Here is a 241,542-nt window from a genome sequence, read left to right on the forward strand (position 1 = left end):
ACCAGATTAAGAGGAGGTGGCAGACCTACTTTCATAAACTTCTAAGTGAAGAAGGGGATCAGGATATTATACTTGGGGAATCGAGGAATGCCGACAGTCACCATGAAGTAAGTAATTGTAGGGACATTGAGATCGATGAAGTCATGGAGGCAATGCGTAAGATGAGAAGGGGCAGAGCTACCGGGCCAGACGAAATTCCGGTTGAACTGTGGAGGTGTGTGGGTAGAGCAGGCTTGGAATGGCTTACTGCATTGTTTAGTGTTATATTCAAGACTAATAGGATGCCTGAAGAGTGGAGGTGGAGTACAATGGTCCCGTTGTATAAGAACAAAGGTGATGTCCAGAGCTGTAACAACTATAGGGGCATCAAATTACTAAGTCATACCATGAAAGTTTGGGAGAGAGTGGTAGAAATGAGAGTGCGAAGGACGGTGTCTATTTCAGACAACCAGTTCGGGTTCATGCCGGGGCGATCTACCACAGAAGCTATCCACCTTATTAGGAGGATGGTGGAACAGTACAGGGATAGGAAGAAGGATCTCCACATGGTGTTTATTGATCTGGAGAAAGCGTACGATAGGGTTCCTAGGGAGGTCTTATGGAGCTGCTTAGAGGATAAAGGGGTCCCGGTTGACTATATTAGGGTGATTAAAGACATGTATGCTGGAGCTAAGACTCGGGTTAGGACAGTAGGAGGCGACTCTGAACACTTTCCAGTTATTACGGGGTTGCACCAAGGGTCTGCGCTCAGCCCATTCCTATTTGCCCTGGTGATGGATGCACTGACTCATCATATTCAAGGGGAGGTGCCATGGTGCATGCTATTTGCTGATGACATTATTCTAATTGACGAGACACGAGGCGGCGTCAACGAGAGGCTAGAGATTTGGAGACATGCTCTTGAGTCTAAAGGTTTCAAGTTGAGCAGGACGAAGACGGAATACCTCGAGTGCAAATTTGGAGTTGAGCCGACGGAAGCGGGAGTTGAAGTGAGGCTTGACTCTCAAGTCATTCCCAAGAGGGGTAGTTTCAAGTACCTTGGATCGGTTATCCAGGGGACCGGGGAAATAGACGAGGATGTCACACACCGTATAGGGGTGGGGTGGATGAAGTGGAGGTTAGCGTCGGGAGTCTTGTGTGACAAGAAAGTGCCAGCGTTACTAAAAGGTAAGTTTTATAGAGCAGTGGTTAGGCCTGCCATGTTATATGGAACTGAATATTGGCCGGTAAAGAACTCACACATACAGAAGATGAAAGTAGCAGAGATGAGGATGTTGAGGTGGATGTGCAGGCATACAAGGATGGATAAGATTAGGAATGAAGATATTCGAGAGAAGGTGGGCGTGGCTGTCGCACCTCCTTTTCGCCGCGCCCGCAGGGCGCGTGGGGAGTTTTCTCCAATTGAAGGACAGTCGAAACGGGATTTGTTTATTTGTTTTAGAGTCGCCACCTGGGAATTTTAAGGCGTCCCAAGTCACCAATTATAATCCCTGAATCGAGGAGAATATGACTCTGTTTATTATTCTGCGAACCAGAAATCCTGAGTAAGGAATTCTGTTAATCCGGAAGAAGGTGTTAGGCATTTCCGGATTCCGTGGTTCTAGCACGGTCGCTTAACTGTTTTTATTATTGGCTTAATTACCTTGATTTTATTAAATACATTGATGTTACATGTTTTTACTACCGCTTATTGATGACCCTTCTTTGAATCGAATTACGCGTACGTATATTCGTGTTAAAAAAATTGCGGACTTGTGTCACGCGTACGTGTACACAATAACTTTTTATAATATATTTATTAAGCAATCATTTTTCGAAATTGTGTTGGATCAAGAATATTTGTTTTTCTTGAATAATGAACCGTACATCTCGGGTTTTTATGAAATTGATTTAACGCCTTTTGGAAAAATCCTTTTATTAAATATTCGTTCGAAATTGCGCGTACGCATAATCCGAATTTTTGCTTTTAAAAATATAATCAGGGTACGCGAACGTATCCCTAATTGTGCAAAATATTCGTAATGATATTAGGGATTTTCCACAAATTGTTTATTATATCTATACATTTTTATGTGAAAATCATGATAAATTCCCATTTAAGGTGCCCTTAAATTCTTTGAAAAGAATTTACAATTTATTAAATGTTGACCGTTGATTATATTTTCCGAATATAAGTTATATTCATTTCAACTATTCAATTTCAAAGGACAGAATACAAATATGATTAATATTATTTTAAAAAAAACAAATATGACATATATATATATATATATATCAAAGAATAAATTGCATATAAAACTGAAAATGAATGATTCATAAAGGAAGGAAATATTTTCCAAATTTTTTTTTTCATGATTTACTTAATGCAAATTCTATTTCTAATTACCATTGATATCAAGTGTTGCAATTGGTACTTATACATCTCGTTTCATTCTCATATAATCGCTTTTAATCTAATAAGCCTAATTATTTGATCAATTTGTCTTATGAAGGTATATAGGTATCGAGTTTATAAGAAAGGAATTATTATACAAGTTAATTCAATAAAATTACCTTACATGCAACTTAACTGTATATCGTAAACATTCATAACATTTTAACATTGTAACAAGCTACATCATATCACCTTTCGCCAACGTTTATACACACATCTATTATCTTATAAAAATATACCAACAACACCATCTTAACCTTATTTAACAATAAATATCACTACTGTAATTTTCTTGGCACTTCTACATCACTTCTTGCTTAACTAACAACAAAATTAAATAATGACCAACATTCATGCCATATTCCCTACTTTGACAATTTAATATGATTAAACTAATGAGATAATGAGCTAATATTATTACAAATCTTTATACGAACTTTCAAAGTAAGACAATTAGCTCATAGCTATCAAATTGAATTCACTACTAATTAACTAACATAAAACAAAAATGAAATTTAAATTGATGAACTTGGACAAATAGAAAACAGAATTTCAATTCAAACTTCATTGATGAGTCATGTTGAATCTCTTTCCAACTTAAAATTTAAAAGACATGTACCTGGTATTGGAAAACAAGAGAAGATGAAGCTGAGAAGCAGCAACAGTAGTAACAATGTAGCACAACAACGACAGTCCAGCAACACAGGAATAGACCAGTAACAGTAGGAATAGTAGTAAACCAGGAGACTATAAACGACTCCAAGTATAGAGAAGAAGTAAAAGGCAGGAAGGTTCTGACTATTTCAGATCTTAAGCGAGGCAATGAAACAGTAACTATTCTTTTCAACTTCAAAACTCTCCAAAATGAATTCTGTCCCTGTATATTCAGTGTATCCAGAATGTATATCGGGTGTATACTTCTCACTCCGCCCCCTCTTTTTTTCTTCTCTCTATCTAGTTTTTCCTCTCTTTTTTTCCACCCTTCTTCCTAAATTTTCTCTTCTATTTATAGCAAAATTTTCGAAATTTTCAGATTTGTTTTTTATTATTTTATTATTTTTTTAATTAAAAGAAATCCCACTTACAAATTGCTTTTATTTTTTTAGAAAAAGAAATCCCACCTTTATTTACTTTTATTTTTAAAATTCCAACTTTAATTACTTTATCTTATTTAAAATCCCACTTTTTATTTTTTTTTAAAAGAGAATCTCACTTTATTTAACTTTTCTTTAAAAAACAAACCACTATCTTTTCTTTTTCTTTTAAAAATGCTACTTTCAATTACTTTAAATTTTTTTAAATTTTCAGATACCTTTATATTTATTTTTTAATTCCAACCTTCTTTTACTTTTAAATTTTTTTTTAAAACTTTTTTTTTTTAAATTTTCTACATTCTTTTACTTTTTTTTTTTAAAAAAAACATTCCCGAAATTATTATATATGTTTTTTTAAAAAAAATAAAAAATAAAAATAAAAAAAATAAAATAAAATATTTTCGGATTTTTTTTATATATAAAAAAAACAAAAAATAAAACTATTAATAGTGATAATTCACCTTTTATTTTTTATTTTTTTGGTTTTGTTTTGTGTTGGACAAAAATGAAGATGGGGTGTTGGGTTAATGGAGCGGACCGGGTCGACCCGGTTTGAAACGGACCGGGTCATGGGGAAAGTTGGGCAATTATTTGGGCCTGTGGTTTGAAATTGAAGAAGTGGCCCAATCCGATTTTTCTTTGTATTTTTGTTCTCTTTTCTTCTTTTATTTTTCTAAAACTAAATTATAAAAGTACTTAAATTATTATTAAGAACTAAATTAAGTTATAAAAGCGCAAATTAACTTCCAATAACAATTAACGCACAATTAAGTAATAATTAAGCATAAAATTGTTCATTTGGACATTAAATGCTAAAAATGCAAAAGATGCCTATTTTTGTATTTTTTATTAATTTAACAAATAAACATGTATAGACAAACATACAAATAGTTACACAAAATATCACAAAAATTGCACACCAAGAAAAATTATTTTATTTTTTGAATTTTTTGGGAGTAATTCTCATATAGGGCAAAAATCACGTGCTTACAACTGCCCCTCTTTGCCCGAAGACACGAAGGGTTTTCGTGCAAAGATAAAGCGAGCGATTTTTGCCCATCCGAGTACTCCGTGTGAAGCATTTTTTTTTTTTGAAAAAGATTTGACCGAACCTTTGCTTCAAAGGTTTCCTACATATCCTGGGCTAAACAGGAATCAGGTCAATGTAGTTCGGGAAGTTTTGGTAGCTGGGACTACCGTGGGACTGTGATGTTACTGCTGCTTCGTGCTGTTTTTACTGCTTGCTGACCTCCTTATTACACCTTACTGTAAAGGAAATACAAAATTAAACTAGACTATGGTACATGAATTATAAAATCTTATCTAGATCATGCTCTCGCGTTTCTTGTTGTCTTGATATCTTGGTGACTCTTGGGCATTGGTCTTATTCCGTATTCCTTTTGGAACTCTTGTTGTTTCTTGTTGGGGATCTTGTTGGACTCCTCTGTTTTATTGATTCTAAGTGTGCTCCTTTTTCATATGAGCGGGCTTTTGATTTCAACACTTCAATTGCATTTCCTCGTTCTTCAGGTGGGTGCCTCGACTGCTTCTTTTCTTTCTTCATCCTCATTTTCCAGGTGGACGCCTGATTTCTTCTTTTTCTCATCCTCATTCTCCAGGTGGACGCCTGACTTCTTTAATTCTCATCCTCATTCTCCAGGTAGACGCCTGACTTCTTCAATTCTTATCCTCATTCTCCAGGTGGACGCCTGACTTCTTCTTCTCTCATCCTCATTCTCCAGGTGGACGCCTGACTTCTTCTTTTCTCATCCTCATTCTCCAGGTGGACGCCTGACTTCTTTTTTTTCTCATCCTCATTCTCCAGGTGGACGCCTGATTTCTTTAATTCTCATCCTCATTCTCCAGGTGGACGCCTGATTTCTTTAATTCTTCATCCTCATTCTCCAGGTGGACGCCTGACTTCTTTTAATTCTCATCCTCATTCTCCAGGTGGACGCCTGACTTCTTCTTTTTCTCATCCTCATTCTCCAGGTGGACGTCTGACTTCTTTAATTCTCATCCTCATTCTCCAGGTGGACGCCTGATTTCTTTTTTTCTCATCCTCATTCTCCAGGTGGACGCCTGACTTCTTTAATTCTCATCCTCATTCTCCAGGTGGACGCCTGACTTCTTCTTTTTCTCATCCTCATTCTCCAGGTGGACGCCTGACTTCTTTAATTCTCATCCTCATTCTCCAGGTGGACGCCTGACTTCTTTTAATTCTCATCCTCATTCTCCAGGTGGACGCCTGACTTCTTCTTTTTCTCATCCTCATTTTCCAGGTGGACGCCTGACTTCTTCTTTTTCTTTACCAGGTATTTCCTGACACAAATATTGTTTTTGCCCCTGTTTTAAATCAAAGAAAACTTCGTTAGTTTAAAGCAGGGTGGTTGGCTGTGGTATTCTTGCAGATGGTGATGTTTCTCTTCGTCTCTCTTTATTGCCTTGGAATGATTGAAAAGACTGTTTTGTCTTTGTAATTGATCCTTGACTATAGGATTCCCCTCTGTGTGTTTTCCTTCAAAACCTTTCAACTGTAATCATGTGCCTCTTCTGACTTTGCTGATCCACTTTTGATTTCATCTTTCTTACACCCGTATTTTATCTCCCACCTTTCGTGGCTGTATTTTGTAACCTTGAATCTTGGTAGTATACCTTGACATTCCTTCTTATTTGTTTGGAATAAAACTTATCTCAAAGCTTGGAGAAAGTAAGATTATTAGTAACGAAATACGCTGATTTCGACAATTATAGAATGAAAAGAAAAATCCAATTTTTTGGATGACTGTTGGAAAAGGAATAAAGGACTTATCTGATTGGAATTACTGGCACCAATGATCAGGGTATGCATTTCGGATTAATCAACCCAGTCTTTTAATCCATCTCCTCTCAATTGTCTCAAGGAGTTTTCACCGATAAATTTTCCTCGTTTTTCACTTCTTCACTTCCTTTTCGCCTTATGGTGCCTGTGTGGGTTTTCACCTATAAGACTCTCTCATTTTACTTTTCTCTCAACCTCCGTCGCCTTATGGTGCCCGTGTGGGTTTTCACCTATAAGACTCTCTCATTTTACTTTCTTTCCTTGTTTGTACCAGAGTGTTATGAACCACTTCATTTGCTTGCCTCAGCATTTTTCTAAGATTGATCAAAAGGTCTTTTTGGTATTAAGGTTAGGAATGGAAAAGGTATTAAAAGCTAAATAGCTTTGGTATGGGTTTAAAATTACAACTCTTGGAATCTTTTCTTATTTCCAATACAATTCCTGCCCCAGTTTCTTGATTGGGGTCTCTTAATATTTCTTTTCCGTGCACATTGTGCATGTTGTGCACCCTATGACCGAGCCGTGAGGCGCCTACGTATCCTTCTTTGAGGAATCAGGTCAAACGTAGTTCACTACATAATAGTGAAGATTTTGATCTTTTTTTTTTATTGATTCCAAGAGAGGGTAGGAAAGAAACAAGTATGGCTCAAAGGGGAAGCAAATGGTATAGTGTTTGGATAGCAGAATAAATTGCCTTTGTCATTTCAATCTTCGAAATAGTGCTAAATACAAACATTCAAAAAGTTATGCATAATATCTCTTTACCGCGTCAGAATTGATCGCCATATCTATGCATTTGCCTTCAATATCTGTTAAACATAGTGCACCATTCGATAATACTCTGGTCACAATGAATGGTCCTTGCCAATTCGGAGCAAATTTGCCTCTTGCTTCAACCTGATGTGGAAGAATACGTTTCAGCACATGCTGACCTACTTCAAACTTCCGGGGACGCACCTTTTTGTTGTATGCTCTTTCTATTCTTCTTTGATATAATTGACCATGGCATACTGCGGTCAATCGTTTTTCGTCAATCAAGTTTAACTGTTCTAGACGGGTTTTGACCCATTCATCATCATCAATCTTTGCTTCGGCGATGATCCGAAGGGAAGGAATCTCAATTTCTGCAGGAATTACTGCTTCAGTGCCGTATACCAACAAATAAGGAGTTGCTCCTACTGAAGTGCGAACAGTAGTGCGGTATCCCAATAATGCAAATGGTAATTTTTCATGCCATTGTTTTGAACCTTCTACCATTTTCCGAAGTATCTTCTTTATGTTTTTGTTGGCTGCTTCTACTGCTCCATTAGCCTTGGGCCGATATGGGGTAGAGTTACGATGTGTAATCTTAAACTGTTGACATACTTCTTTCATTAAGTTGCTGTTGAGATTAGCACCGTTATCTGTGATGATCACCTTCGGGATTCCGAATCGACATATGATATTTGAGTGGACAAAATCGACCACAGCTTTCTTGGTTACTGATTTGAATGTCTTGGCCTCAACCCATTTGGTAAAATAATCAATAGCTACCAGAATGAATCTGTGTCCATTGGATGCTGCCGGCTCAATTGGACCAATCACATCCATGCCCCAAGCAACGAAAGGCCATGGTGCCGACATTGTGTGCAACTCGGATGGTGGAGAATGAATCAAATCTCCGTGTATTTGGCATTGATGACACTTGCGTACAAAACTGATACAATCTCTCTCCATGGTAAGCCAATAGTAACCAGCTCGGAGGATTTTCTTTGCCAACACATATCCACTCATGTGGGGTCCGCAAACTCCTGAATGTACTTCAGACATGACAGTTGTAGCTTGTCTGGCATCTATGCATCTTAACAATCCAAGATCTGGTGTTCTTTTATACAAAACTCCTCCGCTCAAGAAGAATCCATTTGCTAATCGCCTAATGGTCCTCTTTTGATCTCTTGTGGCTTGTGCGGGATATATTCCCATTCTGATATACTCCTTGATGTCGTGGAACCATGGTTCACCATCAAATTCTTCTTCAACCATATTGCAATAAGCGTGTTGATCGTGGACTTGAATATGTATCGGATCTACATAAGCTTTGTCCGGATGGTGCAACATTGATGCCAGGGTAGCCAATGCATCGGCTACCTCATTATGGATTCTTGGAATATGTCGGAATTCCACTGATTGAAACCGCTGACAAAGATCATGTAGACATTGTCGGTATGGTATGAGCTTCAAGTCTCGGGTTTCCCATTCTCCTTGAATTTGATGTACCAAAAGATCTGAATCTCCCATGACTAAGATTTCTCGGATACCCATGTCTGCAGCTAGCCTTAACCCCAAAATGCAAGCTTCATATTCAGCCATATTATTGGTGCAATAAAATCGCAATTGAGCCGTAACAGGATAGTGACGCCCTGTTTCAGAAATGATTACAGCTCCTATTCCGACTCCTTTCATGTTGGCGGCTCCATCAAAGAAAAGTTTCCAGCCAGGTTTTTCGATTTGTTCCACCTCGTCGATATGCATTGTTTCTTCATCAGGAAAATAAGTCTTCAACGGCTCATATTCCTCATCGACCGGGTTTTCGGCTAAATGATCGGCCAGTGCTTGAGCCTTCATTGCAGTTCTAGTCACATAGATGATGTCGAATTCCGTGAGCAATATCTGCCACTTTGCAAGTCTTCCCGTTGGCATAGGCTTTTGAAAAATGTATTTCAAGGGATCCAAACGAGAAATGAGGTAAGTAGTGTAGGATGACAAATAGTGTTTCAATTTTTGAGCTACCCATGTTAGGGCGCAACATGTCTTTTCCAGATGAGTATACTTAACCTCATAAGCTGTGAACTTCTTGCTAAGGTAGTAGATGGCCTGTTCTTTTCTGCCAGTGAGGTCATGCTGCCCCAATACACAACCAAATGAATTTTCCAAAACCGTCAAGTAAAGAATCAAAGGTCTTCCTGGCTCTGGCGGGACCAACACGGGTGGGTTTGATAAGTACCCTTTTATTTTATCGAACGCTTCCTGACACTCATCGGTCCATTTGACTGCAGCATCCTTTTTTAACAATTTGAAAATTGGCTCGCAGGTTGTTGTGAGCTGAGCAATAAACCTGCTGATATAATTTAACCTTCCCAACAAACTCATTACTTCAGTTTTGTTTCTTGGGGGTGGCAGTTCTTGGATGGCTTTGATCTTTGACGGATCTAGCTCAATGCCTCGTCGACTGACTATGAATCCCAGCAACTTTCCGGATGGAACTCCAAATGCGCACTTGGCAGGGTTAAGCTTGAGGTTGTACCTGCGAAGTCTTAAGAAGAACTTCCTCAAATCCTCAACGTGGTCGGCCTGATGCTTTGATTTTATGATCACATCGTCCACGTATACCTCAATCTCCTTGTGTATCATATCATGAAACACTGTGGTCATTGCTCTCATATAGGTTGCTCCGGCGTTTTTTAAACCGAATGGCATTACCCGGTAGCAATAAGTTCCCCATGGTGTGATGAATGCCGTCTTTTCTGCATCTTCTTCATCCATTAGAATTTGATGATATCCGGCATAACAATCCACGAAAGACCCTATATCATGCTTGGCACAATTGTCGATCAAAATATGGATATTGGGTAATGGGAAATTATCCTTTGGACTTGCTTTGTTGAGATTGCGATAGTCGACGCATACTCTAATTTTGCCGTCTTTCTTTGGTACAGGAACGATATTAGCCAACCAAACAGGATATCGAGTGACTCGAATGACCTTTGCTTCCAATTGTTTGGTGATTTCTTCCTTAATTCTCATACTCATCTCAGGCTTGAATTTTCTCAGCCTCTGCTTGACAGGAGGCACTGTTGGATCGGTGGGCAATTTGTGGACCACTAAATCAGTGCTCAAGCCCGGCATGTCGTCATACGACCAGGCAAAAACATCTTTGAATTCTATGAGTGCTTTAATTAACTCCTCTCGGATCTTTGGCTCCAGATGGACACTTATTTTAGTTTCTCGGATATTACTCGTGTCCCCTATATTGATGTCCTCGGTATCACTCAAGTTAGGTTTGATTTTTTCCTCAAAGTGAATTAACTCTTTACTAATCTCTTCAAAAACCGCATCTTCATCATATTCTGATTCATAATCACAATATATTTCTTGAATTATTATTTCGGAACCAGATTGATTTTTAAGACTGGGCTGAGGATTCCTCATGCATGCCATATCACTAGAGCCAGCGTAAAAGGAACTGTATAGGAAAGAAGAAAAAGAAAAGAAAACTATCAGGAACGATAATAAAAAGGAAACTGCTTTTTATTGGATGATGAAAAATAACAAGGTTTGCACACTTCAACCAAACTGTAAGATAAACTTTGGGATTACAACCTTGAAATAACCCAAACAAACTGAAAGAAAATCAAAATAAACTACCAAGACTCCTTTCGAATTGGGAGAGGAGTGGCTTTCCAATTATTGAGCTTTGTTTCTGGTCCAACGAATTGAACTTCTGCGTTGCTACACCCTTCTCCGCCTTCCAACATATTCACATCACTAAACAATTTCTCGAACCTTTCAATTAATTCTTCCTCAGGATTGACCTGGGATTTAGGAATTGTTGTTATCGGGCGATTTTTAGCACCGGTCTTGACAAAAGACTTCGACAGCTGTGGTACTGGTTTTGGAAGAAACCATGCTTGGTGTTTCAACTTCCTGGCCCTTATCACGTCATTGGCGGTAGGTGTGAACCCTAAACCGAATGTTCCCCAGTTCTCGGGGAGAGATACTGGTTGTACAATTCCTTGCAGAGATAAGCCCAGACCTTTGCCGGGTATAAAGCCATTCTTCAGCATTTCATAAGCTACCATGACTGATGCAGAGGATATCTTTGGATTCGAAAGGTGTTTCCCCTCTGGAATTTTCTTCTACCGACACCGTGTCGGACACTTGGTATACCCATGGTCCTTGGTCAATTTCTGTTCTCTCGACCGGTACAATGGTGCTGTTGTGAGCATTTAAATTTTCTTCTCCATGCACGACTATTTCTTGATGGTCCCATTCAAACTTGACAACCTGATGTAATGTTGACGGGACTGCTTTAGCAGCATGGATCCATGGTCGACCCAACAACAAGTTGTAAGAAACAGTCATGTCCAAAACTTGGAATTCCATTGTGAATTCAACTGGCCCTATAGTTAGTTCCAACACTATGTCGCCAAATGAATCTCTACTTCCACCGTCAAATCCTCGTACGCAGATACTGTTCTTTTGAATCCTCTCCTCTTTAATTTTTAATTTGTTTAAAGTGGAGAGAGGGCATATGTTTGCACTGGACCCATTGTCGACCAATACCCGGGTTACTACGGAGTTTTCACATTTCACGGTGAGGTAAAGAGCTCTGTTGTGCTCGGTACCTTCCACAGGTAATTCATCATCAGCAAATGTAATCCTGTTCGTCTCAAAGATTCTGTTGGCTATTTTGCCCAAATGATTTACAGAGATCTTTTCAGGAACATGAGCTTCATTCAGGATTTTCATCAATGCCAGACGGTGTTCCTCTGAATGGATCAGTAATGACAACAATGAAATTTGAGCGGGGGTCTTCTTTAATTGATCCACAACAGAATAATCATGGAGCTTCATTTTTCTTAAAAACTCCTCCGCCTCTTCTTCCGTCACAGCTTTCTTCGTGGGCATTGGATTGTTTTTAGTTTTTCTCAGCTCTTCGGGAGTAAAACATCTTCCCGAACGAGTCAAGCCTTGTACCTCACACACTTCTTCCTTGATTTCTTTGCCTTTGTACATTACGGTCACCCGTTCATAGTTCCATGGGATGGCTTTGTTGTTGATGATTGGCAGCTGAATTACAGGTGCAATAATAACTCGATCTGTACGTGCTCCTTCCACAATTACGACGGGTTTGTTAGCAACCCCTGGTACTATCACCTTTGTCCTCTCTTGTTTTGCGGCAACTTTGTTCAATGATCCCTCATCGACTATCATAGACGGTTCACCACCATTCTTGTTATGCTTAGATACCGGCTTCTCCTCCATTAACTGCTTATCTGGCTTGGTTTCATGAGACTTGATCATCATGACAGTTTGTGACGGCTTCTTTGTCTCCCCATCAGCTTGTATGATTTCTATCATATTAGCCTCTTGATGGGCTGGCATTGGATTTCTATTGATATTTGGAGCTTCGGGGGTTTGAACCTCGATTTTATTAGTGTCAATCAGCTCTTGTATTGCATTTTTCAAATGCCAACATTTCTCCGTATCATGGCCTGGTGTACCGGAGCAATATTCACAGCTAATGGTGTAATCCAGATTCTTTGGTGGAGGATTGGGTATCTTGGATTGTATTGGTCTTAACATGTCTAACTGTCTCAGCCTGTGGAACAGACTAGTGTAAGACTCTCCCAATGGAGTGTAAGTTTTCTTTTTCTGTTCCCTTTCTCCCCTGAATGCTGGTCTAGGCCTGAAACCTGGTCCGGGATAAGCTCGGGGGTAGGTATTTGGTGTGACAGGAGCACGCCAATTGGTGTGAACAGGTGGCTGATTGTATGCTTGAGCGTGGTTAATGGCGAAATGAGGCTCTGAAGGGTGATAGTAATGTTGGGATGAATCATGGTGGTAAGCTGATTGGCGAGGTCGTTGCTGATTATAGTAAAGCGGTGAACCCCTGGGTCCTGGCCAAATTCCTGAATCAACTACGGTTGCTTCCTCCCTCTTCTTTCTTCCGATTCCTCCTACCCCGCCTTGAATAGCTTGAGTAGTTGCCTTAATTGCTGAATAGCTCATGATTTTGTTTGTCTTGAGGCCTTCTTCTACCATACCTCCCATTTTCACTACCTCGTTGAATGATTTTCCAACCGCTGAAACCAAGTGGGCGTAGTAAGTTGGTTCCAAGGCTTGGAGGAAGTAGTCTACCATTTCGCTCTCCTTCATAGGAGGATCCACTCTTGCTGCCTGTTCTCTCCACCGAAAACCATACTCTCTGAAACTTTCATTGTGTTTCTTCTCAAATTTGGTCAAAGATAATCGATCTGGGATGATTTCCAGATTGTATTGGAAATGGTATGCAAATGCTTGTGCCAGGTCATCCCAGGTATACCATCTTCCATGGTCTTGGCGTGTATACCACTCCAAAGCTGATCCGCTTAGACTTTGACTGAAGTAAGCCATCAATAATTCATCCTTTCCCCCAGCTCCTCGCATCTTGCTACAGAAACCCCTTAGGTGGGCTACTGGGTCGCCGTGCCCGCTGTATAGGTCAAATTTGGGCATCTTGAAGCCAAATGGCAATTGTACATTAGGGAATAAGCATAAATCTTTGTAGGCTACACTGACTTGCCCACCTAATCCTCGCATGTCTCGGAACGACTGTTCTAGACTTTTGACCTTCCTGAACATCTCTTCTTGTTCAGCATTTTTGGCTGGCTTGTTAATTTCGGTTGGGAGATCAAACTGAGGAGCAGGTGAATTGATTTCGGAGGCTTTGAAGGTGGGCTCCGGGGGGTAATATTGGTTGTCTTGGGCCTGAAATGTAGGCTCACTAGGAGATTTGTGAAATGTAGCAGGGGGAGGTGCTACAAAAACAGGAGTCATAGGTGGAGGAAGGTACGGAACTGGTTTTGGAGGTGGAGACTGTGGTGTCTGAGAGGTGGTGCCTCGGTAGTGCTGATAAATGGGGAAACTTGGGGATAATTCAGTGGTGATATTATCCTGAGTTTGGATTATTGATGGAGCAGGGTTATTTGGGTAAGATGGGGGCAACTGTCCTGTAGACCAAGCTTGATACATTTCTGCCATTTGCTGCTTGAGCTTAAGCATTTCTTCTTTCATTTTCCCGACATCCATCTCTTCTATCTCCATACTTGTGTCAACATCTGGGATAGACATACTTTCGGGTATTGGTCCTTTTGATCTTGTGTGATAGTGATAATATGCCAGTATACTCTTTAGAGAAACTAACTGGTTGAATTCTGAAAATGAACAAACTTGTTAGTTTCGAGAGTTTAACACATATATAATCACACATTGAGATGCAATGCTCCTAGACAAATAATCCCTTTCTATTATGCATTCGCTCGGTTGCTTGTATCGTCCCAGCTTTTGAAATTTTTTATTGTTATTCACTTTTATCTATTACAGATATCTTTATCGTGGTGGTCGACTCTTAGAGATTGCCTATGTATTATGTCAAACATGAATCAGACCTTGCGTAGTTCGGACCAAAGTCAATCATGTTTATTTATTACACAAAGATGGAATTACATTCGAAAACTTTAAGAAAATAGCTTGAAACACACACACTTAAATCAGAATAAAAGATACAATTCATAACATCTCACAAAATGCCCCACTTTCCACTTTTGTTCTCTAATATTGGATTATCTGCTCAATGTGGGGCTTGACCTGGATGGCCTCCCAGCGTACGATACATCCTTTCCAACTCTATTGCTAGATGACGAGCAAAAGTGGGCGCATGCTCTGTAAACCTTTCATAATCCATTCCTTGGCAGTTTACATAACTTTGAGATGTGAAGACTGCCAAGTCGTGGACTTGTGCCCTGAAACCTTGGAGACGTTGGTCTTGGTCTTGCAATTGCTGCTGACGAGTGGTGGCTATGTCTCTGACACGGTTTTCACGATCTAAAGCTGATTCTAATAGAGCTCGGAGTCTGGCATGCTCTAATATTGCTTGTGATCTTTCCCTGTCGAGGTCTGCTTGTTGGTATTCTCTGTTGCATCTTCTTGCCTCTTCTAGTTGTGCACGAAGCTGGTCTTCTGATTGCATCCAATAATCTTTTTCCTTCTTGAATTGAGCCTTGTCTTTTTCGGATTGCCTATCCTGGCGTTCCTTGTTAGATCTGGCTTCTTCATTTAATTGTTGGATCCTTTCTTTTGCTTTGCTCAATGCCCTTTCGTTTTCTGCAAGAATGGAATCATAATCTTGCATTTTTTCGAAGAGATTGGCGATGGTTTTTTGATCTTTCCAGCTTCTCTTTGGCGTTTCAGAGACTCTTTTCATTTTTTGGAATCGAGCATGAAGATTTTCATTCTCACAAGCTAGACTCTTTTTCTCGCCTTTGGCTTCTTGTTCTTGCAAATCTTTCTCCAAACTGAGGCTTCTTAGATTTTCTTTTAGGGCATGGATAGTGGCTTTGTACCCTTTTTCTTTTTCTCCCCAGATTAACCGCTCTTGGATTTTATCATTGAAATTTTGAACATGGGGTCTTTTTGTTGGCCTTTTTAGCTCAGGTTCCGGTACATCATCCATGCGAGACCGTTTTTCGAACCACCTTGCATATCCAGGATTTATCTCACCCTTGGTAGCGTCTAGGACTTGAGTATCACTTTTCAAGTATCGGCACCCATTCCACATCTGCTGAAGTAGAGCTTCGGGAATAGTGGCTTCTGGGTGTAATTCGATTACTTGCATACTCAAATCTTCCTCATCAGGAACTATTTGATATCTCCCTAGTTGCCTTAGGACTCTTAGTGGTGCATATGGCTGAATGCTTCTCAATCCCAATAGTAGTAGATAATTATTTGAGGTTGACATATGTATTACTTCTCTCATCGGGAGCCATCCCAGAGTCCATTCAATTTGATTTGCCGTTAAAGCCTTTAGATGAGATACCCATGCTTCTATCCCTTCTGGAGCTTGGTAATTTTTTGTTCTTTCCTCATAGCTCTCGATGCAATTAGCTTTGTTCGACCCATACTGTATGATCTTGGGTTGTTGTTGGAGATGTTCAATCACCCACATTTGCAACAAAATTTTGCATCCTTCGAAAACCTTCGCTCCTGATTTGCATAAAGTCAAAGCCCGATAAATATCTGACAGAATGATGGGGACAAGGGTGTGATTTTCTTTAGTGGTGAGGATTTGCACAATTTTTGCGGTGCGAATATCAATTGTTCGCTCTTTATTTGGGAAGACCATGACTCCTAGAAAAGCCACCATGAAAGCAAATCGTCGGTGCATCTGCCAAGTGTCTTTGTTTTGCTTATTAGTAAGGCCTTTCTCATGAATTTCGAACCCATCTGACTTTCCAAATCTGGAATACAAAAAGTTGAAGGAACAACATCCATTGATGACATTGCTTTTCCTGATTTGACTGCTGATGTTCAGAAGACCGAAGAATCGATGTATTGAAGGAGCCTTTGTGAATATCAAGCTTTGATTTCTTAAACTTCCGTCAAAACCAACATAGCCAGCTACCTCCTCTAATGTAGGAGTAAGCTCGAAGTCAGAGAAACGAAAAACATTGTGAACAGGGTCCCAGAAAGTTACTAATGCCGTAATCAGATCATCCCGAGGCTCAACTTTCATAATGTCCGTGAGATTTCCCAAATGCTTGACGACCCATTTTTGACCGTCTTCGCCCAAATCATACCACCACATTTGAAGCTGACATAGAAATTCCTCCGTACTTGTGGATGAGGGGCTTTGTGTGGTGCTCATTTTGTATCTGAAATTTAATTTTAATAAAGTCAAAATTTATTTTGGAAAATTTATACTAAAAATTATTTTCGAATTTTTTTTTATTAAATATTTTTATTTCAAAATTTAAAACTATTTTTTTTTCGAAAATTTTAAAACAACCCATTTTATTCCTTGCTTCTTACCATGATTTTATTTTAAGCTGGTCAACAAGCATGTTCGAGGCAAATGAATGCACAAGTAGCAAGTAGGATGCATCATGATGGTCTTTTAATTTTGGGTTCACCTGTCCTAGACAGACCCAACCCCTGTGTTGAGTCTCCAAGGGCAAATGCATATGATGCAAATATTCGTTCCTACTAGGGATCCGGTACATGGCTGAGTTATTCTAAGTGTAAAACCTTAGGTTGATTGTTCTAAACCTGGCTTACCCAAACGGACAGTTTGAGCCGAAGTGGGGGTAACGTACCGGGAGCACGAAAGTCTGCCCGGCCTAGTTACTTGTCCCAACTCCGTCTTATTTGGTATGACTTTAACAGAAAGGTGGGTCACGCGCACGTGTACACCATAAATTCAGAAGACTCAGAAAGAAGGGGGTTTCGTAGCAGTTGTATATATTCACAATTCAAATAATATTAAAGCGGTAAAAAAAAACATTTAGCATATTAGCATATAAACAGTTGAAAATTATATAGTAAGTAAAGCCAATAAAAACAGATATTTTAAGCTTGAATTCTTTAAACCCTGAACCAGAGATTCTGGGTTTTATCCCCAGCAGAGTCGCCAGAGCTGTCGCACCTCCTTTTCGCCGCGCCCGCAGGGCGCGTGGGGAGTTTTCTCCAATTGAAGGACAGTCGAAACGGGATTTGTTTATTTGTTTTAGAGTCGCCACCTGGGAATTTTAAGGCGTCCCAAGTCACCAATTATAATCCCTGAATCGAGGAGAATATGACTCTGTTTATTATTCTGCGAACCAGAAATCCTGAGTAAGGAATTCTGTTAATCCGGAAGAAGGTGTTAGGCATTTCCGGATTCCGTGGTTCTAGCACGGTCGCTTAACTGTTTTTATTATTGGCTTAATTACCTTGATTTTATTAAATACATTGATGTTACATGTTTTTACTACCGCTTATTGATGACCCTTCTTTGAATCGAATTACGCGTACGTATATTCGTGTTAAAAAAATTGCGGACTTGTGTCACGCGTACGTGTACACAATAACTTTTTATAATATATTTATTAAGCAATCATTTTTCGAAATTGTGTTGGATCAAGAATATTTGTTTTTCTTGAATAATGAACCGTACATCTCGGGTTTTTATGAAATTGATTTAACGCCTTTTGGAAAAATCCTTTTATTAAATATTCGTTCGAAATTGCGCGTACGCATAATCCGAATTTTTGCTTTTAAAAATATAATCAGGGTACGCGAACGTATCCCTAATTGTGCAAAATATTCGTAATGATATTAGGGATTTTCCACAAATTGTTTATTATATCTATACATTTTTATGTGAAAATCATGATAAATTCCCATTTAAGGTGCCCTTAAATTCTTTGAAAAGAATTTACAATTTATTAAATGTTGACCGTTGATTATATTTTCCGAATATAAGTTATATTCATTTCAACTATTCAATTTCAAAGGACAGAATACAAATATGATTAATATTATTTTAAAAAAAACAAATATGACATATATATATATATATATCAAAGAATAAATTGCATATAAAACTGAAAATGAATGATTCATAAAGGAAGGAAATATTTTCCAAATTTTTTTTTCATGATTTACTTAATGCAAATTCTATTTCTAATTACCATTGATATCAAGTGTTGCAATTGGTACTTATACATCTCGTTTCATTCTCATATAATCGCTTTTAATCTAATAAGCCTAATTATTTGATCAATTTGTCTTATGAAGGTATATAGGTATCGAGTTTATAAGAAAGGAATTATTATACAAGTTAATTCAATAAAATTACCTTACATGCAACTTAACTGTATATCGTAAACATTCATAACATTTTAACATTGTAACAAGCTACATCATATCACCTTTCGCCAACGTTTATACACACATCTATTATCTTATAAAAATATACCAACAACACCATCTTAACCTTATTTAACAATAAATATCACTACTGTAATTTTCTTGGCACTTCTACATCACTTCTTGCTTAACTAACAACAAAATTAAATAATGACCAACATTCATGCCATATTCCCTACTTTGACAATTTAATATGATTAAACTAATGAGATAATGAGCTAATATTATTACAAATCTTTATACGAACTTTCAAAGTAAGACAATTAGCTCATAGCTATCAAATTGAATTCACTACTAATTAACTAACATAAAACAAAAATGAAATTTAAATTGATGAACTTGGACAAATAGAAAACAGAATTTCAATTCAAACTTCATTGATGAGTCATGTTGAATCTCTTTCCAACTTAAAATTTAAAAGACATGTACCTGGTATTGGAAAACAAGAGAAGATGAAGCTGAGAAGCAGCAACAGTAGTAACAATGTAGCACAACAACGACAGTCCAGCAACACAGGAATAGACCAGTAACAGTAGGAATAGTAGTAAACCAGGAGACTATAAACGACTCCAAGTATAGAGAAGAAGTAAAAGGCAGGAAGGTTCTGACTATTTCAGATCTTAAGCGAGGCAATGAAACAGTAACTATTCTTTTCAACTTCAAAACTCTCCAAAATGAATTCTGTCCCTGTATATTCAGTGTATCCAGAATGTATATCGGGTGTATACTTCTCACTCCGCCCCCTCTTTTTTTTCTTCTCTCTATCTAGTTTTTCCTCTCTTTTTTTCCACCCTTCTTCCTAAATTTTCTCTTCTATTTATAGCAAAATTTTCGAAATTTTCAGATTTATTTTTTATTATTTTATTATTTTTTTAATTAAAAGAAATCCCACTTACAAATTGCTTTTATTTTTTTAGAAAAAGAAATCCCACCTTTATTTACTTTTATTTTTAAAATTCCAACTTTAATTACTTTATCTTATTTAAAATCCCACTTTTTATTTTTTTTAAAAGAGAATCTCACTTTATTTAACTTTTCTTTAAAAAACAAACCACTATCTTTTCTTTTTCTTTTAAAAATGCTACTTTCAATTACTTTAAATTTTTTAAATTTTCAGATACCTTTATATTTATTTTTTAATTCCAACCTTCTTTTACTTTTAAATTTTTTTTTTAAATTTTCTACATTCTTTTACTTTTTTTTTTTTTAAAAAAAACATTCCCGAAATTATTATATATGTTTTTTTAAAAAAAATAAAAAATAAAAATAAAAAAAATAAAATAAAATATTTTCGGATTTTTTTATATATAAAAAAAACAAAAAATAAAACTATTAATAGTGATAATTCACCTTTTATTTTTTATTTTTTTGGTTTTGTTTTGTGTTGGACAAAAATGAAGATGGGGTGTTGGGTTAATGGAGCGGACCGGGTCGACCCGGTTTGAAACGGACCGGGTCATGGGGAAAGTTGGGCAATTATTTGGGCCTGTGGTTTGAAATTGAAGAAGTGGCCCAATCCGATTTTTCTTTGTATTTTTGTTCTCTTTTCTTCTTTTATTTTTCTAAAACTAAATTATAAAAGTACTTAAATTATTATTAAGAACTAAATTAAGTTATAAAAGCGCAAATTAACTTCCAATAACAATTAACGCACAATTAAGTAATAATTAAGCATAAAATTGTTCATTTGGACATTAAATGCTAAAAATGCAAAAGATGCCTATTTTTGTATTTTTTATTAATTTAACAAATAAACATGTATAGACAAACATACAAATAGTTACACAAAATATCACAAAAATTGCACACCAAGAAAAATTATTTTATTTTTTGAATTTTTTGGGAGTAATTCTCATATAGGGCAAAAATCACGTGCTTACAGTGGCCCCCATGGAGGACAAGATGCGGGAAGTAAGACTCAGATGGTTCGGGCACATTCAGAGGAGAAGCACTGATGCACCGGTGAGGAGGTGTGAGCGACTGGCTGTGGTGGGCACGCGGAGAGGTAGAGGGCGACCTAAGAAGTATTGGGGAGAGGTGATCAGATAGGACATGGCGAGACTTAGGATAACTGAGGACATGACCCTTGACAGGGAATTATGGAGGTCGAGCATTAAGGTTGTAGGTTAGGGGAAAGTTGTGAATATTTCTACAGCACAATAGAGTGAGACTAGCCAGTTAGGAGTTAGACTAAGAATGTCATTGGTCGTCTATTGATGCAGGGCTTTACCTGCTAGTTTTACTATACCAGCCATCTATTTCGTATTTCGTATTCTGTATTTCATATCTCTTATATTGCTGTTATTTTATTATGCATTTTTATGGTACTAATATATCGGCTCCTGTTGCTTTTTTGAGCCGAGGGTCTCCTGGAAACAGCCTCTCTACCCTTCGGGGTAGGGGTAAGGTCTGCGTACATATTACCCTCCCCAGACCCCACCTGTGGGATTATACTGGGTTGTTGTTGTTGTTGTTGTTGTTGTTGTTGTTGTTGTTGCATTTAAATTTGTCATATTCAACTTCATTACTTGGTCAAAAATTTTAGTTAGTTTGGACGACATAATTAATCTAAATAACCTCTCACTCAATCACTTAAACTAAAAATAGTCGGCATATATATATATATATATATATATATATATATATATATATATATATATGTGTGTGTGTGTGTGTGTGCGCGCGCGCGCGCGCGCGCAACCATGTATAATTACTCCCTCCAGTCCAATTTAATTACTTTTTTGGCCTTTTTTTGTGGTCTACAATATTTAATTTTAGTCCAAATATCAAGAAGGAAATCTTTTTTTTTTCAAAGTTACCTTGCTTAGGAGTATTTCTTGTATTTCCAATTAACAAATTAAGGTTAATATGATAGATTTTATTATTAATTAATACTAAAAGGTGAGTTTCTTAATATGTGTAAAAATAACTAAAAATTATTTAAAGTGGACCGGATAAAGTAATATATAATTTATGTGTATTGACTAGAAAAAATAAATAATAAATTCAGTGGCTATTTGTGTAAATGAGACAAGCCCATCACCGTTCAATAAGGAAACTGGAGCCCATAAGTTGTCAGTTTTCCCGACTTAGCCAAGGCAGCAACCGTCCCCGGTCATTTCCATTTCTGTAAATCAAAAAGAGATCTTTCTTCTCCACTCTACTACTCTAAGCTGTGATCTACTGATCTCATTTTCCATTTCTTTCTTCTCACGTCACAGATTCTCGATCCTTCACCAAATTTATAACTATTTGTAATAAATAATGACAGATTCTTTCAGATTCCAACACCGTAAACTTGAATACAAGCGTTTGGTTCCATCATTTTTGTCGTCTCACCGTACTCTTCTTACTCTTCTTTGGACCGTTGGATTTATTCTGATGGTCGCTTGGCAAAGGACAGCTGTGGATCGCCTTCTGATGTATCGAGGTTGGGGCCCACCTCCTCGGCCCATCCCTAAGCTACGGCCTCTAGTCTTAAATCTCTCCGATTTCGGAGCTGTTGGCGATGGCGTCACTTTAAATACAAAGGCATTCGAAAGGGCAATATCGGAAATTCGAAAGCGAGGTGGCGGCCAGCTCAACATTGAGCCTGGTTATTGGCTCACGGCGCCGTTTAATCTCACTAGCCACATGACGCTCTTCTTAGCTGAAAATGCCGTTATACTTGGAATTGATGTAAGTTTCCTGTGCGTACTAGATATCGTTTAATTTCCCAGTGCTAAACTGTTTGAAAAGGTTCGGCTTTTAGTTCGGCCAGAAGTATTGCGTGTTCAAAATTCAACCTTTAATAGTAAATTAGTAATTAGAGGAAATTTAGTTACTAACTCCAATAGAACAAGTCATTTTACTTGTATTTCAAGTTCTAATACCAACCGGAGACCTGATAGTTCACCCCTTTAGTGTACATACTTGGGTTTTGGGATCAATAGTGATCGCAAATATGTTAGGTCACCTGCAACTCAACATGCAATGTAATGGTGGGAATGTCAGACTTCACTCTAGATATGACCTTGCCACATCCACCTGCTCCTCCCAAGCTTTAGCCATATGAAACGCCCCTAGGTTCTTTAACTCTGCACTCACGGGCAAAGACTGAGGCGTGTTAGGTTGCTGCCCCGTTGCAAGCTCAAAAGGGCTCCTTCTGGTTGATTCCCTACGCTGCAAGTTGTATGAAAACTGGGCAGTGTCAAGTAGCTTGGCCCAATCCTTTTGATTTGCACTAACAAAGTGCATTGACCCTCTCCGTTTGCGGATGAAAACTGGTGGAGAAGTGCAACTCCGATCCCAACAAATTGAACAGCTCTCTCCAAAAAGCGTCGGTGAAACGGGAGTCACTATCACTTATGATGTGTTTTGGAATGCCCCAATCTTTACCACGTCCCTTAGAAACAAGCGTGCTGCCTCCTTGGCTTTGCAATTCGCAGTGGCGGCAGTAAAGGTTGCATACTTTGAGAATCGATCGACCACCACCATGATTGTGCCAAAGCCCTCTGAGTTTGGCAAACACGTAATGAAATCCATTGTGACGCTGTCCCATGGCCTTTCCGCCACTGGTAAAGGCTCAAGCAAGCCTCCGGGTACCTTGTGTTCAACTTTGTCTTGTTGGCACACAAGACATGTTCGGACGTAAACCTCAATATCATCCCTCATATGCGGCCAGTAATATGATGATTCCAATAACGCCAGGGTGCGTTTTTGGCCTGGATGTCCGGCCCAAACAGTGTCGTGCCCCTTTTTGATCAGTGTGCGCCTAAGATTGCCCCACTTAGGCACAAAGGTGCGCCTACCGGTGGTGTAAAGAATTCATCCCTCATATGCGGCCAGTAATATGATGATTCCAATAACGCCAGGGTGCGTTTTTGGCCTGGATGTCCGGCCCAAACAGTGTCGTGCCCCTCTTTGATCAGTGTGCGCCTAAGATTGCCCCACTTAGGCACAAAGGTGCGCCTACCGGTGGTGTAAAGAAGCCCATCTTCAACCTAAAACTTCTTTGTCTTGCCTTGGCTGGCCAAGTCAAGAAGTTGTTTCGCCACCGGATCATGCTGCATCCCTTGCTTGATTGCATCAAGAATATCACTGCTGGTTGTGCTAACAATTGGTGCCAGCACTACCTTCCGACTCAACGCGTCGGCCACAACATTGGCTTTCCCCGGTTTATACTCCAAGGAATAATCGAACTCCGCCAAGAAGTCCTGCCACCTTGCTTGCTTAGGTGACAGCTTCTTTTGGGACTGGAAATAACTTGTCGCCACGTTATCCGTTTTGACAATAAAATGAGCTCCCAACAAATAATGACATCAGGTTCTAAGGCAATGAACCACTGCCGTCATCTCCTTCTCTTGGACAGTATAACGACGCGTAGCATCGTTCAATTTTCTGCTCTCAAAGGCTATTGGATGGCCCTCTTGTATTAGGACGCCACCAATAGCAAAATCAGATGCATCCGTGTGGACCTCAAAAACTTTAGAAAAGTCGGGCAAACAACAACAACAACAACGACCCAATAAAGTCCCACTAAGTGGGGTCTGGGGAGGGTAGTGTGTACGCAGACCTTACCCCTACCCCGATAGGACAAAGAAGCTGTTTCTGATAGACCCTCGGTTAAAAAAGTCGGGCAAAGCGGGTTTAAAATTTAAAGAAAAAAATACTACTATTATTTACTCTCTGCAATTTTTATGTTACTCAAGGATACTGGAGTTTGGAGGGTAATAAAAGGAATCTAGTAAATGTTACTAATATATCTTAAAAGATTTAGGACAGGTCCTAATAGTAATTTTATGTTGAGTATGCCTAATAGGGCTGGAACGTAACCCTTTTCTGTTCCTATATTAACAACAACCACAAGTTACTGCCATTTGTGTATGTACACGCATGAAAAATTGCATACATGGGGGGGGGGGGATTTTGCACCTACACCTGTCGGAAATGGTCAGAAATATATAAGAGGACGGTATAGGAATGGCAGTAAGCAACAGGGGCAGATGCTAACAAAATGCCTAATTTTGCATTTAAAGAAAAAACAAAATATTCCTGTTTTATATGCATGTGCACGAGAAAGTCATGTATCTAGGGAAGAACAAATGCAGTTACACCTGTCAGGAATGCCCAAAATTACGCATCTATGCTGAAATGAGATGATGGTACTGACCTTGTTATGTGCAGTACTGTTAAATTTAGTTGCAGAGAGTAATGCTATAAAATCAACTGAAGTTTATTTAACTCTTGGATAGTTCAGACTCGTGAAAGATGGCTACAGTTGGTTATTTGCCAATAGACTCAACTGCTATTGGACTTTTGGGACAAACTTTGACATGAGATCTTGTCTCTATTAATATGTCAAAGTTCATCTTATATTAGATGGTTGAGATTGATTTACTGTTTGAAGCTTTTATGAATTGGTTCATTTATTTCCTTCTTTCAGAAGTAACTTCAGCACATGTTGTTTTGTCACATCCGAACAATTATTAGGTCTATTGTGGTACAACAGTATAGGCACGTATGCTCGGTCAAAGGTCATATTCGTGCAATTGCTAAATTATAAGGATTTAAATGCATGTAACAGGACGAGAGCTATTGGCCACTATTGCCTCCTTTGCCATCATATGGTTATGGAAGAGAACGTCGTGGGCCACGCTATGGAAGTTTAATCCATGGGCAAAATCTTAAGGATGTCGTCATAACAGGTAAAGTTGTAATACCTTACTAAAAAGCGGTAAAGAAGTTTTTCAATTTTGCATCAGTGCTAATTCTCACTATTTACAAATTAATATAAAGAACTATACATTTGAAGTGTTTCCCAAGTTATCTGTGTGGTAGTTAAGGCCTGGTGAGAAGGACCCATTCCTCTTCAAGATTTGTGCACATGCTAAGTTATTAAGTTTGTCTAGTGTTTCCCAATATATCTTGTGTTACAGATAGGGTTAAAAAGCTCAAAATAGTAAAACTATAATAATAAAATATGTATGGTCACTGTCATGCGTGCTGTTCTGCGGATTGTTCTTTGTCCCCTATCTCTGCTTTTGGCCTCTAATATTGATTTGATAAGCTATGTATCTTGTTTTCGGATAACTGCATGTTGCCTCTGCTCCATGTTCTCTCCTATAGCGACAAGCTCGCCAAACAAAGTGCATATTTGAATGTGATACTGATTGAGCATAGTGCGAAAATATTTCTGATTGTTTAAACAATTGAGCGACAGGCCATAATGGTACCATTGACGGGCAAGGCCGATCGTGGTGGGAGAAATACCGCAGAAAGCTTTTGAATCACACAAGGGGCCCACTTCTTCAACTTCTGTGGTCGAAAGACATTCACATTTCTGATGTTACATTCCGTGATTCTCCATTCTGGACTATCCACCCTTACGACTGCCAAAATGTTATTATCAGAAATGTAACTATTTTGGCTCCATTGTCTGATGCCCCAAACACTGATGGAATAGACCCTGGTGAGTCCTCCTTATTCCCTTGTATTAAGAAATCGTTCTTCATGCCTTTCTTGATCCCTTGGTTTTGTATCTGTAATTTGGATATCGGCTTTGTGCCACTTCATCACCTTTGATCTTTTAAATGCTTGTATTGACCTGCCACAGACATGTGCTCTGTAGGAATTGCTTTCTCAACCAAAAAACTTGTGTAATATGAAGAGATAATTGTCAAAAAGAATAAATTTGCTCCATCTCATCCAAGACTTCCTTTCCTTAGAAACTAATGCATTCAGGGCAAGTGTATTAAATACCTTCGTACCAGCAGAAATATCTTGTTTTGCTCTTCGCTCTTTGACTTTTCAAACAAATGTTTCATTGAACACTATTTCTTAAAAAGCTACATTATTAGACATGCTAATTTTTACTGTTTGGTAGGCATGTGTTTTCTGAAAATCTGCTTTCTATTTTAGAAAGAGCTAGCCGCGTTTTATCTCACTCTCTCTATATAATCTTAAGTCTGAAATGGTTCATTCATTTTGGGAAGGAGGGACTTGTGAGGTTGTAAACTTGGAAGACTAGGTCATTTTTACATGTTCAATGCTATTGCATAAGTATGCTTTTCTGTGTCATATCCTTTAAGACAAAAATATTGAGCAGATGGATCTTATATTGTTGTTTGGCCTATGCAGATTCGTGCGAGAATATGGTGATAGAGGATTGTTATATAAGTGTGGGGGATGATGGAGTTGCAATCAAGAGTGGCTGGGATCAGTATGGAATTGCATATTCCCGGCCTTCTTCCAACATCACTATCCGTAACCTCATAGTCCGCTCAATGATTAGGTAATATTTGTTTCCCTATTATATTACTCCCTCCGTTTCAATTTATGTGAACCTATTTCCTTTTTAGTCCGTGCCAAAAAGAATGACCCTATTTCCTTTTTAGTCCGTGCCAAAAAGAATGACCCCTTTCCTTATTTGGAAACAATTTACCTTTACACAATGATTTATAGCCACACAAAATATGTGCTTCATTTTACACCACAAGATCAAAAGTCTTCTCTCTTTTCTTAAACTTCGTGCCCAGTCAAATGGGTTCACATAAATTGAAACGGAGGGAGTATAATTTACTTCAAGTTTACTCCTTGCTGCAAAAAAAATCATTTCCTGTTGTTGTTATTACCTCTCTGGATCTGTCAGCGTAAAAGTTATGCATAATCCCTGCTGCATTAAATTTTTTCATCACTAACTTGCGGTTACATATTTATTTTCTCACTTCATCGCTAGAGACTAAGTCAGACCTTGAGTGCTGCGTCCTTTTGGTTTTAATGTCAACTGACTTGTTCATTATTAACAGTGCAGGAGTATCAATTGGAAGTGAAATGTCTGGTGGAGTGTCAAATATAGTAGTGGAGAATCTCCTTGTATGGAACTCAAAAAGAGGTATAAGAATTAAAACTAGCCCGGGTAGGGGTGGTCATATTCGACATGTAAGCTACCGCAACCTGACACTAGAGAACGTTCGTGTGGGCATTGTAATTAAGACTGATTACAATGAGCATCCTGATGAAGGTTATGATCCAAAAGCCCTTCCAGTTATTGAGGATATAAGCTTTACTGGTATTCGTGGACAAGGAGTTCGAATACCAGCACGTATTTATGGAAGCCCTGAGATTCCTGTTCAGAATATTACTTTTCAGGACATGTCCGTTGGAATAACATACAAGAAGAAGCATATCTTCCAATGTTCTTTTGTTCAAGGACGTGTTATTGGAAGAATCTTCCCTGCCCCATGTGAGAATCTTGATTTATATGATGATGGAGGAAAACTACTTAGGCGAGCAACAACACAGGATACGAAGGACTTGGATTATGATGGTTGAGACGAAAGGTGCTTTATTCCTTAAATGAAAATGTTGGTACAACAGATGGCTCGTTGCCGGCAACATTTGATCTTCTTGATCCATCGAATCCACAGTCTAATGCTGGGAGGTTAGAGCATGTTCTAAAGTGTTTGCAGTTGTTACATAGATTTGCAAGAATGAAAGGAGTACATGGATGGAGTACCCACTCGGGGAGCTTTTAATAGGCAAACATTGCCTCAATCTCCCCGGAGAGGGTACTAGTTTGGTTGCGAGGCTGCGACCAGGAACAGAAGCTCCAGTGCCCACAGTAATACCCAGGCTGGTTGGACATCTGCCATTAATACAAGGGCACAAAATTCGTCATGGTTTATTGCAAAAGATGAAGCTGGATGTCAATTCTTGGAGAAATCGCACAGGCCTGGAGAGTGGGGACATCAAGGGACATGCTCCACATCTCATTCATATTTTTTATATTTTATTTTGTTTAATCTTCTGGTTCGATATGTCGGAAAAAGGTATCGAATTGTGGAAAAAATGGTGTAGGTGGTCTTTGTATATTTACTTCAGTTCCATAAAAATATGAGAGAACACATTCATACATTAACGGATGCAATATCTTATTCATCCCCCAGGTTATACAGCACCGTTGACACACTATCATGTCCAGACTATCGTTATTTACTTTCAAATAAAGATTATTCCTCATCTCGAATTTGGTTCATATGCTTCCATTAGGATATGGGTGATAGATAGCTTGTCCCTACTTATTCTTCGCTGCAATCGCTTCGATCCACCCCCTCGGTGAAAAACCGTAATACGCCCTGAGGAATTCCTACCAGCAGACTTCCCTGTACTCAAAGTGAATTGTCTAAGTGCTCTCCTTTGTCTCATTGTTTATCTCGTAATCATTCGATTAGCTCATCGCATAAAAAGTTAGATTGTGTATATTAAAACAAGTATTTGGTTTTATACGGCATCATTTGTTCCAAAAAAACATTTTCAATCTTTAATCAGTATATCACTGCTTTGTTATCTAAATAGCTTCGTTTGGATGAACATTTGGGTCAATGAAGGATGTCATAGTTCTACTATAGTAACAGACAATTATGTGAGGATCCTCCTCTCTTTTTTGGCCGCATGATTGAACATTCAATAATATTATAGTACATGATAATCATCATACATGTTACGATCAGAACGCCATTTTCCTAACAGTAATTTGTATAACTGTATTAACAATGTTTTAACCAAGTACAGCTAATACATGAACTGCATATATAAAAACTTTATGCAGCTTTTATATATGGGAGACATGAAACAAATAATGGATAGTTTTACACAGAATATATTTTTAATATCTCATCACAGACGACCCCTAGATTCATCTAGCACGTCAAACAATTTACATAAGCGCTGGTTATCCTACGTGACTCAAGTCACATAACAAGAAGCTTTTCCACCAATAATAAAGGCAGAAAAATAAGATGAATCCAAGATGAAATAAGAGTACGACTTCCAAATTACAATAAAATGATACAGCAGCTCTCATCTACATCCTCCAAAAGAAAACAGAGGGCCTCTAACAACTATGATATACCAAGTACACTTTATACCTCAGACTATTTTTAGTTCTTTAAGCCATGCAGTGTGTAATGGGCACGGATCAGGTTTCCCTTCTGCGATTGCCTTCTCAGAGAGTGAATAGAACCATCCGTTTCTCCATTTGAACTACAAACATCAGACAAATAGGATGGTTAAAACACACAATTCAAATTATCATGTCAATTAAGAAATCTAAATTTCTTACCTCCTTGACAGCTGTTGGAAAGTGTGCAACCGCTCGGGAGTAAGCGCACAGCCTATCCTCCATCGCTTCCTCAAAAACTAGACCTTTCTCTGCAGCAGCTGCAGCTGCAAGCTCAGCGATCAGTTGAGACACCTGAAAACAGTGAACTAAGTTTATAACATCCTGGCATCTACATTATCATCTGTATTTGGTGCAAACAATTAGAAAGAAAGCGAAGCATCCAACTTTCAGCTCCTCTAATTAATAGCATGTGCTTGACTATGACCAAAATGGCCATGGAAAACCACATTAGTTTGGAAAAATGAGGGGGACAAAAAGAGGAAAAGCAAATAAATGGGTGATCCGGAGAGCCTGAAACCCAGCCTAGGTTAGGTGGTACTTTGCCTTTTCATGTGGACAAGGGTGACTCAATTTGGTAAAACTGGAACAAGAACTTTCCAGAGTGCATTTAGCCCCCATTGCATACAATTTATAGTTGGTCTAAACACTGACACAACATGGATTAGAAGATCAAAGAATTACTGTAGAACCGAATAAAAATGCTATGCTCCATTAATGCGGCCTCGAGCAACAATTATGGTAATTATACAATAGAAACAGAGTTGATGAGAACCAAAACCAGTTTCTCTTGATACACTACATATATGTAAGCCACTAATACCATGAATATCGTCAATACGCAGTGTTTTGGTTAATTCTATTTCCACTAGTAAAATCTTCTGTGTGAGATCTGAGCTGCAAACGTTCCATATTCTTAATCCTATGTACGGGAAAATAAGCTAAAAAGTGAATTAAAGTATCAGTAGTTATTTGAGGTTTCCTATTACCTCATACAAGGTGTCTCTACTTAGGCTATAGCAACAACACCAATACAAATCAGTTTGTGTTCTCTGTCTCTTTCACTTAAAACCCAAGTTGCTCAGACTCGGGTGCGGGTATCTGATACAGGGACGGATCCGAGTATCGGATTCAGCAAAATCTAAATTTTAAGATTCGAAGGTGTGGATCCGGATATGGATATGGATCCGGATACGGGTGCGGGGGATTCGGCTAATAAAAAATAGAGCTATAAAATTATTGTAAATTTTGAGAGATATTCTGTAGCACCAAAATCGAAGAGCCCTCACAACTTAGCTTAAAACAAGGTAGCTTCTTTTGATTTTTTATTTTTTATTATAATTTTGAAACTACCAGTAGTCTTAAAGGAGTTATGGTGTAAGGGTAGTTGATTCTAAGACCTGAAACAAGATAAATAAATAATGCAACCTAACCTTTCAAAAGCAAATTAAAAGTGGATATCCTTCAAAGGGTTTTGATAGATGAGTCACTCACCTCAGAGCGATACTCTTTTTCAACAGCACCTACTGTTGCTCCAGGATGACGAGCTCCAACAAGCATGAAAGCACATATCCATATAAGCTTCTCCAACATTTGCTTCTGAAAAGGCTCCTTCTCAAGTACCTGGTTTTTCACAAACACAAAATGCATTACAGATCCGAGTAGCGGAGTAGTGCAGGCTACTACAAGGCACAGTGCTTGAAGATGAATAATGGACTTCCTGGACCTTGTAAACTTGTAGGTGAAAATTAGAAAAGGAGATGCAATCTCTAAAGACTTCACTTGGTAAGGTACACGATGAAATAAAATGAAAGAGGTCTTCAATCAATTGCGTGATTTAACATCACCTTTCAATTTGAATTGCAAAACCAGTGTCTCCTTTTGGACAAGACGGTTTTACCCTTTTTCTTTATGAAATACAAGGAAAAGAGGTATACTATCAGTAGTAAAAGGGCAGCCCGGTGCACTAAGCTCCCGCTATGCGCGGTGTCCAGGGAAGGGCCGGACCGCAAGGGTTTATAGTGCGCAACCTTACCCCGTTGAATAAGAAGCCTCCAATGGAGGAAAGTGAGTCTAGTTCATCATGGAGGAAAACAAATTGATGCTAATGTTAAACATGTATGTTGAAGTGTTCAAAATACAGCACTCTAAACTTAAATCCCTATTCTGAAAAAAGTCTTCTAGCCAACTTTCAATTCAATAGCATCAAACAGGAATTTTCACTGCATGATTATAATGTTATAATGAGCAAATAATACCATGTGAAGTTCATTCTTTACCTTGCAAGAGAGTCCACCAGCCTGTAATCTTGCAGCCACTGCAGATGCCCATTTTCCATAAGCTGCAGTCAATCCTTCTGGATTGGTATCAGTTTTCCCATCAGTAGGAGGTTCACCAAGTTTTGATACTGCAAAATATGCCAAAACTTGGTCTGCATCACCGAGACCTTTACTTTGGAACCAAGGCTCCAGCATTCCATTCTGGAAAAATACCAAATCTGCCACATCAAGATTTATTACAGGGTCACATCATCCATTAAAACATAAGTTAGCCCAAACTACACCCAAAAAGAAAATCAGAAAAAAGGAAATAGTACATTAACAATGCAACACAATAAATACGCCTCAATCCCAAGGAAGTTAGCATCAGGTATATGAACTCACAATTCATATCACTCCATTTACATAAAAATAAACTACTTAACAATAATAATAATAAGCAATACTAAAGTTCTCTACATTTTCTATTGGCATATTAATATTTCTTTCAAATCTACTAAAAGACTCCTAGAAATATTGGACAATACACCATCAATGCACGAGGGAAAAAAAAACAAATTTATCACATCAACAACACTACTATTAACAACAGAAATTTCTGAGCGCCTAAGCTTAGCTTCAATCAAAAGTCACAGATATTAACAACTATAGCATAACACCTTAGAACGAAATTATCGTGTTGTACGTAGTAAACAAAACAACTGAAATGTACAAACAACTTGTTTGGAACGTTGTTACATGTCCTTTCATAATGTATTGTATTGTATTGTACTGCATTGTACTGTATTGTTTGATGAATACAATGTTTGGATAGATTGTATCATTTGCCGTCATCTCATATATCAAGCACCAATATGAAGAATAAACTTGCAACATTACTAAAAAAAATAGGATAAGGAGTAGAATTATAATATAAAAGTGGGATAAAGAATAAAATATGATTATCTAATAATAAGGAACGGCAAGATGAAAGAAAAAATCAAGGTAACAATGCCACCATACCAAACCCACCGTTCCATAAAGTAGCACTTTTTAGTCGTTACGTAACGACAGAACGATACGATACAATAAAATTTATATAATAATCAAAACAAATATTATATTTAAAGTAACAATACGATACATAACAGCCATCCAAACAAGCTGTAATGGGGAAAATAAATTATACTCTTCTGTTATTCTTTCAATTTTTAATTTTTTATTTTACACTTGACAGTATTATTTATAGTCACACAAATTTTTATTACTTGTTTTTATAACATGTTTCAAAAATCCTTGAACTCCATGCTCAATCAAACAATAATACAGAGTAACAGTATAGTAAGGGGAAGTCCAGCATACCGCTCCAACGAGATTTAGGAGTAGCTTCAAGTACTGCTTCAAGATCATCATTCCTAGTGCAAACCAATATTGGACCAGCAAAATCAACGGGAACAGGTTCACCCCTTTTAACCAAAACATCATCTCCATTACCCAAATCTTGTAAAGCTCTGCCCACGCGTCCACCTCCGACTATGATTGCAGGAGCTACTTTTGTTGTGGTGCCAGTAGCCATATTAGCTGAGGTGGATAATGATGCTCTAATTCTGAAATTGAGGTTGATTCTTGAAATGGGTTTTGTGTAGTGGTGGCAAATTGTTGAGCTAGAAAGTGTGACAGAGTTCAACATTGCTGCCTTCATTCTGCACAGTTTTTGGGGCCATGGTTTTTTTTCGGATGTATTAATTAATGAAAAGTGGGTCAAGAAGAGAGCCACTCGTTTTCACTTATGATCCAGAATTTTTATCACTTTATCAGTGGCGTAGGTGTAGAAATTTGGATCCGGTTTGATGAAAATTCTGACGGGCATGTATCCGGATTGCTAGTTCTTGGGCTTGGTTATGGACTGGAAGTTTTTGGGCTTGGTTAGCGAGAGGCCCAATTCGACCTGGGTTTTCTGGCAGCTTGAAAGGGGCCATTTGCATAAATAGCCACTTTTATGGCAGCTATTCAAAACATGATCACAAATTAAAAATTAGTGCAACTTTCGCTATTTATGAACATGTTTTAAAGAGCAGCTAAGTTGCCAAAAAAAAAACTATAAAAGTGACTTGCATCAGTGACAAATCCTGCCGCCAATATAGCGCACACATACAACTCATTGACTGGCTCATCCTCAAAACAATAGAGAAAGAGCCTGATACTACCATTTGGATCTAAAACTATATATTGATGCTCATGATTTCGATAGTCATATCAGTAATTTGGAATAACTATCCTTAAAGTTTTTAGTGCTGAGTTCCTTCAACTCTCCATCATATATTTTTGACTGAACAGCACCGATCAAGGAGTTAATTGATGAGTTCAATTTTTAAAATCGGAACATGTTATATTTAGATATGACACTATGTTGACTTTCTACGTCTTTCATAATTCGATTAATTTAAACTAATTACGCTTTTTACATGATATATTCATTATTAATTAATTCATATTTAACATATAAGTTAATAATTAACCCCTGTTTATAATCAAATGATGTCATCTAAAATGGGACGAAATACTTGTCTTAGACACGTAAGTGTGATCATTAACCGAATATAAACTACTCTATAGATTATGCGTAATTCTATCATTGAATCAGAAAATGTCCTTAGCAAAAAGTGAAAAAAGGTAATGATGACAGTCACATAATGGAAATGAGCCGTCATTTTCTTGATCACCAAAAGTTCCAAAAAAAGGCAGGGAAAGGGAATAATTGCTAAATTTGCAAAATCACAGTATATCTGCAGCTGAATTTATTTATAATAATATAGATGCTTCATAAATTTGTTCCAGACACACGTACGGACGTAGTATTCAAATTGCTTCGCGCTATTTTCAGCAACCGACAAAAGTCCAGCGATGGGCCCATAACTACGCCGTCTATTGGCATGGCATCCTAAGACAAGACAAGACGCAATCAAGTTCCTTATTTTACCGTTGGAGATTTTATCTAATTATGAACCAATTCAAACGTTTGAATTGCCCAACACAGTTGCCAATGCCCAAAATTTTCAAATTCAAATTTCTGTTGATACCATCAATAACATTGGCTGCAAACACAAGATAAAGCATATCTATAACCACTACACCTCTTTTAAAGCCTTACCCACTTAAAAAGCACAAATAAAGTCTAGCCTTTTCTTCACAAATTTAACTTATAGATACCAATAGTATAAAAATTATTTTACACAATTAGGCAGTTTACGTAAAAGATAACTAAAAATAATCATTAGCAAAAAATGAGATGAGCAATGTGAAAAATAAGGCAATTTGTCTGCTATAACATGTTACTACAATATATTGATAGTCAGGAGCGGATATAGTGCAGAATTTACGGGACCATTTGAATTCGATAGTTTTAGCTCAGACCATATATATGCGTGCTAAAAATTCAGTAAATAAGTACAAATAATGATAAATTTTAAATCTAGTAAATCAAATGAGTTATGAAATAATTTTAAATTTCAACTCATAGTATCCAAATTCTGAATCCACGTGGTATAGTGTAAAGTTATTTTATTATTTACACTATCAAGTTAAAAACCTTTTTCTAAAGTGCTTCACACCAGAGCAACAAAGACCAAAGATCAAGTGCTTTCACAATCTCCTTATATAGCTCTATCCTATTTGCCTTATTGACACTTGCTGGTCTGCTCTTTCCAAATTCGGTTCTTTATATCTCACACAAAGACCAAAATGTCTGGCTTCAAGAAAATTCCAACCTCTCTACGTTCTTCAAATTCATATAATTCCCTTTATGATAATCCCTTGACTGAGCTAAGACAAAACAGAAGCAGCAGCAGTGGCAGTGGCAGCACTATAGGAGAAACATTGGGTGTTCATTTGCTCCAGAACCAACTCATTATCTCTGATAACAAAGAGAATGAGACACCAAATAAACCTGAAAAATCCAATCTTTTTGATAAAGAAAATGCTTTACCGTTTAATTGGACTGATAAGGTTGTGAATAAAGAGTCTGCTTTGAAAGACTCGGTTCTGAAGGCATCTTCGCTTCAGTTATGTATACAAAAAAATGAACCAGAGTCCAAGATTGGGTTGAAAATTTGGGAACATGCGGATACAGAGACGCCCAATTCTGCTAACATTTGGGATTATTCTGATTCTGAGGCTGCTCCTGCTTCTTCTTGGTCTACACTTCCAAATAGGTTTAATTTTACCTCTGTTGTTTGTTGCTTAAACTTATGAGTTAGGCTTATTATTGATTTGTAGATCAGTGTAATCCCATATAATAGTTCCGGAGAGGGTAGGGTGTACGATTACCTTACCCCTACCTAGAGGAGATAGTGAGGCTCTAGAAGACCCTCTGCAAAAAAAAATTAATATTTTTTTTTTGTTCTTTTGTGCTTTTTGCAGGTCATTGTTGTACAGGCCTTTGCCTATAGACATTGGAAGATGTACATGTATTATAGTGAAGGAATCATCTTCAGAAAGCCGGGATGAAGGGACTTTTTACTCACTTTATACTAATGTAAGGCTCTTCTTTACACTATTATTATGTTTATATAACCTGTACTATCATTATCTGCTATTCAATGCTTGATCGTAGTTCCTTGTTGAGTTGATTTAAGATATGGTCTATCTTGTGTTTAAGTAACACGTTACAGTTCACTCCAAAATTCAAATATAGAGGAAATTGGATGAATTTCCCTTATGGAAAGGAGACAAAAACCCCACAAGATTTCTCAAGGAGAGTAGAGACAACACAATAGTAGAAAGAAAATAAATAAGACAGTTTTGCACCAATTTAGCCTAAAAAAACACCAACATTCAAAGAAGAATTGTCTCCGACCAGATTATAGTTGGTCTAATCACAGAGTTCACACTGTATCCTTCCTTTAGTATCATATCCATGTAACGTTAGTAGAGTTTTGGTTAGTCCATTGAAAGATGTGCCAACAATGAAACTGGTATGTGTCACATTTATGCATATAGATGTTTTTGCGGTACAATTGACTTTGATGTCAATTATCTTGAACTGCTGATTTTATATGCATATATTGGCAGTCCTTCTGATGTTGCTCGAATTCTTATTTTTTAGCGACTCTGATTGAGTTTGTGCGAAGCTCACCTGTGTTTTTGAATCTTGAATGTGGTTTCTATGATTCATATCTTTTGCTTCTATAGGAAAAGGGTAATATCTTGGGGCAGGGAGTTTAGGTAGCTTGATAACATTTTACACAACTATTACCAGAAAAATATGAATATTAAGAAACAAGACAGATGTTTATATCATCATGCTAGATAATTTTTATGAAAGATTTACTTATAAGATAGTATAGATCAACGCCCAATTATGTCTCTACCAATGACAACAGACATGTGGATTCAAATATAGATTTCAAATTCCATTAAGGTATCTAGCCATCTGCCACAGATCAGATAATGTTAACTAAGAGGTTGCTAGGGTTATTGTATAGTCAAAGGTATTCCACTAAGGTGGATTCTTTGGAAAATGGTTGTCGCTATTACATATCAGAGATTTCCCTATGTACAAATGGTTACTGCTTTCTCTTCTCTTTGTATCCGTGAGCATCAGGCAGATTTGAATTTCTACAAGTCATTGCAAGCATGAAAATCTTGATCACATATGTACTCTTGTGCTTCACCTGAAAACTCTTATTTGTGAAGTTACATTTTTTGATGGACTTATTTCGACAGTGATTTCTCTTATCCATATTCTTGAAAATTTTGTTACTGCCATCCTCTCTAAGCTGGTTGAAATCCATCCTTCAACATTTGTGATATTTAATGCTTTCTAACGGAGTCATCATACAATTGTTCACAACTGCTATGAATCAACCTGACTAAGGAATCGACACCGTCAGTTCATGTCTTAACCTTTCTTTTTATCAAAGGCAAGTGCAAATTTGTTTAGATCACCCAATGCTAGTATTTTTGTCCGATAGCTTCTTTCTTCCACTCCTGAAAGCTGGTCCAAATTTCAACATGAATTTTATTTTTTGCTCGTTTTTTCTCTTGTCACTTGAAAAGCTTCTATTCCAAACTAATTTGTTGTCGCCCAAATTCTCCTCGGAAGCATTGTCGCCAGTATTATTCAGAGCTTTAATTAGTTAACATGCTTGTCCACTTTCAGCTTATGGTTTATGACTTCATCTTTTGATGTCTACAAAAGATTTTATTTGCTTAAGGAACGAAGCGCAGGGTTCTGTGCATGGTTGAGAGTTATGCTATTACAGAACCTGCTTGGGAAACTGGTTTTTGAACCCAAGTGTATTTTCAGACTTTTGACATATGTACTGATATCTATTTCCTGTGACTTATTTAATAACTGAAGGAGGGCCATGGACGTCAGAATCGGAAACTTGCCATTGCACTTTACAGAAGACGTGGTGGAAAATCTGAGTTTGTAGTTGCTCAAAATACAAAGGGGTTATGGGGAAAATCAGAGGACAGTTTGATTGGACATGTAACTGCTAATCTACTGGGTTCAAAATACCACATATGGGATCAGGTAAATTTCCTTTAAACACTATCATGAGATTATGAGATAAGAAACCCGGGGTTTAATGGAATCATTCCAAGGACAAGTGCATGCTATCTAACTCTTGTTGCTGCTGCTTAACCAATTTATTTCAGGGCCGTCCCAATTCTGCAACCAAACAGTCAAAATTGCTTGGCGTTGTAACGTAAGTTTTGTATCTGTAGTACACGAAACTGCCACAATATTCCAGAAAGTGGCACTCAGACCATAGCGATAAAAGTATCTTAAGGGTTTCTCCCTTGTTGTCCACAGATTCATGCCTACCATCGCAACCTGGACTGGGAGCTACAGAAGGATGAAAGCATGCATACCAAAACACCAGTCAATGCAGTTGAAGAGTACAACTCAGGTGAGGACTGCTGCCAAAATAGATAACGCGACACTTCAAATAAAAAATCAGTAGTCAGAGTGAGCTAATTTAATGCTCTATATACAGCACATAAATGGGCTACCCACGGATTGGGAGGAGCATATGGACAAAGTGAATCAGCTCTTTTCAAAGATTCCTTATTACAACAAGGTACATTAGTAGGCAATATCCGTCTGAAATTTATGAGTTCACTCCTCGTTAAAGCAGCTCATATGCAATTATTTGGTACATGTAGGTGTCAAGACAGTATGAGTTAGATTTTAGAGATAGAGGAAGAGCAGGACTCAGAATCCAGAGCTCAGTTAAGAACTTTCAGCTGACAATGGAGGTATGGAGTTCATTAGAGAACATTAACGACAGAAAAATATACAGAGATTTTGAACTTCCAGCAAAAAATAATATTTGATAGTTGTTTATTTATGCCTTTAACTGTTTGTTTTATGATTGTTATTAGAAGAACGGAAGGCAGACAATTCTACAACTTGGTAGAGTGGGGAAAGCTAAGTATGTGATGGACTACAGGTATACTCTAGTTCAATTCTACAGCTGGAAAAAAATTATCTCAATGAGCAATCGAGTAATGCTAATAACTTGAGATTTTATGCTGGTATACAGGTATCCATTGACAGGTTATCAAGCGTTTTGCATATGTTTGGCTTCTATTGATTCAAAGCTGTGCTGCACGCTGTAGATGGAATTTCTGGAGCCTTTTGTTGTTCAACCTCTGAACAGCAAGTCATTGAATTGACTAAGTGTACTGTTCTGCAATTTTTTCTCTAAGGCATCACCTGAAGTGGAATATAGGAATGTTGTGAACGCAATAGAAGTATCATTATTCATTTACTCTGCTTGTGAACGCGATAGAAGTATCATTATTCATTTACTCTGCTAGTTTAAGTTTCCTTAATGCATATGATGGAAAATTTTGTACATTAATATGCCTGTGTAAGCATCTAACTTCATCAACTTACATGCCCCATTTTCTGACATTTGATAATTCGTACTGCATTGTGGTACTCCCACAGCTATAATATTGCATGACAATAATGCAACACTTTGTTGACTAATGCAAGATGCAACTCTTGTATTAGGAAGGGATTCTACCGCCTAAAATGCACTTTCAACAAGACTGGAGTTATGCCTGGTCAGTCAGTCTATTATGAGATTACAATGTGGTAAGTAGGATACCAATTTCCAACGTACAGCAAGCTAAATTGGCGGTGACCAACTTCAATATGAATTGTTACATTATGGCAAAGTAAATGGGTTTGTTCCCTTAGAACTATATTTACAGGCACTTAATTTGTGATGAGACTTGGTAAATGAGTTAAAGCCTGGATGTGTAAATGCAGAAAAACATTAAAAGGAAGGAAACACTTATGCATAGGGGTGGCAAACGGGCAGGGTGGGTTGGATATGGGTAATGTAAAAGCGGATAAATTATCCATATTTAATACGGATAGAAAATGATTAACCAGGTGATAATGATGATCACTTTTGAGAGAATTCCTCGTCTTCCAAACTTGAGGAACCCCCAATTTGAGTCTTTTGCAAATATAAAAGTTAAACTCATTAGTTATCCATTTTTTAAGTGGATAATATGAATCTTATCCATATTTAGTCTATTTTTAAAAAAGTTCATTATCCAACCCATTTTATAGTGGATAATATGAATGGATAACTGTTTATTTTATCCATTTTGCCACCACAACTTATGCAATACAATCATATATACTGAATGAATCTTAGATCAAACCCATATTTCTAATAAAACAATTAAAAATCTCAAAGCTATAATATGATTCAAACGACCTTCACCATAAAATGAGATTGATGAAGTTGTATACAGCCGATACAAAAGTTCAACTACAAATCAAATACACATAATTCTTATGTATAGTTTGTCGGACTTCAAGCGGCAACAGTCTTATTATTATTATTGTAAAACTCACAAGTCACAACTGATCAAAGAATGTCCATCGCTTTCGCTATCTACATACTAATGAAGCAAATACAATATTACCAAAATAAATAAATAATAACAGTCCATAAATAAAATACTGAAAAAATTACCCTCATTATCTCCTCTCCTCTTGAAAGAAAAAAACATTTTAAAGGAAATTATCTGGTTTGATTTTCCTTTTTTTTCCTCCTTTTTTTTTGGTTTATGTTGCCTACCCAAACTCTCCTTAACTTAAAACAATATTCACAAATAATCTGTATATCTCACGTCCACAGTTATTAATTAATACTTCTAAGTTCCTTAGGGTAAGCTCGATCGCTAGCTATCAAGCTCACACTGAAACATATTGGGCGATGCAAAAGAATCCAAGTCACCAAAAATAATGTTATGCTCCTCAATAAAGCTACTCGACTCTTGGCAATCAAAGTACGTCTGAATATCATCGGGGAAGCTCCGCCGTGGTCTATCCGGCTCCGGTGGCGTCTCCGGACAGTCAGATGCCGATGTTCTTTCAAGCATTTCCTTGAACTTTGAAGACTGCAACAAAAGCCCTAACGCAGATGAAGCCGTGGCACTGGCAGCTGGACATGGCAGCGCCACGGCTGTTGAATCGGAGTTCGAGCTTTGTTGTTGTTGTTGTTGTTGCTGTTGGAGGAAACTAAATTCCATCTTTTCTTTGGTGTTAGGCATGGAATGAATGTCATCAGCGTTGGGGTTAGGGTTTGGTTCAGTATTGTCACTAGGGTTGTTAGTGGTAATAATATTACTATTAGTTTGGTTGGAGGGTCGCAGCCACTTGACATAACGGCTAAGGTCAAAGTTTGTAACTGCGTTTAATCCACGATATTCTATAGCTGCCATATCATATGCTGTTGCTGCTTCCTCTTGAGTAGCTGCATGTGATCAATGCGGAATCAGAAATTTTAATAAGGAAATTCAAAAAAATATGCAAAAGCATCATACTTGATATTCGAACCTATATCCTAAAGTAATTTTTGAATCACATATATTACTATAGTAGAAGCTTTTATGTTTAGGAGATTCAATAATTTATATATATATATATATATATATATAACACTCTGGGCTTGCATGTGATTTTACCTTCCCAATAATTTTTTAAAAAAATAAAAAAAGCGCGGGGGAGGACAAAAGGAAAGAATTGATGTTGATGGGTATTTTGGGAATGATGCGGTTATAATATAAGTATTTAATTCTAGAAAGTTATTTGCATGAGAAATTGGGTGAGATGTTGAAAATAAAGATATGGGGCATGTGATATGAAATCTTAAATAGTCGCAGACCTAGCAGTTGAAAGTTGGTGATCTATATACCCAACAACCAACTATATTCAATTCTTTTCCTTCCCTAATCTAACTTCTTAGCTGTTTTGCCTCACTTATTTGACTTATTTTTTGCTTCCATGCATATGATTTTTGCGGCTACAGTAACTAAAAGAGGCCCTCAATTTGTAACTAAACATAACTGTATTCATTTGGCAATACTAATACTGACAAAGAAGTACATGTTAACGACTACATGTAGTGACATGTGGCGATCATCATGCTTATTTTTTAACTGCATTTAAGAATAATATCACAACACTTGGATTGATTTAGGGACAAATGCTTTTGAAAATGATGTCTTTGTAAGGTTGTTTAGGTTAAGCAACCAAAATATATTAATTTTGGAGCACTACCCTCAACTTGCCAAACTTATTTAAAGTTTCTGTCTTTCCTATCTGACACTTTTCATTTAAGCCGGAAACATCAATTTAGGAGGAAGGACTAAATTTTTGTTTTTATTTTTTGCTTTTTGGGTTTTCTACCAAAATGATGAGGGGGTTGGGTTAAAATGGTAAGAGACAACACAGTAAATATATAGAAAACTTCAATTAATAAGAAATACTAGTAAGAATCTCCTACGTACCATATGTTCCAAGGTAGAGATATTTGTTGCCAAACACCCTTCCAATGCGAGCCTCCCATCTTCCATTATTGTGGTGTCTAAAATCAAAAGTAAATTATACTACTTAGAACTTAGAAGAAGATCACCATCGAACACGTAATAGATTTCAAAATAAGCATCCCAAGAATGTGATTTAATAGCTAATAAATCAACTCGAATGCAAATTCTGAAGACTAAGGTTCAATTACATCTTAGCAAAGATAACAATAGGTAATTTTTTCTATCTGCCTAAGTGTTGATGGGTATATTTACATGATACTTATCAGGGGCGGAGCCACAGTAGAGGGTGTGGGTTCACGCGAATCCAGTAACTTTTTCCGAGACCTTGTATTTGTATTGAAAAATTTATTGTTTATACATAAATATATCATACCGAACCTAGTAACAAAAGAGGTTTGGGTTCAATGATACGAGTTCTGGGTTCGCTTGGAGAGCACGTGGGTTCGAATCCCTTTGAAAGCAGTGCCTTATTTTCTTGTTTTTTACAATTTTTCTTTTTAAGAAACCAGAAAGTAAACGATGTTGTAATCCCCAGACAACTTCAAAGTTTAAATTACGCTTTGCCTTCCTTTAAACTACTCCATTTATTCTTTTTAGGGAATAAATAAACCATAAGGTTGTCTCTTCTAATCTTCTTAACTCCAAAATCAAAAAAGCTAGGGTTCTTCCTCTGTTGATCGCTGGCACTGCTACCACAATCAGCCGGAGCCGAACGCCTTCCAACTCTCGCAGTGTATGCTCTTTCTCCCTTAGAAGGTAGACCCTATTTTTCTTCTTCAACTCTTCTTGTTTTTAGTTTCTTAGTGAGACTAACTTGCATTCACATGGAGTGGTCTTATGCCCTTATTAAGAAGAAAATATTCATATGTAGTCAGGGGCGGAGCTACAGTAGAGCTACTGCGACAGTAGTTGAAAACCCAGTGACTTTTTCCGAGACCCTGGATTTATAATTTAGAACTCATACACCTTAAATCCTAGCTCCGCCTATGGTACTTATGTTGGTAGGAGGTATCAGATATCCAATATAATAGTATCGAGCAAGTTAATTCGTACACCAGCTTATCAGTATATGTACTCTCTCTGGTTCACAATAAGTGACCAGTTTCCTTTTAGCACGCCCATTAAGAAAATGTTAAATCCTATACCAAAATACCTAATATGGCTAAACCAACAACAACAACAACAACAACAACAACAATAACCCAGTATAATCCCACTTAGTGGGGTCTGGGGAGGGTAGTGTGTACGCAGATCTTACCTCTACCCTGGGGTAGAGAGACTGTTTTCAAATAGATCATCGGCATCCTTTCCTCCAAGAACTTCCCACTTTGCTCTTGGGGAGACCCTCGGCATCCTAATATGACTAAACCAACCATGTTAAATATTGGTCACATAGTTATAGTGAAGAGTGAGAAAACTTTTTAGGAATATGCAAATAAGGGTAAAGGAGTAAAAACAAATTGAATTTTTTCTTGATTACCTAACTGAACACTTATTTTGAACCAAAATGAAAAAGTAAATTGGTCACTTATTGTGCACCGTAGGGCGTATATAATAAAACTCATCTCTTCTTGTGATGAACTACACAAATATATGAACAGGAGTGTTACAAGTACACGGATGGAAGAAACGTGAAGCATTTAAGAAGAGACCAAAGTTGTTCAACGTGTACCAATATGACATATTTAGATGCCACATTAGCATGAAGGATGGGAAGGGGAGAAGACTCCATAACAGTGCATGGTAGAAACTAGAGAGGCATCATGGGCATCTTAGTACAACTTTTGACATTTTCAAGCTTCATTTATTATGCCCCCCCCCCCCCCAATCCAACTCAAAAACATTACTAGTAGCTGTCAAATGCATGCCAATTATTCCCTTTTTCCTCCCAACAGTTCGAATCTACATCCTTGGACTTGCCATGAATATAGTATTAGTATACTCCCTTCGGTCCATAATAAGTGATCATTTTACCTTTGGCACACCAATTAAGAAAATACGAACTCCTAGAAAAAAAAATATATTCACTAAATTAACCTTAATTAATTATTACCTTAACACATTGGAATATGTAAATAAGGGCAAATTTTAGAAAAATAGAATTAATTAATTTTTAATTATATAAATAAACACTTGTTTTTGACTAAAATAAATAGGTAAAATGGTAATTTATTGTGGATCGTAGGGAGTAACTTTTTCTTTCTTCACTCTTTTTTTTGTGGGGGTAGGAGGGGAGGGGACGGGTGAGCTTGTAGCTTTAATGAAATGCAACATTTTTAGATCACGAACATTTTTGCGGCAAGTATTGAGGTCAAACATTTCTCGAGGATACTCTAAGCTTAGGCATACGTACTAATAGTAATTTAATGGTACGTAGCTGGGGAAAATAATGGTACTATACTTAATTGACATAAGGGGCTATTCTCCATCAAGTGATTTTGTACCGGGCATTCAGTGTTATATCAAGAAATTTAATTTGAACTTGTGCTATGAAAATGAACATTTAATTTTTCTCTAAGATGTGGATTAATTACCTTGCTACGCCTCTATATTTTGATACTCCCCTTGAAAACCCATTGCTTTTTCTGCAAATATATATCATGAATACAATTTTTTTTATTAATTAGCTAAGTAAAAATTAAAGAGGAAATTAATGATTCTCTTCTTTTTCCCGGAAATCAGCATGTACCTTCTCAAAGAACCAATATATCCTTCTTTTGATTGAGCTTCCATTTCCTTTAGCTCTTTTTCGTACGTCAACACCTATATTTAAAAAATAAAAGAACTGTGATTAGACAAGGTTAAAAAATTCTACATTACCGAGGAAATTAATAAGCAAATTAAAACACAATGTTAGAAGTCCAGATTAATTACGGGGAAATTAAGGACGGTGTCTTGACCCCAATACTTCAACGCCGCCAAATCATATGCATGTGCAGCTGTTTCTTCATCATCGTAAGCCCCTGAGAAAAATTAAAATTCAGAAAATTAAAAATCCATTGATGAATTCAAAATCTCAGTTGTGAGATACTGTAAAGGTGACATTTGGAATGTATGTAGTATTAAATTTGTGGGCCTTGCGTCGGTAATGTGGAAATGATATATTCATGATGATATTGAAAAAAATTACTACTAGAGTGATAACGATGGAAACTTACCCAAATAAACTGCATTTTAATCGGATTTTGTGATAAGCACGATTTGCGCCAGCGCAACCAAAGTATAAACGCCAAAACAAAAAGGAAACTTTCCATCAATAAAATGTAGTTCAACAACATCATATCTAATAGTAACTGATTTCTAAATAGGTCACTAACCAAATATTAAAAATTAAAAAAAAAAAAAAAAAAAGTAAGAAGGGAAAAAAAATGTCGAACCTTGTCTTCCTTTTTTGTTCTGAGTTTCATTCCAACAATTTTTATCCCATAAATGAGCTTCATATCGGCCCGTCCAGCGGTGCCTATCAATGATCAGCACATTAGTGTGAACTAAATGAAATTAAATAACGCAATTAAAATGAAAAAAAAAAATTTAGAGAAAAATATATTATACCGAGTGACTCCTCTGTAAATAGAGCTACGTTGTGGAGGAGAATCTCTGGGAACACTCTTTCGTGTTCGTTTCGCTTTGCCAATGGCGTTGCCATGACCTTTATTACTAGAAGAAGAAGACGAAGTCGTAGTAGTGGTACCATTCTTCTGATTCGACTTTGAGGTTTTCGCCATGAAAAAAACAGAGTTCGTTTAAATTAGGAATGAGTCCTCCAATAAGAAAGGGGAATGAGATGGATATTTATATGAATAATGATACAAAAATTGGAGTAATATAATAAGAAAAGATTTAATTTAATTTAATTAGAAGAGAAGAGAAGGATCGAGGAAAAAGGAAGGTGGCAAAATAGAGGAGGAAAGCCGGCGGAGGAAATGGTGGTTTTTTGTGGATGGCCGTCTCGACTCTTATAAGGCAGGCGAGGCTCTGTTTTGTGTGTTAGCTATTTTGTGCTTCTTCTGAATTTTCTTCACTACTGTTCCTTTGCCCTTTCTTTTTCTCTCTGTTTTATTTGATGTTGTTTCTCTTTCTCTCTCTTTTCTATGTGTATATTCTTCAGATTGATTTGGCCTTTCCGTTTTTTCTGCCTTGATTTATACTATATCCTTTTACTCAATCAGACTTTCCTAATCTTATTTAATTCTTTCTTTTCTTCCTTTTTCCTATTTTAATTTCCCATGCCCCTCTCGCATTTTAGGTTAAAAATTATATATATATATATATATATCTTCATTATACTATTATCATAAAATCAGAATCAATTATACACATTCTCAGTTCTCACATTAGTTAATCACATAATTATGGTAAAATAGTATGATTAGAGGTAAACATCGAATGCATTTAAGCTTCTACCGTTTATGATCCACTTTGATCTAGAAAAGAATTTTGAAAAAATATATATATATATATATATATATAAGAAAAGGTGAAAGAGTAATATGTAATCCCTCTGTTTCAGTTTATATGAACCTATTTCCTTTCTGGTCTGTTTCAAAAAAATGACTTCTTTCTAAATTTGGAAACAATTTAATTTAACCTTCCAATTCTACCCTTAATGAGAAACTTTTATAACCACACAAATACTCCGGATCCCTTTTTGACTTGTTTAGAACCACAAATTCAAAAAATCTTTATTTTTTTCTTAAATTTTATTCTCAGTCAAACTTGTTCAAATAAACTAGAACGGAGGGAGTAATTAGGTCGCGAATAGATTCAAACTTGTAATACCACGGTCCAATAATAACATATTGGCCACTGGGCTGCTTTTGCATGGACAGGCCTATCTTTTTGGAAAACGACGGTATGATGCGAGGAAGCCCCGTTCGCGTCAATGATACAACAGGTGATAACTCTTTGACTTCAGGGATGGCCCCATCTCGGCTGTGGATCTAATCAGCTCCATCTGACCGCCAGCCTTTCGAGAGTCATCATAGCTCTTTTGGACCTATACATGCAGCACCCTTTTATCTTTCGATATAGACCCTTCTTCCTCCTTGCGATGCAAAGGCAATGTCAGGGAGTCCGACTCTTCAATCGAAAAAAAGACGGTCGCGTGCGAGTCGGCTGGGAAAACACAAGGAGTAGCAGCAAGGATAGTTTGGAATGGTAAATTTGAAATATTCAAGTATATCAAAATAGGCTGAGCATATATTACTGTGCATTTAATTTCTCTTCCTTACTAAACTTATGCTATGGTTCTTTTGGTAAACAGTAGAATTTTCTCTTGCCATTTTATGCATTGCCGTTTCTAAATTACAGTGTTGACATTTAGCTATATAGACGGTACGAAAATAAAATGTTTTTTGAAATCCATGTTGCATTAAATAAGTAGATACAATAAAAAAAAAAATGCATAGTAAGGGGAAAATAAACACTCTCTCCGTTAACTTTTACTTGTCCACTTTGAACTTTTCACGTCTCTTAAAAAATAATAATGAAGTGCATAATTTACCATAATACCCATATTAATTGATACATATTTTTAATGGATTTGAGAAAATGATTTGAAATAAGTAATTCCAGCTCTCTACCTCCACAAAGTAGGGGTAAGGTATGCATATACACTATTCTCCTTAGACATCACTATGTGGGATTATATTGGGTATGTTGTTGTTGTATTTGAAATGAGTAATTAATACAGTGGTATAATAGGAAAAGAGAAAGTGTTTTTTTTTATTTGCTTAAAGTGACAAGTAAAAGTGAAAATCTATTTTTAGAATACTAGACAAGTAAAAATGAAGAGGGGTGACCAAAGGACACCCGGAAGAGGAAACCAGTAAAGTTGAAAGTGAAATTACCATATGTTGAAACAAAATGCAAGAAGCATGAAAATATGAGGACTAAATTTTATATAAGAAAAATAGCTGCCAAAATTTTAAAGATCTATCATCCATTAATCAAAGTTAGTTGTAGCGTTTGAGGGTGTAAGTAAAGTAGGAGCACCTACTTATAACTAGCCACTCCCTATTAATTCCGTATGGCTCCTGAATTATTAAATTACTTAGCAAATCTCCAATTAAACAATAATTTGTGGACCACTCCGATTCCTGCTACTATAGCAACAACAACCCTGTTTAATCTCACTTAGTGAGGTTTGGGAAGGGTAGTGTGTACGCAGACCTTACTCCTACCCTGGGGTAGAGAGGCTATTTCCAAATAGACATCGGCATCCTTCTCTCCAAGAACTTCCCACCTTGCTCTTGGGGAGACTCGAACTCAGAACCTCTTGATTAGAAGTGAAGGTTGTTTTTACGATGAGAGCAACCCCTCTTGTCTATGATTCCTGCTACTATAGGTTTGATACAAAAGTCCCCTTACTAATCTGAGCTAAGCTAGGCTATTAAACTGTTTCAACGTGAAAAAAAGGTATATAAAAATATTTAATGCTCTATCACGTGTTCCTTGGCAAAAATAATTCTAGCTGTATATTGTAATGTTGAGATTTGAATTATATTAGGCTCCTATTCACTAATGGTCAGCTATCTCTATAGTGAACCATTATAGTTTAGAGCCTAATAACTATAATTTGCTTAATTACCATTCATAATTATTGTTCAGTTATTACTAAATTGTATCATGTATTTATTCGCTCAATAAATACAAGAAATGTAAAAATACAAAAAAATAAAATATTCTTGTTGAGATTCACAATCAAGACCTTAGCTAGCTAAGTAGGCGCTCTAGCTAGGGGCGGATTTAAGGGGCGCAAGGGTGTTCACCCGAACACCCTTCGCCGAAAAATTACACTGTATATATAAGGTAAAATTTGTTTTTTATCTCTATATATTAAGTTTTGAACAGCCTTAACACAATCCAAAAGTGTAGTTTAGTGGTCAGTGGGTTCAAAATCTACATAAGGTCATGGGTTCAATTCCCACCGGTATAAATAATTGATGTATTGCATTATTTTCCCTTATTAAAACAAGAAGAAGAAGGTGCAGCAGCAGCTACTGAGATGGAAAAGATTCTGTATTGGGTTCCTTCTATGATCATATGGACCATATCTTTCATGTTAGCTTTTCTTTACGTAAAATTTTTACGGGAAAAAAAAAAGTTTAACTAGTACTCAAAATAAGATAACTTCAAACAAAATGCTTCTTTCTCCTTTTCCTCCGATCCTCCTCCTTCTTAGTTGCTGCAAAAATGAAGGTAATGGTAGATTTATACGGTATTTGTGATGAGCAGGTCTTAAAGGTGTTTTTGTTGGTTGCTATTTTCTTACTTGTTGTATAAATGAAACAGTAATTAATTTGAGTCCACTAAATTCACAGTGTTTCCTTAAGGAATTTAATCCTCTCTGTTGGCCCAAGAACAGGTGAAGTTTTGAAGAATGACAAATGAACTCAATCATGGACCAGGTCCATCTTGTGAAGCACTGTCATGATCAACCTACACATGTGAGATGCACGTGAAGGAGATAAGTCCTACTGATCAAGCAGCAATATCTCCTGATCTGATCGAAAAGGTTGCATATTGGATAAGGGGAGAAAGTCTCTTTATATGAAAAGAACACAATCCGGATAAAGAGAGTGTTAGAGTTTGCCATCTTCAAGGACTCAACTACGATAGAAGATCAGAAATTGAGTCCCAATCAAACTTTGACTTCTAACCTATTAAAAGACAGTGATTGTTCTTTTTTACAGGTATTGCACAAATGCAGAAGTTAAACTAAATTGAGAGCAAAAGAGCAAGGCGATTTTGCAAGCAATTTGTGTGAGATTTGAGTGTGCACTCCTGAAGCTACTTGAACGAGATAGAAGAACCAGTTCCATTGTGTTTTTTTCTTATTCTAGTTCAATTGTAGTAGGTGGTTTAAAGTTGTACCTTTCAGCTTTCATAAAAACAATTGTATTAGGTACTTTGAGTGTTCAAATTATAAGCTAACTTGAAGTTGTCGCAACAGTTGAGGTTGTGTGCCACAACGGGATTAAAGTTAATCCTTAGGTTTACAAAGTATTTTGTAAATGCTGTTTTGGCTCAATGATTTTAGTGGGAGTTTGGAAAAAATCCTACTGAGTAGTAGGTGGTGGTTTTTTCACCTTTTGAGTCAGGTGTTTTCCACGTAAAAATCTCTGTATTTTTTATTTTATGTACTCTTTATTCCGCAAACAGTAGTAGTTAGAACACCTAGAAGAACCAGGTTCTTCTAGAGCGAAAATTGGGTACCACACAAATCACCCCCCCTCTTGTGTGGTATTGACGTTTAGAACATCAATTGGTATTAGAGTGGGTTATCCTTGAAGAGGCTAACACCTTAGGAAAAGATCAACATGAGTGCACCACCTGGAAATTGGGAAGGGCAATCCACTGCTAGGCTTCCACTTTTCAATGGTCAGTACTATTCGTGGTGGAAGAACAGGAGGAGAGATCACATCATAGGAGAAGACTATGAACTCTGGGACATAGTCACTGATGGTCCTCTAGCAATTACTAAAAAGAATGCTGAAGGAGTGGATGTACCAAAGACAAGAGCTGACTGCACTGCTGAAGACCTGAAGAAGTGGAAGAAGAATGTCAAGGCCAAGAAATGGCTTGTGTGTGGACTAGGTCCAGATGAGTACAATAGAATTCAAAGTTGTACCACTGCTAAGAAAATATGGGACACTTTGCAAGTGGCTCATGAAGGAACACCTCAAGTGAAGAGGTCCAGAGGAACACTGTTGTATTCTCAGTATGAGAATTCCACCATGAAGGAAGGAGAAACCATCCAAGAGATGTATACAAGGTTCACCATACTGACAAATGAACTTAAGTCTCTTGGAAGGATTATTCTTGAAGAAGACAAAGTTGAGAAAATTTTGACAAGGGTTCTGCCAGTCTCTTGGGAAAGCAAAATCACTGCTATTCAGGAATCAAAGAACATTGTTACCCTTAAGCTGGATGAACTAATTGGTAACATTACTGCCTATGAACTGAGAAGGTAAATCATGAAAATGGATGCACCAAAGAAAGAAAGAAGTCTGGCTCTCAGAATTGCTGAAGGTTCAGATCTGGAGGATGATGAAATGGCTATGATCACAAGAGATTCAAAAAGTACCTAATGAGAGGAAAGGGTTATTCAAGAGGTACAACCTTCAACAAACCAAGGGCTCCTGAGAAATTGACCAATGAGGGTTGCTACAAGTGTGGTAAGACTGATCACGTGATCAAGAATTGCCCTCAATAGGAAATTAAGTGGAAGAAGGAAAGAGCTGAACGAAGGAACAGGAAGAATGAACAGGTTCAACCAAAAAGGAACAAAGGATCAACAAAGGCTATGGTTGCTGCCTAGGGAGAAACATCATATGAGGACTCAGAAGATGAAGCTGGAGATGATCAAGCACTTATGGCCATCGGAGAATCAGATGATGAACAAGAGGTAAGTATTCTTCATCTCAAAGACAAGATTAAATTCTTGTCTAAAGAAAGGTTGTCTGAGCTGCTGTTAGACTTCATTAATGAGTCTGAGATAATTAACAATGAGAAGTAAGAGCTGTCTAGGGAATGTATGATCCTAAAAGCCAAGTGCAAAAATCTAGAGTCTAGGGCTAATGAGAGTGAAAGTGAAAATACTGAGTTGAAGAACCAGGTTCTTGAACTTGACACTAGTGTCCTAGAACTTAGGTCTGAGAACTTAAAACTGAAACTAGGAACAGGAAAGAAGAAAGTTGATCACAGACATATCAGCCTAAAAGAAAACTTAGGAAAAATAAAGGATGAGTTGTACAGGAAAGATGAGCAGATAAGAGTATTAAAAGAATATCTAGGGAAGGTAAAACATGAACTAGACAGAACTTGCAAATGGAACAAGGCTTCTGATGCACTCTCCTGGCTACAAGAACATCACAGTAGCAACAAAGAAGACTTGGTTATGGGACTCAAGCACCTAAGTGGGATCCTAAAAGCAAGTACATCACTCTTCCTGAGAACAAAATGTGCAAACACTGTGGCAAGACTAGCCATTACAAAAATGAATGTAATGCAAAAGAAAAGGCCAGTCAAAAGAACAAAACTTTTGTTCAAGAAAAAAATAGGTTGTCTGGGTGGGCTAGAAGGAATCTGATTTATCCCTTTGCCCATAGAAAGGGACCCAAACTAGTTTAGGTTCCTAAGACTAACCCCTGATTTCTTTTTGCAGGTCCAAGTGAAGGGAAGCAGCCAAATATGGTACATGGATAGTGGCTGCTCAAAACATATGACTGGAAGCAAGAACCAGTTCTTTTCACTTGAGGACTTAAGGGGAGGCAATGTCTCCTTTGGAAATGGGAAGAAAGGTGAGCTCATTGGGGTTGGAAAGGTAGGTAAGACAGACTCTCACTCCATTAAGAATGTCTACTTGATAGATGGCTTGAAATACAGCCTGATCAGTGTGTCACAACTATGTGACAGAGCTAACCTTGTAGAATTCACCTCTACAAAATGCTTTGTGATTAACCTTACCACTGACAAGATTGTTTTGCAGGGAAAAAGAGTTAACAATATTTACATTGTAGATTTGTCTACTCTCTCAGAAAATGAAATAACCTGCCTAAGTGTGCTAGATAATGATCCCTTCCTGTGGCACAAAAGACTTGGTCATGCCAGTCTGAATCAGCCAAACAAATTTATTTCTAAGGACTTGGTGATAGGTTTACCCAACATCACGTTCAAAGAAGATAAAGTTTGTAAAGCTTGTACAATGGGGAAGCAGGTAAGATCATCTTTCAAAAGCAAGAAAATGGTAAGCACAACCAAGTCGTTGAAACTGGTTCATATGGATCTATGTAGTCCAATGAGAACCATAAGTAGAGGAGGAAATAAATATGTATTGGTACTTGTTGATGATTATTCTAGATTTACTTGGGTACTATTTCTAACATCTAAAGATGAAGCATTTGATATGTTCACTGCCTTTGTTAGAAAAACTCAGAAATAATTAGGAAATCAACTTGCATCAATCAGGTCAGATCATGGAACTGAATTTGAAAATGCTAAGTTTGCAGAATTTTGTGATGAAAATGGTATAGTTCATAACTTCTCTGCCCCTAGGACCCCTCAACAAAATGGAGTAGTTGAAAGAAAGAACATGACTCTTGAAGACATGGCTAGGACTATGCTTCTTTCTAGTAAACTGCCTCATAGCTTCTGGGCAGAGGCTGTAAACATTGCATGTTACATTATCAATAGATGCATGACTAGACCCCTTTGTAGATAAGACTCCCTATGAGTTACTTAAAGAGAGAAAACCAAATATATCCCATCTTAGGGCATTTGGATGCAAGTGCTTTGTGCACAATAATGGAAAATACTCCCTAGGTAAGTTTGATCCCATAAGTGATGAGGGAGTATTCTTGGAATATTCTTCACATAGAAAAGCATATAAAGTGTTCAATAAAAGAACTTTGTGTGTAGAAAAAAGTGTACATGTAGTATTTGATGAAACTAACATTCTTTCTGAGAGACATGAACATGAAGATGAAGCCATTGGATTGGTAAAGGATTTGACTGAAGCCTCAGCACAAGTCAAAGTGGCACCAAAAGAAGGAACAGGTGATAGAACATGTTCTTCCATCCAGGGCAACCTGACAGGGGGAACTGATCAAAGAGGAATTGAAATAAATCCCCTAAAAGAACCTGTTCATGACCCTGTTCCTCAGCAACAGAACATGGGAGAAACATCTAGCAGAAACCAGTTAGTTGTGAAACCTCACAGTATCAAAGTTTTCATCCTATTGAGAACATTATCACTGATCCAACATCTGGAGTCAGAACTAGATCACAATTAAAGAATCTGTGTGCTTTTGATGCCTTTTTATCTCTTATTGAACCTAAAAATGTTGTTGAGGCTTTGCAGGATGCAGATTGGGTGAATGCAATGCAAGATGAACTCAATCAGTTCGAGAGAAGTCAAGCTTGACATCTAGTTCCAAGACCCAAGGACAGATCAGTTATTGGTACAAAATGGGTCTTCAGAAACAAACTTGATGAAGATGGAATAGTTACAAGAAACAAGGCAAGACTGGTGGTCCAAGGTTACAGCCAAGAGGAGGGCATAGATTATGATGAGACTTTTGCTCCAGTTGCAAAACTAGAGGCAATCAGACTCCTCATAGCCTTTGCAGCACACATGGAATTCACTCTCCATCAGATGGATGTCAAAAGTGACTTCCTGAATGGCTACCTGAAAGAAGAAGTGTTTGTAAAACAACCTCTAGGGTTTGAGAGCAAAGAATGTCCTGAGCATGTGTACAAGTTAGACAAGGCTCTCTATGGACTCAAGCAGGCCCCAAGAGCATGGTATGAACGACTGTCCAAATTCCCACTGGAGCATGGTTACAAAAGAGGTAAAATTGACAGTACCTTATTCTTAAGGGAAAAAGGTAAGGATCTCTTTATGGTACAAATATAAGTTGATGACATAATCTTTGGGGCCACCACTGATAAGCTAAGTAGGACTTTGCAAAATTAATGGGGAGTGAGTTTGAAATGAGTATGATGGGTAAGCTTAACTTCTTCTTAGGCTTGTAAATCAAACAAAGTCCTAATGGAACCATGATCCATCAGCAGAAGTATGCAAAAGAGCTTATCAAAAAGTTTAAAATGGAAGAATCAAAATAAATGGACACACTCATTGCAACTGCCACTAAATTAGACATTGCTAAACCTGGTTCATCAGTTGATCAAAAGTTGTCTAGGGGTATGATTGGTTCACTCTTGTATCTTACTGCCAGCAGACCTGACATTGTTTTCAGTGTAGGATTTTGTGCTCGTTTTCAGGCAAATCCAAAAGAGTCTCACTTGACTGTTGTCAAGAGGATACTAAGATATCTGAAAGGAACCACTGATCTGTGTCTTTGGTACCCCAAAGGTAGTAATTTCAATCTAATAGGATATATTGATGCTGATTATGCAGGTTTCCTAGTGGATAGGAAGATCACCTCAGGTATGGCTCACTTTCTTGATTCATGTCTTGTATCCTGAGACACTAAAAAGCAAAATTCAGTGGCCTTATACACTATTGAGGCTGAATATGTTGTTGCTGCATCTTGTTGTGCTCAATTGTTATGGATCAAACAGCAGCTGGTAGATTTTGGCATTGAAGTTGGTTGCATTCCTATATTTTGTGATACACTAGTGCTATAAGTATGACAAAGAACCATGTTCATCATAAGAGGACTAAGCACATAGATGTTAGACACCACTTCTTAAGAGATAACTATGAGAAAGGATTGATCTCCATAGAATTATGTGCTAGTGATAAGCAAATTGCTGACATCTTCACTAAAGCACTGAGTAGAGAAAACTTTGAAAGGAACAGGTTGGAATTAGGGATTATTAAGATCATCTAATAGGTCCAGCTCAGAATGCACAATGAAAAAAATATTTTTTTTGGCTAGGAATTCTGAACCTGTGTAAATATCTAGATTAATTCTTACTTAGCTTCATACTTTAATTAGTATACTCCTGTGACATGTGTATATATGACTCACTGATCTCTTACAACATTTTCTCTATTATGGCATTTGAATCATGTTCAAGAGAGTTCTATATGAAGAGCCTGGTTCATCAGTATGGGTTCATTTGAAAGCTCAGGTATGTTTTCTATACTCTGCACAATTAGAAAGATTAATAATTCAATCATGAGCAGAAGTCCTATACTTGTCAAATTCCTAGAAAATTCTATTTGTTGAGCATTGAACCAGTTTCGTCCATCTAGAACTCTAAACCGTGAATTTTGCCTAATATCTAGGGAAGCCAAATCTATCATTAAAATTCTGGAATTTCAGTTTGATTAGACTTCTATTTGACCCCTGAAAAAGTTGTTGTTACTTACTTAATGTCTAATTCGCTTTAAATACACACCACATCTCCAGTCTTCTTTATAATTCTAAAACCATCAAAAATTCCTCTTCAATTCTAATTGCCCTCTTTTCCAAAATTCCCAAATTCTCTCAAGAAACGAAGAATCATGTCTAACCCACAAGATCATCCTGGCATCCCTCCACCACTATCTCCCTCAAATTCATCCTCATCTACTCTACCAAGTGCATCTCCAAAACCTAGGTTTCGAAGGCAGAAAATGCTTGATCGAAAAACTATAGCATCTAGGGCTTTGAGGAAGGTTTTAAATGAAAGGTTGAAAGCTAGCCAAGTAAAATAAAGCCCAGCTCCAAAGTCTGATTCTAGCTCTGAGTCTGAATCCTTTCAATCCGCGACTGAGGGAGATGGACATGGGTCTTCTAGCTCTGAAAAGACTCAAGAATCTCCTTCTGAGGTAAGTTCTTCTGTGGTTGAAAACTTAGAAACTAGGTAGGGATGTTGAGTTGCCTGAGATGAGTAGGAGTGAAGGTAAAAAAAAGTCTGAAAAAGAAAAAAAAAAGAGGGTGCATGTGGTGAAGAGAGGGGAAAAGGGAAGGGAGCAGTTCTTGCTATATGTGGGGTTGCACAAGATAGGTTAGATGAGAGTGGCATAAAGTCAGAGGGAAGTGGTTTTGGGGAAGCAGCTAAGGGGTTGGTTCATCTAAGCAAACAAAGAGATGAACCTATTTCATCTACTGAAGAAACCTTGGCTGACATACTGAAAAAGGTTGGGGCAAGTTATGACCCAAAGAAACGCAAAGCTACTATACCAAAAGTCCCAAATGTTCCCAAGCCATCCAAGAAAAGAAAAGCCTCATCACCAACACCTACTACCTCTTCAGTGCCTAAGGGTAGAGCCACAAGAAGTAGGGTAAAACAGAGTGAAGCTGATCTACAAAAGGCTTTAGAAGAAAGCAAGAAAAGGAAAAAGGATAAAGGAAAGAGAAAGGTTGCAGAATCCTCAGAGGCTGTTGAGGAAGAAGAGATTGAACTGGTCCATCAAGAGAGGGTACAACAGTGGAGGTTCCTACACCCAAGCCTAAGAAACCCAAGACTTCCTCTAAGAAGTCCTCCTCTGTGCCTGTAGCTGTTGAACCCACACTAGCCAAGAGGACAAGATCTCCAGTGAAAGCTAAGCAAACCAAAGTTTCTGATGATTTCTGAAGAAGAAGAAGAAGAAGAAGAAGAAGAAGATGATGATTATGATGAATCTGATAAGGAACAGGATAAGCTTGCCATTTTTGGCAGAAGAAAAATCTTAAAAGGTAGATTGTTGAAGGACCTGGTGGAACCAGGGATGATGAGATTGGTAGACTCTTTGGCTGCTCAGGGATGGAAGGACATGGTCCTTTAGATGGAAGGTAGGCTAGCTAGAAATGAGTTGATTGAATTTATGGCAAATGCTGCTGTTAAGGATGGAGTTGTCAGTAGCCGGGTGAAGGGAGTTCAAGTGCAGTTTGATGCTGTGAAACTAGGAGAGATTCTGGACATACCCTCTGAAGGGTTTGATGACTATACTAGGCAAAAGTGGCCATGCCTAGACTCCCTCCCCACTGCCCTTGAAATCACCAAAAGGTTCTGTGATTTAGAGAATGTGAATGAAGCCAGAGTTGTGCAGAAAAGTGAGATGAGACCTCAGCACAAGGTGGTGTTTGAGTTTGTCAACAAGTGCTTATTGCCAAGACAGGAGAGAAGGCACACATCCAACTACATGGATCTGGTTGTTATGTAATGCCTGGAGAGAGGAAAGCAAATCAACTGGCCTGCCCTCATAGTCAAACTGCTAGACAGGGTCATAAATGGTTCCAAGGCTCATGCTACCCCATATGGCTTCATACTAACCCAGTTTTGGACATGCTCAATGTGCCTCTGAAGAAATGGGAAATGGTCTCGAGCAAAGAACACTTTGTCATCAAAACTCTTCTTACTTGTGATTATCCAGTCAATGTCATCCCAGTTGAACCTGGTTCATCCTTGAGGACACCTATAAACAGCAAGGTTAGGACTTTGGTTCAGGAATGTGCAGCTAAGGATGCTAAAATTGCTAGGCTCAAGGCTCGTGTGGTTGAAATGGAAGCTGAGAGGGATGGTCTCAGAATTGAGCTTGCAAAATAAAAGGAGAAGAATGATGGAATTCTTCAGAACATGCTGAATCTTCTCCAAACTCAACCCTCCAGTTCCTCCAAGCCTTAGGACTCCTAGTTTCTGTCTCCTGAACTAGTTCTAGTACCCCCAGTGACCCAGATTAGGGATTTTTTGTGTTTTTGCTCATGGTTTGGATGTTTTTTTTCTTTTTGTGGATTGTTAGTGGCAACATATCTCTCTCAATGATAACTACTGTTTTCTCTTGTTCAATGATTATTCTGACCTTGATAGTTTAAATATGTTTGATTGATTACTGATGATTGCACTTGCAGTTGCCCCAGTGGCCATGAGTACTTATTAAAATCTGGAATTCACACTATGTATGAAACTTTTCGATGATGCCAAAAGGGGGAAGAGATATTTTGCTTTACACATTATTCTGAAATAAGTGATATTTATAACCTGGTCCTCGATGAAAAGAAAATTTTCTAAAGTTTAGTGTTGATGGTTAAACTGAGTTCTTATAGGTTTTTTGATCAGTAAAAAGCACCGAGTTTGTCATCATCAAAAAGGGGGAATTTGTTGGCCCAAGAACATGTGAAGTTTTGAAGAATGACAAATGAACTCAAGCATAGACCAGGTCCATCTTGTGAAGTACTGTCATGATCAACCTACACATGTGAGATGCACGTGAAGGAGATAAGTCCTACTGATCAAGCAGCAATATATCTTGATCTGATCGAAAAGGTTGCATATTGGATAAGGGGAGAAAGTCTTCTTAGATGAAAAGAACACAATCCGAATAAAGAGAGTGTTAGAGTTTGACATCTTCAAGGACTCAACTACGATAGAAGATCAGAAATTGAGTCACAATCAAACTCTGACTTCTAACCTATTAAAAGACAGTGATTGTTCTTTTTTACAGGTATTGCACAAATGCAGAAGTTAAACTAAACTGAAAGCAAAAGAGCAAGACGATTTTGTAAGCAATTTATATGAGATTTGAGTGTGCACTCCCGAAGCTACTTGAACGAGAGAGAAGAACCAGTTCCATTGTGTTTTTTTCTTATTCTAGTTCAATTGTAGTAGGTGGTTTAAAGTTGTACCTTTCAGCTTTCATAAAAGTAATTGTATTAGGTATTTTGAGTGTTCAAGTTATACGTTAACTTGAAGTTGTCGCAACAGTTGAGGCTGTGTGCCACAACGAGATTAGAGTTAATTCTTAGGTTTACAAAGTATTTTTGTAAATGCTGTTTTGGCTCAGTGATTTTAGTGGAAGTTTGGGAAAATCCTACTGAGTAGTAGGTCGTGATTTTTTCACCTTTTGAGCTAGGTGTTTTTCACGTAAAAATCTCTGTGTTCTTTATTTTATGTACTCTTTATTCCGCGAACATTAGTAGTTAGAACACCTACAAGAACCAGGTTCTTCTAGAGCAAAAATTGGGTACCACACAAATCACCCCCCCTCCTTGTGTGGTATTGACGTTTAGAACATCACCCTCCTAGTACCCAAGGTTATGGATTATTTCCTCTTAGGATAGAACAAATTATACACTGGTGTAGCGGTACTTCAAACCCTAGTGTTTCAGCGAACACAAAGTTCGGCAGCAAATCACACTTACAGTTGCTTTGTTTGTAGTTTAAAATAATGCAGAACAAAGGAGGAGAACTCAGAAGTCGAATGGAAATTGTGAGAGAAAGGACAACAATTTATAGCCAACGTTGAGTTTTAACTGATGAGGAGATCAACAACAGTGAAGCTCTCAATTCCGTTTCTGCCCGAGCCTTCTCCTAACAGCTGCTTATGTTTATTTTTCGATGTCTTTGCTCTAACAGCTGCTGCACATATTTATAGTGCAGTCAACTATTAAGAGAATGACCAACCACCACTTATTTACTCATGGTGGAACATGCACTAGGCTGTTATGGAGCAAGCACTTGGCCATGGTGGGAGAAGCACTAGGCTGTTATGGAGCAAGCACTTGGCCATGGTGGGAGAAGCACTAGGCTGCCAATGGACAATGAAGCATGCACTTGGCTGAACTGGTGGGATTCTATCCACGGATTGGAAAACATCCGTTACAAAAACGGATAATATTACGTTAATATTTACTATTAACAAATAAATTTGATCCAAAAAATTAATCAATCAATCATTTGACCAAATCCGAAGCCGAAGCCGAAGCCAAAGCCAAAGCCGAGCCGAGCGAGCAACGACGACGGCATTGAGGCTTGCCTTCTTCTTAACTCTTTAAGAGCTACAAGAAGAGCAATTGTATATATACCCACCAAAAGCATTTTCCTCTTCCAATATAGGACAATGGCTCATTGTCAAGAGAGAGAAACTTAAATTTTACTCAAAAATTTCATTTTCCCTTCATTTTTCCTTCATTTTCCATTCACCCTCTTTTTAAGACTTTTTCATCTTAAAAAGAAACTCAACAGTTTTAATGGTAGTGAGTTGTTATGGGGCTGCTTTCGTTGCTACTGCTTATGGTTTGTTCTCCCTCTTCTTAGTTGCAAAATGAGTTTGTTAAATTTGTCGTTGTTTTGACAAATTAATTGGAGTTTATTCTTTATGATATTTGAAAGTTATGTATCAAATTTGAGCTCATTTAGAGTAGAGTTGGACATTGAATCGTTTGTTGGATTGTTGAAAATCGACAAACAAGATTATATTTCTGGGAAATTTACACTTCTAACTAATTAGTCTTAAGTCAATGTAAAAAGCTGTGTTTCAGATTAATTAGTCTAAACCGCATTTTATTCAAAAATTTGGTTGCACTTCACACTAATTAGTGTTAAGTACAATTTTAACACTTTGAAGGCTACGCTATATAACTTTAGACACGATTGTTTGAAGTTTCACTAGCCGGGGGGGGGGGGGGGGAGGGAGAACTTCAGTCGCAAATATTACTCGAAATTTGCTATCTTCGCGTCTGAAGTTTGCACTGTCACGAGGAGAATTTCATACACGAAAACTACCTAAAAATTTGTATTTTGGATGCGAATTTTTGGAACTTCAGACGCGATGTCTCAAGTATATTCCATAGTGAGTAAAGTTATAATAACTTTTTATGCAATACAAGTATAACCCGAAGACCGGATATATCTACACTTCCCCCTTTCTTTACGGCCTACCATAAGGGACATTGGCATTTGCACAAATTGGTCCTCTATTCTGACTCAATTAATTCAGTGATTTAATTCATTTGCAAAAAGAAATATTTGTCTAACTATTTTAAAAGTGAAATTTAGCTAATTTGACTAGGGACATAAATTAAAATCTGGCAATATTAAGATTCGCCAACCCTAAACTACCAACAACCCCCTACCGAAAAGAAAAAAAAAATTGCAAAAAAAAGGGCAAGTTAGCTACGTCCCTTTTACTTAGGGAGAAAATAGGGGACATTAGTCATTTAATTAGTAGATGTTTAAATGAAGCTAGTAGCTAACTACTCCCCAGGGTAACTATATTCTACTCCCTCCGTTCACTTGTCCGTAATAGATTTTGCACTCCCATTAAATTATATATATATTATAATAGTAGCACTTCAAAAAGTCATGAAAAATAATTTAAAAATGAATAGTCAATAATAAGGTAAAATAGAAAAAATATTTTTTATTCTTTTGATTTCTAAAATAAACAAATAAAAGTAAAAATATAATTTTAATGTAGTTAATAAATAAAAGTGAAGTATTTATAATTTTATAGTGCCATGTCACCGTTGCCGAAAATCATCTTTGGTGTGTAAACACTAAACACCTACTACCATTCCCGAGGAATATAAACTTATATGATAATTGATTACTTTGAGGAAAGTATAAAACAGAGACTACACTACATCCTTCATCCAATCATCCTATCCATTAAAATTACCTCAGTCCTCATGTTATTTTCATTTCAAAATTGGCATTTTTTTTCTTTGGCTTATTTGCTGAACTTTTTTCTCTTATATTCCCTTATTAATCATGGGAGGATTACATAGATTTACTATTTATGGTGATCATCAGGCCCCCCTTAATCAGTAGAACATGTAATACCTATATTCTAGTTGTATTTTGTTTTATTTTTTTCTCACTGTAAATTCATTGAAGCACCTTGAGCATGACTTCAACAATTAAAATATAAACATATACACAATTAATTTTATTTGTTTTACACAAATAACTAATTACTATATCTCACATATTCCTATCTAGTATTCCATCTCTTCTTAAAAAAAATTCTAAAGCCCATCTAAGCCCATAACCATTTTTGAGACCCCAAGACATTTAATATCACACTCGTTCCTTCCTTTCTCCTCGTTCTTGTCTCTTTTTTATTTCTTTTAATTGTTTTATTGAAAAAATTCCTTTTATTTTCTAAATTATGATTTTTCAACTTATTTTATAAATTTTATCCGTTGAATATGGGTTACAGATACATACCAAACGGTCCATTTGCATCTATACCCGTTTTTTGTGTCATGGTTTAACTTGTGTCCGCTTTCCAAAAAAAATTGCAAGCGTACTCGCTTTTTCGCATAACTTGAGCATACGGGGCTGAAGTAGCAAAGGCAATTACGCAAAACTTCAGCATTCTAGTAGTCGGGCCTGAAGTTCAGCTCTAGAGCTGAAGTTTTTGTTTTGTAACTGTCGAACTTCAGCTCTAAAGCTGAAGTTTTTGTTTGTAAGCTTCAGCTCTAGAGCTGAAGTTTTTGTGTTGTAACTGGGAAATTTCAGCTTTGGAGCTGAAGTTTTTGTGTTGTAACTGGGAAACTTCAGCTCTAGAGCTGAAGTTTTTGTATTGTAACTGGGAAACTTCAGCTCTAGAGCTGAAGTCTGAGGCAATCACTACAGTTTTTGGTGTTTCGCGGTTAATCAACTAGAAAGAAAAGAGAACTAAATAACTTCAGCTCTAGAGCTGAAGTTTTTGTTTTGTAACTGTCGAACTTCAGCTCTAGAGCTGAAGTTATTTAGTTCTCTTTTCTTTCTAGTGCTTGTGTGTTCCAGTTCTTTTCTTTCTTCTTTAGCTTCTGCTTTTTTGTCTTTCGTTTTGTAATTTTAAACTCCAGTTATTTCTTGCTTATTGAATTATTAATATTCTTGAATTCAAATTTTATTTTAAACAAGTTCCATTCTAAACCTACCTGATAAAGATAAAGAACTATCAATATAGAAGCGTATTCAGCATAAATTCTTATTATGAGTAGAACAACTTCAAAGGTATTATATTACAGAATACATATGTACATTTAAAGCAAACATAAATTGTTTCAATGTGTGCTGAGCACTAAAAATAAATACGTACTACATAAAAGGTAAATGTTAGAAGGAGGAGGGGAAAGGGAGCTGAAGTTATTTAATAAATGGGTACAAGTTAAAAGTTTTTTAAAAAATGGGTATAGGTTAAATTGGGGCGACCAAGTAGGGCGCCCCGTGCAATTTTTACATACCAAACGAGGCCAATTCAGTGTCGATCAAACACAACAAACAAGGGGCTCGTTATCTTATGGGATCTTTACATAAATAACTAGCTATATTTACTGTTTATTTTTTCTAGCCATATACCTAGCTTTTACATTGACTATACACAATTATGTACATATGATACATAAATTATGCATAACGGCTATTTTTAGTTTAAGCGATTGAATGGACGACTATTTGGATTAATTCTTCTTTTCTCTTAGGAATTTTTACATTCCTATGCCATATAGGAAACTATACTACCCTCAATGTTTATGGTTTGATATAATTACATTTAGTATACCTAATTACCAATTCTATATCATAAGATGTTTTAACTGTACATTAATTATACCTTATATCACTCCTAAATTTATGGTACCGTATATTCCTCCAAATCCCCACACCCCACGTTTCTCTCTCCCAACCCCACACCCTCACCCATGTATCACCACACACCTACGTTTCAAACCATTATGCTAAAACCAGAAAAATAATTGAAACCCTCTACCATTAATATCTAAAATCAAGGTTTTTTCTTCTACAACCAGTCAAAATTGAAGTCAAATCTTCAAAGTTCATACACATCAATAACTTTTGATGGTTATGATTTTGGGTTCCTTCAGTAATATAAGAGGGAAGGAAAAGAGAGCAGAAATTCTACCATTGACAGCCATTAAAAAGCTTTGAAGTTTTGAATTCAAATTTGGGTTTTCAAAAATTATTATTTATTTGGATTGGGTGTTGTTGTAAATAATTGGGAATATGGTTTGGAGTTTATATCTCAATTTTGAGGGGTTTTGGTGAAGATTAAACTTGGTTTTGACTGAATTTCAGATTGAAACTCGAAGAAGAAGAAGAAGAAGAAGAAGAAGAAGAAGAAGAAGACGACATAACATACATTATATTGCAGTAATTGTAGATAAATTGTAGACTGTTGTTTATTTATTTTTGAGCTTTTGTGTTGTTGTGTTAAAAGTTTTGACGGGAGCTTGTTATTCCACTTCGTCTATTTTGGAACTAACTTGTGCAGAGGAGAAGATGTTTTTTAAGTTATATATATTGCTATACCTTTAAATTCAAGAAAGTATGGTTATATTGTATTTAAAGAGGCATGAATTTGTAGAATAGGTTGAATGTGATGAATGAGTCAAATAAGACTCACAATGGCTTGTTTTTTACATTTAATCTACAATAAAACTACATATCATTTGACAAATTAATATGAAAATACAAAATTTCAATGTTTCTACAAATTATCTACAAAATATCAACAAACTGTTTATAACATAATTTATATTTATTTTCATTCATGTTCGTCTGGAACACTAAAGTTACTTGGTATGCCAACATCTCCCGTTATAGAGGAATACAACTTATCTACAACTTTCACACATTATTTCCACCCAGTGAAATACAACTACAATAACATAAAACTTACATACAAATTTTATACAAAATTTATACAATATGTCTTTTGTACATTTTGTATCTGATTTATACATACTAAAAATAATTTTCATACAACTAATTATATATTATACAAATTATCTACAATTTTCGTACATTATTTCTACTAAGTCATATGCAACTACAATATAATACCACTTAAATATAATTTTTATACAATGTTGTTCAACTTTCATACAATAGTTAAATGAATAAAAGAAAAATAAATAAACAATAGAATATAATTTTTCTACAATTTAACTACAATTTATCTATAATTTTTCTACAATTTCTGCAATATAACGTATGTCGTGTCTTCTTCTTCGAGTTTCAATCCGAAATTCAGTCAAAACCAAGTCTAATCTTCACCAAAACCCCTCAAAATTGAGATATAAACTCCAAACCATATTCCCAATTATTTGCAACAACACCCAATCCAAACAAATAATGATTTTTGAAAATCCAAATTTGAATTCAAAGCTTCAAAGCTTTTTAATGGCTGTCAATGGTGGAATTGCTGCTCTTTTTTCCTTTGCTTTGTATTACTGAAATTTGGACATAATTGCGTTTGATGTAGAAGATTTAGTCGTTTTTGATTTGTGAAATTGTAGAAGAATAATCAATTCGTTTTTGAATTGTAGAAGAATAATTGCGTTTGATGTAGAGACGCTAAATTTGAAACGAAACCGATGAAGAAGATTAATGTGCGTGATTTGCGTTTGGAAGATCTGGAAGAATATTTAATCCCCCAATTTTAGCGCGCCTAAATAAGGAAGCTTACAGCTACAATGATTCCTTATTTAATGCATGGTCTATATTTTGTAGAAATACTATTAGCATGAAGGGTAATATGCAAACTATGAACATATTTGGTAATATAGTTTCCTATATGATATAGGAACGAAAATTTCCCTATCTCTTATAGTTATATCTAATTCGGGCCCAACAAAAATTAGTGGCCCGTGATTAGTAACTATTCTGGCCCATCATGCAATTGGATCAGTAAGGGGTTTTGCCTTAGTGGATCTAAAGTCTAACCAATTCAGGCTGAGACGAATAGGGGCATTTGCATTTATACCCGCTTTTTGTGTCACGTTTTAACTTGTGCTCGCTTTGCAAAAAACAATTGCAAGCGTACCCGCTTTTTCGCATAATTTCAGCATACGAGGCTGAAGTAGCAAAGGCAATCACGCAAAACTTCAGCATTCTAATAGCCGGGCCTGAAGTTCAGCTCTAGAGCTGAAGTTTTTGTTTTGTGAATGGCGAACTTCAGCTCTAGAGCTGAAGTTTTTGTTTTGTAACTCGCGAACTTCAGCTTTAGAGCTGAAGTTTTTGTTTTGTAACTGACGAACTTCAGCTCTAGAGCTGAAGTTTTTGTATTGTAACTGGTGAACTTCAACTCTATAGTTGAAGTTTTTGTTGTGTAATTGTCGAACTTCAACTCTAGAGCTGAAGTTTTTGTTTTGTAACTCTCGAACTTCAGCTCTAGAGCTGAAGTTTTTGTTTGTAACTGGCGAACTTCAGCTCTAGAGCTGGAGTTTTTAAAACCTTGAGTATGTACTGCTGAAGTTTCTATTTTTTGAGGAGGAAGATTGACCTTTCAAATTCCATATTCTAGGTATGGAGATGGCTTCATTGATTTATTCTGGATCGAAATGTCGAGGAACGCGCTACGGTTCTGCTTGACCATAGCGTCTCGACGATGGAGACGGTGTCAAGGGGGTTCAGAGAAATGCAAAAATATATTTGAGATTTAAACTAATGATGTAGAAAAATATTTTGAGCCACATCAACCATATCACAAAAAGGTTTTCTTATGTTACAATTATTTTAATTATGTATGGTAAGATGACTTCTGAGGAATTGAGTGAAGCCACAGAAGGAGAGATATTGTTACATCAATGTTAAGTTCCGGAGAGATATAGAGACCACTGGGAGAAGGAGGAGGAGAAATGAGGGCTGAAGTTGTTTAAAGTTTTTTAAAAAATGTGTATAGGTTAAATGGGGCGACCAAATAGGGCGCCCCGTGCAATTTTTACGACGAATACTTTCACATCATCTATGAAAGTGACATCAGATAGCCACTTTTAAGTATGTTGTTTAAAATATATCAACAACTTATAGTGTATTTAAAGATTAGCCAATTTCATTCAAACTTCAGGACACGACATCCTAGAATTTAAACCTCAAAGTTCAAACTTCAGGACATCGTGTCCAGAAGTTCGAATCTTATGTTCTAAATTTTAAATTAGTAGTTCAAAAATTCAGGAGCATCCTTAATTTGAAATTAGCAGCTCAAAAATTCAGGATACTAAGTCTTAAATTTCTAAATTCATGATACTTAGTCGTGAAGTTTGGATGAATTGGTTAACTTTAAATATATTGTAAATGTGGACATATTTTAAATAGCGGGTTTAAAAGTGGCTATTACTGCACTTCACCCACATCGTCCAAGTCCAATTTGTCGGTGGAAAGACACTAGGTAGCCACTTTGTTATTTAGGAATTAGCCAGCACATCCTGATTTTCAATTTTCCAGATCAACAAAATAAAATGAATTGTTTTGAAGTTAAGATTTTTAGTTCAAAATTTTAGGACAAAATAAGTATTGGTTAATCTCTAAATAGCATATCTAAGAATGATGGTTTATGCAACTACCCTCGACAAACACGGTGGAATCTTATTTATTTATTTTAAACATAGACTTAAGTTTTACATGCGTTTTTAAATACACTAAGGTCAATTAAAAGCAACTAGAGATAACCGTCTAACAAAATATAGTGAAGTGAGTAATCGATTATAATTTGATTAAATTACAATGATATTATAAAAGTTGCATATATATATATATATATATATATATATATATATATATATATATATATATATATATATATATATCCGTGCATGTAAGTTGATTCCTTTTTATTTGTCGGATGAAAAATATCTTATTTGTTTGGCTGAGAGGTAAAAGGCAAAATGGAGGAATTAAGAGCATTTATTTACCTTTCTATTTGGTTTAAGACCTTATAACTATCTAAGCAGGCTCAATAGTTTAGTAATATTTTCTCCTTCTTTCTCACATAGTTGAGTAACTTTTTACGTTATGTTTGAAATTTGTGGCAACTGAGAAAAGGACATATAAACAACTTATATATATATATTTTGTTTAACATGACGTACACTTTGTTTTTTTTATTCAATGTCTTCTTCTTTACTTGACTCTCCCAGTTTCCGTTGACTCTGTGAACTTCATTTTTGATCTGGATCTTACCAGCTTATCAATTCACTGAATAATAATAATAATTAGTTGAACAATGAGGGAAGAAGATGAACTTCCGTTAGAAGGACAACTACACAAAGAAAAGAGCCAAAAGAATAAAATGTTGGGACTAATTCTGAAACCATATTATTGGTTCAGAATGCTGTGTGATAAATTTCACTGGAGCTTTGTGTCAGGTGTGGTTATTATATATGGTATTAATCAGGGATTGAGTACAGGTCTAAGCAAGATTAGTACTCAGTATTATATGAAGGATGAGCAAAAGCTACAACCCTCTGAAGCTCAAATATATTCGGGAATAATTCAACTTCCTTGGATTGTGAAGCCTCTTTGGGGCCTTTTAACTGATACTCTTCCCATTAGAGGATACAGAAGGAGGCCTTACTTCATTCTTGCTGGTATGTGTTTTAGGTGGCAATAAAAGTTTACAAATTACCATTTGTATTTTTCAATAAAAATTGCTCTTTAAATTAATGATATCCGATTTGTTGTATTTAATCATCATCTTTGACTATGCCATTAGTTTAAATGGAGTAACATAGTCGATAAGGATTTATATAGCCGACAACTTGTTTGAGACTGAGGCGTAGTTGTTGTTGTGTTGATTTCCAAATTCGAACCTTAAGTTATGAACATTTAGGTTTGTTTGCTCAGACCAATAGCTTCTGAATTGAAATGTTGAAAAGATCAAATGTCTTGTTTAACTGGAAAATTTGGACCAAACATGACAACCGACTTAAAATCCTTGCGCTGGGTGGGGTTTTTTGATTGGGGACAAAGCTGTATATGAATACTGTAAATTAACTGAGCTCTTAATTTACAAAGTAGATAGGAATTAAACTAAATCTTCGTCTTCATTGGTTAACTTTTCATTACCTGTGATAATAAAGGTCTTATCAAATATTTTTATTAATGCCACTCCCCACTCCTTCAAGAGTTCGACTTACTCATACTGGATGTAAGCTATATACTTAGTTCTCCAGTAGCTGGTCTACCTCTAGAACCAGTGCATCACTAATAATAAGATGATGCCACCGTGACATGGAAGAATATGTACGGTATTATCCAACAGCAATGTCTCTAATTTACCTTTTTGTTGTAACTTCTTATGGATATGCACATATAGACACAGAGGAAAATTCAAAAGGCTGAGCAAGATAATATTTGTTGTCAGTGTTATGTAAACCAACTTATGGCTGTCTTGAATGTTGAAGTTTGGCAAAATGCCAAAGTCCCACATCGGTTGGGAGAAGAGTTGGGGGATTTTTCCTCCTATAAAAGAATGCCTAATGTTTAGGATTTAAACACACCTCTCATTTGCCTTCTCATTTGTTTAAGTCATTTGTATCTTCTCTCTTTAGTATATTTCACTTGTATTTTTGGATTGGAATAAAATATTGGTTGTGTCCGAGGAGTAGGCAACATTAGCCGAACCTCGTAAATTCTCGTGTTCCTTTTATTGTTGCTTTATTGTCTTATTTATTATTTGGTAGCTGTCATAATTTTTGGTATAGTAGTTGTGACTTATTCATACTATATACATTGGGCTTCCGCAACAATTGGTATCAGAGCCAAGGTACTGTCTAAGTATGCTCTGTGGTTGCAGCATAGTCTGATCTTCCACATCAGAAAAAATTTATCTTGGTAACTGAGTCAAGGTTCTGTCTGAGTATGCTCTGTGGTTGCAGCTTAGTCTGATCTTCTACATCAGAAAGGAAATAATCTTGATTTGTGTCGTCAACTATTAAATAATATTTGTGTCAAATATGGGAGACAATAAATAAGAAGAATCTACATCAAGTGTCAATAATACGTCATCATTGACATCTTCGCTTATGACAAGAATTGTGTCAAATGCGAAATTTGCGGTAGAAATATTTGACGGGTCCGGACATTTTGGGATGTGGCAAGGCGAGGTTCTAGATGTCCTTTTTCAACAAGGGCTAGATCTGGCCATTGAAGAAAAGAAACCAGATGTTATTGGAGAAGAAGATTGGAAGATTCTCAACCGTGTTGCTTGCGGTACCATTCGATCCTACCTTGCTAGAGAGCAGAAATATCCATACACAAAGGAAACTTCTGCAAGTAAATTATGGAAAGCACTGGAGGATAAATTTTTGAAGAAAAACAGTCAAAATAAATTGTACATGAAGAAGAGACTGTTTCACTTCACCTATGTTCCTGGTACCACGATGAATGAACATATCACCAGTTTCAATAAGTTGGTCACAGATTTGCAAAATATGGATACAACTTATGATGATGGTGACTTGGCCTTGATGTTGTTGGCGTCACTTCCTGATGAGTACGAGCACCTTGAAACTACTCTACTCCATGGAAATGACGAAGTTTCTCTCAGAGAAGTTTGTTCGGCTTTGTACAGCTATGAACAAAGAAAGCGAGAAAAACAGAAGGGCGGAGAAGGAGAAACACTATTTGTGAGGGGTCGTCCTCAAAATCAAACGAGGACAAAGAAGGGAAGATCCAAGTCAAGATCCAGACCCAGCAAAGATGAATGTGCCTTTTGTCGAGAAAAAGGGCACTGGAAGAAAGACTGTCCGAAGTTGAAGAATAAGGCCAAACATAACAATGGAAAGGCCATTATGGATTCAAATGTAGCTGATTGTGATGATTCAGACTTCTCATTAGTTACAACAGAGTCATCAACATCATCAGACATATGGTTGATGGACTCGGCTTGTAGCTATCATATGTGTCCCAACAGGGACTGGTTTGTGGAATTTCAAGAAGGAGAATATGGAGTCATCCACACAGCGGATAACAGCCCTCTTACCTCATATGGCATTGGTTCAATACGATTAAGGAACCATGATGGAATGATCAGAACATTAACAGATGTTCGATTTGTACCGGATTTGAAGAAGAATCTCATCTCTGTAGGAGCCCTAGAATCAAAAGGGTTCAAAATCATTGCAGAAAATGGAGTGATGAGAGTATGCTCCGGTGCACTAGTGGTAATGAAGGCTAATCGGAAGAATAATAATATGTACCGCTATCGTGGCAGTACAGTTATTGGGACAGCGACAGTGACATCCAGTGACGACAAAGAGGCAGAAGCAACCAAGCTATGACACATGCGCTTGGGACATGCTGGAGGAAAATCCTTGAAAACTCTATCAGATCAAGGATTGTTAAAAGGAGTAAAGGCTTGCAACTTGGAGTTTTGTGAGCATTGTGTCAAAGGGAAACAGACAAGGGTTAAATTTGGTACAGCGATCCATAATACTAAAGGCATTTTGGATTATGTACACTCTGATGTTTGGGGTCCTTCCAAAACACCTTCATTGGGTGGGAAGCACTATTTTGTAACCTTTGTTGATGATTTTTCCCGAAGAGTATGGGTGTATACAATGAAAAACAAAGATGAAGTGCTGGGAATTTTTCTCAAATGGAAGACGATGGTGGAGAATCAAACAGGCAGGAGGATCAAGTGTATTCGCACAGACAATGGAGGTGAATACAAAAATGATCATTTCAATAAGGTCTGTGAAAATGATGGCATCGTCCGACACTTCACTGTTAGACATACACCACAACAGAATGGAGTGGCAGAACGTATGAACCGGACCTTGCTGGAGAAGGTACGGTGTATGTTGTCCAATGCTGGCTTGGGCAAAGAATTTTGGGCTGAGGCAGTTACATATGCATGCCACCTCATTAATCGTCTACCATCTGCTGCTATTGATGGCAAGACACCATTTGAAAAATGGTATGGAAAGCCTGCTGTAGATTATGACTCTTTGCACGTGTTTGGCTCAACTGCATATTATCATGTGACAGAGTCAAAATTGGATCCAAGGGCAAAGAAGGCTATTTTTATGGGAATTACTTCTGGAGTCAAAGGATATCGCTTATGGTGTCCTATGACAAAGAAAGTAATATTCAGCAGGGATGTTACCTTTGATGAATCTGCTATGGTAAATAAGGTAACAGAAGATACCAAACAAAATGAAGGTGCTTCTAAGCAGGTGGAGTTTGAGGGAAAATTTATTTTTCCTACACAAGAAGCAGAGGAGGAAACAAATGAAGATTACCCTCTGGAAGGAGAGCCAGTAGAGGAGATTCCAACTCAGGAACCTCAACAACAACTTGAATCAATAGCAACCAGCAGGCCAAAAAGAACAATAACGAAACCTGTTCGTCTCATAGAGACGGTTGCTTGTGCAACCTCAATTGTAGCTGATGATGTTCCTACCACTTATAAAGACGCTGTCCAAAGTTCAGAAGAAGATAAGTGGAGGATTGCCATGAATGATGAAATACAGTCCCTTCATCAGAATCATACATGGAGATTGGCCAATCTCCCGAAGGGAAAGAAAGCAATTGGGTGCAAATGGGTATTTGCAAAGAAAGAAGGATTTCCTAACCAAGTAGATGTTCGCTACAAAGCAAGATTGGTGGCCAAAGGATATGCTCAAAAGGAGGGAATTGATTACAATGAAGTATTTTCTCCAGTTGTAAAACATTCCTCCATTAGAATTATGTTGGCTTTGGTAGCACAATTGGATTTGGAACTAGTTCAGATGGATGTAAAAACTGCGTTTTTACATGGAAACTTGGAGGAGGAAATCTACATGACTCAGCCAGAAGGATTCAAAGTTGCTGGAAAAGAAAATATGGTGTGCAAACTTGAAAAATCGTTGTACGGATTGAAACAATCTTCTAGACAATGGTACAAGCGATTTGACGAGTTTATGTTGCGGCAAGGGTACAAGAGAAGCAAATACGATCATTGTGTGTATTTGCACAAGCTTAAAGATGGTTCCTTTGTATATCTTCTCCTATATGTTGATGATATGTTGATAGCTTCCAAGAATTTGGAAGAAATTGATAAGTTGAAGATTCAACTGAAGAAGGAGTTCGAGATGAAGGATTTGGGTGAGGCAAAGAAAATTCTTGGCATGGAGATAATTAGAGATAGACGTTCAAAGAAACTCTGTTTATCTCAAAAGGAATATTTGAAGAGAGTACTACAACGTTTTGGCATAGATGACAAGACTAAGCCAGTTAGTACTCCACTTGCTCCCCATTTTAAGCTGAGTACTACTATGTCGCCAAAGGATGAAGCTGAACGAGAGTATATGTCAAAGGTACCATACGCAAATGCTGTTGGTAGCTTGATGTATGCAATGGTCTGTACGAGACCTGACATTTCACAAGCTGTTGGAGTTATTAGCAGATATATGCATAATCCAAGAAAGGAGCATTGGCAAGCTGTGAAGTGGATTCTACGGTATATTCATAATACTGTAGATGTTGGGTTAGTTTTTGAGCAGGAAGACAATCAGTCTGTAGTTGGATATTGTGATTCAGATTTTGCGGGTGATCTGGACAAACGAAGATCAACTACTGGTTATGTGTTTACTTTTGCAAAGGCACCAGTTAGTTGGAAGTCTACTTTGCAGTCAACAGTTGCTTTGTCTACAACAGAGGCAGAGTATATGGCTATTACAGAGGCTGTGAAGGAGGCAATTTGGCTTCAAGGATTGCTAAAGGAGCTTGGTATTGAACAAAAAGGTATCACAATTTTTTGTGATAGTCAAAGTGCTATTCAATTAGCGAAGAACCAAGTTTATCATGCAAGGACGAAGCACATTGATGTTCGGTATCATTTTGTACGAGAAATCATAGAAGAAGGTGGAGTCACGATGAAGAAAATTCATACTACAGAGAATCCTGCTGATATGCTGACAAAAGTGGTGACTACGATCAAGTTTCAACATTGTTTGGATTTGATCAACATTGTTGAACACTGAAGATTGAAGATGAAGACACAACCAAAATTTGTTATTGAGAGAGAATTGAAGATGTGGAATTTTGCCAAGGTGGAGATTTGTTGAAGTTTGGCAAAATGCCAAAGTCCCACATCGGTTGGGAGAAGAGTCGGGGGGATTTTTTCCCCTATAAAAGAAGGCCTAATGTTTAGGATTTAAACACACCTCTCATTTGCCTTCTCATCTGTTTAAGGCATTTGTATCTTCTCTCTTTAGTATTATTTCACTTGTATTTTTGGAGTGGAATAAAATATTGGTTGTGTCCGAGGAGTAGGCAAAATTAGCCGAACCTCGTAAATTCTGGTGTTCCTTTTATTGTTGCTTTATTGTCTTATTTATTATTTGGTGGCTGTCATAATTTTTGGTATAGTAGTTGTGACTTATTCACACTATATACATTTGACTTCCGCAACATTAAATGCTAAGATATTTGATTGCTCATCGCTATCATAGCAAATCTACTTTTCTGTAAGTTGTTGTGCTTCTGCTAAAAATAACATTACATTTATCGGTGTTCCTGTACTCTATAAGAGACATACTATATGGTATTGAATTAATAATCCCAAATAGAGTGGAATGGATATAGAGCATTCATAAATTGACCCCCATTAGTTGTGTATTGAGTCATCTTTGAGTGACTGATTAGTTATCTTTTCTAGAATGTAGAAATAGCTTGTTGCTTTATAGTTGGTTTAAAGAATTTACTTTATCCAATTTCAGATGTTGAGTTGTCAAATAACAGACAGAAAAGAATTCTTTTGACTTGCCTCCCTTTGTTCTTTAGGTTTTCTTGGTGCTTTTGCCATGCTCAGTTTGTCATTCGGCGACAAGTTACAACTTGCATCTGCTTTGTTGTGCCTAATGGGTGGTAGTGCTGCGCAGGCAGTAGCAGATGTTACTATTGATGCATGTGTCACAGAGAACAGTATAAGCCATCCTTCTCTTGCCAGTGACATGCAAAGCTTGTGTGGAGTAAGCTCTTCAGTGGGGCAACTGATTGGGTACACTCTCAGTGGCTTTTTGGTTCATCTAATTGGATCTAAGGTTTGGTATCGCTGGCTTAATTCGATCATTATCGATGGAATATTGCTTCTGTTTTAATTTGCATTTTGCTAATTGGCTAATCATTTATCAAGACTGATTGTTCTTGATTTGTTTAATGAATCTTGACAAATGCTTTTTCCTGTTAGATGAAACTACTGTATATTATTCAGATATATTGGTTTGTTAATATCCATAAGTGTTTATGGCTTCATTAATCTTTTTGTTGGCTTAACCTACTCTAGCTTACGTCTAGAATGAACATAATGATGTTGTCACGAGTAACCTGAATTACTTGTCATTGCCTCTTGTCACTTGATATTTCCTTGTCTCCTGATAAATATTATCTGGTAGGGAGTGTTCGGAGTTTTAAGCATTCCAGCTGCGCTGGTAATTTTGGTAGGAATGATGCTGCACGAACCGTTTATACACAATGTTGCATACAGGCAGGTATATTGGAACCTCATATTGCCCTGTGCTCAGCTTAGGACAGTTCTTGATCTTTTTATATTTGTATTGTGAAATTATGTTTCTGCAAACAGGTAGGTCAAAAGTTCTTGGATGCTTGTAAGGCTATGTGGATGGCACTGAAATGCGAGAATGTGTGGAGGCCATGTCTATACATGTACATTTCCCTTGCATTGAGTTTGCATATTCACGAGGGAATGTTTTACTGGTATACAGATGCAAAGGATGGCCCATTGTTCTCAAAGGTACTTGAACTTTTATCCATTCAAATCTTGTTTGTCGACAACTTTGTGATTCAAGATCTTACCTCTTGCTCATGACTTTGCATATTCCTTATTTCTCTTCTTATGGAGTTGGAAAATAACATCTTAATCACAGAGTATCAATCCATTTTCGACATTTATGCAGGAGATTGTAGGTACAATATCCTCTGTTGGTGCAGTAGGCTATCTTCTCGGAGTTCTCCTCTACCAGAATTCTTTTAAAAACCATCCTTTTCGTTTCGTACTTTTTTGGTCTCAGCTATTATATGGCGCTTCAGGACTGCTGGATTTGATATTGATATCACGAGTAAACCTGCAGTTTGGAATCCCTGATTATGTTGTTGCTGTATGCGATGCAGCAATTTCTCATATGATCGGGCGTCTCAGATGGATGCCTCTTCTAGTACTCAGTTCAAAGCTTTGCCCTTCTGGCATTGAAGGAACTTTCTTCGCTTTGCTAATGTCAATTGATCATGTTGGTAGTCTCACAGCATCTTGGGCTGGAGGCCTTTTACTTCACACCTTGAATGTCACAAGGACTCAATTTGACAACCTTTGGATAGCAGTAGTTATCCGGAGCATTTCGAGGGTCCTTCCAATTGGCCTTCTATTTTTGGTGCCAAGCAGTGATCCCACTGCTTCTATTCTACCAACTGAGATGTTGAATAGGAAAAAGGGCGACGATAACTTGGGCGCTCAAAAGCTGGAGATGACTCCACTAGTAACCAATGTCGATCAACATTTAGTGGATTCATAAGTGCAATAGTAGGGAAAGTAAACTCCACCATTCTGGTGTGCAAATGTGTTTTGTCTCTCCTACAAGAAATATGGATCTACTAGCTTTCTGGTAAAGAAGTTAGAGCACACTGAACAAAGTTATTTACCTGGTATGGCTCAACTTGATGTTAACCATTTGTATTTTGTACCATTCTAGCAAATGAGTCTATCGGAAACAGCCTCTCCGCCCGTCCAGGGGAGGGGCAAGGCTGCGCAAATCTCACTCTCCCCAGACCCAACTTGTGGGAATACACTGGGTCGTTGTTGTTGTTGTTGTTACCATTCTAGCAAATGACCTTGTAAATTTGTTTTTATGAAGTAGTACTTGTGAATCCAGCTCAAGAATTGAAACATGCTACTGTGGTTGGCTCTGGTATTGTTGTGATTTCGAGGATAAAAAGGAATCATTTTCTTGGCTCTGTCATTTTTCTTTCCTGCCACAACCTACGGACCACAGGCTCGGTTGTCGAGACATTCTATCGGGGGCCTGATGCCTGTTTTTATATGCTTGTAAAGAATATGCTAATTTGTATTCTTTCCTATAAAACTTTTGATTTTGATAAGATGATTAAGCATCAGTATTTTCTGACTCACCTAAAGCAAAATTCACTTATCATCTTCTCTTTGTACATACAACTTAGTAGTGTTGTTATTATAGAGAAAAACAATTGAGGTTCCTCTCTTGTAGTCAATATGCTGTTTTCACATTTTATGAAAGGATTGAACTGTTACATAAGTTTAAGGGATATTTTACATAACAATAACTACCAACCATAATATCTGTATCTTCCTCCATATATAAAGCTCCAATAGTTATCTCTGTCTAGCAAAATACTAAAGATATTATCGCCAACGAGTCATTATTGGCCTTAGATATTTTCTGTCAATCTACATGAAACTGCAGGTTTCTTTTGCAAATCCAACTTGTGACTGCTTTGTGTCATATATGACCCTAGTGTTTCTCTGCTGAAAATTTCCAATAATTCCAGTCTCATCTTCATATTGTAGGCTTGCCAAAGCCAAACATACCTGAGATGCATCACTCTTCACAAAATAGAAAACACCAGCAACATCCACTTCCATCTCAGCACCGCCGTCAAAATATATTTTAATGGTTGGAATGTTCACTTCTTCATATGCAGAGAGGTCAAAACAAGTGTCAAGAATTGAATAACCTTGTGCAAAAGGGTATCCTGAAAATTGTTTCAAGAACTCAGCTTTAACAGCTTTGTAAATGGAAGGAGGAAGCCTTGTAATAACTGTGCCAGAATCAATGAGAAATCCACTTTGGCCAAAACTTGAATCTTGAACAACAACTCCACCTATAGTCATCCCAGTTAGATTGAGAAAATAGAAGCTAAAAAGCTGTGGATTTGGAACCATTTTAGTGTAAGAGATTGGTGTAGAGTTCTTGAAAACTGAAGCATCACCACCAAATACTAGTGAACCAGAGGACTCTGCGTCAGTTGAAGGCAAACAATACGAGAAAACGCCACCAAACACATTAGAAGTTTGAGATATTAAGGAAAGATCACTCCTTCCAAGTCCCATAAGACCTGAAGCTAAACCAAACAGACCTCTATTATTCCTACCACAGCCAAAAACAAAATTGTCAACTGAACTATTTCCAAGAACCAAATGCTCCTGGCCAAGTTCACCCTTAGTGTATGATCCATCTCCATAACTTACAAGGTAATTACAAGCTTGTGAATTAGTACCACATAATCCTGAATTCCCGGTTGCAGATACAAGAGATTGACAGGCTGATGAATTACATACAACTGATCGATAAGAAGATGAAAATGAGGGGTTGAAAAGAGGTTCTGGTTGATTGTAACACAATCTACAAGGTTGGCATTGAACCCAAGTAAGATCACTTCCTGTGTCTACAATTACTGTCATATTTCGACCGCCTAATGTCACTGTGACAATGTAATTTAGAGTCTGCATTGTGACACCTGAAGTGATAGGAATTCGGGTGGTCTGTGATAAAGTTTCAACTTGTTGAGAACTAATGTTCTTGATATGTGATTGCATTGACCGAACTCGAATATCATCAGCTACTAATTGTTTCTTCAGCCTTCCATTCAAGTCATCTCTTGATCTAGAGCAGTAATCTTTGTGCTTCATTTCTAATATTGTTGCCCCATTTTCACTTCCTGGAAAACCACAGATGACGACAATTAACAACACGTACTGGTCATATAGTCAGAGACGGATTCAGGATTTTTGAAGGATTTATACCTTCAAGATTGAAGGTAATTCTTAACACTGAACTCATTACAGTACTTTGAATTTAAGAGTTCCTAATTTAATATTGAATGAAATTCTAGTAGGTTTTCACATATATATAAATAGCCTACATCAACCTCTGCACATACTGCTTTTAGGATATAGGGATTAGAGAAGCAATAATTGTGTTAATTAGATGACTTAAAGCATGAAAAGTGGCTGAATATATGATAGCAGATCCCAAGAAAGAGTTTGATAACATTGATATGAGAAAAGCTAAACAACCACTAATATACACTACAGTATATGATATAAAAAATGATTAGCTCAAGCTACAATGTCTTTGTTTTTTATGTGCACAAACTCACTTGATTTTTGAGATGAACAACTTGGTCCATAATGGCTGTGTTGTATCCTTTGAAGTGTTTTGAGTGGGAGAAGTAGTTCATTATCTGCATGACCAAATGCTCCATTTCCAGAAGAAGTGAAGAATAGTACAAAAAGCAGAAGACAAAGAATGGAATATTGGCAAAGTGACATTGTTTTTTTAAAGTTCTACAATTGCAGCTTTTGAAGATGAACTCAACAAAGGTTTAAAAACATAGAAGGAGGAGGAGGAGAAGAGAGTAGAGCTAAGCTAAGACTAAGAGAATGAGATTCTTAGGAGTTGGACAGTAGGCAAGAGAACAAAAGGAAAGTGGCTGGCAAAAAGAGGACCCCACAAATGCATGAGAAATTATTGGGATTTCACGTGCAGATACTTGGGAATAATAAAGTGATTTTTGTAAATTGTTTGTGGAGACAATGGACTTAGCTTTCATTGAGCTTGTCGTTCAGAAATTACATTTTATTGGTTGTCCTAAGACTTCCATGGATAAGGACTCTCCCCCTCCACGAACAAGAGTCGTAGTAGGGTGTAAGATCTCCTTCATCTTTAACTAGAGGGTTCAAGTTCGAGCTCTGGGCATAAAATCGTCTTTGTTAGGATTGCATTTTGTTCCTCAATATGGAACTTCCTGGCGCGAATTCGAATTTAGTCGAACTCTAAAAAAAGACTCTTCCTCCGGGGAATCAACTGTCCCAACCCACAAACTTACCAAACGTACAGTACTGCACAGAAACAATACAAGGCTAACTTAGCTTTGTTTTGGATGATTTTTGGGTGGACACAATGTTGGGGCTCGTGTCCTTTCCCATTTTCCATTAGGATTTATAATGAATCATTATACTATCAATGTAATTTAAACATGTTATGTATCAAGTAAGTACTAATATTCAATTACTTTTTAAATACTCAATATTATTGTACAAATATTTTCTACACCACCAGTATATCTTTCTCTTAATGCCCAAAATGTAGAGTACTTATAGTCTTTGGGTACGTTCTTCCGAGGTTTTCCTCCTATGTATAGGTAAAATTGCTAGTCAAACTTTTCTATGTATTGTTACCAAAGATAAAGCCAATCCATTTCTCCCTTCCCCCCCCCCCCCCCCCATATTTGTTTTTTTGGAGGGACTTGAAAAGCCAAAAGTACACATTCCCTTTGACAGATTTCTTGAATATAATATGGCAAACAATTTCATTTACTTGAATTGATAATGGCAAACACACACAACATTAATAAACCTTTCACATATATTGGCCTCAGCAGCTATAACAAATCCAAACTTCGTAATTCTTCAAAATTATTGCGGAATTATTTGATCACATGTATTTCTCATAATAATTAATTACTATAAGCTTAGTTTAAGTTTTCAAATTTGCTATAATAACTTCTAAATTGACGTTAAAGTACGGATTTTTTTTTTCTCACTTCATATTCTAAATAAATCAAATGACCCACCCACCAATAAAGACCCCGACATGAGCACATATTATATAGAGAAAGAAATTAAAGCAAATAAAGCTGTATCCAATAAAAAACCGATGTCTGCATTACTGAAAGCAACTTGCAATATTATAAATCATAGGTACGGAGAGAAGTCATCAATTTTTTTTTGCCTTTAAATAGCGTTGTGAGTTCACGAGTTTGAACATACTATCGTTATTAATATTATATATATATATGTATTTTTTTTGGATTCAGGCCTATTATTTACCATCATGTTATAAGGCTTAGTATTCATTCCACAACTAGCAATTGAACATTTCAGTCCTCATGCCTGGCCAACTAAATAGGCAATATCATTTCATTTTCATTATAATGTTGGTGATTTTTTGCCTTAACTTGAGTCTCCACCATATTTATTTCCTATTTCGCTTGTAGCTTTTGATCTACTATAGTGAGGATTAGTGTTGCAGGAAAATATTATTTTAACCATGGTTTTTTAAAAGGTTTTATATTCGTGTCAGTTCTCCCCGCCAAAAACCTGTTAAGCCTATGATAAAAATTCTTGGGGAGTCATTAGGCGCCTGCTATCCCCGGCGTACCTTAAATTTCGGGGTGGCTCAACGAGGCTGGTGGCCTAAAGAAAGAGACTTATTCCACAAAATTTATACAATAGTGAGACACAAAAGATCTTCTGTTCTAATCAATGTATCAATCAAACATAAGAAAGTAGCTAAATCAAAGAAACTGAGTTTTGTTTACCTTAAAAACGGATAACAATTAAATTTATATTGTGGTTTTAAGGACACGTGATTTTACTTGGCGCAAACTGAGAAAAAGCGTAAATTGATAATGAAATTAACTGCAAATAGAATAAAAGCAAACCAAAGGAAGTGTATGGTTTTGGCCCTCGAACCAAACGAGTATTTCACTGAAAAATATGAATAAAATAATAGGGTATTGAGAGCTTACGAGAATGGTAGTATATTGCCTTGTATTGCGTGAATATGATGCCTTTTACAAATGCACAGACCCCCTTTATATAGTAAGGAAGTTCTACCTTTAATACAATCCTAAATACAGTAAGAAATCCCATGATTAGCTGATTAATCGGTCTCTTCTTGATACGTGCCGAGATTTCCGCCGTGATCCTCGCCCGATCGCGAATATCTTGGCTTTCCTTTATTTGGCTCAGCAGGCTTCCCTTGATCTTGCTCGATTTCTATCCTGCTTGGTCTCGATCTTGGCTGACCTCGATCTCGATCGGTCCCTGAGTCACGAGCTTGGCAATCTAACTTCGTGTCATGGTTCGGTATGAAACATGGTCGAACCTTGGCCTGCCACACCCCGGTCTCGATTAAGAATAAAATAGAGCAAGCCCGATTTTGACCGTATACAGATAGTCCCTTTTTTTTGGAAGTAATGACAAGAAACGATTTGAGCCCTCGATCTTCACCTCGATACATCATGACGTAAGCAGCAGGGGTAACCGAAACGTCTCGTCGGTACAGTTTCCCAGGCATTTAATGCGCGTCAGTCGGTGATCATCTATTACTAGGTTTGAACTGTCATCCTAAACCTATAAATGTATCTTTCTTCTTTTGCCCAAACTTGATTTTCAAATCTACTTCACTCTTATCTTCTAGTCTTTCGCTTTCCTCAAAGTTGTAACCTTTCAGATTTTGGTGTTTATTCGCCTGTTTCATCACAAAATACCAAGTGCTCTTCCTCAGTTCCCATTCTTCTTCATTCATAAAAGTATAAATCGCTCGTCACGGTCGGTCGGTGGGGAACCAGTGGCAAAGCCACGCCCTGAAGGGTTTTTTCCCGGAGGGTGTGTCATTGATTCTGATTTTTCAAGGTTGAAAAGGCTTCCTCAGTATCGGGCCGATTTGAGCCAGTATCGAGGTATATATGCTCGATAACCGAAAAATTCCTCTACCAGGTTAAAAAAATATTGCAATTGGGTAAGAAACATGTGGTGGTGCCTGCTCCAGAAGAGTCAATCACCACCCACGTGGAAGGGTTCTTAAGTGTTTACACTTACCCTTTACGTTAGGTTCCTTGGATCCGATTAACATAGATTTCTACAAGAAATACGAGGTGACCCTCATTCAAATTCATCCCTCTTTATAAGGATAGTGATACTACTTTGTTTCTTCGTAAGCAAAGTTGATGGGCTTCCCTTCACCCTCGACCACCTCATATGCCTATATAGGCCCGATTCTATCAAGGGAGACTAATAAAGTTTAAACATCAGGCCATCAGGGTACCTTTCTCGATCATAGATGAGGATAAATATCGGGACTAGATGGGCCGATTTTTCGAGTGAAAATCTCGGACTTGATCCTGATCAAGAGTATGCCATTTCCCAAGAAATGGAACATGAAACGTAAGTATAATTCCGTCATTAATTTCTGTTTATTGTCTCTGTTTTTTTCATCCTTTCATATCAGTAATTTACTTGATACAACCGTTGCCTGGATGTCGGGTGTGGTTCCCCAACTTGAGGACTAGGTCAGGAGCCTAATATTGCAGTCGACGCATGCTGAGCGTGCATGGTACGATTTGGCGAAGGGTCGATGAGAGGCTAGTAGTCATGGTAAATTTTTCTTCCTGACTTAATGATTTGACCATTGTTCGAATATTTTTTCGAACTAACTCATTTCTCTTTTTTTGTAGGTCTCACGAAGGATGTGATGATGAGGCCCCCGTCTGGTGATGAAGAAATCCTTCCCCCATAATCTGTCTCGAAACCGGTGAGGGAGAAGAAGAGGAAGAGGGCTTCGACTTTCACCAACTCTGAGGGGTAGAAGCCCAAAAAATAGACCATAAACCCCAGGGGAACATCATCCATTTAACTTTGGAGTCAGTCCAACGGCTAAGGGAAGAGCCCGAAGAAAAAGAAAAAGAAGACTCCGGGCTGGTGGCCCGTGTACAAGTTGGAATCGAGATTCAAGGAACTACTAAGCTGGTGGGAATTGAAACTGCTCTACCTTGACTTGATGTGATTAAGGGGAAGGCTTCGACCGAAGTCCCCGATCCAGAAAGAGCTGACGGCGCTTCGACTCGAGGTGAGAGGGCTACCGAGGAGGCGGTTGATACTGGTATAGAAACCGGGATAGAGGTTCCCCGAGATGAAGGCGGTTCTCCCAAAGATATACTTGGTGTGATAGATATGAGAGATTCCCCCTCATTTCCTTCATTCACTAAGTCGATGATACATGAAGCTCAGGCAGTGGAGACTTGCCACGAAGAAGAGGTCCACGGAGCAGAAGACCCTTTCCGTGGCTATTTGTTGGAGTGGAAGATGTCACCGGTTTGGATGACTTGGAGGTACCGAGGAAGAGATCGAGTGAGTCTTCCTCGAGCTTTAAGTTGACCAATCAGTTTCCGACCCCCAGTGTTGATCCCAGGCGTAAGCGATCAATTATCATCTCGGTCCCGGAGGATGCTCTGATTCTATCTGCCCCATAGAGGTGGCTAGCTATCTCCGATGCTTGGTCACTGAAGAAGACCAAGACAAGATGGATGTGTCTCAACCCAAACCGATGGGCCGTGACGGGTGCCTGAGTACTACCTGTCAAACACCCCTAAGCATGCGTCTAAGATATGAACCTAAATAATATCTGCTGCATTACGAAAATAACATACGTGAAGGAAACCTGCCATCAAGGCATATGTACATATACATGTAGAATACAGTGGACGAGCCGACAAGGCTGCTATAGACAACTATACATCCAAAACTGAAAGCCGACAAGGCTACATACAACCTAACTAGACATACTGTCTACAGACCTCTAATAGAAACATAACTGTACAAAGACGGGACTGAGCCACATCATACCCATATACATATATATACACAAATGTATCGTACCAAAATCAAAGTAGCTCCAGATCAAGTGGAGCACGCCAACTCTCGCTGATCAGGGATCCTAAGAAGGGGGACCGTCATCTTGCCTACCTGCACCTGCGGGCATGAAACGCAGGCCCCGTGAAATAGGGCGTCAGTACGAAAAATGTACTGAGTATGTAAGGCATGAAAACGAGTACGTAAAAGACATAGATGAAATACAGAATACGGAAACACATCTTTAAATCTGAATAACTTTGTAAATTCTGAAACGTCTATAATGTCATGCACGTGCGTATAAATGTCGTGCCATGTATAGGTGTGGGTGTATATAATATCATCAAGCCACTAAGGGCATCTCATCATATCATCTCGGCCACTGTGGGCAATATCATCAACATATACCAGCTGATCAGGTGGTGGTGCGTATATAATGCCGTAACCTTTTCCCATATCCCATATACATATATTTACATATATACGCGTATATAACGCCATCTGGTCATGGGTCAATGCACATGTATAAATGAGTGAAATGCATGAAAAAGCATAATAATCTCAATATTCCTTCTTGATAAACTTTTTCAACTGTGTATTATTCTGAGACCCACGAACAGAAAATAATAATATTTTTCATGGGGAATCAAGAATATAGACACCCCTACTATTTCTATGAATAGAGTAATTTATGGAAACTGTATGTTTGCTCGTTTCTTCAGTATAATTTGGACCATGCCAAAATAAAGAGGGGAGGGCCTTAACATACATGGAGTAGGGAAACTCCGTATAATATTCTTGGCAAAGATTACACCGTACTCTTTTAGAACCGCAAAATTTGGACGGAATTAAGCTTCTGCTCTTGGCGTTACAGTGTTTGAATGAAGAAAGAAAATGTTCTTGCTATTGTTTATATTTGTAATGGAAGTGAGAAAGGGGATTTTGTTTAAATTTCAGAAAGTACTTTCTGATCCTAAGACTTTAAATGCAAAGTCTTCCAAAATGAAATGAAATGAGAAAGACTTGGATATCCAAGTCTTGAAAAGAATGATTTGTATCCATTTGACATACAATCAAGGAATGACTCTTAGTCATTTCTTGATAATGTGGCTAGTTTCCATGTGGGGTGGGGGTGGGATATTTAATTTTTATCCGCTTATTAGTTAACTAGGTAATATCCTATTACCCGGTAATTAATCAATTACCCGCATAATATAAAAATTACCACAAATTACTTAAAATTCTATTTATTTTTAAAATGCTTCATATGTACTTTATATATATTATACTACCGTGGTTATATGGTACCTTACATGGTACTAGTTCATAATTATCAGGTATTATCGCTCGTCTCGTATTTTATTCCAAATTGGCCACTTTCAACGAAACTCATTTTTCTTTAATCCGTGTACCCCTTTATCCTTCATAACACTTATTTATCGCCTGTTATAAATAGCGTAAGTACGTTAATGTGAAGATGATCTCATCCCCGAGTCTACGTCGGTTAACTAAAAATGAAATTTTAACGTACGAAAACGCGAGATGTAACATCCTTCCCCCTTTAGAAACATTCGTCCTCGAATGTTCAACTCCCTATGATCTAGATAACTTTGGCAAGGTCGCCTCTGTAACAACACCACTACCAACTCTCCCTGTAGAAGCTTAGTAACCTAACGACACACAGGACCATAATTATGAATAACGACAATGGCTTCATATGACAAACAACAATAACCAACATAAGAATTTATACACGCACCTTGAGGTTATGATGTCTCAGTCAGACCCTTCTCTAGAGGAGGAAATATGTAGGGATATCTAGACTTTATGTCTTCCTCGGCCTCCCAAGTCATTCCTTCCACATTGTTGTTCCTCCAAAGTACTTTCACGGAGGCTACCTCCTTATTCCGCAGCTTGTGGATTTGTCGGTCTAGGATGGCAACCGAAACTTCCTCATATGATAAGTCTTCTATAATCTGTACATCATTCGTGGGCACCACTCGGGTAGGATCGCCAATGAACTTTTGTAACATAGATACGTGAAAAGCCGGATGGGCAGACTCCAATTCCAAGGGCAATTCTAACTCATAAGCTACTCGGCTCACTCTCCTAATGATCCTATAAGACCTAATATACCGTGGGCTAAGTTTGCCTTTCTTGCCAAACCTCATCACACCCTTCATAGGTGATACCTTTAAGAATACCCAGACATCACCCCGAACTCTAAGTCTCGTCGCCGCACGTCAGAATATGACTTCTGACGACTCTAAGCTATCAGTAGTCGATCCCGAATTAACTTTACTTTTTCTATGGCTTGCTGAACCAAGTTTGGCCCGTGTAATCCAGATTCTCCAACATCAAACCACCCTATAGGTGACCTACACTTCCATCTGTAAAGAGCTTCGTATGGAGCCATCTGAATACTGGAATGATAACTATTATTATATATGAACTCAATAAGCGGCAGATGATATATCTTCGTATGGAGCCATTTGAAGTTTATTACACAAGCTCGCAACATATCCTCCAGTGTTTGAATAGAATGCTTAGCCTGTCCGTCTGTCTGGGGATGAAATATTGTACTAAGACTTACTTGAGTCCCCAATCCTTTTTGGAAGGACCTCCAGAAGTTAGCTGTAAACTGAGCTCCTCTATCCGAGATGATAGACACAGGGACACCATGCAGTCGTACTATCTCCATGATATAAAACCTCGCATAATCCTTTGAGGAATACACTTCCCTGATATCATGATATATCTTTGTTTCTCCTAGATGGATAGAATAACGAGAATAGTGAGTTTCTCCCATAACCTGCCGACACAGCCCTACAACATTAGGCACACATAATCGTCCTCGATATCTGAGGACCCCATCTTCTGTAATTTCAAACGGTGTCTTCTCTTTCTGAAAGGTGGTATTCCTATAATGAACTAACATAGGATCCTCGTACTGGCATTCCTTTACTTCAGTTACTAAAGAGGATGTTTTCGTATCCTGAAGAGTACTTCCAACATCACCTGAGTCCAGTAACCGAACTCCAAGACTAGCTAGCTGATGAACCTCATAGGCTATTCCCCTCTTTTCTGGCTGTAAATATGATAGGCTACCCATAGATCTACGGCTGAGGGCGTCGGCTACTATGTTCGCCTTCCCCGGATGGTATAAAATATCAACGTCATAATCTTTAAGTAGCTCCAACCATCTTCTTTGACGTAGATTTAATTCCTTTTACTTGAAGATGTATTGGAGGCTCTTATAGATATCAACATGAATGCCATACAAGTAGTGCCTCCACATCTTTAGTGCATGAATCACCGCAGCTAACTCTAAATCATGGGTCGAGTAGTTTTTCTCGTGCTTTCTTAGTTGTCTAGAAGCATAAGCCACAACCTTACCACGCTGCATCAGCACACAACCCAACCCAATGCCTGAAGCGTCACGATAGATAACGTAACCATCGATCCCTTCTGGAAGCATTAGAACCGGTGTTGACGTTAATCTGTCCTTTAATGCCTGGAAACTCTGTTTGCAAACATCAGTCCATTGAAATTTTGCTCCTTTATGAGTCAACTTTGTCAAAGGTTCTGAAAGGGAAGAAAATCCTTCCACAAATCTCCTATAATAACCTGCCAAACCGAGAAATCTACGAACCTCCGTCGGTGTTGTGGGTCTAGGCGAAGTCTTTACTGCCTCAATCTTTTGTGTATCCACCCGGATACCTTCACCCGAAATAACATACCCAAGGAAAGCTACAGAGTTCAACCAGAATTCACATTTAAATATTTTTGCATACAGCTTCCCTTCTTGTAGAACTCTGAGCACAGTACACAGATGATCTGCATGCTCAGCCTCTGAACGAGAATATACCAATATATTGTCAATAAATACAATTACGAACAGATCTAAAAAAGTCCTAAACACACAGTTCATTAAATTCATGAATACTGCTCGGGCGTTGGTCAGACCGAACGACATAACCTGAAACTCTAAGTGCCCATATCTAGTCCTGAATGTTGTCTTCGGAATATCTTCATCCTTAACCCTTACCTGATGGTACCCAGACCTCAAGTCTATCTTTGAAAAATACTTGGCACCTTGTAACTGATCAAATAAATCATCAATTCTCGGGAGCGGGTACTTATTCTTGATCTTCACCTTATTCAGTTGCCTATAATCAATACACATTCGTAAGGACCATCTTTCTTTCTTACAAACAACACAGGTGCTCCCCATGATGACGTACTAGGTCTGATAAAACCTTTTTCAAGCAAATCCCTTAGTTGTTCCTTTAACTCTTTCAGCTCTTCGGGGGCTATTATATATGGAGGAATAGATATTATGTGAGTATCTGGTAGTAGGTCAATAGAAAACTCAATTTCTCGCTCTGGCAGGAGACCCGGAAGCTCATCGGGGAAAACATCGGGAAACTCATTCACCACAGGGATGGACTGAATGGTTGGTGACTCTACTTCCACATCCTGAACCCGAACTAAGTGATAAATATAGCCCTTTTTGATCATCTTCCTTGCCTTAAGATAGGAAATAAATCTACCTCTCGGCGATGCCGTGTTACCTTTCCACTCCAAAATAGGCTCCCTTGGAAATTGAAATCGGACTATCTTTGATCTACAATCAACATTGGCATGAAAAGAAGCCAACCAATCCATACCCATTATAACATCAAATTCTACCATATCTAACTCGATTAAGTCTGCCACAGTAGGTCGACCATGAACTATTATTATACAACCCCTATATACCTGCTTAGCTATCACCGAGTCCCCAACAGGTGTAGACACCTCAAAAGGTTTAACCAATTCAGGTTTTATTCCAAACTTACTAGCAACCAACGGAGTAGCGTATGATAAGGTGGAACCTGGGTCAATCAGTGCATATACATCATAGGAGGAGACTAATAATATACCTGTAACAACATCAGGCGATGACTCTTGGTCCTGTTGTCCTGCTAACGCATAAATGTGGTTCTAAGGGTTGTTCAAGCTAGATAGCCCCTGCCTCTACCATGACTCATTGGTGCTTGGGGACCTTGCCCGGGGGGGGGAGAATACTGATGATGATGAACCCGCTGCAGATCCCGACGGCTGACCTATGCTTGCATCACCTCTCATCGGACAATCCCTCATAGCGTGGCCCGGATAACCACAAGTATAGCAAACACCTAACCCCATACGGCACTACCCGGTATGTTGCTTACCACATTGAGTACATTGTGGCAAGGGTAGCCTCATTAGATTTGACTCACCCCTATACTGAGAACATGAGGCCCTGAAATTCTGACCAGACCCTGAATATATGGAACGGTCAAATCTCTTACCGCCAAACTGAGGGGGTGCGCTAGCCGATGGCTGGGCTGGATACCTTGGGTACTGCTGCCGCTGACCACCTCGAAACTTACCAGAAGGACCCGAAGACCTCATCTCTTATTCTGGGCCCTATCATGCTTACGATCGACCTTCTGTTTTTGTTTACGCTCCTCTACAACCTGAGCGTATGCTTGAATACAAGAAATATCCATGTCTGGCTGAAGTGAGACCGACATACAATCGTAAAGCAAGTGAGTCTCTAATCCCATCATGAACCGGTGAACCCAATCCTACATTTTAGATACAAATAGTGGGAGCATACTGTAAGCACGTGATTTTTGCTTTACCGGCAATCGCTCCAAAAAGAAAATAAAAAAATAGCGACAAATGACTGCGCTATACAATGTTTCAAGTTTTCCGTTACATGTGTTGTTAATCATTTGCGGGTCTGTCCATTTTGCATTTAGTCTTACCGATCAAAATACAAAGCGTGTATGTCAGGGTAATTAAATTCGGTCGTTAAAAGAAAATCCACAAAAAATATGAAATGCATCTAGGTGGTGATTTAAACCTACTTGAATATTTCAATATGCGAGTGATAACTGTGTTAAAGGTTTAAATTAATAATTGTTTTAATTTCTATTTATTTAATTTTAAAATTAGGAAAAAGGAACAAAAAGAAAATAGTGCAAGATTAACCGGACTTGGGCCTATTTGTTTTGAATATTCTAAGCCCAAAAGCAGCCCAAATCAGCAGCCCAAGCGACCCATTCCCCAGGCCATCAAAACGACGTAGTTCAACACCAAAACTACGTCGTTTCAGGGATGATTAATCTGAGCCGTTCATTTCCAGTGATCCGATGGCCCTTATTAGCCCTCATGACCCGACCCATTCCCGTTTTTGACCGACCCCTTGATTAACCAAACGGCACCGTATGGTCTAGCCTCCCAATCCTGGCCATCAATTTTAATCAATCCAACGGCCAGGATTGAATCAGCCTCCCCGTATATAAGCCTCCTATCATACCCCACGCCCCTATTCTAACCCCCCCACTCATCGTCTTCATCCAAACACTGAAGCCCCCCCAAACCCTAGCAGCCGCCCTAGCTTCCCTTTCACCAGAACCCGGCGGCACGAACGCCGGTGACCGCCTCCTGAACACCCTAAGACCCCCTCCCTCTCCTGAACATGGATCTACTATCCATTTGCCTCGAATCACTTTCGTTCGTCTCGAATCTTCATTTGAAGATTTGAGTCGAACCCGTACCTATGCCAAGTTACCCCATCTTCATACCAGACACCCCCCTGACCTTCCTCGTGACCAAACCAAGCTTGGTTTGGTCCGAATCTACCCACAACTCCTAAAAATCCAGATCTGAAAATCCAGAACTTGAAACACATGCACCTGGGGAACCCGGCCAGTCTTGACAAGGGTTTGAGGTCTAATAGACCTTAATCAAGGTGTTCTCATGTGAGAACACCCTGGTTAAAGTTTGTTCGGCCTCAAAAGTTCGAAGTTGAATCAGATTTGGGTCTGTTTGATTTAAACATTTTCGGTAAGTTTTCCTTTCTTTTGTGATAGTTTTGATTAAGTGGTCAGCATGTGTCATTATGTTTGTTTGTTATTTTTTGTTGTTATTTTTTCATTCGGATTTCTTTCATCTCTGTAAAGACCTTTTTATTTGGTCGATTGTGTTCTGTGTATGATTCTGAATGTACTCTGTGATAAACATGATCGTCGATTAGTTTAATCGTCAGATAAGTTAACTCATATAGGCCCCAGTAATTGAACAAAAATTGTCTGATGCCCTTTAGGTCCCTAAATGTATTGTTTATGTGAGCGATTGATTATTACCTGCTATAATTAGTATAGTCGACTCGATAAATGTCGTCGATTAGTTTTCTATAACTAATGAAACGAACGAACTAATAATGTCGCATGACTAATGAGCCTGTATTGTGGTTTGAATTGGGCATTGCCTATGAATATTAGTTTGTAACTACCTTGTAAACAATTAAAAAAGCCAGGCTGGGGCAATTCTGAAATCAAATGGTTAAAGCCCAAAGTGCCCTGATACTGCAATGGGCAGGGCAGTGATAATCAAGGGCTAGCAAGGGTAGTCTGGGGTTTGAAAAGAACAAAAATGATTAGTTTAAATGAGCTGACAAGTAGGGTACTAATTTGGGATTAAATTAATGCCAATGGGGAACAAGACATAAGAGCATGGGAATTTAAAATGAATACTAAAATGAACCCATAACTCTTGATTAAAGAAAGCCAGGCGTGGGGAACAAAAAGGGCTGGCATCAAAAGATGCTTAGGATGGGCTTAATAGGGATGGGCAGACTGCAAAGTTGAGGATGCAGGCAGCTTAGCTGCACTAGGTCGATTAGCTTATAAATAAGCTGTTTTAGAACATAAGAGAGGGCTGGAGTTTTGAGTCTTAGGCTGGACTTTTAGTCTTCAGAAAAAAAGAGAAAAGGCTGGAAATTTTAGTCTTGAAGAGAGGTCTTGTGAGTTGAAGAAAACTGAAAAGAAAAACAGAAAGAAATTTCCAGAAATACTGTAACTGAACACTGTCCAAGAATTGCACAAAGAAACCAAGTTGGTTATCCTAACTGGGATTGTTCTTTGTTCCATTAAGAGAAGTCTGTGTTTCTTCTGCTGTGATTGTTGCTACACTGAGCTTTCTGTGTGCTGTTGGTTTGAGTTTTAGTCTCCTTGATTGTCGAAACTGTGCTGGTTATTTGCTGAGCCTTGGTGGTTATTGAACTTCTGTGGCTATAGCACAAAATATTCTGTTTCCTTTCTCGACTGGTTTTGTTTCCTATCCTGTCTTCCTGGGATTATTAGTCTGTTGCTCGACCAACGTGTGAACTTCATCTTTGTGGCTGTTTGGTTGTTGCTGTGTTGTGCCATTTATCTGCTGCTGCTGTGCTTGCTGCGTACCACTCAGCTGATCATTTCCTTCTTCTTTTGTTTCTCTATACCAGGTACATGACTAATACTCTGTCAAATGTAATTGGAAAGTTGAGCATGAATACAAAAGAAAAGACCTGAAGAGTGACTTTTATACATAGATTGTTACATTAGATATCATGTACTGTATAATAATTTTCATTCCTGTTTTGATAATGGAAGTAGCCTGTATGCCCAGTATATATCAATGTAGATTAGCTGAATGTTAGTTTATATATGTATGTTGTTAGGTGAAAATATTCCCAATGTAATAGGTTGTATCTTAGACTTAGTTTAACTGTGCAGTATATTCTTTAATGTAGGCCAAACATGAAAACTATCCACTACTAGTTAATTTCTTTCCCTTTAATAGGCGATCCTTTTATAACTGATAAACCACGCCAATAGAACCCAGAACAAGTTCACGGCCTCAACCTCACAAGGGTCGAGCCCAGGTCGAGGACAGATCAGGCAGGCCCGCATCGAGCGAGCAGTGGCCCAGGTCTGGCCAACCGCGCGTGGGCTGGATTTGGGCCCAGGATTATTTGTTTGGCCGACTGTGCACGCAGCTTCGGTCCCGACTTGTTGTTAAGCATTTCCGAATTCCATTACAAACAACTTGCAAGCATGTAATTAATTAGGACTATCTACCGTTTTCAATTGATAGAGACGAACACGACAAGGAACGTAGTTGCTATAGGATATCCTTTTAAAATAAGAACGAGATGAGCCTCGATGAAAATAAACAAAACACGCAGATGCGGGGCCCTTGTTAAATGTATATTATTGAAGCATTTAGTTTCCAGGACGGGTTGTTTAGCAAATCTCACAACCCTCCTAAAATAACAACACGTTAGTCTCTTTAGGACACGCTTTAATAAACCTTACCTTCTTAAACTCGGGTGCACATTTATGTGACCCAAATCCAAATCTCGACGGATTCGAAATGTATTTCTAATCATGGGTACATTGATTGTGACGTGGTTCGAGATGCGTGTCCATGACGTTGCGATTTCATTAAAAAAAAAAAGGAATGAGATGAGCCTCGCCAAATAAAATACAAATTGCGGGGCCCTCAGTAAATATTTGCCTTAAAAATTGCTTAGACTTCGGGATGGACCGTTTAGTAAAATTCCACGGTCCTACCCAAAATAAATACGCTAGTCACTTTAGGCGCGCCTTTAATAATTTAATTTCCTTAAACTCGGGTGCACATTGATGTGACCCAAATCCAAATCCCAACCAAGTCGAAATATGTCAACAATCACGGGTGCATTGATGCAACGTGGTTCGAGATATGCTTTCACAACGTTGCAAGTCTTATAAAATAACAGTAAATGATAAAAGCGGTTTAAAATTAATTTTTGCACATAAGTTCATATTGTATTTAAAATCAGATAAATAAGCCGAATATAACAGTTGAGCGACCGTGCTAGAACCACGGAACTCGGGAATGCCTAACACCTTCTCCCGGGTTAACAGAATTCCTTATCCGGATTTCTGGTACGCAGACTGTAATATAGAGTCATTCTTTTCCTCGATTCGGGATTAAAATTGGTGACTTGGGACACCCTAAATCTCCCAAGTGGCGACTCTGAAATAAATAAACTCATCCCGTTTCGATTGTCCTTTAATTGGAAAAACTCCCTTGTACCCTCTCGGGTGCGGAAAAAGGAGGTGTGACAGTTCTGGCGACTCTGCTGGGGAATTTATAAAACCCAGAACCACTGGTTCAGGGTTAAGAATTTGAGCTTAGAATAATTGTTATTATTTGGCTTTATTTATTATCTGATTATTACATGTTTTGATCCTAATGTGCTAACTGCTGCTTTTACCGCTTTGATATTATTTGAACTGTACATATAAACTGTGCGGAAACCCTTCTCTTCTCTCTTGAGAAGCGCACGCTGGTCGTGGCTTCTTTCTGTTAGTGTCATATGCCAAAATAGAACGAGGATTCGGAGGAGTTGCAAAATCGGATGGCCTTTTGGTTACCGGTACACAGCTCCCATCCTTGGCTCGAGTTGTCCGCTCGGGTAAGCCAGGTCTAGAACAAACACCTAGGTTTTACAGCTTAGCATAACATAACTTCATGCCGGATCCCTAGTAGGAACGCTTATTTGCATCATGTGCATTTGACTTAGGGGACTCAGCACAGGGGCTGGGTCCGTCTAGGACAGGCAACCTGAGAATAAAGACCATCCTGCTACATCCTGTTTGCTTTATGCATTTACTTGTTTCAAGGCTTGCATGCTGACCGGTTTCTGAATATCGGGAATGTTTGGAAAAGGAAGAGGAATAACGGTTAAGGGGGTAATTATTTATTCTTGAAAAGTCACAAAAATGGTTAAAGCTCTGCCAGAATTTTGAAAAAACGGGTGTCTTATTAATTTGTTTTTAAAAAGAAAAAAAGGAGTCTTTGATTCATTTTTAAGAGAAAAATAGGGTGTCCCCAAAATTCGATTTATGCCCGAACTACGTCAGTTTGATTCTCGCATGGTGCGGGATACGTAGGCAACCCCCATCGGGCTCAACTTGTTCTTTCAAAATAGAGGTACAAACCAAATAACGAAAGTTTTAAGGTAACATCATACTTTTCAGAAACAACCAAAATTTCGTTTTTCTAGAAAATAGTGTGTCGATTTGTGTATTTGAGTCTAATGAGTCTGGATCTTCGCTTAATCACCCCAATAAACATGCAGAATGAGCATGAGTCCAAGTTTGCCGATAACAGTTAGAAGCAAAATCCCCCTGGAAGTGCGATTATGGTGGGAGGATTTGGAAAAGCCAGAGCAAGACAAGGTCAAACTGCACCTGGGGGGTTTGGTTGATTTGTTGAAAGTCAGGCCTCGGTGCGACATCATAAAGGCTTTGGTTACATTCTGGGATCCGGCCCACAACGTGTTCCATTTCTCAGATTTTGAACTCACCCCAACCTTAGAGGAAATGGCGGGTTACATGGACGTCACTGAAGGTTTGAGACACAAATACCTGATCGCTCCAAGGGCTGTGAATTCACACAAATTCATGGATCTGTTGAAGATAAGCAAAGGAGTCCCATACGCTGAACTGGATAGAGGTTTTTCTACCCTACAATTCATATACCAGAGGTACGGGAGCATAGGAGGATTCAATGATCCAGAAAGTGGTGTTTGCAGCAGGGGAAATCTGGTAAAATGGAATGAGCATAGGCGGTTCGCTTTTATGGTGGCATTTTTGGGCCTTGTGGTGTTTCCCCGAAAAGATAGAAATATCGACCTAAAGGTGGCTGGAATCGTCAGAATCCTGATTACCAACGATAAAAGCATCCTTGCTCCCATGATAATGTCAGAAATATACCGAGCCCTCACGGCTTGTAAGGCTGGAGCAGACTTCTTCGAAGGGTGCAATTTGTTGTTACAGATGTGGATGATCGAACACTTGTGTCACCACCCTCAGTATATGCGCTACATGTCTACAAATGGGGGCTGCATCGAGGGTTATAGCCTAAGGGTTTCAGGTTTCCGATCACCGGGAGGGTTTGAAGAATGGATATCCTATCTCCGGATCATCACCGCAGACCAAATAAACTGGACTTTGGGTTGGCTTTCTGTGGAAGAAATCATATACATGCCCGCCACTGGTCCTCACTTCCTCTTGATGGGACTCAGGGGTATTCAACCTTATGCCCCTTACAGGGTAATGAGGCAGTTGGGAAGATGTCAAGTACTACACCCGGACGAAGATCTCAGCACTTATGCAGTCGAGGTCAGCAGTGACGGCCAATTTCCTGAAAAGACAGTTCGTTGCATATGGAGTGAATGCCAGTACTTAACGGCGAATACCCGAGTAAATGATTTGTCTAGGGGTGAAGTCTCGCCGGCCTATATCACTTGGCAGAACAAGAAGAACATCGTAAAACGGCCAACCAAACGGCCTCACCTCCGAAATTTTGTTGAGTCATCGCAAGAACAATGGGACTGGCTCGCAAAAGAGGAAGGTTACCTGGTTGAAATTAGGAAGCTGAAGCGACAAATGGAAAGGATGGTATTCGAAAACAACGTACAAGTCGCCCAAGAGCAGGCTGAAAAAGACAAGTTAGCCCAAGAAAACCAAACCCTGAGGGCCCGGCTTCGCCAAGCCAGTAAGAAATAACATCGACCGACAGAGGCGTTGCTCCGACGAAAGATTGATAGCCAGTTTGAGAAATCAGGTCATCCAGAGCCAGGTAGAATTAGACCTATCAGAGGCTTGCATAGCAAGGATGAAGGCCAAATGGGCAGAAGGTACAATGGCCCGGAGAAAGCGCCTACAAGCAAGTCATGAGGAATTGTGAACTGAGCGTCAAAGCAGCAAAGGAAACAAATTCCGCTTTGCAAGAGCGGATCTTCAAGCAAACACAAGATGCCCAGGCCGACCGGAGACGCTATTACAATGCAATGACAAGGATGGAAAGGCAAATGGATATATTCCAGGATCAGCTCGCCGCCAATGCACAAACGCTAGGGTTAAAAAGCCGACAGATAAGGCAATTGTTCGCAGAAAGGGACAACATTCGGGCAAGAATTGACGAAGTCGGGCATTACATCTACCTAAAATGTTTGGCATGCGAGCAGACACCTCGGGAAAACCTCATTGCTTCCATCATGGGCTGCGTCCATCGGATTATGAACGAGTTGAAGGGCTTGCAAAGAGACCTTACACCTAGGGCCGCGAAAGGGCCGAAAGATGCCTCGTGGGTCCCTAAGTTGGAAAATTAGTTGTTGATCGAGTCCTGGTTGTTTTGTTTGTTGTTTCCCCAATGTTGTTTTCTTTTCCTCAAACCAAGTTTAAAACCCTGGAGTCTGTACTGTTGCTATTTTGTTTGAAGTAATGTGTAATAGCAAATTTTGATAATGAAATTAAGTGACTCCGGAAGAATTTCTATGTGTCTTTACTTTAAGGCAGAACTACGCCTGGTCTGATTCACGCGGGGACGTGATACGTAGGCAATCCCCATAAGATTCGACCGCTTTTAATAAAGAAAGAAAAGAAAGTACAAAAACAAATAAAAAGGGGATAACTGAGCAAGCCGGGATGACGCATGCTGTTTGAAGCAAAGCACATAGAAACGGTTAACTGCCTAGGTGCATTGCATCCTCTATGTGTTATGATCAAATCTGTTGAAATCTAACGCTAACAAAGTTTGTTATTGTCTGATTCAGACAGTTAGTTGTTAAAGAATTCTGGCAACACATTCATACCAAACCAGATCCAAAGGACCGGTAGCAACAAGCATGACTACTTCAGAGAATAGTAATGAGGAAGAAAGGCCGATGAGCCAGTTGCTAAAAGAGGCAATGGAAAAGATTGAAAGGATGGGACTAGAGATGCATGCAATGCAGCTAGCCCTGGCCAAAACGCAAAAGAGCCCTGAGACACTGGGACACATGCCGGAGTACCCTCACTCTGGCCCTTCCACAAGCCGCCCAAATCCCCTCTATCATCAAGAAAGAAGCCCTCATGATTCCCAAGCTCCACCACCCCATCAACCTCTCCCAACACCCAATATTCCCATTTTTGTGGGACCAACATCGGCCCCTTTGCAAAGGACGACCAGTGAGCCATTGTTTCAGGCTCACGATACACAATACTATCCCCCTGAGCCTAAATTTCATGCACCTGAGCCCCAAGCTTACAATCCACATGTGGAAGTGCCGGCAGAGATTGAAAAGCCGGCTAAGGCCCCTGAACAGGATGAAGTGCTGAGAAAGTTCAAAAGCCTGGAGCAATCCTTCAGGAACTTGCACGGTTTGGGCAATCAAGTCAGCGTGGCATACAAAGATCTGTGCCCTTTCCCAGATGTCCAACTCCCGGCTGGGTTCAAGATGCCCAAGTTTGATTTATACGAAGGGCACGGTGATCCCATGGCACATTTGCGGGGATTCTGTAGTAAAATGAGAGGGGCAGGAGGCAAGGACGAGCTCTTGATAGCTTATTTCGGCCAAAGTCTGAGCGGATCTGCACTGGAATGGTATACCAGGCAGGATTTCAGCAGGTGGTACACGTGGGATGACCTGGCGCAGGCTTTTGCAGGTCATTTCCAGTACAATCTGGAGATAGTCCCTGACCGTCTCACGTTATTGAGAACTGGGAAGAAACCCGGGGAAAGTTTTCGCGAGTTCGGGTTCCGCTGGAGAGAACAAGCAGCTAGAGTCGATCCTCCCATGAGAGAGGGAGAGATGGTGGACTATTTTTTGCAGACATTGGATCCAACCTACTTTGGTCACTTGGTGACAACGGTTGGAAAATCTTTCAACGAGGTGGTCAAAATAGGGGTCATGATAGAAGAAGGTTTGAGGTCGGACAAGATCTTGAATTATTCGGCACTTAAGGCCACAACCCAGGCTATTCAAAGCGGCACGGGAGGTGCGCTAAGAAGAAAGAAAGAAGAGGTTGCCACGATCGAGGCAGGCAGTTGGTCCAGGGCTGGCAGGCCGCACTACAACCAACCCAGGCCTCACAGGTCAAACTACCCATACAACCCACCACAAAATTTCTATCCACCTCGAGAACCACATTGTTCCGTACACCAAGCCCAGGTATACACTCAGCCTCCGGTTCGCCCACAATGGCGCGCACCGGCTCCCCAGAACATATATGCACCACCACAAAACACTTGCCCTCCACCAAGGGCATATAGAAATCCTTCAGGGGCAGGTTTCCGGGGAAATCCAGATGCCAGAAATGACAGGTTGCGGAAGCAAAGAACCTTCACCGAACTGGGAGAAACCTACACCGCTGTGTTCCACAAGCTGCGGCAATTAGGTTTGGTTAGTCCTGTCCATACTCGGGAACCAAATCCCCCGCCTCAGAATTTGGATCGTTCAATCAGTTGTGAATACTGTTCAGGGATGCTCGGGCACGACACCGAGAAGTGCTGGAAGTTAAGGCATGCCATACAGGATCTTATTGACACCAATAAGATCGAGGTCCAGACACCGGAGGCTCCTAACATCAACCAAAACCCACTGCCAGCGCACCACGAAACTCACATGATTGAGTTGGTGTGTGAGGGAGGAGAATTAAGAAAACCCTCACAAACAGTGATGATGATCCAGGCTGCCCCAAAAGAAGTCTTAACCAGTGGAGGAACAAATGTACAGTCGCAGGAAGAAGGCGTCAAGCCGGTAGTAATATGGGGGAAGAGCCCGTCCGTCATAGCAAGCAAACCCGAGCCAAGCAAGTTGGTAATACCAGGGATCCTGCCCACACCGGCAGTCATGTTGAAAGGGGTATGTGGAGAACGGGTGACCATAAAGCCGGTGGTCCAACTGCCAATGCTTGACAGCAGGGCTGTGCCCTGGAAATATGAAAAAGCAGTGGTGACGTACCAAGGAAAACAGGTGGAAGAAGTCAGTTGTGAAGCGCAAGGGCTGACTCGATCAGGTCGATGTTTTGCTCCGGTGGAGTTAAGGAAAACCAACCCAGTGGCAACCAAGAAGCCAGTGTCAGAAGAAGAGGCTGAAGACTTCCTGAGGAAGATGAAAGTGCAAGACTATTCTGTGGTTGAGCAGCTGAGAAAAACACCTGCCCAGATCTCACTATTGTCATTACTCCTCCATTCCGAGGAACATCGCCGGGCCCTGTTAAAGATATTGAACGAGGCCCATGTACCCAGTGAGATTTCTGTAAACCACCTGGAAACCATTGCCAGCAAGATTTTCGAGGTGAACAGGGTAACATTCTCAGATGATGACCTGCCGGTGGAAGGTACGGAGCATAACAAAGCTCTATACCTAGCTGTCAAATGTGAAGACTCGGTAGTAACTCGAGTATTGGTGGATAACGGCTCAAGCGCCAATATTTGTCCATTATCCACCCTGGACCAGTTAAAGATTGACCGTGGAAGAATCCGGGAGAATAGCATCTGTGTCCGAGGGTTTGACGGAAACGGAACAGCCACTGTGGGGGATGTTGTACTTGAACTAACCATTGGCCCGGTCCTGTTTACCATGGAATTCCAGGTATTGGACGCCACGGTATCTTACAACTTGCTGTTAGGACGACCCTGGATTCACGCAGCTAAAGCGGTGCCTTCCACCCTACATCAGACAGTGAAGTTCGAGTGGGAAAGACAAGAGGTCGTGTTGCACGGCGAGGATACAACATGCACCATGGGCGGAACCATTGTGCCTTTCATAGAGACCACTGATGACAAGGGTCCCTGGGTCTACCAGATTCTCGATACAGGGTCGGCCAACAAAATTTCTGAAGGAGAAATCATCCCGCACCCTAGGGTAGCTGCCGCAACAGTCATGATGATATCAGAAATGCTGGGTAATGGGTTTGTGCCGGGAAAAGGCCTGGGAGTTGAACTTCAAGGGATAGTCCAACCTGTCTCCCTTCCTAAGAATCTGGAAACTTTCGGGTTGGGGTTCAAACCAACCGCAGCAGACAGGAAGCAAGCACGAAAAATGAAGAAGAGAGTCTGGTTTCTGCCTAAACCAGTGCCACGCCTCTCAAGGTCTTTTGTTAAAGCTAGTGCCAAGGGGTCAGCGATCCCAAAGATTCGAGGACCTTTGATCGGCATAAGTGAAGACCTGAATCAGAGTTTTGAGAGACTATTCGCGGATGTCAGTATGGTGGAAGCTGGAGAGGGTTCCAGCAGAGCAGAGATAAAATTTGTGGGGCCTGAGGCCAAGACCAACAATTGGACGGTTACTCCTCTTCCTGTCCGAGGGGAGTCTTGGTAGTAGGCTTTGATTAATGTTTTGTTTGTTTGTTTGTTTGATCGGATTATTCAAGGGTGTAATCCCAATTTTACTTTCGTTTTGTAAAAGTGTGAACCCTTTTTATCCTGCAAATTTAATAAAGTTCTTTTCTTTTGTCCCATTTTAATTTCTTGTTTTGTTCTTTTTCTTTCTGAACAGTTCTCTTTTTACTGGTCCTAATGACATGGCATGCACAGCGGATCTTCGACCTAGTCTAATAAATCAATCTGAATCTGACTCAATGATGCAAGAGGTCGTTTGTGATAATGAATCCGAATGTGACGAAGGGGAAGCCTTCGAAGAAATAAACCGAGAACTGTGCCAATTTGAAGAGAAACCCAAGCCTAACCTAAATGACACTGAGGCTGTGAACCTAGGAGACGCTGATAACATCCAAGAGACCAAAATTAGCATCCACATTGAGCCGAATGTTCAAAGCAGAATTGATCGAAACTCTCAGGGAATTCAAAGATGTTTTTGCATGGTCCTATGATGATATGCCTGGATTGAGCACCAATTTAGTGGTTCACAAACTACCCACTGACCCGGCATACCCTCCGGTCAAGCAAAAACTAAGGAAATTTAAAACAGAAATGAGTGTAAAAATCAAAGAAGAAATGATCAAGCAGTTGCAATCGAAGGTCATTCGGGTCACTCGATATCCCGAGTGGTTGGCCAATGTGGTACCAGTCCCAAAGAAAGATGGAAAAATTAGGGTGTGCGTCGACTACCGCAACCTCAACAAAGCAAGTCCCAAGGACAATTTTCCGCTACCTAACATTCATATCCTGATCGACACATACCTAGCCAACGAATCAAACTGAAGATTGTACTCCCGAACACTCATGTTACCCTATCGAAGGGTCAAAAACCTATCAACTCTAGCTCGCCTAAGCTCTGGTGGCAGATAATGACGAAGAAAGGCTTCTGTAAACTCCTGCCATACTGCTGGAGGGGCATCCTCACCCCTTGACAATTCCCAAGATTCGTACCAATTAACTGCAACATCTCGGAGCCTATAGGAAGCTAGCTCAACTGACTCATTCGTAGTGGCCTTCATTACCCGTAACATCCTCTGTAATTTATCAATAAATACCTGAGGGTCCTCGTTTGGATCTGCTCCAGTGAATACCGGAGGGTCTAAATTAATAAAGTCACGAACCCTCGCACTCACAGACCTATCTACGTGACTAATACCTATTTCCTGACGCTGAGCCTGTGCGGCTACTAATCGGGTCAATAACTGAATAGTATCCCTCATATCCTGACTCGGTGCATCCGATTGAGGTGTTGAATGTACAAGGGTGGGCACTAGAGCTGGTGCCCCTCGGAGCTCTTCAGGAAAGGGCGGGGTATGTGAAGTCTGAGATGGAACCTCATCATGATCTTTCCCCGAGCCCTGGTAACTCGTGGCGCTCGACTAGTAGTTTCACCGGTCATGGACTTTCCCTTTTGGGCGGTCATACTCTTTGGAGGCATTGCTGAAAATATAACATATTGTTAGGTACATGAATTCTTATATCACACGGTCTGAGATAAAAAGAAAGGATAACATCCTATAGGTCCTATAGCCTCCTGTCTATAAGTGTTGTACACAACACACCCATAAACAAGACTCTACTAGACACGGTCTATAGACAACCCTAGGACAGAACTGCTCTGATACCATTTTTGTCACGACCCAAACCGATGGGCCGCGACGGGTGCCTGAGTACTACCTGTCAAACACCCCTAAGCATGCGTCTAAGATATGAACCTGAATAACATCTGCTGTATTACAACAATAACATACGTGAAGGAAACCTGCCATCAAGGCATATGTACGTATACATGCAGAATATAGTGGGCGAGACGGTAAGGCTGCTATAGACAACTATACATCCAAAACTGAAAGCCGACAAGGTCACATACAACCCAACTAGACATACTATTTACATAACTCTAATAAAATTATAACTGTACAAAGACGGGACTGAGCCACATCATACTTATATATATATACACAAACGTATCGTACCAAAATCAAAGTAGCTCCGGATCAAGTGGAGCATGCCAACTCTCGCTGATCAGGTATCCTAAGAAGGGGGACGGTCATCTTGCCTACCTGAACATGCGGGCATGAAATATAGGCCCCGTGAAATAGGGCGTCAGTACAAAAAATGTACTGCGTATGTAAGGCATGAAATTAGTACGTAAAAGACATAGATGAAACATGGAATAAGAAAACACATCTTTAAATTTGAATAACTTTGTAAATTCTGAAACATTTACAATGTCATGCACGTGCATATAAATGTTGTGCCATGCATAGGTATGGGTGTACATAATATCATCAAACTACTGAGGGCATCCCATCATATCATCTCGGCCATTGTGGGCAATATCATCAACATATACCAGCTGATCAGGTGGTGGTGCGTATATAATGTCGTAACTTTTTCCCATATCCCATATACATATATTTACATATATACGCGTATATAACGCCATCTGGTCATGAGTAAATGCACATGTATAAATTAGTAAAATGCATGAAAAATACGTAATAATCTCAATATTCCTTCCGGATAAACTTTTTCAACTGTGTATTATTCTGAGGCCCACGAACAGAAAATAATATAATATTTTTCATGGGGAATCAATAATATAGACACCTCTACTATTTCTATGAATAGAGTAATTTATGGAAACTGTGTGTTTGCTCGTTTCTTCAGTATAATTTGGACCATTCCAAAAGAAAGAGGGGAGGGCCTTAACATACCTGGAATAGGGAAAACTCCTTATAATATTCTTGGCGAAGATTGCACCGTACTCCTTTAGAACTGCAAAATTTGGACAGAATTAAGCTTCTGCTCTTGGTGTTACAATGTTTGAATGAAGAAAGAAATTGTTCTTGCTATTGTTTGTATTTGTAATGGAAATGAGAAAGCGGATTTTGTTTAAATTTCAGAAAGCACATTCTGATCCTATGACTTTAAATGCAAAGTCTTCCAAAATGAAATGAAATGGGAAAGACTTGGATATCCAAGTCTTGAAAAGAATGATCTGTATCCATTTGACACATAATCAAGGAATGACACTTAGTCATTTCTTAATAATGTGGATAGTTGCCACGTGGGGTGGGAGTGAGATATTTAATTTTTATCCACTTATTAGTTAATTGGGTAATATCCTATTACTCGGTAATTAATTAATTACATGCATAATTTAAAAATTACCACAAATTACTTAAAATTTAATTTATTTTTAAAATATTTCATATATACTTTATATATTATACTACCGTGGTCATATGTTACATTGCATGGTACTAGTTCATAATTATCGGGTATTATCGCTCGATCCGTATTTTATTCCAAATTGGTCACTTTCAACGAAACTCATTTTTCTTTAATTCGTGTACCCCTTTTATCCTTCATAATACTTATTTATCGCTTGTTATAAATAGCGTAAGTATGTTAACGTCAAGATGATCTCATCCCCGAGTCTATACGTTAACGTCAAGATGATCTCATCCTCGAGTCTATGTCGGTTAACTGAAAATGAAATTTTAATGTACGAAAATGCGAGTTGTACAGGATGAGGTGGAAACACCTTGTCTTTTCAACGAAGCCCAATAGGATCTAAATCGGGTAATCCCAGATTTCCTTGTCGGTTTCCATTTTTGTACTTAGACTTTTCTCCCTTTATATAACTCATTTTCTATGTTTGTAGGCTTCGGTGCTTCACCATGAGGCTTTTCTTCGATCCCGAGGGGAGCTAGCCGATATGAGGCCGAGATCCGAGGGCTTACTGAGGAAAAAAATACCTTCAAGATTCTCAGTGAGCAAAGAGAAAGGGAAGCTAAAGGCCTCTGTGCTGAGCTAGAAATGGCTCAGGAAGAACACGTCAAACTAGCCGATCAGGTAAAAAGAATCTTTGATGTAAATGACGGTGACTCAGGCGTGGTAGCTAATAGTTCAAACCCGCAGGTCCAAAAAAAGCTTGATACTATCGGGCAACACCGTGAGGAAGTAGACGCAGTGAAAACTGAGGTCGAAGAATCGAAGAAGAATATGGATCGCCTTGCCTCAGAAAAAGAGACTGCCCGGGCCCAACTGGCCTCGGCTGAAATCTAACTACGAAGAATGAAAGAGAAAACCTTGGTTAAAGCCAAGAAAATTGAGGAGCTCCAATCTAAGTTGGGTTCAACAATTTTTGATCGGGATAAACTGGTCACAGAACTCGAAGCGACCAAGGCCAATGCTGATGCAGTGATAGCTATTTACCGGGCCGATGCCGAAGCTACTTAGGTCTGAGTAGAGGAGGTTGCCGAGGCTGCTAAGGTTCGAGCAAATTGGGTCACCAAGAATGCCAAATGCCAATCTTGAAGGGAGACTCTTGAGGAGATACGTGCTCAAGGTTTTGATCTTACAGCCGAGATCGAGAGTTCTAAGGAGCTCGAAGCTGAAGCCAAGGGGTTAGCTTACCCTGTTGACCATGATCCTAAGAGCCTGAGCAGATCTGAAACTGGAGAGGGCCTCGAGGGTGAGGATGCGGCTCCCGGAGATGACTAGGCCTTTTAGGCTTTTGAATAGTTTTTGTATTTCTGTCGAGGCTGCTTTGGCCTTTAGTAAAGAACTTCCATTGGGCCGTGTTGCCCTTGTAAAAAAAAGATTTTGATGAATATATAAAACTTTTCCCTTCCATGGATTCTGAATCTGTTGTCTTTTTGTTAATTTATGTAATGTTCAAAGCGCCTTAACATAAAATTATGTAGTTGTATTCGAGGGTCCAAGGTTTGAGATGGTAAGGACCGATAGTAAGTACTGCCCTTGACCGTTTTTGATCAGTAATCCCTGAGTGAATGTTCGAACTCGAATTAGAGTAGACCTTAGGATTAACAGTCGAATGAGATTTACTCGAACTCGAAGTGAAAGTAGCCCTTAAGGTTTATGGTCGAGTGAGAATTTGCTCGAACTCAAGATAAGGTAGCCCTTGGGCTTGATAAATAGTCCCCGAGTGAGAATTTTCTTGAACTCGGGTTAAGGTAGCCCTTGGGCTTTGTAGTCGAGTGAGGACTTTCTTGAACTTGAAGTAAAAGTAGCCCTTAGGCTTCATGGTCGAGTGGGGACTTGCTCAAACTCGAGATAAGGTGGCCGTTAGGCTCGATAGATAGTCCCCGAGTGAAAATTTGCTCAAACTCGGGTTAAGGTAGCCCTTGGGATTTGTAGTCAAGTGAGAACTTGCTCGAACTCAAAGTAAAAGTAGACCTTAGGCTTTATGGTCGAGTTAGGACTTGCTCGAACTCGAGATAAGATAGCCATTGGGTTTTGTAATCGAGTGAGAATGATCTCTCAAACTCAAGAAAAAGAAGCCCTTAGGCTTTATGGTCGAGTGAGGACTTGCTCGAACTAGAGATAAGGTAGCCCTTGGGCTTTGTAGTCGAGTGAGAATGATCTCTCGAACTCGAAGTAAAAGTATCCCTTATGCCTTTGTACTTTTGCTTTCTTTTGTGTCTTTTTCGAGGCTATTTTGTTATGGGTTTCGGACGTCTTCGAGCCATGTTAAATTGGTCATAGCCTTTTGGTTCAGGTGTAGCCCAGTGAGCTTGCTTCCCAGAGTTATCCAGGCTTGCCTAAGATAACAGTCCCCGAGTGGGTATGGTCGTGGCTTTTAAAATTTGAGGGTTGCCTAAAGAGTCTTATGCACTCGACGCTCAGTAGTTCAATATGTTCGAGTTTTATTTTTCGGACGGCAATCCGCGAGTGTGGGTGTCAATATCGGAACTCTGTTTATGGTTGGACCTTGAGTTCTTTTCCATAATATATTGAAAGTATGGAATTGTAAAGTACAAAAACTTTTTCTAAGACATGAGATCATTGCAACGAAAAAATACTTCTCTTTATTCTTGTGAAAAATGATTACACATGCGTACATGTTTAGAGCCAGGGCTCGAATAACCTATGTGGTCACAGTTCGTTCGATCATTCGTATATATCGAGACCCCGTCATTAAGAAGTAATTTCCTTGCAACAAAGTTGACATCCAAAGGCAATGCCCCCAGTATTCGAGGTTGATTGTGGGGAACCTCAGATACTGTTAATGCTGTCTTTGACATCGATTCGTGATTGGCCTTTGATTCTAAGCTAGCACGATCCATTGTTTCCTCGTTAAAAACCTTGCCGAAAAATCCAATTGGGACAAAAATGGTTCAAAGAAAAAATAGTACAATGCGTGCTTTAAGACCTAAGGCTTCATACCACTCATTGTCGATAACCTGCAAGTGTTAGTCAAAAAAAATAAAAAGAATTGAAATGGGGTCATACCTTAGTAGTAATATCGTTTGAGATGAGTTAAGTTCCAATTGTTCGGTAGTTGTTCTTCGTCCATCGTTCCGAGCTTATAGGGCCCTTTCTTTATGATCTCGAGAATCTGGTCCTAGTTCGGGCCTAATTTCCCTTCACTTGGATTTCGGGTGTTCAATGTGACTTTCCTTAGTACTAAATCCCCGTGAACTTTGACCTCGATCATTTCTCCTTTCCTTCCGTGCAGAATTCCGTCCAGATCCGCTACCTCTACGGTCCCCATTATACGGTTGATATTGATCTCTATTTGATCTTGGTTCTTGGTCAATATCTCTCTTGATTCTATCTACGGGCCTGATAGGATAAATGGACCCAGAAGGAGCTCCCAGTTGATCATCCTCGACCCTGATCTTTGATTGTTACCGATTATGCACATCGGCCCAAGTGATAGTTGGATATTCGATCAAATTCTGCTTCAACTGTTGTGAAGACACTGAACTTCAAACATTGAGACCTTGAGTGAAAGCTTGAAATCAGCCTAATCGTCGGTGAACGGTGGCAAATCCATCTGTTCCACTTGGAATCAAGATAAGAATTCCCTGAGCATCTCATTGTCCGTCTGCCTAACCTTGAAAAGGTTTGATTTCCTGGTTGCGACCTTGATGGCTCTGGCTTATGCCTTTACAAAAGAATCTGCAAGCATAGCAAACGAGTCAATAGAGTTAGGCGATAAAATGATACCATATCATATCACCCTTCGATAGATTCTCCTCGAATTTTTCCAGCAAGACGGATTCAATCTCGTCATCTTCCAAGTCACTTCCTTTGATAGCACACGTGTATGAGGTAACGTGTTCGTTTGGATAAGTCATCCCGTTATACTTAGGAATCTCGAGCATACGAAACTTCTTGGGGATTGGCTTCGGAGCCGTACTTGGGGGGGAAGGTTTTTGTACAAACCTTTTGGAATCTAGTCCTTTCAATATTGGTGGTGCCCCCGAGATTTGGTCGACCCTGGAGTTATAGGTTTCCACTTTCTTATTGTTTTCCTTGATCTTCTTTTCCCATGTCTTGATTCGCTTTGTCAATTCTTTGAGCATCTTTATGATAGCAGGATCGGTCTCCGATTCCTTCATATTCGATTGCCTCGAATCCGGTTCGACCCTCTGTATGACTTCCTAGGATGGCTTGAGTTCGACCCTTCTCTGTGTGTGGTTCTGATTTTAGAGATGGCTATTGCTGCCTGTTAGGCCTGCAACATTTCGAAGATCACCCGCAGGCTGATCCCACCATCTTCACTGCCGTGTGCATTTTGAGTAGCTGATCGGGTACCCCCGCGAACACTGTTTTCGGGATCGAAGGCCAAATTTCCACTGATGGCTACATACGAACTGATGTCGATTGGATCTACAACCGGATCCATCGAGGACAACATGGGGTACAACGTTTCCTGGTGCAACGTTCTCATTTTCACTGTAGTGGTTTAAATCATTGTCAATGTGTTGAGTTGCTGACTTAGAGTTTGACATTTTTTAATCCTGTAATCAAAGATACTTCAAAGAACAAGTGTAAAATAGTGTGTGTTACGTGAATTTGTACCAGACAATCACTATTATCCTTAGTCCTACTGTGGGCACCAATATATTTACCCTAAAAATAGATAACAATTGAATTTATATTATAGTTTTAAGGACACGTGAATAAAAGTAAAAGAGTGTTGAGAGCTTTGGCCTTCGAACCAAACGAGTATTTCACTGGAAATAGAATAAAAGCAAACCAAAGGAAGTGTATGGCTTTGGCCTTCGAACCAAACGAGTATTTCACTGGAAAATATGAACAAAGCAACATAGTATTGAGAGCTTAAGAGAAAGGTAGTATATTGCTTTGTATTGCGTGAATATGACGCCTCATACAAATGCACATACCCCCTTTATATAGTAAGGGAGTCCTACCCTTAATACAATCCTAAATACAGTAAGAAATCTCATGATTAGTTGATTAATCGGCCTCTTCTTGATACGTGCCAAGATTTCCGTCGTGATCCTCGCCCGATCGCGGATATCTTGGCTTTCCGTTATTTGGCTCGGCAGGCTTCCTTCGATCTTGCTCGATATCTATCCCGCTTGGTCTCGATCTTGGCTGACCTCGATCTCGATTGGTCCCTGAGTCACGAGCTTGACAATCTAACTTCGTGTCACGGTCCGGTATGATACGGGGTCGAACCTTGGCCTGCCACGCCCCGATCTCGATTAAACATAAAAAAGGACAAGCCCGATTTTGACCGTATACAAGTTTGAAATTGGAAAGTGAATCTCAAAGACATGTGAAAGAAAAGAGGGAAAATTAGAATTTAAGAGGAAGATACGGAAATTTATCGTTGTTTACTCACTCGTTTGTGCATTCTTAACCAAAGAAAAATTTGGACTCTTAAAAGTAATTGTATAAGATATATAATACATAATAATAGTACAATATTTTTGGGGCCCTCCAGAATTTGGGGCCTAAGACAATGGCTTTAGAAGCCTTACCCTCTAGCCGGCTTTGCTTTGATCCATTGAGCGAGAGCCGTTTCATGCGTGACTCCCAACACTCCCGAATCAATATGGCCAGCTTTCGTCTCTGTTCGACCAACATCTAAGATCCTATTCTGTTCTAACAACTAGATGACTTATATCTTGGCAAAATAATTATGGGCCATGTTGTCATCATCAGTGCGACAAACCAACTAATTTCTAACCAAAAAATGGACCAGGCTTTAATGTCTGTCAAATGTGCATAAGTTATTACAAATAGTATGGCCTAGTAAAACTGAGGGGTCAATGGGCCACTCGTAGAGGCTTTACTCTTTCGTAGCCATTTTGTTGGCCATGTAAAGATGAGGGACTGATAAAAGCAATATTTAGTAGATAAAAAAGCAATTTAAGGATAAAGATGCTTAGGCAAGATTAAACTTCCACATGATTATATAAAAAATCTATAGAAAGCAAATGGCAATATTCCGTTTTAAAAAAAAATGTTTGGGCTCTTAATTCAAATGATATCAGTTTAGAAATATCTCTTCTTCCCCAAGTTGGTAAAGGGGCAACTTGGTTTACTAGAGGAAGCAATTATATTGTTATGCATCATAATTCATAGACATCACTCCTATTTCTTTTCTCCGTCTTATAAAATCTTAATATACGTGATACGTTCTTTCATATTATATTCTGTTTCTCGATTATTTTACTGTGGTAACAAAGTTTAGTGAGAAAGTTTAATTTATGTTAATGTACGTGAGAGGGGGCGGAAATTATGAAGAGGGATTGAAACATAAGAGGTTAGTTTTCTATTTTTATTATAAATAAATTGGAAATATCTCTTTCTACCCAACTTGGTAAAGGGCCACTAGACCAACTTGGTTTACTAGGACAACTCAATAAGCAATTCTAATGCATCATTCCTATGTTTTTCTGCCTTGTTAAATCTTAACTACTTAATTAAACAATGTGATATGTGCTTTCATATTATATTCTGTTTCTTTATTGCTTTATAATAAAAAAGCTTAGTGAGGAGCTTCATGTAAATGTACGAGCCATTTATGCCATATTAATTTTCTTTTAAAATTCCTTTGAGTGAAGGTGGTATGTGAATAGTGGAGAAGGAAATTATGAAGAGGGATTGAAACTTAAGTTTTGAGTTTATCCAATTAATATATGGAAGGGATTCCAAAAAGAGTTAATAGCCCGTTTGGATTGACTTAAGAAAAGTGATTTTTCAGTAGAAATAGCTTTTAAGCCAAAAAGTAATAAGTTGGGGTTGCCCAACTTATTGCTTTTGATTTGTTTTAAGCAGTTTTTAATTTATTTTAAGCATTTTTGACTTTGTCAAATAATAAAAAAAACTTAAAAAAAGCGTAAAATCTGATTTAACCAGCTTAAAAGCCAATCCAAACACTCTCTAAGTATAGGGTTAATTCTTCAAAAAAAAAAATTACAATGTGAGGAGTAATATATATGGTATACTAATTAATTTCTTCCAAAAAAGAAATCAACAGTCAAAGAAATTGAGGTGCAAAATCATTAATGATTGGTCTTACAAAGACAGCGCGTGAGTTATAAAGCCGCCGTAATATGAAAGGAAAGAGGTAGGAAGTAGGTGCACGCGTGTTTATTCCGTCATTCGAATACCGACAAGAAAAAATATAGTATAAAATCCCAAATTAAAAAGCAATGAATCCAAAACATTATCCACAAGCACAACGCAGCCCATCCAATTCAGCCTCTTACGTGTCATCCACCGTTAGATTCTTCCACGTGTCACCTTGCCTCATCGCAACCGTTCCCACTAGCCGAAACTCGAACCTTCCCTAGTTTGCGCCTCGTCAGCATTTTATCCAAAACTCTCACGTGACTCCAGCACATTCGAGGTGGAGTGGAGTACAAGCGCGTGAAATTGACACGTGTTTATTCAACATATATAAATATAAATATAAAAATAATATATATTGAGACTCTATAATTAAGGTAGCTAGCAGTAAAGACGAAAATTGATTTCTCTTCTTCTGGTCCGACTCGAACGGCTTAGATATATTGGTGTTTGTTTGATTAATTCTTCGTGTTTTCAACTATGGTTCAATTGATGAATACTGTTGAAGTGTTGCCGGAGTTGCAGTGGCGGAAGGGGAAAACGGCGGTGGTGAAGCTGGAAATAGAGGATGATTTGGATGAAGCACACGGCCCACTTAACAAGCGATCAAAGCTTTCCTCTTCTCTCCAAGTTTGTTTTCTTTTCGTTATCTCCCTGTTTGTTCTATTCCACATACTGAGTTTCTGTATTACCTCTATTTGCATATTTACATACATGTACTCACGCTTTTTGCTATTTTGTTTCCCGGAGATGCTTTTTTTTTCTCTGTGCGATCCAGAATTCAAATTTAATGAGTTGAACTTTTAAGATTTTCAGCATTGAATTCATTATACTATTAAAATTATGAGTTCAAATCTAATATTTATTGAGATTTTAATAGATTTTAACATAAGTATATATTATACTCCCTGTCGAAAGTTTATACTATACTTCGCGTCTTTGCGAAAGTCATGGGTTCAGATGAACCCCTAGCCTGGTAGGAAACATCTGCCCCTGCTTCTGTGGCACTTTGTTGTCTCAACTTTCTACTGTTTTTGTGTTTGTGCTTTGCTTGCTATTTAGTACAATAACAGATAGATATTACTCCTCCCGCTTCATTATAGCGTTGAGCTGAGACGAGTTTTAAAAAAGGATTTTTAAGCTTAATAGTATAAATGACGTATCAAATTGGCTCTAGCATTAGCCTTATCCAACATGCCATGTGATTATTCCTTGAGCAAGTGAATAAGGGAAATTAATGACAAATAGGATGCTGAGATTATTTGTAAATGTAAAAAGGTGTAGCAAATAGAAAAGGGAAGGGTGCCATATAAAAGGTAATGGAGGGAGTATCTTATAAATTAACGACAGTAAAAACTTACCCCCACCCATGTTTATACCATATCATGCTAATTTATTATGGTTAAGTCATAAATTAAGGTGAAAACGTGTATTAATTAATTATGGTTTAGTGATATGAGTGTATGTGAAGATATATGTCATATAATCATTGGGTTGGTGTAAATATCGGGTGTGTTTAAGTTTTACCATTGGTTGAATTGGGTATAAGTAGTAGGCTCATGCTTATTGATGTATTATTACTGGCATGCCTTTTATACTGCTTTAAGGTGATTCCTGTGACGCTTATTGTATGATTAGCTTACCTGAATCCGGATCTTTTTGCTATAGCAGCAATTGAGTGTAGGAGCTGACGGTTTCCCAGTACCACCATCGCAGTACAACCCGCTAGATGAGCCCAGTCCATTAGGTTTGAGGCTGCGGAAGAGCCCATCGCTGTTGGATTTGATCCAGATGAAGCTTTCCCAGGGGAACAGCCCCAAGGTGGGAAACCATGGGAAGAAGGAGCAGAAAGGAAACTCTGTAACTACTGAAAAACTAAAGGCTTCAAATTTTCCTGCCTCAGTTCTGAGAATTGGGAGCTGGGAGGTATTTTAGTTTCGAGAATAATATGTAATTTACAAATAGCAGTTTAGAAGTACTAGTAGCGATTGAAATTCTGTTATGTGTGCAGTATAAGTCAAGATATGAAGGGGATTTAGTAGCAAAATGTTACTTTGCAAAGCATAAACTCGTTTGGGAAGTCCTTGACGGTGGTCTCAAGAATAAGATAGAAATCCAGTGGTCCGATATTATGGGTCTGAAGGCAAGTTACCCAGATGATGGACCTGGAACTCTAGACGTAGTGGTAAGTGCTAATGGGTCGTTTCTTTTGCTGCTGTTATTGTTAAACTATATGCTATATAAGAATTGGCAAATGTATTTCTGCAACTCTTTTCATTGTCCTTAAAGTGATGAAAGAACTAAGGGATTCTTGTGTTGCAGCTAGCAAGACAACCTCTTTTCTTCAGGGAAACAAATCCACAACCCAGGAAGCATACTCTGTGGCAAGCAACATCTGATTTTACTGGAGGACAGGCTAGCATACACAAGTATGTTTCTGATCTTGTTTTTAGTCATTAGCGATTTATCTTGCTTTCTGTATGAACCAGAGCTTATAGTCGTTGTTTTTACTAATTTTCCTTTTTTTTCCTGGGCACCAAGCACTCTTTGGTTGCTTATTTTAGCCGGTTGCTAGGACTATGAAAGTATCAAGATAATGACTGAAATTTAATTGTGACCTCCTCGGAAACTGTGTACTTTAAGTCCTAAAGTGAGTCATTACTGATTTAATGTTGACATCTGGAGTTTGAGAAAGCTTTGCGGATTATGTTGGGCCTCTTTATGCCTTTTTTTCCTTTGGATGTCGGGAAACTTTTCACTAGGATCATTCTACCTCTATTTACTCTATGAAGTTAAATAGCAGCCTAGCGCAGCCACCTAACCCCCATTTTTTTTTGCAGCAGTCATCCAGAGGATTTATAATTTTTAAGTCTTTGCATGGACTTGATTTAATGGCACTGCTGTTATAAGCCTGCTTAGTGAGGCGTTACACCTATTTATGTTCGCAGTTTTGTAGCATTTCCTTGACCAGTATTGTTAATGTGGTTCAGTTTTGATGTTAAACCCCATTTTTATGTTTTCCTTTTTAGGAAACATTACTTACAGTGTCCACCAGGCTTGATGGGAAAGCATTTTGAAAAGCTCGTTCAGTGCGATCCTCATCTTAACTTCCTAAGTCAACAACCAGAGATTACACTAGATTCTCCATATTTCGAATCCAGAATTTCAGTATTTGAAGACCCAAATGTATCTGACTCAGAATTTAATCTGAATAATGAGAAAAATACCCCCTTTCTCAACTTGCAAGGTCCTGCCTCACCTTCAGGAGCCTATTGTTCTACCTCAAAGGCTGAGCAAGATGATGTTAGAAGACCATTGGAAGGTGTTCCTCCAGAGAGACGTTCGCCAATCTCAGGTAATAATATATTAATAATATTCTTTTTGGTAGGAACCCGGTGTAACAAGTTGGATTTTTCTGTTTGATTCATCTTTGAGGACGTCATATTTCTTATTTGTTTTTCTTAAAGTTTTGTTGTTCGGGTCCTGGTTTTATTTAATATATTACATTCTTTTTCTGTCGCTACAGTTCTCTTTAGTTGCTTCAACCTAGCATCTAAGGACCATTGACACTTCCAAATTATGTTGATGCTCTAAGCTGCATCTAACTGATCCTGCACTAATGCTAGTTACTCACACAAGCAACCATTATGGAGGTTTGCTGGTCTTGAATCTGTTTTAATTAGTTTTACTGTCATGTAACCTGCAGTGATGGATACAAGGGCAACTCAAGATGTTATGAGTAGAGATATGGAGAAATTGAAAGGTCTCAGTAACCTGGAGCAGGTCAAAGTGCCTGGTTTTCATCCTTCCGTGTCAATGAAAGATTTAGTGAGCCACTTCGAACAACGTTTCTCCGAGCAGGGTACATCTGAAGTCATCAACCTGTCAAGTGATGAACGGCAAAGCTTGCAGATTCTGGAAGATATCTCGAGGTGCTTGTTTAGTGACGCTCAGAATATGCCAGAATCAGATGAGAAATCCCTCATGTCACGGGTGAATTCTTTGTGCTGTCTTATTCAGAAGGATCATGCAACAGCTCATAAGAGTGAGAATTCAGGTTATGTTGCTGTTGAAGGAAATAGAACTGATGAATTGAGTTTCTTTCCCGTAGCAGCAAGTGTAAATAAGGTTGAAGATCCTTCTACAACAGAGGATAAATCAAATGATCCAACTCCGTCAATGTCGAGAAAAGACTCCGTAGGGGAGTTGTTGATGAATCTGCCAAGGATAGCATCGTTGCCTCAGTTTTTGTTCAATATCTATGAAGATTCTGAGTACCAAGCTAGATAGCATCTGCTTAGTTCATTATCATCTGAAAGGATGGGAAAGTTAATCTTGTATATAAAAAGTCGTCGTGCTCTCGAAGACGCTGCTTAGCTATAGTGACTTTTGAATTTGACATGTTATCTAGTCTTTAGAGTTTAGATGTTGTGCAGGTAGTTCAGTCATCTTCTTTTTTGTTCGTACCAACGTATAATGTTCTGCAAGTGGTTCAAATATTTGTTGTTTTTCTAAGTTCTCCAAATATGACCCAATCTTTTTTAGAATGAGAGACATTTGTAATTGCGTGCCAAAACTTTTGTCCAAGGCATAAAAGCTCGTGGTGAAGGCATTCATTTCATGGATCGGGATATGAGGGATAATTTTGGTGGTGTTGGATGTAAGGGACGATTTTGGTATAGTTTGTGACTGGTAAGATTTTCTCTAGAATAACTCTATGCACACCACTTTTTTGTGACAGATTGCATATTCTCATCATTGACGCTATCTAGACTCGAGGATTAGTAAACACTAACTGAAGTTAATCGTACTTTCGACAGACTTGATTCGTCCCAAAAAGTAAAAGTTTTCATGTTTTTCCATTACCAATTTTTGGCAAGTTTTAAAAATTTCAGTTATTATTTGTTCCGTGTAGCCAACGCCTAACAGTCGTTTTTGTGAAGAGCGCAAAGAGAGTGTTTAGTTTTGACTGACCAATTTTCGATAGCCTTGGCCATTTAGAAGGCTTCTAAACTCCTTGATTTTTTATTTTTTTTTATACGCTAAGAAGTTTTATTTTTCTTTTTTAATTCTGTTCTGTAAAAAAGGGACGCGTGTTGAAACTTCTAGGTTGTTGCCTTGATGGAGTTGGGTTTGCATAGTCCTTGCTTCATTCTATTGTCTCTCCTTGTTGCATAGTGAGTTCCTTTGTTGCAGCCGTCAATGGAACAGTAAAAGAAGAAATAGAAAAACTAAGCTAAAAAGGAATAAAATTAAGGTAAGAGAATAATTCTTTTATTGATAACCAAGTCTATAGAGGTACAGAGATATATACTCCACTCTCACTGAAAGACAAAGCTAGCTATCCAACTCTATACGACCAAAAGTAATGTTAAAGGCTAATTACATGGGTCCAATTGTAAACACACAAAAGTATTAAATAAACTATAAGGGGGACTAAAGTGTCACACCCCAAAAACTATAAAACTCCCGTCTTTTAATTAATCCTAACGGCTAGTTACAACTCCGCAAGCTCAATGTACAACTCTCTAAGCTTCTTCTTTTTGACTGCATATCAGTTCTCCCCCGTTGAAATCTTCCTTGTCCTCAAAGAAGGAAAGATGGAAAGCATATCTTTAGAGCTGAATAGTCCTCCCATGTTGCCAATTCTGATGGTAACTCATACCATTTCCAGAAATGGTATGCCAACAAACACCCTTTCTCCTTAGCCAACCAAAGTCTTCTGATGGCAATAACCGCGTTTCCCGTTAAAAGTAAAGCGGTGTTCTCTCTACGCAGGTAGAACCCTACTCGTATTACCAAGGTCTTCCGAGTAGGATATGTAATACGTCCATAAGGACGACGTCACACCAGACGTCCTGCTTTAACTTCCCTAGCCCCAACTGATCTACCATCTCCGTGGACGCTATCTTATCCAAACTCCCAGCATCAATGATTATCTTTGCACTGGCCAATTCCGACATAGATTTTGAATACAGCCTTCCGTCGTTAACCAACACCCGTGCCACTTCCTTGTTTCCTTTTTGAATCAGTCTTCTATCCATTACTTTCTCTGGTTGTGGGCAATAAGGGCTAGATAACTCGATGACAGGAGGGTGTGTTATAGTAGGGGATAACTCATGACAGATCTTAGGCTGGGAAACATGAAAGGTTGGGTGCAACAAGAGCTGGGCAGCAAGGGACAACTTGTATGCCACTGGTCCTATCTTCTGTAACACCTGGTAAGGGCCATAGTATCTTCCTGATAACTTAGTAAAGTGACTGTCTGACATGGATAGTTGCCTGTATGGCTAGATTTTGAGGTAAACCCAATCTCCCTCCTTGAATTATCTGTCGGATCTATGTTTGTTGGCTTGTTCTTCCATCATCTGTTGGGCTCTTTTGAGGTGATACTTCAGCAATTGTGTCTTGAATTCTCTAGTCAATAGGCTTTTGTCCACTTCCTCTACTTAAGAATCTCCAGCCATGTAAGGTAAGTGTAGTAGGGGTGGTTGTTCACACAGAGCTTCATATGATGTGCTTTGTATAGAAGTGTGGAAGGTTGTATTGTACCACCACTCTGCAGATTCTAAGAATAGGGACCAGTTTGATTATGAGTTTGAGTAAAAGCACCTTAGGTAGGTCTCTAGGCACCTGTTCACTGCCTCTGTCTGTCCATCTATTTGAGGATGATAGACAATAAAGGTATTGAGTATTACTCCCATCATAGAGAACAATTCTTGCCAAACTTTACTGGTAAAGATTGGATCCTTGTCACTAATGATATCCTCAAGTACTCCATGTAACTTATATATGTTTTCCATAAAAAGTTTTGCAACATCATTGGCATAATAAGGATGGGAAAGGGCTATGAAATTAGCATATTTGGTTAGTCGATCCACCACCGCCCAAATTACTATTTTTCCTTTAGATTTAGGCAAGCCATTTATGAAATTCATGCTAATATTACTCCATGTTGCTACTGGTATTTTGAGTGGTTGCAGCAATCCAAGATAAGGAGCATTGTCATATTTGTGCCTCTGGCAAACATCACATGCCTTGACCAGTTCTTGAACTTCCTGCTTCATGTTCTTCCAATAGAAAAGAGCAGCTACCTTCCTGTAGGTGTTCTCTATCCCTAAGTGTCCTCCTACTGTTCAACTATGCCACAATTGCAAAATATCCTTCCTAAATTGAGGATTAGGTCCAACTACTAACTTTCTCTTCTTTCGAGTTGGCCATGTATAAAAGTGTATCCCTTTGCATCAGTTTTGTTGTATTGATTGAATGATTGCCTTCAATTCTTCATCTAGCTCCCATCTTTGCATAATCATTTCTAGCAGATCAGTCTTCACAGTAGATAAGGTCATAGCAGCAAGTTGGATTAGTGGAATCCTAGATAAGGCATCTGTTGCCTTGTTTTCCTTCCCTTTCTTATATTCAATTTCAAAGTCATATTGCATCAACTTAGTGATCCATTTGAGCTGGGTTCCAGTGTGAAACTTCTGTTCTAAAATGAATTTTAAGGCTCTTTGGTCTGTTTTAACAATGAAGGGTCTAATTGTCAAATATTGAGACCATTTGTTGACTGACATCACTAGAGCCAACAATTCTTTATCATATACAGATAAAGATTGATGTTGTGTGGATAGTCCTTTGCTGAGAAAGGAAATAGGCTGTCCTTTCTACATTAACACAGCTCCAATGCCTACATTACAGGCATCAGTCTCAACAACAAAAGCCAACGAAAAGTCAGAGAGGGCTAATACACGAGTTGTGGTGAGGAAAACTTTAAGTTGGTTGAAGGCTCTTCTAGCCCCTTCAGTCCATGTGAACCCATCTTTTTTAAGCATATAAGTGAGAGGTTTACTGATCACCCCATATCCTCTTATGAACCTCCTATAATACCTTTCTAACCCCAAAAAACCTCTTAACTGTGACACAAATTAAGGCTCAGTCCTGGATCAGTAGATACCCCTTGAGCTGAGATATAATGACCTAAGTATTCCACCCTCTTTGCAGCAAAAACACACTTACTTCTCTTTGCCAACAACCTATGTTGGAGTAGTAAGTCAAAGACCCTTCTTAAGTGCTGCAGATGTTCTTCCAAGCTCCTGTTGTAAACTAGGATATCATCAAAGAAGATCAAGATGAATTTCCAGAGATGCTCTTGGAAAATGTGGTTCATCAGACTCTGAAAAATGGATGGTGCATTGGTCAACCCAAAGGGCATGACCAGGTATTCATAGTGCCCAGAATGAGTTTTGAATGCTGTCTTATGAACATCATTTGGTGCCATTCTAATCTGATGGCACCCTGCCCTTAGGTCTATCTTGGAGTAAATCTATGACCCTCCCAACTCATCTAGGAGTTCTTCAATGATGGCTATGGTAAATTTGTCCTTGATGGTCACCTTGTTAAGGGCTATGTAGTCAACACACAGCCTCCAAGATCTATCTTTCTTGCTCACTAGCATCACTGGAGAGGCATAAGGACTAGAACTGTATTGTATGATGCCTTGGTTCATCATTTCCCTAACCATTGTCTCAATGACATCCTTCTACACTGGTGAGTATCTATAAGGTCCTAAGTTAACTGGTAAATTGCCCTCCTTCAAGGGAATATAGTGATCAAACACTCCTCTTGAGGGAGGTAACTGTGTAGGGCTCTCCAAACATCCATGCATACTCATCAAGAACTTGATTGAGTTCCACAGATTCCTCAACCTTTTCAGGTTCTATCACCTCCTCTTCTTTATATTCTGCCTCTCTTACCTTGACCATGAAGAACTGGGATCCTTCAATGGCCATTTTGCTCATTGCTTTTGCTTGGACTGTTTGAATTTAGGCTAAATCCCTTGCAAAGTGAGCAGCTGCCCTTTATACTCAAATTCAATCATGAGCTTTCTAAAATTGAACTTAATATCCTCTAAGGGGAAGAGCCATTGTATTCCCAATACTATGTCACTTTTTCCAATTGGGAATACTACAAAGTCATCCTGGAACACAGCCCTTGTATTAACCATTGGAATCTGTTACACATACTGTGATACCCCATGTGTTTTTTTTCTCTTCTCTTACGTAATATACGTAATGTGGCGTGGTTATATTAGGTATATATGATTGGGTATAGCACATTGGGAGAATAAGACTAAAAATGTGTGGTAATATCAAGGAACTAACTAAAGCTTTAGGTCAAAGGAATCCCTTAAACAAAGGTTCGTGGTTAAAGAAATGGCTCGGGTAGCACCCCGCGCGTTCGGAAGGTTCAAATTAACTTGCACCTGTGGGATAAGACTAAGAGTGTCTAATATGCTAAGAATAGTGTATTATGAGGTATTATAATATCACACGGGTCACATATTAAGTTTTGGAGTCAAGCAAGTTGCGAAATAAAGGTCGTCAAAGGTTATCGTAAATTTCTCTAATAATTTTTCTAAACTTTGGGTCAAATGTATCAGATCATTTCTCCCCATATATAATGAGTTATGGGACCGACAACCTATCAAATTGAAGGTCTACAAGTCTAGTTCGCAACCAAAAAAACTTCACATCAAATGAACATTGGAGTAAAAGGTCATGACTATTTTACCCCGGACTGTCCAGGCTGAAACCGGGTCAAGAAACCGAGTCGGGTCAAACAAGTGGTATAAGTCGGCAAATCCGACTTGTAAGACCCCAAAACATTTCATTTTCGTCCCAAAGCTGAAGAGAGGGTTCCATGGTGTTCTTGAGTGATTAATGTACGTTTTAACGATTTCTACTGTTAAAGTTTGTCCCCAAGCCTAGAAACTCAATCTCTACACTTTGTAATCGTTTCCCCCTTCTATTAGCTGTGTTTGGAACTATTTTTGGAAGATAGGAATTTGTTGTTCTTGCTGGTTCTTCAGGCTTTATACTTGAATTTCCAAGGTAATCATCTTGGGACTCTTTTATGATCGTTTTTACAAAGTTCTACGGACGTTTCGTCAAGTTAGGGCCATATGGCAAATCTGTCGATTTAAAATCAATTATGAACTATTTATAGGTGCGTATAAGCTGCATATATATAGTGTTTGCGAAGCTTAGGACGTAAATAACAACTTTCGTGAAGGAACTAAGGCATTCGGACGTTCGTTGGGAAGGTATGTTAAGGCTAAGCTCTGTCCTTCCTTTTTCCACGAATTCTTGGAAATTCCTAGGACATCAAATGTGATATTTTACTATTATATTGCTAGAAAGACCTTCTGTGAAAGGCATTGGGATCGTAGCTGAAGTATTTTCATGATGCTATTAGGTTGATATTCCACTCGTTCGGTTAATTAGGGTATTCGACATCTATATATGTCATTTTGTCGGTTTTCTTATCCATATGTCTATATATATGAATTCTTATTCGTCTTTGGGTTGTGTGACTAAACAAAATAAAGGCATGTAGTATTTACGATCAGTCCTTCTTCCTTGTTAAAGTATATTTTAAAATCTCTAAAGTGACACATCGATTTCCAAAAATCTCAAATATAAATTTTACGTTTAAACTATTAAAACACTTGATTTTTGATATACTTTCCTTTACTAATTATTAAGAAATCAGGTATAAGGACTAAGTGAAGCACCTTAAGCTTTTTATGAACATCTTCAGAGTTAAGTTATCTTTCTAAAAGTTGAGGTAAGTTTTCGAGCTTATTTTATTCAAAGAAAACATATGAGGTTCCACGAGACAATTGTATTCGATACGAAGGTGATTATGAGATCATGAGGATAAGAGTACCTATGAGCCAAGATTTGCTAAGTTCTTATTATGGCCTATTATGTGCATTCAAAAGTTCATATCATACATGGCATATTATGTATGGACTTCGAGCTTTAATCGGAGGTAAGGGTCTATTTGCCCGAAAAACTATATATATTGTACAGATGGCCACAGGTTGGCAATATGATACCGGTTAGCTATCGGGAGAGACCGCCATTGCTAGCATTTGGTTGGGTATGTCATGCATGTGCATCAATATATATGTATTCACGACATACGCTTACACGAGCATACCATGCATAATTGACTACAATGAGGTCGGATGTCGGTCATAGAGGCTATAAGAGTTTTAGTGTCAGGTGGTGTCACTATTATTTTTTTTACATCAGCTATGTATGATTCTACTTTCTGCCTTACATACCAGTACATTTTATTTGTACTGATGTCCCGTTGCCTGGGGACACTGCATTTTCGTTTTGTGCGTGCAGGTCCAGGTAGGGACTCTGATCGACCCCTCCGCTAGGATTTCGGGGTTCAACTGTGAGTTGGTAAGCTCCACCTCTTCCTGGAGCTTTCATAGGATGGTTACTTTTGTGTACAGTTTGGGTATAGTCGGGGCCTTGTTCCGACAGTGCTTATGACACTCTTAGAGGCTATTGTGGACACAGTATTCTGGGTTTCTTTTTATAGCTTTCAGTCTCCAGCCCATAGGCTTGGCATGTATATATATGTGTGTAGGCATGTATGTCTCCAATCGCGGCCTCGTCGACCAGCTAGTATTTTATTATTTTGGCTCGTCTACCTTTGTTTATATGGCTTATTGTTATTCAGGTCATGACCTTAATGGTCCAGGCTTAGTATTTCAGATATTGTACTGCCCGATCTGTTGGGCCCCCAGTTTAGTTAGCTAGTATGTTTCATGTCTAACTCGATCGAATAGAGTATCGAGTGCCAGTCGTGCCTCCCCTAGTTTGGGGCGTGACAAACTTGGTATCAGAGCAGGTCGTGTCCCAGGGAGTCCATAAGCCGTGTCTAGTAGAGTCTTGCTTATGGGTGTGTTGTGCACCACACTTATAATCAGGAGGCTATGAGGCATTTAGGAATGGTTATGTTTCTTTCAATTAATAGATCGTGCTATAGAGCGAAGTTATAAGAACATATGAAATCTAAATCGTGCTTTGTGTTTCTTATCTTACAGGCTACCTACGCTTAGGAGATGGCACAGCGAGAGATAGGTATGAATCCGGGGGAAGGTACCAGTCGTTCCCCACCGGGTCAGAGGGATAGATTTACCTTAGAGTCACACAGTGAGTCTCCAGTACCCCTAGTTTCAGCTTCCCCAGCACTTGTTGGAGCCCAAAGAGATGCAGTAGCCCCAGCCTCACCAGTGATATTAGTACCTGAGGCAGCTAGAGACACAGGACCTCTAGCACATGTTGTTCTGCCATCAGAGATTGGGGAGCAAGGGATGAGGGAGGCAGTTCAGTTGTTGACTATGATGGTTTCTATTCATGAGCGACAGCTAGAGTCGGGAGCAGATGCCCGGAGAGATCGGACATGAATCTCGACGGTACGAGAGTTTCTTCACTTGTCCTCTCCTTTATTTACAGGATCCAGTTCCACTGAGGATCCCCAGGACTTTATAGACCAAATGTATAGAGTATTGAGGGTGATGCATGCCTCCGTCACCGAGGCTGTGGAGTTGGCTTCTTTTCGACTACGTGATGTAGTTGTCCTATGGTATGAGGCATAAGAGAGATCTAGAGGACCTAATGCTCCGCCAGCAGAGTGGGAGGACTTCTCTGAGGTTTTTTTAGCCCATTATTTGCCACGGGAGGTTCGGGAGGCCCGTCTTGACCAGTTTCTTAGCCTGAAGCAGGGGGATATGAGTGTGAGGGATTATAGCCATAAGTTTAATTCTTTGGCGAGGTATACACCGGATATTGTACGTACCATGAGGGCTAGAGTTCATCATTCTGTGGATGGTTTGGGGGATCATCTGATTAGAGACTGTAGGGTAGCATCCCAATCGGATGATGTAGATATTTCCCGCATACAGGCTTTCGCTCAGACTACAGAGGACATTTCCCGTCGGATTCGTGATACTCGCAGGGATAGGGAGCAGAGTAAGAGGTCTCGTACTATGGGGTCTTATAGGGAGCCACGGGGTGATTTCAAGCCCCGACTCCATTGATATCCACCTCGATCAGCAGGTAGTTTCCCACCACAGATGCAGGGCCAGCGGTTTGATCGTTATGTTCAGTCAGGACCGGGGCAGAGCTCAGGCCAGCCTGAGAGCCGTCGACAGGAGCATTCCGCACAAATGAGACAGTTTATTCCTCCATGTACTCAGTGCGGTAAGCTGCACACCGGGCAGTGTAGACAGGGTTTGAGTGCATGTTATAATTGTGGGCAGACAGGACATTTTATTAGCCGGTTCCCGGGGTTAGGCAGAGGTGCACCAGCTCAGCCTTCAGGATCCACAGCAGCCTCTTCACCCTCAGTCCGTGCTCCCCGACCAGGTCCACGGTCTACTCAGGGACGTGGTAGGGGGAGAGGTGGAGGAGATACCTCAGGTTCTAGTGGTGACCAGAACCGCTTTTATGCACTCACAGGCCGACAGGATTCAGAGGCATCCCCAGATGTTGTCACAGCCAGTTGAGGTGTCTACGCCAATTGGCGACTCTATTGTTGCTAATCATGTCTATCGAGGTTGTACAGTGTTAATTAATGACCGTCCAACTTCTGTTGATTTAGTGGAATTGGTTATGCTAGACTTCGATGTCATTATGGGTATGGATTGGTTGGTAGCTTGTTATTCTAATATTGATTGTCGTGCAAAGTTGGTCCGATTTCATTTTCCGGGTGAGCATGTCCTTGAATGGAAAGGTAATGCATCTACGCCCAAAGGTAAGTTTATTTCATACCTTAGGGCTCAGAAGTTTATTGCTAAAGGCTGTATATAACATCTGGTTCATGTCAGGGATATAGATAATGAGCCAACGACTCTTCAATCGGTTCCTATTGTGAATGAATTCCCAACGGTATTCCTTGATGAGCTTCCAGGAATTCCCCCCGAAAGGGAAATCGATTTCGATATAGATTTGCTTCCTGATACGCAACCTATATTCATTCCTCCCTACAGAATGGCTCCTGCAGAGTTAAGGGAATTGAAGGAACAACTGAAGGACTTGCTCGATAAAGGCTTTATTAGGCCAAGTACATCCCCATGGGGTGCTCCGGTGCTCTTTGTTCGAAAGAAAGATGGCTCCTTGCGGATGTGTATTGACTACAAGCAACTAAATAAAGTCACTATCAAGAATAAGTATCCTATTCCACGGATTGATGACTTGTTCAACCAGTTACAAGGTGCCAAATGCTTTTCGAAGATCGACTTGCGGTCCGGTTATAATTAGCTACGAGTCAGGGATATTGATATCCCAAAAACAGCATTTAGGACGAGGTATGGCCATTTTGAATTCCTTGTCATGTCTTTTGGGCTTACAAATGCCCCAGCAGCCTTTATGGATCTTATGAACCAGGTATTCAAACCATTCTTGGATGAATTTGTGATTGTGTTTATTGATGATATCTTGATATATTCACGATCGGAAGCCGAGCATGCGGACCACTTGCGAGCTGTATTCGGACTCTCCAGGACTACAGGTTATATGCTAAATCTCTAAATGTGAATTTTGGCTAACTTCTGTAGCTTTTCTTGGTCATGTTATTACCAGCGATGGTATCAAGGTTGATGGCCAAAAAATTGAAGCTGTGATGACTTGGCCGAGGCCCTTGAATCCGACAGAGGTTCGTAGCTTTTTAGGCTTGGCAGGGTATTACCGAAGGTTTGTGGAAGGATTTTCCTCTATTTCTGCACCATTGACGAAGCTGATACATAAGGGAGCTAAGTTTCAGTAGACCGAGGCATGTGAACAAGTTTTCAGGAGCTAAAGAAAAGGCTTACGACGGCACCTGTCTTGACTCTTCCGGATGGCACCGAGGGTTATGTTGTCTATTGTGATGCCTCGAGAATTGGCCTAGGTGTGTTCTTATGCAGCATGGTAAGGTTATCGCGTACACCTCCAGACAGTTGCGGAAACATGAACAGAACTATCCTACGTACGATCTTGAGTTAGCCGCAGTTGTCTTCGCCCTAAAGATTTGGCGGCATTATCTATATGGGGTTCATATTGATGTTTTCACCGACCACTAAAGCCTTCAGTATTTATTTAAATAGAGGGAGATGAACCTACGACAAAGAAGATGGCTAGAATTACTAAAGGACTATGATATTGATATTTTATATCATCCCGACAAAGTTAATATTGTTGCTGATGCTCTTAGCCAGAAGTCCATGGGTAGTCTAAGCCATGTTAAAGTTGATAAGGTCAAGATGACCAAATATCTATGCCAGCTAGCTAGTTTGCAGGTGCATTTGGTAGATGCAGAGGGTGAACGCATTCTCGTTCAGAATACGGCAAAATCTTCTTTTGTTACTGAAGTGAAAGAGCGACAACACGAGGATCCTGAGCTTATAAAACTGAGGGAAAGTATTCTACAGCAGAGACAACCTTTATTCGAGCTAACTAGAGATGGAGTCCTTAGATACCAGGGCCTCTTATGTGTACCGACAGTCGGAGAGCTCCGCACCAAGATTCTTTCGGAGGCCCATTATTCTAGATATGCAGTTCACCCCGGAGCGACAAAGATGTATCGGGACCTTCGACAGATCTATTGGTGGAATGGAATGAAAAAAGATATCGCGGAGATGGTAGCCCAATGTCCTAACTGCCAGCAAGTTAAAGCCGAACATCAGAGGCCTGAAGGCCTAACTCAGTGTATTGAACTTCCATTATGGAAATGGGACATGATAAATATGGACTTCATCACCGTTTTGCCTCGCACTCCACGGAGGTATGATTCTATTTGGGTAATTATTGATAGGCTTACAAAATCTACTCATTTTCTGCCAGTCAGGACGACATATTCAGCCGAGAATTATGCCAAGCTTTACATTTGGGAGATTGTACGCCTTCACGGGGTACCATTATCTATTATCTCTGATCGAGGGGCTCAATTTACAGCACATTTTTGGAAATCTTTTCAGAAGGGTCTAGGCACGCAGGTAAATTTTAGCACAGCTTTTCATCCGCAAACTGATGGACAAGAAGAGCGTACTGTTCAGACAGTTGAGGATATGTTACGTGCTTGCGTGCTAGATTTTAAAGGAAGTTGGTATGATCATCTACCTCTTATTGAGTTCGCTTATAATAACAGCTTCCAAGCTAGTATTCAGATGGCCCCTTACGAAGCACTATACAGGCGGAAGTGTAGGTCGTCGATCGGTTGGTTTGAGGTCGGGGAAGCAGAGTTGCTAGGTCCTAATTTAGTCCAGCAAGCAATGGAAAAGGTAAAACTTATTAGAGACCGGCTGCATACAGCACAAAGTCGGCAGAAGTCTTATGCAGATGTTCGACGACGAGACTTAGAGTTTGATGTAGAAGATTGGGTTTTCTTGAAAGTATCGCCTATGAAGGGCATCATGCGATTTGTAAAGAAGGGGAAGCTCAGCCCCATGTATGTTGGACCGTATAAGATTATTCGGAGGATTGGTAGGGTGGCGTACGATCTTGATTTGCCTTCAGAATTGGGAGCAGTCCATCCTGTGTTTCATGTATCTATGTTGCGGAAGTGCATTGGAGATCCTTCACGTATTAAGCCCATTGAGGATATTCACATTGCTGAAGACTTATCTTACGCAGAGGTACCGGTAGCTATTTTAGATCGGTAGGTAAGAAAGCTTCGAACTAAAGAAGTGGCTTCCGTGAAAGTGTTATGGCGAAATAACAACATCGAGGAAATGACCTGGGAAGTTGAAGAGGAAATGAGGAAGAAGTACCCCTACCTATTTATGACTTAAGGTGAGCCGCATTTAAATAATTGGCAATTATTTCTTTAATACACTTAATTGGATTTTTAAATGACAAGAAAGTGCAATTTAAATTTCTTATTGCGAGATAGCTATACGAAGCCTAGTAGTTGGAATCTTCAGAATTTGATTTATGCTTTGCAAATGTAACAAATATAGCCTCGCAAAAAACATATTAGCGGGGAAAAAAATGAAACCAAGGAATTGATTTGACCCATTCACGGACGAATGTTCTTAAGGGAGGGAGACTATGAGACCCCATGTGTTTTTTTCTCTTCTCTTACGTAATATACGTAATGTGGTGTGGTTATATTAGGTATATATGATTGGGTATAGCACATTGGGAGAATAAGACTGAAAATGTGTGGTAATATCAAGGAACTAACTAAAGCTTTAGGTCAAAGGAATCCCTTAAACAAAGGTTCGTGGTTAAAGAAATGGCTCGGGTAGCACCTCGCGCGTTCGGAAGGTTTAAGTTAACTTGCACCTGTGGGATAAGACTAAGAGTGTTTAATATGATAAGAATAGTGTATTATGAGGTATTATAATATCACACGGGTCACATGTTAAGTTTTGGAGTCAAGCAAGTTGCGAAATAAAGGTCGTCAAAGGTTATCGTAAATTTCTCTAATAATTTTTCTAAACTTTGGGTCAAATGTATCAGATCATTTCTCCCCATATATAATAAGTTATGGGACCGACAACCTATAAAATTGAAGGTCTACAAGTCTAGTTCGCAAACAAAAAAACCTCACATCAAACGGACATTGGAGTAAAAGGTCATGACTATTTTACCCCGGACTGTCCAGGCTGAAACAGGGTCGCGAACCGAGTCGGGTCAAACAAGAGGTATAAGTCGGCAAATCCGACTTGTAAGACCCCAAAACATTTCATTTTCATCCCAAAATAGTGAGGGAGCTGAATAGAGGGTTCCATGGTGTTCTTGAGTGATTAAGGTACGTTTTTTACGATTTCTACCGTTAAAGTTTGTCCCCGTGCCTAGAAACTCAATCTCTACGCTTTGCAATCGTTTCCCCTTCTATTAGCTGTGTTTGGAGCTATTTTTGTAAGATAGGAATTTGTTTTTCTTGCTGGTTCTTCAGGATTTATACTTGATTTTCCAAGGTAATCATCTTGGGACTTTTTTATGATCGTTTTTACAAAGTTCTACGGGCGTTTCGTCAAGTTAGGGCCATATGACAAATCTGCCGATTTAAAATCAATTATGAACTGTTTATATGTGTGTATAAGCTGCATATATATAGTGTTTGTGAAGCTTAGGACGTAAGGAACAACTTTCGTGAAGGAACTACAGGCATTCGGACGTTCGTTGGGAAGGTATGTTAAGGCTAAGCTGTGTCCTTCCTTTTTCCACGAATTCAAATGTGATATTTTACTATTATATTGCTAGAAAGACCTTCTGTGAAAGGCATTGGGATCGTAGCTGAAGTATTTTCATGATGCTATTAGGTTGATATTCCACTCGTTCGGCTAACTAGGGTATTCGACATCTATATATGTCATTTTGTCGGTTTTCTTATCCATATGTCTATATATATGAATTCTTATTCGTCTTTTGGTTGTGTGACTAAACAAAATAAAGGCATGTAGTATTTATGATCAGTCCTTCTTCCTGGTTAAAGTATATTTTAAAATCTCTAAAGTGACACATCGATTTCCAAAAATCTCAAATATAAATTTTACGTTTAAACTATTAAAACACTTGATTTTTGATATACTTTCCTTTACTAATTATCAAGAAATCAGGTATAAGAACTAAGTGAAGCACCTTAAGCTTTTTATGAACATCTTCAGAGTTAAGTTATCTTTCTAAAAGTCGAGTTAAGTTTTCGAGCTTATTTTATTCAAAGAAAACATATGAGGTTCCACGAGACAATTGTATGCGATACGAAGGTGATTATGAGATCATGAGGATAAGAGTACCTATGAGCCAAGATTGGCTAAGTTCTTGTTATGGCCTATTATGTGTATTCAAAGTTCATATCATACATGGAATATTATGCATGGACTTCGAGCTATAATCCGAGGTAAGGGGCCTATTTGCCCGAAAAACTATATATATATATTGTACAGATGGCCACAGGTTGGCAATATGATATCGGTTAGCTACTGGGAGAGACCGCCATTGCTAGCATTTGGTTGGGTATATCATGCATTTGCATCAATATATATGTATCCACGACATACGCTTACACGAGCATACCATGCATAATTGATTACTATGAGGTCGGATGTCGGTCATGGAGGCTATAAGAGTTTCAGTGTCAGGTGGTGTCACTATTATTTTTTTTACATCAGCTATGTATGATTCTATTTTCTGCCTTACATACCAGTATATTTTTATTCGTACTGATGTCCCATTGCCTACGGACACTGCATTTTTGTTTCGTGCGTGCAGGTCCAGGTAGGGACTCTGATTGACCCCTCCGCTAGGATTTCGGGGTTCAACTATGAGTTGGTAAGCTCCACCTCTTCCTGGAGCTTTCATAGGATGGTTAATTTTTTATACAGTTTGGGTATAGTCGGGGCCTTGTTCCGACAGTGCTTATGACACTCTTAGAGGCTATTGTGGACACAGTATTCTGGGTTTCTTTTTGTAGCTTTCAGTCTCTAGCCCATAGGCTTGGCATGTATATATATGTGTGTAGGCATGTATGTCTCCAATCGCGGCCTCGTCGGCCAGCTAGTACTTTATTATTTTGGCTCGTCTACCTTTGTTTATATGGCTTATTGTTATTCAGGTCATGACCTTAATGGTCCAGGCTTAGTATTTCAGATGTTGTACTGCCCGATCTGTTGGGCCCCCAGTTTAGTTAGCTAGTATGTTTAATGTCTAACTCGATCGAATAGAGTATCGAGTGCCAGTCGTGCCTCCCCTAGTTTGGGGCGTGACACATACTATCTGTGCGCACTTCCATACCACCATCAACTTGTGCCAACTGAGGTTTAGTCTTGCTTATTTGGAACCCCAACCATTTTGTTGTTCCTTCATCTATGAAGTTGTATTTATAGCCACAATTAATGAAGATTTCCAAGGGTCTTTGCTCTGCGAACCCTCTCAACCTCAAGGTTTTGTAACCTAAGGTTCCATTTAAGCCTGTAGGGATATAGCACAGTTCTCAGGGAGTTCCTTAGCTATCTCTTCTCCTTTTTCTTCTATTTGGATCTCTTCATCCTCCTCTATTGGTACCTCACCTGTTTTCGGTTCTAGAGAAAATAATTGCCTCTTAGCCTGGCATTTGTGACCAGGCACAAACTTCTTATCACAAAAGAAACACAATCCCTGAGCCCTCTTCTCCTCCATTTCTGCTGGTCTCAACCTCCTTCTTCTATTGTTATCAAATTTAGCTGTGACTTGTTTCTTGAGTGCATTCAAGTTGCTCCTAGGCCAATTTTTCTGACCATGACTCATGTTCCCTCTATTCACAGATGACACAGGGTTGCCCATTTTTATAGCCTTACTCTGAGCTGCAAAGCTGGATTCATGTAGCCTAGCTAGGTAGAAAGCCTGGGGCAATGTACAAGGATTCCCAATTCTCACAACATGGCTAAGTTCTGGCTTGAGGTTGTTTAAGAATATGCTAATAGCATGTTCTACAAATATGTTGAGCCTAGTCATAACATTGATAAAGGCTCTTTGGTAATCCTTCACTGTCCCTATGTGTTTGATGTTCATGATCTCAGTCATTGGATCAGTGTAGCCCCAAAAGTATCACACAAGGCCCACATATACTCCTCCCAAGTAGGATTGTCCCCTTCTTCTCATATATCCCAAGTGCCACTGAAGGGCATCACCTTCAAAGTGAAGAGATACTAGCTTCATTTTCTGTTGGATGGTGACTTCCTCTTCAACAAAGAATTGGTCCACCTTATACAACCAAGTTCTCGAATCTTCACCATCAAACTTAGGGAATTCAACCTTGGTATACTTAGTAAAAAGCAGGTTAGGATAAGCTACATTTTGTGTGTTTGGTTGGTTTGTATACATGGGATTGTTTTGGTAGGATATATGTGCAGGGGTAGGCTGAAGAGGTATCTGAATATAAGGTAAGGTTTTTGGTGGTACAAGGATGGTGAAATGTGTGTAGGTTGTGGGTAATATGTTGGTGGATAAAGGCCATATGCCATTGGCATGTTCTGGGCAGAGTAGTAGGGTCTATTGGTACCATGAGGAGTAAGAAATGGTAGGGGTTGGATAGTGGTAAATCTGGGTTGAGGAGAGAAGTTTTGCTGCGTTGGTTGAGTTTGGAACTGGTTGAACTGAGCTATGGCAGCTCGACCTAGTGTCATAGGAGCTTGGGATAGAGAGATGGTGCTCACATGAAGTGGGAGAGGGTTAAAATTAATAGGAATAATAGGTGGAGGTAACTGAGAGTTGGGAATTTGGCTGCTCACAGTGAATGGAACAATGTTATTACTTGTTCCTAGAGGAATCAAGTTGTTAACACCAACAAAAGAAGGAGTAGCTACCTCACCTAGGTCGAGTGATTTATCACTTGGCGAATACAGCTCCCCCCCCCCCACTATATAGTGGAGATCTTTGTCTCTCTCAAGTCTCTTTCCGCCATAGATGACCTCGTTCAACACTTCTCTAATTTCATTCAAGGCTTCCTCTTGATTTCTACAAGATTTCTCATGGCTAGCTTCAAGCTGGTCTTGCCTAGCTGTAAACTCTGTCATCTCTGTAGAAATTTGGTGTAACATTTTCATGACTTCATTTAATTCCGCCATTAATCCACAGAGCCGAGGTCGTGCTCTGATACCACTGTTGCAGCCGTCAATGGAACAGTAAAAGAAGGAATATAAAAACTAAGCTAAAAAGGAATAAAATTACGGTAAGAAAATAATTCTTTTATTGATAACCAAGTCTGCAGAGGTACAAATATATATACTCCACTCTCACTAAAAGACAAAACTAGCTAACCAACTCTATAGGACCAAAAGTAATGCTAAAGGCTAATTACATGGGTCCAATTGTAAACACACAAAAGTATTAAATAAACTATAAGGGGAACTAAAGTGTCACACCCTAAAAACTATAAACTCCCGTCTTTTAACTAATCCTAACGGCTAGTTACAACTCCGCAAGCTCAATGTACAACTCTCTAAGCTTCTTCTTTTTGACTGCATATCATCCTTCTTGCACTGTACCCTATAATATTTTTGTCTGAAATGGGGCATGTAAGGGAGCCACTACGAAGAAGTTCCGTGTCACGACCCATTTTCTGAACAAGCCGGGACCAGCACTCGATCACTAAACATGACCGAGCGGACCATCTTTGCTTATCAAATCTATTATAACCTCAAACTTTATATGTCACAAGGCACTACTGTAACCAAACACTTTTAAATAATTTAATATCTAAAATAAGCCAACTTCAAAACTTTATTCGTAGTAACCAATAAAATGCTGCTAAGTTATTATCAAAAATATCTTAATCTTAACCCAACGACTATGTCTATGAAGCCTCTACTGATAAACTGACGTACTGCTCAGGACATGAGATTTTCTGGTCAGTTTTCTAAGTAACAAAGAAATAACTAAATAAAGATGATTCTAAGGAATACTCCATGAACAAAACCAGAGCTCACCAATAGCACTGGAAGAGAAGGAAGTCCTAACTCGTAGCCTGCTCGCCTGCAAACCCGGTTCCTACGTTGTACCACAGACCAACGTAGGTTCCCAGAAGAGAACGTCAGTACCATCCATTGTACTCAGTGAGTCTCAACAACAGGGGGCGAAACTTTAATAACATATACATTATGAGCAAAGGTTCTAAATGCATGTAAAACATAAAGCTTATAAGAATAATTCTAAGATAATTGCATAATAGCAGTTCATGAATATTCTAAAAGAAATTCTTTTCTTTTTCTTACTTATAAAAAAATACTTCACTTTATACTTTGGGAGTACCAACTATCCTGACTTAATTCTGTCTCAGTCACCGTGTGATCGGCACGGGTTCGATCCCAACCTGATCGAATAGGCCCAATCCACGAGGTGTCACTCGCTTCATGGTTCTCAGCGCTCATGTCTCATACCTTAGCATGGCTAAGTAAATTCTCAGCAATGAGACCCTCGGCTCCTGTGCTCCCTACTTTGGCACAAGTAGTTTCAGGAAGTCAACGCCTTAGTCATGATCCTAGGCCTGGACGATGACCCCTTCTCTGAATAAAGGATATTCCCCAAAAATCTTTTCTTTCTAAAACTTCTTCGTGTGACTTTTCAAGTCTAAATCTTTTATACATACTCATATTGGTATCCTTAAATGTAAGGCATGACATAAGAATGAAATAAACATTCAAAAGTATTTATAAAGGTTCTTGATCCTTCATGAATTTTCAACATGAAAATGGCATATAAGAATAACATAAAAATCTGAAATTTATGCACATATATCCAAATAATCATCTAAACTTTAGCTAGAAAATAATTCTACGCTAATAGGCACTTACTACTCTCATTAAGTGTATATTAACTTTTTTATGCAATTCATCAAACACCTTGTGTGCGTGCTTTTGTGAGTTAAACCACTTTAGTCAAGAGTTATGTCAACTCACCTCAAAACTTCTCGAGCCAATACGTAGACCCCAGTCCAATTTATACCGCCAAACAATTGATTCTACAACAACCAGTGCGTTTTATTTGATTCCAAATTTTCACACCTAAATATGAAATTTGATGGTGATACAGAGAAAGAAAGGAATTAACTATTCAATTCTTACCTATTACTACTATAGGGTAATTGATAGTAGGAAATTTCACATACCTGAATTTAAGAATTAGTGATTTGTAAAGAAACCTAGAATTTTAATTGCCTGTGTAAGTATTTCACTAACACCGCTTCTGTGTTTTGTTGGGCAACAGAATGTCGAGCTTTGTTTTAAATTTTCCTAAGGCTTACGCCTTTTGCCTGCTAATTGCCAGGAACCCTTTATGGGCTTTGTTGCACGTGACTTTTCTTTTGCTTTCTTTCTTTATTTCTTTTTTTTTTGTTTTGACTTAACTAGTATTTAATTATTCTTACTTTTAATAATTAGTAATATTAAAATTATTAATATTCCCCTAATTGTACATAATTATCCAATTATTTATAAATAGAGAAGTAATTCAAAATCAATCATGGGTTGGGAACAAGAGAACAGTAACAAGGGATCAATTGAGATTGCTTTAAATTGGACATAATCTTTTATTTTTATCATGCTATTCTAGCATATGCATACAAAATGTATCGGGGTTATGAAAAGAATCTTTTTGTTTACAGTCTTATCTATTCTGATAAGAAAGGAATATGCTGAAAAGTGATCGGTCATTGAGGAAGACTTAGCTTAGGACTGATAAGTAAGGAGACTCCAACATTCATTTCCATTTTCTTTTTGTCGGAAGGTTTTCACCCTGTCCCCGACATTGTTCTCTGACGATATCCCCGGTCGAAAGGAGCCACCATTCTCTTTCTTTCTTCAATCGTTCCGATCAGGACAAGGAAGAACACTGTTTGCAAGATCTGGTCTTAGTGAGAGAGTTGGGATTGAGCTTTCACTAATACTAATAGAAGAATTTTTAGTATCGGGAGGAAAGAGCTAAGTCTCGTATAGAAGAAGGGATTTTTTCGCTTTTCAACAGGAGATGATACACAAGCGCTCTTGGTCTTCTATCCGTATCCGCTGCTCTTAGGTCAAGAATTCTTGACGGTATCGAGCTGGAACAACCTGTTCTTCCTGAATATCTCGATTTAAGGCTAAAGATTCATTGATAAGAAAAAGAAAAAATGAGATTTCATTGATAAGAAAAAGAAAAAATGAGAAAATCGTGATGGAAAAAGCATGAGAAGAATTCTAAACTCGAGATGTTAGAAGGTGCAAAATCAATGGGTGCAGGAGCTGCTACAATTGCTTCAGCAGAAGCTGCTATCGGTATTGGAAACGTCCTTAATTCCTTGTTTCATTCCGTACCAAGGTTATCATGCAGAATACACAACAACTAGCCTATTTGGCAAGCTTCTAAAATTAACTTATTTTGAGAAATATTTTTCAGAAAAGTGCTTTTACGAAAAATTATTTTTTCTACTTTTTAAAAATTGCTTCTGCTTCCATTTAAAAGTACTTTTTTTTTTCTTTGTAAAAGTTTGGCCAAAGCTTTGAAACAAGCACTTTTGACAAAACAAATAGGCACTTTTATCCAGAAAGAAGCCTAACAAATAGGCACTTTTATCCAAAAAAGAAGCATGACCAAGCAGGGTACACAATGAAGAGCCCAATGGCTAAATGGGTGGGGACAGCATTCGTTGAGGGATTCAGTAGAGTCACCGTTCATAATCAAACACTTTTTCCCTTTTATTTTATTTGACTGCCTTTGACCAGACATAAATTTTAATAATGAAAAAAAGAGAGTTTAACACAAACTAAATATATACACCATATTAGAAGTATTCTTAGATTTAAACAGTACATAATATTGCAAAGTACTGGTGTCATTCTTAAAACAGATATAAATACATCTTGACAGCAAAACAGAAACTTACTATATCCGTCCTATTATTGTCTAAAGAAGTCTACAAAAGAATAAAGAAGCTTACTAACTAGGAATCATCTGTACCTTCATCATCAATGCCATCGTCGTTCTCCTGTATCATGTTCATAAGCACATCTATCTGGCTTTGCAACATAGCATTTTGTCTCTCTACATCGGCACGCTTGCTTCTTTCTTCCAGCAGCTGTATTTGCAGATGTTCCAGACATTGAGCATCTGCTTCTAACTGTTCGTTCAGACCATCTATTTCACGATCCTGCAGCATTATCACATGCTTAGTGTATCCACTGAATATAACCGGCCAAGACGAAAACTTGAACACATATAAAGAGAGAGCACAAAACAGAACATGCAGATTAAAGCGAAAATGGTAATTTTAAGAACATCACCTTTCTATTCATTTCCTGTAGAGCGATTCTTCGCATACTTTCAACAACATCCACATTTACAAGCTTCCGTCTCTTTCCAGCAAGCCAACCTTTGGGGTAACATGCAGCATCAAAGTCAGGTGGAGGGAGCAAAGATTCAGCTAATGGCCTTCGCCCATTTGCATTCGTAACCGGTTCCAATGGTTCAAATAACGCCTTTCTACGCTCGGAAAGTTCAGAAGACGGGTTGGATTCCTGCATCTTTTCATCAGCTGAAGACTCTTCTTGTTTTTGTGGTGTTTCATCAGCTTTAGCAGTCACTTGGTTGTCCAAGTTCTTCCCACTGGCTACTAGGTGAAGTATTTTCTTAGCATGACACAGGTATTATACAAAATGTGAAGTGTGTAATGATTCCGCTTATAGTCATTACTCTATGATCTTTGCGAAGCATGACATGCAACGGGACTTTTGACAAAAATAGCACAACTATAGCATGTTCAGAAGTTGTTGACCGGTTCAAATTCAAAGATCAACTGTGGGCATGATTAGAACTTAGAAGTTCGCTATATAATTGAAACCACTAAACTAAAACTGACTGGGTTTATAGAGGTCACATGATGTGGAAGGACATTAATTTCTCTTCTGTTTCAGCCACTCTCATGTACATAAACAATTCCTTATGCAATCAGATGCTGTTATTATAGCATTTTTAATCTGATACTTTCCCTTGTTCCATTGCTTATCTTTCCATTATTTTTAGAGATCTAACAACAGTCCTATACGAAAGTTTAACAAAAGTCTGATACGCCTAGCCCGCTATTTAAATAGCATGTTGTAGAAATATTACTCCACTTTAGAAAATTTCCATACAAAGCTCAAGAGTTCATCTACCACTAATCTTCTCCAGTTTATCAGGGAAGAAATAAGACTGCTATTTGACAATCATTCTTGAAAAAACTATTAGGGTGTCATTTAATAAAAAGATCCAAGTAATTTAGCTGAAACTTTCTTATTTTTTGTTTGGAGAATTCTTCTCATGTCTTTCTAAAGCTAGGTAAGTCATTTTTGAAAGCATCTCCAAGAATATCTAAATAAGTAAAGGGGTCCACTAAGGGAAAAACAACATGCTTTACAAAACAAAAAATTTACAAAAGTCAACAAAGCAGGACCAAGTCATTATGTCTAGAATAGATCCGTGTGAAAAAGATTAGTCTTTTAAAAATAAAAATACAATTAGAGGACTTTGCTGCAGTTTATACAGGGAAATTCCTTAGCGCTAAGGAGAAAATTCGCAGAAGAAACATGTAATGAATTTATTAGGACACGTGTGCCAATTCATCACGACAAAGACAACCAAAAACAATAAAAATCAAAATTATTAATGCCAATAAGCTAATTTTCAAATTTTGATTTATATTCAAAGATCAAGCTTTGTAATTAGCTATAATATAGAAATGACGTGTCGGCAAAGACGCCACCAAATCTTGCTGATGTTGTACGAGACCTACACCTAACCTCTAATGTCCCAAAGTATCCCTTTTCCCGGAAAAAAAAAAGAGGAAAGAAAATGATTTGAAGGAAAAACTTAAGCAGAGGAAAATGTACATATACTTACTTAGTAATTAGAAAAATTCAGAGAAGTACAATTTCACTTAAAAAACAAAGAGGTAACACTAATAGAGAAGATATCTAAGAAAGCATTTTCCTAAATTTCCAGAGAGAGATCTAGTGTTCTGCATGCAACTCACAGAGAACTTAGCACCATTTTTCGACAAATTCCATCATAAATGAATATAAATACTTGAAATCAACAAGTTTATTAGTTTAATTGATCTTAAATTACTAGTTGACGGAGAAAAAAATTAAGAGCAAAGGTCTGAGAGAAGTACCAGATCGTTTTCTAGACTTCCAGAACACAGGAGTTGAATTAACTGGTGAAAATCCCTCCAAAATCCCCTCCATCTTCAGCTTCGGTTCCTCCATAAAACACCTTTCAACTTTCAAAAACTCATAAAAAAAACAGAAAGATGAATAAAATAAAACTCTAATTTTCTTTAAATTCTATAGTTCTATGAGCTATGGAGAGAGAGAGAGAGAGAGAGAATCGATAGCGTAAGAGTTGAACTTAGTCTGGTTGTTGTTGTATGTGTGAGGAAGAAGCGTTATTACCCACCTATTTCATCACACACAACAAATATTGAGGCTTTTTTTGACAATTGACAAGTAAACAAGATATGGTTAGAAAGAAGCATAGAGGGTGACGAAACCATCAAGCCAAATCAACGGTCCTGATTTTGTTGTTCTTTTGTTTTAACGGTGATGTTTGTTTTTCTTGTTTTGTGCTCCTATCCATGCCGGACCCCACCCTATTTTCTGCCCAACTTAAATTATTAATTTTTCTTGTTGGGAAAAATGCACCTGGGTTTTTGTAATTTCTCTAAAAAAACACCCGCCGTCGAACGGTGTCCAAGAATTTAATAACAAAAGGATATAGGGCAAACGTATCTTTTAGGCCGTAGCTAAAATTATTTATATTCGCAAAATGTATATAAAATTTATATATTTTTTATTATTTTTTTAGAACGATTATACGGTATTATTTTTCGTAAAAATGGCATATAGTAGTCACTAATTAAGGGAGTCTTTAATTTTTATTCATTAATTATAATGCTCAGCAAAAATAGTCACTACTAATAGAAAAAAGACAGTTTTACCTTTTCTTCAATTCTTATATTCCCAAACCCTTGTTTTATTCATTCAGAAAAGGGAAAATTTGAGAGCAAATATTTCAGGGGAAGTTTCGTGTGTTCTCAGCATCTGTATCATCCTCGCATGCAAACAAGCTGCAGTTAATCTTTTTCCTTCTTCATCTTCTCTGTCATCTTCTCTGCATCGAACTGGTAATTTTTTTTTCTTTTATGCATTTTTGTTTTTGTATATGTGTAATCGCGATCAATGATGTGTCAAGTATATGTGAAATTTCAAAAATGATCATTATAAAGTGATTCAGTGCCGGAAAAGTAGCGTATTTTTGTGATGCTGTTATTCAGAACTTTTTGGTATTGAAATGTGAAATGTGTTTGTGGTTCAATCAATATATTTGATTATGTAAGGACATTTCATAAAAATAATCGTAGGAATTCATAAGCTAGCTGTGTTTATGAATTTTTAGTTAACTGTGTTCATAAAAGATAAGGACCAAACGACATTAATTTTTGAACTTGGAACTCAAAGATAAGGACTGAGTGTCCTTAACTTTTTAACTTGAAACTTGAAGTTAAGGACCAAGTGTCCTTAACTTTGGAACTTGAAAGTTGAAGTTCAGGACCAAGTGTCCTTAACTTTGGAACTTGAAAGTTGAAGTTCAGGACCAAATGTCCTTAACTTTTCAACTTGAAACTATAAGTTAAGGACTGCTTATTCTTATCTCTTTAACTTGTAACTCTAAGTTAAGGACCAAGTGTCCTTAACTTTTGAACTTGTAGTTCAAAGTTCAGGACTAAGTGTCCTAAACTTTTGAATTGGAATTCAAAGTTAAGGACCATGTGTCCTTTAGTTTTGAACTTGAAACTTGAAGTTCAGGACCAAATGTCCTTAACTTTTCAACATGAAACTATAATTTAAGGACTAGTTGTCCTTAACTTTTCAACATGAAACTTGAAGTTAAGGACCAAGTGCTTAACCTTTGAACTCCAAATTTGAAGTTCAGGACCTATTGTCCTTAACTTTTCAACTTGAAACTTTAAGTTAAGGACTGCTTGTCCTTAGCTTTTTTACTTAAAACTTGAAGTTAAGGACCAAGTCCCTCCAATTAACTATAAGTCCGAATCTTTATTTTCTTTTTCCTTCTTTGTAGTGTGATAATGGAAGGAGATCGTGTGTTCGATTTTGATGTTTGGCGTAATTTTATGATCTATTGGAAAGGAGATTTACAGTATAAGGAAATAATCAAAAGTTTTTTGTCAAACAAGCAGTGGAAGAAGTTTAGGGATGGCATTTTCGGAAACTTTTATTACAAAGTGTGAAGTTCTGTGGTAAACTTATTCACTGTGTGTTGCTTTTAGAAATTGTAAATAATGACCCTGATTCGATGACATTCAAGGGTTTTGACCGTGAAATTAAGTTTACACGTGATGCATTTCATATAATTACTAGTTTGAAATTTTATTCCTCACCGGACATCAAAGATTTACATGAAAAAGAGAATAGGCTTTCGAAAGTTTATTTTCCCCGAAAGGATAGAGTTGATTTGGGTGATTTGTTTAATTTAATTACTAGTCACCCACATGGTACATTTGCATCATTTGTAGGCAGCGATGATGATGCTGTGAAGTTGGCAACAATTTATTTTGTTGAATCTGTTTTGATGGGAAAGCGGAAGAATAGGAATGTGTCCGAGCAGATAATGAAAATTGTAAACGATGATGAATTCTACTCTTCTTTCAACTGGGGCCCTCTTTCTTATGAAACTTTATTAAAATCATTGAAGAGTTGTTTGAAGCCGAATGAGAAAGAGAAAGACAAAGATAAAGACAGGGATAACTACACTATACTTGGCTTTCCTTTTGCCTTTTGTGTTTGGATTATGGAAGCAATTCCTATTTTCCAGGAAAAACAATTTGTGAACTTCCAAGAATCTGGTTATCCTCGGATGTTATGTTATTCGGAAATGAAATCTCCGCAGTATGATTCTCTATGTAAAAAATACTTCCATAATGAAAATGTAAGTTAATCTAATTACTAGCTATTTTTTTGTTTATTTGTTTTAGTTCTGAAAACTTATGTTTATTTTTTATTATATTATAGTTGTATAAGTTGATCGAGGTGTCACCATTTATTCCTGTTGAAGAAGATACAGATCCTATTAGTATGGAAGAGCCAATTTCTCAAGATCAAAGTTCAATGCCTTCTTCCATACAATTTGATGAAGTCATGCTTAAAGAAATTATTAAAGTAGGTTTTCTGCCTTTGAATAGCATTAGTTTTTTATTTGATTATTTTCTCTTATGAGACTTTTTTGTTTTTATGTTTTTTGATTCAGAGATTATCAGAGAGTTTTAAGAAGGATCTGCAAGCTGAAGTTACTAGAATAAATCAGAAAATAGCTGTATCAGAAAAAAAAAGATTGAGAATGAAATCATGGAAATATCGTTAATTTCAGTTAGTTTAAGTTCAGGACTTTGTGTCCTTAACTTTTTAACTTAAAACTATAAGTTGAGGAGTGTCTGTCCTTAACTTTTGAACTTAATACTTGAAGTTTAGGACCAAGTGTCCTTAACTTTTGAACTTAAAACTATAAGTTAAGGACTGCATGTCCTTAACTTTTGAACTTAAAACTTGAAGTTTAGGACCAAGTGTCCTTAACTTTTGAACTTACAACTTGAAGTTTAGGACCAAGTTTCCTTAACTTTCCAATTTGAACGTTGAAGTTCAGGACCAAGTGTCCTTAACTTTTGAACTTGGAATTCAAAATCAAGGACTGCATGTCCTTAACTTTTGAACTTGTTACTCTAAGTTAAGGACTGCATGTCCTTAACTTCTTTACTTGTACTTGAAGTTTAGGACTACATGTCCTTAACTTTCTAACTTAGTTTCTTTCTCAGGATTTAAAGAAAAGTCTAGGATCAAAGCTTGATACTTTGTTGAAGATTTATGTGAAACCTGATGAAAGGAACATAGAGAGAGAATCTAGTGTTCTAATTACTAAAGATGGAGTTGATGATCATTGTCGTGGTATAGAGCCTACTGTTACAATCAACAAAGATGCAGGTGGCGATGAACGTGATGATATAGATGCGCATGCAGAAGTTTAGTATGAAAGCGATTTTAGAGATGCACATCTAGATGATGAAACTGAGAACGTCACTGATATTGGTAAAGGTTAGATATAGATTTTGAATTTTTTTTCATTGAAATTTATATTCAATAGCGCAATACATATAAACTTTTTTATGATTACAAATATTTGTAGAATCTATTGATGGAGTGGAAGTTGAAGATGTAGTAGAATGTCAAGACCAGGAAAATCCAAAAGAGACAGGAATAACAGAAAAAATTTGTAAATGTGGATTGCAATCTCAGGAGGATTTAGAAAGTCCATTGGGAACAAGTGTCGGTGAGATTGTATGCAAATGCTTAGAAGGAACATATGATCTGTCTACACCTCTGTCATATAAAGAGAAATTTGGAGTTCAAACTTGTGCCAATCAAGGTTAGATAAAATTTTCATTATATATTGAATGTTAGTTTTAGTGAATTATTAGAATGGGTATTAATTGAAAATGTTACAGAATCTTTTGAAGCTGCAAGGAAAGAAGCTGGAGTGGAGTATCAAGAGAAAAGTGGAGTAGAATCTCAAGACGTAGAAAATACTGAAGGAACAAGCAGAAGTGAGATTGTTTCCAAATGCATAGATAGAACATGTGATCTCTCTACACCTCCCTCTCTTACCGACAATATTGGAATCCAAGAAAATGCTAATGAAGATAATTATTTAATTGAGATGATCTTGACTATTGCAAACGGTTAGACAGTGTTTTTTTAATTTTATGCATGTTTGTTTTAATCAAAGACTAGAACAAGTACTAATTGTGTTAGCACTTGTAAATATTTTGCAGAATCTTGTGAACTTGCAACTGAAGAACATGGAGAACAATTGCAAGATAAAAAAATGTGCAGTTGGAAGATAAAGAAAATGATGCAAGCAATATGTTAGCTGAATTGTCTGTTGAAAAAACACAAGAAGGCAGTGTGAAGAAGACAGGTATTGATTGTGTCCTAAATATTATATTCATAATTGAAATTTTGTCTCTTCATTTGACAACTTGCAGCATATATATAGTGTTGCATGCAGAGGAAAACAATGATGAAGCTCTTAACCAATATACGAGGAAAAGAAAGAGAGATAGTATTGGTTATGATGGTCCATCATTTTCTATTCTTACTCCTACTCCTCCAAGTACACAAATGAACATTGATGGGGGTTTGTCTATATAGGTTAAAAGAAATGTTGAAGAAGAGCTTGGTCGAGGTAAAAAGAACAAGAAGCTTAGTTGGTAGTTGAAATCTTTTTTTGATCAGGAAAGAAAAACAGGAACATCGATGGCAGACAATCAAAATACTCCCAAGAGTTCAGGCTGGATAAAATCAACATATACTCATAGGTGTATTTTTCATTATGCCAAAGATGATGAAAAATTATTGAAGAAATTCATTGTGTGGTTGGGTAAGGAGAAAAGGAGAGGTCGCAAAAAAGAGTAAGTCCCTTAATGTTTTTCAGTATTGATATTGAAATTGCTAAAGTTAAGTGTCCTTAACTTCTGTGATTGTAAGTCTAAGTTTAGGACCAAGTGTCCTTAACTTTTGAATTTGAAAATCAAAGTTAAGGAGCAAATGTTCTTAACTTTTCAACTTGGAAATCAAAGTTCAGGACTAAGTGTCCTGATCTTTTGAACTTGTAAGTCAAAGTTCAGGACCATGTGCACTTAACTTTCGAACCTGTAATTCAAAGTTAAGGACTGACTGTCCTTAACTTTTGAACCTGCAAGTCAAACTTAAGGACTCCTGTCCTTAAGTTTTGAACTTGAACTCAAAGTTAAGGACATCCTTAAGTTTTGAACTTTGAACTCAAAGTTAAGGACAAAGTGTCCTGAACATTTAAACTTGTAAATCTAAGTTGAGGACCATGTGTCCTTAACTTTTGAACTTGAAACTCAAACTTCAGGACCAAGTGTCCTTAGCTTTTGAACCTGTAATTCAAATTTAAGGATTGCATGTCCTTAATCTTTCAACTTGAAAGTCTAAGTTCAGGACTAACTTCTAACTTTGATATTTTCAAAATTTTTAGGGGACAAACTGATACATATGCTGATGATAATAGTGTGAGAAAGAATCCATACAAATTGTATCATCAAAAAATCAGTAGCAAAATGTTCTTCCCTGAGCTTTCAGATAGTAGCTTTGTACTTGATGATAAGGTTAGATAATTCGCAAGGCATTTATTTTCTTTATTCTTAATTTATTATTTTTTAATTATTTTATGACTGATGGATTTGTTTTATTTTTGCCTTTTTATGAAGCATATTGACATTGCTCTATATTATCTGAGAAAGAAGTAGTGCTACCACCTTCGCGACCATCTTTTTCGTTGCACAACTACTAATATTCTTTTTGATAACTATATGGTGCTTGTGTATAAAGATTTCAGTGAAGATGCTACTGATGACTTTTGTTGTGCTGGTGATAATTAGTTGTTTCTGACACCATATGTGTGGGAGGACAGTCGTAGATGTGGAATTGCTTGGACAAAGGTTGACAAAAAAAAATTTCCATGTCGGCTTCCTTCAGAAGATGATAATGTTGTGACACACTTTCTTTTGGGGGTATTGGACTTGAATCAGAAAAAGATTGATGTATACAATTCCATATATAGTGAACCATATGAGGAAGGAATGAATCACATGAAAATGTATGCACGCATGATCCCCCACTTGCTAAAGTTCTCACAGTTTGACAAACATCACAAGTCTTTTGGAAATGTCTTCAACAAATTTGATATTCAGTGGCAAAGATCACCACACCAAACTGGATCGTACGTGTTGTTATTTGTTATATTATTTATATATACTTTAGATTTATTGTTTAATTCACTGCATATCTTACATTTTTCTTAGGACTGATTGTGGTACATTCCTGATCAAATATGTGGAGTTGTTGATGATTGGAAAGGATGTGGAGAAATTCCAACCTGAAGACATAAAAGAACTTGTCGCAAATCTTTGGGCACATGATGAGTGGAAAAGAAATTCTAGTTATGATACACCACCAGAAAATGTTGGCGATGATTATGAGAGTGAAAATGAAACTTGTTGTCCAAAGGAGTTGTAGTTTAGTTGCAAAGAAAGTTAGTTGTGGTTGATCTTTTGTATAAAATTGCTTTAAAGAATCCATATGAATTCTGCAAGTTTAGAAAACTTCTGACATATTCTGTAAATTCTTCAAAAGACACTTATATTTTGTTTGCTAGCATAATTTTTTGTCACAGCTATGCAAAATTACAATTTCAGAAGTAATATCAAGGCATTATGTTATTAATTTCTTTGTTTCTCTCAAGTGTTGATTTGTCCATTGAGTTTGTTAGTATTAGTTCATGACTAAGTATAATTGAACTTCAAATTCAAAGTTAAGGACCAAGTGTCCGTAACTTTTGAACTTTAAACACAAAGTTAAGGATTGTTTGTCCTGAACTTTTGAACGTGTAATTCAAACTTAAGGACTGCATGTCCTTAACTTTTGAACCTGCATGTCAAACTTAAGGACTCATGTCCTTAACTTTTGTGAAGTTAAGGACAGACAGTCCTTAACCTTTGAACTTTGAACTCAAAGTTAAGGATTGCATGTCCTTAACTTTTGAACGTGTAATTCAAACTTAAGGATTGTCTGTCCATAACTTTTTAACCAGTAAGCCAAACTTAAGGATTCTTGTCCTTAACTTTTGAACTTGAAACACAAAGTTAAGGACAGACAGTCCTTAAGTTTTGAACTTTGAACTATAAGTTAAGGACTGCATGTCCTTAACTTTTGAACTTGAAACTCAAAGTTAAGGACAGACAGTCCTTAAGTTTTGAACTTTGAACTATAAGTTAAGGACTACCTGTCCTTAACTTTTGAACTTTGAACACAAAGTTAAGGACTGGCTGTCCTGAACTTTTGAACGTGTAATTCAAACTTAAGGACTGCATGTCCTTAACTTTTGAACCTGCATGTCAAACTTAAGGACTCCTGTCTTAACTTTTGTAAAGTTAAGGACAGACAATTCTTAACCTTTGAACTTTGAACTCAAAATTAAGGACTGCATGTCCTTAACTTTTGAATATGTAATTCAAACTTAAGGACTGTGAACTTGAAATTCAAAGTTAAGGACAGACAGTCCTTAAGTTTTAAACTTTGAACTATAAGTTAAAAACTACATGTCCTTAACTTTTGAACCTGTAACTCAAAGTTAAGGACTGGCTGTCCTTAACTTTTGAACTTGAAACTCAAAGTTAAGGACTCATGTCTTTAACTTTTAATTTTTGAACTCAAAAGAAATAAAAAGAAGGTAAGCAGAAAGAAATTTGAAAATTCAGACATCTGCTCAAATAAGAATAATATAAATGAATCCAATTTATAGCAAAAACTTAAAAGAGTCGATAAACATAAGTGGATATATCTACTATTCTCTATGCTTTCTTGAAAATGGATGGACTACCGGAGAATATATACAAGTTGTTCTATTATGACCAATTCTTCTGCAACAACCATATTTGAATGTTATTTTTGATGACTCGGTAGCTGGAATATGCCTTTTCTTCTGTCTTCTACCTGGTGGCACTTTGAAATCTAGAGGTTTAACAATTTGTGACTTAACACTCTCTGGTACAATCCAAGAATCAGTATGTCCTACAGGATGTATTTGTCTTTCATATGTTTTCAGCCAAGATTCCTTTAAGTACCAATGCGAACAAAAGTTGGACTTCTTGATGTTTCTCTTCTCGATAGCTGCAATTGCATGTATGCATGGTAATTCATCAAATTGAAACTAAAAACAATCACATGTTCTTTTGTTTAAGTCCACCAAGAAAGTTATTCCTTCTTCTTCAACTCTAGAACACCATGAATCAACAGGGAATACCTTCAATATTGAAAAATTATAAGTTAGTACATTATGTTAAATTATATTAAAATCATAAGCGAAACATAAAACATAATACTTACATTCAAAGTAAATGCTAAATCTAGTTTTTTCTTCAATTCCTCCTCTACCCAACAAGACACATCATAAAAAGTTCCTTCTGCTTCATTTCTTCTTTCATAAAACCAACGTTGTAGCTTCACTTGAATGAAATCCATCATTCTTAATATAGGCAGCTCCCTTGCTTCTAAGAGGACAAAATTCATTGACTCAACTATGCTTGTTGTGAGAATGTCATATCTTCGTCGTGGACTACAAGAACGTGCCCACCTTTCCGATGGTTCTTCCATCAAGTAGTCATAAGTTTTCTTATCTACTTTTGCTATATCTGACATGTATAGATCAAATTTTTTGCGCCTGTATACTCTTGCAACGCTTTAGAAAAGTTTTATAACCTCACTTTTCACCTTCCTTCGCTTTAGGTACTGCTCCAAATGATAGATGCAAATCCCATGATGGCTTTCATAATATACCTTTGCAATGCCATATGCAATAGCTTGATGCATGTCTGATAAAAATATTAAATTCTTATGGCTCTTAATTGCATTGCGAAGCTGACTAAAGTACCACTCATAAAAATTGTTATTTTTAGATTCTGCTATTCCAAAGGTTAGTGGGAAAATTTGGTTATTTGCATCCTTTGAAACTGAAATCATTAAAACACTTTGAAAATTTGACTTCAAAAAAGTTACATCAACAGCAATCACTGGTCTACAATTATTCCAACTAGATATCGATGATCCATATGCATAAAACATATAAAGAAACCTGAAAATACAATATAAAACAAGGTTAACAGAAGTTAAGGACAGGTAGTCCTAAACTTCAGATTACAAGGTTAAAAGTTAAGGACATTCAATCCTTAACTTAGAGTTTCAAGTTATAAAGTTAAGGACATGCAGTCCTTAACTTTGAGTTCAAAGTTCAAAACTTAGGGACAGGCAGTCCTTAAGTTTGAATTACAAGTTCAAAAGTTAAGGACAACCAGTCCTAAACTTCTGGTTACAACTCAAAAGGTAACTGGTTAAAGACAGCATGTCCCAAATTTTATAAAACGTACTAAAAAACTTTTTTTTGATTGTTTACCTGTTGTTGTCGTCTATCTTTATGTTAGTATAAGTTCCTGGATTTTTACTTGTCATCATATACAAGTATGAAGATAAGAATTCATAATTATCTTCGAGAGTTCCTCTTATTAAAACGGAAGCAAGTTGAATAGCACGCCACGCCTTGTGATACCCAATATCTAATCCATGCAATTTTTGCATCTCTGCCATGACAAAAGCTTATTTAACTTCAAACCTTGGGTCTCGAAGATTGTCGATAATGTAACCACTAATCAACTTTGAAGTTGCATGCCTTTGATCAGCTTTCATAGTTTTAACAGAGCAGTCATGCTTTTTCTTAATCTTTACTATCTTGAAAAGTGTTGAATCTTTAATTCTGAAAGCACGCACACACCAACCACACCTATCATCATTGCATTTTAACGAATATCTTGTTGAGCTTGATCTAACAACCTTGAATTCAAAATGTCCTTTAATTACTATATTCGAAAATAGTTAATTATACTCTTCTTTTTGTCAAATACTGATCCCACTTTTATTTCATCCAACGAAGCATTTTCTCTTAATATCGCAGTTGGGGATTCTTTTTGTTTCAAATTTGATCTTCGTCTAGTTAGTTGAGTAGAGGTTTTTTCAGCAACTTCTTCGATTACCGGTGCACTCTCTAAGACTTGAATACCCAACGCTTGTTCGTTGTCAATCTCTATAATGCTTTGTCCTTCTACTTGAATAGAATCAAATGTTTGAAGCACCTCTTCGGTTGTTGGTTGAGCTTCAACCATATCTATTTCCATTATCTGTTGTCATTTGTTTTGATTGTCATGTTGAGTTTCTCTGTTGACATGTGTTTGAAGCACCTCTTCAGTTATTGTTTGAGCTTCAACCATATCTATTTACATTATTTGTTGGCATTTGTTTTGATTGTCATGTTGAGTTTCTGTGGTGACATGTTCGTTGCTTGTTGATCCAAAAACTCTTTCAGAAATATCAACAATGAAACGACAGCCCTTGAAGAGTGAATGAGTTTTTAGTAACTCTATACATGTGTGAAGATCTAAATCTTTGGATACAAGCATTCCCTTGCTTGTTCCAAGGTTGATATCAAACCATATCACTGCTTCAAACTTGTGTCTATCCAATTCAATAACTTCAAAGATCTGTTTAATGAAATCTTCAAACTGAATTGCCTCAGGTACTAGAACAAGCTTTGTTTGATGATCAAGATATTTATAGTCTTCAGTCCATCTACTATTAAAAGCAACTATAATGCATATTGTTTCCATCCTGCAAGTCAAGAGAATGGGAAACTCATGACATATTTTATAATGCAATTCTTGTATAATTAAGAACAGGTACTGTAAGTTCAAGACCAAGTTAAGGACCAAGTGTCCTTAACATTTGAACTTGGAATTCAAACTTAAGGACGACTTGTCCTTAACTTTTGAACCTATAAGTCAAACTTAAGGACTCTTGTCATTAACTTTTGAACTTGAAACCCAAAGTTAAGGACTACCTGTCCTTAACTTTTTAACTTATAACTGTAAGTTAAGGACCAACTCTCCTTAAATATTGAACATGTAAGTCAAAGTTCAGGACCAACTTTGAGTTTCAATTTTCAAAGTTAAGGACAAGTAGTCCTTAATATTATGTGATCAATTTTTATAGAATTAACCTGTAATTCAAACTTAAGGACTTCATGTCCTTAACTTTTGAACCTGCAAGTCAAACTTAAGGACTCCTGTCCTTAACTTTTGAACTTGAAACTTGAAGTTAAGGACTACCTGTCCTTAACTTTTTAACTAATAATTGTAAGTTAAGGACCAGCTGTCCTTAAATATTGAACATGTAAGTCAAAGTTCAGGACCAAGTGTCATGAACTTTTCAACTTGAAACTCAAAGTTCAGGACCAAGTGTCATTAACTTTTTGAAAACAATTTGCAAAACTATGACAGTATGTGCTTAATATACAGAAGAACAGCAACAAAGTTAAGGACATTGTATCCTTAACTTTTTCAATTCAATTTGTAAAATTAGGACACTATGTCCTTAATATTATATGCTTAATTTTTATAGAATTATCACATGACGCGATGTCCTTAACTTTATCAATCCAGAAATTCAAAAAAAATAAATAAATTTCTACTTACTGTATAAAAATCGGAAAAAATATAACTATGTCGAAATAAAAATCAATAGAAACACATAAAAGTATAACTTACTGTAAATCTATGTCGATTTTTGGATGAGAATGTTGAATTCTATAGTTTGAAATCGAAAGAGGATCTTCTGCAATTTCGACAATCACAGTGAAGTAATTTAGCGATGCTGCTGCTGCTGATGATCGTTAATAAAAGCGTAGGTATAAGTTATAGCAGAAGGGTATTTTCGTCCAGTCAGGTATAAGTTTATTAAACTAGTGGCTAAAGACTAAAGACATTTAAAACACTGGCTTTAAAATAAAGACAGGTGCTGTTAGTGGCTATTTGTGCACATCGCCCTTATTTTTCTAAGAAGGATATACGGGTTCGGGCTGAATGTTAGTCCAAAGGGTTAGGCCTGCTTATTCTCTTTATTATTTAGATTATGTTTCCAAATTAATAAGTTAATATTTTATAAATCATATTATATTATAAGTGTAAAAACTTTTAGGTAAAGTTATTTTACCAAAATATCCTTCAAAAGCTAATTGACTAAATTACCCTTAACCTAAAGCCTTTCTCCTTAGCTATCATTATTTATTCTTTAAACCACTTAATTTGTAGATATATACACCAAAATAGAATTAACAATTTAGTTATGTAATCTGAATTAATGTGACTCGTGAGAAAAAAATGAAGAGACTAATTAATTGCATTAATAGGTGTTTAATTAGTATTATTTTAATGGGGATGTATGTAAAGCGTATATGTTACTGATTATTTAACTTCTAATTTCATAAAGCATGGTTGTTTAATTTCTTAGATTATTTTAGATGTGATTCTTGGCCTATAAATACATTTTTTGAGAGATAAATGCCTTGGTGACTTAAAAAGTTCTGGCGTCAGTGGTTGGAGTTGTGTACGGAGACGATAAGTGGACATAGAGTTCTCCTCAACTATATTTAAAGATCAATCTACCTTTATCTAATATCGTAAGTGGATTGGCATCTCCAGTATAGCAGATTTGTAGGTTATAAAACTTTTTATTTTTATCTTTCCTTCGGATTAACAACTTGCACGCTTAAGTTTGGCAGCTTGCATTCAAATTGCTCACTGTCGTTTTTCTCCTTTTTTATAGTTGTTGTCATTTCAATTTTGAATTGTTTTCCTGGTCTATTTTATTGTTGAAGCCTTATGATACTATTTCCTTGTGTAAGGTTTTAAAGGATCTTTTCCCCATGTATTCATCATGATTTTGAACGTGTGAATTTTCAGAATGCACCAGCAATTGTTTTTTTTTTTTTTTTTGTTGCAACTTGTTTATGTTACAAACTGAAATGCTTTTGTTTTATCATCTCCATTTTCGTATCACTACAAGAATTTATAAAATTCTGAAGAAATTCTAGCATTTATACACAAGGTTACATTTCAAGAATAACATGCTCTAGCAGTTGGAGTCTAGGTTGCAATTGCAATGTGGATTCATCATTAGTTGCAATTGCAATGTGGATTCTACCATCTTCCTTTATATATTTAACTAAATTGGATCCATATTAATAATACTTATAATTTTTTCTTGAATTTTATTTTACGACTCAAATATATATATTTTAATAATATTTATGCAATATTTTTAAAATTTTATATTAATTGATAGGAATACACGCGCAACTCTCATGTACGAAAATTAGTATTCTAAAAGAAAGAAAAGCCTATGAATTAAGTTCTAATTATGTCGGTGCTTTTGCTATAGGTCCAATATTTTCAAGGTTCTATAAGAGAATTATATGCTAGTAAAGCTATAAAAAGAGGAACATCTAATGCCAATAGCTTATTCTCTATAGAGGAATCAATAGAATACCAGCACATGGCAACATGTCAAATTTCCCACCAGTTTACTTTGAGGAGTTGTATTATTGAGTACGTAAATGTGCTTATGTTATGGTTTTTCAGTGCTATTTATACATCATGCCCTTTTATAATTTTAAATTTTAAAAAGTGACCTTTTAAGATCTTTTATGTGTAAAAGACAAATTTCTTATGTGTAAAAATAAATCTCCTATGTGTAAAAAGAAAAAGAAGGTAAGATCATAAAACTAAAAACAAGTTGGTAAAGAGCCACAAAACCAATTGACTCTTTGGAAGGGATGGAAGGTATTGAAGAATTAAAAATAAGAAGTCCAACATAGAAACAAAGGACTATAACCCCATCCTAAGAAAATATGAGTTCACTTGAATGTATGGGTAGAAACAGAGACAATGGTTCAAATACCTCCTCATTGTAGAACCGATCCTCGTCAGAGTGACTTGCGGTGAGTTATCCACCAAAATCCACAGTGGTTGAAATCTAATGGATAGTACTCCCCATGAATAAATTAGAAGTCATTGTTGACGAGATTAGCTGTAACTTGGATACAACAACAACAACAACAACAACAACAAACCCAGTATAATCCCAGTATAATCCCACAAATGAAATATGGGGAGGGAAGAGTGTACGCATGCCTTGCAACTACCTGATAAAGCTAGAGAGATAATTTTCGATAGACCCTCGACTCAAGAAAACAGCTGTAACTTGGATGTTCCAGTTTAATAGTTGTCATTCACAGGGGTCAAAAGCTGAGGTTCTATGTAACTTTACATAATGGGGATAATCTCTACCCATGGGGCTCTATTGTCACCACCTCCTATATGTACAGTTCCACGAACTATACCCTAATACTGTTCACACCCTTTACAAAAAGTTGGGAGCCCTTTCATTGTCTTTTGCAATGTCAAATTACAAAATTTAAGCCCCACTCCCGTCCCAAAAAAAATTGAGGAAACAGATCATATCATGTTTCACCTAAAGCGCAAGGAATGCAAGGAGGAATTTTTGACTGGTCTTCTGGGGTGATAATCTGCAGACAATGGTCATGAAATACGTGTCCACAGGGAAGAACAGCAACAGCTGGGGGAACAGCGGGCCGAGACACAGGGCCTTCGGGGTTGAATGCCACATCCCTCTTGCACAAAAGGCACTTCTCTCCAATGGGTTGTTGAGCCGATTCTTCAGAATCTGATAAAATTTTCCAACATTACAATGCTGTTTCAACAGTAACATTAAGCAGTAAAATGGGTACAATGACTGTAAGCAGGTGTGTGTATGGATGTCCACAATGCCTTGTTTCTATTACAAACATTCTATTCAAGGGTTCTCCTACAAACTTACAGTTCAAAAAAAAAATTGATCTGTAGGTTTGCAAGAGAACCTTGAATAGAATGTTTGTAATAGAAACAAAGGCATTGTAGACAGCCATATAGACAGCCTGATTGATAAACCATAGAAGAGAAATGACATAAAAATAGATGGTGGATTACATTACACACTCAGCACATTATACACCAAAGAGCTACACCTATACAGCACATATAATTGATTTGACTATTATACATCAAAGAACAACACCCATATAGATCCGACATGATATGGGTGAGGACAGTGGCGGAGCCACGATTTTCACTAAGGGAAGTCAAAATATAAAGAAGTAAATACACGAAGAAGACAAGGGGATTCTATAAACATGAATAACAATTTTTACCTAAAAATTTCCGACGAAGGGACACCCCTTGGACAAGGGTGCCTCCGCCAGTGTGTGGGGAATACATACCAGATTTGCTCAATTCACATAGGGTGTGTTCCCCACAACTATAATGGAGAAACATAGGCTAGTTGTGTTTTTGTCGTCGTCGCCTTTTTTTTGTGTGTGTGTGTGTGTATTCGCATAGAGTACTAGAAAACTATCATCTAATAAGATACACCTACGGGATAAGATATTAGATACTCCCACCATTTTAATTTATGTGAACCTATTTGACCGGTATAAGAAAAAGAGAAGACTTTTGAAACTTGTGGTTGTAAACATGCCATAACATTTCTGAGGTTATAAATATTTTGAAAGTGTACAACATGACTTATCATTTGTGTGGCTGTGAAAGCTTCTCATTAAGTGTGATATTGAAATCCTAAATTAAAAGTTTCTATATTAGAAAGAGTTCATTCTTTTTTAAACCGACTAAAAAAAAAGTTCACATAAATTGAAAAGGATGGAGTATTTATTAAGAATATATTCAACAATGCCTTGGTTTAGTGACTTCTCTGTTTAACTACTAAAATATACTCCTATATCAAACTATACAATTATTAGCCTATCCCAGCTCCTAATCTTGAAATTTAGGTGATGATGACAAATCCAACTTCTAGATCTGTACCTTACTGTATACCTGCACATGGCTGGCCATGTAGCTGACGTCTATAGTCACATCTATGGTGTCAAAACTTGTAATTTACAGCGATATAGATGTCAGAAGAAATAGAGACACAACAGAGATACAGCACATCAACATGTATAATACAGCTAGATGACTGATCAAGTCAGAGCAGGAGAAGAAAACATTGACATCCTCCAGGATGAACTCGTGGAAATGCTAATGAACAATGTAGGTCGTGTACATTTCCGTGGTGAAGAAACAAATTGCACATTGTTTCCGAGAGTTACAACACAAACCACATTACAATGGAAAGCACAAGAACCAGTATCTTGAAGATCAAAGACTAACAAATTAATTACACTTCAAAATTACAGAAAACAGATGTGAGATAGCTTGAGATACCTTGGCACTTTACATGCGTCAAAGGAAGAGAAGGAGAAGAGGCAGGAACTGGAGCATTAGAGCTCTGCCTCTGTGCTATCAACTGTTGATATCTATGTTGAGCCAATGTTCTCCTTCGCTGACACCTCGGAGCAATTGGAGGGGCTCCATTTGCTCTTCTTTTAAGGGAAACATGGGCATGAATATTCGATGCCTGAGGTGTTGCATCAACCTTTGAAATTGGAATGCCTTGACCTGGGTGTAGCAAATGTTACGAGCAAAAATCAGGAATCAGCATGTTTTGGCACTATAAAGTGCGCGCCACCAAAGATGCAAATGACAGACATTGTCAATAAAATAACCAACAAAGAGAATTCCTTAGAAAGGGTATGTGGCGTACCAGCATGATAGGGTAGTCCAGTAACATTATACTTAGCCGCTGAACCACCATGAGGCTGACCTAGACGACATCAGAACAATCTCTTCAGATGTTATGCAGAGGTCAGATCACTTTGAATACATAGAAAAACAAACTGGAGCATGTATCTGATATGAACAAAGTTAGCAGATACCCATAGCCAAAGGGGGGTGAAGAAGTCCAGTGGGGTGCATGGTAGGTCCATGATCTCGAGACTGATATGAGTTACCTACAAAATTATTGCCATCGAAAAAAACAAAAAATGAGAAAAGCATTAGACAAAAGGCAAATTGTAAACTCGAGCTGCACAATGTTCTGATCTCAAAGTTCCATGGATTCGCTAATGAGTACATATCCAATATGGACAGTGCAAGTATTTGCAGAAGGTGCATTTTTTTCTTCTGGTTTTAGTGTATTCTGAAGAATCCACACACAATACAACACCTGTTCAACATGGGTACGTCAAATCATATTAAAGATCCATCTAACACAGCCTAATCTGCCTCAGTATTTCAGCAAGTCCAAATAGCTATAAATGAAGTTCAACCGCTATGACTGATGGAAGCTATAAATCATCATCTGCCACATTATTTTTCCTCAGCAGTGCCTAACCAAAATTTTCATGGAAGCTTAATATATTTTTGGCATCTTTTTTTATCCGATAAACTCATTCTTAAAGAAGATATGATATCCTTTTTTTAGCAAATAAGTACAAGTGCATGCCACAATAGTTCAACATGATTTACCCTTTCTAATTTGCTGGATGCCTCCCATCCCGGGAAGAACACCTTCTCGAGTAGCTTGAGAAATAACCCCATCATTAAGCTGGACACCTAGCCTCTTAGGAAATAGATTGCCAGGGGCAGGTTGGATGCCACTCCATCCCGCAATATGAGCACCCATTCTTTCCGGAAATAGGTTATTACCCCAAGGATGCGGAAGATTAACCAATGATTGCTGACCTGAAGAAATTTGGTCATAACATTGTTACGTACCACAGTAAGTCAATAAGATTGCATTAGACAACTAGGCAATTTGTAGAATCCACAAGGACAAGTATACAAATATATGAGAGAAGCTAAAAAAAGGTCATGCATGTAGCCGTGAGGACATATGCCCTTTACTAGATTGTACGCTTCTCTTCATGATTTTCACTTCAAGCCCATAGACCTTATCATATTTCGCGTATTTCACTTCATGAGCGAAGCCCTGCGCTTTAAAGAAGTATGCACTTCAAACAATGATGCATAGAGTGATTCCAGCAAGAAGTGATCAAACTAAAATTTGAAGGATTAATATATCCTTATCAAAAAAGGAGCTGAATTAATATAGAATAGTTCTATGCGGGGTGCAGAAATATTTATTTTAAATACAATATGATTATTATTTATCATAGTACTAAATTCGTATATGTTTCGTATTTTTTTGATTTATCTGTAAATTGTGTTCTTCACTTCAAGCTTTTTGCTTCAAGCCCAGACCTTGTCACCTTTTGCACTCTTTGCTTTTAGAAACACTTGGCATAACACCAATTACCGGGAAAATGAATTACTTAAATCTCTAGAATCTTGTAGAGGAGTTGATACCATGTGAAGAGTATTTTAAAAAGAGAGATAATACTTCTTATCAAATCGATGATTGACGATATATCAGTTAAGTAAATTTCACCTGTAAAATTTCCTTAAAATGAGGTAAATGGACTGCTCATAGTCATGTTTGTTTGGTTAAGGATGCAAAAACATATCCTAGGATTATCCTGGAAGCTGCCAACTTAGACCATATATGGCAACAAAAACAACAAATTGAGCCAGTAGACCCATGAATATCTTAGGAATTCTGTCACGGTAAGCAGAAACGATCTCTTCTTGTTTTTGATAAACAGCTATTTCAGTTGTCATGCACATACGGTAAAATCCCTCGCCTCAAAATAAAATTAATCATCCTTGAAAAGAAGAGAAGGGGAGCCTTGGAGCAACGGTAAAGTTGTCTCCGTGTGACCTATAGGTTGCAGATTCGAGCTGTGAAATCAGCCACGAATGCTTACATCAAGGTAGAAAGACTACGTCACACCCCTTGGGGTGCGACCCTTCCCCGTATCCCGTATCCTGCATGAACGCGGGATGCCTTGTGCAGCAGGCTGCTTATCCTAGAAAAGAAAGGTCATTGTCTACCATAATGATAAATTTCTACTACAGAAAATAGGATCAAGAAATCCAGTCATAATCAACTGTCAGCATAAGCTATAGTGGTAAACTACAAAATGGATAACTTGATAACTGGTAAATTCAGGAAACAGAAATAGAAATTCATAAACACACCTAAATGGTCTTGCCTCACTCCGCTGCCACCATGACCGAGAATAAGAGGTTCCATGAAAGATTGGTTCCTGGATATGTTTGTGTAACAGTAATTCTGCTGCTTAATAGTTGGTTGAGCTGTTACCAAACCAGGTTGAGCAGATAAAGGAGCTGCTACCCAAACAGGTTGAGCAGATTCAGGAGCTGCCACCCAAACAGGTTGAGCAGATTCAGGAGCTGCCACCGTTCTAGCATATCCAAGATGAAGGGGTAATGTTGAACTGCTGCTAAATGGAAATGAAGGAGGAGGCAAACCACCTTGAACGCACTTGAAGGGATCAGGTTCAGAGAGTCTTAGATCAGCTTTACCAACAGCACCTAAGTTTGTGCTGTTAGAAGAATTAAGTCGCGTGTCTGGCGTTAAGTTAACACATGGAGGTGCACTTATTCTAGAGCCTGGAGCAAGCACAATTTCATCATTGTTTGAAGAGCAGGTTGAAACACCGAAATTCCTGGCTGAATCTGGCAAACCACCACTATCACGATTGAAATTTGGAATACCACCAGGAACACCATGAGCTAAACTTGAGATATTTCTTTTCATTTGTTGGACATGAGAGTTGTTACTTTGTGACAAGACAGCTTCCCCCAGTCTGCTGCTGACCTCTTTGGCACTGAATCTAAACTTTGATCTATTATCTATGTTACTTCCTGTTCCAAGGGTCAGAAAACTACCATCAATGTTTTCTGGGGAAGAAAAAGGAACAGGATTGGCCTTGACATCATTATGAATTCCTATTCCACTAATACTTTTAGCAGTCTGCATGCTATACCTTATGTCAAAAGGAGTTCCACTTGCCTGCGAGCTATTTTGATTAATACCTGTGGCTTTCCCAGCCTTTTCAAAACATCCAGCTGCATTGCTTCGCATAGGAATAAAATTCATGCTGACCCCTGGATTCTGAATTCCCTTGGACAAGACAGCTTCATTCAAGAAACTATCGGAGGTCAGCATGTTGTTATTCATATTTGAATGGTATATCTCTGCTGCATTTCCCATGGAATTTGGCATTCCTGATGGAGCGGGAAAGCTGGGAGCAATATTTCTAACATTAGCCAAATTTGTTTCAAGCTGGTGATGATAGCTGTAGAGATTCTTCAAATTGGCCATCTGAAAGTTGTTCATCTCATTAACATTTCCTGGAAGAGGACGGGCCGCTGGCGGAGATACAAAAGGGAAGGATGTGACATTAGCCCCTGAACTGAACCCACCTTGGACAACACCGTTATAATCAACGGCTCCACTTTGTCTGATGCTGAGGGCAAGATCATCAAAAGCATGAAATGAAGTAGGGTCTGGCAAGTTCTCTGGTTTGTCACATCCCATTGAATAACTTGGATCTGATCAATTAAATCAAAAGGTAAGCTTGACTACTCCCATTCACATAACGACAACCACTTCATAAACTAGAGGAGACGACAAAGAGAAAGAAAAGCATAAAGCGATTATACTTAAATGTTCCTCAATTCTTCCTACCAACGCTACATCTATAATTGCACATAGATAGAAGCGAATTCAGGATTTGAACCTTATGAGTTTGAGTTCGGGATTCTACCACAACTCATTTGTTTTACTGGGTTCGAATCAATTATTTGCACATATCTTGTAAATTATTAAGAATATATGCAAGGCCCGAGCCAAAGCCAACGGGTTTAGATGATCCCCTAGATTGAATTCTACATCCACCCATGCACATAGAAAAAAGATCTTCTAAACTATTCTCGAGATTAGCTGATTGAAAATATTTTTCCATTGGGGGTGGGGGAGAGGTCCACTTTGGTGTCAAAGAACCTAGAGTATTTTGATGTGAGCAATTCGAAGAGCCAACTTACTTCCATTGTAGAAGGGTCAAATCAATCACATTTGCTTCCAATTGGCTCAAAAATAAAACTAATGAAACAGATTCAACAATATCAAGGTAATGCAATTACATCATAGTTGGAAGACCAATATGTGATACTATCACAAAATACTTGAGGAAAGCAAGTTTAACCATAATAATTTTTAACCATATAGATTCCACCGCTAATAAAGATAAGAACAATCACATTATCACCAGATTGGCACAGCAATAAAACAAGATGAACCAGCTGCGAATACACAGAAAATGAAATTACATCAAAGTTCACAGCCGAAAGGCCACAAAATGGGCACAAAATGCATAAAATACTAAAGAGAAACCGGAGAACAAAGACTGCCAAAACTCTTGAGCTATCTTCATTGATCAAGACTGAATTAAGTCTCCCTTTATATATTTTTTTGATTGATCGCTATTCAACACTGAGACATACGCGAAGCAAGTTTCTGATATGCCAATCGCGGAAACTAAAAGCTAACTACTTAGAGCAGTAGACTACATGTAATGTGATCCCAACCCCAGCCTCCAGGGACAAAAACAAATATAAATCACGAAGTTCTAGCATATCATCAAACGCCCAAATTACAACCAAAAAAAAGGGACCCACACGTACTAAAATCAACCTGTATGTATAACAAACAAACTATTCTATTGCCTGCTCTTGGGCGTTATAAACCCTAGATTCCATCACATGGCACTCAAGAATAGTGAAACCCAGAAAATGGAGAAAACAGACACCCATAAAATCCTCTTTGTTATTATGAGAACTCAATAACGGAAGGACAACCTTAATGAACAAACAACAAATACAAAAGTAGCAACTTGCAACAATCCAAACAGTACTACTGACTCTGCACCATAGGGAACTGATCGCAACACGTAATCTCCGTCACTAATTACAAACCCAACCCAACTCAACCAATATTCTTTTTTTTTTATAAAAAAATCAAAATTAAAACAAAAGATTTATTCAAAAGTTATGAAGATAGATGAAATCGATACGAGCTGGCCCATCGGCTTAGAAGAATTCGTACCGGTGATGATTTGTATCTGATCGGAGAAATTTTGGAAAGTAAGAAATTAGAGAGAGAGAGTGAGTGAGTGAGGGGGTTTTTAGAAAGAGAGAGTGGTGGTAGGGTGTGGTGTTTGGGGTTTGAGGGTGGTGTGTGCGTTTTTGGCGCTTATAGGGGCTCTATATAAGAGTTTTTAAAGGCTTCGGTTGTGGGACCATTTGTTGTTTTGCTCTATGACACGTGGACTCGAAAAAGCTTACCTTGTGGCTTGAACTTCATAGCTGACGTGGCATCGTTTAATATACTTATGAGCTTTTCATCTTTCCAAGTTAAAATGAGAGGGTAGTTTTGGAGTTAGAAGCAAATTCGAATATAACATTGGCGTAATTAGAACGCTGACCTAGGTAATGCTGTTTAGACTGTCTATTGTTTTTAATTTAAGGCGTTTAAAATGTGAGTTGGAATAAATTGTAAATTAAAATTGATTAAATTATTAGTAAACAATTTGATCATAGCTAAGTTTAGAATTATCTTTGGTCAAAATGAACGAGTCAATTCGATCTAAATAGTTGGTACTAACCCTATAGTCTAGCTTAAATTCTTTTTGATCTCTTTATTTTTTCTTTTATAATTTGTTTACTTACTAACCAAATTAAGAAAGTCTTTTAGTTTGTTATCATGATTGTACTTAACCAGCCAAATTTTAAATACTTAGGGGGTGTTTGGCTAAGCTTATAAGCTGGTTAAATTGGCTTATAAGCACTTTTTGACTTATTTACGCGTTTGGTAAAATTAAAAGTGCTTATAAGTTAAGTGCTTATAAGCCAAAAATCATAAGTTGGTCTCCCCCAACTTATCAAATTTCAGCTTATAAGCACTTTAGGTTTACCAAAATATTTACTATTCTATTCCTAAAATACTTCTTTTTAAAACAAAACTCTTCGTATGCTAGTTCTTCAGTTGCTTATTATTAATTTCAGCACTTTTATCCAAACATGTAACTACTTATTTTTTAAATCAGCTTCAACACTTAAAAGTGCTTTTCAACACCTAATGCTTATCAGCTACTCTAAATCAGCTAAGTCAAACGGGCTCTTACTCCTCTGTTTCAAAAATAAAATCTTTTACTATTTGAATGTCAAACAAGATTATTTTTGACTATTTTTTATAAAAAAAAAAATATTTTAAATGGTTAATTATTGCAATTTATAGTACTTTTTATGTGATTTCTAAATATAAAAATTTTATTTCAAAAAATTTGGAGAATCTATATCCAACTTCACACTAAAAATTAATAAATTTAACTCACATACTCCGAAAAGGTTTTAACAAATTTAAACGGATGGAGTATGTTTTATGTTTTGATTAATCTTGTTATGAGTTGATTTAGGCACAATTTGAGCTAAGATAGACTGCCAAATTGACCTAAACTTTTAGACTGGCTAACTTGGAATAAGCTCAAATTGACCTTACGTTGCATAAATGTCTCACCCAATCCGCTTAATTTTGAACAAGTTGGACAAATTATAATTTTATGAGCTGAATTTGACAGCTTATTTTCGCTTCGTTCTAGCAGAAGGGTCACTTTTTTTTTCTTTTTTGTTGCTAAAGAAGGGTCACTAGATATACCATATCGGTCAAATTAATAGTTGGGTAGTTATGTGAGTGTCCTTTCGCATTATAATAATGGTTTAAAAGGAAGGGAAAAGAAGCAATTCTAGAGAAAGAACAAGAAAATCCAAAAGGAGATAAGACAAACACAAAGACAAAGTCTTTGGTCATGGCCCTACTTCACAAAAAAATGATTATCCATGGCACCGCACAAAGCGAATTAGGACACTATTACTATATTTACAATGTCAGCAGTGAGATGTCACCACCCTCGTGTCTATTTTACGTCCACTGTCAAGTCTCGTTGCTAAGGGAAGTGGGGGTTGAGTGGATTATCAAAACTATAGTGTAGATAACATCTTGTTTTTTCTAAGAGGTAAAATTCGCCGAGGTTTGATTTTTGGAAAAGATTTCAACCAAGTGGTTTTACCGGAAATAGTTGTTAGACTAAAAAAGGCAAAAGAAGACAAGAAAGGTAGAGATTTCGCTTCAAACAGGAAAAAAGTAAAATTGAAAATCGTTAGGAATCTCAACAAATCCTGAACAAGAGACGTGTTTCTCTTTCTTCTCAACACAGGTAAGGGTACGAATAAATTGAGAGACCCCACAAAAATTAGGTCCCAACTCTGAAGTCCAGGTAGAGATTGCAATAAGATGGCGAATGATGTGCATTAATAGAATAAAAGCAATCTTGCGAGAGCAAAAAGGAATATTCATTAGAAAGCATAAATAAGAGAGAGCATAAGTGTCGCAACTTGTAAGTAGTAACCCGAATGTCCAGAGAGACTTGTACAAGTGGTTGAACTTACAAATCCATAATGTCCAAGTTAACAGAAACAAAATGCTAGATATCTTGTCTTTTCACAATGTGTTAAAGAATTTACTCCAAAAGAAATGGACTACACTCTAGAAAAAGAAGAAAGATATACTGAATATAGAAAGAGAGCAAAATTGGATATCATATTGCTATGTAGTTGAGTAACAAAGGCCTAACTTCGTCCCAAGACTATTATTAGCATCAAGCGCCTTCCACGGCTAATTCTCAGAAGCCAGGCTCTACTCTTCTTTTAGATACTGCTGGCGCTTACGGAAGAAAATGCAGCCCAAGGATGCCAAAAGCCCCACGAGATAACCAGCTATAGCTCCATAAGTCACACAAATAGGCCATTCCTGCATGAAAATACCAATTGTCCATGAATCAGAACAAACAACTTACTAAAACATTTTCCAATCCCGTTGAGAGGTCCACAAAATAGAAAAAACCAATCTTTTCAGAAGCGCATAACCAAAATATAAAAAGTATGTCCGCTGCCACTTCTAAAACCTAGGGAGAGAAAATACATAGTTTGGAGGAATAAGCATTCAAGCACCAATGGAACCAGTGAGTCTCTAATAATCGTGGCCCTTTTAACTGGAAGAAAATGCAGATTAATCAAGCAAAGCTGCATGCACCAGCTACTAGTTGGCACATCTAAGATACAAAAAATTACCAAGAGATAACTGGAACTAAAACACAAATTGATATAACCAAATTTGACAAACTCTTGGTATAAAACTGCCTCCCTCTTTCTTTTTTCGCCTTAACTGCTATTGTTTCCATTTATCTAACACATATAAATGATGTAAGATTTGATAAAAAAAAAAATTATTTCTCATCCGGTATCTGGTACCCACATTGGGGCCCGACAAATCCGGATTCGCGCCGGGAAGTCCCACATTGGGGGTAAAGCGCTCCCTAAAAAAGGCGACTCCATACCCAAGGGCTCGAACTCGAGACCTCTGGTTAAGGATGAAGGAGTACTTACCACTCCACCACAACCCTTGTTAGTTTGATAAATTTTTTGAGCAAGGAGCAACAACAACATACCCAGTATAAATGTTATTTTGATGGAAGATGCACTCATTTTGTGGCATAATTAATTAGCTTTTATTTTTATTTATACAAGCATACCGTAAGCAAGAAAAAGAAATCAAATTCCATATCTCTGTAATGGACGTGTATACTCACATGACAAAAACACAACAGGAGGGCTTAACACCAAAAGGTGAAACAACGTGACTGAAAAACAGATGATTTTGGGCGGGGTATCTTGGGAACTCCTTGAATCGGGATATAACATGAGCTGTTTTAGTTTATTAATAATCCTAGCATGGCACATGGAGATCTTGTTCACAAAGCACACTAAAAAGTGGTGCCCTTACTCGAATGAAGAATTTTACAGATAGCAATGCAATCTGATCTCACCCCGGAAAAGAGGCCACAGAGTGCCGACCTTTTCTCTTCTCTCTTTTTGATCACTTTATCTTTTGCATTCATATTGATATAGCGGGATTTAATACCTTATTAAGGTAAATGATCTATTAGCTTAGTCTCTCTAAAAACATCATTTAGCAGATTTCCAGAGCAACATAAACAGGTTTCCAGCAGGTGTGTGTGTGTGTGTGTCTTCCATAAGGGTCACTGATACTAATCTGGGCACCGATGAAGTGGGAACCCTCTCCAAGGAAGCGTAAAAAGAATGGCAAGTAAACAGGACAAACAACTTCATATAACCCTCATGCTATCAAACAAATCCAAAGAGAGAGCACAAAAAAAGAGCTTCAATATTTGATTGATTTCTGTTCATATCCACCCCTTGAAAAACTCTATTTTCTTCTAACTAAATGCACCACCACGGATAATTAGGATTGGATATCAGATGCTTTGCCTGTGTATCCTACTTTTATATGTGCAAGGTTCATTAAAGTGTGCAAGGTTCATTGAGGTGGCTCAATTTTTCTTAAAAAGAATCGAGAGAAGACTATTTTAAAAGAGAGTATAATATAAACAAGGGCATGCTGAGCAACTTATGTATATCTTTCTATTGCCAGACTATCAAAAGATTGTACGGTGGATTACTGAAGCTTTAGTGAATGCAATTAAGGCATTTGAAATTCAAAAAAAAATTGCACCATAAAATGGACTACAATCTCTATATCGTGAACCTTGAGTCCGTGACAATTAGGTAACATACCTGCCATGGGCTTTCCCAATCAAGTGGCATTGGCCAAGCACCAAACCACGCTCCAATAACAGCTCCATGAGCTGGTAGACAGATCATACAGTCTGTGGACCCATTTGTCCTGCAAGAACAAACATGCCAAATGAGCTCTAGCACAGCTCTTAGATATAAAATATTAAATGGCCAAGGATGACGAAATGGAAATTACTTTGTTTTAGCAAATACACGGTGCCAATCAGTCCATGATGAGCCGAAAACACAAGCTGCTGGTACAAACTGCCAAACCAACATTTATTAAATTTACTTATCCCAGAAAAGAATAGAAAATAAATAAAACAGCTAAACACCATAGGAGAAAAAAAGAACAAGGATAAAATATCAAAGCTACATCTCATTAATGTGTGATCTAAGTAGTCAAAGTATCCTATCATTTTGTCAGCTTTCTGAATGTGATAATTCCCAGGATTTCCCTGCTAACTTTTCTTTTCTTTTTTTCTCTTAAATACTTCGACCAGATTTTCTGTAACCATGAGATGAATCCACTAAACTACAACTGTTGTAATATCCCCCTGTAGCTTATAAGCCAGAGAAATCTTTTCAAGCAGTAAATAGTACGTCTTAGTAGTTAATACTTACAGTGAGCAGTGACATCAGAAGAGACCAATTAAGGGTCTTGGGAAAATACCTGTGATAAGACAGGATCAAAGACTACTTAGCATAAGAACTACAGCATTTCAGAAGCTATAACAAAGAGAAAGTAACAGAAAACCATTATAATTCGTATTAACATAATCCCAGTTGAGGTTGGACAGGACAGGACAAAGTGACTCCTAATCGACAAAAGCTCAGACTGGAATCCGGTGTGAGAAATAAAAGCATCTTAATAGAATGTCTTAATTACTAATCTCTGGAGTTTTTGTGAAACCCAAAGAGCACTTAACATGCCTGATGATCAGGCAATGACATTGTCATCACATCTATTTTCCCATCCAACCTCAACTATGGCTTCAATTCAGTATCCTTATAAATGGCTCGAAGCACATGTACAGCATTACATACTCGAAACCAACAGGTGCTCCTAATATAGTAGCTCCCGCTGCATTTACTACGGCCCCTACAAACATGATATAACATAATTCACACATATTAATAGATAAACCTTTGACAAATAATATTGATAATATGTCTCAAAACCGCGGAGGCAAGTTTAGTAAGGAGAACATGTTTATAACAAAAACTAACCAGCAGGAAGCGCCAGTAGGCCTCGTCCTATAGCTTTGACGTACTGAGAGAAGCCAGAAATAATTCGAATCAAATTACAGCAAAAAGTGTGTAAAATGTAACTATTGAAATAAAAATTCAATAAAAAAGAGTAGCAAATAGAATTAGAATTACAGAGCATTGGCTCCTATCGTGTCGAAGGTGACTGTAAAGAAGAATCACTATTGGAGCCACAAACACCTGAAAAACTAAATTCGAATCAAAATCAGGAACATGTAAAAAAGAAAATAAACAGGAAATGAATGTGAAGTATATTATAATGCTTGCGGATTGAGAGAAACAAACAGAAATCAAACGAAGCGTTTGCGATGGGTGAGTGATGAGATCGACGGCGTAGATGTGTTCAGCTACCCAGAAAGCTAAACCTAACCCTACTCCACAGATCAGATGCAGAATAAGAGCTTTCAATGGTGATACGGACATAAATATCGCATTTCCACCTTTTGGATCATCCTGCTGTTTCTTCTTCTTCATTTTGTCCATATTTTTCGTTCCTCAATTCTGGAATCGAATCAAAAGCCGTTCTGAAATTTAAATCATGAGAGTAATTTGGGCCTTATGTACGGGCCAAGTCTCAGCCCTTAGCCCAACTACTCAGTCTTTATATTGGGCCTCTAATGTTTAAGGGATTATTACATAAATCGCCCGCCAGATTCACTTATTTTTTTCTGGCCGATATACATAGATTATATATATAATTAATAATTCTGCATACATTGTACATGAATTTTACATATATTATATATTCTTCAGCTAAAGTTTAAGGCATTAGGTAGGCAACTATTTGAGCTAATTCTTCAATGTTTAAAGACGGGGGAGGTGCACAAACAATTATTCTTAGGGCTGCTATTTAGGGATTAACCAGTACTTATTTTATCTTAAAAATTTGAACTAAAACTCTTAATTCCAAAAAAAATTAGAATATTTGTATCTTGAAAAATTGGACTAAAAATCTGAAATTCAGGACACATTTGGCTAATTTCTAAATAGCAGCTCTTTAAACTTTAAAGTGGCTACCTAGTGTCATTTCCAGATTAAGGACTTGATATCACCGGTTTTGGTCGGTGATCGGATCTCGAAATAACCTTTGCACTGCTGCTCAATTTTTAATTTAATAATGATATATATGATCTGGCTTCATTTGTTCATTTCCAACCTTTTCCTTATAAGGTATCTTGTGGAATGGGTTTTTCCTCGTTAGACAGCTAATCATGGCCTATAACATTACAATTAAGTTAGTAAAAAAAATTCTGTTGTCGCTTAGGCAACATTTATTAGCACTTCATCTAAGAACTACTAGTAACATACTAATTCAATGTACACTGTTCTCTAACGTCACAAACATCATATTAAATTTAATTTAATTGTGTAATAAACATTTATGGACATTTAAGTGTGATTTAAAGTCATTTGAAACTTAATGTCGTGCTACTTACGTGTATTTAAATCTTTATATTTCACAAATATAGTGTTATCAACCTGCAAAAGGGAATTGTATGGGACTTGAACTAAGAATAAGAGAAGACGTGCAAGGGATGTAATTAATCACCATAATATATTTCTGCAATATAGCTCGTAAGGAGTAAAAACTTTTGATTTAATAAAAAGATGAAAACATCTATCCTTTAAGATTAAGTTATGTCATTTCTAGATACCGAACAATGCCGATTTTGATTTAGCATAATTTGATAATTTACCGCTTGTTTGGATGATTGTTACATGTTGTATTGTATTGTAGTGTTACTTTAAATACAATGTTTATTTTGATTGTTACTTAAATTTGATTGTATCGTACCGTTAAATATGTCGCTACGTAACGACGGAAAGTGCCACTTTATGGAACGACCAATTTGGTGTGTTCGCGTCGTTTTTTTCCCCTCTCATCTTACTCTTTTTTATTATTAAAAATATATATTTTATCTTTTACTGTACCCTTTTATATAATAATACCTCTTAGCTTAGTTTTTCTTTATAATATTGCAAGTTTATTTTTCATATTGTTGGTGCGTAACATTATGAAACGACGGGAAACAATACAATCTATCCAAACATTATATATATCAAGACGATACAGTATAGTACAGTACAATCAGGGGCGGATCTAGCATGTCATGTACAGGTTCCCGTAAACCCAGTACCTTTTGTCTAAACAGTGTAAAATGTGCTAAAAATTCATTAAATATCTATAAATATTCAAATGTGAACCCATTTACTATTGAAAATTTACTCGAAATCATTGCAAGAACCCATAAACATTAAATCCTGGATCCGCCTCTGAGTACAATACAATAGGATACATAACAAACATCCAAACAAGCTGTTAAATAATCCTTTTACTTTTTCCTTCTTCCCTTTCAGAGGCACGAGCTACTAACGGTAAAAAAGTAATATTTACTTTATATATACAATATATTTGTTACCAAAGGTGCTTAACTGATAATTCTCAGCTTCGCTCATGTAAAGTTACACGTTGGCAAAATAGTCGAAGTGCCTAACTGACCAAAATTCTACTGTCGTTAAAAAGAAAAAAAGAAAGAGGCCACATGCAACCTCACAAGTCACAACCATTTTAGTTTTTGCCTAAAGTAGTGTGACAAATAATGGTGACATATATTGCCATTATTTAATATCCATCAAAATAATCACCATTCATTTCCAAGTTCATTTAGTACATTCTCATAGACTTGTTAAAACTGTTACCTTAAAATGTGTAAAAGAAAGGGCACATGCCCTAAATTTATCATACGTTGTAAAGACCACATGACCGTTATTCCAGTTAGCACCATTTTTGCCAACTTGCTTCTTTTATGTTCAAAGAAAACGCGGCTCTCACCACTCTTCCTCCTCATATATACTAGTATATTTTATATAAATAACTAACCTAAATGTGAAATTCTGAATAAACTCAACCTTGCCCCAACTTGTTCCTATAAACCCTAATTTCCTTCCCCTGTGTTATACGTACCAAAATTCAACTTCTAGTTTGGTATTTTCCCCTTTTAAGATAGCCCTAATCTTATTCAGTCCCAAATTGTAGTTTTATTATATAGGAAAAAGAAGGAAAATTTAGTTAAAAAGTTGAAGGGAAGATGAGTGTGAATGAATTTGGAGATGGGGTTGCATGGTACAGAGGAGCAATGGTAGGAAAAGGAAGTTTTGGTTGTGTTTATTTGGCTACTTTGAAGAATCCTAGATTGAAAAACAGCTACTTTCCAGCAGTTATGGCTGTGAAATCTGCTGAGGTTTCAGTTTCAGGTTCAATTCAAAAGGAAAGGGAGGTTTTGAACAACATCAAGGGTTGTCCTTATATAATTCGATGCTTTGGTGATGAGACTACCACAGGTCAAAATGGTGCAATGGTTTATAACTTGTTGTTGGAGTATGGTTCAGGTGGAACCCTAGCTGAGAGGATCAAGAAATCCGGAATCAAAGGATTGTCCGAATTTGAGGTAAGGAATTATACAAGATCTATGCTTAGAGGGTTGCATTTTATTCATACAATTGGTTATGTTCATTGTGATATGAAACCTGATAATGTGTTGCTCGTGCCGAATTCGAGCGAGGGTAGTGGTGCTGAATTTAGGGCAAAGATTGGTGATTTAGGGTTGGCTAAAAGAGAAAATCAGAGCAAGAAGAGGAGGTTGGAGCCTTACTGGAGAGGTACTCCAATGTATTTGTCGCCAGAAGCTGTTTCAGATAACGTGCAAGAGTGTCCTGCTGATATTTGGGCTTTAGGATGTATTGTGCTTGAGATGTTAACTGGAAAACCTCCATGGGATAGAGAAGAAGATATGGATGCTGAGGATGTCCTTAAAAAGATTGGGGGAGGACACGAATTGCCTAAAATTCCAGGCAACTTATCGAAGGAGGCAAAAAATTTCTTGAAGGGTTGTTTCGTGAGGAACCCTAGGTATAGATGGACCGCCGAGATGCTGATGAATCATCCATTTGTTGAGGGATTGATTGATGATGAAGGAGTTGAACGGCCACTGGAGGTCGAAGATATAAATGTAGTTGATTCTATTCTCCTGATTACTGAGAGTGATGATGAATTGGCCTATTATTCGGAAGATTGGAGTTGTGTATCTGAAGATGATTCCTTTGGATACTGGTCTGAGGATGATTATGAGGAAATGGAGAATGAAATGACATCTTATTTTGCTGATGAAGAGATATTTAAGGTAGAAGGAAGTGTAGCTGCTATAAGCTCTACGATTGATGGTGGTTCTGATCGTATAATTGACTCATCAATTGAGGTCCCTTCAGGGAGTCCCTCAAATAATTCGCCGAAATGTCCATTAAATTTTACCATTCCTGCAGGAGTCTAGCAATAGTCGGCAGGATGGAGATTTAAACGTAGAATTTTACCTTAAATTCATTGATTTGTTACTAGATGTATGTGGTGTAGTCTGTGTGCAGTTCAAATTGATTGAGATTAAATGATAAAGTCTGTTATTCTTTTCCATTATCTCTAATTCGTTGCTTCTAAGGCTCTACCTGTGCATTTTGCTGTTGCAGAACTCCTTAACAGTCTAAATTTGTGTTTGTTGCTCCATGTTTCTTTGATTATTTTGGAACAGGCTGAACATAGATCACTCTGTATTTGGATTTAAACATTAACCACAAGCAGGAAACATGTCAATTCTCATCGGAACTCTTAACTAACCATGCGAGTGCAATGGTTTTTGTAGGATGCTTGCCAGATTATGTATCTAATCAAAAATCTTGGAACAGCTGTAGTCTTCTTCATCACTGTCTTATTATCATGAAATGCATGAACCGGCTAACAAGCTATTGAAGATTTCAGTCACCAGTTTTTTGAGTCAACTTCTTTCTAATTAGAAGGTAGAGAAGTTTAATTCTCTTAGGTTGCTTATCTTAACATTCATGTATTAGATCTTAAAACTCTATGAGCCTTGATGGGTTTTTAACTTTGCCCTGATTTCCAGGAGCTAAAGCAAATTTATCTTTACTCTCACTTATGTAGCCCTGTCTATCTGATGTCAGTAACTTTAAATCCTCTTTGATATTCTTTATCTTTCACCCAGTGGGGAATTAGGGGGAAAAAGAGGGACAATAGAAGTAGGAAATCCTTGTTTTTCTAGTCGTTATTGAGCAGCCCATAGAAGTGACTTATGAAATTTTTTGACTTGTGAAACTTTACAGTTTTCTCCATACCCATGCATGTTACTGGTGAACTTGTGGTAGTCAGAGAAATTTTTTTGTTTCATCGACAAAGCTTGATTCTCTTGTTTCATAAAGATAGTGTTCTATGGATTAAGTTTAGATAGTTCAAATTGCAGAAGAATTTGGAAGAATATCTTACAAATTCTATTTGAATCAGAGGAAACAATACAGTGAGAAGGGAGGACAACCATATAAACCTTGTCCCAACTGAATAAGTAGAAGAATCAACTTCTAAACCTTTCAATTGTTAGTAGCTCATTCATTCCATGATTTTCAGGATTTGTCAACGTTCAGTGTCCTCATTTCAGGCCCCTGGATTTATTTATTTATTTTTAAAAAATTCTTACTTGTGAATGTGCTCATTGCTTCTTCATGTCTGGAAATAGATGGCTATACTCTACAGCTGAAGTTGCTCCAAAAGCATAGGTGGCTTTCAAGCCTGAAATGAAGAGCTGTTTATGAAGCCAATGCTGATGATAACAGAGATATCACTATAGGATTTTTATGCTGGCAATTAGCGAAGAAACTGCAGGTATCGACAGTGAAGATCAAGTTGATGTTTGTTTCAAGTGTAGCCACTTCTCCCCATCTTGCTATTCAGTATTCAGGTACTGGGATATGTTCTTATTCTCCTTACAACATAAAGTCTATTTTTATTCTTCTCATGTTATGTACTTGTTTAGTTGGTTTAGTTTAAGAGAGTTCCATCATATCTGGAACTTTTACTCATATGCACTTTGTGAAGTCTAAATTCTCTTGTTTTTCAGGTTCAAAACAGAGTTGATACTAGGTGTTCATTCCTTTTGTTTCCATTTACCAATGTCAAAATAAAAGCTCTTAAATTCCCCAAGGTTGTCGAAACAAATCCTGTGTATAAAATACTTAAGCAAATTCTTCTTCTATTTCCAGTCAGTACTTCTTCTTTTTTAATGCTATTAGCGTAATTTCACATATTATAGCAGGTTATCCGTCTTATTTTTTCATGATAATAGTTTCACTTATTATGGACAATAACCTCTACTGTAAGTATCAATTTTTTCGGAATTTTTTTACTATTTTCGGAATAAGTGTTGATTTTGTATTTTAATAAAAAAAAGTCCGAAATAAATAATTTTTCTGAATATTTTTTACTTTTTTCGGAATAAATGTTGATTTTGTATTTTAATAAAAATTTCCGGAAAAATTGTTTTTCCGAAAAAATAGTTTTGCCATGCTAGATTGCTTAGGTGGATGGTCATGTAAGCAAATCTAACCTAATTGGACTGTCATGTCAGCTTCAATGGCAAGACTAACCGTTTAGGGGCATTTGTGGTCCAAAACATAGACGGCAGGGATATTTTTGGCACCGAAAACAAACGGAGGATATTTTTGAGCTATTTCGGATAGTTCAAGGATATTTTTGGCCCTTTTCCGTTTGTTTTTATCATTTTGTGCAAATTTTGTATCTAAGAACATAAAGAAAAGGCGAAGGGAAAATCACGTTATAGGTAGGTCTTAAAAGGACAGCCCGAAGTACAAAGTTACCCGTATTCATGCAAGGTTATTGAGAAAGGGTCACACCTCAAGCAAGTATGATGTAAGCAATTTACCTTGACGCAAGCGATAATAATTGACTATACGACTCAAATTCGTGACTTATAAGTCATACGGAGATAATTTTAAGTCATTGATAGGCTTTTAAAAGCAAAATACGAAGGAACCTAAGAGGAATCCATGTTACTTCATCGTTTACCCCTGTTGGTTTAGCGGATAAGGTTGATAAAGAATTATTAAAAGCTAAAATTGGATTGGTCCCTTGTACCTTCAACTCGATTTAGAATTGACACTGAATTAAAGATGGCTAAGTCCATTGTTGAACAATTCCTAAAGCCAAAAATAGCTGGATTCCAAGAAGAGGAAAAAAGAATCAAAGGTGTAAAAGCCATCTATAGTCAAAATGTAGTCGATGGTCGTAGAAAGCGGCTAGAAATTAATTAGTTATCAATTTTGAATCGAACTGACTTTTCAAAACAGATTAACATAATTTGTTCACCGTTATTAATGATCGTGTGCGGATGATCTTGGTAGAATGGTATATCCAATTTTTTCAAGCGATGAGAGTATATGAAGCAACACACCACCGTGGCGAGCCAAAATTTGAAGTTTATGGATTTAGAATTTTAATTTTTTTAAGTTATCTTATTTTAAATTATTACTATTTTGTACATATTTAATTAATTTAAAATATGTATAATTTTTGTACTAAAGCTATTGAGTTCGGTCGAATCACTAAACTATATGTTGGTGTTAGTGCATTTTAATATTAAAATTATAATATTAAATGCATTATTTCTTGTGAGGTAATGGTTGTCATTGCTTTGTTGTAACTCATGAAACCACTAATTACCCACTAAAGATTAAATTTTGTAACCACCAACCATGTTCTGCGATTTTATTATCCCACTACTTTATTATTTATTTCATGGAAGAGATTCTACACCTATAAATAGTGGCGTTACTTCCTTGTGTTTCGTATGAGAAAAATGTTGTAGGGTGCATGTAAAAAGTGTGGTTGATGTTAGTGAAAAAGAGAGTTAATAGAAGGAGAAAATCTAAGTCTCCAACTTATTCTCTACAAAAGAGAATATTATTTTTGTTGAAGGAATTTGTTCATTTTGGAGGAGCTTTGGACTCAACAACTTGTCCAGAGTTTGTTCGAGTCATACGACGTCGTCGGACTGTTGTATCCCGGAGGGGACAAGTCAAGAGTATTACTGTTGGACTGGTGAAGATACTATCGTAGTGGGCTTGAATCTCTTTAAAGAGAGTGAGATATCCGCGCCTAAGCTTGAATAATATTTATTTAATTTTCTTCAAATTATTTTTCAACTGTTGATTACTTATAATTTCACCAACACTATACTCTAGCTATGCCCTTGACAATATATGAATGTATGTTAAAATTTTAGAGTGATTTCTTCTCAATCTACCTAAGCGCTGGTGGAACTTAACAACCTAAAATATCCTTGATCGAATAGTCGGAGTGCACGTAAACTAACCCAAATACATATTCAAGAAAACCAATACATGATAAGAGTTGGAGTTGAACCCATAGCCCTTAACTGGTTGTGACATCATAGTCTAACCATTTAAATTATGTGTCTATTGGCATTTCCGTAGGACCAATTTTGGTATCTACTCATTCTATGAATTGCGTTTTGCTTCTAAAAACAAAAGGCAAAAGAAAGATAAAGAAAGCTTCACGCTATTGTTGAAAGATATTTTATTTTATATGCCATCAACTCTTCATGGCGGCATATAATTGCAGTTTTCAGTAAGTGCTTTACTGCTTTACGTATGACATAAGATTTCCAATCTATGAAGAAATTCTTTACGCATTTCTTCTTAGGCCCTACCTTATACCACACTTTTACGGATAAAAATATCTGTAAAAATATAATATAAGGATAATATTTTAAGTTATTTTGGTCTTCATAGACCTAAAAATTTGTAGCGAGTCTGTTGCTCAAACAACCACTGAATTAGTAAAGTCACTTTTCTTTTATTGGTAATAAGAAAGTCGCTCGATTATTCCTATTGCACTCTGATAATTAATACCAAAACAAAATATAGAAATTCACTCATACACTCAATACGTCTCAACCCGACCCGTTATAAGAAAGAATATTGTAAGACTTTTTGGTGGATTTTTATCTTTATAAACGGTTCAGATCGGGGGTATGGGTGGGTTTATATGCTTTGTTCGGGTGTTAACTATTCTATATGGTCCAAACGTCTGTGTGTACTACCAAGTCAACATTTTCACTGAAAAAATCAATAACTAGTTGAGTGACCATCAGAGTGTAATACGGATAGTTGAGTGACTTTCTTGTTATAACTGAAAGAAAAGTGATTTTACTCCATAGTTTCATATAGTTCAATGAACATCTGAGTAATGAACTCAATTTGTAGCACATGAGAGTGGTTGGTGAAGGTAGAAACTTGTCCCCGCCCGATTTTTACACCAGGCCAATAGAAATATGATATGTGTTTGCACATCCATTTTTATCACTTAACCACGATTAATTAATGCATATTTTTACTTCATTAAATCACTTAACCATGATAAGTTGAATTGATTTGGCGTAAACACATAATGCAAATAAGTATTTACCATTGGGGAAAATATTTATTTGTCGATATCAAAGTAGCAAAGATTAAAAAATACATATATAGGTATATGAATTTTGTGGGATTCATCTAATTGTGTAGTACTAAAAGGTTTTCGTCCGAATAATTGGGAAAGTTTAACATTGTTTCTTGAATCTTATGAGATATTTTTGGAAAGTTACTGAATTGTGGATCTATGTTATGTATGTAGAACAAACAGCTTAGTTTCCAAATGCATAAGTGGGCTTAGTTTAGCAGAGTTATGAATGCAGACTACACTGACGCAGCAACTTTTCGCCCAATTTAGAAAGGAAAGTCCAGCCCAAAAATATCCCTAGTCCCCGCACGCCAGTTAAGAATTTGGAATTTTAAAGACTTCGGGTTGAGATGCCGTCAAGGTTGACGTCACGATCCAGATTTCCCGCCGTCGGGATCGTGATGGTGCCTACTAGTGAAAGTTAACCAAGCCAACTATTCCGATTAATTTACCTTTTTTATTTTTTTAATCTCTTAACAATTGCAAGTTAACATATTATAAATAACGAGATAATAATGCGGAAGAACGAAATTTAACAATTAAAGTAATACCAATACGAATCCATAATAATAATCCACCCATAACTGGTGTCACAATCTCACGGACTATCTAAGAAAACTACAAGTAGGGCCTGAACAAAGAAAATACATGTTTGTCTCTGAAATAGAAAAGAACGGAAAGAAACAAGATAGGAAGGGGACGCCAAGGCCTGCGGACGCCTGCAGGACTACCTCGGGTCTTCGATGGACTGAAGGCAGCAACCCCTAGCTAAAGTCCGTATGCTCCAGTACGGCAGTACCGGAATCTGCACAAAAAAGTGCAGAGTGTAGTATCAGTACAACCGACCCCATGTACTGAGTAAGTGTCGAGCCTAATCTCGGCGAAGTAGTGATGAGGCTATGACGCGACAACTACATAAACCTGTGCAATTTTATCATATACGAGAAGCAAAAGTAACAAGAAGCACTAATAACAGGAAACAATAATAACAAGAATTAAACAGGATAAGGCAGAAAAAGGGGAAACATGCCTGGGGTGGGGGGATATCAGGTTATGACAATAATGAAATGAAGTGTTTAAATAAACATCAAACTTGAAGCAACAGAGGTAATAACACAAAACAAGTGCACGGCACCACCCTTCGTGCTTTTACTCTCATCCTCACCACATAAATCAAAGAAACAACACGACATCACTCTTCGTGCTTTTACTCTCTCAATAACATGGCACGACATCAATCTTCGAGCTTTTACTCTCAATAACATGGCACAACATCACCCTTCGTGCATTAATACTCACAATATCGGCACGACATCACCCTTCGTGCCTTAACACTCTCTTACAATATCATGCACGACATCACTCTTCGTACTTTACACTCTTCCTCACCCAAACAAATGAAATAATAATATTCCGACAAGGAATCAACAATAGAACAATACCGTCCCGGCAAGAGAGTCAACAATAGAAACAATATAGTCCCGGCAAGGGAATCAACTATAACCAATCCAGTTTCAACAATTACTTCACAATATAACTTCAACTTGAAACAATACTCAATAATGGTCAACTACCAAGAATTTATCATGAGTCTTATTCGATAATGCTAATAATTAATTTAAACATGATCAATACATAACAAAATCATAACAATCTTAATATGAGACTCAGGGGCGTGCTTGACACCAACGTATAGATACTCGTAACCTCACATATACGTCGTACTCGACTCAAATACATAGCAAATAAGACACAACACTTATTCCCTCAAGCTAAGGTTAGGCCAAACACTTACCTCAAACTTCCACATCCAAACTCAAGCCTCAAACACCGTTTTTCCTTTTGATTCAACTTCCAATTCACTTGTATCTAACCCAAATTAATTTAACAACATCAATAAATGCTAAAGAATTCAACTCCAATGCTAAATTATAGGTTTTCTATCATTTTTCCCAAAAAGTCAAAAATCGACCCCGGACCCACTTGGTCAAAACTCGAGGTTCGGACTAAAACCCGATCACCTATTCACACACGGGTCCGAATATACAATTAGTTTCGAAATCCGACCCAAAATGAGGTCTAAATTTTAATTATTCAAAAAGCCCTAACTCTATCCAAATTCCCAATTTCTACTATAAAAACTCTAGATTTTTGGATGAAGATTGATGAAATGCAAAGGAAAATTGAAAGAAAAAGGTTTAGAATCATACACCAATACTTTAGAGAAGAACTTGTCTATTGAAAATTGCCTCAATGCTCTCTAGTTTTGAAAATATAAAGTTGTGGGCTAATTTCCCGTTCTGCTACTGTTTTAAGTGTTGGGCGACAGTGTTCATTGCGATCGCGTGAACACTGTCGCGATCGCGAAGAGCAGCCTCCTAAAGACTTACGCGATCGCGAGATACTCCATGCGTTCGCGAAGGGTAGACCCCTCTTGGCCTTCGCGTTCGCGGAACGCTGTACGCATTCGCATAGAAGAAAGGGTTGATTCCCAGCCCACCCCCATTTTACTATACGCGTTCGCGTGACATAGGTCGGTTCGCGTAAAGCAGCCCCCAGTGCTCCGCGTTCGTGACCCTGTCTATGCGTTCGTATAGAACAATCCCATTCCCAGCCCAGTTTCCCTTCCGCGATTGCGAGAGTTACTATGCGATCGCGGTGCATGGTGCGACAGACACCAGAAGCAACAATCATACCAGATTTTCCTAAGTGTAAATCACCCTGTGGCCTACCCGAAACTCACCCGAGCCCTCGATGCTCCAAACCAAACATGCACACAACTCTAAAATAATCATATAGACTTGTTCGTGCGATCAAATCGCCAAAATAACATCTTAAACAACAAGTTTAACATCAAAATCAAAGAAAAATCTCAAGAACTCTTAAGTTTCAAATTTCACAACCGAGGGTCTGATTCACGACATTTGAACTCCGTTTCTTACCAAATGTTACAGGCACAACTTAAATATCATATTAAACCTGTACCGGACTCCAGAACCAAAATACGGGCCCGATACCAACAAATTCAAACACGTTTAAATTTCCAAAAACTCTTATAATTTCAGTTAAATAATTTATTTCAAAATTTCATTTCTCGGGCTAGGGACCTCGGAATTCAGTTCTGGGCATACGCCTAAGTCCCATATTTTTTTACGGACCTTCGAGACGGTCAAATCACGGGTCCGGGCCCGTTTACCCAAAATATTGATCGAAGTCAACTTAAATTTAATTTTAAAGGCAAAATTAGCATTTTCCTCAAATTTTCACATAAAAGTTTTCCGGATATACGCACGGACAGCGAACGCAAATTGAGGTGAGATAAAAGGAGGTTTTTAAGGCCTCGGAACACAGAATTGACTTTTAAAACAAGTGAGGACCTTTTGGGTCATCAAAGTTGATCTTAGGGGTATTATCACTTTTAGCGCGCGCCAGAAATTATTTACATCTGGTAACCGAAAAGTCTATAAAATTTGTATAATTTTTGTATATTAGATACCGAATATATATATATATATATATATATAAATATACAAATTTTATGCATTTTTTCGGTTATTATTTTTATAGCGGCTATACAGTTTCATTTTTCCTTGATCTTATGTCTGTATCTAATTGCTTAGAAAAATACTTAATGTTAGGAGTTCAATAATATATTCACAACGTATTAGGAACTTTTTTAAAGTTAACAGATATTTTAAACATTGTTTGTTCGATGAAATACACTTAGAGGGTGTTTGGCTAAGCTTATAAGCTGGTCAAACGGGCTTATAAGCACTTTTTGGCTTATCTACATGTTTGGTAAAATTAAAGTGCTTATAAGTAAGTGCTTATAAGCCAAAAATAAGTCAAAAGCCATAAGTTGGTCTCCCCCAACTTATCAAATTTCAACTTATAAGCACTTTAGGTTTGACCAAAATATTTACTATTCTATCCTAAAATACTTCTTTTTAAAATAAAACTCTTCGTATATCTAGTTCTTCAGCTGCTTATTATTAATTTCAGCACTTTTATCCAAATACGTAACTGCTTATTTTTTAAATCAGTTTCAGCACTTAAAAGTGCTTTAATACTTATCGGCTACTCTAAATCAGCTAAGCCAAACGGGCTCTTAGTCAGTGCTGGCGACTATTAGCGATGGTTGTGAAGTAGTTATTGATGATAATCGTGACTGGTAAAGATAGTTGACAACAGTGATTGTGCGATCATGAATGGTGATAATTTTGCAGGGTGGGTTAAAGTGATGATTGTAGAATAGTGACTGACAGGACAATTGGTGGGGGAAGTGCACAGTTGACCACTAATAACACATGTATTTACTTTTAAGTCACCGTTTAAAATGTCTTTAATCTTTAGTCACCGCTTTAATAAACTTTAACTGCCCTGACGAAAATACTCTTCTGCTCATGTCCTTAACTTTTGTACTTAACTTCAGGACTACATGTCCTTAACTTTTGAATATGGAACTCTAAGTTCAGGACTTCAGGACTACATGTCCTAAACTTTTGAACCTGTAATTCTAAGTTTAGGACTTTAAGACTACATGTCCTTAACTTTTGAACTTGGAACTCTAAGTTCAGGACTTCAAGGCTACATGTCCTTAACTTTTGAACTTGGAACTCAAACTTCAAGACCAAGCGTCCTTAACTTTTGAACTTGTAAGTCAAAGTTAAGGACCTATTGTCCTTAACTTTTGACTTGTAACTGTAAGTTAAGGACTGCTTGTCATTAACCTTTGAACGTGTAACTGTAAGTTAAGGACTGTCTGTCCTTAACTTTTGAACTTGGAAATCAAAGTTAAGGATCTATTATCCTTAACTTTTGAACTTGTAACTGTAAGTCCTTAACTTTTGAACTTGTAACTATAAGTTAAGGACTGTCTGTCCTTAACTTTAAAACTTGTAACTGTAAGTTAAGGACTGTCTGTCCTTAACTTTTGAACTTGTGTCTTTAACTATTGAACTTAACTTTAGGACTTCAAGACTACATTTCCTTAACTTTTGAACTTGAAACTCTAAGTTCTGGACTATGTCCTTAACTTTTGAATTTAACTTTAGGACTTCAGGACTACATGTCTTTAACTTCTGGGAAGGAATTGCATTTCCTGTTTACTCATCACTCTTTTTCTTATTTTCACAACTTTTAGATCTAAAAATAAATTCAAGGAGCTAAGAGCAAATAAACCCTATTACATTAGACTCACGAGAAAGAAAAATAATCAGCACACAAAAGAGTGATCTCATTGAGAAAGAAAAATAGCTTCTTGAGAAAGAAAAACAGTAGCAACGTTTTCTTCAGAGGAATCTCATTTGGAGGCCAAATTTGTGTTACGCAAATCACAGCCATGACAATGAAGACGATAGCAAGCCCAAAAGTAAGGAAAATCTCGTCGATCATAAAAACTTAGAAGGGTAACACTGTCTTTTCATATTAATTTTAATAGACTAGTGGCTACTATTGCCAAGCATTAAAAATGCTGGATAAAAAGTAAATATCACTTTAAAAAATGGCTACCTCACACAATTTTTACACAATTGGTGGGGTGGGTTAGCCTGTGGTCAGATCGGAACGGCTTGTGTTGGGACCGTGGGGGCTAGCTAGATCGGCCCAAGTGCTAGCTTAGCTCTCGGGCCACTAACGCATTGTCCCGGCCCGGCCCCATTGATAGCCAATTTTTATTTTATTTTTTTTATAATACTAGAGAGTATTTATTATTTTTTCATCTCAATTTGACTGTCCAATTTTAATTTTATAATAAGAAAATAAAATAATATAATTTATTTATATATCTATTTGAAATAATTCTTTTTTAATTGAAACAAAGACTTCTATAGAATTCATGAATGCTCACTTATGATTTCTTCTTCTACAGTATGTTAAGAAGATCAGAGCAATATTAGTTGTTTTTACATAATTCAAATAAGAAAATTTAATAGTTAAAATTAATTAATTTAAAGGTCTTAAATATTAGAAAAATAATAAGATGGTAATGACTATTTTATCCAATGAAAATCTTATTTTAAAGGGGCAAAAAAGACAAATGATATTTCGTAAAGCATGCATCCGATGTCATGAATGCAAACTTTTTAAAATCCCATAAATATTATTTAAAAAGTATCATCAATTATAAATAAAATTAATTAAAAATAGTATAAGTTCCTTAAAGTAAAGAATGTCAATTTTGTTTAGCTAACAGTATAAAATTTTTTGTTTAAAAAATTTGTGTTAACATTGCTCATAACAGTATTTCAGTCCGTCTATAATCTTTGAACTTTTTTTAGGAAACAACTTAAAAATGTAAAAATGATTTCAAATACCTCTTTTCATTTAACTTTAAATACTACTTTTTTCAAATATCGCAAATTTATGTCCAGCTTCAATTTTCATACAAAGAATATGCTTTAGTTTGACCTATTATTCATTATAAAATAATTTTATTATTTTAGATGTATATTATTTTGAAGAAATGGTATATAGTTGATGTGTAAGAACAAATGCCAATGTTACAATAATATGTTCACTCATAAATAATTTGAGTTATAATATTATTTATTTCGAAAACAAATTCGCACTAAAATAATTTTATAGAAATCTAAGGATAGTTCTTTTCTTATTTAAAATTAAACAAATTTTCCATTTTCCAAGAAGAAATTAAATTGTGTTTAAAGTAGAAACATAATATTTCAACAATCCAAAATATAAATAAAAAGGGATAAAAGGAAAGTTCCTAATTTTTTGTTTGATAATAAAAATATTTGCCGAAAAGTTTTCTACAACTTAAAATGTAAATAAAAAGGGGTAAAGAAAAGTTCCTAATTTTTTGTTTGATAATCAGCAAAACTGCTGAAAAGTTTTCCCATAACAAAAGTTAGAATTTCTTTTTTTATAAGGTATAATTAAAAACTATTTGATTCCTTCTTGGAAATATATTTTTCTTTTATTTAACTTAGACAATTGAATGATTATTCTTAAATAGTAGGGAATTAATTAACTGGATATTCCTAAATAGTAAGAAATTTTTTAAATAATTATTTTTAAATATTAGTAGAATAATCAAATGACTATTTTGTCCAATGTGAATTTTATTTTAAAGAGTTAAAAAAAAGCAAATGATATTTTGCTAAGGGTATTCGAAATTTTAATCTTTCGAATATATATTATATAACATACATCCAACATGCAAAATAACGGCATACAAAATACAAACAATAACACATTGTATATGATTTATTAAAAAAAATCTTTTTTTACTTTGTTAAAACATAAAAATATGATTAAAACAGATAAATATTGTACGATTTTACACCTATAAAAATGAGGAATTTTCAGAAGTCACTATAATTTAGTGGCTATTGTATACATATTTATTTTCTATGGATAATATTTTGTCGATACCGGATTATATTCATTGTATTCGCGCTATTGTATTCATGAATACCATTGCGGAATTCACCTAATAAGTAGGGAGCCCAACTGTTTAATAAAGGAAAAAGGATCATTTAGCATACGTCACTCCTAATTTAACTCAACAAAATAATTCTACAAAATTTCGTTGCTACTGTGATATATTTCACGTATTCGCGCGACTGTATTTATAAATACAGTGAGGTAATCTGCCTAAAAAATAAGGATTAAAACTGTTTAATTCTGCATTTCATGTATTTGTGCGAATGTATTTATAAATATAGTGAGGTAATCCGTCTAAAAAAATAGTGATTACGGGTATTTAATAATGGAAAGCGCAATATTTAATTGTATTCAATTTCAGTATATTGAATTCAGTTGTATTCAAACAACAAAAATCAAGAAATAGGGTGTATATTGTTCTATTCAATTCACAGATATTCATTATTCACTATTATACATTGTATTCAATTCACCGTATTCAATTCGACTGTATTCAAACAAAAAAAAAATCACAAAACCAGTGATATTTGACTGTATTAAAAAATAGAGACCTACATAATACATAAATATAAGCGAAAATATAAATATATTTATATAAAAATACAATATATTTGGATGTATTTGTATCATTGTGTGTGACTCAATAGCAAATAAGATAAGTAAGTTCGCCGGAGATGGCGTTTTCCGCCCAAGCAAAATACTGTATACATTGTATTAAAACTAAAAATGGAGACGAACAAAAATTCGGCCCTCAAATCTTCTCCAGCGACTCTGCTTCAAATTTCCAAAAGCTCAATTTGTAGCCATGGCCAGATCTGTTTACCTACTCCCTCTTCATTTTAGATCTATTCTATTCGCTTTAGAAAGTCCACCATCGCCACCAAAAATGGCTGCTACGATGGTTGCCTTGATAAAAAAAAGGGAGAGAGATTTGAGGGAGAAGAGAAATGATTAAGAATCTTGCTGATAGAAAGAGAGAGAAGGAAGAGAAAGAAAGAACATAAGTGGTGTATTTCATGCCTCAATGGTAGGGCATAACATAAAGATTTATTTTGCTATAAAATAAAAAATTAGCTATAAACAATAATATTTTGAAATTAGTTTAATTTATAATAAATATGGTATAATAGTAGTTTGTTATAGGATGTAAGATTTCCTAAGAAAAATCCCTTTAGTTTTTAAGTTGATACAAACACGAAAGCAGGAGCATTTGCACTATACCTGTTTTTTGGGTCACGTTTTAACTTGTACCCGCTTTGCAAAAAAAATTGCAAGCGTATCCACTTTTTCGCGTAACTTCAGCATATGGGCCTGAAGTAGCAAAAATTGCTAAACCAAGTGTGCAGAAGTTTTTGTTTGTAATTGCTGAACTTAAGCATTCTAATAGCTGAAGTTTTGTTCTCTATTTGCTAAAAATTTTGTTTGTAATTGCTGAACTTTAGCATGTTTTAGCTGAAGTTTTTCATGTAAACTTAGTGTTGGATGAAGTTTTTGTTTGTAATTGCTGAACTTAAGCATTCTAGTAGCTGGATTTTTGTTCTCTATTTGTTAAGCTTCAGCATGTTTTAGCTGAAGTTTTGTTCTATATTTGCTGAACTTCAGCATGTTTTATGCTATCATGTAATTGATTTTTTGTACAAATAATAAGTTCATCATAAGTAACTTAAAAAACTAGATAAATGATTTAGCACAACAGGTTAAAATGCATTGATAATGTACAAAGCTGAATCCAACAAGTTACTATCATCTTCTTCAAAACTTACTTTAGAAAGTTATTTATAATTTGTTTTTAAATAATCTGATAAACATACTTATGTCAATCATCCCCAGAACTGAAGTTTCATAGCAGCACCAACAACAGCAGAAGAAAGAAGAAGAAGAAGAAGAAAAATGAATGAGGAGAAAGAGGAGGAGAAAAGGGGCTGAAGTTGTTTAAAAAGTGAGTACAAATTAAAACTTTTTTCAGTTATCCTCGTTGTGTTTGTGACTCTGTGAGTAAGATTCTGTTGGTTTGTTTTAGTAAAGTTGTATGTCTATTAATAAACAGACGTGTTATGTAACATGGTAAGATTGGTGATGCATCATATAAGTCTTTCATCAGTGTGTATTTACAGCAAAAATATGATCACGCAGTCATGTACACAGAACATGAATTAATCAGTGCGAAGAACTCTTTTACTAACCCTGATAAAATGTTACAGATTGGAAATTTTGGGACCAATGTCTCTTAGACAAGTTTATGGAGAATGCTTTTAGGTTTTCTCTATGTCAAGGGAAGAAGCAATGAATATGTTTATGGCGTCAAGGTTAAAGCTGATGGAAATAGTGAACCCGTCCTTGGTGAATCTGACTCCTATTTTTATGTAATATTCAACAGGGAGATTGTGAGTAGCTGTTTTAAACAAGTTGAGCATATTATAACTATTCTGCTTAAGTTCAGCATATGCAGTATGATATCTCTAGTTCTTCATAGTAACCAGATGCACTCAAGTTCTTTTCCCAGAATGGCTTTTACCGCTCAACATGTCCTAAATATGTTGCTACAATCTAGGGAAGTGAAAATAACTTGAGGTCTCTCACAGGCACAAAACACTAAGAGTTCAGCTATAAGAAATTAATCCATGCAGCATATAAGCAGAAATAGAACTGATGTCTATTATGAACATGACCGAAGTTCCACTGAGGAAAAAAAAGAAGAAGAAAGAACAGCCTCCAATGAAAAAAACAAAAGAAGTCTCTTTTACATGTCCATCAATATAAACTCCAAAAGAAGCAGCAGAAAGATTTGGTTTCTTTCAAAAGTCATACAAGAACTTCTCGAAAAGTTTCATGTGTTCTGCTTGCAGCGAGATGGCAACTGATTGACTGCCATCATTTGTAGGACTTGGCAATATAAAGCTTAAACCTTCATAAGCAATACCACCAGGTCCCATAAATATAGGCCTACCCCAGCCAAAATCAGCATCATGGATTGGCAGCCTAGACCAACTAGTTATTCCTAAATTCGGGCACTTAAATGTATGTGCACCACGAACAAGAGCCTTTAAGTCAGGCTGCAACTCCAAATAATCAAGAGCTGATCTTAAATAGTCATTGTCCATTCTAGCCAGTGCATCATGTAATTTACTGGCAGCATACCAAATAGGTTTTGATTGGATATCACCAGCCACTGCAATAGGAGTAGTAGTAAATATCACATTACCGAAATAGCCTGGTGGGAGAGAGGGCCGAAGCCTGGAACGTCCATCAGTTGCTATGTACAATTTGGTTTCTTGATCATGAGCAAGTCCTCGTGCCATGCACGTGGAGCGCCACACATGTCCTGCCAACATCTCGTAGGAGCTGTAGTTAACGGTATTTCCATCTTCCTTGGACTTGGCTTTGAGGGTATTGATTTGATCACGGGTTAGTTTGAAGATGGACACACTGGTTTCAGGAACAACTTCAGGGTTGGTGGTGTTTTCTGGAGTTACTTTGAGAGTGGGAGGTGGCTGGTACTCGACGTGGGGAAACTGAGGCTGAGGTGGATCACGAGCACGGAGGAGGGTCCGGTCTATGAAAGGTGGGATGGTGAGGTCCAGACCACGAGCCATATCGGACCATGTGTTGATGAAGTGAAGACCAGAAGCTCCATCTGCTGCGTGATGTTGCATGCCCACACCAAGGGAAACTCCCCCACATTTGAAATGTGTTATCTGTTCAACAGATCGAAATATCAATTAAGTGATCATCCGAAAATTACAGAAAATATCCAAGTCAAAGCAGAAAAGAGGAAAAACTAGAGTCCGATCAAACAAGATAAGGTGGGATTGTGCGAACAATGCATTGATCTAAACATGAGTATTGGTTGGACAAGGGTCGCAATTAAATTAGTGGTAACTTGTCTTCAATATAAATGTATAATGTAATTATTTACTTTAATCCAAACTAATATACTATTGCTATACACAGTTTGATAATAAAAGCATGGCGTAACACTTAGGGTGTGTTTTGTACTAGGAAGTTATTCATGAAAATATCTTTATCTCTTTCTTTTTTTAATCATTTTCATGTTTTGATTGGAATAAAAATTGGTAACACAGTAATTGTACAAATTTGTAAAGGACTACAAAATCAATTCTCCCCTTGTAGGTGTAAATAATATAAGAATAACAATAGTAGAAGGGCTCCTTTTCCCTCCCCTACTTTAAAATTCGATTATTTAATAGCTCTTTTGTGTACTTCCTCTGTTTCATATTATATGAGGTAGTTTGACTTGACACGGAGTTTAAGAAAAAAGAAGAAAGACTTTTAAAATTTGTGGTCTTAAAAGCTTAAGGGGTAAAAAGTTTGTGGGGTCATGACATTTGTGTGGCTATAAAAGCTTCTCATTAAGGGTAAATGGGTAAAATGAAGTTTAAAGTTGAATTATTTCCAAATTTAGAAATATATCATTTGTTTTAGAACAGACTAAAAAGAAAAGTACCTCATTTAATATGAAACGGGGAGTATTAAACATTGATACTAAATAGTGCTATAAGCAATGAATGTGATACGAAATCAAGAATAGCCAACGAAATTAAGGATCACAAAATACAAAATCGCATACACAGGTATATAGAAGTAAGACCCAGAAGAAAAATATAGAAGTAAATAAAAAATGGTAGGTGGCAGCAGGGTTAGGTGGAGAGGGGAAAGAGAAACGAATGAAAACGTAAAGCCACCTAAATTCGTCCAATATTGACTTCCAAATTTAGCCACTCCTGAACTTTTTTTGCTTCATATGTTTATCAAATATTAAATCAAAGGACCATTATAAAGTTGAGTTTATTCATTTTTTTCAAATGTTTTTTTTTTAATTGTGCGAGGGAGGGGTGGACGAGCCCAAATACTCCCTCCGTCTCAATTATGTGGCATAGTTGACTGAGAACTTTATTTAAGAAAAGAAAAAAAACTTTTAGAACTTGTAATTTTAAATACTTTATGAAATTTTTCTTGCTATAAAAGCATATCATTAAGATTAACTTAAAATTAAATTATTTTTAAATATAAAAATATATTATTTTTAAAATGTAATTAAAAAATTGGCACAGAATAAATTGAAGAGAGTTTGACCGCTAATATGGCATCCTTATGCCCTTGGCCATTAGAGAGATTTTTTTATCGAATTAAAACTGGTAGCCAAAGTTAACCCTGGCGTTTAACAACTTTTCTTATTTCGAAATGTAGTCAACTAGTCCCTGATTTTTTATTTTATTTTCCCAATGGAAGCAATATGCATTAATCAAACACCATTAGTCAGTCGAAAATGGAGTCTTTGGTTAATAAACTTGATCATCATTTCCTATGCTTGTAGATCTAAACTATATATTCTGTTTGTTTCATTTCATATATAGTATGTAATTTAAAAATATATTTAAGACTTTTGAATCTCGATTGATCTTGTGGTCTTAAACATATTCATGTTATTTATTTTAAGACAGTACAATGAGAATATTAAAATTAAATTCTTTCTAACTATTACTCCCTCCGTTCCATTTTGACTATTTAATATTTTTTTATGCGGTCTATAATATTTGATTTTTCAGATATTAAGAAGGAATTAACTTTTTCTTTCCAAAGTTACCCTTGGAGTAAAGAGCTTAGGAGTAGTTTGTTATATTTTCAATGAGCAAATTAACAGCTTGTTTGGATGGTTGTTACGTATCGTTTCATAATGTATCGTATCGTATTGTATTTGTATTGTACTGTATCATTTGATAAATACAATGTTGATAGATTGTGTCGTTTGTCATCGGTTCATGATACCACGCACCAGCAATATGATGAATAAACTTGCAATATTATAAAGAAAAATTATGATACAGGATAAAACTATTATATAAAAAGGTATGGTAAATGATAAAATAAAATTATTTAATAATAATGAAGGGTGAGATTGACATAAAAAGATAAGGTAAGGACGCGACTATACCAAATCGGTCGTTACATAAAGTGGCACATTTCGTCGTTAAATAACGACGGATTTAACGATACGATACAATAAAATTTAAGAAACAATCAAAACAAATATAGTATTTGACGTAACAATACGATACAATACAATGGGTAACAACCATCCAAACAAGATGTAAGGTTAATATGGTCAATTTCATTGTTAATTAATGTTAAAAGGCGAATTTATTAATATGTGTGAAAAGAGCCAAAAAAAATCATTTAAAGTGGATCTAACGAAAGTAAAAGGTAACATTTATTATGAAACAAATTAAAAGAAAATAAGAAAAAAAATTGAAACGGAAGAAAGTATTTCTTCGGGCTGTTTCGCCAATTGCTTTTGAGTTTTGACCTTTCTAGAACAGAAAAAGGGGGACAAAATAATTTATTTGCGTGCCTGTGTTCATATTCAACTATTCGAAGCAACAGATAGCCATATTGTTTCTAATAGAAACGTATGGGGTTTAGCATTTAGCCAATTATGATACACACACATATATTTAAAAATTAAGAAATCATGATAACCAAAAACGTACCTGCAAAACCAGGAGAGCATACGATTGAATTCCTTGTGAGTAATCAACGGCGGGGATGAGTTGACGGAGTTCCAACGTCGGCGCAAAATCACCAAAATCATCCACCACTCCATCCGACTCAGCTTCCACAAAAAGCACTCCCTGACCTTTACAGTCAATCTCAATACGACCGTCTTCGTCCCTACACAGTCTCCCAGCCATAGGATAAAACGGCACAAGCGCTTTGCTAAGTGCCTCCTTTAGCACTTTTCCGTCGAAGAAATTTGGGGATCCCGTTGGCCTGTAGAAGTAAACACTCGGCGTGTGGAAATTCGGCACCACTAAATCCACATTTGAGTTCCACAGCCTCTGTTGCGGCGTCTCCGTCGCCGGCTTCACCATCGTCGATTCTTTCACCTCGATCTTCATCGTTGATCAACCGGTTCAATTCCCTGAAATGAATTCCAAAAACTTCTCTATAATAACTGATCGAGATTACGAACTTATGGATATATTATTAGATAGAAATTCATTTTCAATTATCCACTACGAATATGATCGGCCACCTACTTTCCGTATCAAATACCTATCATTAACATTTATTCTAGCTTTTCTCGGCCTCATAAAATGAAATTGTACACATACTATAAATGGAAAAATGGTATCGAGTTAACTAAATTACCTTGTAAATAAAAAAACGGAGTTGAGCTTTTCTTCCTTTATGGTTGGGAGTGGGTTGAGAAATATAATACAAAACCTCCCAGAAATGATGAATACACAAAGTTTCATATATATAGTATGGGGGAGGTAGGATTTGGTCTATTGGGGCTCGAAATTTGACTTCACCTACCGCGCCTGTTCGATATGACTAATCTACCCCAACTTTTCTTCGCCCATTATTAGATAGTAATATTAAAAAGAAAGATACCTTATTTATTTTAAATAAGTATTCTTTTAAAAAATTATATTCTATAGCTATTTTTTAATTTTTATAGCCAAATATTTATTTATGGTTACCCATATCCTTAAGCCATAAAATAAGCTTTGTATTATTTTTCTCTCATATTCCCTCAAACAGCCTCTCTACCCTTCGGGGTAGGGGTAAGGTCTGCGTACATATTACCCTCCCCGGACCCCACTTGTGGGATTATACTGGGTCGTTGTTGTTGTTGTTGTTGTATCCCCTCAAATTTCTCCTATCCCCTGCCCATATCTATTCTACCTCTCTTTCTCCCGACTAATGCTAGATGATTATGTATAGATCAAAAGTTGGGTTGTATTTGATATTGCAAATGAAATTAATCTTGAACGATCTTTTTTCATATTAGACAAGTGAAATGCAACCAATGGAGGACTTGACAACTGATTGTGCCTTGTAGGAGGCACCACCGCTGCAACTCAATGCCTTAATGAGCCCCCACATACCCTTCTTCTTCTCATTGCCTCTATCATATTTATCTCTAACATTTTCTTCACCATTTTTGAATGGACCCGAGCTGCCGCCTTTAATAAGGAGAAATTGCAGCGTCAGCACCGTAGTGGCGTGCCACATTCTCTGACGCAACATATCGGATTAATAAAAACCTCCGTTATTTCGCTGGTAATTATATGCTAATCGTTGGCAACCGGAGGCAACGGTGACGGCGAGTGAGGACTGGATACTGATGTTGCTTCAACGAGACGACATTAGTGTTGTTCTTGAACAAAGACGACTGAGTTGGGGGCTGAGCAACTTGAATTTTCTGTTAATAATTTTGAATGTATCTCGTTGTATTTCATTGTATTCATTGTCTTTTTTTCATTGTATTTCAATGTATATCGTTGTATTCTATGTATTTCATTGTATTCATTGTCTTTTTTTTCATTGTATTTCAATGTATCACGTTGTATTCTATGTATTTCATTGTATTCACTCTCTCGCTATATTCCATGAATGTATTCATATGTTTTTTTTAATTAATATAATTTATGTATTCAGATGTATTATATAATTTCTCTCAAGATTGCTATGTTTTTGGGGTGTTTTTCGGTTGAGAATCTTTTATAACTGGAAATACAAATTTTGTGTGTTATAATTGAGTTCTGTTGAGTTATATTATGAGTCTATTATGTTAATTGATTCACTTTCTATTTAAAAATAGTGTAATCCCCCGTTTCACGTCGTGAATACAGTCGAATACAGTCAAATACAATAATATGCCCAGCTGTAATCCCATGTTTCATGCCATGAATACAGTCAAATACACTTGAATACAATAACTGATTAGTTGGACTTCCCTGATTCACGCTTATTTTTTGCTACTGTATTCATGAATACAATAACTTAAATACATCTAATACATCTTATAACAACAGAAAACGTATCTACAATCCGTAATATAGCAAATAGTATCTATAGATAGCTAATTACCACTAAAAGATAGTGCTTTATGAAAATTTCTCTATTAAAAATACGACGATATTCATATTCCCCTCAATTCATACGCGTATTTTAAGTTTTAATATACTTTTTAGTGTTTACCTTGAAAATGATAATTACAATTAGATTTGATTTTGTGGCTCTAAAAATATGTGATTTATTTTAATCTTAGTTGCTAAGCAATGGATGCTAAGTGTGAGTCAAGAAAATGAGATAGGAGCTTGACTATATTATGTTATACAAACGGAATGGCCGTGAATCGGGGTTTCGAGCTGGCCTACGCTGGGCCTCGAGGTCGAGCTAAAGTGCTTAACTGGAGTTGACCGAAGGACTAACAGTTCCAAGGGCCTCAATAATGGCTCTTTATGATCAATGATGAATAATAAATGAGGAACAATCAATGAATCACAATAAATGTAAGCAATAAATCAAAGGAAAAACAATGAAAAATGTTTAAGTTAGAGAATAGAGAATGTTTTTGTTTTTGTATTGAATTTCTCCCTTTACAAAATGACAAGGGTTCCCTTTATATAGGAGGGGGAATCCCAACATAGTACATATACAGTATTACAAAGATATGCAGCTGGTACAACTATTTAATGTCACGGTACGGACTTGTACTATTCTCGTGGACTAGGTTAGCTTTAGCCACGTGCCTTTTGGGAATTTTCCGCTTGTCTAAAATAGCCACCGATTTGCATTGTCCCGAGGTCGAGTATTGGGAACCCTCGGGGTCAAACCTCGAGTTGTGCTTCGGCCTTCGAGGCTTCTGAAGACGGGCTGTAAAATGCCATAATGTTCACAAAATCAGACTCTCCAATTTTAGCAGCATACATTTAGAAAAACATTTACTAATCGTAATAATAAAATCTTTCTATATTACTTGTTGATTAATCTTCCTTATACGTTTCATTTAATAAATGCTCCACTAATTGGAGTAGGTCAAATTTAGGAAATATGATAGGAGTACTATTTAACTTCTTATTTTTCTAAAACGTTACATATTTTGCAATAAATTTAGTTTGCATCTAAACAATTACCAACTATGTTTTTAATATCATAGTAAATGATTGAATACGGAACCAGATTACTCATGCCATAAATAAAAAAATAATTACGTTCTTTATAGCGTGTATTACCAAGTTTCTAAAATCAACTTATTTTGAAAAGTACTTCTTTTAAAAGTACTTACTTTTGGTGAGAAGCCGTTTGTGTTTGGCTAATCAATTTAAAAAGCACACTTGAACAACAATTAGTGTTTTGGCCAAGATTTTTAAAAGTATTTCTAAAATTATATTTTTCTCAAAACTACTTTTCAAAAAAGTACTTTTGGGAAGATTGTTTTTTTCTGCTTCTCAAAAGCTGTTTTTGCTTATATTCTCAAGCAATTTTTTCTTCTAAAAGCTTGAACAAACACCTTAGCTTTGAAAAATATATTTTTAGCTAAAAAAATTACTTTTAACCCCCAAAAAACTTGATTTATCAGGCTATTAAACACGAAATAATTGCAATCTCAAATACCAACGGAAAAAATAAATAATGGAAGCAAAAGGTGGTGGATATGAGCGTCAGAAAAGGTGGGGGGAGGGGGGGTGATATGGCGGAGAGAGTTGGTGAGATGGTGACCTAAAACTTTGTTGAAGTGTCTAAAGCTAAGCATTTTACCAACTCCTTTTGTGCTCAAAAGATAAGGGAGCAAAGTGACACGTGGGCCAGTAATGGAGAAAATCCTTACAATACGCAAGTATATAGTGGTTAATTTTGTCGTGTAGGAGTGGAGGTCCAACATTGACAATATATAATTTTATGTTTCTGCAGATTCGACTAATTGGTATGGACTTTGGAACAAAGTCGATGTGGGCCTTCACCGGGGGTTGGTGAACTCTTAATATCTGAACGACTCTCTATCACCAACAACATTACCGTAAAAAAGATACGGCTAAAATGTACTTACACCTACTATTTTCATAGATTAATAAATACAGTTTTCATTTCATGGGGGTGTTTGATGATCCTACGTGAAATTTAAGAAATTTTAAAGAATATAAGAATTTCTTATAACAATTATATAAATATAAAAAATGACAAAACGGAAAATTTAAAATTTGATTTTAAATATAAAAAAATGTCTTTCTTATCTATATGAAATAGTAAAGAATTGGTGCCACATCAAGTGGAATACATGGAGCCTATAGAATATGTTTTCTAATAATTCATAATTAATTTTTTTATGAAATAATTGGCTTCATTCATGTCATCAAGAAGATGCAAAATATTACAAGAAGCAATAGCATAGAAGCTTCAAAAAGCAAAAAAAAAAAAAAAAAAACCACATGTTAGCTTACTACATATATGCTAACTTAGATACAAAGAGCTAACAAAGTTCACAAATATTTCGGGGGAATCTATCAGGGAAATATTTGCCCAGCTAAATAAAATAAAAGACATTTAGCTTTTAGGGTGTGGTTAGGAGTTGAAAGTCCATCAAAACATCTTCTATTTCTTTCATTCTATATACTCCAACAAATACAAGCAGGTATCATTCTCCAGATATTCTTGATGGTCTTATCAACTTTACAGCTGGCCCAACTCTGAAATGCCTCCTTCATATTGTAAGGCATAACCCGGCTAATACCAAAAACAGAGCAAAACATGCTCCAAATATCTGCTGCAACTCTACAATGTAGGAATAGCTGGTTGTTGGTTTCTGCATCCCTTTGACACATGTAGCATCTATTAACTAACTGGAAGTTCTTTTTAACAAGGTTCTCCTGAGTCAAACATGCCTCATAAAGTGCAGTCCAGCTGAAGCAGATAACCTTGAGTGGTAATCTGGTTCTCCATATTAATTTCCATGGCCAAAGATCAGTAATTCCATTTCTAGCCATTATTAGCCTATACCCTGTGTCACACCTCCTTTTTCACCCGCGCCCGCAAGGCACATGGGGAGTTTTTTCAATTAAAAGACAATCGAAACGAGATTTATTATTTAATTCAGAGTCGCCACTTGGGAGATTTATGGTGTCCCAAGTCACCGGTTGAATCCCGAATCGAGGAAAAGATTGACTCTGTATTACAGTCCGCGAACCAGAAATTCGAGTAAGGAATTCTGTTAACCCGGGAGAAGGTGTTAGGCATTCCCGAGTTCTGTGGTTCTAGCACGGTCGCTCAACTGCCATATTCGGCTTATTTATCTGGTTTTAATACATGTTGAACCTATGTGCGAATTTTAACTGTTTACTGCTTTTATTATTATTATTATTTTTAACGGGAATGGCAACGTCGTGAAAATACACCTCGAACCACGTCACATCAATGCACCCGTGGTTATTGACACATTTCAACTCTGTTGAGATTTAGATTTGGGTCACATAAATGTGCACCCGAGTTTAAGAAAGTAAATTATTAAAGCGCGTCGGAAAGGACTTGCGCGTTATTATCTTTTGGGGAAGGCCATGAAATTCGCTAAACGGCCCGTCCCTAAATCTAAGTATTTTAAAACAAATATTTATTGAGGGCTCCGCAATTTTGTATTTTTTTTATTCGGCGAGGCTCATCTCATTTTTTTTTATTCAAGGATATCCTAAAGCGACTATGATTTTCCATTTGTTTGTCTCTAAGAATAAAGAAAATCCTAATCAATTAGCATTAAAAGTTCGGGCTTCAAGTTCAAGTCTGGGTCCCAACAAAAGGAAACACCTTCTAGCTTGAACCCGCTGCCTAACTTAAGATCCGCCGCCTGCCGTTGTAAATATTAACAAACCAGCTACCATTTCGATTCAGTTCAACTTTAACTTTATTATATGAATTGGACTATTGGAATTAACTATGTGAAATACAAAGCCATTTTTGAACTCTTTTTACGATTTGTTGTAAAATGCATCAATGCTTAAAAACTGACATCAAGCTAACATTAATCACTAACATTTGAGAACTAACATTAGTTACCAACATTATTTACATTGCTATTTAAAATGATGTTATTTACTCAAGTGAACTCGCAATTTCCGAATTAGACTTATTAAACCAACATGCTGATTTCCATAAATTATTTGAACCCGTTTTGTGACATAAACTATTTGAAACTATTTCGCGACCACTGAAAAAGAATTAAATACAATATATTTTATAACTAGTAATCACCAATTAAGACTAAGTACAATTGATATTCCATGTTTGTAAAAATAGATTCAATCAATCCAGCTTATGCATTCCAAAGTCATTCCAATACATACTATGAAATATCAAGTGAACTACTGCTTATACATTAAATTAAACACAAAGAAACAAGGGAAATTCAGAAATCCATTCCAACACCTCTTTACTTCTTTTCCTTTAAATTTGAGAGCTTTAGAACGTATACCTGGATAACAAAAATACAAGAAGATGAAGGAGCAGTCAACAACAGTAATAACACAGCAACGCAGTAACAGAAAAACGCAGTGACAGAAAAACCCAGTGACAGATTAAAAAGGAAGGAACCAGCAGAGTTCCAGCAACACCCAATGAAAACAGTAGCCAATAACAAATAGCAAACTCAGGAAGAACCAATTAAAACCCCAGAAATACCAAACAACAACACCAATGAAACAACAATAGCACTAGTTCTGATATTCAGCAGTAAAAGAAAAGACTCACTTTTCCGTTTTTTAGCTCTCCAAACACTGAACCTTTTAGGATTAAAAACCAGCCTGTTTTTTACTCTCAAATTACTGAACTTTTCAAATGTTAAAAATCCAGCCTAAACTCTCTGGAAAAAAAGACTGAAAGAGAACTGATTTTTCCTTCCAAAAACCAGCCCCTTTTCTGTCTTGAAATGACCCTATTTATACCCTAAAAACAAGTATGGGCCACATATTTTAATCAATCCTTTTTAAGCTTTTCATACCATTATGTTTTATTCCCCACACTTGCATGCCTTGTTTCCCACTAGCAAATGTCTTGTCCTCTACTATGTATTAAACAATGACTTATTTTAATATTATTAGTGCTTAGTGGACAGAGCACTCAAATTAAAAACTTTAAATCTTGAAATACCCTTGAAACTATTGAAATTACCATTCTACCCCATCAGCTATATTCAATCCTCCTAAATCAATTAACCAAACTATAGCACCTATAACCAATCTTAAGTGAGAAATCCTAACAATTGACTAATTAAAACACATGAAACTAACTCCCAATCAACAACATTAGGACAATTCAACAAGGCCAGATTCATATCAGAACAAACTTAACAGAACAAACAAGTATATCCAAATCACTAAACACAATCATCAATTGACCTCAAAACAGTAGGAAAAATGCATACACATATAATTTTAACGAATACGCAGTAGGATACTTCATGCGCAGATTTTATCAAAATGAACCCACATGAAAAACGAAACCACAAATAGGTCTGTGAATAGCATAGATTCGAGGTAAGAGATATGACCTTTACTACTGCACTTTATTGCTCCGTTATGCATAGTGAAAAACTAAACTCCAAAGAAAAGGCAAAAAAAAAATCCGTGAACGAGCTATGGCTGACCTTTATGCTAACGATCCGACGTCGAACAATGTTGAACTTCCGATGAAACACAGCTTCGTTCACAACACTGTTTCGACGCTTGACTAACAAACACGGACTGGAGGGAACCTCGACGTACGACTGTGCACGACCTCGGATGGTTGGTCTCGTTTTGGACTGGAGGGTGGCTGGTCTCGTTCTGGACTGGAGGGTGGTTGGGCTGTGGGTTGTTGATGGGAGGTGGTCGTGTGGCAGTGGGCGTTGGTAGTAAAGCTGGCGTGAAGGTGGTTGTTCTTCGTTGGTTTTTGGAAGGGCCAGAGGTGAAAAACTGTTGGTTTTTTCGCCGGACTTGCTGCTGCGCGGGAGGCTGGTTGACGGAGAGGCGGCGATGGGTGGTCGTTTGCTTGATGAGAGGAGGATATGGGCGCTGGTCTCTTTTCCGGTGAGTTTGGTCGTGTTCAGGCTGCTGAACGTGGTCGTGGGACGTCGATGGAGAGGGCTGCCATGGGGGGTGGTCGTTTGGACGAAGACGAAGAAGAAGGCAGCCATGGGGGGCGGTCGTTTGAAGATGAATAAGGGCAGCCATGAGGGGTGGTGGGTTCGAAGAAGATGAAGGAGGAGGGGGCAGCCATGGGGGGGGGTCGTTTGGAGCTGGAGGGGTTGTTTGGAGAATGAGAAGAAGAGGGGGCGGGTGTTTAAGGTTTTTTTTTGGTTAGGGGTTTAGAAAATGCAAAATGAAAATGGGAAAAAGGGGTGGTTGGTTGTTTGGGCTATGGGGCAGACCGGGTCGGGGATGGGGTATGGGCTGGGTATCCGGGTTTCAATTTCGAAGGGGAAGAAAAATTATTTGGACTTTAAATTGATTTGGCCCAAATATGACTTTACACTCCTTTATTTTGTCTTTCTTTTCTTAAACTAAGAAAACTAAAAATTCCAAAAATCCTAAATTAGCTTATAGGACTAGATTAATTTACAAAAGTACTACATACTTTTTAATAACAATTAACACACACAATCAAATAAAATCACATACTTGGACATGAAATGCTAAAAATGCAAAAAATACGTTATTTTGTGATTTTCTTTCTCTTAAAAACAAAACATGGTTCAATTAATTCCTAAGTGCACAATTAAATCTTAAATGTGCACGCAACATATATTTTTTGTATTTTTAATTAATTAAAACAAACTAAACATTCATAGACAAAAATAGTTATGCAAAATGTCACGCAAAGTTCTCAAAATTGTACCCAAAGGCAATTTGCTTTATTTTTCGATTTCTTTGAGAGTAGTTTTCGTGAAGTAAAAATTACGTGCTCACAGCTGCCCCTCTTTGTCCGAAAACACAAAGAGTTTTCGTGCAAAGATAAAGTGAGCGGATACGAGCGATTTTTGCCTGTTGGAATACTCCGTGTGAAGCATTTTTTGAAAAGATTTAACCGAACCTTTGCTTCAGAGGTTTCCTACATATCCCTGGCTAAAAGGGAATCAGGTCAATGTAGTTCGGGAAGTTTTGGTAGTTGGGCCTACCATGGTACTGCAATGTTACTGCTGTTGCATGCTATTATTACTGCTTTCCGGCCTCCTTATTACACCATGCTGAAAGAAAACAAGAAGCTAGACTAAACTATAGTCTATGAATTACAAAATCTTATCTAGGTCTTCAGCCGTGCTCTTGTGTCTCTTGTTGCTTTGATGTCTCGGTGACTGGTGTTTCCTTTGATGTTTCTTTCTTTCTGTCTTGACTCATAGTCTTCTCTTGATTGCCGAATTTGAACTACTTATTTCCTTCTTGTGAGCTTCGCATTATTTTTCCTTCGAATCTTGAACTGCCTTCCTCTGCTGGGGATTTTTTGTTGTTTCCCACTGGGGATTTTGGTTGTATTCCTCTGCTTTACTGACGTCAACACCAATTACTTCTTAAAATATAACACCTCTATTCTCCAGGCGGCCTCCTGACTTCAACAACTTCTTAAAAATATAACACCTCTATTCTCCAGGCGGGCTCCTGACTTCAACAACTTCTTAAAAATATAGCACCTCCATTCTCTAGGCGGGCTCCTGACTTCAACTACCTCTTAAACTATAACACCTCCATTCTCCAGGCGGGCTCCTGACTTCGACTATTTCTTAAAATATAACACCTTCATTCTCCAGGCGGGCTCCTGACTTCAACTACTTCTTAAAAATATAACACCTCTATTCTCCAGGCGGGCTCCTGACTTCAACAACTTCTTAAAAATATAACACCTCCATTCTCCAGGCGGGCTCCTGACTTCAACTACCTCTTAAACTATAACACCTCCATTCTCCAGACGGGCTCCTGACTTCAACAACTTCTTGAAAGTATAACACCTCCATTTTCCAGGCGGGCTCCTGACTTCGACTATAACACCTCCATTCTCCAGGCGGGCTCCTCACTTCAACTACTTCTTAAAAATACAACACCTCCATTCTCCAGGCGGGCTCCTAACTTCAACTACTTCTTAAAAATACAACACCTCCATTCTCCAGGCGGGCTCCTGACTTCGACTATTTCTTAAAAATATAATGCCTCCATTCTCCAGGCGGGCTCCTGACTTCGACTATTTCTTAAAAATATAACACCTCCATTCTCCAGGCGGGCTCCTGACTTCAAAAACTTCTTAAAAATACAACACCTCCATTCTCCAGGCGGGCTCCTGACTTCGACTATTTCTTAAAAATATGTTTTATTGATGTTGCTCCTTCTTGCCTCCCGAACCATTTCTCTTCTAACTTGAATCATCTTCTTTCAACTGCTTCCCTCAAAACTGGCGTCTTATTCCTCCGAAAACTGCTGGGGATAACACCGGTGTTTTATTCAAAAATATGTCATTTTCCTACTTCAAAGACTACTTTCTTTAAAGTTGGCGCTTTCCTTCCACTAGAATTACTTCCCTCCGACTGGTGTTTTCACTTCTCTGAAACCTGCCGGGAATAGCACTGCTGGGGAATTATCTTCCTTACTTTCCTCCTTTTAACAATGGTGGGGATGATACTGATTCAAAGACCACTACCCTTAAAACTTGGGTTATCTTGCTTCCTCCAAGATTGCTTTCTTTAAAACTTGTATTGTCTTCTCCCGTATACTGCTGGGGATTTCACTTCCTTCAAAACTTGTGTTATCTTCCATCTTCCCCAAGTAGGTATCTGATTTCAAGAAAATTTTCGCAATGAGAGAAAATTTCTGCCCCAGTTTGATAATCTTCTTTGTGGACATGTCTTCCCGCTATCAATAACATTTCTTTTCCCTGCTTCAAATCAAAGAAAAATTTGTTAGTTTAAAACGTGGTGAGTGGTCGTGCCACTCCTGCTGGGGATGGTTTTTTCCTTTTTCCTTTCCCTGCTTTGCGTTTTATTACAAAACTTGCTGGGGATGATATTATTTGCTGGGGATGGTTTTTCTTTTATCTTCCTTCCCCGCTCTGTGTTGTCCGACCATCGCGGAATTTGGTCGATAATCTTTCGGAGTTGTTCCTGCATCTCGCCAATCTTCTGCGGATCCTCCATAACTTTTCAACTGTTGTTTTTTCTGTTTTTCTCCAACTTCTCTTGGAAATTTGGTCCTCTTGGAATCTAGACCCATTCATCATTTGGTCTTGCGACAAACTTTTTTTCGCTTTGTCGCCTTATCTTTGGCCCGTCCTATCCACATTGTGTTTTTGCACTATCTTGGCAACTGGTAATAAGCTCTGAAAATCCTTTTTTTTAAAAACAAACTGCTGGGAAGATAAAGTCTTTAAACCATGAAATGAAAAAGTGATGATTTCAAAAGATATGAAAAGAAGAAGTCTTTCTGAACAAATGCCGGGGAAAAAAGAAAAGAAAAGAACTTATCTGGATGATATAACCGATCCCAACGATCATGTCGTGCATTCCGGATTAATCATCCCAGTCTATTTGTATCAATCAATCTTTCGGATGGCCTCATCTTGCTGGGGATAAACAGGCACTCAACTCTTTGCCAAATGCGGATCCTTTCCGCCAATCTTGTCTTGTCGCCTCACAGCGCCCTTCGAGGGGTTTTCACTGATAAGACTCTCTCATTTCTCTCAACTCCCGTCGCCTTATGGTGCCTGTGAAGGTTTTCACCGATAAGACTCTCTCGTTTTATTTCTCTCAACTTTCGTCGCCTTATGGTGCCTGTGGAGGTTTTCACCGATAAGACTCTCTCATTTTATTTTCTCTTTCTCAGCTGGGGATTGGAGTGTTGCCGATATGACTCTCTCTTCTGGGGATTCTTTCGGCTACCAAGTCATTTCCAGCTTGTGATCCTCTTCTCTACTGGGGGATCAGAGTGTTATTCCCGACTTCCGTTTGCATGACTTGGCACTTCTCAGATACTGATCGGGAGGTCTTTTTTGGACATCAATATGGTTTTTTGTGTATGGCTAAAAGAAAAAAAATGGTATCAAAAGGTTCAAAATAATTTTGATGGGTAAAACATTACAACTCTTGGAATCAACTTTCTTTCTCAAAATTATAAACACAACTTCTGCCCCAGTTTTTCTTGCTTGGGGATTTTCGTTTTTTGTTACACTATGATACACTATGTTACACTATGACCGAGCCGTAAGGCGCCTACGTATCCTTCTTTGAGGAATCAGGTCAAACGTAGTTCCCAATTCCTTTGTTTTTCTTGTGACTTTTCTTTTGTCTTTATTATCATTATTTTTCTCTTTTCTTTTCTTTCATTTTCATTACTGATTCCAACAGAGGGGTATGAAAGAATAAATAAGGCTCAAAAGGGGAAGCAAAGGTTAAAGTGTTTGGATGGAAGAAAGAATTGCCTCCGTCATTTCATTCTCCGATAAATGCCAAGTACAAACAAACATCAATTACAATCAAAAGAAATCATACACAATATCTCTTAACTGCGTCCGAATTGATAGCCATGTCAACGCATTTCCCTTCGATATCTATTAAACATAAAGCGTCATTGGACAACACTCTGGTTACAATAAAAGGCCCTCGCCAATTCGGGGCGAACTTGCCCTTTGCCTCGGCCTGATGTGGCAAGATTCGTTTCAGCACCTGCTCTCCTACTTCAAATTTCTTGGGATGCACCTTCTTATTATATGCTCTTGCCATCCTCTTCTGATACAACTGGCCATGACATACTGCTACCAATCTCTTTTCATCAATCAGGCTCAACTGCTCCAATTGGGCTTTGACCAACTCGTCATCATCAATTCCAGCCTCAGCTAAGGGATGGAATTTCAACTTCCGCCGGTATTACTGTTTCAGTTCCATATACCAACAAATAAGGAGTTGCCCCTACCGAAGTACGCATAGTAGTGCGATATCCCAACAATGCAAATGGTAGCTTTTCATGCCATTGCCTAGACCCTTCAACCATTTTACTCAGTATCTTCTTTATGTTCTTGTTGGCTGCCTCAACGGCTCCATTCGCCTTGGGACGATATGGGGTGGAATTACGGTGTATAATCTTAAACTATTGACATACTTCTTTCATCAAACTGCTGTTAAGATTAGCGCCATTGTTCGTGATGATCACTTTGGGGATCCCAAATCTACAGATGATATGGGAATGAACGAACTCTACCACTGCTTTCTTGGTTACCGACTTAAAAGTTTTAGCCTCAATCCACTTGGTGAAATAATCAATGGTGACCAGAATGAACCTATGACCGTTAGAAGCTGCCGGCTCAATCGGTCCAATGACATCCATGCCCCATGCAACAAATGGTTATGGTGCTGACATTGTATGCAATTCTGTTGGCGGAGAATGAATCAAATCTTCGTGTATCTGACACTGATGACATTTTCGCACGAAATTGATACAATCACGCTCGGTAGTGAGCCAATAATACCCTACTCGAAGAATCTTCTTCGCCAATACATATCCGCTCATATGTGGCCCACAAACTCCCACATGTACCTCTGTCATCACTGTCATAGCTTGACCAGTATCTATACATCTCAGCAATCCCAAATCTGGGGTTCTTTTGTACAACACTCCTCCATTTAGGAAAAATCCATTTGCCAATCGCCAAATGGCTCTCTTTGATCTCCGGTGGCCTGCTCCGGGTATATCCCCATCCTGAGGTATTCCTTGACATCATAAAACCATGGCTCGCCATCCATTTCTTCCTCTATCATGTTGCAATAAGCATGCTGATCACGAACCTGGATATGACACGGGTCAACATGAATTTTGTTTGGGTGGTGCAACATCGATGCTAAAGTGGCCAAAGTATCGGCAACCTCATTGTGAACTCTTGGGATGTGTCTGAACTCCACTTATCGAAATAGCTTGCTCAGATCGTGCAAACATTGTCGATATGGTATGAGCTTCAAATCCCTTGTTTCCCATCCACCCTGAATCTGATGCACCAGGAGGTCCGAGTCTCCCAAGACCAAGACATCCTGGACGTCCATGTCTGCAGCTAATGTAAGCCCAAAATGCATGCCTCATATTCAGCCATGTTATTGATACAATAGAAATGTAGTTGTGCCGTAACAGGATAATGATGTCCTGTTTTAGAAATAAGTAACGCTCCTATTCCAACTCCTTTCGCATTCGCGGCTCCATCAAAGAAGAGCTTCCAACCTGGTTCCTCAGATAATTCCAACTCATCTACATGCATTACTTCTTCATCAGGAAAATACATCCTCAAGGGCTCGTATTCTTCATCAACAGGATTCTCGACCAAGTGATCAGCCAATGCTTGGGCCTTCATGGCCGTCCTCGTTACATAGACGATGTCAAATTCTGTGAGTAATATCTGCCATTTCGCCAATCTCCTTGTGGGCATAGGCTTCTGAAAAATATACTTCAGTGGATCCAAACGTGAAATGAGATAAGTAGTATATGATGACAGATAATGCTTCAATTTCTGGGCCACCCAAGTTAGGGCGCAACATGTCTTCTCGAGTTGAGTGTACTTAACCTCATAGCCTGTAAACTTCTTGCTGAGAATAGATGGATTTCTCCTTTCTTCCTGTAATGTCGTGTTGCCCCAGTACGCAGCCAAACAAATTCTCCAGGACCGTTAGATAAAGAATTAACGGTCTTCCCGGCTCAGGTGGAACCAACACAGGTGGATTTGATAAATATCCTTTAATTTGGTCAAATGCTTCCTAACATTCTGTCGTCCATTCTACCGTAGCATCTTTCTTTAGTAGCCAAAAAATAGGTTCACAAGTTGCTGTGAGTTGAGCAATAAACCTGCTGATATAATTCAACCTCCCCAACAGACTCATTACTTCTGTCTTGTTCTTCGGCGGTGGCAAATCTTGGATGGATTTGATCTTTGACGGGTCCAACTCAATGCCTCGCCTACTGACGATGAATCCCAACAGCTTTCCAGATAGAACACCAAATGCACATTTGGCTGGGTTGAGCTTAATATCGTACCTTCGAAGTCTTTGGAAAAACTTCCTTAGGTCTGCTACGTGGTCCTCCTGATGCTTGGATTTTATGATCACATCGTCCACGTATACCTCAATCTCTTTGTGTATCATGTCATGAAACACAGTGGTCATTGCTCTCATGTACGTTGCCCCAGCATTCTTCAAACCAAATGGCATTACCTGGTAGCAATAAGTCCCCCATGACATAATGAAAGCCGTCTTTTCCGCATCTTTTTCATCCATCAGAATTTGATGATACTCAGCATAACAATCCACAAAAGACCCGATCTCACGTCCGGCGCAATTATCGATCAAGATATGGATGTTGGGTAATGGAAAGTTATCCTTTGGGATTTCCCTATTCAGATTGCGGTAGTCGACACACACCCTGATCTTCCCATCTTTCTTCAGCACTAACACCACATTAGCCAACTAATCAGGATATTGCGTGACCCGAATAACCTTTGCCTGTAGCTGCTTGGTTACTTCTTCTTTAATTTTCACACTCATATCTATCTTGAACTTCCTCAATTTCTGCTTGACGAGAGGGCATGCCGGGTCAGTGGGCAATTTGTGAACCACTAAATCTGTGCTTAACCTCGGCATATCATCATACGACCATGCAAAAACATCTTTGAACACAATAAGTGCTTTGATTAGTTCTTCCCTGATATTTGGTGCAATGTGGATGCTTATTTTGGTTTCCCTGACATTATCTGCATCCCCTAAATTGATGGCTTCTGTGTCATTTAAGTTGGGTTTGGATTTCTCCTCAAACTGGATTAACTCTCTGTTTATCTCTTCGAAGGCTCCATCCTCATCGTATTCCGATTCATCATCATAATCGACCTTTTGTACAATTAGTTCGGAATCGGATTGATTTTTTAGACTGGGTTGAAGATCCGTTGTGCATGCCATGTCATTAGAACCAATATAAAGGGAACTGTTCAGAAAGAGAAACGAAGAAAACAAAATTAGAACAAAATAAGAAGAAGAAAAAAAAGCTTTTACTTTACTAAAATACGGGATAACAGAGTTTCACACTTTGCCGAATACAAAACAAAACTGGATTACAACCCTGAAATAATCCAAAAAGACAAGAAAGAAAAATCAGAGCCCACTACCAAGACTCCCTCCGGGTAGGAAGAGGAGTAGCCATCCAATTGTTGATATTGGCCCTAGGCCCCACAAACTATATGTCTGCCTCACTGGAACCTTCTCCAGCTTCTATCATGTTGACATCAGCGAACAACCTTTCAAAGCCTTCATTCAAATCTCCATCTGGCCCAACCAGTGGTTCGAGAACTTTCGGGACTGACAACTTTCTGATACCTGCTCCGACAAATGATTTGGATAGACATGGAACTGGCTTGGGAAGAACCCAAACTCTTTTCTTCAACTTGTGGGCCCGCCTCACATCCGCCGCTGTAGGCTTGAACCCCAACCCAAAGGTGTCCAGATTTTTGGACAAAGAAACCGGCTGAACAATACCCTGAAGATCAGCCCCTAAACCTTTGCTTGGCACAAACCCGTTCTTCAACATCTCCGAGGCTACCATGACAGTCGCAGCTACGATCCTGGGAAGTGGAAGGTCCTCGCCTTCAGAAATTTTATCCACTGAAACCGCATCGAAAACCTGGTAAACCCACGGTCCTTTATCATCATCAGTCTTTATGAAGGGCACGATGGCATCGCTTACGGCGCTTGCATTGTCTTCCCCATGTACTATGATATCTTGCCTATCCCACTCGAATTTGACCATCTGATGTAATGTAGAAGGCACTGCTTTGGCAGCGTGGATCCAGGGTCGCCCCAACAGAAGATTATATGACACTGCCACATCTAACACTTGAAACTCCATGGCGAACTTGACTGGACCAATTGTTAATTCAAGTATGATGTCCCCCACTGTGTCTGTACCACCGCCATCAAACCCTCGAACATAGATGTTGTTCTTGTGAATCCTGTCACCATCGACCTTCAGTTTGTTCAATGTGGCCAAAGGACAGATATTGGCACTAGACCCATTATCAATTAATACTCGAGTAACTACCGAGTCTTCACACTTCACAGTCAAATAAAGGGCTCTATTATGTTCTGTACCCTCCACGGGCAATTCATATTCTGAAAAAGTGACCTTGTTGACCTCAAAAATCTTGTTTGCTATTTTATCTAGATAGTTCATAGAGATCTTATCCGGAACATGGGCTTCATTTAGAATTTTTATCAATACCCGACGGTGCTCGTCTGAATGGATCAACAATGATAACAATGAGATCTGTGCCAGGGTCTTCCTTAACTGCTCCATAATGGAGTAATCTTGCGCCTTCATTTTCTTTAAAAACTCTTCTGCCTCTTCCTCGGTAACTGGATTTTTTGTCGCTACTGGATTGGCCCTTCTTAACTCTGCGGGAGCAAAACACCTTCCCGAACGAGTTAACCCCTGTGCCTCACATATTTCTTCCACAACTTCCTTCCCCTTATGCATTACCATTACTTGACTGTAGCTCCATGGCACAGCTTTCTCGCTGATTATCGGCAACTGCATTACTGGCCTGATAACAACTGGTCCTATGCATGCCCCCTTCCCGGCTATTGGCTTGCTTGATATCCCTTGCACCGTTACTTTGACCGGCTCTGGATTCTTGGCAACATCAGAAGAACTCTTCCCTATCACCACCACTGGCTTGCCTTCTACCCCTTCCGACTATACTACCGCTTTTCCACTGATCAACTTTTCTTTCGGACTGGAACAGATCATCATTACCATTTGTGAGGGCTTCTTGAGCTTCCCTCCTTCGTGCACTAGTTCGATTATGTGGGCTTCATGGTGTGCCGACAACGAGTTCTGATTGATGTTATGTGCCTCTGGCTCCTGGACCTCGATCCTATTTGTGTCAATAAGATCTTGTATGGCAGTCTTCAACTTCCAACATTTCTCGGTATCATGCCTGGGAGCCCCCGATCAATATTCACAGCTTATCGAGTGATCCAGATTTTTGGGAAGGAGATTTGGCAATTTGGGCTCCACAGGACTCAATAGGCCTAACTGCCTCAATTTGTGGAACAGAGTAGTATAGGTTTCTCCCATCGGAGTGAATGTTCTCGGCCTCTGCCCCCTGTCATTCCTGAAAGTCTGATTCCCACGGAAACCTGGTCCCGAAGGATTCCTGTAGGCCCTTGGTGGTGGATATGTGTTTTGTGGAGGTGGATATGTGTTTTGTGGGGGCGGGTATGTATTCTGGGGAGCCGGCGCACGCCATTGCGGGCGAGCCAGAGGCTGGGTGTAAGTTTGGGCGTGATGGACAGAGAAATGTGGCTCTTGTGGTGGGTAGTAGGGCTATGGAGGGTCGTATGGAATGTGCGGGTAATTTGAGTGATGGGGTCTAGGTTGGTAGTGAGGGGGGGACCTCTGGATCTGGACCAAGTACCTGCCTCGGCTGTTGCGACATCTTCCCTTTTCTTCTTTCCGAGCGCACCTCCCATGCCGCTCTGGATGGCCTGAGTGGTTGCTTTAATCGCCGAATAGCTCAGGATTTTGTTAGACTTAAGTCCCTCTTCAATCATGCCACCCATTTTCACTACTTCGTTGAAAGATTTGCCAACTGACGTCACCAGGTGACCAAAGTAAGTTGGCTCTAGAGTTTGTAGAAAGTAGTCCACCATTTCCCCCTCTCTCATCGGAGGATCAACTCTTGCTGCCTGTTCTCTCCAGCGGAATCCAAATTCTCAGAAGCTTTCCCCGGGCTTCTTCTCAAGTTTCAGCAATGTGAGACGGTCAGAGACGATCTCAAGGTTGTACTGGAAGTGACCTGCAAATGCTTGTGCTAAATCGTCCCAGGTGTACCACCTGCTCGGATCCTATCTTGTGTACCATTCCAGTGCAGACCCACTTAGACTTTGACCAAAGTAAGCTATTAGCAACTCATCTTTACCACTTTCTCCTCTCATCTTGCTGCAAAAACCATGCAGATGTGCCATTGGATCACCGTGCCCCTCGTATAGATCAAACTTTGGCATTTTGAATCCTGCCGGTAATCGAACATAAGGGAAAGGACATAGATCTTTGTAGGCCGTACTGACTTGGTTGCCTAACCCATGGATATTCCTGAAGGACTGCTCCAGGCTTTTGAACTTTCGAAGCACTTCGTCTTGCTCCGGGCTCTTAGCCGGCTTTTCAGTCTCTACCGGGATCTAGAAGTAAGTATTATAAGTATGAGGCTCGGGTGCTCTGAAGGTTGGTTCAGGGGGTAATATTGGTTATCATGAGCCTGAAACAACGTCTCGCTGGATGATCTTTGCAGCGTGGCTGGTGGGGGTGCCACGAAAACAGGAACATTTGGTGAAGGAGGGTTCTGATTGGGTTGTGAAGCTTGGGGATCATAAGCACTTCTTCCCTGATAGTATTGGTGACTGGGGAAGCTTGTCGAAGGGCCGGGGGGAGGGTATTCAGGCGTGCGTCCTGGTGGGAGAGTGAGAATAAGGGAGGGTTAGGCACTTTTTGTACCCTGGCTAAGGCCAGCTGCATTTCTTTTATCTCCTGTCTCATCTTATCCATTTCCTCCTTCAGCATTTCATTCTCTGTCCTTTCATCCTCGATACTTTGGTCTGAACTAGTCATGCTTTTTAGTACGGGACCTTTGGATCTTGTTTGGTAATGGTAATCTGCCAGAACGTTCTAACAAACTAACTGGTTCGAAATATCTGGATAAACAACAAACTTGTTAGCGTTAGAGTCGAACACATATTGCTATTTCACGTTGGGGGATGCAATGTTCCTAGGCAGTTTAACCATTTCTAGCATGTCTTTGCTTCGACCGCATGCATCATTCCGGCTTACTTTGTTTGTGCCTAGTTCAAGTGTTTCTGAAACTTTCTTTATCTCTCTTTTTATTTATTTCTTTTCCTTTCTTTTATTCACTTTGCTTTTTTTTTTCTTTTTCTTTTTCTTTTTAGTGGTGGTCGAATCTTATGTGGATTGCCTACGTATCATGTCCCCGCATGAATCAGACCGGGCGTAGTTCTGCCACAAGTGCGAAAAATAAAGACACCATTTTTTTTGGATTTTCCAACCTTTACCAGCAAAACGTTTTATTACAAGGCAAAACATTTTTGAAAGGAAATTGACAGACTTGATACAGACTACAGACTTTATGCCAAAAAAAGGGAAATATAATTTCCGGCGGACAACAGACTCTGAAGACAAGGAAAATACAGACTCAAACTATGAATGTTTCAGAGTTTTGAATTTTGGCGCCTGCGGGGCGTCGTTCGGCCTCGCCGCGGGCTTTGGTGTAAGGTTCCTTTCCAACTGCTCCAATTCATACATGATTTGCTTCACAAATATCATCACTGCCGAGAATAAGGTGGTACGGGTCATGTTTTCACACTCCCAACATTTCCTGGTAATAGCGCTAGCAATAGTCAGAATCTTGTTCCTTGTTCGGTCTTTCCCTAGGAGTAGGGGTCCTATCTGATCCCCTCTAGCCTTCAAAACCCGAGAATCATGCAGATGTTGTTTCGGTAGCCTTGGCTTGTTTAGCCGCTTCGCTCTCTAGGGTGGTCATCTTCCTTTTTAAACTGACAATGGTCTTTTCATGGTCTTTCCTTGCCTGCTATAAGTACCGTGTGTGCTCTTTTGTTCTCTTTGCCCATTGTGCCTGGAGTTGTGCTATGGTATCCTCAGATTTCTTCAAATCATCCCGACACTCACCGATTTCCCTTTTTAACCCTTTTATTAACCGCTCATCCGACCGACTCCTTTGTTGTTTGTCATCATCTCTCCTTATTTGTCAGATTTGGGCTTCCAGCGCCTCGTTTTCTTGGGCCAATTTGCTCTTTTCTCCTCGGTCGGCATCAACTTGCAGACTATTTTCAAATTTCAGATCTCTAATCTGTTGCCTTAGCTTGCCTATTTCCGCCCTGTAACTCTCCTCTTTAGCCAACCAATCCCACTGTTCTTGCGACGCCTGGACGAACTCCTGGAGATGGGGCCTTTTGGCCGGTCTCCCAAACTCGATTTCTTTCCTAAACCAAGCAAGGTATCCTGGCGAAACTTCACCCTTGGACCGATCGCATATACATGTATTGGCTGTTAAGTATTGACACTTGCTCCAAATTTGTCGTACTGTTGCTTCAGGAAACTGTCCGTTGGGCCCGATCTCGACTACTTTGCCACTAAGATCTTCATCTTTCAGAACTATTTGGAATCTCCCCAACTGTCTCAAGACTCGATACGGGGCATAGGGCTGAATACTCCGGAGTCCCATCAAATGGAAATGGGGTCCAGTGGCTGGCATATATATGATTTCATCCACAAGCAACCATCCTAGTGTCCACTGTATTTGGCCGGCGGTGAGGGTCTGAAAGAATGATGTCCACGCCGTAACTCCCTCGGGTAGATTGACCCCCTTGATTCTTGTGTAGAACTCTTCTATACAAGTTTTCTTCGAGGAACCATAACTCAAGAGCTAGGAACGGTGGCAGAGATGCTCAGTCATCCATATTTGTAGCAACAAGTTACACCCCTCGAAAAAGGTCCCCTCCGGCTTTGCAGGCTCTGAGAGCTCGGAAGATATCAGATACTATCATAGGCGCAAAAGTGCTTTTATCTTGCGTGAGCAAGGTACTGACGACCCCAGATATTTTCAGATCAATGTTTCTGTCTTTCCTTGGAAATACCAAAAGGCCCAAAAAGGTTATCATAAAAGCCACTCGTTTATGCTCGTCCCATTTCTGACGGTTACTTTTGCTGCATAACTTGTTACCCGGGTTGTTAAATCCTCCGACGTGACCGTATCTGTCGTATATGAAGCGCGGATTACAAACACCTGCGGCTAAGTCTGGGTTATGGACCGTCCTGGGTATCTTTAACGAATCTAAAAACCGATGCACAGTGACAGCTCTTGGAGCAACCAGGTATTTTTGCCTCAACGGAACTTCAGCATTTCCGATGTACCCGGCTATTTCCTCCAAAGTCGGAGTGAGCTCATAATCGGAGAAGTGGAAGACATTGTATGCTGGGTCCCAGCAGGTAACCAAAGCTCTTATGACATCCTCCCGAGGCTGGATTTCCAGTAAACCCGTAAGACCTTTTAGATATTTCTTGACCTCATCTTGCCCTTCACTACCTAAATCATCTCACCATAGTCGCAACTTGAAAGGGATTTTAATCATTATTAAAAAAGGTTCATTTTGCATCGTGCTCATCCTGCACATTTATTAAGGTGATTTGAGCAAAAAATAAAATTTATTTGACTCAACCAATTGGCTATTTTTTTTAATTCTTCACAGATTAAAAGAAAGATCCGGCTCCGCACACGGCTTTTCAGCACTTTGGGAATGAAGATTTTAAAGCTGGATGAGTCAACCGGTCAAAATCCAAAAATGACTAAAGCGGCCGTTTATGCAAAGTCAGCCTTCCGGCGTCCCTTTCGGGAACATTCGGCTATTTTGACAAAAACGACGTCACCCGACTTATTTATGACGAAACTTAAAATTTTTGACATTTTCTGGGTATTTTGCAAAAAGGAGAAGTTGGACCCGATGAGGGTTGCCTACGTATCTCACATCCGGTGAGAATCAAACCGACGTAGTTCGGGTCGATAAAACAAACTTCTTTTTGAAAACCAGACTCTTTTCGTTGGCAAATAAAACTTATATATTTTCCTTTTCAAAAATTCGGCAGAGTTTCGACACTATTTGGACATTGTTTTTTTTTCCTTTTCAAAACAGGCGATCAACTCTCTTTAACCCTTACACTGCTATTTCCCTTTCCTCAAAAGTCGGTCAGCATGTAAGTCCGAAGCAAATAAATGCACAAGTAGAAGCAAGTAAGATGCATCAGAATGGTCATTTTCATTTTTGGTACACCTGTCCTAGACAGACCCAACCCCTGTGTTGAGCCTCCAAAGTCAAATTCATGTGATGCAAACAAACGTTCCTACTAGGGATCCGGCATGAAGCTGAGTTATTCTAGGTTCATAACCTGGGTATTTGTTCTAGACTATGTACCCGAGCGGACAACTCGAGTCGAGGAGGGGGCTACGTACCAGGAACCAAAAGGCCATCTGGCTTAGTAACTTGTCCGACCTCTTTCTTATTTCAGGTATTGACACTAACAGAATAGGGAGTCTCGACCAGCTAGCTCATCCCCGGAGGTAAGAAGAGAAGGGTTTTGGCACATTTTATATACAGTTCAGATAATATCAAAGCAGTAAAAGCAATATTTAGCACATTAGGCCCAAATATGTAACAACATCAGATAAAGCCAAATATAACAATTTATCTAAGATCGAATTCTGAACCCTGAACCAGATATTCTGGGTTCGGTCCCCAGCAAAGTCGCTAGAGCTGTCACACCTCCTTTTTCACCCGCGCCCGCAAGGCACAGGGGGAGTTTTTCCAATTAAAGGACAATCGAAACGGGATTTATTATTTAATTCTGAGTCGCCACTTGGGAGATTTATGGTGTCCCAAGTCACCGGTTGAATCCCGAATCGAGGAAAAGATTGACTCTGTATTACAGTCCGCGAACCAGAAATCCGAGTAAGGAATTCTGTTAACCCGGGAGAAGGTGTTAGGCATTCCCGAGTTTCGTGGTTCTAGCACGGTCGCTCAACTGACATATTCGGCTTATTTATCTGGTGTTAATACATGTTGAACCTATGTGCTAATTTTAACTGTTTACCGTTTTTATTATTATTATTTTTAACGATAATGGCAACATCGTGAAAATACACCTCGAACCACGTCACATCAATGCACCCGTAGTTATTGACACATTTCAACTCTGTTGAGATTTAGATTTGGGTCACATAAATATTAAAGCACGCCGGAAAGGACTTGCGCGTTATTATCTTTTGGGGAATGCCGTGAAATTCGCTAAACGGCCCGTCCCTAAATCTAAGTATTTTAAAACAAATAGTTATTGAGGGCCCCGAAATTTTGTATTTTTTTTTATTCGGCGAGGCTCATCTCATTTTTTTTCCAAGGATATCCTAAAGCGACTATGATTTTCTATTTGTTTGTCTCTAAGAATAAAGAAAATCCTAATCAATTAGCATTAAAAGTTCGGGCTTCAAGTTCAACTCCGGGTCCCAACAAAAGGAAACACCTTCTAGTTTGAACCCGCTGCCTAACTTAAGATCCGCCGCCTGCCGTTGTAAATATTAACAAACCAGCTACCATTTCGATTCAGTTCAACTTTAGCTTTATTATATGAATTGGACTATTGGAATTAACTATGTGGAATACAAAGCCATTTTTGAACTCTTTTTACGATTTGTTGAAAAATGCATCAATGCTTAAAAACTGACATCAAGCTAACATTAATCACTAACATTTGAGAACTAACATTAGTTACCAACATTATTTACATTGCTATTTAAAATGATGTTATTTACTCAAGTGAACTCGCAATTTCCGAATTAGACTTATTAAACCAACATGCTGATTTCCATAAACTATTTGAACCCGTTTGGTGACATAAACTACTTGAAACTATTTCACTACCACTGAAAAAGAATTAAATACAATATATTTTATAACTAGTTGTCACACCTCCTTTTTCCGCGCCCGAGGGGTGCAGGGGGAGTTTTTCCAATTAAAGGACAATCGAAACGGGATTGGTTTAGTTATTTCAGAGTCGCCACTTGGGAGATTTAAGGTGTCCCAAGTCACCAATTTTAATCCCGAATCGAGGAAAAGAATGACTCTATATTACAGTCTGCGTACCAGAAATCCGGATAAGGAATTCTGTTAACCCGGGAGAAGGTGTTAGGCATTCCCGAGTTCCGTGGTTCTAGCACGGTCGCTCAATTGTTATATTCGGCTTGATTATCTGATTTTATACAAGTATGAACTTATGTGCCAATTTTATCTTTTAAACCGCTTTTATCATTCACTGTTATTTTTATAGGACTTGCAACGTCGTGAAAACATATCTCGAACCACGTTACATCAATGCACCCGTGGTTATTGATATATCTCGACTCGGTTGAGATTTGGATTTGGGTCACATAAATGTGCACCCGAATTAAGAAAAATAAATTATTTAAGACGCGCCTAAAGCAACTAACGTATGGTTGTTTTGGGGAAGGCCGTAAAATTTGCTAAACGGCATGTCCCGAATTCTAAGTATTTTTAATATATATGCATTTAGAGGGCCCCGCAGCTTCTACATTTTTGTTTGTCGAGGCTCGTCTCATTTATTATTAAAAGGAATTTACAACGTCATGGAAATGCATCTCGGGCCACGCCACAATCAATGCGCCCGTGACTAAAGACATATTTCGACTTACTTATAACAAGATTTAAAATGCTTTTACAAAATAATAAAACGTGACTGCGATTATGGACAACTAGTGAAAAATTATGGGCCCAAACCTAGCTCATGCGAGATGGCCAGACTTGGGCCCCTGTTTTTCGATATGGGCCTAACTGATTTGTTTCGATTTGGGCTCGGCCTTCATGAGGTTGAGGCCTAGAACTGATTCTTTGTTCTGTGAAATGAGTTTATCAATTTATATGGGACAATCTGGCAAAAGGAGAAAGAACTTTAACTAAAGTGGATAGTTTTCCTATTTGGCCTACATTAGAGAATATACTACACCCTCAGACTAAGTCTAAAAGTACAACTTATTACACTGGGAATGTTTTTCACCTAACAGCACACATACATGACTAGCATTCATTAACCTACATTGATATACTGAGTATGTAGGCTACTTCTATTATCCAAACGAAAATGTAACTATTTCATGACATTTAATGTAACAGTTCATGTATACATAAAAGCAATCTGCAGGTCCTTTCTTTTGCATTCATGCTCAAACTTGCAGTTACATTGGTGGTATTAATTGTGTACCTGGTGTAGAGGACAAAGAAGAAAGGAGTGATCAGCTGGGCAGTATGCAGTAAACACAGCAACAACAGGTACACAACAACAGCACAGCAACAAACTAACAACCAAATGTTTTCCATAATCCACGAACAACCAACAATAGTTCCCAGAACAAAAGAAACCAGCAAATAGTCGAATGCCAAACCAGTAATTCCAGACGAAGAGTAATGAAACACCAGAAGTAAAAGAGTGTTCAATGCAGCAAATACCAACAGTTCAGCAACCAACACACAACTCAGTCAATGCAGACGACAGAACTTGGCCAAGGCAGCTTGACCAATATGAATTCTTATTCAACTTTCAGATGGTGTTTGGTTACAATCTATTTGGAAGCTAACTTATGTTTTTCAGCTTTCTTTAAACTCAGTAAACCTTTCTTTAGACTAAAAGTTTCAGCTTTAAGACTAAAAATTCCAGCCTTTTCTCTTTTTTTTCTGAAGACTAAAAGTCCAGCCCTCTTTCAGTTCTCAAATGGCCTATTTATAAGCCATAGTGACCAAGTGCAGCTAAGCTGCCCCCCATCTGCAACTTGCAGCCTGCCCATACCCTGTTAAAGCCCATGCCTAAGCATCTTTTGGTGCCAGCCCCTTTGGTTCCCCACGCCTGACTTTGTTTAATCAAGAGTGATGAGCTCATTTTATTATTCATTTTAAGCCCCATACCCTTGTGTCTTGTTCCCCATTGTCACTAGGTTAATCATATTTTAATTACCACTTGACATATTCTGAAATTATCCCCTAATCAGACCCTGTCTTATGCCAAGATTACCCTTATACCTTGCATATTACTGTATTACCCTAACTCTTAATAGTTAGTATATAAACCTCTCTGATTTCAGCCAAAATCTGAATACTAGCTAATTAAACTCAAACTGCTTTCAGGCTGATTTGTTAGATCCCTAAAGCTAATTGCCAATACTCTGCCTGAGTTCAAACAACGATTCAAACTTTAAGGAAACAGGGGTGCCAATCAAATGGTATGAGTTGGCCACATTGGGAGCCAAGCCTGACCAACTCACAACCAATTGATCCAATATGCAGTCAAGGGTGTACACTATAATCGTCGTGCTACTATATCAAGCTTACAAACATCATAAAATAAAAGAAACAGGCACAGTAATCGTACTGAAATGTATACTCCTGATTTTTCAATATTTCAAGTGAATTCAGTTGACGACACTTATTTAGATGACTACACAAACTATAATATACAGCAAACAACCAATAAAACCAACAAACAAACTTATCATTAACTTAAAACGGACACAAACAGGGACAGATGAGTCACAAAACAAAACAAACCAGAACATGAACGACAGATAGATTTTAGGAGGACAAAAAGAAAAAGGAAAAATACCTCAGGGGAATGAAACTAAGATCGACACAAGCTCGAACTTGGACCAGGTTATTTGGGGTCTAATGGAATTTAACCGAAGTGTTCTCAACTGAGAACACTTTGGTAAAAGTCTGCTAGACCCTGATCCTGCCACTGATTCGAACAAAACCCATAGATCTGAATCCTAGGGCTCTTGAGGTTCGATTTGGGAACCGTTCAATTCTAGTCAGATTCGAACGGAACCAAAGCCACTTCAGGGGGTGAGGGAGGTCAGGAGGGGCTGTGGTGTGAGTTTGGGGTCAATCGGTGTAGATCTAGTTTTTGCTCGAATCTTCGTTTGAAGATTCGAGAGGCTACGGGTTGATTCGAGGTGAGCGGTTAACGGATTTGTGTTCAGGGTGGCTGGGTGCATCGGGGATGTTATTTTGGTGGTCATCGGAATCCGAGTGGCCGGGGTTACAGAGGAGGAACCTAAGGTTTCTTAGGTTTTGAGAGGAGGGGGTTCGGGGACGAAGGTGAACAGTGGGGCTAGGGGGTTTGGTTTGGGTTGTGGGGGTAAGGGGTCAGGTTTATATACGATCTAGGGGTTTAGATCCTGGCCGTTGGATCAAACGAGACCTATGGCCAGGATCTATTCACTTAGGGAAAACAGTGTCGTTTGGGTTTTGGTAGTGGGTGAGACCGGGTAAGGTTGGATCAGGTCAAAACTAGGCGGGTTTAGGGGAATGGCCTAGGTCCGTTGGATCAAGGGGTTGGACGGCTCAGATCACCTTCCTAAGACGACGTCGTTTGGGGTCGAACGAGTGGCCTGATCGGGACCGTTCGTTTGAGTCAGATCAATGGTTCTAATCAGGGGTACTGATGCGACGTCGTTTGGGGGTCCTGTTGGGGCAGCCTGATTTGGACTGGGTTTTGGTGCTGGTTTGGGCCTGCTTTGTTTCATTTCTTCTTTGGCCCAAACCGGTTTTCTTTCACTCTTTTGCTTTCTTTTTTTTTTCATTTTTCTTTTAAAACAAAAATAAAAATAATAGATAATAAAACAATGAAATTAAAACTAAACAACAATGTAACATTTTAACACAATTATCACAAAGATATTTAAGTAAGTTAACTAAAAGCCTAGAACGAACGATGCACACATATATATATTTTTGAATTTTCTTTTACCGACACATAGTTTTGTATTTTTGTTTGATAGTGACTGGATGCAAAAATGGACAGACACACAAATGACCAACAACACATGTTACGGAAAGATCGAAAAATTGTGCAGCGAAGCCATTTGTCACTATTTTTTATTTTCTTTTGGAGCGATCGTCCGTGAAGCAAAAATCACGTGCTTACAGCTACCCCTCTTTGCACGAAGACACGAAGGGTTTTCGCGCAAAGATAAAGCGAGCGATTTTTGCCCGTCCGAATACTCCGGGTGAAGCATTTTTTTTTTTTTTGAAAAAGATTTGACCGAACCTTTGCTTCAGAGGTTTCCTACATATCCTGGGCTGAACAGGAATCAGGTCAATGTAGTTCGGGAAATTTTGGTAGCTGGGACTACCGTGTGACTGTAGTGTTTGCTGTTGTTGTGCGCTGTTGTATGCTGCTGTAGGATGCTACTGCTCAACCGATCTCCCTATTACATTGCTCTAAAAGGAAAACAAGAAGCTAAGCTAAACTGAGGATCCTGAAATCTCATCCATCTTCAACTTGTTCTTGTTGCCTTGCTTTCTTGCCGGCTAACGCTTTCCTCCGATGCCTTTATTTTGTGAACTTGGAGATGATGCTGGTCCTTCACCTTTTCTGAATGTCAGTTCTCATCACTTTGCTTGATTTGCTGGGAACATGGCCTTCTTCCTTAAATCTTTCAATGGTTTCTTCAGCGGTATGGCTTTTCATCAGAATTGTTATACTGGGCATGCTACAACGTTCCCAAACTGCTTATTTTGAGACGCGTTCCTTTTTTCTTTTGAATTGCGCGCTTGCCTCTGCAGTTGTCTGCTTCTTGGTGCTGGGGATTTTATTGTTTCCCGTTTGGGGATCTCTGTTGTACCCTTCCGTCTTCAGGTGGGGTGACTGATTCCAAAATCTAGAGCTAGAAGTATTCCCGCATTATACTGGTGGGCGACCTAGAACTTAAATGTATTCCCGCATTATACTGGTGGGCGACCTAGAACTTAAATGTGTTCCCGCATTATACTGGTGGGCGACCTAGAACTTAATGTATTCCCGCATTATACTGGTGGGCGACCTAGAACTTAAATGTATTCCCGCATTATACTGGTGGGCGACCTAGAACTTAAATGTATTCCCGCATTATACTGGTGGGCGACCTAGAACTTAATGTATTCCCGCATTATACTGGTGGACGACCTAGAACTTAAATGTATTCCCGCATTATACTGGTGGGCGACCTAGAACTTAAGGTATTCCCGCATTATACTGGTGGGCAACCTAGAACTTAAATGTATTCCCGCATTATACTGGTGGGCGACCTAGAACTTAAATGTATTCCCGCATTATACTGGTGGGCGACCTAGAACTTAAATGTATTCCCGCATTATACTGGTGGGCGACCTAGAACTTAAATGTATTCCCGCATTATACTGGTGGGCGACCTAGAACTTAAATGTATTCCCGCATTATACTGGTGGGCGACCTAGAACTTAATGTATTAAAATTGCTTCCCCGTTCTTCCGAGAAAATTTCGACAATTGGCAGAAAATTTTCTGCCCCGGTTTTCGGTGACTTCCCTGGCGTTGCATCTCGCTGTCATCATCAATCCTTTGTTTTCCTACAGCAGACAAAAGGATTTAATTAGTTTTCATCGTGGTGGTAGAGGGTGCCTTTCTGGCGGATGATTTTCCTTTCGTCCCCTTTTCTTGCTCTTTGTTCCCATAATTGGTTGGCGGGCAAAGTTGCCTGTTGGGGGTCTCTAGCCTGCTGGGGATTGGTTTTCAATTTATCCCCTTTTCTGCTTTCTCTTTAAACACATGATGTGGGAGTCTGCTTCTAACTCCCGAAACCACTCCCTTTTGGAGCTTACTTCTTCAAAAATTTCCGGGCACAATCACTGCATTGCCCGGGACCGGACTTTAAGACTGTTTGTATTATCCTGCATTGGATGAATTCCCCTTTGGTTCCTGGTAGTAAGCTTTGAAAAATCCTTTCAAGACACATTTTAGGAAAAGAAATAAAAGATATGGAAAGGAGAAAATCTTTCTGAACCAATATTTTTTGTGGGAGGAGACAATCAAAAGAACTTATCTGGAGGACACAACTGGTCCCTGTGATCATGGCGTGCACCATAGATTCCCGACCCAGTCTATTTGTATCAATTGATTTGCCCGATGGTTTGACTTGCTGGGGATGATAAAGGAGTGTTCCTTTCGTTTCGAATGTGGTAGTTTCGCTGATCTGTCTCGTCGCCTCATAGTGCCCTTCGAGGGGTTTTCACTAATGAGACTCTCTCTTTTCTCTCATCTCCCGGCGCCTTATGGTGCCTGTGAGGGTTTTCACCAATAAGACTCTCTCATTTCATATCCCTCATCTTACATCGCCTCTCGGTGCCTGCGAAGGTTTTCACCGATGAGACTCTCTCATTTTATTTCTTTCGAGGAATCGGGGCGTTGTAGATACGACCCTCTCTTCTGGAGATTCCTTCGACTATCAATTCATTTCCAGTCTTACGATCCTCTTCTTTGCTGGGGATTGGTGTATTATTCTCGGTCTTATTTGCCTGACTTGACATCTCTTGAACATTGATCGGGAGGTCTTTGGGACGTTGATGTTGGTTTTGGTGTGGAGTTAAAGAAAGGCTATGAAAAATGAAAATAATTTGATGGGTGATGTGCTACAACTTTTGGAATCAAACCTTTGTTGGAATTTTAAAACATAACTTCTGCCCCAGTTTTCTTGCTTGGGGAATTTATTTTTTACTCTTATGTTGTGCTATGTGTGTTACGCACGCTGTGCCTATTATGCACACTATGTACATTATGCATCCTATATTTACTATGATGCATACTATGATCGAGCCGTGAGGCGCCTACGTATCCTCTTTGAGGAATCAGGTCAAACGTAGTTCCCATCGGTTTTGTATTTCTTGTGATTTTATCTTCTTCTTTTTTTCTTTTCCTTATTTTCATGTCTTTTTCTTTTCTTTTTCTTTTTCTTTTCTTTTCTCTTTTTTTTTCATATCTTTCCCATTAGTGATTCCAAAGGAGGGGTATGAAAGAATAACTTAAGGCTCAAAGGGGGAAGCAAGGGTTAAACAGTGTTTGGATAGAAGAAAGAATTGCCTCCGTCATCTCATTATCCAACAAATTCCAAATACAAACAAATAAACCAAAAATTGCCATAATTAAAGAAATTACGCATAATATCTCTTGACTGCATCTGAATTGATAGCCATGTCGATACATCTACCCTCGACATCTGTCAAACACAAAGCGCCGTTGGACAATACTCTGGTCACGATATAAGGCCCTTGCCAATTTGGGGCGAATTTGCCTTTTGCCTCGACCTGATGTGGGAGGATCTTCTTTAATACCAGCTGCCCTACTTCAAACTTCCTGGGGCGCACCTTCTTATTATACGCTCTTGCCATTCTCTTCTGGTACAGCTGACCATGGCACACTACTGCCAATCTTTTCTCATCTATCAGGCTCAACTGTTCCAATCGAGCTTTGACCCATTCATCATCATCAATCCCGACTTCAGCGATAATTCGGAGGGACGGAATTTCAACCTCCGCTGGTATCACGGCCTCAGTTCCATACACCAACAAATAAGGAGTTGTGCCTGTGGAAGTTCGGACGGTAGTGCGGTAACCCAACAAGGCAAAGGGTAATTTCTCGTGCCATTGTCTGGACCCTTCCGCCATTTTTCGCAGTATCTTCTTGATATTCTTATTGGCTGCTTCGACTGCTCCATTCGCCTTGGGACGATATGGGGTGGAATTGCGGTGTGTAATCTTGAATTGTTGGCATACCTCTTTCATCAGGCTGCTATTAAGATTCGCACCGTTATCCGTGATGATCACTTTTGGGATCCCAAATCTGCAGATGATATGGGAGTGAACAAAGTCCACCACTGCCTTCTTGGTTACCGATTTGAAGGTTTTAGCCTCAACCCATTTGGTGAAGTAATCAATGGTCACTAGAATGAACCTATGACCGTTGGACGCTGCTGGCTCGATGGGCCCAATGACATCCATGCCCCATGCTACAAACGGCCAGGGTGCTGACATCGTATGTAACTCTGTTGGCGGAGAATGAATCAAGTCTCCATGTATCTGGCACTGATGGCATTTCCTCACGAAAGTGATACAGTCGTGTTCCATGGTGAGCCAATAACACCCTGTTCGAAGGATTTTTCTTGCCAATACATATCCACTCATGTGTGGCCCACAAACTCCAGCATGTACTTCTGCCATAACCGTTGTTGCCTGCTTGGCATCTATGCATCTCAACAATCCCAGATCCGGGGTTCTTTTGTACAATATTCCCCCACTGAGGAAGAAACCATTCGACAAACGCCGAAGGGCTCTTTTTGGTCTCCAGAGGCATGTTCTGGATATATCCCCATCCTGAGGTATTACTTGATATCATGAAACCAGGGTTCGCCATCCGCTTCTTCTTCTATGGTATTGCAGTAGGCGTGCTGATCACGGACTTGGATGTGCAGAGGATCAACATACATTTTGTCAGGGTGGTGCAGCATTGATGCTAAGGTGGCTAAGGCATCCGCAACCTCATTGTGAACTCTCGGGATGTGTTTGAACTTTACCGATCGAAATTGCTTGCTCAGATCATGCAAGCATTGTCGGTATGGTACGAGTTTTAGATCTCGTGTTTCCCATTCTCCCTGAATTTGATGTATCAAGAGGTCCGAGTCTCCCAAGACCAAGACGTCTTGGACATCCATGTCAGCAGCCAGGCGCAGACCCAGAATGCAAGCCTCATACTCGGCCATATTGTTGGTGCAATAGAAGCGTAGTTGAGCCGTAACAGGATAATGCCGTCCTATTTCAGAAATGAGTACTGCTCCTATTCCAACCCCTTTTGCGTTTGCAGCTCCATCGAAGAAAAGCTTCCAACCCGGTTCCTCGGGTAATTCCAACTCATTCGTATGCATCACCTCTTCGTCAGGAAAATACGTTCTTAAGGGCTCGTATTTTTCATCAACGGGATTCTCTGCCAAATGGTCTGCCAGTGCCTGGGCTTTCATGGCTGTCCTCGTCACATAGACGATATCAAACTCGGTGAGCAGAATTTGCCATTTTGCCAACCTTCCCGTGGGCATAGGTTTCTGAAATATATATTTCAATGGGTCCAAACGGGATATGAGATACGTAGTATATGAAGACAGGTAGTGCTTCAATTTTCTGAGCTACCCAAGTTAGGGCGCAGCATGTTTTCTCGAGTTGAGTGTACTTGACCTCATGCACTGTAAATTTCTTACTGAGATAGTAGATGGCCTGCTCCTTCCTTCCTGTGTCATCATGTTGCCCCAGTACACAACCAAATGAATTTTCCAAGACCGTCAGGTAAAGGATTAGGGGTTTCCCGGGCTTAGGCGGGACCAATACGGGTGGATTAGACAGATACCCTTTGATTTGGTCGAAGGCCTCCTGACACTCTGCTGTCCAACCTACCGCAGCATCCTTTCTCAGCAACCGAAATATGGGCTCGCAAGTTGCTGTGAGTTGAGCGATGAACCTGCTGATGTAATTGAGTCTGCCCAGCAAACTCATTACCTCTGTTTTGTTCCTTGGCGGTGGCAAATCTCGGATGGATTCAATTTTGGATGGGTCTAACTCAATCCCCCGTCGACTGACGATGAATCCTAGCAACTTTCCTGATGGAACCCCGAATGCGCATTTGGCCGGGTTAAGCTTGATATCATACCTCCGGAGTCTTTGGAAAAATCTCCTTAGGTCTGCTACATGGTCCTTCTGATGCCAAGATTTGATGATCACATCATCGACGTACACCTCGATTTCCTTGTGTATCATGTCATGAAACACAGCAGTCATTGCTCGCATGTACGTTGCCCCAGCGTTCTTTAACCCGAACGGCATTACCCGATAGCAGTAGGTTCCCCATGGCGTAATAAACGCTGTCTTCTCAGCATCCTCTTCGTCCATTAGGATCTGATGATAACCCGCATAGCAATCCACAAAGGATCCGATCTCGCGCCCAGCGCAATTATCGATCAGGATATGAATGTTGGGTAACGGAAAATTGTCCTTGGGACTTGCTTTGTTGAGGTTGCGGTAGTCGACGCACACCCTGATTTTTCCATCCTTCTTTGGGACTGGTACCACATTGGCCAACCACTCGGGATATCGAGTGACCCGAATGACCTTCGATTGCAACTGCTTAATCACTTCTTCTTTGATCTTTACACTCATTTCTGTTTTAAATTTCCTTAGTTTTTGCTTGACCGGAGGGTATGCCGGGTCAGTGGGTAGTTTGTGAACCACTAAATTGGTGCTTAATCCAGGCATATCATCATATGACCATGCAAAAACATCTTTGAATTCCCTGAGAGTTTTGATCAATTCTGCTCTGACATTTGGCTCAATGTGGATGCTAATTTTGGTCTCTTGGACGTTATCAGCGTCTCCTAGATTCACAGCCTCGGTGTCATTTAAGTTAGGCTTGGGTTTCTCTTCAAATTGGCACAGTTCTCTGTTTATTTCTTCGAAGGCTTCACCTTCGTCACATTCAGATTCATCGTCACAAACGACCTTTTGCATCATTGAGTCGGTTTCAGATTGATTTATTAGACTAGGTCGAAGATCCGCTGTGCATGCCATGTCATTAGAACCAGTAAAAAGAGAACTGTTCAGAAAGAAAAAGAACAAGACAAAAATTAAAATGAGACAAAAGAAAAGAACTTTATTAAATTTGCGGGATAAAAAGGGTTCACACTTTTACAAAACGAAAGTAAAATTTGGATTACACCCTTGAATAATCCGATCAAACAAACAAACAAACAAAACATTAATCAAAGCCTACTACCAAGACTCCCCTCGGACAGGAAGAGGAGTAACCGTCCAATTGTTGGTCTTGGCCTCAGGCCCCACAAATTGTATCTCTGCTCTGCTGGAACCTTCTCCAGCTTCCACCATACTGACATCCGCGAACAGCCTCTCAAAACTCTGATTCAGGTCTTCATTTATACCGATCAAAGGTCCTCGAATCTTTGGGATCGCTGACCCCTGGGCACTTGCTTTAACAAAAGACCTTGAGAGGCATGGCACTGGTTTAGGCAGAAACCAGACCCTCTTCTTCATTTTTCGCGCTTGCTTCCTGTCTGCTGCGGTTGGTTTGAACCCCAACCCGAAAGTTTCCAGATTCTTAGGAAGTGAGACAGGTTGGACTATCCCTTGAAGTTCAACTCCCAGGCCTTTTCCCGGCACAAACCCATTACCCAGCATTTCTGATACCATCATGACTGTTGCGGCAGCTACCCTAGGGTGCGGGATGATTTCTCCTTCAGAAATTTTGTTGGCCGACCCTGTATCGAGAATCTGGTAGACCCAGGGACCCTTGTCATCAGTGGTCTCTATGAAAGGCACAATGGTTCCGCCCATGGTGCATGTTGTATCCTCGCCGTGCAACACGACCTCTTGTCTTTCCCACTCGAACTTCACTGTCTGATGTAGGGTGGAAGGCACCGCTTTAGCTGCATGAATCCAGGGTCGTCCTAACAGCAAGTTGTAAGATACCGTGGCGTCCAATACCTGGAATTCCATGGTAAACAGGACCGGACCAATGGTCAGTTCAAGTACAACATCCCCCACAGTGGCTGTTCCGTTTCCGTCAAACCCCCGGACACAGATGCTATTCTCCCGGATTCTTCCACGGTCAATCTTTAACTGGTCCAGGGTGGATAATGGACAAATATTGGCGCTTGAGCCGTTATCCACCAATACTCGGGTTACCACCGAGTCTTCACATTTGACAGCTAGGTATAGAGCTTTATTGTGCTCCGTTCCTTCCACCGGCAGGTCATCATCTGAGAATGTCACTCTGTTCACCTCGAAAATCTTGCTGGCAATGGTTTCCAGGTGGTTTACAGAAATCTCACTGGGTACATGGGCCTCGTTCAATATCTTTAACAGGGCCCGACGATGTTCCTCGGAATGGAGGAGTAATGACAATAGTGAGATCTGGGCAGGTGTTTTTCTCAGCTGCTCAACCACAGAATAGTCTTGTACTTTCATCTTCCTCAGGAATTCTTCAGCCTCTTCTTCTGACACTGGCTTCTTGGTTGCCACTGGGTTGGTTTTTCTTAACTCCACCGGAGCAAAACATCGACCTGATCGAGTCAGCCCTTGCGCTTCACAACTGACTTCTTCCACCTGTTTTCCTTGGTACGTCACCACTGCCTTTTCATATTTCCAGGGCACAGCCCTGCTGTCAATCATCGGCAGTTGGACCACCGGCTTTATGGTCACCCGTTCTCTACATACCCCTTTCAACATGACTGCCGGTGTGGGCAGGATCCCTGGTATTACCAACTTGCTTGGCTCGGGTTTGCTTGCTATGATGGACGGGCTCTTCCCCAATATCACTACCGGCTTGACGCCTTCTCCCTGCGACTGTACACTTGTTCCTCCACTGGTTAAGACTTCTTTCGGGGCGGCTTGGATCATCATCACTGTTTGTGAGGGTTTTCTTAATTCTCCTCCCTCACATACCAACTCAATCATGTGAGCTTCGTGGTGCGCTGGCAGTGGGTTTTGGTTGATGTTAGGAGCCTCCGGTGTCTGGACCTCGATCTTATTGGTGTCAATAAGATCCTGTATGGCATGCCTTAACTTCCAGCACTTCTCGGTATCGTGCCCGAGCATCCCTGAACAGTATTCACAACTGATTGAACGATCCAAATTCTGAGGCGGGGGATTTGGTTCCCGAGTATGGACAGGACTAACCAAACCCAATTGCCGCAGCTTGTGGAACACAGCGGTGTAGGTTTCTCCCAGTTCGGTGAAGGTTCTTTGCTTCCGCAACCTGTCATTCCTGGCATCTGGATTTCCCCGGAAACCTGCCCCTGAAGGATTTCTATATGCCCTTGGTGGAGGGTAGGTGTTTTGTGGTGGTGCATATATGTTCTGGGGAGCCGGTGCGCGCCATTGTGGGCGAACCGGAGGCTGAGTGTATACCTGGGCTTGGTGTACGGAACAATGTGGTTCTCGAGGTGGATAGAAATTTTGTGGTGGGTTGTATGGGTAGTTTGACCTGTGAGGCCTGGGTTGGTTGTAGTGCGGCCTGCCAGCCCTGGACCAACTGCCTGCCTCGATCGTGGCAACCTCTTCTTTCTTTCTTCTTAGCGCACCTCCCGTGCCGCTTTGAATAGCCTGGGTTGTGGCCTTAAGTGCCGAATAGTTTAAGATCTTGTCCGACCTCAAACCTTCTTCTATCATGACCCCTATTTTGACCACCTCGTTGAAAGATTTTCCAACCGTTGTCACCAAGTGACCAAAGTAGGTTGGATCCAATGTCTGCAAAAAATAGTCTACCATCTCTCCCTCTCTCATGGGAGGATCGACCCTAGCTGCTTGTTCTCTCCAGCGGAACCCGAACTCGCGAAAACTTTCCCCGGGTTTCTTCCCAGTTCTCAATAACGTGAGACGGTCAGGGACTATCTCCAGATTGTATTGGAAATGACCTGCAAAAGCCTGCGCCAGGTCATCCCACGTGTACCACCTGCTGAAATCCTGCCTGGTATACCATTCCAGTGCAGATCCGCTCAGACTTTGGCCGAAATAAGCTATCAAAAGCTCATCCTTGCCTCCTGCCCCTCTCATTTTGCTACAGAATCCCCGCAAATGTGCCATGGGATCACCGTGCCCTTCATATAAATCAAACTTGGGCATCTTGAACCCAGCCGGGAGTTGGACATCTGGGAAAGGGCACAGATCTTTGTATGCCACGCTGACTTGATTGCCCAGCCCGTGTAAGTTCCTGAAGGATTGCTCCAGGCTTTTGAACTTTCTCAACACTTCATCCTGTTCAGGGGCCTTAACCGGCTTCTCAACCTCTGCCGGTACTTCCAAATGGGGATTGTAAGCCTGTGGTTCGGGTGCATGGAATGTAGGCTCAGGGGATAGTATTGTGTATCGTGAGCCTGAAACAATGGCTCACTGGTCGTTCGCTGCAAAGGGGCTGATGCAGGTCCCACAAAAATGGGAATATTGGGTGTTGGGAGAGGTTGATGGGGTGGTGGAGCTTGGGAATCATGAGGGCTTCTTTCTTGATGATAGAGGGGATTTGGGCGGCTTGTGGAAGGGCCAGAGTGAGGGTACTCCGGCATGTGTCCCAGTGTTTCAGGACTCTTTTGTGTTTTGGCTAGGGCTAGTTGCATTGCATTCATTTCTAGTCCCATCCTTTCAATCTTTTCCATCGCTTCTTTTAACAACTGGCTCATCGGCCTTTCTTCTTCATTGCTATTCTCCGAAGTAGTCATGCTTGATGCTATCGGTCCTTTGGATCTGGTTTGGTATGAATGTGTTGCCAGAATTCTTTAACAACTAACTGTCTGGTATCAGACAACAACAAACTTTGTTAGTGTTAGAGCTTAACAGATTTGATCATAACACATAGAGGATGCAATGCACCTAGGCAGTTAACCGTTTCTACATGCTTTGCTTCAAACAACATGCGTCATCCCGGTTTGCTCATTCGTCTCTTTAAAGTATTTTGCGAAACCCTGCGTTTTATTTTATTTACATTTTCTTTTCTTTATTTATTAAAAGCGGTCGAATCTTATGGGGATTGCCTACGTATCACGTCCCCGCGTGAATCAGACCAGGCGTAGTTCTGCCTCAAAGTAAAGACACATAGAAATTCTTCCGGAGTCACTTAATTTCATTATCAAAATTTGCTATTACACATTACTTCAAACAAAATAGCAACAGTACAGACTCCTCGGTTTTAAACTTGGTTTGAGGAAAAGAAAACAACATATGGGGAAACAACAAACAAAACGACCAGGACTCGGTTAACTAATTTTCCAACTTAGGGACCCACGAGGCATCTTTCGGCCCTTTCGCGGCCCTAGGTGTAAGGCCTCTTTGCAAGCTCTTCAACTCGTTCATAATCCGGTGGACGCAGCCCATGATGGAAGCAATGAGGGTTTCCCGAGGTGTTTGCTCGCATGCCAAACATTTTAGGTAGATGTAATGCCCGATTTCGTCAATTCTTGCTCGAATGTTGTCCCTTTCTGCGAACAATTGCCTTATCTGTCGGCTTTTCAATCCTAGCGTTTGTGCATTGGTGGCGAGCTGATCCTGGAACATATCCATTTGCCTTTCCATCCTTGTCATTGCATTGTAATAGCGTCTTCGGTCGGCTTGGGCATCTTGTGTTTGCTTGAAGATCCGCTCTTGCAGAGCAGCATTTGTTTCCTTTGCTGTTTTGACGCTCAGTTCACAATTCCTCATGACCTGCTGTAGGCGTTTCCTCCGGGCCATTGTACCTTCTGCCCATTTGACCCTCATCCTTGCTATGCAAGCTTCTGATTGGTCTAATTCATCTTGGCTCTGGATGACCTGATTTCTCAAACTGGCTATCAATCTTTCGTCGGAGCAGCGCTTCTGTTGGTCGATGTTATTCTTACTGGCTTGGCGAAGGCGGGCCCTCAGGGTTTGGTTCTCTTGGGCTAACTTGTCTTTTTCAGCCTGCTCTTGGGCGACTTGCACGTTGTTTTCGAATACCATCCTTTCAATTTTTCGCTTCAACTTCCTAATTTCAACCAGGTAACCTTCCTCTTTTGCGAGCCAGTCCCATTGTTCTTGCAATGACTCAACAAAACTTCGGAGGTGAGGCCGTTTGGTTGGCCGTTTCACGATGCTCTTCTTGTTCTGCCAAGTGAGATAGGCCGGCGAGACTTCACCCCTAGACACATCATTTACCCGGGTATTTGCCGTCAAGTACTGGCATTCACTCCATATGCAACGAACTGTCTTTTCAGGAAATTGGCCGTCACTGCTGACCTCGACTGCATAAGTGCTGAGATCTTCGTCCGGGTGTAGTACTTGACATCTTCCCAACTGTCTCATTACCCTATAAGGGGCATAAGGTTGAATACCCCTGAGTCCCATCAAGAGGAAGTGAGGACCAGTGGCGGGCATGTATATGATTTCTTCCACAGAGAGCCAACCCAAAGTCCAGTTTATTTGGTCTGCGGTGATGATCCGGAGATAGGATATCCACTCTTCAAACCCTCCCGGTGATCGGAAACCTGAAACCCTTAGGCTATAACCCTCGATGCAGCCCCCATTTGTAGACATGTAGCGCATATACTGAGGGTGGTGACACAAGTGTTCGATCATCCACATCTGTAACAACAAGTTGCACCCTTCGAAGAAGTCTGCTCCAGCCTTACAAGCCGTGAGGGCTCGGTATATTTCTGACATTATCATGGGAGCAAGGATGCTTTTATCGTTGGTAATCAGGATTTTGACGATTCCAGCCACCTTTAGGTCGATATTTCTATCTTTTCGGGGAAACACCACAAGGCCCAAAAATGCCACCATAAAAGCGAACCGCCTATGCTCATTCCATTTTACCAGATTTCCCCTGCTGCAAACACCACTTTCTGGCTCATTGAATCCTCCTATGCTCCCATACCTCTGGTATATGAATTGTAGGGTAGAAAAACCTCTATCCAGTTCAGCGTATGGGACTCCTTTGCTTATCTTCAACAGATCCATGAATTTGTGTGAAATCACAGCCCTTGGAGCGATCAGGTATTTGTGTCTCAGACCTTCAGTGACGTCCATGTAACCCGCCATTTCTTCTAAGGTTGGGGTGAGTTCAAAATCTGAGAAACGGAACACGTTGTGGGCCGGATCCCAAAATGTAACCAAAGCCTTTATGATGTCGCACCGAGGCCTGACTTTTAACAAATCAACCAAACCTCCCAGGTGCAGTTTGACCTTGTCTTGCTCTGACTTTTCCAAATCCTCCCACCATAATCGCACTTCCAGGGGGATTTTGCTTCTAACTGTTACCGGCAAACTTGGACTCATGCTCATTCTGCATGTTTATTGGGGTGATTAGGCAAAGATCCAGACTCATTGGACTCGAATACACAAATTGACACACTATTTTTCTAGAAAAACGAAATTTTGGTTGTTTCTGAAAAGTACGATGTTACCTTAAAACTTTCGTTATTTGGTTTGTACCTATGTTTTGAAAAACGAGTTGAGCCCGATGGGGGTTGCCTATGTATCTTGCACCCTGCGAGAATTGAACTGGCGTAGTTCAGGCATAAGCCGAAATTTGGAGACACACTATTTTTCTCTTAGAGATGAATCAAAGACCCTTGCTAAAATAAATTAATAAGACACACTATTTGTTTTTTTTTTGTTTTTTTTCTTTTTTTTTTCTTTTTTTTTCTTTTTTTTCAAAATTCTGGCAGAGTCCTAGCCATTTTCTGGATATCGATCTCTCAAAAATAATTATCTCCTTATCCGTTATTCCGAAACCGGTCAGCATGCAAGCCTTGAAACAAGTAAATGCATAAAGCAAGCAGGATGCAGCAGGATGGTCTTTTCATATCAGGTTGCTAGTCCTAGACGGACCCAACCCCTGTGTTGAGTCCCCTAAGTCAAATGCACATGATGCAAATAAACGTTCCTACTAGGGATCCTGGCATGTGGCTTTGTTATACTAAGTTCAGAACCTGGGTGTTTGTTCTAGACCTGGCTTACCCGAGCGGACAACTCGAGCCAAGGATGGGAGCTGTGTACCGGTAACCAAAAGGCCATCCGATTTTGCAACTCCTCCGAATCCTCGTTCTATTTTGGCATATGACACTAACAGAAAGAAGCCACGACCAGCGTGCGCTCCTCAAGAGAGAAGAGAAGGGTTTCGGCACAGTTTATATATACAGTCCAAATAATATCAAAGCAGTAAAAGCAGCATTTAGCACATTAGGCTCAAACACGTAAAAAAAACCAGATAATAAATAAAACAAAAATAATAACAATTATTTCCAGCTCGAATTCTTAACCCTGAACCAGTGGTTCTGGGTTACCGGTCCCCAGCAGAGTCGCCAGAGCTGTCACACCTCCTTTTTCCGCGCCCGAGGGGTGCAGGGGAGTTTTTCCAATTAAAGGACAATCGAAACGGGATTGGTTTAGTTATTTCAGAGTCGCCACTTGGGAGATTTAAGGTGTCCCAAGTCACCAATTTTAATCCCGAATCGAGGAAAAGAATGACTCTATATTACAGTCTGCGTACCAGAAATCCGGATAAGGAATTCTGTTAACCCGGGAGAAGGTGTTAGGCATTCCCGAGTTCCGTGGTTCTAGCACGGTCGCTCAATTGTTATATTCGGCTTGATTATCTGATTTTATACAAGTATGAACTTATGTGCCAATTTTATCTTTTAAACCGCTTTTATCATTCACTGTTATTTTTATAGGACTTGCAACGTCGTGAAAACATATCTCGAACCACGTTACATGAATGCACCCGTGGTTATTGATATATCTTGACTCGGTTGAGATTTGGATTTGGGTCACATAAATGTGCACCCGAGTTTAAGAAGGTAAGGTTTATTAAAGCGTATCCTAAAAAGACTAACGTGTTGTTATTTTAGGAGGGTTGTGAGATTTGCTAAGCAACCCGTCCTGGAAACTAAATGCTTCAATAATATACATTTAACGAGGGCCCCGCACCTGCGCGTTTTGTTTATTTTCATCGAGGCTCGTCTCGTCCTTATTTTAAAAGGATATCCTATAGCAACTACGTTTCTTGTGGTGTTTGTCTCTACTAATTGAAAACAGTAAATAGCCTTAATCGATTACATGCTTGCGAGCTTACTTATAACAGGATTTAAAATGCTTTTACAGAATAATAAAACGTGACTGCGATTATGCACAACTAGTCGAAAATTATGGGCCCAAACCTAGCTCATGCGAGATGGCCAGACTTGGGCCCCTGTTTTTCGATATGGGCCTAACTAATTTGTTTCAATTTGGGCTCGGCCTTCATGAGGTTGAGGCCTAGAACTGATTCTTTGTTCTGTGAAATGAGTTTATCAATTTATATGGGACAATCTGGCAAAAGGAGAAAGAACTTTAACTAAAGTGGATAGTTTTCCTATTTGGCCTACATTAGAGAATATACTACACCCTCAGACTAAGTCTAAAAATACAACTTATTACACTGGGAATGTTTTCACCTAACAGCACACATACATGACTAGCATTCATTAACCTACATTGATATACTGAGTATGTAGGCTACTTCTATTATCCAAACGAAAATGTAACTGTTTCATGACATTTAATGTAACAGTTCATGTATACATAAAAGCAATCTGCAGGTCCTTTCTTTTGCATTCATGCTCAAACTTGTAGTTACATTGGTGGTATTAATTGTGTACCTGGTGTAGAGGACAAAGAAGAAAGGAGTGATCAGCTGGGCAGTATGCAGTAAACACAGCAACAACAGGTACACAGCAACAGCACAGCAACAAACCAACAACCAAATGTTTTCCACAATCCACGAACAACCAACAATAGTTCCCAGAACAAAAGAAACCAGCAAATAGTCGAATGCCAAACCAGTAATTCCAGACGAAGAGTAATGAAACACCAGAAGTAAAAGAGTGTTCAATGCAGCAAATACCAACAGTTCAGCAACCAACACACAGCTCAGTCAATGTAGACGACAGAACTTGGCCAAGGCAGCTTGACCAATATGAATTCTTATTCAACTTTCAGATGGTGTTTGGTTACAATCTATTTGGAAGCTAACTTATGTTTTTCAGCTTTCTTTAAACTCAGTAAACCTTTCTTTAGACTAAAAGTTTCAGCTTTAAGACTAAAAATTCCAGCCTTTTCTCTCTTTTTTCTGAAGACTAAAAGTCCAGCCCTCTTTCAGTTCTCAAATGGCCTATTTATAAGCCATAGTGACCAAGTGCAGCTAAGCTGCCCCCCCCCCCATCTGCAACTTGCAGCCTGCCCATACCCTGTTAAAGCCCATGCCTAAGCATCTTTTGGTGCCAGCCCCTTTGGTTCCCCACGCCTGGCTTTGTTTAATCAAGAGTGATGGGCTCATTTTATTATTCATTTTAAGCCCCATACCCTTGTGTCTTGTTCCCCATTGTCACTAGGTTAATCATATTTTAATTACCACTTGACATATTCTGAAATTATCCCCTAATCAGACCCTGTCTTATGCCAAGATTACCCTTATACCTTGCATATTACTGTATTACCCTAACTCTTAATAGTTAGTATATAAACCTCTCTGATTTCAGCCAAAACCTGAATACTAGCTAATTAAACTCAAACTGCTTTCAGGCTGATTTGTTAGATCCCTAAAGCTAATTGCCAATTCTCTGCCTGAGTTCAAACAACGATTCAAACTTTAAGCAAACAGGGGTGCCAATCAAATGGTATGAGTTGGCCATATTGAGAGCCAAGCCTGACCAACTCACAACCAATTGATCCAATATGTAGTCAAGGGTGTACACTATAATCGTCGTGCTACTATATCAAGCTTACAAACATCATAAAATAAAAGAAACAGGCACAGTAATCGTACTGAAATGTATACTCCTGATTTTTCAATATTTCAAGTGAATTCAGTTGACGACACTTATTTAGATGACTACACAAACTATAATATACAGCAAACAACCAATAAAACCAACAAACAAACTTATCATTAACTTAAAACGGACACAAACAGGGACAGATGAGTCACAAAACAAAACAAACCAGAACATGAACGACAGATAGATTTTAGGAGGACAAAAAGAAAAAGGAAAAATACCTCAGGGGAATGAAACTAAGATCGACACAAGCTCGAACTTGGACCAGGTTATTTGGGGTCTAATGGAATTTAACCGAAGTGTTCTCAACTGAGAACACTTTGGTAAAAGTCTGCTAGACCCTGATCCTGCCACTGATTCGAACAAAACCCATAGATCTGAATCCTAGGGCTCTTGAGGTTCGATTTGGGAACCGTTCAATTCTAGTCAGATTCGAACGGAACCAAAGCCACTTCAGGGGGTGAGGGAGGTCAGGAGGGGCTGTGGTGTGAGTTTGGGGTCAATCGGTGTAGATCTAGTTTTTGCTCGAATCTTCGTTTGAAGATTCGAGAGGCTACGGGTTGATTCGAGGTGAGCGGTTAACGGATTTGTGTTCAGGGTGGCTGGGTGCATCGGGGATGTTATTTTGGTGGTCATCAGAATCCGAGTGGCTGGGGTTACAGAGGAGGAACCTAAGGTTTCTTAGGTTTTGAGAGGAGGGGGTTCGGGGACGAAGGTGAACAGTGGGGCTAGGGGGGTTTGGTTTGGGGCGTGGGGGTAAGGGGTCAGGTTTATATACGATCTAGGGGTTTAGATCCTGGCCGTTGGATCAAACGAGACCTATGGCCAGGATCTATTCACTTAGGGAAAACGGTGTCGTTTGGGTTTTGGTAGTGGGTGAGACCGGGTAAGGTTGGATCGGGTCAAAACTGGGCGGGTTTAGGGGAATGGCCTAGGTCCGTTGGATCAAGGGGTTGGACGGCTCAGATCACCTTCCTAAGACGACGTCGTTTGGGGTCGAACGAGTGGCCTGATCGGGACCATTCGTTTGAGTCAGATCAATGGTTCTAATCAGGGGTATTGATGCGACGTCGTTTGGGGGTCCTGTTGGGGCAGCCTGATTTGGACTGGGTTTTGGTGCTGGTTTGGGCCTGCTTTGTTTCATTTCTTCTTTGGCCCAAACCGGTTTTCTTTCACTCTTTTGCTTTCTTTCTTCTTTTTTTTTTCATTTTTCTTTTAAAACAAAAATAAAAATAATAGATAATAAAACAATGAAATTAAAACTAAACAACAATGTAACATTTTAACACAATTATCACAAAGATATTTAAGTAAGTTAACTAAAAGCCTAGAACGAACGATGCACACATATATATATTTTTGAATTTTCTTTTACCGACACATAGTTTTGTATTTTTGTTTGATAGTGACTGGATGCAAAAATGGACAGACACACAAATGACCAACAACACATGTTACGGAAAGATCGAAAAATTGTGCAGCGAAGCCATTTGTCACTATTTTTTATTTTCTTTTGGAGCGATCGTCCGTGAAGCAAAAATCACGTGCTTACACTAGTAATCACCAATTAAGACTAAGTACAATTGATATTCCATGTTTGTAGAAATAGATTCAATCAATCCAGCTTATGCATTCCAAAGTCATTCCAATACATACTATGAAATATCAAGTGAACTACTGCTTATACATTAAATTAAACACAAAGAAACAAGGGAAATTCAGAAATCCATTCCAACACCTCTTTACTTCTTTTCCTTTAAATTTGAGAGCTTTAGAACGTATACCTGGATAACAAAAATACAAGAAGATGAAGGAGCAGTCAACAACAGTAATAACACAGCAACGCAGTGACAGAAAAACCCAGTGACAGATTAAAAAGGAAGGAACCAGCAGAGTTCCAGCAACACCCAATGAAAACAGTAGCCAATAACCAATAGCAAACTCAGGAAGAACCAATTAAAACCCCAGAAATACCAAACAACAATACCAATGAAACAACAACATCACTAGTTCTGATATTCAGCAGTAAAAGAAAAGACTCACTTTTCCGTTTCTTAGCTCTCCAAACACTGAATCTTTTAGGATTAAAAACCAACATGTTTTTTTACTCTCAAATTACTGAACTTTTTAAATGTTAAAAATCCAGCCTAAACTCTCTGAAAAAAAGACTGAAAGAGAACTGATTTTTCCTTCCAAAAATCAGCCCCTTTTCTGTCTTGAAATGACCCTATTTATACCCTAAAAACAAGTATGGGCCACATATTTTAATCAATCTTTTTTAAGCTTTTCATACCATTATGGTTTGTTCCCCACTCTTGCATGTCTTGTTCCCCACTAGCAAATGTCTTGTTCCCCACTAGCAAATGTCTTGTCCCCCACTATGTATTAAACAATGACTTATTTTAATATTATTAGTGCTTAGTGGACAGAGCACTCAAATTAAAAACTTTAAATCCCAAAATACCCTTGAAACTATTGAAATTACCATTCTACCCCATCAGCTATATCCAATCCTCCTAAATCAATTAACCAAACTATAGCAGCTATAACCAATCTTAAGTGAGAAATCCTAACAATTGACTAATTAAAACACATGAAACTAACTCCCAATCAACAACATTAAGACAATTCAACAAGGCCAAATTCATATCAGAACAAACTTAACAGAACAAACAAGTATATCCAAATCACTAAACACAATCATCAATTGACCTCAAAACAGTAGGAAAAACGCATACACATATAATTTCAACGAATATGCAGTAGGATACTTCATGCGCAGATTTTATCAAAATGAACCCACATTAAAAACGAAACCACAAATAGGTCCGTGAATAGCATAGATTCGAGGTAAGAGATATGACCTTTACTACTGCACTTTCGTGCTCCGTTATGCACAGTGAAAAATGAAACTCTAAAGAAAAGGCAAAAAAAAATCTGTGAACGAGCTATGGCTGACCTTTATGCTAACGATCCGACGTCGAACAATGTTGAACTTCCGATGAAACACAGCTTTGTTCACAACATTGTTTCGACGCTTGACTAACAAACACGGATTGGAGGGAACCTCGACGTACGACTGAGCACGACCTCGGATGGTTGGTATCTTTTTGGACTGGAGGGTGGCTGGTCTCGTTCTGGACTAGAGGGTGGTTGGGCTGTGGGTTGTTGACGGGAGGTGGTCGTGTGGCAATGGGCGTTGGTAGTAAAGCTGGCGTGAAGCTGGTTGTTCTTCCTTGGTTTTTGGAAGGGCCAGAGGTGAAAAGCTATTGGTTTTGTCGCCTAACTTGTTGCTGTGCGGGAGGCTGGTTGACGGAGAGGCGGCGATGGGTGGTCGTTTGCTTGATGAGAGGAGGATATGGGCGCTGGTCTCTTTTCCGGTGAGTTTGGTCGTGTTTAGGCTGCTGAACGTGGTCGTGGGACGTCGATGGAGAGGCTGCCATGGGGGGTGGTCGTTTGGACGAAGACGAAGAAGAAGGCAGCCATGGGGGCGGTCGTTTGAAGATTAAGAAGGGCAACCATGGGGGGTGGTGGGTTCGAAGAAGATGAAGGAGGAAGGGGCAGCCATGGGGGGGTCGTTTGGAGCTGGAGGGGTTGTTTGGAGAAGGAGAAGAAGAGGGGGCGGGTGTTTAGGGTTTTTTTTTGGTTAGGGGTTTAGAAAATGAAAAATGAAAATGGGAAAAAGGGGGGGTTGGTTGTTTGGGCTATGGGGCAGACCAGGTCGGGTATGGGGTATGGGATGGGTATCCGGGTTTCAATTTCAAAGGGGAAGAAAAATTGTTTGGACTTTAAATTGATTTGGCCCAAATATGACTTAACACTCCTTTATTTTGTCTTTCTTTTCTTAAACTAATAAAAATAAAAATTCCAAAAATCCTAAATTAGCTTATAGGACTAGATTAATTTACAAAAGTACTACTAACTTTTTAATAACAATTAACACACACAATCAAATAAAATCACATAACTTGGACATGAAATGCTAAAAATGCAAAAAATACGTTATTTTGTGATTTTCTTTCTCTTAAAAACAAAACATGATTCAATTAATTCCTAAGTGCACAATTAAATCTTAAATGTTCACGCAACATATATTTTTTGTAATTTAATTAATTAAAACAAACTAAACATTCTTAGACAAATATAGTTATCCAAAATGTCACGCAAAGTTCTCAAAATTGTACCCAAACGCAATTTGCTTTATTTTTCGATTTCTTTGGGAGTAGTTTTCGTGAAGCAAAAATCACGTGCTCATACCCTGCCTTCACAAAATACCTACCATCACTTGCTCCTCCCCATCTGAACTTATCTGTGATGTGCTCATTTAGTGTGACGACATGTAGTACCTCTAGCAGTCGAACATAATTAGAAACCTCCCAGTCCTGCAAATTCCTTCTTAGAGTAACATTCCAAATAGGGCCATCCTTATTTTATATGATTGTAGAGTCGGGATCACGTGCAATCTGAAACAGGTTAGGAAAGTCAGTCCTTAGGGCTGAATTCCCAAACCATTTATCCTTCCAAAATTTGATTTGTTGTCCATTCCCAAATGTAAGGTGGTGGTGTTCAGAGAATTCCTCCCACAATCTGCGTATGCACTTCCACACTCCCACCCCATGGGGCGCTCTTGTGAGTTTAGTACACCAATTGCCTTGAGTTCTGTGCTTAGCATTGACCACCATCTTCCATAAAGGTTGCTCCTCTTGTGTGTACCTCCAAAGCCACTTCA

General features: G+C 38.4%; 14 protein-coding genes and 1 long non-coding RNA gene across 18 annotated transcripts; 6 read left to right on the forward strand and 9 right to left on the reverse strand.

Moving 5' to 3' along the window:
* The first annotated feature begins 21,958 nt into the window (after positions 1-21,958).
* LOC104210231 (probable polygalacturonase) lies at positions 21,959-28,850 on the forward strand. The gene is made up of 5 exons (XM_009759080.2): positions 21,959-22,513; positions 25,401-25,521; positions 26,037-26,285; positions 26,954-27,107; positions 27,622-28,850. The coding sequence occupies exons 1-5, from the start codon at positions 22,100-22,102 to the stop codon at positions 28,145-28,147; spliced, it is 1,464 nt and encodes a 487-aa protein (XP_009757382.1). The 5' UTR covers positions 21,959-22,099; the 3' UTR covers positions 28,148-28,850.
* Positions 28,851-29,442: 592 nt separating this feature from the next.
* Positions 29,443-33,824, reverse strand: LOC104210232 (uncharacterized). The gene is made up of 5 exons (XM_009759081.2): positions 33,395-33,824; positions 32,054-32,271; positions 31,269-31,397; positions 29,937-30,068; positions 29,443-29,857 (listed from the first exon to the last, which is right to left on the reverse strand). Exons 1-5 carry the CDS (start codon positions 33,732-33,734, stop codon positions 29,744-29,746), a joined length of 933 nt encoding a protein of 310 aa, XP_009757383.1. The 5' UTR covers positions 33,735-33,824; the 3' UTR covers positions 29,443-29,743.
* Positions 33,825-35,657: 1,833 nt separating this feature from the next.
* LOC104210233 (tubby-like protein 8) lies at positions 35,658-39,936 on the forward strand. Its single transcript, XM_009759082.2, has 9 exons — positions 35,658-36,243; positions 36,452-36,566; positions 38,394-38,570; positions 38,696-38,745; positions 38,853-38,949; positions 39,037-39,120; positions 39,206-39,298; positions 39,425-39,492; positions 39,586-39,936. Exons 1-9 carry the CDS (start codon positions 35,774-35,776, stop codon positions 39,659-39,661), a joined length of 1,230 nt encoding a protein of 409 aa, XP_009757384.1. The 5' UTR covers positions 35,658-35,773; the 3' UTR covers positions 39,662-39,936.
* A 944-nt stretch (positions 39,937-40,880) lies between these two features.
* On the reverse strand, positions 40,881-46,179 carry LOC104210234 (AP2-like ethylene-responsive transcription factor At1g16060). Its single transcript, XM_009759084.2, has 6 exons — positions 46,060-46,179; positions 45,776-45,864; positions 45,591-45,664; positions 45,436-45,486; positions 42,863-42,939; positions 40,881-41,826 (listed from the first exon to the last, which is right to left on the reverse strand). The coding sequence occupies exons 3-6, from the start codon at positions 45,632-45,634 to the stop codon at positions 41,252-41,254; spliced, it is 747 nt and encodes a 248-aa protein (XP_009757386.2). The 5' UTR covers positions 45,635-45,664; positions 45,776-45,864; positions 46,060-46,179; the 3' UTR covers positions 40,881-41,251.
* A 3,688-nt stretch (positions 46,180-49,867) lies between these two features.
* Positions 49,868-50,852, forward strand: LOC138886965 (uncharacterized). The gene is made up of 2 exons (XR_011405941.1): positions 49,868-50,101; positions 50,268-50,852. It is a non-coding gene; the product is annotated as an uncharacterized lncRNA (long non-coding RNA).
* An 18,112-nt stretch (positions 50,853-68,964) lies between these two features.
* LOC104224784 (probable folate-biopterin transporter 3) lies at positions 68,965-77,805 on the forward strand. The gene is made up of 5 exons (XM_070171444.1): positions 68,965-69,435; positions 75,617-75,876; positions 76,228-76,323; positions 76,416-76,586; positions 76,750-77,805. Exons 1-5 carry the CDS (start codon positions 69,072-69,074, stop codon positions 77,359-77,361), a joined length of 1,503 nt encoding a protein of 500 aa, XP_070027545.1. The 5' UTR covers positions 68,965-69,071; the 3' UTR covers positions 77,362-77,805.
* A 258-nt stretch (positions 77,806-78,063) lies between these two features.
* Positions 78,064-80,274, reverse strand: LOC104224785 (aspartyl protease family protein At5g10770-like). Its single transcript, XM_009776494.2, has 2 exons — positions 79,982-80,274; positions 78,064-79,540 (listed from the first exon to the last, which is right to left on the reverse strand). Exons 1-2 carry the CDS (start codon positions 80,151-80,153, stop codon positions 78,270-78,272), a joined length of 1,443 nt encoding a protein of 480 aa, XP_009774796.1. The 5' UTR covers positions 80,154-80,274; the 3' UTR covers positions 78,064-78,269.
* Positions 80,275-113,100: 32,826 nt separating this feature from the next.
* LOC104232363 (uncharacterized) lies at positions 113,101-117,281 on the forward strand. 2 transcript variants are annotated; one of them, XM_009785550.2, is made up of 6 exons: positions 113,101-113,357; positions 114,396-114,653; positions 114,739-114,912; positions 115,050-115,156; positions 115,757-116,082; positions 116,434-117,281. In XM_009785550.2, exons 1-6 carry the CDS (start codon positions 113,208-113,210, stop codon positions 117,015-117,017), a joined length of 1,599 nt encoding a protein of 532 aa, XP_009783852.1. In that variant the 5' UTR covers positions 113,101-113,207; the 3' UTR covers positions 117,018-117,281. The 2 variants fall into 2 exon arrangements, with proteins under 2 accessions (XP_009783852.1, XP_009783853.1); XM_009785551.2 differs by having other exon boundaries at positions 114,399-114,653.
* Positions 117,282-125,391: 8,110 nt separating this feature from the next.
* Positions 125,392-126,099, forward strand: LOC104232369 (uncharacterized). Its single transcript, XM_009785559.1, has 2 exons — positions 125,392-125,563; positions 125,651-126,099. The coding sequence occupies exons 1-2, from the start codon at positions 125,392-125,394 to the stop codon at positions 126,097-126,099; spliced, it is 621 nt and encodes a 206-aa protein (XP_009783861.1).
* An 11,682-nt stretch (positions 126,100-137,781) lies between these two features.
* LOC104232364 (protein HEADING DATE REPRESSOR 1) lies at positions 137,782-140,528 on the reverse strand. The gene is made up of 3 exons (XM_009785552.2): positions 140,178-140,528; positions 138,310-138,635; positions 137,782-138,176 (listed from the first exon to the last, which is right to left on the reverse strand). Exons 1-3 carry the CDS (start codon positions 140,269-140,271, stop codon positions 137,970-137,972), a joined length of 627 nt encoding a protein of 208 aa, XP_009783854.1. The 5' UTR covers positions 140,272-140,528; the 3' UTR covers positions 137,782-137,969.
* A 7,973-nt stretch (positions 140,529-148,501) lies between these two features.
* Positions 148,502-149,355, reverse strand: LOC104232370 (uncharacterized). The gene is made up of 3 exons (XM_009785560.1): positions 149,044-149,355; positions 148,882-148,960; positions 148,502-148,827 (listed from the first exon to the last, which is right to left on the reverse strand). Exons 1-3 carry the CDS (start codon positions 149,353-149,355, stop codon positions 148,502-148,504), a joined length of 717 nt encoding a protein of 238 aa, XP_009783862.1.
* Positions 149,356-154,781: 5,426 nt separating this feature from the next.
* On the reverse strand, positions 154,782-162,660 carry LOC104232365 (uncharacterized). Its single transcript, XM_009785553.2, has 7 exons — positions 162,526-162,660; positions 159,594-160,973; positions 158,022-158,237; positions 157,430-157,504; positions 157,258-157,317; positions 156,879-157,112; positions 154,782-155,283 (listed from the first exon to the last, which is right to left on the reverse strand). Exons 2-7 carry the CDS (start codon positions 160,957-160,959, stop codon positions 155,060-155,062), a joined length of 2,175 nt encoding a protein of 724 aa, XP_009783855.1. The 5' UTR covers positions 160,960-160,973; positions 162,526-162,660; the 3' UTR covers positions 154,782-155,059.
* A 2,201-nt stretch (positions 162,661-164,861) lies between these two features.
* LOC104232366 (uncharacterized) lies at positions 164,862-168,903 on the reverse strand. Of its 3 annotated transcripts, none has more exons than XM_070171446.1 (8): positions 168,839-168,903; positions 168,513-168,586; positions 168,360-168,402; positions 168,177-168,231; positions 167,754-167,802; positions 167,326-167,393; positions 167,130-167,238; positions 164,862-165,285 (listed from the first exon to the last, which is right to left on the reverse strand). In XM_070171446.1, the coding sequence occupies exons 1-8, from the start codon at positions 168,879-168,881 to the stop codon at positions 165,172-165,174; spliced, it is 555 nt and encodes a 184-aa protein (XP_070027547.1). In that variant the 5' UTR covers positions 168,882-168,903; the 3' UTR covers positions 164,862-165,171. The 3 variants fall into 3 exon arrangements, with proteins under 3 accessions (XP_070027547.1, XP_009783858.1, XP_070027546.1); XM_009785556.2 differs by having other exon boundaries at positions 168,513-168,578; positions 168,684-168,903; XM_070171445.1 differs by having other exon boundaries at positions 168,513-168,897.
* An 18,903-nt stretch (positions 168,904-187,806) lies between these two features.
* LOC104232368 (shikimate O-hydroxycinnamoyltransferase) lies at positions 187,807-192,466 on the reverse strand. Its single transcript, XM_009785558.2, has 3 exons — positions 192,346-192,466; positions 191,685-192,115; positions 187,807-188,870 (listed from the first exon to the last, which is right to left on the reverse strand). The coding sequence occupies exons 2-3, from the start codon at positions 192,090-192,092 to the stop codon at positions 187,971-187,973; spliced, it is 1,308 nt and encodes a 435-aa protein (XP_009783860.2). The 5' UTR covers positions 192,093-192,115; positions 192,346-192,466; the 3' UTR covers positions 187,807-187,970.
* Positions 192,467-196,331: 3,865 nt separating this feature from the next.
* Positions 196,332-196,970, reverse strand: LOC138888634 (uncharacterized). The gene is made up of 2 exons (XM_070170532.1): positions 196,613-196,970; positions 196,332-196,381 (listed from the first exon to the last, which is right to left on the reverse strand). Exons 1-2 carry the CDS (start codon positions 196,968-196,970, stop codon positions 196,332-196,334), a joined length of 408 nt encoding a protein of 135 aa, XP_070026633.1.
* Between the last annotated feature and the right edge of the window lie 44,572 nt (positions 196,971-241,542).

This window comes from Nicotiana sylvestris, chromosome 3 (assembly GCF_000393655.2).
Source record: "Nicotiana sylvestris chromosome 3, ASM39365v2, whole genome shotgun sequence".
Lineage (NCBI taxonomy): Eukaryota > Viridiplantae > Streptophyta > Magnoliopsida > Solanales > Solanaceae > Nicotiana > Nicotiana sylvestris.

What these genes read in the sequence shown, in the direction of transcription:
- LOC104232366 (XM_070171445.1), bottom strand. Translation starts at nt 168,881, where the DNA reads ATGGACAAAATGAAGAAGAAGAAACAGCAGGATGATCCAAAAGGTGGA. An exon ending in GGAGCACCTGTTGGTTTCGA is followed by an intron (nt 167,803 to 168,176) that starts GTATGTAATGCT and finishes GTCTTATCACAG; the next exon opens with GTATTTTCCCAAGACCCTTA. An exon ending in CGTGTATTTGCTAAAACAAA is followed by an intron (nt 167,239 to 167,325) that starts GTAATTTCCATT and finishes TTGTTCTTGCAG; the next exon opens with GACAAATGGGTCCACAGACT.
- LOC104232368 (XM_009785558.2), bottom strand. Translation starts at nt 192,092, where the DNA reads ATGAAGATCGAGGTGAAAGAATCGACGATGGTGAAGCCGGCGACGGAG. An exon ending in ATGCTCTCCTGGTTTTGCAG is followed by an intron (nt 188,871 to 191,684) that starts GTACGTTTTTGG and finishes TCTGTTGAACAG; the next exon opens with ATAACACATTTCAAATGTGG.
- LOC104210233 (XM_009759082.2), top strand. Translation starts at nt 35,774, where the DNA reads ATGTCTGGCTTCAAGAAAATTCCAACCTCTCTACGTTCTTCAAATTCA. An exon ending in TTTACTCACTTTATACTAAT is followed by an intron (nt 36,567 to 38,393) that starts GTAAGGCTCTTC and finishes TAATAACTGAAG; the next exon opens with GAGGGCCATGGACGTCAGAA. An exon ending in AGATTCCTTATTACAACAAG is followed by an intron (nt 39,121 to 39,205) that starts GTACATTAGTAG and finishes TGGTACATGTAG; the next exon opens with GTGTCAAGACAGTATGAGTT.
- LOC104232364 (XM_009785552.2), bottom strand. Translation starts at nt 140,271, where the DNA reads ATGGAGGAACCGAAGCTGAAGATGGAGGGGATTTTGGAGGGATTTTCA. An exon ending in GAAGTCTAGAAAACGATCTG is followed by an intron (nt 138,636 to 140,177) that starts GTACTTCTCTCA and finishes TTCACCTAGTAG; the next exon opens with CCAGTGGGAAGAACTTGGAC. An exon ending in TACAGGAAATGAATAGAAAG is followed by an intron (nt 138,177 to 138,309) that starts GTGATGTTCTTA and finishes ATAATGCTGCAG; the next exon opens with GATCGTGAAATAGATGGTCT.
- LOC104224784 (XM_070171444.1), top strand. Translation starts at nt 69,072, where the DNA reads ATGAGGGAAGAAGATGAACTTCCGTTAGAAGGACAACTACACAAAGAA. An exon ending in GCCTTACTTCATTCTTGCTG is followed by an intron (nt 69,436 to 75,616) that starts GTATGTGTTTTA and finishes TTTGTTCTTTAG; the next exon opens with GTTTTCTTGGTGCTTTTGCC. An exon ending in TTCATCTAATTGGATCTAAG is followed by an intron (nt 75,877 to 76,227) that starts GTTTGGTATCGC and finishes ATTATCTGGTAG; the next exon opens with GGAGTGTTCGGAGTTTTAAG.
- LOC104232370 (XM_009785560.1), bottom strand. Translation starts at nt 149,355, where the DNA reads ATGTCAGATATAGCAAAAGTAGATAAGAAAACTTATGACTACTTGATG. An exon ending in ATTTAGCATTTACTTTGAAT is followed by an intron (nt 148,961 to 149,043) that starts GTAAGTATTATG and finishes TCAATATTGAAG; the next exon opens with GTATTCCCTGTTGATTCATG. An exon ending in GGACTTAAACAAAAGAACAT is followed by an intron (nt 148,828 to 148,881) that starts GTGATTGTTTTT and finishes ATGCAATTGCAG; the next exon opens with CTATCGAGAAGAGAAACATC.
- LOC104224785 (XM_009776494.2), bottom strand. Translation starts at nt 80,153, where the DNA reads ATGTCACTTTGCCAATATTCCATTCTTTGTCTTCTGCTTTTTGTACTA. An exon ending in TTGTTCATCTCAAAAATCAA is followed by an intron (nt 79,541 to 79,981) that starts GTGAGTTTGTGC and finishes GTGGTTTTCCAG; the next exon opens with GAAGTGAAAATGGGGCAACA.
- LOC104232369 (XM_009785559.1), top strand. Translation starts at nt 125,392, where the DNA reads ATGAGGGCTAGAGTTCATCATTCTGTGGATGGTTTGGGGGATCATCTG. An exon ending in TCGCAGGGATAGGGAGCAGA is followed by an intron (nt 125,564 to 125,650) that starts GTAAGAGGTCTC and finishes CTCGATCAGCAG; the next exon opens with GTAGTTTCCCACCACAGATG.
- LOC104210231 (XM_009759080.2), top strand. Translation starts at nt 22,100, where the DNA reads ATGACAGATTCTTTCAGATTCCAACACCGTAAACTTGAATACAAGCGT. An exon ending in CCGTTATACTTGGAATTGAT is followed by an intron (nt 22,514 to 25,400) that starts GTAAGTTTCCTG and finishes TGCATGTAACAG; the next exon opens with GACGAGAGCTATTGGCCACT. An exon ending in ATAGTCCGCTCAATGATTAG is followed by an intron (nt 27,108 to 27,621) that starts GTAATATTTGTT and finishes CATTATTAACAG; the next exon opens with TGCAGGAGTATCAATTGGAA.
- LOC138888634 (XM_070170532.1), bottom strand. Translation starts at nt 196,970, where the DNA reads ATGGCTAGAAATGGAATTACTGATCTTTGGCCATGGAAATTAATATGG. An exon ending in CTGGAGAATGATACCTGCTT is followed by an intron (nt 196,382 to 196,612) that starts GTATTTGTTGGA and finishes TGCTTTTTGAAG; the next exon opens with CTTCTATGCTATTGCTTCTT.
- LOC104232365 (XM_009785553.2), bottom strand. Translation starts at nt 160,959, where the DNA reads ATGGGATGTGACAAACCAGAGAACTTGCCAGACCCTACTTCATTTCAT. An exon ending in AGTGAGGCAAGACCATTTAG is followed by an intron (nt 158,238 to 159,593) that starts GTGTGTTTATGA and finishes AAATTTCTTCAG; the next exon opens with GTCAGCAATCATTGGTTAAT. An exon ending in GACGCATGTAAAGTGCCAAG is followed by an intron (nt 155,284 to 156,878) that starts GTATCTCAAGCT and finishes AAATTTTATCAG; the next exon opens with ATTCTGAAGAATCGGCTCAA.
- LOC104210234 (XM_009759084.2), bottom strand. Translation starts at nt 45,634, where the DNA reads ATGGAAGCTCAATCAAAAGAAGGATATATTGGTTCTTTGAGAAG. An exon ending in TATATTGGTTCTTTGAGAAG is followed by an intron (nt 45,487 to 45,590) that starts GTACATGCTGAT and finishes ATATATTTGCAG; the next exon opens with AAAAAGCAATGGGTTTTCAA. An exon ending in AAATATAGAGGCGTAGCAAG is followed by an intron (nt 42,940 to 45,435) that starts GTAATTAATCCA and finishes TTTTGATTTTAG; the next exon opens with ACACCACAATAATGGAAGAT.
- LOC104232363 (XM_009785550.2), top strand. Translation starts at nt 113,208, where the DNA reads ATGGTTCAATTGATGAATACTGTTGAAGTGTTGCCGGAGTTGCAGTGG. An exon ending in AGCTTTCCTCTTCTCTCCAA is followed by an intron (nt 113,358 to 114,395) that starts GTTTGTTTTCTT and finishes TTTTTGCTATAG; the next exon opens with CAGCAATTGAGTGTAGGAGC. An exon ending in GAGACGTTCGCCAATCTCAG is followed by an intron (nt 116,083 to 116,433) that starts GTAATAATATAT and finishes TGTAACCTGCAG; the next exon opens with TGATGGATACAAGGGCAACT.
- LOC104210232 (XM_009759081.2), bottom strand. Translation starts at nt 33,734, where the DNA reads ATGAAGGCAGCAATGTTGAACTCTGTCACACTTTCTAGCTCAACAATT. An exon ending in TCCTAAATCTCGTTGGAGCG is followed by an intron (nt 32,272 to 33,394) that starts GTATGCTGGACT and finishes TTGATGTGGCAG; the next exon opens with ATTTGGTATTTTTCCAGAAT. An exon ending in TTCCAACAGCTGTCAAGGAG is followed by an intron (nt 29,858 to 29,936) that starts GTAAGAAATTTA and finishes TGATGTTTGTAG; the next exon opens with TTCAAATGGAGAAACGGATG.